At 46.9% G+C, this 275,844-nt stretch overlaps 10 protein-coding genes across 21 annotated transcripts; 5 read left to right on the plus strand and 5 right to left on the minus strand.

Moving 5' to 3' along the window:
* The first annotated feature begins 1,679 nt into the window (after positions 1 to 1,679).
* On the plus strand, positions 1,680 to 5,991 carry VCPKMT (valosin containing protein lysine methyltransferase). The gene is made up of 7 exons (XM_074586913.1): positions 1,680 to 2,001; positions 2,191 to 2,301; positions 2,514 to 2,586; positions 3,536 to 3,655; positions 4,824 to 4,928; positions 5,492 to 5,541; positions 5,625 to 5,991. The coding sequence occupies exons 1-6, from the start codon at positions 1,790 to 1,792 to the stop codon at positions 5,504 to 5,506; spliced, it is 636 nt and encodes a 211-aa protein (XP_074443014.1). The 5' UTR covers positions 1,680 to 1,789; the 3' UTR covers positions 5,507 to 5,541; positions 5,625 to 5,991.
* Positions 5,992 to 28,744: 22,753 nt separating this feature from the next.
* ARF6 (ARF GTPase 6) lies at positions 28,745 to 32,236 on the minus strand. The gene is made up of 2 exons (XM_074583581.1): positions 32,096 to 32,236; positions 28,745 to 32,005 (listed from the first exon to the last, which is right to left on the minus strand). Exon 2 carries the CDS (start codon positions 31,630 to 31,632, stop codon positions 31,105 to 31,107), a length of 528 nt encoding a protein of 175 aa, XP_074439682.1. The 5' UTR covers positions 31,633 to 32,005; positions 32,096 to 32,236; the 3' UTR covers positions 28,745 to 31,104.
* Positions 32,237 to 42,049: 9,813 nt separating this feature from the next.
* On the plus strand, positions 42,050 to 66,597 carry NEMF (nuclear export mediator factor). Of its 2 annotated transcripts, none has more exons than XR_012586589.1 (33): positions 42,050 to 42,287; positions 43,242 to 43,310; positions 43,992 to 44,094; positions 45,007 to 45,132; positions 45,218 to 45,366; positions 45,580 to 45,647; positions 49,761 to 49,847; positions 50,806 to 50,882; positions 51,401 to 51,471; positions 51,562 to 51,637; positions 52,699 to 52,761; positions 53,088 to 53,165; positions 53,546 to 53,754; positions 55,220 to 55,405; positions 55,908 to 55,971; positions 56,479 to 56,567; positions 57,229 to 57,332; positions 57,765 to 57,827; positions 58,824 to 58,936; positions 59,583 to 59,640; positions 60,008 to 60,066; positions 60,562 to 60,682; positions 60,813 to 61,086; positions 61,965 to 62,007; positions 62,097 to 62,146; positions 62,519 to 62,666; positions 62,990 to 63,067; positions 63,149 to 63,337; positions 63,968 to 64,117; positions 64,837 to 64,943; positions 65,041 to 65,084; positions 65,196 to 65,275; positions 66,271 to 66,597. XR_012586589.1 is itself a non-coding variant. In XM_074583582.1 (33 exons), exons 1-33 carry the CDS (start codon positions 42,229 to 42,231, stop codon positions 66,346 to 66,348), a joined length of 3,216 nt encoding a protein of 1,071 aa, XP_074439683.1. In that variant the 5' UTR covers positions 42,050 to 42,228; the 3' UTR covers positions 66,349 to 66,597. The 2 variants fall into 2 exon arrangements, 1 of the variants encoding a protein (XP_074439683.1); XM_074583582.1 differs by having other exon boundaries at positions 63,968 to 64,000.
* Positions 66,598 to 67,167: 570 nt separating this feature from the next.
* KLHDC2 (kelch domain containing 2) lies at positions 67,168 to 82,109 on the minus strand. Of its 6 annotated transcripts, none has more exons than XR_012586590.1 (15): positions 82,012 to 82,102; positions 80,220 to 80,418; positions 79,302 to 79,381; positions 78,197 to 78,314; positions 76,701 to 76,816; positions 74,142 to 74,223; positions 73,970 to 74,053; positions 71,881 to 71,961; positions 71,744 to 71,802; positions 71,291 to 71,400; positions 70,749 to 70,821; positions 69,593 to 69,680; positions 68,559 to 68,611; positions 68,086 to 68,267; positions 67,168 to 67,474 (listed from the first exon to the last, which is right to left on the minus strand). XR_012586590.1 is itself a non-coding variant. In XM_074583584.1 (14 exons), exons 2-14 carry the CDS (start codon positions 80,373 to 80,375, stop codon positions 68,144 to 68,146), a joined length of 1,224 nt encoding a protein of 407 aa, XP_074439685.1. In that variant the 5' UTR covers positions 80,376 to 80,418; positions 82,012 to 82,109; the 3' UTR covers positions 67,929 to 68,143. The 6 variants fall into 6 exon arrangements, 4 of the variants coding, with proteins under 4 accessions (XP_074439685.1, XP_074439687.1, XP_074439686.1 ...); XR_012586591.1 differs by having other exon boundaries at positions 80,220 to 80,387; positions 82,012 to 82,091; XM_074583584.1 differs by lacking the exon at positions 67,168 to 67,474 and having other exon boundaries at positions 67,929 to 68,267; positions 82,012 to 82,109.
* Positions 82,110 to 82,521: 412 nt separating this feature from the next.
* On the minus strand, positions 82,522 to 108,578 carry KLHDC1 (kelch domain containing 1). 2 transcript variants are annotated; one of them, XM_074583588.1, is made up of 13 exons: positions 108,256 to 108,578; positions 104,959 to 105,029; positions 102,937 to 103,054; positions 101,836 to 101,954; positions 100,033 to 100,111; positions 99,032 to 99,115; positions 97,474 to 97,557; positions 91,354 to 91,412; positions 88,601 to 88,713; positions 87,779 to 87,851; positions 83,998 to 84,082; positions 83,624 to 83,676; positions 82,522 to 83,482 (listed from the first exon to the last, which is right to left on the minus strand). In XM_074583588.1, exons 1-13 carry the CDS (start codon positions 108,355 to 108,357, stop codon positions 83,308 to 83,310), a joined length of 1,215 nt encoding a protein of 404 aa, XP_074439689.1. In that variant the 5' UTR covers positions 108,358 to 108,578; the 3' UTR covers positions 82,522 to 83,307. The 2 variants fall into 2 exon arrangements, with proteins under 2 accessions (XP_074439689.1, XP_074439690.1); XM_074583589.1 differs by lacking the exon at positions 108,256 to 108,578 and adding an exon at positions 105,693 to 105,719.
* A 2,865-nt stretch (positions 108,579 to 111,443) lies between these two features.
* On the plus strand, positions 111,444 to 133,221 carry POLE2 (DNA polymerase epsilon 2, accessory subunit). 5 transcript variants are annotated; one of them, XM_074583593.1, is made up of 20 exons: positions 111,713 to 111,807; positions 112,265 to 112,312; positions 113,640 to 113,740; positions 116,054 to 116,129; positions 117,473 to 117,550; positions 118,773 to 118,866; positions 121,273 to 121,347; positions 122,546 to 122,629; positions 123,238 to 123,294; positions 123,691 to 123,739; positions 124,742 to 124,814; positions 125,383 to 125,555; positions 127,668 to 127,757; positions 127,976 to 128,030; positions 129,548 to 129,607; positions 129,697 to 129,774; positions 130,139 to 130,247; positions 132,031 to 132,207; positions 132,327 to 132,394; positions 133,060 to 133,221. In XM_074583593.1, the coding sequence occupies exons 4-20, from the start codon at positions 116,065 to 116,067 to the stop codon at positions 133,076 to 133,078; spliced, it is 1,404 nt and encodes a 467-aa protein (XP_074439694.1). In that variant the 5' UTR covers positions 111,713 to 111,807; positions 112,265 to 112,312; positions 113,640 to 113,740; positions 116,054 to 116,064; the 3' UTR covers positions 133,079 to 133,221. The 5 variants fall into 5 exon arrangements, with proteins under 5 accessions (XP_074439692.1, XP_074439693.1, XP_074439695.1 ...); XM_074583591.1 differs by lacking the exon at positions 112,265 to 112,312 and having other exon boundaries at positions 111,444 to 111,807; XM_074583595.1 differs by lacking the exon at positions 112,265 to 112,312 and having other exon boundaries at positions 111,714 to 111,807; positions 113,653 to 113,740.
* A 673-nt stretch (positions 133,222 to 133,894) lies between these two features.
* On the plus strand, positions 133,895 to 150,955 carry DNAAF2 (dynein axonemal assembly factor 2). The gene is made up of 3 exons (XM_074583590.1): positions 133,895 to 135,460; positions 145,627 to 145,773; positions 147,953 to 150,955. Exons 1-3 carry the CDS (start codon positions 133,895 to 133,897, stop codon positions 148,526 to 148,528), a joined length of 2,289 nt encoding a protein of 762 aa, XP_074439691.1. The 3' UTR covers positions 148,529 to 150,955.
* MGAT2 (alpha-1,6-mannosyl-glycoprotein 2-beta-N-acetylglucosaminyltransferase) lies at positions 150,387 to 152,379 on the minus strand. Its single transcript, XM_074583597.1, has one exon. It carries the CDS (start codon positions 152,326 to 152,328, stop codon positions 150,997 to 150,999), a length of 1,332 nt encoding a protein of 443 aa, XP_074439698.1. The 5' UTR covers positions 152,329 to 152,379; the 3' UTR covers positions 150,387 to 150,996.
* A 4,015-nt stretch (positions 152,380 to 156,394) lies between these two features.
* LRR1 (leucine rich repeat protein 1) lies at positions 156,395 to 165,270 on the minus strand. The gene is made up of 4 exons (XM_074583598.1): positions 164,850 to 165,270; positions 164,648 to 164,746; positions 160,063 to 160,790; positions 156,395 to 157,363 (listed from the first exon to the last, which is right to left on the minus strand). The coding sequence occupies exons 1-4, from the start codon at positions 165,027 to 165,029 to the stop codon at positions 157,111 to 157,113; spliced, it is 1,260 nt and encodes a 419-aa protein (XP_074439699.1). The 5' UTR covers positions 165,030 to 165,270; the 3' UTR covers positions 156,395 to 157,110.
* Positions 165,271 to 167,782: 2,512 nt separating this feature from the next.
* Positions 167,783 to 168,383, plus strand: RPS29 (ribosomal protein S29). The gene is made up of 3 exons (XM_074586914.1): positions 167,783 to 167,933; positions 168,086 to 168,185; positions 168,273 to 168,383. Exons 1-3 carry the CDS (start codon positions 167,872 to 167,874, stop codon positions 168,279 to 168,281), a joined length of 171 nt encoding a protein of 56 aa, XP_074443015.1. The 5' UTR covers positions 167,783 to 167,871; the 3' UTR covers positions 168,282 to 168,383.
* Positions 168,384 to 275,844: the final 107,461 nt, after the last annotated feature.

Below are 275,844 nucleotides of genomic sequence, written 5' to 3' on the forward strand. Positions count from 1 at the left end.
CAGCTAAACGATGTTCCTATTTGCGTCTCCCATGCATGAAACGTGACTCTCACCTTTGCAGGGCCAGTTCTGGAGTTAACCTGAAGTACATAAATCACAGTGTGATTCAGAAAAGGGGCCTTGCTTATGGATAACTTGCCACACAATTAAACTGGCCTCCGCGCATAACAGGAGCTGTAAAATATACGAAAAACAAAGAGCCATTCCGAGGCAGGGCGGCAGCAGCGATGCCAGGAGCATCGAGTATGGTGGGTACAGCAACACACGTTCCCAAAGCAACTGTCTGGCCATGGAAGTGGTCGATGGCACTCGGATTCCCACCAGTGCGGTCTGAGGGAATGCCAAGATAGCAATAAATTAGCATTTTGGTTACTTCATAATTAGAGGGATAGATAAAAAGAGCCAAAAAAAAAAAATGCTAGAGGGGAAAAATGTGAAATTGCTGGGTTTGAAGTTGGCTTGTGTGGGAAAAGACAGTTCCCTCAGAAAAGTGCAGATAAATAGACGGAATGTGAAGGCAGTTAATAGCAAAAGAAACATCTTTCTAGTTGTTTTCAGTGATCCCATTTTGAGTTCCTGAGTTTTAGCATTTCCCCCTGCTCTGGAGCCAGAATAACTTATGTGGGTGCTGTGATCTTGCTATAGCAGATCAAAAACAAGAAGGGACAATGGGAACCATCTTTTGGGTGATTTTTTTTTTTCCCAGATTAACTCCAATTTTCAAAAATACACCACAAGTCTGAATATACCATTCAGAGTCCCTAGCAAATGCAGTAACTCCTCCCTGGGGAAGGGAGCGAGCATCAGAAAGAAACGCTAGGAAATAAAGTAATAAAACCTTTATTTTGTATGTCAGAGGAAAAATCAAGTCTTTGCACTTAAAAATGCGGATGCACAGTCAACTCATATTCATGGCAGGGGTCTTGGAACAAGATGATCTTTAAGGTCCTTTCCAACCTAATGGATATGGGGTTATAATATCTATGATATTAATCTGCTTTTTTAAAACCTTTTTGTAAGTTTAAACGTTGGATGAGGGCGTACAACACGCGTGATTTCCAGCAGTATCTCGTGGCTTTAAGCAGGACTGCGCGTCCACAGCAATTACAGGCTGCACTGAGCAACTTGTGAAGTGGGTTTTGAATCACTGTGTGTTAATTTTCAGCCAGTTCCCGCGTGGAAAACTTTTCTTCCCAGCTGCCTTTCCTCTGGCTGGTTTTTAATGCCTTCTTTCGTCCGATGGGCTAAATCAAGGAGGTGTGACTTAGTGCCAGGCCAGCTCCCGCGTGTGGCCTCCCAACGGAGGTTTCTCAGCTCTGACGGAAGCCTCGCAGGGCCCCATTACCCCGGTGAGCGATGGCTGCCCACGTTCTCCCCTAGAGCAACCCGGCCAGCCAACGTGGCACCTTTACATTCGCCCCTATGCTGCCAGCAAGCACTAAAACCAAGTAAAAGTACATTTTTCTGTCACGCAAAGGTAGCCCAGAATACACCTCCACATAACTCACAGCCAACTTACAGGAGGGTTGGCCAGGAAGGGTTGCGGAGCGGTTAACGTGGAGTCTGAGGGTATTCGCGCTACCTTAGGGGAGCGGCTGGGGCTGGGGCTGGGGCTGAGGCTGAGGCTGAGGCGCAGCCGCCGCGCGGCTGGAGGGTCAGGGGCACCGGTACCGAGCGGGGCCGGCCAGCCCCGAGCCCCGCTGACGCGAGGGACCCGCCGACAGCCGACATTTCCCCCTGGCCGGGGCGGCGCCGGGAGGAGGGGCCGCGCCGCCTCAGTGCCGCTGCCATGGCGGGCTTCGTGCGGGAGCTGGAGCGGCGGGGCGGGCCGGCGCTGCGGCTGGAGCAGCGGGTGGCCGGCGGCGTGGGCTGCGTGGTGTGGGATGCCGCCTTGGTGCTCGCCAAGTTCCTGGAGACCGGCGCTTGTCCCCTCGCCCGCCGCCACGTCCTGGAGCTGGGAGCCGGCACCGGCGCCGTCGGCATCATGGCGGCCACGCTGGGGTGAGCCATGCCGCCGGGGGCTGCGGGCGGTCGGGACCGCTGCGCTCCGGTCCCCGCCCGCCCGACAAGGGACAGCCCCCCCGCTGCCTGTTTCTCTTCATGAAATCTTTTAAAATTCTCTCAAAAACGAGTCTTTTGTGCGTGCGCGCCGCGGCAAGGGCCCGGGCCGTAACCCGGTGTGTGTTTCAGGGCAAACGTGACGGTGACCGACCTGGAGGAGCTGCAGGAGCTGCTGCTGGTCAACATCGAGAACAACAAACATCTGGTGACAGGGTCAGTCCGAGCCAAGGTACTGAAATGGTTTGTATGAGCCTTTAATGTTTTTCTGTTCAGCTTTAACGGGGCTCCTGCTCTTGCTTTGTTCGGTTGCCAGATAAACTTGGAAACGCTGCTGTAAAAGGCAACCTCAATAGAAGAACATAGTGTTAACTTTATGCTCGGTCCTTTAGTCGTGTTGTGCTGTTACTAAAGCTTGTTTTCACCTTTTTTTTTTTTTTTTTTCTTCTTTTTAGGGGTGAAGATGTAACAGAATTTCAGCCTCCCCCCGATTATATACTGATGGCTGATTGCATTTACTATGAGGAGGTAAATGAGGACTTTGCAAAACCCCAGTAGAAAGTTTCCTTGGGAAGAGCATGCGTTCAGTGTGAGAAGTGTTCAAATAAGCGCTGTGCTTGTATCTAAGTCCCCAGGGTTTAGAGGATTACGTAGAACAAGACTAGAAAAGGTATTTTTAACAGATTGGAGGCTATTTGAGATACAGACAGAGACTTCTTTTATGCTTAAAAAGCCCCACAACTTAACATTTGTGCCTGTTCCCCCCTTTTTTCTTTTTCTTTGTTAAGTTGGGCATGAAGTTTGTAGCAAAACATCCTGACTGATAGTTGTGAACTGTTTAATGCACCTGGCAATGAAATTTAACACTGTTTGGGTTCTCGTCAGTTTCCCTTGGGAAGGCAAAAGGAGAAATCCTGCTCCAGCCAAGTGGGTGCTGTAGTCTGCCCCACTTCCTCAGCTGGAGCTCTGTAGGATGCGCGCAGAGAGCTAAAAGAAGTTGCAAAAGAAGGGAAATGACCTGAAGGACCCCATGTCCCAGTGCCCTTTCAGTGGTCTTACCGGCCCCTTGCCTTGGCACCCTGCGTGTTGGTCCAGTTCCCATACATAGTGGCCTGGATCCGAGCCATGTTCCAAGACGGGTTGAGAAAACTCTCGCTTTTGAAGCACGTCAAGAAATAGTCATTGTTGTGTGCCTCAAGGAAGTGCCCACTCAGCAGTGTGGGATGTTTTGGGCTTTAATGCTAGTTCAGTTTTCTTGGCCGGTCTGTGAAACCCTTCTCTGCAGTCTCCCTTTCTCCTCTGCTTTCCAGCTTGCCCCCATGTTCTTTTTGTCCTAGATAAAGTACTAAAAATAACTCCCTGAAAAGCAAAACTGGAAACTTCTCTCTTGGGTGAAGATTTTCTCTAGTTAGAGGGTATCGTACCAATAAAATGAACTTAAAATCTAAGTGGGAAATACTTAACCTCTTTTGGGCAGTCGTTAGAACCGCTACTGAAGACACTGAAAGACCTTACTGGCCCTGATACATGCGTCTTGTGCTGTTACGAACAGAGGACTATGGGAAAGAATCCTGAAATTGAGAGAAAATACTTTGAGGTAAGTGTTTTTAATGTGTGCTTTTTGAACACTATAGGTGGATACAGGAAGTCTTTCTGTTGGATCAGATGAATATCAATGGCAGGTGCTACACATACAAATTCAGGTTGATTGCACAAAGTAGAGTTTGTAGCAGGAGAAGCATGTTTGCCTTTAGATGGGGCAGAAAATTTGGATGGTGACTTGAGCTTCTTGTCCAATTTAGCAGTAGAGACACTCTGGATACTTACTGAGCTTTCCTTCCCTCAAAAGGTCGAACTAACCTTTCTTGTTAAAAGCCTCTCTGGCTCGTGATACCTTCCAGATTTGCAAAAGGGCCACCGTACATGAGGCAGTATCTGTCAAAACAATCATTTTTGTAGGAGCAAGTAACCTCTTCCATTAGATGGGGGAGTGGTGGTCAGCGCAGGATTTGACGCTGCACCTGTGAAGTCTGCTGAAAAGCAGCCCTTGTGCAGGAATACTGGATTATACGTAATAATAGTTCTACAAAAAAGGGGAAGGGCAAGAATTCCAGGGCGATCTGTATGTGTTAATAAAAGCACCTCTTTGATAATTAGCCTTGCCTCAAACTCTTGTGGGGACCTGACTGCGAGGAGGGTTGCTGTAATTGAGATCAGCTCTGGTGAGGTGCCGCTCCCACAATAAACATAATAGGTGTAGGTGTTTCTGGATGATTTCTGCTTTCTTGTAATTTATTTCCTTCCTTTGCCAGGGTTCAGCCAAGTTAATCTTCTGAAGTTAATCTTCTGAGCACATTGCAGAGTCGATGCTGGGGGTTTTTTTTAGCCTTTTTTTCCTCCCCGCTCCTCTCCAGTTGAGTAGGCTGGCAGACAGAGGCAGGTGCTGTGCTTTGGCTTAGCGCTTTGGAGATTGGAGGAAGCAAAATGTTTTCTCACAAGCTTTTAGGTTGTTCTTAAATGTTGCAAGATGTCTGTAGCTTGGAAGTGGTGCTGGAGAGTTAAAATGAGTGTAAATGTGCTGCATGGGGAGGGGATGAGGGCTTGCACATATGTAGAGGCCTTTAGTGGTCTGAGCGTGGTGGTTCCAGCCTCCTAAGGCTTCTTGCCCTCGTGCAGAATATTGCGGGACCTTTTTAACGGAACGTGCTTATTTCAAAGGGCAGGCAGTGTCATGCAAATTGTTTTGTGTGTTCTCTGATAACCAGCTGCTTCAGATGGACTTTGAGCTGGAAAAAATTCCGCTGGATAAGCACGATGAGGAGTATCGCAGCGAAGACATCCATATCGTGAATATCCACAGGAAACGAACGGTAGGTTAATTTAACTGGCACAGCGAAGGCTGCCAGGAATTCACAGAGCTGCAGTTAACTTGGCAAAGTGGGAGCGTTCCAGGGGTGAAGCTCTAGACTGTGAAATACCATTAGGGACCTTGTGAAACTGCAGACCAGAACCATGTTGTACAAAGGAGCTGCTTTGTCCTGAAACCCGGCGCTCTGCCAGGTGCCAGCCTTTGTCTTCAGCAGGGCCATCTTTGAGCTGCACGCTGACTTTCTCTTCTGCTTCCCCCTCTGGAGTGCAGTGGGATCTCAAAACTGGAGTTTTGAGGCACGAAAGTAGTAAAAATAATACGCCCACTGCTACCGTGAGTACTGTGTGCTCTGCTGTACAGCCTCTCCCCAAAACCAGTCTGTGGAGGTGGTACTTAGCGCCTGTCAGGGTTGGCTGGATCATTTTTTGGTTAATTGGTAGAGCAGACAGTTACGCGTGTAGAAAGTCTTCTGCATACAGTGCTGACACAACATGCGGGTCCAGTGCTTAAACAAAACCAGGCCACTTAAAAATTTACTTTTTTTTTCTTTATATCTCTTTGCAGAATTTTCCATCGTGAGATCTCTGACCACATTAACTGTCCTCTGGCAGCTGGTAGGGCTCTGGAGAAGAGGGAGAGGGTATAAAATAACACCACAAAGGGACTGTCTCCAGTGTGGTTTGTGACTCATCTACAGAAAACGGCTTCTGGGTGGTGGACTTGGCATGAGGCACCAGAAGAAGTGGGCTCGTCAGACTCGATCCGCCGATAGCGCCTTCCCGGAGGACAGAAGTGAGCTGGCGATGTCCACGGGCTGAGGCGGAGGAAGGCAGAAAACGGAACCAGAGCTTCACCCAGAGTGGCGCTGGGTGCGTGTTCTGGTTACCTCTGCTTGTTGGGTGCAGCAGACGGCTTGCTGAGCGCTCAGAGCAGATCTGAGGACACCCCGCTGAAGGCTCTGCGAGGAGAAAACTCTGCGAGCGGGCTCAGTCACACAGCCCCAGCTAGCCCAGCAATAAAACTTCTCCACTTGAGATGGGTCTCGGATGGTGGGGTTCTTTTCAGCCTGTGGTTTCTGTGTCACTCCTGTGTTGCAGAGGTCCTGGGAGTCTCGTTCCCAGAGCGGGGACTGCTGTGGTGGTGGGTGCACAAATATAGCACACAGGTGGTCCTGCGCCTGTGCAAAAAAAAAAAAGGGGGGGCCTACAAGAAAGCTGGTGAGGGACTTTTTGGGATGTCGGGTAATGGTAGGACTAGAGGGAATGGATCAAAACTAGAGATGCGTCGATTCAGACTGGACGTTAGGAAGGAGTTCTTCACCATGAGGGTGGTGAGACACTGGAACAAGTTGCCCAGAGAGGTGGTGGAAGCCCCATCCCTGGAGGTGTTCAAGGCCAGGCTGGACGGGGCTCTGAGCAGCCTGGTCTGGTGGGAGATGTCCCTGCCCAGGGCAGGGGGGTTGGAACTAGGTGATCTTTAAGGTCCCTTCCAACTCAAACCATTCTGTGAAAATTATTCTTTTAATTCCACCTGTGCTTTTCTGGTGTAAGGATCTAAAGTTTGACACCTTCAGACAATTCTGCTGAGCAGGTTCGTTGCTGTTGGTGTTCCTCACCAAGCTGTCTCTTGTTGTTGCGCAGCGATGGCTTTGAGATTTAATTTCAAAGGAAATCGCTTCCGCTCTGTAGTGGAAGTGGCCGTGGCTGCCTGCGCCATGCTGCAGCCCTGAGCGTGCTGTGGCAGCAGGTGTGCTGCGACAGCGGTGCTGCTCAACACAAACTGTAACAGCCTGTTCCCTGAGCGTCCCCGCTCACGCTGCGCCCAGCACGAGTGGTCCCTACTACAGAAACCTGAATATTTAAGCTAAATCTGCTGAGTTTTCTCAAAACCTCAGCTGCTGGTTTTGGGAGAGCTTTGTTCACAGATACCAGCGAGCTTCTGGGACCTGCCCTGAGCTCGGGCTCCCTTTATCTCCAGTGAGAGCATTCCTTGCAGACTTCACACTCCATAAAACACTGCCCTGGCTTGCAAAAGCACAGCAGCGATGATTAGCGAATGCACGGCAAAGCGAGAAAGGTAATTTGTCGTGACCGCATGCATTATTTGTTAGCTTGTTATGAAAAGAGCTCCTTAATTAACGGGTGGCCCGCAGGAAGATATTTACTGGTGTGTTTGTGCCAGAGTGACTTCTCCGGTGGAAACTCTTGTTTGGAGGATCTGTCCAAAGGTGTGCTGTAAGGACAGTGTGAGCCCCATGCTGTTTTCTGGTGCCGTCTCCCCACAGATGCAGCCTCTTTGCTGACTGCAGACCCCCAGGAGGGGGGAGCAGCGTTTCTCAGGGGTTTGGTGCTGAGGGAATAATTGTATTTTATCCACAGGGTGTGTGATTTCAGCACTTCCTTTTATATACAGGCTCAGATCTCCCTTTCAGAAGAAAAAAGGGAGGAAGTTGTGCTTTTCTCTTCCCTGTGCGCAGCCGCCGGCTGCCCCTCCGTGCCCTCAACTTCATGTGTGTAATGCTCAAGTCGTGAACGTTGTCGAGGGGGGCCCTGGGGGGAGGGACACTGGGTCCTGTCACCGTCCATGCCGTCTCCCCGTCACCGGCTGCACCCGCCACGAGGGGGGATGTCTAACCCAACCGCTGCTCGTTGTGAAGAGGAAACCACTGCTAACCAGGGCGGCGGGGAGACGGCGTCACGTGCGCCATGGCTGCCGCCTCTCTGTGCCGTGTCCCTGGGGCCACCAGATGAAAAGGCTGCTTTTTTTTGGGGGTGGGGGTGGGGGGGGAAAGCTGTTAGAAAGGGGATCAGGATCCTTGGGTGGTGGCCGTAGGGCTGGTGGCTGCCATGGCACAGGAATTACTGCTCTTAACCAGGGGCAGGTGTGGGGCCCTCATGGAAAATGGAGTGCGAGGGAGAGTCTGGTCCTGCTTCTTGCCAGCCTCACCCCTCCCTCACTTGTCCCGTTTATCCCCATTGGCTTTTTGTCCCCATTCTGTCCCCTCGGGGAGAGTGTGTGTCAGTGCCGCTCCCACAAATGCGGAGTCTCTTTGGCAAGGTTTGGCCGTGGCAAAGTGCCCGGCAGTGCCCGGGCATGGCTTTGCCGGTGTGGGCTCTGCCCAGCCCCTGGGGCAGAGCAGCCGCTCCTGAGAACAACTCCCATCCCTGCCAGCACTGTACCGGCCCAAATCTGCCCCAGTGCTCTCCGCACAGGAGAGCTCATCCCTCCCTTGGCTCCGATGGGTGCACGGCCATCTCTGAGCTGGCTGCCATGGGATCTGGTGGCACCGAAGCTGTGGTGCCTGAGCTGGGTACGCATCCTCCCCATCATCTTGCCAAAATTTGATTTACACCCTCGCAGGAGAGAGCAGCGAACCTCCCTGCCGAGCTGGTTCAGTGCTGCCGGTCACAGGTGGAGATGTTTGGGAGACGAGGGTGTTTGCTGGATGTCGTGCTTAAATAATGGGTAATTTTCTGGAATAATTTCAACACCAGCCCAAACGATGGGGAAGCGCGCTGCGTGGGTCATGGGTATGGAGGTCACGGGCGATTTCCACGGGAGAGCCGTGATGCTCCTGTGCCGGGGCAGCATCGCCTTGTGCTTGGGTCAGACCGCAGCCTTGGTCCCCCCGGCTCAGTGACACTGATGGCGATGTCACTGGTCTGTGGTCCTGCTGGGGCTTTGCTGGTCTCCTTACTCTTTGCTGTGGCAGCCGGTGTAGCTTTTCACTTCCACGTAGAGCGACGGCGAGGGTGCCTGGATGCGGTCAGGGATGGAGCACAGCATTTCACCTCTGCTCGGCACCAGCCACAGAAATCGCTGATCGCTTCTTGTCACAATACGAGTCACAACACAGTTCAGAAACCTGCAGGACCTCGGAAGATCCACCCTTGATGTTCTGTGATTATTTTTTTTTTCCTTGCTAGGAAGAGCACGGGACACGGGGCAGCTGTTGTGGAGTGCGCTGGCGTCCGGATCCAGCTGTCCGTGAGCGATTCCTGTGCATCCCCCGGGACTGCATCCGACCAGGACCCAGCCCACGCGTCCCACGGAGCTGGTGGCTTTGCTTGGGAAAGTCTGTCCTCCGCAGCTGTATAGTCATTTTCTGTGGTGTGTAATCCTGGACAAATGGATTTTCCTCTTAGAGAATGATACTTCTTGCCTGCGGCATTAAGAGATAGTGTTAGAAAAGGCGTTTTATTACGGCGGATCTGCTCCTGCTCCCACCGACTGCAGTGGGTCCTCATAAACGGGTAAATGGCTCAGTTAAACAGTGTTTCTGGTTCATGTAGAGGGAGCAGATGCCCCCGAGCCTGCAGCTGATCGCTGCCGTTGTGCCATTTCCTGAGCCGCAGCTGAGACGCTGCCGCAAACAGCGCAGCAATGCCGTGACGTGCCCTCCCAGCACAGGGACGTTATGTACGGGGGGTCCCGTCCCCAGCCGCGCTTGCCTTCTGCCTCGTAGGTCCCCGAGAGAGGTGGGCTGTCCCCAGCTGGAGGAGAGATGATCAGCACAAGGTCCCACTTTGCACATGCCCTGCCTGGAAAGAAAAAAATCCCCGAACTTTAGCAATTTTGAGCAATTTTGTCTGTTTTCTGCAAAAGGGCTGGGCAGGGCTGGTGTGTCACTGGTGGGTGACGGCGATGACTGCAGGGAGGATGCGGAGACCGACTGCCGGCCTCGTTAGGCCCTCGCTCCAATGCAGTGCCCTGTTATCCATGCAGCAGGTGGTTCTCAGACTGCCGTCTCACAGTTGCCAGCGGTTATCTCTGTTCACATCCTGAAACAAACAAAAAAAGTTTATTTTCTGCTGCTGAGCAAACAGTGAGGTTTTTTGCAAAAAACAAACAAACAAACAAAAAAAAACCCAACCAAGTGCCTGCTCCTACGCTGGAGGGCAACCGCAGCCGTGGTTTTCAGCCCTGCGTACGAGTGTTAGGGTGCTCCCAGCCCTGCAGAGTCACCCAGCGCCTTGGCAGGGTGACGGTGCAGATGGTCCAGGCTGGCGGCCAAGTCTGGGGGCCTCTTCTCAGGATCCCCTTCTCCTCCCAGCCACCATCTCCTGGGAAGGGGAAAGGAAGATGCCGATGAGTGCAGAAAGTGCCGGAATGCAATTCTGGCAGATGTTTTTTGGCTTTCAGGGACGCTTCTGGAGAATGCTTCCTGCAGTCCCTTGGGACGGATGGCTGAGTCCAGCCTGGGTTTGCCATGGGAGGTTTCCCCCATCGCTGTGTGCTGTGGGACCCATGTGCTGCGTGGCCTGCGAGCATCACCTCCGTCTTCGTGCCTGTAATTAGTGCATGCCGATTATTTCTGCCCATGTCAGGTGTGGGGGCAGCCGAGGGCTTGTCGGGGTGACTCAGAGTGGGTGGCGAGACAGGGCTCCTGCTTTGGCTTGGTTGTGTTTTTATTCCTCTTGCACTTCTGGCTTTGGTTTGCTTTGCTTCTTTTTTTTTGCTGCGTGAGGGAGAAGACAGCAGCGGGTGGGCGGAAGGTGGGGACGCCTTGGGGAAGCAGCCAGGCCGGCGATGGCTCTTGCCGAGCTGGGCTGTGGTCCCCGTTGTGGTCCCCGTACCCTGCCAGCACTGGCTGGGGAGTGCTGGTGGCCGGTCAGGCTGTCGGGAGGACGTGTGGCACAGCCCTCTCCTCACGCCGCCGTGACTTCACCCATTTCCTTCCTCTCGCCGCAACCAGGAGGGCAGAATCCATGTTTCTGCGCTGCTTCTGTGCCCTGCAGGAGGTTTTGCTCATGGTGATGTGACGCCTGGCAGACTCAAGGCCCCATCCCGGCATGTCCCCATCCCAGCACATCCCCATCCCTGCTGAGCCCGCGCTTCCCATTGTGCCTGAAATCTCTGACTCATCCGTCTCGTGGCCGGGGCTGAGCTGCTCCGCTCCGGAGCAATCCCAGAGCAATCCCCGGCGTGTGGCAGGGGCAGCTGCTGCCTCCCCGGCCTTTTGGCCTTTCCGTTCCCCTCCGCAGCCTCTGGAATCGGCTGCTTCTCCTCCCACTCTGACCGGCCCCCGCGGCCCGGTGCTCCTCTGGCTCTCCTCCAGCTGACTCCCGGCCTCGGTGCAGGATTTAATCTGCCTCCGGTCCGGACCTGCCCTGCCCTGCCCGGCGGTGTCGCCCCTGGTGGGGTCGGAGATGTCCCCAGGCTGGCTGCTCCCCAGCCCACCGCGCACACCCTTGCCTGCATCCTGAGACCTGTTTTCATGCCTATAGGGTGATGCACAGACTTTTTTCCAGTGCAGGGCTCCAGGAATCCGGTTTGAAGTCGTTAGTGACCGTTTTCAGCGTGTGATTTGGCAGCAGCCGCGCGTTTCTCTCCCTCTGCACAGGCTGGCAGCGCAGGCTCGACCTGGCCACCATGGGGTGGCCTCCAAGGGCCAGCAAAGCCATGCAGAGGCACGATGTCCAAACGTCCCTGCAGATTCCTGAGCTCCAGCCACCCTTGGTGAGCACAGGATCTCATAAAATTCCTTAAAGAGAAATAAAACAGAAAAATAACTTGGCATATGCTGTGCTGAGCATCGCTCTGGTAAGACAATCGTAGGTGGAAGGAAAGGCTTTGTGCCCGGTGGGATGTCCCGGGGGCTTCGGGCTCTGCCTCCCACTGACACTGTCTCACCCACCGCTCCCGGACCATGGCAGAGTACGAGCTCACGAGCGAGACGCCATCAGGCAGAGGTAAATCTGGCAGCTGGGCGTGCGGCAGGGAGGAAGAACCTCCAAAAAGCCATGTTTGGGGAAGTGGCACGTCTCTGCACACCCATCCCCTTCCATGTGCCCCCGAAACCCTCCCCAGGGTGACGTCCACAGTGGAGAGCCCGTCTTAGCCATCCCTGGGTGCTGCTTCACTCTGCCAAGCATGTTCAGGTGCTAAACCCAACATGGCTGGTTTTTGGATTGTGCATCACTGTTTGGGATGTGCATGATTTTGGGGGAATTGCACCATTTTTGGGAGAGCAGTGTGGGTTCAGGCGTTGCTCTCCTGCCTTGGCTCGTGGCCTTTTCCACCGCAGGCAGGACCTGGGGACCTCCGAGGGTCGTGGCATGAGAAGCAGCCAGGTGGGATGGGGCAGGTGGGCACCATGAGCCCCACGGGAGCCAGGAGGTCTTGATTTCCTCGGCCAGTCCCGTTTTGGTGCCCAATTTCCTTTTGGTTTGAATGCAAAGAAGGAGTTAAGCAGCTACAGGCTCGTGTGGATTTGGGCCAGATATTTAAAGATCCACGGCTGGGAAAGGAAAGGGGAGGTGTGATACTCTCCAAACGCTCTCCGCAAACACCTCGGAGGCTCCCGCTGCCGGCACCGTCCCCATGCTCCCAGCAGCGGCTGGTGGTGGAGAAGCAGAAAATGCCTTTCTCCTATTTTTAGCTCTCCGGTGGTGTCATTAGAATAATCTGGGATTGGAAAATGTTACTTGTGCAAAACTGCCCATCAAGGCAAAACTCAAAATGTAAGGGTCTGGGATGCTGCAGGGTAAAAGTGGTGGGGATGGAGAGGAAACGTGGCCACGGCCAGATGAGAGCTGCCCAGTGGGTGACGATGGGGACGAGCCGCTCCGAAGTGACACAGAGCAATTTAATAGACACGTCCTTAATAGCATCCCAGGGGAGGGGGGTTTAAATAGAGACGAGGCGGGTTATCCAGGCTAGTGGGACGTGCTCAGCCCTGTGCCAGCACTGGGGACACTTTTGCAGCCTTGTCAGCGATGCCACCAGGCTCCTTGCCCTTTCCATGATGATGTCCCCATAGAGCAGCCCTTACAAAAACCCTTCTGGAGCCCGGCGCGCTGGGCATAAAATAAATCAGGAAGGGCTGAGCATTATATGAAGAACTGAGCTAAGCTGGGGAGCTCAGCAAGGCCCCGTCAGCAAATGTCCTGCTGAACCAGGACCAAACCAGTAGAAATTGCACCCATAAATCACAGCCCTCCGAGGCAGAGCTGGTGCAAGAGACGTGGCCGGGCAGGCAGAGCCCTGGGCCCCGTGGCCGCCCTCCACCCTGCGCCGGTCTCCTGCCTTCGTCCTCCTTTGCCCCTTGGACAACTTGGCAAAGTCCAAAGCTAAACATTAGCTCAGGTCTTGGAGCAGCTGCCGACGGCCGCCCTCAGCCATCCCCTGGCCAGGTTGAACCTCGTCCCCTTGGACTCAGCCTCCACCTCCACCCATTTCTCCACCTGTTTTAAGGCGCTGCCTGGCACTCCTGCGCGCCCAACCATCATTTATGCACCTTTTCCCCCCAGTCTCTGCCCAGAAAGGCAACATTTCCCCAGTGGCACGTCCCTGGTGGTCCCCACCAAATCCCCTTTCCCAGCGCCGCACTGCCTTTACACCCTGCAGTTCCCCTTGCACCGCTCCCACTTTCTGCCCCATGAGCTTCATCCATCCCAAAAATATCTCATTTTTACCTCCTGATCTTGCAGCTCGAGTTCATCTGCATCGCTGCCCCAGCAAAGACTGCAAATACAAACATTTTGGATGCTTATTTGGCTGCACCCCGTTCCTGGTGGGTGTTCATTGGAGCCATCCTGCATTTGCGGTACCTCCATCACGAGCCTTTTATTTTGTTATCAAACCAGATTGTGGGAAAAGCCATCGGCGGCTTTGGGAGCGCGGCCGGGTGAGAGAGCATCCTTCTTACCCCCAGCTGTCCCCTGTGCTGGCTCAATGGAGGACCAGAGCATCTTCCTCTGCCACCAGACATGTGAACCGGAGGCTCGTGGCAAACACATATTGGGTCTCGGAGGCTGAATTGGACGCGTGTGGGTGTGATGGCTGTTGTATGGCTGACATTTGGAGTGGCACCTTGGAAGCTGGTGCCACAGCCAAGTCAACTGTGAAAATGGGAAAAAAGTGTCACCCCACGCAGAGCAACAGCCACAAGTCCCAGACCACCTCCTCTCCCTCACCCACCTTGCCCGGACCCACCTCCTGGCTATCAGAAGGTCCTTTTTTTAGGGGAATAAACCCCACAAAAGGGCAGGGCTGGCTCCTTTCCAGCCCCAGCGGTGCCACCCCCAGCACCCGTCCCTGAGGGACCCTGCGGAGGGTCCCCACGCGTGGCGGCCGCGTTGCCAGCACTGTTTGAACACCCGCCGGGGTGGGAGGGTGGAGCGTGATCGTTGCACGGTTAATTGGATTTGGCTGCTGCGACAGAAGGGCTGGGGATTAGGGTGCAGGGGAGGAATTACCAGCGGGGGCGGGAGCCGCTCTTGGGGTCTTTTGTCCCGGGGGATTATTGGTGGGGGCTGACGGACGGGGTTTGATGTCGGGTTCAGGACGGTTGGTGTAATCGCTTGTTGCAGCATTGTGGGTGGCCCCTGGGGACAGGGGGTCCCCCCCCTCCATGGACAAACCTCTGGGATCTGCTCAGGCTGAGAGCTCGGTGCTGGGGATGAAGGATGTACTCCCCACCTGGAGCACTGCATCCAGCTTTGGGGGCACCAACAGCAGAAGGACACAGAGCTGCTGGAGCAGGGCCAGAGGAGGCCCCGGAGATGCTGGGAGGGCTGGAGCCCCTCTGCTGGGAGGACAGGCTGAGAGAGCTGGGGGGGTTCAGCCTGGAGAAGAGAAGGCTCCGCGGAGACCTTCCAGCCCCTTCCAGTCCCTAAAGGGGCTCCAGGAAAGCTGGGGAGGGACTCTGGATCAGGGAGGGGAGCCATGGGACGAGGGGGAACGGTTTTAAGCTGACAGAGGGGAGATTTAGATGAGATATTAGGGAGAAATTCTTGGCTGTGAGGGTGGTGAGCCCCTGGCCCAGGTTGCCCAGAGAAGCTGTGGCTGCCCCATCCCTGGAGGTGTTCAAGGCCAGGCTGGACGGGGCTTGGAGCAACCTGGTCTGGTGGGAGGTGTCCCTGCCCAGGGCAGCGGGTGGCACTGGATGGTCTTTAAAGGTCCCTTCCAACCCAAACCATTACATGATTCTATATTTCTATGACTGTGTGATGCTCTGGGCACCTTTGCACGAAGGAGGCTGCTCCATCCGCCACAAAGCGATGAGAAGGGGATGTGTCCCCTGCCATGCACTCCCAAATGGATTAGCAGCTCCCGAAACCCACCCCGTGGCCACTAGCAACCGATGGAGTCATCCTTTCTTGGTGATGTCCTGTAGTATGTAGTAGCAGCCGGACATATCCTCTGTGCAGCCCTTTTTGAGCCTGTTTGGCTGTTGGTTTTGACCGTAACCACAGGGTCAGATCCTGCCCCTCCTGGGACCCAGGGTCTCTAAAGCAGACGGGGACCCTGTGGCGAGGCGGAGGCGTGAGCAGCTCTGGGGAAGGGGCTGTGCTTTTTGCTCCCATTTCTTGCTGACAAAGAGCAGCTCGGAGGTTCCCAGTGAGGTGGGAAACACCAAAAATGTCCCTTAAAGGGACTGTGGGTGCCAGCTCCAGCCCCATGTGGGGACTAGGGCATCACAGGGGGGCTCCTCTGACACCCCTGCCCTGCCATGGGGCTCCTGCTCTGCCAGAGCAGCTGAAACACCTCATTTCCATGGAAATGAGTGGGAAACGAATGGGCAGCTCCTCAAATCCTCCAGGCATTGGCCATCCTGCTGCTGAGCTTGCTGGGAGCCCGTCAGGACAACCCAACCCAGGGGGTCACACAGCACCCTGGACCCACCCAGGGCACATCCCTCAGCAGGATCATGGCGGTGCCGGCACTTGGGATTTTGGGCGATGCTGGGCTTGGGGAGGACACCGGCTCCGCTCCAGGTGAGCCGGGAGCTGATAAACCAGCTGGAGCACGGCCGCTTCTCTGGAAAGCTGAAATTCAGGAGAAGCTGGTGGAGCCGAGAGCGGGATGTAATATGGTAGCTGGAAGTCACCAAGTCTCCTCCCTGCTCCGAGGCCGGCTGGGGCCACCTGGGGCACCCCCTGAGATGAAACGTCAGGAAAATTCCACGTGTTGTGGCAGCAACGGGGAGTCCCAGGAGAAAACCCGGGGGAGCCAGGTCAGACTGTGTCGCTGGTCACCCCTTATCTCTGCGGGGCACCTTCGGGAGCCCACCAGGCAGGCCCTCCTGTATTTATTTTGGGAGACTGGAGATAGAGCATGGCTCATCCCTCCTGCCACCGTCCCACTGCCCGGGGTGGCACAGCCAGGAGGGGAAGCAGTAGCCGGCACACTGGCCATGCAAGCCCCATGTTGGGCTGGGGGGGGTGGCCCATGGAGCCACTGGGGACAGCCTGAGCCGTGCTGGGCGGGTTGGAGCAGTCCGGGAACAGGTAATACCTGCTGCACCTCATGGCGGGGATCACGGGCGCTGCCGACGGGGCGTGCACCAACGCGGGACCGGTAAAACCCCACGGCCGAGCTCCCAGCCGGTTTCAGCCATAAAAAACCAGGAGGCTGAGCAGCAGAGGGGGTCAGGGGGAAGCCCTTCGTATCCACCGTCGGTTTGCTCCAGGTTGTCGGCAAAGCAAACGCCGTGGCATTTGATGCCTGAGGCTGACCGGGAAGCTTCAAGATATCTCCTTTTCCACCCAAATCCCCAGTTCGCAGCCGAACCCCAACCGCAGCGGGGTTGGGCAAAGGCAAGAGGGTGATTCACCGAGGGGCAAAGCCGGATGCTGCCGTAGGGACTGGGATGCAACAGGCAGCTGTGGTGCCGCACGCCGGCGTGCAGTGGGTACCAGCGCGGGGTCTGCTCCCAGCCCAACAAACGCCTTTTGTCAACAGGTTTTTGACTGTATCAAAATGCGGGAGAGCGAGCGGCACAGTTTTACGCCACGGAAAGCGGCGCTCGGCATCAACCGTGCAGGAGTTAATTGGTTTTCTTTATGCTAATTGCAAGGGGAAGTGAAGAATGCCCTTAATTGGAGGGCAGATCAGCCGTGCAGAACAGGCTCAATTTACCAACCCATGCACAAAAATCCCAGCTCTCACCCTTGCCATAGCAACAGGGAAATGCAGGATATATTGCTCATCCAGCCAAAAAAACACCCAGGATGCCCTGCCCGGGGACATGCATTATCTTCACCAACGGACGGGCCCTCCCTGGACATCCCTACAGGGAAAATTAAGACTCAAAGCAATATTTGCCGGTGTTTAAAAGGCTCTGGGGAGGTTGCAAGGATGGTTGGCTTTGCCTCGTGCTTAGGAACCCTGATGGGGTCATGGGGTCTGATGGGATCCGTCTTGGCTGGAGGCGCAGAATCATAGAATCATCAAATGGTTGAGTGGGAAGGGACCTTAAAGACCATCCTGTTCCACCCCCTGCCCTGGGCAGGGACACCTCCCACCAGACCAGGTTGCTCCAAGCCCCGTCCAGCCTGGCCTTGAAACCCTCCAGGGATGGGGCAGCCACAGCTTCTCTGGGCAACCTGGGCCAGGGGCTCACCACCCTCATAGCCAAGAATTTCTTCCTCAGATCCCATCTAAATCTCCCCTCTGTCAGTTTAAAACCATTCCCTCTTGTCCTATGGCTCCCCTCCCTGATCCAGAGTCCCTCCCCAGCTTTCCTGGAGCCCCTTTAGGGACTGGAAGGGGCTGGAAGGTCTCCGCGGAGCCTTCTCTTCTCCAGGCTGAACCCCCCCCAGCTCTCTCAGCCTGTCCTCCCAGCAGAGGGGCTCCAGCCCTCCCAGCATCTCCGGGGCCTCCTCTGGCCCTGCTCCAACAGCTCCGTGTCCTTCTGCTGTTGGTGGCCCCAGAGACAAAGTGATTTATTTTTCCAGCTCTCGCAGCCTCTGGTCAACCAGCTTTGGACCGAGCCCCTCACTGGGCTGACACCAAAGGTCAGGTGGTATTTGGGATGGGGAGGGAGCACAGTGTGGCAAGAACCCCCTTTTTTTGGCCCTAAGAATAGTGGAATAATAAATAATAATTAGAAATCCCTATTGCAAAGCAAACTTCTGCACAAATTAGCTGGTTTTGGGAAACAAAGCACTTGCTGCCAGCTCCCTCGCCAGCTGTTTTGGAGGGATGGGGAGACCCCCGTGAGCCCATCGGCTTCACGACTGGCAGTGAAATTTGGGAGCAGAGAGGGGCTTTGAAGAGAGCCTGGGTTTCGCCTCCGCAGCCGCTCCCAGGAGGAATTTAGATGTTTTCTCCTCCTTCCAAGCCTGAAACATCCCCGCCGGGATGGCTGGTTCCACAGGTCAAAAAAAGCCGTGTGAGTATGAAAATCATCTTGAGAAGAGCTGAAACTTAATTAGGTCACATCCTTTAAGAGCAACTTTTGATCCGGCGATGCAAATCGCAGCCTGCCGTCGTGCACTCTCCCGGCCTGGCGAAACCCTCGGCCCGTCCTTCTGCCGAAATCGGGGTTTGCTCCTGGATTCAACATCTTTCTGCCTCTGACGGCATCCTGTCCCAGCTACAGGGACTTTGCAGAGCCACGTCCTGCAGGCACTGCCGGCTCTGCCGACCTTCCTGCTTTCGTTTTAGCTGCACTTTACGTGTAAGACACATTCAAGAGATAAAAGAAGGGAAGATGGGGGGACACACACACGGGTGGCACTGGGGGACGAGGCATCCCAGTGTCAGGGTGGGAAATGGGGGCTTGCTGGCACACCGTTAAACCAAAGCTCCTTAAGCAACCTCAGCCGAGGAAGGAGAATCGCTCTAATTTACAGCTTTGCACACTGAGGCGCTCTCTGGAAAATATGAAGGCGGTTAATGAGGAAAGCACGCCCGTGTGATTTCCCTCTGACACCGAACAGCTGGGGAAAAACTCAGGAAAACTTGGTGTCCCTCCGGCTTGCTGGAAGGAGGAACCCTCCTGCGGTTCTGTTGTGGGGTGTCAGCCTGGCTGGGCCTGAGGCGAGACCGTGTCCCCCCCCGTCCCCGGACTGCGGTGGGGACGATGCTCATCGGCACCAGGGACAAAATCAATCCCGGGGTCGGTGCCGTCGCTCCCACTGGAGGTTTCCCAAGGAGGCGACCGGGCACGGTCAGCCTCCCGGGTGTGGGACTTGGGTCAATAGTGATGCCATTGATTGAGGAGTGACGTGATTGCCGGCGCCGGTATTTGCTCTCCGGCTTTGCGGCGCTGAGATTTGACACCCCCTGCCCCCGGCAATGGCTCTGTGCAGGGGCTGGTCCACATGTCGCAGCACCCTTCTTTTGGGGAAAAAAACCACAGTGTTTTTACACGATGTGCTGTCCAGGAGACTGCGTAAAACCACGGGGAGGGCTTGCTGCTGCCGTCCCCGCGCGACCCTTTTGGATTTCTCAGGATCCCCCAAACCTCTTGCAGCCTCTGGGATCAAACTCTCCACTTCCAACTCTGCAGCCTCTGGAAAAACGAAAGGAAAACCTTCTCCCAACCCCACCAGCGGCTTTTTCCACCAGATACCTGTGATCCAGCCTCCTGCGACCCCCACTTCAGACGCCTCAGCTATTTGCAGACATACACGTGCTTTTAGGTCTTGGTTTGGGAGGAGACAGCAGGGCCACAGCTATATTGCTTGGCAACAGATTTCCTTCCGAAAAAAAATAAAAAAACACCACCCAACCCAACCCCAACCCAAGCATTATATATAATTCAGTGGAAAGGCCTGCAGGCAACGCCCTGCAAACGCTGCCGGGGCAGTCGGAGCTGTGAGAGCTTTGTGGAGGGGATATTTTGGGAAGACGGGGGCTGGTGCCAGGAAGACAGGGCTGCTGAGACGGAGGGGGTTGCTCCCAAGGCTTCACACTCCTGTAAAGAGAGGGCAGAAGCGCCCAGATCCAGCCCTTGAGTCTCCCACAAACCAAGAGAGGATGGTACCCAAAAAAACACCCCACAGCCCCAGGAGCCACGGCAGAGACATTTTTTCCTTGACGTGACCCCCCGCCCCCAGCAGCCATCAAGCAGCATAAAGGGCCTTTAGCTTAAGCAAAGAAGGGGATGCTGTGGCTTGAGCATGAAGGTTTTGCCCCGGAGTAAAACACCGGCTCCGAACAGGCGTCACTGGCCTCAGGATTGGGAAGTCCATGAGGGACCAGGTCGGGCTCCGCAGCCTCGGCTCACGACCGTCCCCATCTCCTCCGGGGTTTCAGCCAGCACCAGCCTCCCTGCGGACACCGGCAGTGGTTAAGCGGCACGAGAAGGGGATGCTTTTAGCTGGGGATCCATCGATAAACCTTTTCAATAAACTTTATATATATATATAAACACTTTAAGCTAGCAGCAGTCATTGGGGTTTTTTCCGCTTTCACTTGCAGCGTGCAAAGGCAGAAAGCAGCATTTGGGCAGCTTTCCTGTTTGCGTGTCGCTGCCAGCGGGACATTATGTTGGGAGATGTGACTATAAAAAACAGACGGATGCCCACAGGCAGAATTGAGTGCAGAAAGGGTCCCTCCGCCACCACGTCCCCCCTTCTTGGCCACCCTGTCGCGGGCTTTCCCAGCTGCTCTCCCCCGGTTTGGGACTGGGATGGGTTGGGGGTGCACAGAGATCCTCCAAGCTTGGCAAAAGCAGTGCTGGTGCTGCTGCGCCGAGCTCCAGCGGCTGTCTCCAGCAGCGTGATGCTTCGCCGCCGGCCGTGCGGAGCAGGAGGAGCGTGAGCTCACCCCCAGAGTTACATTTAGATCTAATTTACATCCATGTTTAAAGGCATTTCGCATCCATCCCCATGCCTGACCATGGCCCCACACCCGGCCCGCAGCCAAGCTGAGTGTGTTAGCTGTTGGCTCTGCTACAGAAACATCATCCCGCTCTTTTTTTTTTTTTTTTTTTTCCCCAAGAGCTCCAAGCTGACAAAGCAGCTGGCCTGGAAAGATGCTCCGGGAGCTCGCACCGCTGTGCTGGATCACCCGGCCCTGCCAGCAGGGAAGAGCTGTTGGTCCTCCCCCTCCTCCGCCCGGGCTGGCATTTTCCAACCACATTTTGGTGGGAGGGAGCTTCCACCAAAGCCGATGGATGTTTTGGACCCGCTGGGGGATGCCAAGCCCCCAGCCTGGTGCTGCTCCCGGAATACGGAGCAGGAGCCCACAAACGAAGGCGCCACGTGCCACCCCCCTTCCAGCACGGGCAGGGTCTTTGCCAGGACAAGCGATGCCAGCACAGCTGTAGTCTGGATTTCCTTGTGTCTTTGGGCGGCAGCTTCACGTCTAGCATTAATTGCTTTCTTAATTACTATCGTCACCCTCCCGCCGTGTCTCACAGGGAGCACTGAATCACACGCTTGTTTGCGAGGCTGGATCACCCGGGTTTTTGGGGTTTTTTTCCAACCCCGTTTATTTATTAGCCGGCATTACCTTCCAAGCCAACCGGATTTAATATTTTTGTTCCAGTTGGCAAAGAATTTATTAACCGTGGAGAGGGAGAAATCACTGCCGCACACCCGCGGGGACGGCGAGGTGGGGCCAGAGCAGCCCGTCGGAGCCACGTCCCGACCCCAAAGGGAACTGGGGAAGCAGCAACTCGGGCATCACTTTTTCCTCCCTGCTGCTCGCCAAAGCCTCGCTGTTGGCACTTAACCGGCTCCAGACACACGCTGTATGTGCACATACATTCCTCGGCCATGCGATCAGACCGGAAAAGATTGCGTTCAGCCGAGGAACCGCGGTGGGAAGGAGGACAGGGAAAAGCTGTGCATTCTCCGACGCGAGAGCGCTGCAGCGTCCAGAAAAGCTGCAGGCAGCACTTCTTTTTTTTTCTTTTTTTTTAGGAGACGCAGTGCTAAAAGAGGAACCTCTGAGGGACGCAGGGTTGGAAAGACCTCGATGGGTGGATGGGGTGGGGGAAGCTCTTTTATTTTGGCAAAACCCGCCTCCCTCTCGCAAATCTCAGCAGAAGGACTTTGTGCTCCACGTGGAGCTCCTCGCTTTTCGCCTTTGCCTCACAGCCCCTCCCAGGATCCCGCTCTGAGACCACTATCAAGATGCCACTGAGCCAGTTTCTCCCATGAATCCAGATTTTATTACTCACTTCTCCTGTCCAGTGCAGCTTCGGTGCCACCCAGGGTGGCTGAGAGCATCTCACCCCACCAGCGTTTGCTCCCTCCTGGGGCCAGGTTAGCTGGGCAATGCCCAAACCTCATCCCGGGTCTGAACCTGAACCGTAACCGGCTCCAAGCACCGTCCCCGCACTCATACCCCACCACGTGCTGGGGCAGAGGGGTGTTTCAGAGGGTGGCATGGATGCAACCCAAAGAGAAGCCCCATGGGGAGAGTTTTGCTCTGCTCCCTCAAGCGTCCTGCTCCAGCTTCCACTCTCTGGTCCCACCAAGCAGCCTCCCCCCAACCCAGGTCAGCATGGCCACCCTGTGACCCCAGCACAGCCCCGGACTGCAGCCGACACAGCTTTTGGCAGCACCAGGGTGGCCGAGCAACAGCGTCGCTGCTCCAAGCACTGGGTGTTTCGGCATGAATGCGGCAAGCTCCACGCTTCGCTCTGAGCATCATCGAAGCAGGACCAGCCGCAGGGTGCCGGGGGGACCAGGAGTGGCAGCAGGAGCGGGGCTGAGCCCCCCAGCCTCCCCCCATCCGGCACCCGGCTTTCCTGCTACAACAGCTTCACCTCGCAGCGGTGCCGCGCCGGGGCTGGGAGTGCATCACTCACTCAACCAGTGCTGCACCGGCATTTGCATAATTTCAATTATGTTTCCAAACGGGGAACAGGCTTTGACAACAACAACTCTGCAGTACCTTGAAACATCAGAGAAGATGGAAAATCGTCATCTCGGACCTGACGGCCCTGCAAAATGCTTTCCGCTGGCATTAACTCAAAGGTCTCCATGCGGTATGGGAAAGGATGCAGCAATCCAGGTTTTGCTGTTGAAACCAATGGAAATAAATGCGTTTATTTAGAGCGAGCCTCCCCCCGGGCACTGCTCTGCCACTCTGCCTGGTACCTCTTACCCTCCCGCAGCCCCCATCCTCTCCCCCAACCCCTGTCTCCCCCAGGAGCATCCCAGCCATGACAGCTTCCGCCTTTCCCCGTTTTCCCCTACACCTGGAGGCAAAAGAAAAACCGGGGCTGATGGAGCCGGCTGCGCCTCCCTCCCTCCTCCCCGTATCTGCCATCGGTGCGTTGAGACATCGCTGCCTACGAGGAGGGCGCAACAGGATATTTATTCTTCGTTAGTCACCTCACCCCTCCCTATCTGTCATGTGCAAGTGCCCCGGCTTGAACTGCAGGTTTGCGAGCGGGCTGGCTCATACCCACGCATCCACAGCACGGCTGTCCCAGAGCCTTCCCTGCTGCCACGCCGCATATTTTTGGCAACCTGGGGATGCTGGGGAGTCGGCAGGTGTTAAACACGTCCGCAGATCTGATGCCTTAAATAGCGCCTTCTCTTTTAAAGGCAGGCACGGGGAGGTGGGTCAGAGCTCAGGTCTAAGCCTGCTTGCCATAAGCCTCCTCTCCAGACTACGGGAACCGGCAGCGAAATATTCCAGGTCTCAGCATTAAGCAGCCTGCGGTTCATTAGCAGTCCAAGAGAGGAGGAAGCTGCGAGCTTCGGAGGAGAGACGTCAAATCATAAAACCCTCAAGTGATGGGAAGCTCCAGTTTTTCCAAAGGCCCGAAAGCAGCCCGGCCACTGAATAATGCATCAAGCTGCCGAGAAGTTGGCAAACACCGGGCGGAACAAGTTAATCCACAGATCCCACTCAGATGCCAGCACTCCTCCAGCATCAACGTGATTAACCAGTTTCACTACTCCGAGCGTTTCCGGGAGGACTGGGAGCCACAGGAGAGCCTGGAAGAGGGGAAGGAGAAGCTGTGCGGCCCCTTCTCCTCCACGGCATGGCCACGGCATAGCGGGGCTGGGGGGACACTGGCACAGTGAAGAGGTAACCATGAGCCAGAGCAAGCGTAGCATTGGAGCAAGGGGTTTCGGGCCATGGCCTGGAGGTGTTGGTTGAAGGAAACCCATGTGTAACTTCAAACAAGGTGAAAAGCTTCCCCTTTCACAAATCATTAATAAGGTTCACGACGGAAATGAAAGCCAGGAAGCTTTGGCGCTGTGTTTGAGAGTCCAACCTCATATTGAGGGGAAAATGCAGATGATCGTTTCTTCATTAGGTATCCGGCAAACATGTGAGGCAGGAGCTGAGATCCTGAGATTGCAGCTGCAAGGCCGCAGGCAGCATTACTTAAGGGAGAACGTATCACTGCCCTGGTCTGAAATATTCCCATCCCTCCCTAAAAGAGGGCCAGAAAGCTGCAGGTAACGTGGCCAGTAGCGGATGCGAGGCAGGAAGGTGCCTTTGCGCCTGCAGGAGACCGGCAGGAGCAGCCCAGGAGCATCTCCAGGGCCCAGGCAGCAGCATCCCAGTCCGGCCGACGCTGACCCTGGCTCACACAACGCCACATGCTCAAGATGCTTGGAGGCAAGGGCTGGAGGACTTGGAATTCATTAACTAGTCCAAGGTTGTAAGATGAGCCAGAGCGAGATCCAGGGACGGTTCATTGGCAGCGATTCAACGCCTTCCACAATGCAGCGCCGGACGCCAGCAACTTTCAATTTGGCCCTTGCTGGGCTTGGCTCGTCTTCCAGCGAGCAGGTGCTGGGGAAGTTGGTCCCGAACCTTTGTAAGGGGCAGCAAGATGAAACCAAGCACATCCAGCAGCGTCTGCCCTGCTGCTGTCCCTCGCCCCCCCCAGCCCCCGTGAAATGCTTTTGTTTTCAGCGCTGATGTGAAAACCAGACCAGTGCAGTTCATCGCAGCCGAAACAACCCTTTAGATCGGAAAGACGAGTATCTATGCGATATACGGGATGTAACTTGAACATTTAAACACGATGCAATTCGAACACTTAAGCAGACAGGCTTTCTTTGGAGGGAAAGTGAGAGCCAAATCACTGCTTTGCTTGCAAATCTTCCTGCTCCGCGGCGCGAGACGGGCAGCGGGTTTGGTTACAGTTAAGGCAGCAGATTGAAAGCCGCAAGTACGTGATAGGAAAAAGCTTCCCAGAGAGCTGGGTCAGTTCCAGACTAATCCAGCCCCCGTGGGGAAAGGGCGTTCTGGCAGATGTTAAGCTAATGGGATAACTGCACGAGCGCACCTCCGTCCGCCGACGGGCGGCAGCTGAAAGTTAAGAGCCAGGGGGTCAGCGCCTGCTCCGCAGCAGCCCCCCCATTTTCGAAAGGAAAATGTAGAAAGCTCCTCAGGGCAAAAATAGCAAATATTAACAGCATGAGGACTACGCAATCCCAGGTTCCCAGCGCACAAAGTGCAAAGTCTCCTTCTGAGAAAGTATGCCAAGCAAACGTGACTTCCAAGGTAGAAGCTGTCAGCACCAGGCGCCGGGACCGGTGTCAGTTCCACCCCGCAGCCTTGCCCCAGCGCAGCAAACCCAGATAACTCCTGCCCTTCATCGAATGAGTTTGTTCTTCGAATACCAGCTTCAGATGAAGGCCAGAGGTATTTCGGGGCTGGTGTCAGCCCTGGATGCTTTCCTCCACTCGTCCATGTCCCCAGCAGCAACGATCCGGGCAGGTTGGGGCCTCCTGCCCCTTTCCCCATGATGTACCTTCCTCTGAAGGACCCTCGCAGGCTTGGGGACAAGCATCGCTGCAGCTCAGGTGCACGAAGAGCAATAGATTCTTCTCAAATGTTCCTCATTAAGCCTGGGGAAAATGCTTCCCTCACTACTGAGGTCTGTGAGCCCGCCCGCCCCCTCCGTCCTGCTCGCCCGCGACTGCAGAGGCTGTGGCTGTGCAGCGTGACCTGTCTCCAGGTCTTTCACTTCACCCCCACCCAAAAAAACGTGAAACAAGAGCGCACTCCCATAAAACAGCCAAATGGCAGCGTTACCCCCATTATATTTCAAACAAGGAATCCATTCTAGGCGCAGGCATGGGAACAAGTTCAGGAGTGCAGCTTGTTATCTACACCTTGCCTTCCTCCTCTTTGTGACCACCGCCTGAGTTTTCCCCAGGTCTGAAGGGCACCAGGGGCACCTACGCGGAGCCAGGAGCCGCTGGTGGTTCCCCTCGGGGCTGCGCTCATCTCAATACTCCTATGGAAAAAAAAAAACCCCACGTTTCAAACGTTATCAATTTTCAAGCGTTATCAATGTCCACCTCTCACAAAACAGACACCCGTTAAATCCTGCTTAAGTATTTTTTTTCTAACTAATGCCGTCCTAAAAGATACAGCTAAAGAAACCAGTAACGCTAACAGATGCAGCTAGAGAAACCAGCACCAGCGGAGTGAAGTGCATCCTCTGGAAGGCAAAACATTTCTCTTGAGGCGAAGCAAGGGCCTGAGCCTGTTAAACTGCTGTGAGAACTCTGCAGATGACTCATATCTTTAGGTTTTTTTTTCTTTTTTCCCCTCCTCTCTTTTTTTTTTTTAAGGAGGCCAGAGATACCTGTTCTGAAGCAAGAGACGAGCGACTTCCTGGACGATACGCCACATACCCAGTTTGCCGCCTATAAAAAGCCACCTTTTGCAGAAGCTCCGGGCACTTTGCGGGGACGCGGCCCTTGCTGCCAGCACCACGGGGCTGTGACTCACCCACGTCACCCCTTCGGAACTGACGGCGGGACTAAAATTACCCTGCTCTTGCCTGTGCTCCACATTTTGAAAGTGAGAGGACTTGCGGTGCTCAAGTCATCCACCTCGGCCTGAAGTCCCCCAAGCGCCTGCTCGGGCATCATCCTGAAACTTACAGGCTCCAGCAGCGTCGGTGCCAGAGTCGTGCCAAGGACGCCAGAAGGAGGACCAAGTTTGTAAGTGGAGATGCCACTAACTCATCCTGGAAAGCTGATGGTCCACCCCAAGATGAGGGGAAAGCTTTTCCCCCCCGCTAGAAAGCACCAAAGCGATTTCAGATTACGCATACGGAGCCCTTCAGGCTGGACAGATATTAGAAACAAATATTAGAAACAAATCCAAGATAAAAAGCACAACCATGCGGTAGCGGGAAGCCTGAGTCACAGTGCCCACACCATGGCTGCTTCCACGCTCCAGAGCGAGTTCTGCACTCCCGGAGGTCACTTCTCCCATTCCCGGTTCCCAGTGACAAGGGAAATAACACCCAGGTCCGCCAGTGAAGCGACCGGCCATCGCAAATCTCGCGGGCAGCTGTTTTGACGATGCAACTAATTTTTTTAAACTGAGGCAGGTTCCTTTGGGAGGACTATCGTATGGGCAGGGTTAATTTCCAATTAGGGATGGCAGGCCCATTTTTTCCGAGCCCTGTCCATGAGGACCGCAGCCCTGTGACTGGGAAAAGCGCCCTGCCGAAGCGTGAGTCACGGCGCGGCTTGGGAAGGGTGCTCTTGGGAGTCACGCTAACTGCTGCTGTAACAAAAGTCCGATTTGTAACGATAAGCGCTGACATTCTGAAAAATGACTAACTACTACAATGAAAGAGACATGAGTTTACTCTTCTGGAGCCTTGTCTCCAAACTCCGAGGAGCTTAATTAAGTCAGGGTAAGTTCATTTACACAGCCACACCCTGAACTGACATTCAGGTAAGACAGAGCCCGGCCTCAACACCCTGGAAGAAAAAGACTCTGGGAGGATTGCAGCTGTGGCGGGGCCCACCGCCCCCCGCACCCACTTATTCCCGCCTGCCTGAGTCATCTTTCCTGGCGATTCCCGGAAGCTTTGCCACAAGGAGACGGTTCCGAACAGTTGACGCCGGGCCTCACACCTGCAGCTGCTGGAAGCTGCCTCAAAACCTGCGCCGTCTCTCAGCGCAGCCCCTGCCCAATAGCCCGGCTCAGGCTGGGGTGCGTGGGGGGCTCCTGTGCCATGACTGCCCCTCTGCGGGCACCACAGCCTGCCCCAGCCCCCCCCACGCTGCACCTGCCCAAGTCCTTTCATCCGCTCGCTCGCATCCTACTCAGGCACCAAAGACATCCCAGCTTCATGTCTGTCACTCCACAAGCACCCCCTAGCCACTCATCCACCTTTTCGGCCACAACTGCACCTTCTACACCGGCCAAATATCGTCCCTTTCCGACCAAGTCATCTCTTCCATGAAACACGGCACCACCCGGCCCAGCGACGGTCCCTCTGTGGCCTCTCACAGACCTGGTCACCTTCCCAAGTTACAGGGAACCGGCACCAAGGCAGTATAAATTTGACACTAAAGTTCGCTAAAGATTGTTAACTGCAAGCGGGAGTATTAAAGACGTATCATCCTTTCCACTTATAAAAATAGTCGCTAATCTAAGTCTCAAAGGAATTACAGACAGGCTTTCAAAACTGTGAAATGCAGAACAGAGACCTCTTTAAGTCGGCAGAACGCTCTACTCCAGCACCATATTGCCCCTTTCTGTTTCTCTCATAATTAAATATAAGTAACATACCAGGAGAGCTCCGCTGTATAATTGCTTTATTTTCTGCTTATTAGTTCTTTACCAACACTACAGCCATATTGAGAACACAAAATTCCTGTTTACTTTAGTCAGGGAGATCACAGTCTACAAACTCATTCACTTATCAGACACGATTAACGCCATTCAAAACTTACTCCATAAATTCACATGAACACAAATTGATGCACTTAAACTCCAGATTAGTTTTTAAATCATAGGATTTCTTACAGATTGCCACTTTGTCCTACAGGCTATGTTTACTGCCTGATAGCCACTAGTTCGTGGTGAGGTTCAGCTACAACCTATAAAGGACATGTTGAAAGTGAAACCTTTGTATTTTGTTCAGTAGCAATGGCCATTTATTTTTGAAGTCTCTGCCACATGTTTCGGTAACTTTTTCTCCCCCCCCCTCCCCCGCCCCCAAAAGACATTAAAAAAAATTCAGAAGCATAATCAGTTTCCTTTCACCTACAAAAACAGAATAACAAAGTTACTAAGGAAATACAAAATTGTGAATTCAACTTAATGCAAAGTCTAGCAAAGAAGTCTGCCCCAGCACTTGAAGAGAAAACATAGTAAATCAACTTAGACAAAAAATGAAGTTATTGAAGTTTTCATGTTGACTGAGAATAGATTTAAGAAAGTTCAAGAACCATTAATAGAGCTTCAAGTTTTCCAGTTTAGGCATTTACTTTGTGCTTGGCTATTTTATTTATGCTCCAGAAGAAAACAGTAACCATATTCTTGTATTTTTAGTCTTTATACCACCACACTATTTGTTAAGTTACATCAACAGAGGAAAAAAAAAAAAAAAAGCTAGAAAATAGAGCAGTGATATTCCAATGGCAAAAAGCCTTGAGTGGAAAAGAAAACTCACCTCCTCTTCTTTAGAGCTGAGATTTAAGAGTTATCCTACATTTTGCAGACTCTCTTTAACTTAGGAAGGCGTACAGTCAATCAATGCTCTATCTTCTGGCATCAAGATCCCATTCAGTCCCATTTGCAACCCACAGCGAGATCAAGTCTTTTGGAACCATATTCTAAAGGAACTTTTAAGTTGTCCAAAGCATTCAATTTCAGAAGTGAATTCGGTATTTTTATCTTCCCATACATCTTTGGTAAGAGCTCCATATACAATGTACTTAGCATGCAGAGTCAACACTGCAGAAATGTAGTGTAATGCCCCCAATTTTATGTAAAAGTCATATCCTTAAAAAAAAAAAAAAGAAAAAAGAAAAAAAAAAACATTTTCTTCTGGTTTTGTAGCATACATTCCTAGAATTCCCCAATTGAGTTTAACTCCTTGAGGAAATCTGAAGTTAATCCTTAAGGCTGAATAAGAACCAGCTGCTTTAACGTTTTTTTGCACCCAGCATTAATACTTGATTGAGTTTTTATACTAATACTTGTTCTGGGTGGGGTTTTTTATTTTGCCAGTCACATCTGCAAGCTGTGATATGGCAAATGAGCTGCTTGCCCTTTAAGAACTAATTATGGAAGTTTACATTCATAGTCGTATTCTCTCTCTCTCTCCTCCCCGCTCTCATTAGTAGTTACTCAATGGGCTTCAGACATCCAACATAGTTCCCTTCCTACAGGACTACAGCAACAACCAGCTACCGAGACGGATGGCGAGGACTGCAACTACTTGCTTGAGTTCAGTCAGTCTTGGAAAACTAAAGCAACGAGTGATTTCCTCAAAATGGCTATTATTCAGATGTCAGAATTACCGAGCTCAACTACAGGTTAGCACGGAACTTGCCACTTCAGAAGTCTACAAAATGGAAAAAAATAATTTTTTTTCTTTCTCCACTACACGCATGTTGGAAAGAATCAGAAATCCTTTTAAGATTTAGATGTCTGCAACTGCCTTGAGATGAAAGCAATTTGTCTCGATTGCAAGACAGGCAAGTCGGTGCTAGATTTTTGAGAAACCTCTGTGATTGAAAATAAGACTTGTTGCAATGCTTACACGTTATTGCCGCATTTTCTGGAAGGAACCTATCTTGCATTGAATCGGAGACTGACATGAGTAGTAAAAACTGCAGCTAAACATCATTTAAGTTTGCAATGCAAGACAAAAACTGAACAGCATCTACCCTGGAACTATTACATCATTCATGTCTTTATTTGCTATATGGTTGCTATGTAGTATGGGGAACTCATTTGCATCCCTTCTCATGCATGATGTATGGTTCAGAACTTCACAGCTGACATTTCAAAGCAGTTCTTACATTACCTAGTTAACATTATGCCTGATATGCACTTTGAACATGTTACAATGGTATTCTCACTATCTGCCACTGTAGGCAAGAATTCGTTTCACTATTAGTCTGAGATATGACGACAGACTGAGAGTCACTATTTAGTTACAGATTAACAGAACTTTAAAAAAAGTCCTTAATATAAAAAGACAGACTGCAGTTTGATTTTAAGCAATAATTTTCAGTTTACTAGATGAAGTAGACCTATCAACATATTCTGCATGAATGCAAAAAAGTAGCAATCTACAGCAAGTGATAGAAGAAAAAAAAAATATATATATAATCAAAAAAGTAGAACCAGAAAGCATACACTGAAAATGGTAACCCTCCCCCAACCATCCCCCAAAATAATCAAACCATCTTAAGGGCTATCAAGAGAAGAAAAAAAAAAAAAGTTACTTAGCAAGTCTACAATGTGTCTTTCCCCTGTTTGCTGGAAGTCTGCCATAGCATCTAGTGCTTGTGTTCGTGTCACATTCGGAGATTAGAGCATCCTAACGCCAAGCAAGAAGAGTTAAAACAGGAATCCAGTCAAGTGTGCAGAAGGAAAGGGTGGTAACTGGAGAAAGGTGATCATAATCCTATGGATGCTTTTGTTTTACTTTTCAGTAGAGAATCATTCTTCCGGAAAGCCATGTGGGTTATTTTTTTTTTTTTCTTTAATTCTTTGTAGACTAAATAGTTATTTTCTCATTAGGATTTATAATTGGATGTTAACCATGTCAGCCCTTCATAGAGTCCATCCCCTGTAGTAGCACAGGAGGGCTGCACGTACCAATTCCTATCCCTAATTCGGGTCAGGCCCAGTTTCTCCTGGATTTCATGGGGTTTCATGGCATCAGGCAGGTCCTGCTTGTTGGCGAAGATGAGGATGATGGCGTCCCGCATCTCCCTGTCGTTGATGATGCGGTGGAGCTCCTGGCGGGCCTCGTCGATGCGGTCGCGATCGGCGCAGTCCACCACAAAGATCAACCCTTGCGTGCCCGTGTAGTAGTGCCTCCAGAGGGGACGGATCTTGTCCTGGCCCCCGACATCCCACACGTTGAACTTGACGTTTTTGTAAGTAACCGTCTCCACGTTGAAGCCCACGGTGGGGATGGTGGTGACGGACTGGCCCAGCTTCAGTTTGTACAGGATGGTGGTTTTACCAGCCGCGTCCAGACCCAGCATCAGGATCCGCATCTCCTTGTTGCCGAAGATCTTGGACAGCACCTTGCCCATCTCGGCGGCATCCAAGGGGCCCGGCGCCTCCGGGGTGGGGTGAGGGGGAGCGGAGGGCGAGCGGCCCACGCGGGGCGGGGGAAAGGGGGAAGGGGGGGGGGGGAAGGCCGGAGCGGGGCCGGGTGTCAGTGCAAGGGCAGGCGGGGCTCAGCGCCGGCCGCGCATGGGGCGGCTGCGGAAGAAGCGGAGTGTGTGGTGGCGGGGGAGGGGGGGGAGGTGGTGAGGTGAGGCCTGGCGGGGCGGGAAGAGGGGCCGCGCCGCGCTCCGCCGGGCCTTGAGGCGGCGGCTCCGCCCGGCTCCTGCCTTGGCTCCCGCCCCGGCGCCTCAGCTCATGGATGCCGGCTCAGGAGGGGCGGCGGCTCCCGCGTCCTGCCTGTAAAGGGACGGAGAGAGAGCGCGTGAGACGGGGGCGGCTGAAAGGGAAAAGGAGCACGGCGGGATTTACCTCAGGGCCGGGATTTACCTCAAGGGCCGCCCGCGGAGGGTCGGAGGGGGCCGGCTCCGCTCCGCGCCGCTCCCTCAGCCAAGCACCGCCGGAAAAGGAGCCCGCGCGAGCCCGCCTCACTTCCCCCTCCGCCGCCAGCGCGCATGCGCGCAACCGCCCCGCCCCGCTCGGCGGCACCGCCCGCCTCCTGCGCATGAGCGGCGCCGGGGGGGAAGTGTGTGGGGTGTGGTGTGCGCGCCCGCCCGCTTCCCGCGGGAGGGGCGGGGCGGGGCTCGGGGGCCGCGCAGGCGCAGGCGCGGCCCCCGAGCCCCGCCCCGCCCCTCCCGCCTGTCAAGGAGCGCGTGCGCCGATGGGGGGGGGGGGGGTGGGGGCGCGTGGGCGGGGCAAGGGTGGGGAGAGGCGCCGCGCCATCGGACGTCAGCGGAAAGACGCGGGAGGGCGCGAGGGGCGCGCCTTAAAGGGGCAGGCGCCGCCCCCGTGATGTCGCGGCTAGTTCCCTCTCAGGAGCGCGGGAAATTTATCAAAAGTCCAGTTTTTTTGGGGGGAGTTTGTTTTTGGGTTTTTTTTGACGAGCAGGGCTAAAATTAACGGCAGGAGGTGGGCGGTGGTGGGTTTCCTCTTGGCACCGGTGTCTGTGTTGGGGAGCAGGAGCCGGTGCACGAGGTTTCTCTTAAATAGTTGAGAGTTAGGGGCTTTCTCCTGGGATCCGCCACTGGGGACAGGTGGATCTCTAGCGTGAAGTATCTCAAGCATTAAGCATCACCGCCAGCAGGGCGAGGGGGGGGTTCTGCCCCTCTGGGGAGACCCCCCTGCAGTGCTGCCTCCAGCGCTGGGGCACCAACAGCAGAAGGACACGGAGCTGTTGGAGTGGGGCCAGAGGAGGCCCCGGAGATGCTGGGAGGGCTGGAGCCCCTCTGCTGTGAGGACAGGCTGAGAGAGCTGGGGGGGTTCAGCCTGGAGAAGAGAAGGCTCCGCGGAGACCTTCCAGCCCCTTCCAGTCCCTAAAGGGGCTCCAGGGAAGATGGGGAGGGACTCTGGATCAGGGAGGGGAGCCATGGGATGAGGGGGAATGGTTTTAATCTGGAAGAGGGGAGATTTAGATGAGATCTGAGGAAGAAATTCTTGGCTGTGAGGGTGGTGAGCCCCTGGCCCAGGTTGCCCAGAGAAGCTGTGGCTGCCCCATCCCTGGAGGGGTTCAAGGCCAGGCTGGACGGGGCTTGGAGCAACCTGGTCTGGTGGGAGGTGTCCCTGCCCAGGGCAGGGGGTGGCACTGGGTGATCTTTAAGGTTCCTTCCAATCCAAACGTTACCATGGTTCTATGATTCCACGTGGCGCCCAGCAGCGGCACAGACAGTGAAACACCAAACGGTATCTGGGATGCTGGGCTGCCAGAGGGGATGGCTGTGCTGTGGCACTGTGTCACCCACTGGTGGGTACCACCAGGCACAAACTGAAATGAGTCACTGCAGAGTGGGGAAGTGCCTTTTCTGTCACGTTCTCCCTCTGTTTTGGACCCAGACATACTGTTCCTTGGGTCTCTCCTCTTGAATCATGGGTTTTTTAGGTTTGTTGGTGACTGTGTTGTCCCTCATCCTTGGAGACTGCCTGCAGATGGGGCTTGGCCAGCTTCGGCTTTGCCCATTTCACCTGGCAAATAGCTGGGCTCTTCTGTTTTTCCTGAGCTCCTTCTCTCCTTTCCCTCCTGGTAAGCTGGAAGTGATAGGACCTGGGAAATACTTGCGTGCATGCCAAGGCGGGGAGTTGCTTTTGGGGTGGTGGCAGCTGCTCTTGCACTGGAGCCGTTGAGGAGCCGATCTCCACGCAATGGGGCCTTCCGCTGACTCAGCGGCAGTGCCGCTTCCTGAGCTGCTCCTCTCCCCGCAGGGTTCCTGCCTGCCCCTGCTTGATATCGGCAAACAAGAAGGTGCTCCACTTTGTATTATCCCTTTGCCAGCATCGGCCCACTCCTTTCCTGGTGCGTGTCCTGCCTGCCCTGGGTGGGCCTGTGGCTGAGATGAGCCATGCTGCTCCAGGCTGTGATCAGCAGCCTCTGCTCACCTGGCTTTGCACCACGCATCATAGAATCATAGAAAGGCGTGGGTTGGAAGGGACCTTAAAGATCCTCTAGTGCCACCCCCTGCCCTGGGCAGGGACACCTCCCACCAGACCAAGTTGCTCCAAGCCCCGTCCAGCCTGGCCTTGAACACCTCCAGGGATGGGGCAGCCACAGCTTCTCTGGGCAACCTGGGCCAGGGGCTCACCACCCTCACAGCAAACAATTTGTTCCTCAGATCTCATCTAAATCTGCCCTCTTCCAGTTTGAAGCCATTACCCCTTGTCCTATCACTACATACATGTGTAAAAAGCCCCTCCCCAGCTTTCCTGGAGCCCCTTTAGGGACTGGAAGGTCTCCGCGGAGCCTTCTCTTCTCCAGGCTGAACCCCCCCAGCTCTCTCAGCCTGCCCTCACAGCAGAGGGGCTCCAGCCCTCCCAGCATCTCCGGGGCCTCCTCTGGCCCCACTCCAACAGCTCCGTGTCCTTCTGCTGTTGGTGCCCCAGCGCTGGAGGCAGCACTGCAGGGGGGTCTTCCCAGAGGGGCAGAATCCCCGCCCTGGCCCTGCTGCCCACGCTGCTGGGGATGCAGCCCAGGGTGCGGGGGGCTTTCTGGGCTGCCAGCGCATGTTGCCAGCTTGTGTTGAGCTTCTCATCAACCAACACCCTGAGCCTTTAGCAGCTGTGTGTCCTGTCCTTTAGCAACTGGAACAGGGACAGGCTGGGCATCCCGACAGCTCCTTGAGCTCTCCCTCTGCTGCTGATCAGCGCTTTTCAGCCTGGACCAGCCCTGAGCTGGTGCTGTATTCTTCAGCTGCCACTGTGTGACCTGCTGAAAGCATCCGAAGTTGATCTTGCCATCATCCAAATTTAAAAAACCTGACAAAGAAAAGCAATATGCTGCACTACCTCACACAGGAAATCCAAAACTTAATTGAGATCTGGGGACGTGGCCACGTGCTGTAGAAGAGAAACAGGATCCACTCAGGCAAATGCTTTTTCACCTGCTCGGGCTTTATTTGTGAGGATCCTCCCTGCCCTTCAGGAAAGCTTTCTGTCCATATGGTCTGTGCACCAGAACAAGATTTTACATGGTTTGGCACGTGTTTTTAAAGTAATCATTACTGCTCTTTAGGATGATATATAGCAAAAAGACATTTGAGAACTCAGCACTTTCAATAGTTAAGATCTCAAATTAGTGACTAATAAACTCTGTGCATGTCAGTCCTTGTAGCTCACGTTTACCAATCCCGCAGAGAACGGGTGAGAAGCTGGTGAGAGAGCACCACCTACTTTTGAAACATTTTTATGTCCAGTCATATTAGTTTCCGTAAACGAACAGAAAGGGCGGTAAACAGGAAGCAGAATATAAATGGCATAACTCAGTAAAGCAAATAAAGGCTTCATTGTCTGAGGAACCCCACTGCCGTGTCCCTGCAGAGTTACTGCACCTTACCTTGGAGAGCCAGGAGATAGCACAGCCTGTCTTACGAGCCTTTAAAATGTGAATTTGTCCCAATGTGAGATGTTTTTGAAAGGCGGGTTCTTATTTTTAAGATAGCGACTTAAGTAACTGTGGGATGGAGATGTGTCATCGAAGATGAAGTGTGATGGTCTGAGCAAAACAGACTCAATCTCAGCACTCAGCCTGCAGAGAGTTGCAACAAATCTTCACCCTGTAACCACCCCTAGGGAAAGAAGTACAGGTTAGGCACTATATATACTCAATATAGCCTAGGTTCTTATGTTGCTGGTTGATTTTCAAGGTCAAATACCCAAGAAAAACATTTACAATACCTGAACGTGTTCTAGATTACCTGAAAAACATGACCTCCTACAACAGGTTCAGTTTCACATACCTGCTTAAGAATTAAAAACCTTCTCAGGTCCTTGGCAACACCCAGTGGGTTACTGGGTAGCCTGCAGAAGTTAAATATTTTAAAAGTAAGCACTGACTGAGAATGTGTCACTGGATGGAGAGCCTGATGGGTGCCAGTATGGATTTACAGCCCAGGGAGTAAAAAGCAATTATGGTTATAAAGTGATTAGGGGTTACAGCCTGGGGAGAAAGATAGCAAGTATCTGTAAGACCTTTTGATAACTCACCCTGGCCTGGCTGCAGGGCAGCCCGTTCCTTATCTTTTCTTTCTCCATAAGGAACTCGGGGTGGTGCAGGTACCAAAGTTTGCATCTATTGATTTTCATGGTTTTGTGAGGCTGTGTTTGCATGGTTTGTTCTCCACCAGCAATTCACGCGCTGTCACAATGAAGTGGTGATCAAAAATGATACACCTTCAACTTTAGGTGATAGCCATGACATCGTAATAAGCAAACCTCAAGGAAATGGATTGATACCCACTTTTGTTTTTATCTCTTTGACTATAACTACCTTCCCAATCAGTTTGGATTATCAGGCCAAACCTGTTTTAATATGCTGTAGCTCATCTTGCTTACTTTTCTCCTGCCAAAGCAGAGGGAGATGGGAAAAAACTCTGTTGCAGTGATCCTTTGTGGCTTTCCAAGGAAGGAAAGGGGAATATAATAATGCTTTGGGTTTAGTATCTATGTTAGATAAATTCTTCTCTTGTGAAAACAAATTATATCCTTGATATTACAATTGCACTCCACTGGTAGGTTTCTTATCAGTGAGATATCTGATACAATGGGCCAAGCGTCCTTTGGTGGGGTGAGCCAGGTTAGCAAAGCACTTTCCATGAGCTGTGGTCACTCCTGCCTGGAGGCGGGGAGTGGCGGAGATGGTCCCCCATGGGCGTCTCAGCCCTATTTCCTGTGATTCTGCGATGCCTGTGTCTGTGCAACCGCAGCTGGGCTTGGCCAGGAAACTAAACCTGCAGTCTCCAGCGGTGTGTGCTTTAAACACCGGCAGCGTGGCATTAAACAGACCCTTGGGCTCTTCCCATGAGGTTAACAGCGGTAGGGAAGGAGTGGACATGGGAAGGGGGTGTTGTAGAGTATTCTGACTGCAGCAGATTTCTGGTAGCCTCTGTGTGTGCTGAAATGGTGTAATGAGGACACTGAAGAATCGCTGGAAATCCCACATTTCTCCTCAGGAGAAAGCCCTGTCCTGGTCCCCCTGGAACTCCTCCAGCCTCCTGTGGGAGTGGGGAAGGGTTCTTCCAAAGTGGCCTCCCAGCTGGAAAAACAGCTTGCCCTCCAGGCTGTTTGGGTTTGTTTTGTATCTCAGACTACATCGAAATCCCTTTGCAGTTGCTATTGGCAAACAAGCTGGCTTCTCCTTTCACAGGTTATTTTCAGGACCAGATAGAGGAAACGTAGGTGGGGGATGCTGCTGGACAAAATTTCCATATGCCAAAATCCTGAATCACCACCATGACAGTGTCAGCCTGAAGAACCATGAAGCCTTAACAAGAGTAAAAATAATTTGTGAGGCTTTTCCTTCCCTCTCTGATTTTTTCCGTTTTCACAGCCGATATTTCCCAGCAGCAACAAAGCAGGAGATACACCAGTGGCCTCCAGGACTCGGCTGGATGTGCTGGCTTACCCCATGGAGACCTGTACCCCAAGGTTTTTGGACCCCAAGCCAGGCCATTGCTGATGCCCAGGTGTTCTGAGACATCGTGGTGTCTTGCAAAGCATGGCAGTGACACAGGGATGCCTGAGAAGCTCAGGGTGGGGATGCTTTGCAGTCAGCGCTGCGGGCCAGCAGAAATCTGCTGTATTCTGCATCCACGCTCTTAATGCAGAAGGGATTTTGCAGGCAGTTCCCAAGGGCTTTTTTCCTGTAAGATGTGTTTTAGTTGTCATTCAAAGGGCCTCTGGTTCCAGACAGCGTCCAAGCATTGCAATGGGTGGAGGTTTGGAGCTCAGTGAGACCCCAAAGCTGGTTCTTTGGGCGGCTGGAGCCTAGCTTACCCGTAACGCTTTGCACAAAGCCAAGCTCAGCAGGAGCCTGGAGCAGCTGGTCCTGCTGGGCAAGATGCAGCAACCAGCTGTCAGATGCTCCCCCTGAGCTCAGAGCTAAGGTTTTCCCAGCTCTGTGTGGCCTCATTTTCTTATTTCAGGCGTTGCTTTGGTGGTCAGGAGCCACACCAGGGCACACTTCCCTGCTAGCGGGCTGGCACTGCTCTCAGGACTCTTATCTGTGTCCTGGCTGCGCCATGTCTCTCCTCTGTCTGCTAAGCTCATTCCCATCAGATTTTCTCAGGCAAGACAGGTCGTTTCACACTCTTGATTCACTCCTGCTACGTTATTTTCATGTGATGAAAAATTTGCGTATTTGTGGCAGGAAGAAACTGTCACCATGTTACTGGTAGGAGGAGGGGATGGGATTGGGATGCCCGGCTCTGCGCTGTTATTTCTCAGTAGATGGCTTGCCTTTCTCCCCCATTTGTGGATGTCAGGCCTACATCTCCTCATGCCCATGACCCCAAAGTCATTATCCTAATGCCTTTAACCAAAACTCCAGCTGTCACTGACAGCTCTTCCTTAAGTAGATAATAGGAGCCCAGAGCAAGATGTCTCTCTCTCCCATGCAGCCCTGACACCCTTAAGGCTTGTGCGGCGCTGGGGAAGATCTTGTTTGTCTTTTCTGAGGTGGGATTGCCGTGTGTGTACTTTAGCCCTCGACTTTGCTCCACTAACTTGGGTCAGGCAGCCTGGAAGAAATGCTGAGATACCTCCTGAGTGGCTGCCGGTGGGTCTGGCCTTGGGCAGGCAGTGCAAGTGTGCCTTGAGGAGGAGGTATGTCCATGCCTGGAGCTGAGGCACGTCTGTGCTTGGACAGGAGGTACACCCGTGCCTTGACCTCTGCACTTAGGAAATGCAATGAAAAGAGACTGTCCTTTGGTGTCTTTAGCCCTTTGGCTGGGGCTAAGGCAGCTGCAGGCTGGCTCTATGTACAGCATCATTGATGGGGGGAGTCTGGAGGGGGTCCGTGGAGGTGGAGGCAGCAGCAAGAGGCTCTGGCTGGGCTGCTGCTGCTCTTCAGCAGTGTTTGCGATCTCGGCAGCTGGTTCCGCTCTCCTCCTGGCTGGCATGGAGTCAGGGATGGTTGCTGCCCTTGGAGGTGGTCTGCATGGCTTTCGTGGATAGACATGACTGTCTGAGCACCCCTGCTCCTGCTGTGCATGTTTGCAGCCACCAGAGATCCCCCAGGATAGTGCTCAGTGTGTCTGAAGAAATAACATGTATCTGGAGAGGGTAAAAAAGAAATAAAAAGGCCATTTTGGCAATGGCAGTGCATGGTTTGGGTTCAGCTTTGGCTCGCTCTGCTGGGAAAGGGGCAGTGCAGCCTACGCCTCTGGGTTAGACCAAAGGCCGCCTCTGGGCTCTGAGCACCTTCGCTTCAAGCTTTCCTCACAGCCTCAGGTCTCCGAGGAGCCAGAGAGAGGTGAGGGTCCTGCAGTATCTCCAGCCCCAGCCAGCTGCAGAGTCACTCTCAGGGGAAGTCTGGGGGAGATCTCTTGGACAGACCTCCGAGAGAGGCAAAACACACAGTGAAGATCTCAAGTACTCTGTGAAAAGTATTTCTAGACAGCCATCTATTGCAGCAGCTAATGGGTAAAGCTCCTGTATTTTATTCCTTGCATTGCATTTTTGTTACTTTTATATCCTTCTCTGAGAATTGAAATGGTTCATTACATCTGCAAGTATTCACTGAGGCAAGTAGGTTTTCTCAGACTCTCTTCTGAGCTCTCCCTGGGTACATCCTAGAGCTGGACTATGAATTTAATTTTTTGGCCTACAACAGCTTAACCTGGCCTTTCTAAAGCAAGGTATTGTGTTGAATCCTCACTCGAGGAGCTAAATTTTCCTTCCTGTATTTGATGCTTCTTCCCCTCCGTGTTCCCACTGTGTTGCTTGAAGCGTTAATGCATCCTGCTGCCTGAGCTCCCGGCTGCCACGGCAAGGCTGGAGGCAGGAGCTGGTCCCTGAGCGCTGGAGAGCGGAGGCAGCGGGAGCTGCGTCCAGCCGGGCACAGTGGCTTGTGCCTGTAATCCAAGCGCCAGGGAGGCTGAGGCTGGCGGACGGCTTGAGCCTGGGGGTTCTGGGCTGCAGCGAGCTGTGCCGAGCGGGTGTCCGCGCTAAGGCCGGCATCGATATGGTGGTCCCTCGGGAGCCTGGGGCTACCAGGTCGCTTAAGGAGGGGTGAACCGGCCCAGGTCGGAGACGGAGCAGGTCAAAGCTCCCGTGCTGGTCAGTAGCGGGATGGCGCCTGTGAACAGTCCCTGTAGCACAGCCCGGGCAAGAGAGCGGGACCCAGTCTCTTTTGGCATCTTTCCCCCCACATCAACGGTCTGGGCCGGCGAGCAATCACAAAAGGGTCATGTAATACTGGGGAAAGGGAAAAGTGTCTCCCGCAGGTGTTCGACCTGAAGATGCTGCCCCAGCCTCACTCGCTCCGGTTGTGCTCATGTTTTGGTGTTGTGATTTCTTGCAGCGGTGAAAGGCCACAGGGCAGGACCCAGCCAGACCTTTGGGATCCCAAGAGATGTAATGGCTGGAATGGGAAATCACGGGCAGTGGAATTTCCCATTGTGTTTCTGGCTCAGAGACCCTGCGCACCCACGAGTCACTTGAGCATCCCTCACACACTGCCGGCTTCGGCAGCGTGAGCTGGGGCTCCGGCTCTCAGGAGTGCCTCATTAGTCTGCTCCATCGGGTATTTACTGTCACCGCTCATTTGTGTCCTCAGCTCTGAGCTTTACACCCTTAGGAAAACACTGGTGAATCAAGAAGCCCTTCTTACAAGGAGTATTTCAAAGCGGGGAGCCGGACATCTCTTGTCTGCTGTTCAGTAAGTGAAGCGTACTGAGCTATCCTGGAGATAGAGCTCCCTGATGTGCCTCACTGGGCTTAAAATGAAAACAGAGCATCATGATATGTCTCTTTTGGCTCAAAATGAGAAGTCTGGGCTTTCTCAGCTGCTTAAAACCACCTTCTGCTCAGACATTTGTCTTTCCTGTTTCTCCATCCACCCATTTTTAAACATTTTTACAGGCAGCCCAAGGAAGGTCTCCCAGTTCCCCACTGCCACTGCGTGGGCAGGCAGAGCTCGCACAAGGTGGATGTGGAGGAATCTGCAGAAAGCCTGAAAAAAACAGCCGGGCACGGTGGCTTGTGCCTGTAATCCAAGCGCCAGGGAGGCTGAAACTGGTGGATGGCTTGAGCCTGGGGGTTCTGGGCTGCAGCAAGCTGCGCTGAGCGGGCGTCCGTGCTAAGGCCAGCATCGATATGGTGGTCTTGGGGGAGCCGAGGGCCACCAGGTCGCCTAAGGAGGGGTGAACCGGCCCAGGTCGGAGACGGAGCAGGTCAAAACTCCCGTGCTGGTCAGTAGCGGGATGGCGCCTGTGAACAGTCCCTGTAGCACAGCCTGGGCGAGAGAGCTGAACCCAGTTTTCCTTTTGTGGGGATCTGTGAACGCCTGGTCAGCGGTGGCACAGTGAGGGGTCCCAGCCAGGGCCGAGGAGCAGCGGCCCCACCTCGCAGCGGGGTTTCTCCAGGGGAGGAGCGAGGGACAGAAGGGAAAGTGATGATGTAGAAGTAGGGGCCCAGCCACCGGGTGCTGTGAGGGATGTGGAGGCCGCAGACGACTATTATAGCCGCCGGGCGTGGTGGCGCACGCCTGTAGTCCCAGTACGTTGGGAGGCTGAGCCCGTCGGATCGCTGGGCCCCGGGTTCTGAGCTGCAGTCAGTCACACTAAGCGGGTGTCCCTGCTACAGCCGGCATCACGGCGGCAGTAGGCGCCTTCGGCAGAGGAAGGGCAAGCCGCGGGATGTGCTAAGGGGATAGCCGGGCAGACCCCCGATGCGGAGTAGGCTTAAGAGGTGTGTGGAATTGGTCCCCCATGGAATTCGCGATTACTCCAAAGGCAGTCGGAGAGGGTCGCGGCTCCCGTGCCGGCCGCTGGCGGGATAGCGCCTGCTAGTGGCGGCTGCAGCCTCAGTCAGGGTGACCCAGCGAGACGCGGGCTCCTCTTTTCTCGGGCGGTGAGGCCGCACTCTTTTTGCCCCCAACGCTACCACCTCTTCCCGGCCCGCCGGCGCATGCGCGGAGCGGGAGGCGGAGCGAGCCCGGCGCAGGCGCTCGGTTGGTTCATGGCGGCGGCGGCGGCGTCATGAAGTCCCGCTTCAGCACCGTCGATATCCGCGCGGTGCTCGCCGAGCTGCGGCTGAGGTACCGCTCTCCCTCCCCTGCCCGCTGCCACCCCTGAGGAGCGGGGCCCGGCTCGCTCGGTAGCGCCTCTCGCCCCTCAGCGGGGCCCGGCGGGCCCCGGCCCTGCCGTGGCACCGGGGCCGTGAGGGATGGCTGTGCTTCCCGCCGGCGGCCCGGCTGTGAGGAGCCTCTCGGGCCTGTGCTGGGGCAGCGCAGGGCTTGTCTGGGGCTGCCTGAGCGGCCCCCAGCGCACCTGCCCCCGCAGAGTCCTCTCTGCCTGCCCTGTCACACCGTCAGGGAAGGCCTGGTCCTTCTGTCCTTCCCCTCACTGTCCTGCTCCTGTCCCCCAGCCTTTTCCTGGGAAGCAGTTGAGTGCTCTTCCTTTCCTCTTTGCACGGGGAGGGTGCTGTGGCCTGTTATCTACTCTCCCATCCGAGAAGCTCTAACGTTCCTCACATCCGTGCCCCCTGGAGCTCTGATGCTCTCCTGGATGTCCAGGGCAATGGGTGTATTCAGCCCCACGCTGAATGAAATGATGGTGAGACTGACCACCCAGGCCATTTCTCTGCTCGTACTGGGAATACTGGTGCCCCATGCTGGCAAAGGGCTCCCCAGATAATGCAGAAGTTAGCCTAGAGGAGTGAAGTGCTCCAGTATAACCAGTAAATTTTGCACCCTTGCCATAAAGAGGAGATCCACAAGCTGTTTGGTTGCACCTGGGGTGTCTGCAGCGGCTGTCCTTGCTTTGACTTGCTTAGCTTTTTGCACTTAGCCCATTAACAGCAATTTCTCTATCTTTTGGTTGCTCAGTTTCCAGCTCATTGCATTAATCTTCCTTTGCAGCCTCTTAGGTTACTGCTTGGTAATTTATCGTAACTTTCACTTCGGTATATTTCCATTGTCACTGAGATTTCTTCCCTCGCTTGCGTGGTTTGTGTATCATATTTTCCAAAGCATGTATTTTCTTTTTGACAGCTTATTGGGAATGAGAGTAAACAATGTTTATGATGTGGATAATAAGACGTATCTTATTCGCCTTCAAAAGTAAGAACTTTAAATTTCTTTATGCCATTACTGTATATATGCAAACTAGATTTTTTTGTATGTATGTAGTTTCTGTTGTCAGGTTTGTGGCTTTTATGGCTAGTTTTCAGTGAAATTCTATTGTTCTTTGATAAAATGCAGTAATTTTTGCACAGGAAGTTCTTGGGATATAGCACATGAAGCGTGAAATACTGCAGAAAATATACAAAAGGCCAAAAGTCTTAGTGTAAAACCACACAATTATCATTGTTGGTTTTTTTTGTGGCGGGGGAAGAGAGGAGTTGGGAGGAGTGAAGAGCAACGCTCAGTAAGTGATCGTGGTGCCCAGACCAAATGGGAGGTAGGGCTCGTGTCATGTCACTACCCTGTCCACTCCTGTGGTGTCCAAGATGGACTCTTACTCATCTACGTGCCTCCAGTTGTGTTGGAGAATTTTTAACTCCATCACTTGCCAAGCATTTTGCTTGGCCAAGTTATCCATAGACTTAAAACGTCGATGTCCTTTTTGCTGTCAGCCTGGCCGCGGCACTAGGGACTTTACTTAGTTTTAGCAACAGTCTTTTTTTTGTAGATAAGCGTGCTGCTGTTTTGCCGTGCTTTGGTCTCATTCCAGTGCAAACTGGCGTGTGACGAGGGGTGGCTGCGCACATGCCAAGTTCTGAGTCTTTATTTTGTTCACAGACCAGACTGCAAGGCCACGCTGCTGCTTGAATCTGGTATACGCATTCACACGACAGAGTTCGAGTGGCCGAAAAACATGATGCCATCTAGCTTTGCAATGAAGGTAAAGTAACGTACAATTTCTTTTTAATAAGGTGGCTGGATATTAAAAAGCAATGTTACTGTTCTGTCCTTGGAGTCACAAGAAAATAGTGGAATGATTTGAGACAGAGGAAAATAGTGGAAGGATTTGCCTGGTGGATCTTGATCAAAGGGTGATTGAAGACAAGGGAAGAGCAAATGTGCGGTGACATTGTTGATGTTCGGTGCCTGAAATAATGAAAATTCGAATTTATGAAGACTAGTATTGATCTGCTGGACATTTGACGGGACACACAGACTTTTTGGAATTTTACTCCAGCAAAGTCCTTGTCATTCCAGTTGGATTGTCCAAATTTTTAGGCCCTGGACACAGCACCCTACGTTAATAGAGTCCCGCTGTTCGGTCTGCTGGACTTCAAGGGTGCAGATCTTGCTGCAAGCTGTTAGGTTGTGTTCCTGCAGGTAGGTCTGCAGGGATGCAACCTGAGTGATGAATCACATGGATCTGCTTAGCCCACCACCTCTGGACGCGGCCTCATCAAAGTAACTCAGCAGAGATTCTCCAGGGTGGCTTTCCAAGTCATATATGGATGCAGGCATAATCCTCGTTGTCTTTGTAAAACAAACCCTTTTAATTTTAACCAGCTTCTCACTTGTTTAGCTAAACAAATAGCAGTTTTTAATGGCAAAAATGGCTCAACGTGAAGAAGCTGGAACAATTGTATTAACTATAAACATCAAGGTATTATTTTGCTAAGAGCTGTCTTGTCTCTGTATTACCAAGATCGGCATTTTTATCCTTATGATATTTGTATTAAGTAAGAGGTGGTCAGTGTCACAGGAGGGATCTATAGCTAAGAATGTATTTCATTATAAAATGTCACGACCAGGTCTGTTTGCATCATCTCACAGATATCTTCTCTATTGTTTGCAGTGCCGTAAGCATTTAAAGACCAGAAGACTTGTCAGTGTAAAACAGCTGGGTATAGACAGAATTGTGGACTTCCAGTTTGGAAGCGATGAAGCTGCTTATCACCTGATCATTGAGCTGTACGACAGGGTGAGTGCAAAGCTCCGAGCGTGTCCTCTGTCAGCAAGCACATGAGCACGGCCTTTGCTGATCGTCCTCTGTCATGTGCTTGCAGGGTAATATTGTCCTGACAGACTATGAATACGTCATTTTAAACATTCTGAGGTTTCGCACGGATGAAGCGGATGATGTCAGATTCGCAGTTCGGGAGCGATACCCAGTCGACAGTGCGAAAGCGCCTGCACCTCTGCCAACCTTGGAAAGGTAATTGCTTTTGGATGGCATATGTGTTGGAATAAACCCAAATTACTTGGAACTATGAAAGGCAGCATGTCTTTGGGTAATCTTTTCACATATTACAGGCCATTTGGCACTTCTTTTTTTAAAACTGAGAATATTTTGTAGCTTCTAAGCACTACAGTGTCATCTTGAAACCCAGTGTTCTTTGGAATGACAACTCTCCCTTATCTTTTGTAGGTTAACTGAAATAATATCAAATGCACCCAAAGGGGAACAACTGAAGAGGGTTCTTAACCCGCATCTTCGTAAGTAATTGTGTTTCATTAGAAAATGAAATGGGGTCAATACACGTTGTGTTCAGATGATGCTGAAAATCCGAACAACCTCAAGCAGTCATTTTTTTTTTTTTGGATGTTGTTCATGACAGTCTGCTATTATGTATGTTTGAAAAACAACAGAAACCTTAAGCCCTTGAAAACAGAGTAGATTTTTTTGATTCCAAGCCAACTGCACAAAGAGATGAGTCTTGCTGTGATCCTGCGGTGATGAGGGCCTGAGAGTAGCTCTGCGGGAGCTCCGGCTTGATGTATTTTATTCAATGTCTTGTCTTTGGTGGTACCAAATAGGAGATGTAGGTGTACAGTCAGGGCAAGGATGTTGTTAGGAAGTGGTTGGAGTATGCCAGTGCTGCCAGTCCTGGAACAAGTACCAATGTGGTAATAACAGGATGCTTGATGTGTCCATCTGTGTGTTCTCTGGTTGCTGGGCAAAGCACTCTATGCCTCATTTTTCCTGACCACAGAAGCAAATTTGACCCCTGAACATCTCAGATCACAAACCTAAGTATTACTTTCCCCATTTCTTGATTCTCTTTTTCACCACTCTTGTCCCTCTCTTTCTCCACTCCAATCTCCTCCTAAATAAACAACCCACTGCTAATTACTTTCCTTCATTGGTCCTGGTTTTGCTATATCCATACCCAAATTTGGTATTTCTGATACCGTTATCTGGGTAACCTTGGCCTTATATAGTGTTACTGATGTGATTGCCCAGGCACAGCTGGCCTGGCAAAGCTCCACTCTCTTAAAAGGTCCACAGTTCTTCCCTTCAGTTACCGTGGGAGTTTGGCTGTTTCTCATCCCACTCCTCCTTAACCACCTGTGAAACCTGGCCATCCCTCCTGCCGCTTCTCTGGTTTTTGCCACTTCTCGCGCTGGTAACCGTCGTGTCCAGCAGTTTCTCACGTTGCGTCCTGTAGTTCCTCACATCCTGTTCAGATGGCTTAACCTCAGGCCAGCACCTGCTCACCAGCCCTGTCACGAGCCTGCAGCCTGAACAGGCACACTGATATTTTCCAAGAAGAGTCTCAATCCCAGCAGTTTTATGTTTTAGAGCCTTCCCGTGGAGGATTGGTAGGCATCTTTGTGTTTAGTAGCTTGGATTGGATTTTCTTCCATGTAGTTACCAAATCTCTCTTTGAACCTGCATGAACCTCTGGCATCCGTAGTGTTTTTATGGTGGTGAGCTCCACTTGCTTCCATGTCACAAGAAAAGTTACCTCCTTTTTTTTGTTCTGAAACTCATCTCACCAGTTTTACTTGGTGCCCTAGTACTGGATTGCCCTAGCCTACTGCATAGCCTGCGTGGTCTTTCCTTGTACAGAATCTATTCCAAGCCTGTGATGATCCTTGTTGCCCTTCTCTGTGCCTTTTCTAGCTCTATGTGTTTTGAAATGGGGGAAGTAAAAGTGTACATAACATTCACAGTGGAAGTGCACCATGTATTTATACTGTGGCATGATTTCCCTTCTGTTCACTATTCCTTCCTTAATAATTCCCAAGACACAGCTTGACTCTTTTGTGTTCACTGACTTATCTTTCCACAGGACCATCTCTTATTAGGTCTTGCTCCCAAATAGAAATCATCAGTTGGGCATATGCATAAGTAAGATAGTCTTTCCTCGTGTAGATCATTTTATATTGTTTTGCAGTGAGTTTGTTTCAGTTCTTTAATCGCTTGCTATTGCTTCTTGTGTTTTGGATTTAGTGTGAGAATAATGTTGATAACACACGTTGTTGTAGTTGTTGCTCAGTGATGCTTACATTAAGTCACGGATTTTTTTCAGCTTCCCATAGAAGCTGAGAGGGAGCATAGACAGGACAAGCTGGCCCAAGGAACATTCCATACCATAGGCGTGATGCTCAGTATATAAGTGGGGATTGACCAGGGGGAGCAGGAATCTCTGATCGCTGCTTGGGCTGGGCTGGGCAATCGATCATCAGGTGGTGAGCAATTGTATCGCATCACTCATTTTGTATATTCTTTTACCATTATTGTTGAACACTAATGGAAGAGAAGATAATAACAACTAAACTGTCTTTATCTCAACCCACGAGGTTTCCTTTCTTTTCCATTCTCCTCCCCTGTGCCACTGGGGCCGGGGGAGTGAACAAATGGTTGCGTGGTCCTAGTTACCGCTTGGGGTTAAATCACAACACCTAAAAAGAGTTGATAGTTTTCTAGTTCCTTTTTAACATTGCTGGCGCATAAACGTCCTTGTGCCTCTGCTGTTAAGGCAAGAGAGACATTGCAAGCTGCAGTTAACAGTTTGGCATCCCCACCCTTGAGTTCTTTTAAATGCCTGGCTGAGAACCACATGATCCTGAGGATTTACCGCTACTTGTTTGGTCTGTTGGATCCATCACCTCTTCTGACAACTGGATTTGAGGCGGATTGTCTGATGTACTGCCTGCAGAGAAACGTTCCAGCTAGAGCTTCCCGGTGTCCCTATGCTATGAATGAAACTCAAAACATTAATTTAATTTTTCTGCTCTTGTCATATCCGAGTGTTCCTTTTGCACCTTGATCATTTCTTGAACCTCCTGATTCTAGCAGGCTTCCTGCTTACGATATGTCTGGAAAAGGCTTTATGATTAATCTTGTCTCGATGGGATTTTTTTCACAGATTTTCTCAGCATTAATTTTGACCAGTGTTGCTGTGTTACCTTCACCTGACAGAGTTTGGTCTCCCATTTTCCACAAGGAACACAACTTCAGATAACTCTTTGCTTTCAACAGTTTCTGTTAACCCGATATTTAGTCATGCCAGCTTTCCTTGGATTTTTCTGAAACACTGTTCAATAAGTGATAAGCATTTGTTCTGAACCACCGAAATAGCACCTTGAAATAGCCCGCAGGCTGTTTGCAGACGTTGCCATTTATCGATTGTCTCAATTTCTTTCCTTCTAAGAAGCTTCCTTGCTTTATGTAATCTTCCCTTTGGAGCTGTGAATGCCTGTAGGAGTCTTCTTGGGCTTCTGTTGCGCTAGCATGGATCCAGGTAAATTTTAGTGTCAGCCTTGTACCGTGACATGACATCTACCCAGCCAGGCTGGGATGATTAAAACCTGATTTAGCTGTTCTGTGTCCTGCTTTCACAATCTCATGGCTGTCCCTCTGCGCATTGGGGTGATCAGCAGCTCTGCTCAGGCAGTTCAGACTGTAGGTTCATCCCTCATGTCCCAGATGTAGGCCTGGGTTTTCATTCCCATGGGATTGTGCTGGTTTATTTTCAAGTGGTTATTTTATTAATTTGTTTGGACCCTAACATTCCGTTCGCCTACTCTGTGGTCAGCTACATAATTCTAAGCTTGATGCTGCGCTGTCCCAGTGGTTGTCTTCCTTCCTCCATGTTCCTGCTTTGCTTGTTTTCAGTGTTCTAAGTTAAATCTGATGTTCCACGGCCCCATCTTGCTTCTTAGTCTTTAAGAATCTTTGTAGGAGCTTATATATCTGTATTAATTTGCTCCTTCTCTGCACCTTCTTTAAATGGGGCTGCATCTGTTTCTTTTGTCACTCATGTTTCACACTTGGCTTTGCCAGCTTTTTCCTAGTTCTTTATATGAAGCTACAGAATTTGTATGGCTTCACCCATGGTCATACCTTATCCCAAGCCAGGCAGTTTGCCACTGTTGTTGGGTTTCCTACGCTCTCCAGAAACTTTCCTACCGCCTTTTAAATATAAAGGTTTCATTCCATTTTGGCCAACATGAAGCCCATCCTTCCTGTATATCCTCACTTCGTCCTCGACCTTTCCCAGTTCCAGATGAACCTAAGCATCCTGAAGTTTGTAAGAACACATCAGCCGTGAGCTGAGACCCAGCTGCTCTGCCCAGCCAGTGAGCATTTTGGAGAGGGCCACTGCAGGAGTCCTGGTCATCTGCCCTCCCTGGGCTCTGCCTCCTGAATTTGGGACTACAGCTCCCTCCCTCTCCCCAGCCTCTCTGAGGACTGGCTGTGGTTTCATAGCCCTGGTTTGTTTAAACGCTTCTCATAATTTCAGTGTGAAGACAAATTTCATTGTGAATGTTTTCTACAGATGATTCTTTTTTTTTTTTTTTTTTTTTTTTTTTTTCCAGCTTATGGAGCCACTCTCATTGAGCATTGCCTTATAGAAGCTGGATTTTCTGGCTATGTCAAAATAGATCAGCATATGGAAAGTAAAGGTATGTAGGAAATAACATTTTAAAGACTGTACTGTATGTATATGGTAACTTTTAGGTTTATGTAGTGTTTTTTTCCAGAGAGATCTGACTGATCCATAAACCTGTAGTTCTCACCACATGGTTATATGTTTTAATGTTTATAGGTTGGGGACCAACCTTGTTCACATTAAAACTCTTGAATTGGGCATATATTTTGGATAAAACATGAGACTCCTCCTATAGTCTAAATGTTTTTTATAATGAGATACCATTTTACGCATCAGGTGAATTCTGGCTATGTAAAGGGATGTTTTACAAGAATCCTGTGTAGAAAAATCGGCATCAAAGTCTTCCTTTATCTATAGCAAACACAGTGGGGATTTGATAATGTAGCAGCTTTACATTTATTAGAAAATTACAGATTTGTGTAGTAAAGTAAGAATAGATGTTTCTGTAGTCTTTTTTTTTTCTTTTGTGCTTTATATTTTCCATAAATCAAAAGGATTTTTTGCTTCCTACTGCGTTACGGTACTCTAATAAATCAACTCTGTAACAAACAAATAACTTCTCACAGCTACAGGTTTATGCTTTGCCTCTGCAGATTTATTTTTATAAAGTGCTGTAATTTGCGTGGTCTCTTTTTTTTCATGAAGCTTGAATAATTATGTCTTAGAAGTACCTATAAAGATGTTTTATTAAAAATTCTCCAAATATCGAATGCGTACTGAGGCTCCTGTTCAAAACGAACAGTATTTGCTGTAGTGAAGCACCAGGGGTAAAGGATATCTGCTCTTTTATTTTTGAGACATGCCAGAATCCTACTTAATGTGGTTAGGTTGGACAGGTTGCTTCAGGCACTAAATTGGAAGAGCGTCGCCCGGGGCCTTTTGTTGATTTGCTGTTGTGCTATGTTTATATAAACATATCGTTCTGTTATAGGTGTTTTCAAGTATTCCTCTCCTCTCCCCTCTCTCTTTAGAAAATATTGAAAAAGTGCTTGCTGCTTTAGAGAAAGCAGAAGAATATATGACACTAACTGACAACTTCAGTGGAAAGGTGGGTCTCAGCTGGGCGACGTGGTTATCGGTTATGCAGGAATTGCAGAATTAAACTGGTAGGCAGGTATTGTTCAGCACGTGCTTGTTCCTGGTGTAAGCAGCTGCAGATTTTATTCCATGAGCTTGGGCTCCAGGTAAAAATCTCTTCCTTGCACTGGATGTGCAGCAATTAAATAATTTGCAAGTAGATTCTGTAGGTCCTATGAGAATTGTGCTTGTGCTTTAATAGCAGGTAACGCTGTTCTGCATGTAAACTGTGCATTTGTGTGATAAGCTGTAGGATAGTCCTGAGGTTTGTGAGAGAAGTTCACCGTTTTTTCTGGAAGAAGTTGGAGTTAAGACAAGCAGGCGGTCAGGGCTTTTCTCACATTGCTTCTGCCACAAAGTCTCCCTGCTAGAATGATTTACTGTCTCATGCTGGTCAGTAGGTTAGCACCCAAAAGTTGGTGCCTTGCCAAGATAAGGGGGATCCTTTTCCAAGACAAATGCTGATGATGTATTTATATATTCTTTTAGGGTTATATTATCCAAAAAAGGGAGAAAAAGCCAAGTCTGGAACCAGATAAACCAGCAGAAGATATCTACACGTAAATATTTGAAGTATTTATTTCTTTTTCTACTAGTCTGCATAACGTAAATTAGTTTTCAGGTGATAATATCAAATGTGTATTTTACAGATATGAGGAATTTCATCCTTTCTTGTTTTCTCAACATTCAAAATGTCCGTACTTGGAATTTGACTCATTCAATAAGGTACAGTGCTTTTGCTGATACTGTACTTAAGTGCTTTAATTGACTGATGCTAAAAAAAGTAATTAAAATATAGTGCATAAGTTGTTAATGAAACCATAAACCTTGGAAGACAGGATTAATTTTATAGAAAAATGTTTTATGCAGAAAAGGCCAACTAAACCAGGGCCTTTAGGCTACTGCAGAGCGGTGTTGTCTTTATTAACTCAGTTAGATCCTGTAACGGAGATGCGGCATGTGGCACTGAGCAGAGGTGTGTGTGTATTGGACTGCGAGGAGGGTGGCTGTTATCAGTCCTGGTCAAACATTTGTTAGTGGAGAGTTCAGATGCTGAGTTATCGCTGGAGGCAAACAGTCGTCACGCTCATCACATTTATATTTTTCCGTTTACTACTTTGAAAGCTTCGGGCACCTGATTTAGTATTTCCTTGAGTGTTGTCCTTCCTGGTCCTTGAGTCATTAACATCTGAAATCATTAACTGCGTGTTGTTCCTGACCTTGATCTCCAGAATTCCTGTTTCACTTTCCTGCCCTGCTTCCTGACTGAATTTGTGTCATCTCCTTCACAGCTCTGATGATCTAAGCAGCCTAAAATCTTCCTCTTCTTTTGTTTTAAGTGGAATGTCTGGCAACTGGAACACCAGCAGCAGTTCTTAGGCATGCTTTCTAGGTTTTTTGTATTTTGGTGGGTTTTTTTAACTGACGTACTGAAGTAGCAGGAATTTAGGGCAGACAGGCCTATCATTGCAGTCATTTAATCTGACGAGCACACTGTGTCAAACAGCAGCTTCCTTTTCATCATTTCTTAGCAAGAAATGTGGGCCACAGTTTGGCCCCTTACTTGTGCACAGCCCCTGGTTTGCAGTGGTACATGCCCTTGAGTGTGTTGCTGAACTTATCTCAGGCAAAGGCAAAGTGGAGGAATTTACTGAACCCTGTTTTAGCATCTGTCTCCCTTCTAGTGCTTTGCAGCCACCTCTCTTGAGCGGAACCTCCTCTGCCTGCTTGTTGCTGGTCTAAGTTAGTGCGACCTGGAGATTCTTAAAACTGGTTTTCTCTTGCAGGCGGCAGACGAGTTCTACTCCAAGCTAGAGGGACAGAAAATTGATCTGAAAGCATTGCAGCAGGTATGCTCTTATGCAAGAGTGGGGCAGCTGAGGTGGCTCTCTGACCTTCAAATGCTTCATTTAGTTCTTGTAGCCTGGGGTGAGGGAGGCGTCATTCCTTATTTTTGCTGTGGAAACACTCAGTCGGTGGTGATCCAGATTTCGAGGTGTATAACGTAGCAGTTGGTTCTGCTTGGAATACAAGTTCTGCATTAACAACAATATTTTGGAGACTCTGCATCTCTTACACTGCTGTATTTTTCTGTGCTGCAACTCTTATTGAATGTCTTGCAGTGATTAGGTGATAATATATATATATCTTTTTCCATCTTTCTTATTTTTGAAAGGAAAAACAAGCATTGAAGAAACTGGAAAATGTCCGTAGGGATCATGAGCACAGACTAGAAGCTCTTCAGCAAGCTCAGGTAAGACTGCGATTATTTTTTTTTAACTAAGAATATGCATCGTGTTTCTTGAAGAGTTGTACCTGCTGATGTGCATTGCCACGGTCAGCGTAAGATCCCAAAATGAAGCCTTCCGTTGTCACTGAGCACCCTGCAGCTCCTTGGGGAGCCTGGACCTGCCCTCTGGGGCTCTGCTCCCTTACAAGCGCTTTGACCTCTCTTGCCAAAATTTGCTTGTGCTGCTCCGCTTGAAGGAGTCAAGTTGGCTGTTATCCTTGGATCACTTCAATGCTATTCTTGGATTTCTTCTCAGTATTAATTACTACTTTTATTTTTTTTAAATTATTGCTGAGTGTGTATGTTTAGCTTCAATGGGTATAAACTTTTCTTCTTTCCTTAAGGAAGCTGATAAGATAAAAGGAGAACTTATAGAAATGAACTTGGAGATTGTGGACCGAGCCATCCAGGTGGTCCGTAGTGCGTTAGCCAACCAGATAGACTGGACAGAGATCGGAGTGATTGTTAAAGAAGCTCAAGCGCAGGGAGACCCTGTTGCAAGTGCAATCAAAGAATTAAAGCTTCAGACAAATCATATCACAATGCTGCTGAGGTAAGTACATTGCAGATCACCGTGCCAAATGCAAGTAGGACTGACTGAGCAGGCTGCATAGGAGACAGGTATCTTTTTAGCTTGTGCATTAGTATTTAAACTGTTCAGTTTTTCTTACAGCAGCGTGGAGAGAACATAGTTCTATGAGCAAAGAGGGATGCCTTCTTTTTTGCTTTCAAAAATAATAGGAATTTGGTTACTGTAATAGCTTTTGGTTTAGTGTTTTTAGAGCCTGTCAGACTATATTCTGAACCACTGGAAGGTGTCCTAAAGCAGTATAGATCCAAAGCTCCAGTCCGTTAGTCAGCAGTTAACTCTCTGGTTTATGCTGCTTTGATCTAAAATTCACAGGAGATTCTGCCTCTTCCGATACTGTTGACAGCTAACGGCAGTTGCAGTGAGAGACTGATGGTTCCAGATTGCAGCTGTTGAGCTGCAAGTTTGATGCTGGTTCCTGTAGAAGTTGTGATGAGAGAACTGGCAGTGAGGCAGTCTTTGGAGCGTCTTTAAAAACCTTATCTGACACTGTATTGGGATGCTAGAGGTGAAAAAGTGAGAATTTATTTTATATAGCTCGAACTTTTGCTATGAAAGCTGTAATGTGGCAAAGTTAATCTATGAATTTTTAGTTACCTAATTTTCAGAAATATTAGTGTATAGAATAAACTTATTTTCAGTAATGAGTTCTGTGTTGGCAACTGTGTCATCAGGCTCTCTGTCTGTTTTAGTAGTGAGTAGTGATCACTTCGCTCATCAAAGACACTCAATCAGTCCACCACGTGCTGAAGCGTGCATCCTTAGTACAGAGGACTGTGGAGAAATACTTTGCTTTATGAAGAACTTTATTTTATGCTGCTCCACCACCTTTCACTGCACAGTCCAGCTGTATCAAGCAGGATTTAATGTCCTGGAGAGAAGCAAATACAAGTCTAGCTAGTGTGTGCTCAGCATACCTCTTTGAAGACAGTGGAGCAGATATTTTTTGAGGCTTTAAATTGGCACATTGCTGTCATCTTCAATGAGTCAGTATAATGATGTAGCTGTTCTCTTTTCATGCAGAGATCACACATAGAACGTCTTGTGTTTCTTTTCCTTGACGAAAGTACATCTTCGGAACCGTTCTTCATTTTAAGTCTAGATTTTCCTCTAGGTTGATAGTATGGATATGTGTCTCTTGATAGAAGAAATTACCTTGGAAAATGTCACTTCCTTGTATTGGAAAATTTGAGCTCTTTATCTTCTGCTTTTGTTTTCTTTTTCCCCCAATCTTTGGCCGACTTCAGGACATAAATGGGCTTGTGTGTAAGGCATCGTGGGGCCTTGCTGCGGCTGCACAGTGAAAGGGGTTTAAGGGTTCCTTAGGCTATTTCCAGTCTTCATGAGAGAGCAGAAGTAAGAGTGCATTGCACTCGGTAAAAAATAACCAGTTCTCTTACCTCAATCATATGATGTCATGTGTTTTTAGGAACCCATATGTGTTATCTGAAGAGGAAGAGGAGGAGGAGGATGCTGATTTAGAGAAAGAAGAAACAGAAGAACCAAAGGGAAAAAAGAAAAAGAATAAAAACAAACAGTTGAAGAAACCTCAGAAAAACAAACCATCATTAGTTGACGTTGATCTCAGTTTGTCTGCATATGCCAATGCCAAAAAGTAAGGTTTGCAGTAAATGTGTGCTTTGGTAGTAGAAGTTTCTGTATGCTTGCAGTTGTTAATGATAATGCTAATCCTAACGGTAAGAAGGGTTCTTGTGTATATCTTTGTAAAAATAAAAGTTAAAAATTGAAATGGACAGCTTGCCCTGAGCTCTACGACGTGCATTTTCTTGATCCAGAAGTGGTATCTCACTGTTGTGTAGCAGCTAATCTCTAGCTATCACATTAATTTAATTTGGAGTACAATTCTGCACAGTGACACATGGAACAAAATGGCTACTTTTGCCACGCATGAACCCAAACACGGTGTTCGCTCTGTGCAGGGACTTGCTTCATTTGGCTGCTCTTCTTAGGTAATGACCAAGCCGAAGATTTGGGCTAAAAAAAAAATCTACTCAAAACTGAATGCTAATGGCAAATGTAGAGGACTGTGATAAGTACATTCTAAAAATGAGTGAATCTGCTGGGATTTCAGATACAAACAAGCTTGTGTTCCACAGGTATTACGATCACAAAAGACATGCAGCTAAGAAAACTCAGAAGACGGTAGAAGCTGCAGAAAAGGTATTTTTTTCTTTGTTTTTGGAAGATATTTAAAAGCAAAGTCCTTGTCACTGATCAGTGGAAATTCCTAACTTGGTCTAGGTAGTTCTAATGAGACACGAAAGGTAAAAACCAACCAGGATTGTTTTATTTTTGAGCTTTTAAGCTGACTGAACAACGGATTGGAGATCCCTGCCGTGTCATCTGGTTTCTACCAGTAGCATTGTGAACACGTAAGGCAGGTGCTTGGTGGAGATATTGACAGAGCAGTGCTTATGGAGGCAGGAAGGGAAAACTGGTGGAAATCCTGATGATCAAAGAGCAGCAATCCAGGGTGGAGATTTATGAAGATTTTAGGATGGGTGTTTTATATGTGCCTGAGGGGATTGCAGGCCTCTGAATAGCAGTATGTGGAACTTGCACTGTCAAAAACTTCAGAGACGTTTCCAGCCAACTTTCCTACTGTTCAGTTACCAGCTTTGCAATTCCTGTGCTGGTGGATTGCGATCATGCTTTCTGTCTAAATAGGCATTTAAATCGGCTGAGAAGAAGACGAAGCAGACGTTGAGGGAAGTTCAGACAGTTACCACCATCCAGAAAGCGAGAAAGGTCTATTGGCAAGTACAGTTTCACTGTTGTTACCCTAATGCATTGTGAATGTGCACAAATTTAGAATGACTGTGTCAGGCTGAGTTTTCACTAGCTTCGAAATGGAGCTAATTATGTTTTCTAAGCAGTACACTTTGTATTGAGTCTTCTTACAGTTGCTCCTTGAAGGTGCTGGCCCGATCCTGGTAGTGCCTTTGCCTGGGAAAGTTCCTTTTGGTGGACGTGGACTTGAAGTTTTTTGCTTTTAACATGACTAGGAATATGGGCTTAATAAAAATAGGGAACTTTACTGTTACTTTCTGGCAGCTCTGTGAAATAGTAACAGTAGGTTTAAAAAAAAAAATGAAGCAAGAACAAAAAAACCCAAACAAAACCCCAAAGTTTTTTACAGTCTAATAACTGAATTATTAAAATTAGGAGGCGGCTGGACTTTGTGGTGGTGGTACTTGTCATTTCATCTCAAAATATCGTTGGCAGTGATGTTATATTTGTACCATGCCTTCTTTTTGTGCCCCAGGAGTATGGTTGGATGTGAAACTATTCGCAGTGTCTTTCGTAAGGAGTAGATGCTAAGGTTGATATTCTTAGAGTTTGGTATAAAAAAATACCTTTGTAATGTTCTGTTAGTTCCAGGTGTTTTTCACACAATGGATTGATGTAATTTGGCAGGTTTGAGAAGTTCCTGTGGTTCATTAGTTCTGAGAATTACCTTATTATTGCTGGAAGAGATCAGCAGCAGAATGAGCTGATTGTAAAGCGGTATCTTAAACCAGGTGAGAGTCTGATTAAGTGGAGTATGTTGGTTTCTCTATTTCCCGATTTTGTAAATGTAGAAGAATGACGTGGGAAGGTCTGTCTGGTTTGTTCTTAAGTTGGGTCTTGGGTAAAAGGGGACTTCGGTGAGTCCACCACACACACATGACTGCATGTATGTTGTCCATGGATTGCTGGTGGGTCTGCTGTGGGAGACTGGACCTTCCAGCACTGTGGGGTAAGAGTAGGTTGGATGGGCTCCTGTCACGAGCAAAAGAGATGGTTCTCCCTGGGGCAACTGTGATGGCCTAAAAGGCTTCTGTATCCTCTTCCCATCCTGCTCCTTGCTGCCAAAACAGCTGTTTCCAGCTAATGTTAGAAACCTTCACCTTAGCTTGAGTGATCTGTGTAGTTACCACACATGTGACTGATCCAAGTCTCCTCTTTTCCAGGCGACATATACGTGCATGCTGATCTCCACGGAGCCACAAGCTGTGTGATCAAGAACCCATCAGGTACCTTGTGTGGGGCTGATGCAGGGACGTGTAGAAGCCTGGGGGCACTGCGAACTGGCAGTCTCTGCGTTGCTTGTCTGAGCTCACCCTGGCGAGCTGCTTTCCCCCTTTGCAGTGATACCCAGCTCCAGCAGACATTTCCCTTAGGATGCAAGAGACCTCCCAAGATCACATTGTCACCTACTGCTGCCACTTCCCAGCCGTGACTGGCTGCTCGCAATTGCTCAGTTCAGCTCCCGGTGGGAAGGAGCAATGCAGATGTGCTCACAGAGACAAGTGTTAGTCACTGGCAGAGGCGGTGGGACAAGTGCTTGCTGCTGGCCACAGGGACTGGAGTTCTGAGACTTTGAGCGGTGGCATACACAAAAAATAGGACAAGAGGAAGTGGCCTCAAGTTGTGCCAGGGGAGGTTTAGGATGGATATTAGGAAAATTTCTTCACTGAAAGGGTTGTCAAGCATTGGAACAGGCTGCCCAGGGAAGTGGTGGAGTCGCCATCCCTGGAGGTATTTAAAAGCCGGGCAGATGTGGTGCTGAGGGACATGGATTAGTGGGACTTGGCAGTGTTAGGTTGATGGTTGGACTCGGTGATCTTAAAGGTCCGTTCCAACCTCAACGATTCTAAGCTTCTGTGAGCAGTTTGGGTGCTGAGGGAGGGTGCTGATCTCATCAGAGAAGTGTTAATGCAACGGGACGGATCTCATGGGAGACCTCCCATTCCTGGGAGGTGGTGGAAGTTGGCCTTGTGTCGTGAGGAGCACGGTTACTGCTCCCTTGAGGAGCTGAGCTGAGGAAGGAGCAGCAGCACAGCTTCTGCCTCTGTTCGGGGGCTGTGAAGAACAGCTGCTGCTTCTGCTCTGTCTGCCTTGCCTTCCAGCTTAGCCAGGCCATGTTGTCTCTGCCCAGGGGCCCCGAAAAGCTGAGACACGATTAGGGCGCGTGTGAAGGTTGGAGAATTTCGTCTGTTGTGCACAATGTGTTGGGTGTTACTTTGTAGGTGAACCGATCCCTCCACGAACCCTGACTGAGGCAGGCACGATGGCCTTGTGTTACAGCGCTGCCTGGGATGCCCGTGTGGTCACCAGTGCTTGGTGGGTCTCCCACAACCAGGTAAGGACAGTCGTGCGTGAGCTTTGCAGACAGAACATCTGAAGGAGCTGGTGTGCGACTGCAGACGAAGCGTCTCTGTGTGGGAACTGATGGATGCGGGTGAAACTTTTGCTCTCTGATACCGTTCCTCATGGGTTCTCCCTGGCTCTGCTGCATTTAGGGCCAAGCGTGGAGGGGCAACCTCTCACATGACATTCACATGACAGAGGAAGTGCTGCAGGCTTGGCTTCTTATTAACAGAGCGGAAGAAGTATTACTGAAAATGAAGTTTCATTTTTTTCAGTTGGGCTTCTAGCTTGTGTATTAACGGCAGTCTTGCTGTGCTTCCCATCAACTCAAGTGTAAAGGTGGAGAGATTACATGAAAATGAAGGTCACGGTGCCTTTAGTGTTCTTATTTCCTGAACAACCCAGTTACTTCCCAGGACTTCTAAAATGTCGTGCCAGTAGTGTGTGACTGAATTGAAACATTTAGGAAAATACTTCACGAAGGACAGGAAGAACCCCTCGCAAACAGAGTCCTTCCACAAACTGTTCCCATAAGTTAAAAATGCAGCTTGTTTGAATGTTGCTTTTGTTTGTGCTGTTATTACACACTACTGGCCTTCTGTATGGGTACTCTTTATAGTGTATCATCATTTCTTTAGGTTTCTAAAACTGCGCCTACAGGAGAATACCTCACTACTGGAAGCTTCATGATCCGAGGTGAGACACAAAGGAATAGTGTGAATTTGATGTTAGGCATTTTTCCCGAAGACGCTGTGCTGTCCTGCAGTGGCAGCCACCTGAGCTGCCCCCTCACCGTGACAGCCGACAGATACCCTTCTTCTCCCGAAAATCTGTTCTGAGCTGTTTAGACTCAGGCAGCTGCAACAGCATTTCTAGCTGAGGCGCTGGGCAGAAGATCGTTAGCTAAACCGCTTTTGAGTTTCTCCTGTTGTCATCCAAGAGACAGAACAAGCTCCATTGTAATTTGTTGGTAGCCTAAAGCCTCTAATAAAAATGAATTTTGAAAATACATCGTGTAACATAGCTGTTAATCCTCCTCTGAGACTCTGCCTTTGTTTTTCAGGGAAGAAGAATTTTCTTCCACCTTCATATCTGATGATGGGCTTCAGCTTCTTGTTTAAGGTACTGCTTTCTCTGTGCAGCTCCTGCTGGCTTTTGTAATTTGATTTGAGCCGTAGGAGGCTTATTTTCTGGTTCTCACTTATCAGTATATTCCCAATTACTTCTTTTCCCACTGGGACGAATTCCATAAAATGCTACTCGCTGAAAATTACTCTGCTTTCATTTCCATTTTTCCCCAGCTTGCACTGTCTTCATTTCAAACAAACAGACCGTGTGAACATTACTACCCCTGCTAGATTTTTACACCAGCTCTGTTTGAAGCATACGCGTGTTTGGGGAGTCTGCTGGTTGTGCAGTTACGTGTGTCTCCTCACTAGCTGTACTTTCTGCTTTGTCAGACTTGTGATTAAATGCGCTGGTTTAGTTTTCTTGCCTTTTGAATGGCAAAAAGTGTTCAAAGGGAAAGAATAAAGCTGAGTCAGGTGTTCTCTGAATAGGCCAGTGAACATCACTGGAGCTGGTACTGGCCTGACATAAAGGTGCCTCTGTTGTTAGGTGGATGAAAGCTGTGTTTGGAGACACCGAGAAGAAAGGAAGATCAAAATACAGGATGAGGATCTGGAAACGGTTTCCAGCAGTGCCAGTGAACTTGTGGCTGAAGAAGTGGAGCTATTAGGTACAGCGGATGTGGCTGGGTGCTGACAGACAGGACTGTTCGGGGTTTGGCATTTAGTTCCCTGTGCTGTGTTATGGGTCAGTTTGGTGTTTCTCATGTGAACTGTATTTTCCCCACCTGTGTGCTCCAGAAGGAGGAGACAGCAGCAGTGAAGAGGAAAAAGCGGAGCGTCAGGAAGCACCGGAGGATGTGGAAGCCATGTCTGAGAGTAATCGTGACAAGGGCGTTGTTGATCTTGACCAGGGCAGAGTAAACACATCTCCTGCACCAGAGGGTGACTCCGAAGAGGATGATGGAGAATCTGAAGATGAAGTGGAACATCTGGAGTCAAAGAGTGAAGTGAAGGAGGAAGAGGTAAATTACCCAGATACAACAATCGACCTGTCGCATCTTCAGTCTCAAAGGTAAGTGAAGAAGCAGCTGCGCTTATCAGCAATGATGTGGGCACTTCTGAGGATCTCCATTCTGTTAAAACGCTGCCACGACAAGGGCTGTGATGAGTTGCCATCACTTCTTTCAGTGCTCGTCTCTGCAGGCTGGCAGAGTGCAGGCAGCAAGCGTGTACTGGGGAAGTACTGCCATGCTGCATACCATTCCCTGCCACTTCCCTGCATGGCTCTTCCTTGTGGGCCGCTTGCTTTGGCCTCCCCTCCTGAAGTACACACACACATGTCCAGAGGGGCAGCTGGCTCTTTCATTGCTGCTGTTCCCTATTTGGACCTAAGCTTCCCTTGAGCACCACACCCTGGTTTTGCTCCTCAGGAGATGGCTGCCCTCATTTTCTTTTCAGAGCTGTTCAGACTTGAGGAACTAGAGTCATGAGTTGTTTCTGCTCTGCCAAGCTGGTGCTGAGCTACTACTCCGCGTTTGGCTGTGAGATGAGCTCATCTCCCTGCTGTCCCTGGAAATGGCACTCCTTGCAGGGTGCAAGGAGACGGGATGGAGTGGGTGGAAAGAGACGGCTCTGCAGGGAATACCACGGCTGAGCAGGGCTGTGTGCATGGGAAGCTGAACATCAGGGGTTCCTTTAGTGCATGCTGTACCCAGCCTTTGTTGCTCTTTTGTGTGTCTGCATGAGACAGGCTGGCAGAGATCCGCGGACTTGTTTTGTAAACTGAATCCTGGTATTGCTGGCCTTTTCCTTTCACCAAAGCTGGGGTTTTCAAGAACTAGAAAGCTGAACACGGTGCAACCAAGTTAGCCAGTGTCTGGCCTGTGGTGATGTGTCCATGGTGGAGTTGCTCTACATCTGTTGATGAGCTCCATTTTGATCTCTGTACAGATCCTTGCAGAAAATCATCTCCAGAGAGGAAGAACCCAACCTGGTAAGGTTCCAGCTCAGATGTTTGGCAAAGAAAGAGCAGTGTGAACTGCTGCTGGACATGGTGTGCTCTAACTGCGTTTCACTTCTTAGAGTGACAGCAAGTCCCAGGGGCGAAGGCATCTGTCTGCCAAGGAGCGGAGGTGAGAGCCTCTTTGTGTTTGCTGTGAGGTGAACGCCTCCTCCCCAGTCCCCCTCCAGGACCTGGGCGCAGGGAATGTCTTGCACCTCCTGGTCTGGGCTGGTCCATGCCCGTTGCCCGTCCTGCATTTCCAGTGTGGGTCCTGCCTGTGGGTTGGCAGCTGCTCCTGTCCCTCAGGAGTGCTGGTTGTGAACAGTTTCTGGTGTACTGGTGGGCTCGAGAGGTTTTACTGAGGAGGGGTTATTTCCATTGTGAGTGCCTCAGGTTTCCCTGTAGCCTTGTGGCAGGGAATCAGGGTGGTAACGCTGGCAGGAGAGCAGCAGCCTCTCTTGTTGCAGCAGGAGGCAGTGTATCATGTGATCATTTTCCTTAGAGAAATGAAGAAAAAGAAGCAGCAAAATGACTCTGAGAACTTGGAGCTGCCTGAAGAGAAGCAGAGAGAGACAGGGACGCAGCCTCCCCCTGCTCCCAACACCAATAAGGGTGTGCCGGCCCCTCAGCCCATCAAGCGGGGCCAGAAGGTAGGCAGGGACCAGGTTTACCCATGGGAAGTGTGGACAGAAATACCACGTTTCTGTCAGATGTCTGTGGCTGCCTGGTAGTTTTAAAACTCTTGGTGCCGCTCTTGATGGTGTCAGGGTGATGGTTCCGGCCTGTTAGCATTGAGCACGCTGTGCTTTCCTCACTGAAACCAGTCTCTTGGTTACTGGTGAATTGCTCTGAAAGAGGTTCAGGAGACCTGGAGAGAAAATGCACGTGGGGTCAGCATCTAGGTGTTCGCTTGTGGATGCAAAACTCTACCAAAGTTGTCGTTTATGAAGCCGTTGTGTGTTTTCTTCTGCAGAGTAAAATGAAGAAGATGAAGGAGAAGTACAAGGACCAGGACGAGGAGGACCGAGAGCTCATCATGAAGCTGCTGGGGGTGAGTGAGAGGAGTTCTGCCTTCCCCTGTGGTGCGGTCGCTTGGGTCACTGTCTCTGACCACCTCTGTGCGTAACCACAGTCTGCAGGGTCGAACAAGGAGGAGAAAGGGAAAAAAGGGAAGAAGGGTAAGGCGAAAGAAGAGCCAGCAAAGAAGCAACAGCAGAAACCCAAGGCTGTGCGTCGTGGAGGGGGCAAGGAGACGTTCCCAGCAGGAGTCCTGCTGCACGAGTCGCAGGACCCAGCCCTGGATGAGCAGCAGGATGAGAAGGTGAGCAGCACCCCTGCCTCTCCTCTCCTGTCCACGTGTCTGTCCCTGCTCACCCTCCACCCTGGCTCTCCTGGCACTGCGTAGCTCTGTTTCGCCAGGGAGGCTGAGCGGCTCTTCCTGGTTTTGGGGCACTGTGGAGAACGCCATGCCTAATGTCGTGACTCTGGGAGTCCGTTGGTTTCAAGAAGCAGCCAAAAAACCCTGCAGCAATCTCTGCACGCTGCATTCCCAGCACCGCTGGAACGAGAGCTGGGTGGAGCACTGAGCCTCGCCGGGCTGCCGAGGATCCAGTGAAGTCAGTACCTCCCACTCGGGGCAGCCGAAACGTAAGCGAGCGCTCTGCAGGTCTCTTGTTGTGAGGCAGTATCACTGAACCACAGCCCGTCTCTCTCCTCCCAGCTTGGCATCTGCCAAGCGAATGAGAGTTTTGAGAGAAATATTCCTCCCCTCACCCACATGAAAGTGCTCTTTTTACCTTTGCTTTAAAATAAGTTAAATTCGCTTTGCAGTTAGAATGTGGCTTTCTGAGTGCCGCTGATAAAAGAACTTATTTTCTCCAGGGGCTGGGGGAGAAAAAAAGCAGTTGTGTGCTCATTTCAGCTCTGATGTCTCCTTTGTTTGTGTGTACAGGAGGAACAAGACCAAGATCCGCCGGGAGTTGAGGTAAATGCTCATCTTTGAAGCTCTGATAAGTGCTGAGAAGGCGGCTTTATTCCTGCTGGAGGCTGGCAGGCCCTGCTGCAGCAGCAGCTCCCTGGGAGCAGGACCAGATGCCCAGGTGTTCGGCTCTGCTTTTACAGTCCCCTTCTTGCCCATGACTATTAAAACCCAGCTTTCTTGTATTTTTTTAAAAAAAACATAACCTCTTTTATCTTCTTGCCCCACTTATTCCGTACATCCCCTGTAGAAACTAGGAGTGGCTACACTGAAGTTTGTCCCTTGCCTTTGCACCCCCCGGTAACGGTGGCGCTGGGCTGGAGGATGGCGCAACGCAGTGCAAATTGCTCTTTAGTCTACAAGTTTATTTACATATAAAATTGCTTCAAAGTTTTCTGTAATTACAGGCTGTGGGTGTTGCCCAAGGCTGGTATAAGTAGATTTCTTTAAATTTAATGAAGGAGGGTAACGGTTGGCTGGAGCAGGGGAAGCTTTTGGTGAGCCTGGGAAGTCGGAACTGCATTTGGGGGTGTCCTGTTTTGGGTCATTCAAAACTAAATCCATCCTGTTTTGAATAACGTGATTTTAGTAATCAAAGATGGACAGTAATGAGACATGGTTTGGTTAATTCAGTGCCAGTGAAGTGAGTGATAAAGCTGAATTCCCTATGTTTCGGTAACCCCGCCGCAAGATGTGACGCAGGGTACCTGTGTGGGATTGCGGCTCCTGTGTCAGTTCAGCTGGAAGGGGAGACCCTCCGGCCGCTGCCCCGGGGAACCCGGGCGGAAGGGGCTTGGGGAGAGGCTGCCTGGTTTCACAGCGGAGCTCCGTTGCCCCCTCAGGAAGGCGAAGCGTTGCTGGACTCCCTGACGGGCCAGCCCCACCCCGAGGACATTCTGCTCTTTGCCGTTCCCATCTGCGCTCCCTACACGGCCATGACCAACTATAAGTAAGTCGCAGCACTGTCAGTGGGAAGGGTTCGGCTGCCGCCCGTGCCGGCTGAGGGGAGCCTGCGTATTACTTACAGAAACCTTTTCTTTTGCAAGGTATAAAGTCAAGCTTACCCCAGGCACACAAAAGAAGGGAAAAGGTACTGTGTTAAAGCACCTGAATCCTTTTCAGTGCTCTACTTAATTGAAGCCAGCATGTTTTTACATATTGTTTACGCTTTTCCTGTTTTTTTTTTTTTTTTTTTTTACAGCTGCAAAGATTGCCTTGCATAATTTTATGCAATCCAAAGAAGCTAGCGCAAGAGAAAAAGACCTGTTCCGCAGTGTAAAGGTGACTAGTTTTTCTACATAACTTCTCTTGTACAAACAAAACAGCAGTGGCAAAATGCCCACTAATGCCATTTTGGGGGTAAATACGTCCAAAACTAAGTGTGCTATCGCTTTTTTTTTTTTCTTTCTTTTTTTTAGCAGTGTTGTGTTTCTCCGTACAGCTGGGGAAGATGCACTGCTTAGGCTGGGAAGAATCATTAGAAATGGAGCCTCACCTGTAGCATTGGGCCTTAGGTTTCTGTATGGTGTTGCTCTTGATCTAAAATAGCATATCAGGCAAAAATAACATCTCCCAGAAAGTCCTCTACTTTTGGGAGGGGAAATTCGCACTGGGTAAATGTGTTATCTTTCTGCTTAGGCAGGACTTAGCCCACCCCGTGCAGTTTTCTTCTACTTTTCTTGCCCTTTCCTCAAATCGGCACCGTCAGTCTGTGCAGTCCCAGACCTGCTGCCAGGGAGAGGGGCTGGTTCCTTGCTGTGCTCGTGGCTGGCTCGGCCGTTTGCACCGCAGTCCCTTCGCTCCTCCCGCCCTGCCTGCTGTGACTTTCAGTCCTCAGGTGGTATTTCCCATTTCAGGTCAGTTTTTCAGGCAGCCCAGGCTGCTGGGACAGCTGCTCGCTTGGCCTGTAATAGTTCCTTGATCAGAAACACTGAACAGCAACAGACTTAACGTTGACTTTTCATGGCACTGCTAGGAAAGTGCAATTAATGGTTAATAAGCTTGAAAGGAACAGGTAGCGCCCAGGGAATTGCTGGCCCAGCTGAATGGAGCTGATGTGTGGAAGCTACACAGAAAACCATTAAGTCTTTCGTTAATAAAACATGGCACAAGAGCCTGACATCAGCCTTACTTTCTTTGGGGGAAAGCTGGCAAAGACAGGCACGTCAGCTCCTGCCAACAGACGCAGCAGCAGTAGTTGGGGGGGGGGAGGGTAAGGAAAATAGTCCTAAATACTTTTCTGCTGCATTCAATTTCTCATCTTTAATGTTTCGTAGGACACCGATTTGTCAAGAAATATTCCCGGTAAAGTGAAAGTGTCTGCACCTCATCTCCTGAACAGGAAAAAGAAGTGATTCCGTACTTGGGTTTCTCACCACCGAACTGCCGCTGCTGCGCAGAGTCCAGCACCTGCAGCCGGGGCGGGCAGACAGACGGATGGACGGACCTACCCTGACAGCCCTTAACGTGACTGAATTTAGCTTCCGTGGTAGCTGGCAGACCAGGACCAGTTCCTGCATCATGGCTTAGATGGACTCTTAACAACTCGATACAAATAACATAAAAACATGCAAGTAAATTGCTGGCGTTTGTCAGTGCTGTGATCTCTGGCTGTTCCGTCTCTAATGCTTTGAATGCTGGAGCCGAGCGCTCTGTCCCCGCGCTGCTGGGCCAGGGCCTGCCTGCATTTGCTGCAGCAAAACTCTGTGGTGTTGGTTTCTGCCGCTTTCCTCTGAAGGGGACTGGAGTTTCTGGTAGGGGAGTTTCAGTGGAAAACGCTTCATTTGAGAAAAAGTAGAATTTGATCTTTCCCAAACTGTGCCATGGGCTGCCAGGAGCTGGAAGGTGCAGTCCCAGCACTCCAGAGCGCCCGCTCCCACCAGCGCGGCCACACTGTGCCGTGGAATTATTAGCCCTGCGGAGGCGAGGAACAGGCAAGGAAGGTGCTGGAGGGTCAGAATAAGCCCCCGTGTGCTGTATCAGCACCTTGTCTAGTGGGAGGTGTCCCTGCCCAGGGCAGGGGCTTGGAACTAGATGATCTCTAAGGTCCCTTCCAACACGAACCGTTCCATGTGAAACCACAGTTCCGCTCTGACCGTCTGCGCCGCCCCAAGCACTTACTAAACCTGTAGCTAAAGCTCACGCAGGAATTACAATACAGGAATTATTTTCTTCTAGAAGTCAAAGTTTTTAATTTTTTTTTTTTTTTGAGGACAGCTTAAACATGATTTCACCCCTTTCCCCCCCCCCCCAAGCAGCACAGCTTGTTCCTTGTCCCTGATGTCACCTGCTGGGGCTGCTGATGGATGGAGCCGAGTCAGGGAAGGCAGGCACTGCCCCAGTCCCACCGCCCCTCTGCTGTACCTCCACCATGCCGAAGTCCTTCGGGCTGCTCCAGCTGTAGCTCCGCAGGTTACCGACAGGGCTGGTAACAGGCTCAAGCACTTTCACTTACACTTCTCAGGGCAGAATATCTGCTACCTAAGGTTCACAATTGAAGTTACACAACATAGAAGAGTTCCAAAAAAACAAAACTACAACCAAGCAGAGAGCAGTGGTGCTTTAACGGCTGACGATTTTACGACAGTTTTATCAACTCTGACAAAGTACAGTTTTTTTCCAAATCCCGTTTCTCTGCCCTTAAGCATTTGTGGCAAAACATTAAGCGGTTTCCTAACGCTGTAGACTAACCCAGGACTGCTCACCCCTCGCAGCAGTCTTCAGCCTAGGCTAAAGCACTCTCCTCTTCAACAGTCACGGTGTGCCTCTGTTTTCCTGTACAGCCACTGGAGTCCTCAGGTTCTTGCCTGGGGCCTCCACAAGGATTTCCACGCATCCCCCCGCCATCTGCCTGCTTGGAGCCGGCCCGCACGCCTACCTCAAGGTGGACAAACCCCAGACCTAGTTTTAGCTTAAGCAGAGGATACATCTCCACTTGCATTAAATACATTTATTGCAAACATCTTTACACAAAAATAGGTTCTCTCTAGGCCATTCACATGCAACTTAAAGGCAAGAAGCAACTACCTACGACGATACAGATATTTAACCTATACAAGTTGGATGTTTGCCACACTTGGTAAGATTATTACATCTTGGAACTGCTCATCCACGCACGGCTCGGTGGGAGATGGCTGCGGAGGGCAGGGCTCAGGAGCCCGAGGTGTTGTTGCTTCCGAAGCGCTGATTGACACTGTGCAGCAAGTGCTTAGGGAGACAATTCCAGGAACTGGCCAACATCTCCTTAAAGCAAATGACGGCTTCCAGGCACAGCCTGGGGGAGAGGGAAACGGCCGGAATTAGCACGAGGATGAACAAGGGCTTGCAAGGTAAGTTCATTCTTTACAGCTCTTCAGTGAGGGCTTGTTCTCATTGTCAGTGCCAAATGCATTTCTGAAAGGAATCTCACTCTGTCCTCTCAAAATTGGCTGCTGTTCTTTCAACAGTCTTTAGGGGAAGAGATGGTTTCAAGTGTTTTAGGAACATAAGAAACAGATCTGGCGGTAACCCCGTACTACCTTAGATGGAGCCACGAGAATTTAATGGCAAAGTCTTGCTTTCTTACCTTACGAGAGACCTTGGTTGTAGAGAAAACACAAGTATTTCGTTGCTGTGAGCCTGGTGGGGAGGGAGAGAGAGAGAAAAGCAGTTTGGTTACATGGATTCACATTATTACAGCAGAAGCCAAACTAGCCACGGTCACCCAAACAGCCCCTGGAAAGGAAGGCCATCGGCACAGCTCTGGAGGGGAGTAAAATGAACTTCATCACAAAGGCAGCAGACAAGCTGAATGCAGAATCGCTCACGCAATCCTACAACAGGGGAAGTTACGGGCACTCAGGGAACTACTGTTCAGACAGCCACCGGGGAATGGCCTCGAGTTGCGCCAGGGGAGGTTTAGGATGGATATTAGGAAAAAAGATCACCAAAAGGGTTGTCAAACATTGGAACAGGCTGCCCAGGGAAGGGGTGGAGTCACCATCCCTGGAGGTATTTAACAGCAATCAATGTTTCTTATGTATTTTTAAATGGTTATGCCTGCTCCTTGAATGCACGTGAACGTATTATCTGCTCGAGCCGAGCTGCCGGTGCATGAAGCAGCGTTACACCACTCTTGTTTGCCAATACTCGCTCCAGCTGACGCCCACTGGTTCTTACACTAGAAGGTGCTTGTTCCCGGTCTCCCTTTCCAGCCAACTGGTGTTTTTACCCCCGTCCCGGCTGAAGAGCCCCTCTCAGCTCAGCCTGTTCTCACCGGGATGCCCTGCAGGCAGTGCAGTGAAGAAATTACTCTGGGAGAGGCTCCCCAAAAAACACTGATGAGAAGGCACAGGGCAAAGCTAAAGAAATAGTTGGGAGATACAAACAGGCTTCAAGTGAAACACGTGTGTGAGGGAAAGTTTGTTTGTTTAAATAATGAATAATGACCTGGTTTCCAGAAAAGCAGCAAGGTATTTCCCCTCCAAGCTTTGTTTATGCACCTTTGCCGGCCCTCACGAGATCACACAAGCGTTTCACACCCGTCAGAGTGATGAGACACCACGGCCCCTGCAGGAAGGGCTGGGCTGCGCAGGAAGGGAAAGCTTGAAATAAACTTACAGCTTTAGAATGGGCAAGTAAGTTGTTGGCACAGCCCCCAAAGACGATCACCTCTCCCTCTTCGCTTGCACAAGCAGTATGCCACAGCCTAGAAACAGAAGTCAGCACTGCGTTAAAGCAAAAAACCACCCCGCCCAATAATGTACGTTTAGGATTTGTATTTAAAGTTAACACGTGGAAGTTTGCCCTTCCACCAGTATGCTGTAGACGTGACTAATTCAACAGGAGTTTGTGTCCAGAGAAGGAAAACGGGTCACCAAACCCATGGGCTGTGTATGGTGTCCCAGTTCGAGCGGGGCTGAGCGCACGCTGCCTGTGAGTGCAGGCATCTGTGAAACCCGCAAACTTTATTTTCATGTCCCACTTGAGTCAAAAGACTTGAAGGAACACTGTCAGTTGGATTTGGTATTGCTCTCCTAAGACTTGGGGAAACAACGGATGTCACGCGTGCGTTCAGCAACAACACGGCACCGTCCTGCTGCTCCAAAGGGGGGGAAAAGTGGGTGGGGGGCAGCAACGCAGCCTGTTACTGCCCCAGGATACAGACCCCTGCTCACCCCCACCAAAGGGCAGGCCATGAAGCATCGCTGCTTTAACTCATTTACCCTCGGCCCAGAACACTTCCCCAGACAAGATGGATCACGGTAACTCACATGACGTGAGTGTTTTCAATGCCATATACATGCATCAAAGCAGTTTTGATGCTTTTAAATTGCAGGTCATCATCTCCAATTTACTCGGCAGGAAGACAAAACTATGCTGGGTGTGCACAGGATTAGCCACCCGCGAGGACGTGCCAAACGGTGACACCTGCCTGCGTCCAGTTTGCCGGCAGAGCAAGAACACACAGGTTCCAGTTAGCGCTGGCGCTGGCATTCACAGCTCAGAGCAAACCCCAAACCCCTGCCTTTCCTCCTGTTTCACCACCCCTGAGCTACACGCTGCCTCCAGCCCGGTCCCACCGCGGTTTGTATTCATCTCCCATTTTGTGCGTACATTCCATACACCTGTGTTTCTGGGGCAGGAGCAAGCATTAGTTCTGTATTGTTAAGAAAAACGAGTGCTGTGAAGAGGAGCGCGTGTCCCCTCTCTGAGTGCCAACACGAAAAGCTTCCTCACTCTTTTTGATAAGTTCCCAGGAAAGCGTCTGCCTTACCTTGGTTTTTCCGAATAGTTGTGCTCAAACTGTATCCACTCGTTCTTGCTGATACAATAAATCCAAGCATCACCTGAAAACAAGCAAAACCCCAAATACAAACAGTATTCTCTTAGTTTTTTCACGTTTGCTGCAATACCCAGCTACTCCGGTTCACCAAGTCCGTTTTTGTTCTTCAAAAAAATCAATTTTTTTAGGGAATACTCTACAAAACTTTGGGCTGCCTATTTGAAAACAGGCGTTTCATAATAGTTTATGGGAGTGAAGTCAGAAGGGAAAGATGGAGAATTGCAAAGCTCTTACTAATTGCAATTTGCATTAGAAACGTTTTTAAAGCAGATTAATTTATATAAATAATAGTGTCTCAACACACTCAGTGACTCCTGCTCTGTGAAATGAGCCGTTGACCATGAGGAGCTGGATCACAAGTGCATGGAAGGAATTTAGAAAGAATTTGAGGTGACGAGGCAGTAATTCAAGCTTCTGTGCACAGCTGTTTTAAGAACACAAAGACTACACGAAATCCTTTTGGAATGACTTACTTAATGGCTGCTTGTCGGTGGTGAATCCTCCGAAGAGAAAGAGGTGATCAGAGGAAATTGGTGTTAAAGAATGCCACGATCGGCCAACTGGGCACATGCCTTGCGTGATTCTGTATTTCAATAAAAGCACCGCAAATTACACGTGCGCAACAATAAAACACTGCTGCTCTTTTCCGCTCGGATTATTTTTCAGATATTTGAAGCACGCAGATTCACACTGCGCATAGCTCATGAGCTAACAGCAAGTTTAATTTCTTTAGACACAGCAAAAGAATTTTACTCCTACCAATATTTTAAAAAGCCAGACGGCAAGAGTCAGCAACTGCTCAGGAGGATCAGTTCTACTTGAGCGTACGTACTTGCTGGAGTTTACCAATTTTCGCTAGAATTATTAGAAGTGAATAAATCTTCATATTGCTTTACAAACAAAAGAACTCGAGTTTTGGTACTTACATTTCATTCCACTCCCACGTATCCAGATTCAGATAGTAAAGATCATTCATTCTGGACTCCTACAATAAAGCAGACCATGGTTGAAATGGTTTCGTTTAGGTTTTGGTAACACCTCGTTAAAGTGGGCTGGGGCTTACTCTGTATCTGCCACCAAACACGTAGCCTCTGTTCCCAACCGTAGCACAGGCGTGAGCTGCTCGCGGTGACGGAGTTTTACCCTGGGAAAAAGAAAACGTGAAATAAGGTGGTAAGTTTATTTGTTACATTAACAAGACAATGCTGCTTTGCCAGAAACCTGCAGCAGGTGAAGTGGTGCTGGGCTGAAGATGCCCATCACGCACACGCGGCTGCGGCCACACCAGGGACCCCGGGAGGCAACAGCAGGGACCGGGCTCCTCCCGGGAGAGCTCACCCCGACACGGCGCTCAAGGCAAAGCAACTGCCACAAACCAGGCACCCGAGGAGACGAAAGGTTGAACTACAGTCAGATTTAAGGCCAACAAGGAACAGAGAGTGAAAAAACATCCAGTAAGTCATTCTGTGTGCAGAAACTTCCTTTTTTTGATGGATGTGAGATCAGAAAACTCATTAAAAATGGGATATATTTTTTTCCCCTCTTTAAATACCAAGGTATAAATTTTGCTTTTAGAAGAGGGTTCAGACAGTCACAGAAGACCTCAGACTATAAATGAGATGGTGACATAAGAAATCATTAAACAGTATTTTTCTTGAGTTGCTTCTGAAATATTTGGGATCTGTATGTAGCAAGACAAAGCAATTCTTTGGTAATCTGACTAAGGAATTACTTATCTCAAATTTCATTTCCTCCAATTCTGTGGCAGTATCCCTCCATTTCCCTGTTCCTGAATACTTCTGTGACACCTCAAATGGTGTACATTTGCTATTACTGAGCGTTTTGTTTTGAGCACAATTCAGCACCCAAGCGAAACGTACCAAACTGCCACGCTACAGCGAGAATGACAGGAAACCCTACATTGCATTTCCCTGAGCTCCCCGTGAGCACAACGCCACTGAAGCATGAAAGCAAGCAAGTCAACGGGGAAAAAAAAAAAAGAGATTAAGAGAAAAAGACAGCAAAATAAAAGGCAAGTTTCCCATTTTTGGAGAGCAGAGAGGACTTAGGCAAATTAATGGTTTAAATTCAGTTTAAGTGGCCTCAAGAATGCTACTGAAGAGGCATCAGGTAATTATTTTGAGGGGATGTTTCCAAGGCTTGTTCTACCAACAGTCCTTCCCCTACAAGCACGTTGTAGGTAAGACTGCAAACACAGGCACTAACGAGACCTCACACAGTCCGGATACAGGAGAGAAATTAACAGTCACACTTTGGTGGCAAGAGAGCAGGGTAGAGGGAATGAGGACAGCTCCAAGAGGGAGGAGAGCCCTGGTCACAGCGTCCTGAGCTTCTGGTCCCTGTCGGGACCAGACAGACCCAGCATGTCCCAGGAGGAAGCCAGAAGAGCAGGAACCAGCAGAGTTGCAGACACGGTGCTTCCCGCCAGCCACAGCGAGAGCCAGCGGCCTGGGATTCACCCCGTGGAGACAACACACTGGGCGAGCACCACTGAGACAAGAAGACATGACCCCCACCACTCCACAGGTCCATTTGGGGAGTCTCAGTCCCACGACCCTGATGGGCATTTCTGATGTCCTCCTGCTAGCGAGCACGAGGTGTTTCAGAGAGCTCTTTTCTAACTCCTGGCATTTAGGGACTGATTTATACCCTGAAAAAGGCAGGACCACAGAGCACCTGACAACTAAACAGCAGTTAAAGACTGGTGACGTGTAAGCAAGGATGGAGCAGGAAAGCAGGAAAATGTATTTTGGGTGAATTTCCATGCTCCTTGCTCGCAAACGGTTAACCGCATCTTCTAAAATAATGCCAGGGAGATACAGACTAGAGACAGGGCCCCGTATGAGACACAAACAGGCTCAGACAGCTTCACACTGCAAGTTGTCCCAGCCCTCCAAATATCTGGGGCCCAAAGCCACCGCTGCTGGGACAGGCCACCGCTGTCCCCACACAGCTACGCAGGGAGGCCGTTTCATCAGCACCCGCCTCGAACTCGACACCAATTAAAGCAGTGAACCCGGGCCTAGCAGAGTCACGCTGATTTTCATAGGATGCTACAGGAGATATGGCACACAGTGCACATATTCCTTAAGAGCTCTAACTTAATTAACTGACATAAAACACATAATTACCGTAGTTATAGGCTGGCTCCAAGTAAAAGTTTCAGTGTCCAGAACGTGCACATGGTCATTCCACCCTCTAGGAAGACCTGAATTCTTTAAAAATATTAAACAAGCAACAAGTTTTAACAAGCACTAATTAAATACTAAAGTTTAAATAGAAATTACTTCCAGGTTTACTTACCCAAAAAGAGGTTTCATCAAATTCAAAAGTTCCCCGTTGCTTCCCTTCGGGAAAATAACCATAGCCTCCAAAAAATATTAGCCTGAAAGAAAACACGCATCAAGATCTGTTAGAAATGCTATCGCATCTGTTGCTACAAATTAAAGTTCTGCAAAGGCTATGCTCAAACAGAAGACAGGAAAACCAGGGAAGCTCCTTTGGCTTCATTACTTCCAATATGTCTACAACGCAAATTTTCCAGGTGTGGGGCCCCATTTCTTGCCTAATCGACTCCACCACCCACGTGAAATCCCTCTGTCGCTGTTTCCCAGGCCTCAGGCTTCCCAGCTTTGCTCTGGTTCCAAACACGTGAGGCTGCCAGGCCTCCTGCCTCCTTTGCTACCCAGGGCTCCCGCACAGCAGCTACAGGCGCTTATTCCTGAGGTTTTCCAACTCCACCCTTTCCAATCCCTCTGCCTGTTTTCCCTGAGCCCAAAATGTTTGTAAGAAGAAAAAGCAAAGCATTACAAGCTGGGCACAGCCGCCGTGGGGCTGTGTGCTTGGCAGGGCAGGGCAGGGCAAGAGGGGCCCAAGGGACCCTACATGCAGCAGACCTGCTACCAATGAAGCCGCCTGGGAAGTTTTTCCCCAGTTTTTAGGTTTTTTTAGGGGGAGAAGGACATTTTCCTTTGTACTTGATGCATTTTGTTTCAAAGCCTGAAGAACAGTTACTATCTCATCTGGTTTTACTGTTCCTTTTGGTTTCTAAAATGTCATTTACCTTTATGTCTGGGTTTTTAAGCACATATTAGAAACTAATGGCACGGTTTTGCCAGAAATCCTTATTTAATTATGAAGTAACAGAAAACAACGTACACCACCTAACTAACCGGCCACAACTCCAGCCTCACACAGATTTAGATCTAAACTGACCACATCAAGTGTCATAGCAATAAGCTTTCTCTCCACATCAAGAGCCTGAAAACTAGCACCACGGGCGATTTCCTATCTTTCATGAGTCTCTGCAGCAAATATCATAACAGTGAGCTTTCTCTCCATGTAACGGACAAAGCAGCAGCCATCTCTAGTATTATTATACACCAAAACCACCATACGCAGCTCAAACACAGGGACATAGGGCATCCCTGATTTCCTGGGCCTCAGTAGGGCCGCAGATACAGCCAAGACCAGCTGTGCTGACGGGCAGGAGATGCCCGTGCTGCCCAGGGAAGGTTTTGTAGGGCACAGCGTAAACCCCAACCCTGCCATGACAAGACAGTAAGGACCTGTAAACCTTGCCAGTTGCGACCAAAGAAGAACCAGAGGCCCCTGACCATTAGCTCACATTCGCATGGGACCTCCTCAGCCCCTGAGGAGGTGGCACTGATACTCCCCTCAGCATCACGTACCCCAGCAGCACTGCCCACGCCAACGCCTGGCCCACAGCCTGCGGAGAGAGCCCTGCTCTGCGGGGATCAGCCCTTCCAGCTTCTCCTGCAAGGGGACAATCCTGGCCATCTGAGCTGTCACCTGTGCCAGAGCATTTTGGAGTCCTGTTCTCTGGAAGCCAGGAACCTTCTGAGAAACCAGCCCTGGGCAGAGCTCCAAGAACAGAGCCAAAAGTCCCTGCCCTCCCCTGAGCTAAGACACTTCCACCCCCAACCTCCCAAGCAGCTGGGATACAGCAAGCTTGTGGAAGCAGGAGACTATCTACTGACAACAGGGGCTTTCCTCGTCTATCCTCCAGTGCCACAAGGCTGAAACGATCTCGTCACACAGCTTAAGGGACTAGCACTACACGAACTGAACGGGGGAGCAGGGAGCAAGGCAACAGCAATGTTTGGCACACCAGCTCATCTGGCTTCAACACCTTCTCCTTGTCTTCCTCATCTTTTCCAAGGTTTGCAGTGCCAAAAAAGCCTAATGGCACCTCTGGGACACTATCCCAACACATGAAATCAGATAACATCAATGGCAGTTCAACTAACACATTCCTTGTTTTCTGCAACCAGCACGAAACATACCAAATTAAGCACGTGCATGACTGAAAAAGCCACACGCAATTTTAAGATTGTCTTCCTGCTCTTCAACTACCAAAGAAATGCAAACTGTCCCACAAGACGTGACCAGAAGATTGCATTTTGCGTGACACCAGGAACCTTTCACAGGATTGTTCTGTGAAGAATCATTCCCAAGGCAACTGCCAAGAGGAACGACGCTGATACAAGCAACCACGATGCGGTGCCCTTAAAGCAATGTACTGAGAACACACGGTGGAAGACTGGCCTGTCACGAGCCTACATTTTGGATTGTGACTCACAGAAATTACTTTGCAGCTTGCATAGGCCCAAACTGGGAGTGCGGTTTTTGGCTTATCAATGGTTGAAGGAGGGAGCGGTTTTAAAAGGCTGGCTGGGGAGCACATCCAGCATCTCCCCGAAGCACGTAGGTGCTGCAGGCAAGAAGTCCTCCTGTGGCTCTTGTTCAAACAAAAAGACACAACAATGGCAAGACTACGAGCGATTAAAAGCAAACACACATGCAAGGACAACTGTGCTGACTTGGTTGCTGGAGTCTTACTTGTTCTTGTAAACCCAAACGCCAAGTTTGTCCTTTGATGAAGGGGGCACCCCCTGACACTCTACTCTGACCCACTGCAGCACTTTGTCCGTGGATCTGGAATTTAACATGTAGAACTGTAGAAAATAAAAAGATTTTTTTTTACCCACACAGTTAGCTTAAAGCTTAAGTCTGACTAATGTTAAAATATTAACTTTTAATTAGCGTGTATTGGTACAGAAATACTTTAAAAGTTCTCTTCCCAGCTGCACAGAGCTGACAATGTTTGGAACAAAATATGGATCCAAAGATCCTTATCTTATTGCAGACACAAGCCCCAAACGCTTTTTTACAAAATTAACAGGACTATGGACATTGAGTTTTACCATCCAAAACCTGAAACAGGATACAATGAAGGTGCGTACAAAGTAGCAATTGCCTTACAATAAAAAAAAAAATCTGGTTTAAGAAAAAAAAAAAAAGTGTTTTTTACAGTATGATCCTTTCTCTGTGTGTTACATATTTACACAGATAGAAATATATACGGATTACAGAGATATACATATATAAACTAGCTGAAAGGTACAAATACCACAGCAGGAAGGAAGCAAGTCACACTTTACAAATGTAGTTTGCTTCAGACCGTTCGAAGCATTGCATCAAGCTACTTTCCCTTTATATTAAGATTGAGGCCAAAAAAAATTACTTAATTTAAAACCACGCTTTGAGAACATCAGAAAATATTATCAGAGACTTCAGAGAAGAATAACATTTCAAACAACCACAAAGCAGTTACAAATCACCTCCTGGTATTATTTCAGCAACCTCGGGAAATTCCCGTCTTTCAAAAGAAGCAAACACAAAAGCACCAATGCAATAATAATTTATAGGGTGAATCGCTCAAGAACAACTGCAACCAAAACAAGTTAACAGGTCACGGTGTTTCTTCAGCAGTGTAAAGATACCAGAGTACAATCGCCACGTGAAACGATGCCAAGCTGAAGGCTGACCCGCTTTAAAAACGTCATGTTATCCGACCCGCTGCAGAGAAATTAATACAGCGAACTGGGAAAAGTCGGCCAGCTAAACACCTGCACGGAAAAAAAGATCTGTGTTTTGTTAGTTAAAAACCTCTCAGGCAAGCGCAAAAAGAACGCGGCCCCAATTAGTTTGCATCTGGGGAAGCTGCTGACGGGATGAGAACGCTGGTTATCTGCTTCCAAGAACCGGAGATAGAGCCAGCGGATGAAGATAGGTGCTGCAGCAGCCACGGAGGACACGGTGACTGGATGCACGTTCAGCGTTCCCTGGCACTAATGCTTAATCTCTGAAACAAGATCCAACCTGTCCCGTCATTCAGAAGAAAATGTGTCTGTGATTTGTTAAGATTATACATTTCTTGCTTTGGATGGATTTTAATTAACTGAAAAGGCCGCCTCAAGTTTATAAAAAACGGGAACAAAAGCTAACGAGAAGAAACTTATTTGTGAGAAGGGTTTTACCTTTAAATTACTAACCTTGTTTGTATTGCCACGCGCATGGTGTCCTCCGAAGAGGTACACCACTCTGTCTACACACACAGCACAACTTCCAGACATGGAAGGTGGAACGTCTCCCTCTGTTTTACTCTTCTTCCTAGAAGCACAGTGTAAAATATTTTAGCTGCTAAAAATTAACAATAATGATTTTACCCGGAGAGGAATTTTATTAACGTTACCAGTATGTCTTTAATTCCGACAGGTCACCGTGGACCATTCAGTAATGCGTTCCTCACACCCTTGCAGGGTTAACAATTTACAACACTAACCTGGGACAACGGAGGGGGATGGGGAAAAGCCAATTTAATTAATACATGTTTTGTCAGGGAGGAATCCCGTCTGCCCAGTTCAGGAGTTTGGTTCACCTTTCACGTTCAAAATCCCCAGAACAATCCTCGGGCAAAGCGGACGCACCTGTCTAAACTGGAGGTTTCTATTCTGCCACTGGATTTTTAGTGTTTATAAACATTATAATCACAAAGATGAGCTTCCAGCCCGTGGCCCAGGCTCTCCCTAACCACCATGACAACTGGAAGCACTGCTGAAATTGCAATTTCTGCAGAGCGTTGAGGGGATTTGGCTTTGCAGCACAAGGCCTGAGCCAGCTACAGAGCCAGAGCACCAGATTCCCTACTGGGAATTCAGGCATCCAGGTTTTAACACAACTTCCAGGCTCCCAATGGTCTAAGATGACACAGTAGCTTCTTTGGCTGTATCAACATTTAAAAACAACTTCTTAAAAAGACAACAAATAAAAAACTCAGTACCACTGTAATGAGAATTTTTAGATGCTGTATTCTATGCCAGGCATCCCAAAACACTTCACACCGTTGATCACATACTCCCTGTACGGGCTGCCCTTTCTACTTCACCCGGTGAAAATGTATTTGCTGTTTTCACAGAAAAAAAACCCCTACATTCTGGAAATAATTTTATACATTTACACAACAGTTTGATAAGTGGGAATACAGAGATCAGGGAACTCCCTCTCTGTTTACAGCCCCTGAACATGCTTTCTATACCAGTTTAAGAATTTATCCTTTTTTTCACCTAAACCAACAATTAAGTTAATTATTTACTGTACCATCTTCCAGTTTCCATGTTGTAGATCCATATTTCATCCCTGGGCAGATAGAAGTCGTAAAATCCCCGAACTTGGGCATTCTGCACAACAGGTCAGAAAAGAAAAAGCAACATCAGAAGGATGCTTGACATATTGAACTACAGACTCTGGTGAATGTTTGCACCCCGTCAGAGATCGAATCGCGGAGCAGAAGGCAGCAGCCCTTGGAGAGCCTCTCCCCTGCTCAGCAGCCCTTGGAGAGCAGGTACTAACCTATTTTAGCTTTTGCTGGAGACCAGACAAGCTCCCAGCAGAGCCAGAGACTGGGGAAAACAGAAGTTAAACCTCCTTTTCATAGCCCAAGCAGGGTAATTAGGGTGCATAAATGAGCCAAAATGTCCTTTCTAATTCCCCCACCACCTGCATGACACCACCAGAACAATACGTCAAAGCTTTGTCTTGAACTCCCAACTTATTTACCAAGTTCACTGAGAATTCGTCTTCATTCCTGTCAAAACTGTAAAATGACCTGGTTCTGCCTGCACTGCACGCACACCCCAGTGTGATAAATAACCAACCTGTGATCATTAACACGCAACAGATAGCTGTGCTGATAGCGCCATAAATAAAAGCACCATTTCACACGCTGTGCGTTTCCAATCAGATGCTGCTTCCTTCTCTTCCAACAGACACTGGAGCTGACAAAGGCAAATACACCCTGTGTCCCACAAAAGTTATCTGTTTGCCAAGATCTGCGTTCCACGCTCACGATTTATTTCAATATTTCCAAACTCTGAAATGTCACATTCGAATTTGTTAACTGGAGCTTTTCTTTTCCAGGGGAGGGATAATTTTACAGAGTCGCTCACAAACTAATGGGACCTAATTACCAGCACCATGGGTGGCAGAAGGGCTTACTTAACAAGGAGCGCGGCATACCTTATATCCTCCCCAGACATACATGCAGCGTCCGTCAGTGACTGCCACGTGCCCGCTGCGCTCGGCAGGGCTGTCGTTCTCCAGCTGCTCAAAGCTGTCCTCAGCCGGAGCCGGGAGCTCTTCATCTGCCTGCAGGTCTTCGTTATCATCAGCCATTTCGGTACAGTGCTATGTGCACAGAGCAACGCAGAGCACGAAGCTTTGAAAACCAGCAGAGGGGAAAAAAAAACAGAGAAACCACACACTGGTGTTTCTTTGACGACAATGTTTCAGTGGAAGAGTTATCTCATCAGTCAAGAAAGTTTCAGATGGGGATTCCTCAGCTGTGTGCAATTTGTAATGGTTTCAGTTGCCAATTTAAGCCAAGGTCTCTATCTTTTGTAATAAAATCACACTTATCTATAAATACATTAATGGATGACCGAAAAACCAACCCACTACGGAATAAATTTGAAAGCTCTGCCTACAATATGGTTGTCACAGAAGTGAAAACTCCTGCAGCTTTTCAGGCAAAGTCCCTTTGGGCTGCCTAAGACAAGTCTCCCCACACAAACCGCTGCTTCTGGATCTGGTGCACCAACAGCAGGACACGGAGCTGTTGGAGCAGGGCCAGAGGAGGCCCCGGAGATGCTGGGAGGGCTGGAGCCCCTCTGCTGTGAGGACAGGCTGAGAGAGCTGGGGGGGGTTCAGCCTGGAGAAGAGAAGGCTCCGTGGAGACCTTCCAGCCCCTTCCAGTCCCTAAAGGGGCTCCAGGAAAGCTGGGGAGGGACTCTGGATCAGGGAGGGGAGCCATAGGACAAGAGGGAATGGTTTTAAACTGACAGAGGGGAGATTTAGATGGGATCTGAGGAAGAAATTCTTGGCTATGAGGGTGGTGAGCCCCTGGCCCAGGTTGCCCAGAGAAGCTGTGGCTGCCCCATCCCTGGAGGGTTTCAAGGCCAGGCTTGACGGGGCTTGGAGCAACCTGGTCTGGTGGGAAGTGTCCCTGCCCAGGGCAGCGGGTGGCACTGGATGGTCTTTAAGGTCCCTTCCAGCCCAAACCATTCTATAATTCCAAGAAACTGTCCCACAGCTGTTAAATGCCGGGTATGTTACTCACACTAAAAAAAACCTCCACAAAACAGACACAGATCCAACGGCGGGAGAAGGTGGACAGTCCCAGCAATAGCTTTGGGCAACCAGGCAAAGCCAGAGAGGTGAGAAGGACCTCGCTGAGACCACCAAGCCCTGCACTCGCGCAGAATCCCCCATACCTACACCATACACCGCACTCCTGTCAGATGCGTGTTCAATCTGAATGGCTCCAATGATGGAGACACTACACCACCCTCCGTAGTTTATTTCTGAGCTTTAATTATGCTTTAAATTAGATAAGCCTTACCCACATCTCAACGAATCCAAGTTAACCAGATTTTTACAGAGCTCTCCTCAGCGATCTGCATTATTATTTTTTTTAACAAATTAAGGCACGCTGCACAAATTCTCTCCCCCTTCAGCAGTGTTTTGGCCCCGTACTAAAACACTTCTGACAAGTCACTGCAATCCCCAGCTCCCGGTGGCTGTGCCCCTCAGGCCGCCCTGACTGCCCAGCCATGGGCTCTGCCGCGCTAGGACCCCCGCGATAGGTGTTACCTGTCGCGACATACCGTAACACGGGCCAGCAACGCACCAGCCGCACTCCGCCGAGCGACGCGCCGTCCCCGCGCCGACCGGCCCCCCGCCAAGGCCTAATCCCCCCTCACCGCCCGCTCCCGGCTTCGTCCCCCCCTGCGTCGCCTCCCCAGGGCCCTACCGCGGCGGGGGCTGCGGGCCGCCCGCTCCTTCCCTCCCTCCTCTCCTCAGCAGGACGCGCGGCGTCAACATCCGCCGCGGGCGGCCGCTTCCGGCAGCGCGGCGCAGGCGCGTCCCGCCCCGGGCCGGGCCCCATCCCAGTGCCGCGGCCTCGTGGGGGGAGCGGGGCCGCCCGCTCCGGTTGCCGATGGAGCCACAGCGCCTCGCCGGCAGCTTCCCCCCGGGAGAGAGGCCCGTCTGCGGGCCGGTACCGCAACCTCCCGCCCCCGACAAAAACGGTAGGGGCCGGCGGAGTGGGGGTGTTTCCTTCTCGAGAAGCCCGTGTTAACCGAGAGACAACTTCTTGGTTAAAAAGAGCCACAAAACATACTAAATGTTTCCTTGAATATAAAATTAGGGCTCTGCTGCAATACCCCATCAGAAAACTTCCCTTTACAATATAATTTCACTCCTTCCCCCAATTACGTTAATTTCGCACACTGTAAAAACATCAAGAACCAGTCAAAATTGGTCTCAATTCAACTCTATAAAATTTTAATGACTGTGCTCCTGTTAACTAAATTTTTGAAACAGAAAAATAGCAAGTACTACATATCCTCTTTTTAAACAATAAATAAGCATTTTTTTTAAACAAGAATTAAATATAAACTTTACACGTCCAAAATACAATATACAACCTATTTCAAAAAGGACTCATTGATAACAGAACCATAGTAAAACCATCTTATGAACGGGGTGTAAGCTCTTCCTATACAAACGGTAACACTGCTCCTGGCAGGATTTCCCCAATTCCCACCGGAATCACATCGACTTTCCCACTCAGAGTCGTTCAACAGGATGGTGAGATGGTGGAATCAATTGGATTCGGTGGTGGTAGCAAATCAGTTACCTTTCCTGAAGTGTCAATCTTCCAAAAATACCATGTTGAACTACTTTTCTCTTTCCAGAAAGGCCAATGGGATAAGGCTGGAGGAAGATTTTAGACTTAAGCTGTATTTTATCCAACTGAGAACATTTCATATCATCTCTCACCTTCAAAAAGAACAAGTTGTATGGACTGTCTCATTAAGACCACAACAGCAGAAGTTAACAATATATACAAATTAAGTTTTTATCAGTTTTCTAGAATGCAGAAAACAAAAGAGACTTCCATAAAAAGGCTTTCTTTGTTCTCAAACTTCACTTAGAAACTCAGCTTAACATAACAGTTGTTCCGTAGCATTAAAGTTCACTAACAAAAGACTTTGCTTGTAGGCTGGAAATAAACCAAAGCGTTCGCTGGTTTGGTTGCCGTTGCTCATGTGGTATTTAGTTGACTTTGTCTTTCGGTTTCAGCTTTTTTCTCCTGCCGGTGGCTAACTGCAGCCCAGAAGGTGATTTTTTTCAGCACCTGCTGCAGAAGTTTGGATGGCAAACACGGAATCTGGGTCTTCAAGAGAGCTGCGTTTTTACCAATGCAGTCAAGACACAACCTGAAAAAGGAGAAGAGGAAAAAAAAACAAAGAAAAAAGAGAAAGATTTAAGTAAATGGTCTATAATCTGAAGAGCTGTGTATAAAAGCACTGTGCCATAAGGGTTTACACCAGGCTCTGTGCCACATAACCTCAACTCACCTGAGGAGTGAATAAGGTTGAGTCTGAAATATCAACAAGTCGCTGCAGTGACCCTGATCAAGAGAAACAAAGAACCATTAAAATGACAAACATCTTTTCTCAGAAATACTGCTGCTTTCTAGATTAACGTAACATTTATTACCACATGCATAATTTAAAACTGAGGATACTTAAATAATTATTTTTAAAGAATCTGAATAACAAATTCCTTTTTATCAGCCTAACAAGGGCAGGAAAAATCCCTCATAAATTACTTTCCAAGAACAGCTAAGGTCACATCTCACAACGTCACATGATAAATGAACCCAAGTATATTTATTTTGTATCAGTTTTAATTCCTATAGTGTTAGGATTTCATTATGCAATTTACTGACTGTGTCCATGAAATGCAAGTCATCTTTGCTTCCACCAAATACCATCACTTCTCCTTCTTTTCCGAGGCAGGCCGTATGCCACAATCTAGACATAAAATTATAAATAGAATTAGTGACTGAGTAACAACAAGCAGTTGTGTTATCAGCAAAAACAAATCTAAAACCTAAATGTTTTTAAGGGTTTCAGAGAAGCAGTAAGCTTACTGGCACATAAACCTCTTCACCTCACTCGACTCTCCTCCATTCTTCATATCCAAGTTTCTTTTCAGAAGACTTTTTTGCTATAAGGATATAAATTCCTTTCAATTAAAAGTGGAAAGGTCACTTTTCTAATCCTGTGATTCTACTCATGCACAGAGCCTTACTGGCCTCATTACTTACACAGAAGAATTTTACCATTTTAAATAAAGTATTTTACACATTTGCTCTGTGAGACGGAAACACAAACAATATAAAGCCTGTTCTTTATCAGCCCGTGTCTCACGGCAGCCCTTTCGTCTGGAAGAATGGAGAATAAGCACCGGAGCGAAGCGATGACCAGCATCTCTCTTTTCTGTTTGGCCATTTCTCTGCACAGAGTATGTTGGGACTTAGTGTCTCTGAGCTTCCTATTTTTTTCTCAAATATTACTGAACTGTGTCAATTGATCTGTAACATACATGGGAGGGAGAGGCAGCCAGGAGACGCACGCACAGAGCGTGGTAATGGAACTCGTGCTCCTTAGAAAACCAAGAGAAAGACATTCTTTCAAAAGTCTTCAGAGGTAAAAAATAATCCCTTAAAATACGGTATTACTCATATCTTTAACAATATAAAAGGAGAGAGCAATGTGACTATCCATCTCATGAGAATTTTGCTGCATTTCATACAGACCAATCTATTTTTGTCATTATTTGACTTTTCTGCACTCTAGTTACATATACATTCTCTTATTTATCACTACTTCAACAAAACATTACAGTGGAAAATTTCCAGAAAGCAAAGTAACTATACGAAACAAGCTTTTGCCAAGAACAGCTTTTCTTTTCCTTTTTTTCCTTTCTTCTTAAATTTTCCACTATTTCTTTAATTCGTAACTACAACTCTTAACGGCTTTGAGATTGTGGGGTTTTCAGTCCTGACTCTTATCCCTGCACGCCAGGATGAGAGCTTCAGAACACAAGTTATCCTCTTTCAGTTTTACGCTTCCCCCAAAGATTCCTGGGGATCATCTGTGTGTCAGTTACATCACGCCCACAAGCAAGTTTCATGTTGTGCATGTAAAAGCACAAGGTATAAAATAAAAAACTAAACCAAACCCTGACTTGTACAATCTTGCTTTAACAACGATTCTGCTACTTCAGTAGCTACACCTTGCTAGATTTATTTTTTATTATTAGCAGATCAAAATCTATGATTTTTCTATTGGTGTACCACCACTGAAGTAAATACCACAAGATGATTATCACCACAGAGCTCTGGCCCTTTAAGTCTATTTAACCGCTAGAACTTTCACACGCAAGTAAACGTTCTCACTTTCTTACTCCATTCATATCAGTAATTATTCACCGTTCTCCTTCGGCTAAACTGTATCCCACCTTTTCTCTTCCTCATACCTGTAGATAGATCTGTCTCTGCCTTAATCTGCATTACGAAAACTCGGGCCTGGACTTCGTCACCGAAGAAGACTGGGAAGCCTTTCCTGCCTGGACTCTGTTGACATCCTAGCTCGCAACCTGAGGCTTTTTCTACAGACTGACAGAGTTTATATTCTCTCACAGCTGCTCTAACTTATCACCTAAACATTCTAATAAAGCACGTTACTTAAATTACACAGATGCTGCATCGATGTAACCTTTTTACACAGCTCTTCTATCCAGAATAACAGAATTACATTGTAAGGAAAACACTGGGAATCTACATTAAACATACAATTTGTTCTCTGTTTTAACCTGGCACGCAGAATGTTAACTGAAGTACAAGTGATGGACAGAAAGAAGAAAAGTATTTTCTACCAATACAAAATGACAGATCTAGAACCTGAAAGACCATTTTTTAGAAATTACTAAAAAGGAAGGTTGAAGGAAATGATTTTTACAGAATTTAAGGAGGCAATTAATTTTGCAGAAGCATCACTAAAATACACTAATGCATGTGTGATATATGGTGTATTAATATAAAATAATAAAAATCGATAAAAGAAGTACACATATATGTATTATTGCCGGTGCATTTTAAGTCCTGCTATAAAATCATACGACCAATAGACTTAAACCTTTTTCAGCTGCGGAGATCCTGCTGCAGTAATCCTGTGTAAGAACAGGGATACAATTATGGTACAAGTAAGTACTTCACACACAAACTAGTTCAACATATAGAGAGGTTTTGCTATGGCTCCTTTTATACATATTTTCAGGAATTCCTGAAAAAGGTTATTGAAGTTTATTGGTTTTGTTGTTTTTTTTTTTTTTTAAATGAAGTTTAATTATGAATTGCACATCAGCAATTAACTTTTATGAGACCATCCACGTAAAGAACTGAACACAAAGACAGACAAGATCCCTGACTGCTAACAATGTGCTTCGTTATTTAAGGCAGTCATCAGTCCCTTCATGTGTTAGGTCACTAATTGTAAAAAGACAGAAAAAAATACTCTATGAAGCTAAGGTATCCATTTATTTGGGCTTGAAAGAGTTTGAAGTATAAGAGAGCAGAAAACTTGGTCTAACAGTGCTCTTGTATTTAAAAGACACCCTAGAATAAGATAAAACAGGAACAAAATTAATTGAGGTAAAGGTATTTCAGTAATAGAAACAGAACGTAAGGCAGGAAGCATGCAAATGCCAGACCCGAATCATACACTATGCTAAAAGAATGATCTAAAATTGTGCTGAGAGTACCTGGGTGAATGTACAGAATGAATTCCATGAAAAACTGAGTATTTACTGTTTACAGCAAGCCAATTCAATAGTATTTACATTATAAATACAGAAAATGCTTCAAACACTGCGTTAAAAAAACAAAAAAGGTTGTGCTCTGATACAGCAAGCACCTGTTTTCAATGGCAGCTTCTGGGTCAGAACATGGAACTTGCTTTTAGTCAGAAAGAATCTGTTTTTTTCTGTAGTCTTAAACTAGAGAGAGAAGGGGAACGTGGTGTGGAAGAGACAGTGCTGTTGCCAGTATGAACAATACACTTTCTGGAACTAGACCCTTTTTGGTTGGCAGTTAAGTCCTTGAAAGAACGAAACTCCAGTCATTTAGCGTGCTGTTTAGTACTAAATTCAGTTTTGCAAAACTGTAATCATAATTAGCTGCTTCTGCTCAGGGAAAATACCCCAAACAAACCAGGTTATTTTATAATACTTTTGAACCCTGAAAGGTGCATCAACATTTCCATGGCCGTCTCCCCTGTGTTTCTAATAATGTATCAGCATTAATCAACTTCTATTATTCTCATAGGTTATTAATTCCTCAAAAGTTATGTGATACATGTTTTTTTAAATAAAAGTAATTTGGCTATAGGACACCAGGTTAGTTGGACACCCAGATCCTTCATCACAAAAAAATCTTTTAATGCAAGTAAACATCATAATGCAAATAAGCATCAACAAATACAGAAAATAATAATGCTGTATCAGGTATGAAGGAACATAAGTTAGTAAAGCAAATATTCAATCATACTGTATTAATTTTCTAAAATATTCTTATAATGTAGTTTAAAAATACTGTTCACTAATTTAAAATTACTTAATCTTTTAAAACACCTACATTTCAGCAAGCATTATTTATTTTTATATACCTAGGCCTACTCTTAGGCAAATGGGTGAGTTGTTTCCATCCATTTGTTGTAATGCTGTGAACCCAGCCATCACCTACAATATAAGAACATATATTAGTACTTTTTCTTGGGACAAAGTATTACCTTTTTTATTTATACAAAAAGCTCTCTGTTCTAAGAGCACATTATATTAAGATAACAGTAACATCATCACATTAACTTGCATCTTTTCAGTCTTTGTAATTTAACTTAACTGTTCAGTCACAAAAAGCTCACTGCACTGAAAGTTGGAATTAAAATACAATTACTTTTTTCTTCTGTATATATTGAGAAAATCACCCCCTCCCAATGGAATATATCCATGACGCTCAAAACTGTTTTAACTAATTTCACATTTTTCTGAAAATAAGTTGCACTTTCTAGAAAAGGAACTCAGTATAAGACTATCCTACTCCTATTTAACATTGTGTAGCTGTGATTTGTTATTCATCAAAAAAATCCACATTATGTTAACATTATTATTTGTATTGTCTTCCTGCAATTGCTATTGATACCAAAAAGTTAGCCCTTGTTCATATCAAACCATGTGAGACTCTTGCTTTTATTCTTTTAGATGACAGACAGTTTGATGAAAGATTTATTATCATACGTTCTCTTTGTCCTACACAATGTGCTTCTATATTGCTATAAAAATAATAGGACAGCTAGAGAAATACTTAAGCGCCACAAAAATTCTGTAACAAGATTTAGGTCTTAGTAGTTTGAGAAACACAACAAATGTGCACACCACATGAGGTTAGTACTAAAAGTGTACAATAGAATTATAATCTCTAAATTACTTACTTAAAGGAACGTTATCAGAACTTAGTCCACCAAAAAGAAAAAGTCTGTCATCTCCTATTGGCGTCAGTGTGTGCCAGGATCGATCTTTTGGTTTCTCTCCACTGATATTAATTCTTGGTGAAACAAATGAACAAAATCAAATTTTTAAAAAAATGCTGAAAATAAACCTGCTAGAAGATTTAAAAGTTAATTTAGTTTGTCCTAGAACAAGCTTGGATATTTTCCCAGTGAAAAAGCTGCACTTATGCAATCTGAATATACTCTTCAGAAGGGTGGTGTTAAAAACTAAACCAAGTAATTTTTTGTAGCGACTGTTCTCTGAACAATCAGTTATATAAATATCAAATGTAAGGACAAAAGCATTGATTGTTATTTTGTTTGGTTTCTTAAGATCACTAGAGCCACTACTTAATGTACAACTGAAGGCACTTTGGACAGCCAAGAAAGGACTATATATTCAAATAAACTGTAGGTAAACAGACTCAATTATTTGAGATAAACTTTAATGAATCCTGAGTGGCTACAGTCTTTCTACTCCTAGGAAAATGATCTTATAAATGATATAAGGATTATGGCTTTACTTTTTATCCAAAAGCTACTACTCTTCAACCATTGTGCCTTTTAACACAATGGTGGGTCACCCAAACTGAAAAAGTGGAATTCCAAAGTACGAAACAGATGTATGCTTAGTATTTCAAAAATCTGCTGATGTTATAAAAATACAGATTTGATGCTGATCTTTTTTTAGCTGCAGGGTTATCTACGCTCGAGGTGAGAATCTGAACAGTAAAGAACCTGAACATAAGGGATTCCCTACAGTGGGTGGCCTGGATTCACATCACCTTAGTTTAGGCACTTAGGTGTACAGTTGTCTCAGGAGGATCCCAACAGAGACAGCAGAGAAGAGTAAGGACCTCCAGAGGGCATCAGCCCACCTACTATCTCCATACTAAGCAGAGAGGCAACTTCTGTTGCAAAGTACCTAAAGTTAGACACAAAGAATCTAGGCCACTGCACACTCAGTGTGTCCTCATTTTGGAAAGGTGATGGAAAAAGCAGATGCCAACACCTATAAGCTCTCTTGAGGGATCAGAATCTTAGTCGGACGCTGTCCAGAGTGGGTAGGAAGGCAACGTTCAATCCAGGTAGACTGTATCTTAAATAAGCAGTTTACTTTTATTTTTTCCCTCCACTTTGCTAAAGTGAGGTGAGTGTAATATACACAGGTGTGTCCTCAATCTACAATATGAACAGTGCAGATAGTGACAAGTCATCTACATTTCCTTTATAACCAATGAAGATAAACAGGACCTTGAAAAGCACAACTGGTGATTTATTTTAGATGTCTACCTTAGTAGCAGTTGTTTCGTGCCCAAGCATACCCTGTTTCTCTTAACTGAGCCCAGAGGAAGCCTAGGGGTGAGTAACAGAGGCATCTGCAGCTCAGTTAGAGGAATTTCAATACTGGTGACTGCTAAGCAGTTCTCCATCTGGAAGCAAAGGCTGAAGAATCATAGCTAATTAAACAGTGATTGCAAAACTGTCCTACTAAATTTGGCACCGAAGTTGGAGCCAAGTCACAATGTCTGAGTGCCTGCTTTGCACAACTCTTGTATAAGATGCTTCTAAAATTGGCAAAAAAGGCAAACTGTGCTGAGATACAACAGGCTTTGATGTTCAGAAAAATATATACCAGATACTGATGGGTGATAACGTTTCAATATTTCACGCTACTGATAAAAAATAATACAAAATCACCATTACATTTGGAATTTTTCTTTTAGGAGAGGACGTCCAATAAGTGAGTTTGAAGGTAGGACTGTACAAACCAAGTCCACCTCACTGGGAGGATCTGTACTTTACAGAAGAACTTCAAACACCTGCATTCAACTTGGCTTGGTTAGCAGTATTCAGCCAGCCAAAGTTTTTAATCTTTATGGAGGATGGTGTCTACTCCCTTGTTTTGCTCTCAGCTCAGAGGAACACACTGGGTGCAGGATCAGGTCAGCAGTCACAGGTGATTGGCGATGCCCATCACAGGTGCATGAAGCACATAAAGCCCTGGAGCAGGATCAGTACTGACACATACTCAGGAAAGGGGTGTTTCAGGGTCTTTTATGAAATTACTATTAGGTTACCTACAGAATAGGAACAGAACAGTGGTTATCACCCACCAGTCACTGCTTATCTCCTGGTTTGTCTGTCAGCTAACAGTATACCCACTGATTCACTGATTCTACACGTGCAGTAGGCACTATCATAAATGCTGCCTGCAAACAAACAAGTCTTAGGAAGTATAATAATACTGGATTTAGTTTAAAATTTAAATATTTATGTGATGCTTTTTACTTGATTTTTTAAAAAATGGTTAAGATGCTTATCTTGGGGGGGGAGGGAAGATCTTTCCTCATTCTGTACCATAATGAGACAAATATAGCTAGTAAAAACAGTATTCAAAAAGACAAGAAAAATAAAATTCTATATGGATAAATGTACTCATCTTGAAAATGATGATGTTAAATCACTACATGCTGTGCTTAAAATAGCATCATCAATGCTTTGGTGCAGAACAGAAAAAGCTTCGTAACCACTATCAAATTAAATTAAATTGAAATCACAATATAACAGCTGTTAAAATAGTCCCCAAACTCCCATTCTCCTCTTAGAAAAGCCACAAAATTAGCACTGGAACTATTTAACAATATGTTTCAATCTGCTGCATTCTACTTTAAGTGTTATAGAGAAAAACCTACCTTCCAGACCAAGTCCAAGTGTCTAAATTCAGGCAGTGCAAATCATTCATTCTAGTTTGCTAAAACAAATAAATAAAATCCCAGTTGTGTTATATTCAGCAAACAATGAGCAAAATATTTCAGCAAGGCCATCTCAGGACAGAATATTCCAAGAGAACCGTACCCATGTGGCTTAAAACAACTCTGTATAATGTGCCAGATGAAAAGCAGTTCTTCTCAAAAAGCCCATGCAACTCTCAGGAAACTACTTGTCAGGAATATTTACAGTAATACAATGGCAGCATGGGGCCAATTTTAGTTTTTAATAGCAGTTTAATAGTGAAGAACTATGTGATACTCAGTTCCTGCAAACGTATTCAATTGTCATCCATAGAATTCATGGTAGGTAACTGCAAAAGGGGTAATGATCTACACATAGTTTCCTCTCATTATTTTTCTTTGTGTTCTGATCAGAACTATGCATCCTCCTGCCTGGTCACTTATTCCTTGAAATATTCTGGTTGCTACTGTACTCGGTACATGACATCCCAGAAAAAGTTCATCACATCTATGTTTTTGTCTCTTTTCCGGAAGGTGAGCCCTTTCACAAAGTTACTACTAGCAACAATAAGGTTTTATGACCCTTTAGCATTTGCTATAAAAATACGAAAATGTGCCAATAAAACAATGGGAAAACAATACACTTGCATATCTGCCTCTGTTTTGAGATGAAGAAACTAATTGTCTTAGAAACATAAAGGTGGGGGGAATATAAGAAAAATTTCTTTGCTATTTTCAATGGCTCCCAATACACCTGACTGCTATTTGTGATTCTCCTAGGTACTACAAAACAGTATCTGAGAAGTAGGGAAATGTATCTTGCCTTACCTTACAATTTCTTTTCTCCTAGGGTAGTCCATAGATCTATTAGAATAAGCCTTTCTCCAGCTTGCAGATCCTTTGAGGCAGAAACTAGACTTGTCATTTAAGTCAGAACAGGAGTAGTTTTACCCCTGAGAATTCAGCCAGTTAGGGAGTTTGAGACTTCCAAAGCTGTCCATCAGAGTTACGGGAAGTCTCTCAGGGTATTTCAGGAAACAGCAAGGTTTTCAGGATAGCTATGGGCTCCTCTGATCAACTATGTGCTAGCCCTTTTCTGTGCAAGGGAAGAGACTCTTAACTAGCATTTTGGAAGTGCCTTCAGAGAGGCCAAAAGGCTAAAGAAAAGCAGAATGTGAGGGCTTTTGTGCATTGCCTGAGAAACTTTATCCCTGCAAGAGGGCGAATATAACAATAAAGTGTGGTCCAACTGACAGCTAGTGGAACAGATCTGTCTTCCTTGACAAGTCTATTCGGTTTCCTGCTCCTGCAGATGGCTTTGAAGGCAATGAGGAACAAATTATACAAGCAGAAAGCAAAACACAATTACTGAGCATCTTCTGCTGTACCTGTACACAGCTAGCCACTTGGGGGTAGGGTGGGGAAAAAGCAACATGCTGGCCTCTAGAACTAAAAATATTTAATCATCTTGGAATAACACAGCTCGATATGGAGGACATCTATTAAAGAAAGGGAAGAAAGAAAGTTGCTGTTATGTTGGAAATGAAGGTTTCAAGAAGATGCTGTTCAAGACCTCCTCACTGACTTTCCTTTCCTAGGCATTAGGCAGAAGATGAAGTAGTTTTCAGTTTCTTGGTCCCTGGGAAATCAATGTATTATAATCTTTACATTCTCATGATTCAACAGATTGACAGATGCATAATTACATCAACCTGATTTTGAATGCAAAACACCGCATCAGTTGGACATTTATGTCTAAGATTCAGTCCTTTAACATAGCTTTAACAAATGAAAATGGCTTTCTACCCCACCCTTATTTGGGAAACTGTAAAGCACAGTCAGGTTCTAGTACCATCACTTGCTATATGCAAAGTTTTCTTGCAGTTTTTCATGTATTTCTAAATGCCGCCTACTATATTTAATCATTTAGCTGATAATCCTAAAATGATTCTTAATTAGCTTAAAAGCATCAAGCCTCATAAGAGGGTTTGCGTTTCCCTTTGAGCTACAAGGACTCCTTAGACATCCTACTTATCTATGGCATGCTCATTTATTTGCAGCTCAGTAAACATTAACCAGGATCTGCTTTGTCTCAGGATTAGCTTTCTGGCACGATGAAAGGCATTAAGGGTGGCATATTCACAGCTCACTGCTGTCACAGTAAATTCTGTGCAGCTCTCCATTGAGATTTACAATCAAACAGCTATTACAGCTGAAATCTTTGCGAGAAAAGGACTGCAATTCAATGTCTCTTCTGATCTTCAGGGACAGAAAGGATAACAGGAAATATCAACATGCATGCATTAAGGCACCAGATGTGCGAAGAGCTGCTGGCAAGACTTGGATTTATTACTTCATCATTCTTTACACAAAAACTTTCCGCTTAAATCAAACACGAGACTTGCATCAACTTTTGGACTAACTCTCCTTCCTTCCCACTTTCTCCCATTTCTGTTTTTGCAGGGGCTTACCTGGACGAACAGAGTCCACATAATACTTCTGAGCCTGTTTTCAAATGATTCCTGGTACAATTGATTTTGATCATCACCATCTTCTTTTACCAGTTCTAGCTCCAAGTTTGGAAAAAGGTGCCCTTTCCTCCCAGAAAGATGAATAGGAGAAGCCTCATGACACTTCCTGGCCCTTTCTGGTTCCTTGTAGAGCCTTTTCCCTGGGAAGATTTGTATTATGGTGAACTAGAAGGAGAAGGAGGAGCAGAGCAACCCCGTATTTGCTCCTTAATTTATGGAGATAAGCAAGATTTCATCCTTTGGGGAGGAGTTACTCCTGTTGTCAGGAAACATAGTGTTTTTCTGATGTCTTTAGCTTTCCTTTCCTGTTTCATGACTTACATTAATTCCTCAAGTCCCACTGAAATGTTCCCTAACCTTTGTAAAGTTCCTTCCATTTATTTCTAGGATAGAAAGTCAATCAATAACAGAGTATCACTCAGGCGAAAATTACAGTTGTTGCTCCTCTCCTACAAAATTAAATATAGCTTTCAAAAATTTCACTCTTCTCTGACATTGCTCCCAAGCGGTTTCACTGAAATTTAGCAAATGGTTATTAAGGAAGAGAAAAACCTTTTCAGATCAGAGCCTTCTTGTATTTCTGAATCCTGCAGTCAAATAGTCAGAGTTAAATAGAAGCCTCTAAGGGCATATCTAATCACGCACCAGCACAGTGGACAAATGACAGGTGAGCTCCAGTTTACCAATAACTTCACTTGCAGAGGCTGCATGAGAATCCTAGCTTGAGTTACAAAGCAGTTCAGTTGCAACAGGCACAGTGCAGCACCCCTAACTAGCCTGGACATGACACTCTGTGCTATTCTGTTCCTGGTGTGAAGATCTCTGCGCCACAAAGGGAGAGCTCTTGCTCACAAAAAGCCAGAGGGAGCAAGGCTTCGAAGGCTGAGGAAGTGTTCAGAAATAAACGGGAGGCCAGAAGGTCCTGAGCTGCATGTTTACTTCTTCACATCTAGGTTTCTTTCCCTCTTATATCTGCAGGCTTGCTATGTGAGGAGCAGGATTCAGTTCAGCTGTGGTTAGCAAGAGTTCATTTATACAGCAGACATAACAAAGCAAGTCCATAGCAGAGGCCCAGGGCTCACTTAGCCCGGCATGGCTGACCCTGACACACAAGATTCAAGTAAGACTAGATATTTTTTCAGTCTCTTCTAATATCCCTTTATTCCCTTAGTTATTTGCAAATCAAGTTTGTCCAAACCTATAGCTCTGGAAGCTACTGCGTGCACCTCTCTCAGGCAGAGGTGGGCCTTTACCTACAATTCCAGAGATCGTGAGCCTGTATGAAAGGCCACATGACACGTAATGCAGAACGATAACAATAAACAGGATCAATTGTGGTTACTTTCTTTTCTGATTGCCTGGAAGAGGGACTTAAGTAAAAACTTTTCCTGCAGGTGTGGGAGGTGATTTAAACTGAAAAGCTGTCTGGACACTGTGTGGCCATTCTGAACCTGCCTTGATCTGTACGTCTGGCTTCTGTCTGAGCGAGCAGGAGTAAGCCATTTTGTAACAGAGCTGTAGACTTTCCCTGAGAAGAACACTGCTTTACAGTACAGCTTTTACAGCATGAAAAACAGGGGATAGGGAACAAAGTGCAATTTTACAGTTTCATGTTTAAGTACTTGAGAATACAGGGTTTCGGTTATGGCAGCTTTCCAAGATGAAGTTGGCATACATTCATTGTAGGGCATTTCCAACTAACAGTTAATTCCGTCTCTTTCATATAATGAAACCATAGAAACACAGCACTGAGGGCTTTCAAAAGCTTCTTCAGTGTTACTTTTCATAGTAGTAGAAATAGAAAGCACCAAGTCTTACCCTCTAGTTGAATATGATTAAAGACTCTAAATTAGCTGTTGTTAAAAAAAGCTAAAAATTTAAATTAAAAAAAAATATGGAAGAATACACAGTAACTTAAATTAGGAGGTTTTTTTACTTGCCTTAGAATCTGTTTCTCACATTCCTGATAAACTCCAGCTCATACACAGACCTTTAAAAATACTATCTTCCCTATGCTTTTGCAACAGTTCTAAAAAGAGGTGGTACACTTCCCATCCTGTAAAGAAACTATCTTTGCAAAAAGTTTAAAAACGATAGGGCAGCCTGCATTAGTTAAGATTACCTACTGCCATCCTTATTTTCAGACATAAGACAGGAATATGTTTTTTGTACTGGATTGCTGCCTCAGGCTTAAATACTTATATTAATGCTTCAGCAAAGAACAACTTAAAAGAAAACCTCCTTTGACTAGTACTAGAAAAATTAAGTGCGTTGCTGAGAGGTTTTAGTATCTCCTTGCTTCCCAGTGGCTTCCAGTTTGCTTGTACAGGTACAGACAACCAGGGACATGATGCCTTTTAAGTTAAAAAGAGCTAGGAAGAGTTAAGATTATATAGCAAGAATCTCGCCTTGATTTAAAAATGCACCGATTGCATCCTATACAGACAGCTCCTACGCTGCCTTTGACTATTACCTCAGGGACAACAGATTTAAGATCCTCCCACAGTGTATTAAGCGGTACTGTCTTGGATCAACTATCAATAAAACAAATACAAGCCTTACTCTTGTGGTGAAGAGCTTATATTGGATGCACAGAATAAAGCTGTTAACAGCAATCTCTATGGTATGCTGCACATATTCTGTGCCAGGGGCACTGAGCATGCTAAAGGTAAAGACTGAGACTAAGACTGACATTCAGAGGGCAGAGGACAGGCTTCACAGGACTGGAATGACCTGTGCCTGCAGCAGCATGTGCTACAAGAGAACACACTGCAGCATCCTGTACCGGCTTGAACATACGAAGACTAATAGCTTTGTACCCAGCCATTGTAATCACAAGCTGCCCTTTGCAGACACCTGTATTTCAGCCACTTATGTGCTAAAAATGACAAGTTTAAATTATAAAGCCAACTGAAATGTGTTATTTCCTACCTTTCAGAACCACATGTTGCAATTCTAAATATAAAATCCTGCATCCCAACAGCTATTCTGAACTTCACTTTCCCAGAGGGTAAACATCAGGGTATGCAAGATGTGTGCGTGAATAACTGACTGTTTTTACACATTTCCTCTTTCTTTAGCGGGGGGGGAGGAGGGGGAAGCACAAGCTAAAATCCCAGTTATATTTACTACTTGCTGGCGTTTCATTAAGTGAAATGGGGGAAAAAAGCCAGCAGGTTTGATGTATAAATTTGTTAAGCTGTAGCAAGCACTGAATGCTGCATCTCATAATTTATTTAAAGCCGGTCTATCATCAGGCTTGCCTTTGCTCCACTCTCAGAGAACCACCTCCTACAGAGGTTACACACACATCAACCATTTTTTGTTGATTTATAAACATTTGCATTTCTACAGACAGAAAGACAGACTCTTCTTTTTGCACGGTAGAGGGGGATGAAAAGAAGCATCCTGGATTCAATACCCCTAACATACAGGTTAGGCTGAAGACATTTTGTATTTTTTTCTACTACAAAAATAATTTGTTATAAAAAAAACCAGCTGCCAAGCAAATAATATTACTGCAACTAAAATGTTTTAATTAAACACTAACCAGCACTCGTCCTCCAAAGATGTAACCTTTATTTCCCAGCACAGCGCATGTATGAGCTGCTCGAGGCTGAGGTGGGTCTCCACCCTGAAAGAACCAAAACAAGATCCTTCAGAACATGACCAAAGTGCCAGCCAAGGACAGTGGCAAGTCAGCATCACAGACTGCAAAAGTAAGGCCAACATGCATCAATATGCTGACAGAACTGCAACTTTAAAAGGAAATTACTTGTAGTCAAGTCCAAGACTCCACAGACATTAGAAGATATACTTATTTGCCAAGGACAGTGTTAATTGAGCTCACTCAGTAGCTAATGTTTAATATATTCCCTCTTGGTCTGATTTATCATTGCTTAAATGAAATTCAATTAATTTACTTTAATTCCTAAGTATAAAATTACAGCAACACATCAGTTATTGCTGATATGTCCTGTGCAGCTTTATTTTTTCAAAGTGCGAACCATCAGGAACTGGTACAAAAAAAATCTCTGGAAATCAGATTTTAAAATCTGATGCTACATCCAATAGCTACATGCCAAAAAGCATTCCCTGTGTAAATCAGAAATAAAGATAGCAAAATTGGCTTTTACTTTCCAATGGTAATTTCATTTTTTGCATTTAGTTTTATAGGAATTTTAGAACATCCTATAAAAACCATAAAATAGTGTCAGACACTCATTACATTATATTTCTTCTACTGAGTCCTTACGTAAACTCACCAGGATTTTATGAACCTTTATAGTACACTATCATATTAATATCAATAAATAGCAATGTGTGCATTACTATTTTACCGGGAAAGTGAGTATATATGTTCCTTTGGAAGACTATTAAAATAGCGTATTTGCTGAAGAATAACTGATCTGTTTATTCTAACATTAACTCTTGAAGGGAATTACAGCACTCAAAATAATGAGCGTATAACCCTCGCATACTAAACATGTATCTTTACTTCACAAAGAAGAACTGAAGGCTTAAACTAGCAGTACAGTGGGTTTATTATCTCTCCCCTTGCCTTCTCTAAGTCTGTGAAAGCTGAATGGTGAACCAAGAGAGACCCAATCTTGTGGGCTGAAACAACTCCATACCCTGTTCCTCAGTCCCACTCTGGTATCCCTACTAAATGCTTTTCTGGAGTATTCCAGTGCCTTGTCTTTACAGCAATGGGGCGCTGACAGTAATTTTATATTCCCAACAGTTGTTTAAAGCTTGAATACAAAGCTTTATCTCAAAACTATCCCCTAGATACAGAATACCGTATCATCTTCTAATGTATTCAGATTTCCAGTACTTCTCTGTAGCTTATGATATTTTTTGCATCAGAGACACATTATAAAAAAACACTAGTCTAACAGCATCCTGTGGGAAAAAAAATTCCTATCAGTTCTGAATTTTCCACATTTCAGAGGCATGGAGTGGCCTCCTGTTTCATGTTATAAGCCTGAGCAATACCAAGCACATTAAAATTACTTTTCCCAACATCAGTTTCTAGAGCACAGTAACTATTCAAAATGCAGTAAAATCACAATTGTGGCAAAAGAGAAGACTGAAAAAACACTCACTCTAATTGCTGGTTGAGACCAAGTTTGTGTGGTTGTATCAAAAACATGAACATCATTATGCCATCCCCAGAATATTTGTCCTTCCTAAAAAAAGAAGTTAAAAAATTAAAAACAAGTTTATTCCATTTCAAAATATTTGTGCTTATTAAAGGATACAAACCCAGAAGTGATCTATCAAAACAGAAAATAAACTAAAATACAGCATTTTATTAAAAGAAACATATGTTAACATTTTCAATAATGATGCAGCAGCTAAGGTCTAGTTGAAGGTCAACAGCATCCAGAAATGTTAGGGCTGATGACACTTTTGAAAATGGGCTTTGGGCTCCACATCAGTCACTGCAGTAGACAAATTCTACCTTCTAATTTTTAGTGTAATATACTGAGAAATAAATAGATTGTACAAAGTAATAAGTTTCTGTAAGTCAATATATACTATTTGATGTAAGGATCTATACTCCCTTGAACGCATATCTATTTCTTACTAATTCCTGTCACTAAATACTTTAATCAGTCTCCTTTCTATTAACTGTAAGAAATCATTACAGGAAACTAGCTAATCCAGGCATTTTAAAGTAATGGCATTTACTCCAGATAACAAATTAAAGAAATTAACTGAAAGTATTTGTCGGTTAGACTTGTGAAGCTATAAATTCCCTACTGTTACTTGAAGGAAATAAATTATAAAATTTTCTGGGAGTTTCACATTTAAAATATGTCTTCAGATTTAAACTACTGCCTTTGTTCCTGCTTTGACAGCATTTTGTTTCATTGCACTCAAAGCCTAGCACTGGGTACTTGCAATATGCTGAACACCCACCGCTCCCAATGTGCAATATCTGAAATTTCAAATCTAAGTAGAAGATTCTAATTTGCATTTCTGCTGATGCTACAAATAAAAGAAAAATCAGACAGATTTTCATTCTTGCTGAGATAGTATAAAAGAAACGTTTTGACAGTCAGGAAGGACAAATCACTCAGAATTGTGACAAATCTCTTACCCAAAATGCATCATGGACATCAAAACAATCACTCAGTTCATTATGCTTCCTACAGCCATAGCCACCAAAATATATTAGCCTAGAACAACAAAAAATATGCTTGCTTAGCTGTTTTGTAAATAACATTCAAACAAACAAGCTGCAATAATTAATTTCAAATTTTGGTTTACCTACTGTACTATTAATAATATAAACCATTTAAAATATTTCATATTGCATCTAATTACACAGTGAACCTTAACCGAGATGAAGGTTAATAGTTACACTCATCAACAAGCCTGACAGAAATCCACATAAGCAAGGAAGGAGGTTCAAGATACCTCAAAGTCTCTATTCACTACTCCTCCATCCACAAGCTTATTTATCACAGTCACATTTTCAGACACGAGTCTCAAAATGACACATGACACAGGAGACAGGAAAATGCCTGTGCTTCTGCTAGAATTCCTACCCTTTTCTACTGAAATCCCTATGCTATATTTGTGAGCCTTCCTTATACATCTTGTCACAACAAATGTTCCCAAGGTTCAGCCCACACGCTGCCTGTGACCCACAAAGTCTTTCTCTAGCTTAAAAAGAGATTATTTCAACTAAGCACTACTGAACATACCGCAAGTATTACACACCTCCCAGCCTAATATTCCACCCATGAAATGGCCATCCATAAGTAATGGTTCCTAAAGTTTTGTTTAACTTCAACATTTGAGGATATTTGGTATAGTTGTTAGTGATCTTGGGAGAAGGCAATTTAGGAAATGATGGGATGGTGAAGGTCATTCCAGACTGACATTCCTAGGGAAACAGAGTTACTGAAAGCATTGTGCAATACACCATACATCCTGACCTGCAAATTCACATCCTGTGAAATTTTAAGGTAAACTTCTGACAAGGTGCATAGCTTGTCCCCAAATACTTTTGGTAAATGAAACGGTTACACTCTGCCACCTAAACCAGGTAATTTTTCTTTCAGATTACATGATACTCTGAATAGATTAATTTAGTTTTTGTTCAAATCTATGTAATTTCACGTGTCTCGCAGTTAAATTAGAATTACAAAACCAAGATATAGTACTGAGAGGCATTATACAGTTTATCTTTAGATGTGGAATCCAGAAACAGATAAATCATCTACATTTGTTAGTGTTCACTGTATATGGTATTCTTACTTGTTTACAGTAACTTTTATAACAAATCACTGACAGGTCACTTTCTTCTGACCACATATGTCACAATATCCAGAGGCTTTCCATAATAAACACAAAATCTGAAGTATTTATCTTTAGCTAAATATTTTTTCTATATACAGTCAGTAACTTTTACAACACAGATATCTAGGCCGACTTAGTTCTTAGAAAATAAAGATACTCACTGAAATGCCTTTGCAACTGTCAGCATTGTATGTTATTAAAACCCATGAAAGGATACTAAATATATTTTTTGCAGGCAATAATTCAATGCTTACATAATGTAATAAAAAACCAATATAATTTTTATACTGATTTTTAAACTTGTGTTAAAATTAAACCCATAAGTAATAGATGCATAATGATCTTTATCTGAAGTCTCAAAGCATTCTAGAAACTTTCACTAAATTTCCCAACCCTCTCCTAAAGCAGGTTCATACTTACCATTAATTCAGCTCACATGTTAGAAAACTCTGGTAGTTGTTAGAAGAGTTACACAAAATCCCATAGCAAGTCAAGCTAAGAATTAGTGTTTCATGAATCCCAAACCTGTGTTCTCTTCACTTTATAGTACTTCCTCTCTGCAATTAACACGTATTAAATATTCTTAATGTGTTACCTGTCCTTATACACCCAGCAGGAAAGCTTGTCACGTGGTGTAGGAGGTTGACCTTTAAAATTTGTAATTTTTTTCCACCTATAGGTTCCGTTTTTTGTTCGCAAATTAACATAATACAGCTTAAAAGAAAAAAATTACAACATTTTCAGTATAAATGATGTCGAAGAATCCAGCACAAATCACCAGCAAAAAGAACATCCCACCACCCAGGAATACACTACTTCCTTTTTTTTAAAAAAAAAAAAAAAAAAAAAAAAAAAGGAACTGACAGTGAAATTTACAATATGTAGCAACATATAGGAATATAGGAAGAATGTGATACACAAGGAGAATACAAAAAGTGTGACAATCGGCAGCGCATTTCCTTGCCTTCGCTCACCCAGACCAGAACAACAATACCTGGCTCCTTCCAGAGTCAACTGAAGCCTTGCAAAAAGCTTCTGCAAGACAAACAGCTCTTGGTTCAATTCTCCTGGCAGAACTGTCACTAGTTCTGCCTAACCTAACTAGGTAACTGCACAAAAATCAACATGGTTTGTGAAGTGAGTGCTAAACTGACATCTGATTACAGTCTCCATTTCAGCTATTTTCTAGTGAGGACTGAACTCATTTACACTAAATGATAAACCAGCTCATTTCCTCTACTTTGCTACTCCAGCCTTCAGTTACAAGGAAAACTGGCAGCTATATTTTAACTTTAATTACTACCTGATTATATAAGAAGGGCAATCACTATCAAAAAGCAAAATTAAAAGTGATATTCTGAGATCAGTTTCAATTATGGCTGCCAACATATTTAAAAACAACAAAAAAAAAGCAATTGGGAAAGCACTGTCAGTTTTCAGAAATAAATACAGAAAGTTTCACGTAAAGTTTCTCATTCTGAAGCTACGACTCAGTGAAAAATCCCAGAAAAACGTATGGAGTTGAATATTACAACAAAAACAATTTTTTGTCAGTTTAAAAGTATACTTCTCCTACCAAAATTAAGCTTTTCCTCAAATTTCTCCTTAATCCAAATGCAAAGTACAGCAGACAAAACAGTAAGGTCAGCATTATTATTTATTCAAATACAGTATGTTATGAAAAAAAATACAATACCCGATTACTGTATCCTTTATCATCAAATCCACCAAAAATGTACAGCTTCCCATTAATGCTTGCTCCACAGCTTCCTGACATGGAGGTGGGTAACTCTCCTTCCATTAGGTGCATTGTCCTGCAATTTAGCACATACGTTATGTCTTATAATGCTGCTTTCAAATCTGCTAAAGTTAACAAACCCAAAACAGATGTATTAATAATTTTTGTACTTAAACCTAAAAATACAGCTGCAATGTTTTGGCCATAACTAGCACTAGGAACTGTAGCTGATGTAGGAAGTCAGGCTCCTGTCGGGTAGGAGGATTTTCCTGTGAATATTGTGTATATGTTTACGAAGCATCTCCTTTTTTCTGAAGGTGAAGCCCATATTAAAAGAGCATTAGTAGAGCCAAGATATTAATTATTCAAAACCTGTAAATACTATTAACTCCAAAAACTCCTGACATGAGAACATGATATTGCTGTTATTTTACCAAGGAAAAACTGAGGCAGAATCAGAAATAAAGGTCAGAAGTACTCACTAATTTTATTATCCAGCATGCCACTCCTAAAAGTGCATTTTGCACTGTATATAGCATCATAAAAAATCTTCAGTAATGCCAATTTTAGCAATGAGTTCTCTGTTCTTCAGCACAAGTTCCTAGCCTTTTCCGTGCTATTCTCACTTAGAAACCAGTAACATCCGTGTCTAGACCAGACGCCTTCATCTGTCACTGGTGGCTATACAGAAGAAAAGGATTCTTACAGCTTTGAGTTCTGATGCTTGACCTCACCTCAACCCCAGAAGAATTGGGGGCAGCCATTAAAAGGAAAAACTTTTTAGGCACTAAATCACCAGATGTGAACAACACGTGTGTAACCCGTCCCTACGGAAAATGGCACCCACTCACAACTGCTTATAACTGTTTGTGCTGTAAACTCAACGAGAACAACAACAGATCCAGGTTAAAAATAACCCCGAAAAAAGAAAAGTTATATTTAACGCAGATCACTTTCCTGATTCAATTTCCCATGTGACCATATAAACAGCTGTACTGGTACAACCGATAAAGTGACATCAGGGGCGAAAACCAAGGGGGAGAAGGAGGGTGCTTTAGCCAACCCTTTCAGCAAATGAAACAGACAGCAAACCACGCTCTCAGTGAGGGTACAAGCTTAAAAAACAAAAACAACAACAAAAAAAAAGGCAGAAAGGCTTGCTAGAACTTCACAGGTAACTGCATGCGAACTGTTGTTTTCAAAGTCAGTGACTTGACCACACAGCTGTGGAATTTCATACACACTCTAAGATACCTTCCTGATCTCGCCCTCCGCCCCTTTTCCCTCCAAATCGTTGCTTTGAATATGGGTATGCAATGAATCTCTTGAATAGTGAAATACAGTGAAATATATAAACAGGTGGGAGACTAGAAAGACAGCTGGCAGAAAACACATATGAGCCCAAACAGATACTACTTTACCAGACCAAATGCAATCATTGTAATAGAAACCGCTGGAAAACTTTAAAAAGAGGCATTGTTATCTCTCCCCTCATATGATATATCAACACAATAAATATAAAATGTAATGATTAAATTGCTAGTGATGTGCAAGATCTGGTTAGTTATGAGTTATTTATGCAAATACACTCAGAACACAATTAAGCAGTAACAAAAAATATATAATGAGATCAAAACCCCGAAGATTCAGTGTTTAAATATTCCTTTTAACAAAAAGTTAATGTACGGAGAACTAAGCCAAAATAAATAGCAAAATAAAATGCCCCTGTTTTAACAACGGAGCGTTAAGCCGACCATTTCAAACATTCTCTTGAAAAAAACAATTATATTTAAGGAATTAATGTGTTTCCTAAAGTCAATTTGCAAGTAGACAGGTCTGTTCTTCAGTCTTTATATGAAACATCTATTTAAACTCCAGGGAACGTGACCAATAACTCATGTAACTGAAGTCTTTTCACCGCAGCTAACGGTAATCTATGCAAAGATTATATTTTAATTAAATATAAATTATGCAACTTACCATAATCCGCTATCTATTTCATAGATCCAGAGCTCATCATTAGGCAGATAAACTTCATTTTCTTCAATTGACTAAAACAAAAAAGAATTTGCAAATGTTAAATCAATTATGCATTACACACCATACGTTTTAAAATGAAATACCAAATCATGTTACTTAGCAACACAGAATAATCTTAAGGAGATAATCAACTGGAGCTTAAGTCATACCCCAGCATTATTGCGCTGATCACTACAATTTTAAACAGGCAGCTCAATAATGCTAATATTTTACATTTTATACTAGAAGTTCAAAAAAAGATGTCTTTCATTTTTTGAAGCTATTAAAAATACTGTGCTAGGTGTTTCCTCATGTCATTGAGCTTTGTTGACTGTTAATAGCATCTTTAATCACTCATTTTAAGGTGTGAAGATTATAAAAAAATAAGTTTGGTGCATCAGAGCTAGGGAGAGAAGTGCTTTAATACTCAAAAAGCAATATGAATATAATACAATAGCCAATTTGTGAAAATAAGAAAATAGCACAGGCGAACAGTTAGTCATTAGGAAACATACACAACTGCTGCTAAAAAGTAGCACAACAATCCCATAACATAACCGTGGATTTAAAAAAAAACAAAAATCTTAAGAGACTGTCAAAGATGCTTCCCTCCTCTATTAAAATGATGTTACAAAAGGAAGTATGTTTTGTGTGTGATCACTGAGCAAATTTTGCTGTACTGTTAGTCTTCATACCTCTAAATACATCAAAGTATATTAACGCTGTTCTTTAGGGCTTTTTGCCTCTTTAAGGAAAAAAGAGTTCTCCTTCACCTGAAGGATTTTTTTTTCCCACGATCCCTTTTATCTTTGCCAGAAGCTGAGACTTTGACAGGTTGTGTAGACGGGCAAAGAACTCAACAACCAAGCCGGAAGTTAGAAAAAAGTACTCATTTTAAAAATAAGGAACTTAATTCCTCGGGCCCACTTATTAAAGGCACAGATGCACCAACTTAGCGTTTTGCCAAGAAAGATGTGTAACAACATAAACCAGACCAGATTTGAAACTCCTGTAGTAAAACTCATTATCTTTTGTTTTGGGAGATACTTTTAATTAGGAGGCAATTCTTGGCATAATGGAAAAATACAGTGAAAAGTGTAACTGAAAAGCACAAAAAGAGCAGTTACTTGCAGTGACTGAAGGAAGGAACTTGAAAGAGCAAAATGTTAAATATAAAAGAGCTTAACCTATGCCATAAGATGAAGGAGAGAATTAATTCCTCTGTGGAAAACAGATCTATGAAGACTCACAAACAGAGGCCATGTAAGAAAGAAAAATAATTTGGGAAATAATGATGAGGAAGAATAACAAACCGGAGAAGGAAGCCCAAAAGAATGCAATTGCAGCACTTACGCTGGGTCACAATTACACCATTAATTATTGTCTCAGCTTTAGGAAAAAATGAAAGACTGGGAGGGAATAAACAGTAAGAGTCAGTAAATAAAAATATTTTAAAAGTAGATAAAAATTAAATGAATGTGAGAAGTTGTTAAATACAAAACTGAAATTTAATTATTCAGTTACTGATATTGATTACTTGCCTTTAAATAATACTTTATTATTACCCTCTCAATTTGAAAGGTGCCAATCAGGCATTATGCACTACGTTTGGTACAGTTTATCCTGCCAGGTACCTTTCATAAGGTAGGCTCTGCTGTTACACGCAGCTTGCAGCTTTCACAGAGTGCCGAAATCTACCAAATTTAATCTAGACACGTCAGTGGTCAGAGGCTGAGCATCTGCTACAGAACCAGCTCTGAGCAAAAACACTCATGCCAAAAATAAGTTAGCTGGGCAGTTGTTCACCATCAACATGTAAAATGTGAAAATGTAAAATGATTTACATCTTTAAGTGCTGCTTAAAGAGTAACAATGATTTTCATAGTACTCTCCACAAATAAATATATAAAACTACGTTAACAAAGTTTATCTGGTAAACTTAACACACTTTGTCTGTTTTGACTGTGCCATGAACTCGGAATCCTTATTCGAAAACCTTTGAAAACACTGCACTAGCCAGTCCTACCTCAGTTTCTAGAGACCAAAGCATAGAGTATTAGGAGCAATTTAGGTGTTGCAGAGTATTACCAGGTATTACTAGTGATTTAGGTGTTGCATAGTTATACAGAGTATTATGGAGTTTAAGGCCAGAAAATGCCATTAAATCTTCCTGTACATCACAGATGACTCACATTATTTAAATATATGCTTATTCTAAAGGTGGCCAACTTCTTGACACTACAAAAGCCCCCAACTAGAATTCTTTGCTTGAGTACAGGACAAGCTTTTCATATTTGAAAGTTTACCTTAGCCCGTGAAAAATAAAGGTAGAAGAATATGGAATATGCTAACAGAAACACATTTTCAACCTGATGAAGGCCAGGAATAATACCAAGTACAGCTACTTTCACATTTTAGGGCCAATGTGCACAGATGCTCTGGATAAGATGAACTGGCTATGTATAACACAGTATCATTCATAGCTCTCCTTTGGACTTAATTCATCCAGAGCTAAGAGTTACGAGGATTTATTTACGCCAGAACTGGTACTAATCTTTCAATGGAAAAAAAGCAGATGTGGCTTTAGTCTGCCACCAGCTTGTTTTTGAAGTGACGGAACTGCTTTCTGAGGGAGGAAAACACTCTGTACGTAACACACAGCTACTAATAAGTAAAAAATGCAGGGACTCAGGAACAAGAACGCGAATTACGCACTGGAAAAAAACACGGCTACAAATTACAGCCATCACCCCACAGAGAAAGGGAGACGAGAGAAGCGCTCCCAGAGCGCAGGGGAAGCAAAACGGCTCCACCATCCCTTCCCCGACACGCGCTCCGCGACGCAGACAGCCGAAAAGGGAGCATAAGGCAGCCATGTACGCCCGTGCTTCAAGAAGGGGGCAAACAGATGAGAAAAACAAGGAGGAAAGTGGATCCTCCTCGCCTTTCTCCTCAGAGGAGCCGCCGCCATTTAAAACGCCCGCCCCCGCGCGGCGCGCGGTCCCACCAACCAATCAGCGCCGGCGCTGAGGTAAACAGCGCCGGGGTCCGGTCCGCCGAGAGGGGCGGTTGTGGGGGGACGCGGGGCGCAGGGGGCGCGCCCCCCCCTCGTTCCGCTCCGCTCCACCCCACCCCAGGGCTCCTCAGCCCGGCTCCCCACCGTGCGGCCCGCCGCCCGCCTTCCCGCGCCCCCCCCCGGCCTGCTTCCCCCGCTCGTCCTCGCCCCCAGCGCCCTCCGGCCGCCTCCTCCCGCCTTACCACGTATCCCCCCCACACGTAGAGAAAGTTCCCGTCCACCACGGCGCAGTGGCCGCTCCGCTCCTCGGCCACGCAGAACTGCTCCGCGGAGTCTGCCGCCATCTTAGGAGGAGGAGGAGGAGGAAGCAGTTTGCCTGCCTCGGTATTCTGCGTCCCGCCACCGCCTCCTCCGGGAGAGGCTGCGGCTGGCTCTCCGCCGGTCGCTCCCCTCAGGCGGACGGGAAGCGAGGAGGGTCCAAAGTGTGGGGCGTCACCCTCCCCTCAGCCCCGCCACCCCGTGCGGGGCCGGGGGTTGAGGCGGGCGCGGTGCCCGCCGGCGTCCCGCTGCGGCCGGGGGTGGGCACGGAGGTGGCCGTGTGGAGGCAGTTGGCTGGATTTGTCTTTGCCCTGCTCCGGGAAGGTTCCTTGTCAGTGCGGGTATAGGCTCCTGCCCAACGGGGCATGCTGAATGTTACAGTGTGAGATTTAAGGCCTAATAAACTCTGCAGAAGCCTGTGAATAAAGAGAATGAGAGGAGGAAAAAAGCCCCGAGAACAGGACACCTAAACACAAACCCAGCACAAGAATGAAAGGAAGAGCTGGGTCTCAACATGGGAGGTGGTTTAAGACAACCCCAGCAGAACTTGCTGTCTCTCTGAATGTGAGACAAGTTAGACTCCTGCCAGTAATAGCAGCTATGAAATACTAGCTGATATTAATTAAAACAATCATAGACTCGTCTGGGTTGGAAGGGACCTTTAAGAGCATCGAGTCCAACCATCAACCCAACACTGCCAAACCCACCACTACCCCATGTCCCTCAGCACCACGTCTGCCCAGCTTTTAAATACCTCCAGGGATGGTGACTCCACCGCTTCCCTGAGCAGCCTCTTCCAATGCTCGATAACCCTTTCTGTGGAGAAATTTTTCCTAATATCCAATCTAAACCTCCCCTGACACAACTTCAGGCTTCTTCCTCTTGTCCTGTTGCCTGTTCCTTGGGAGAAGAGACCGACCCCCCCTGGCTACCTCCTCCTTTCAGGGAGTTGTAGAGAGCAAGAAGGTCTCCCCTCAGCCTCCTCTTCTCCAGGCTGAACACCCCCAGCTCCCTCAGCCGCTCCTCACAAGACTTGTGCTCCAGACCCCTCACCAGCTCCGTTGCCCTTCTCTGGACACGCTCCTACACAATTGTATAGGAGTTCAAACTGTTGACCGCAGAGAGGAACATCCAGTGAACGTTGTCCTCTAACCTGCAGCCTAGAAGCAGATGAAGCAAGAAGCTACATGCTGTGGTATGGTGGAGTATGTGAGGAGATCACCAGAGGTGCTGCACAGGACCTGTGTGTTGGGGACAGTGCTGAGCTAGGGGTAACTAACAGAATAAAGCTGATGTTGGGATTTCAGTGGGTCATCCCCCATCATATCCTAAACTACACACTTCTCATTTGAGAATAATATTATCCCTATTATCCCCACCACTATATAGTCTTTCCTATATGCTGTCCTGCCCTTAAACAGCAGGCTGGGAAAAGCAGTAGCCTCTTATGCTGCCCTTCCAGCTCTCATACTGTTAGATCAATAACGGTGAGTTCCAGCTGAACTCTGGATCCAGCCGGTATGAGTGGAATTCAAAATAAAACAGGTACAGCTCTTCCAAAAGAGTAGTAGAATAGAGCTTTTGAGAAACAAGCACTTCAGCATCTTGTAAAAGGACACCAAAAAGTAATTGTAAAGATTCTCTTGTGAAAGTGAGACATGCGCTTCCTCTGTTGGATCTAGGAGGGAGGATGTTAACTATTCCTGTCGATAACTGCTAATATTAAAATGAAGAACTGTAACGGTGATGCATTGGGATGATGGTTAAAACGCAGGAATAAGCACTTGTAAGAGTTAAGAAAAAAGTGGGTAACAGGCAAACTATCTATAGATCTATAGGTCAGGTAGAGCTACAATGTGATGTCTCAGAAAGAAGTTTAGGAACAGTGCAGTGTCAGCAGCTCGTGGTTTTGCCAGTGGAGCTGTGACAGACATGACAATGAGATATTGGTCGTGTTTGGTGTAACAAAACAATTCCATCGATTCCCCTTTGGCGTGAGGTAGATGTGCTGTCTGATCACGAGCCATTCGGCTGTCTCTCAGCTGGCTCCCTCTCTCAAGCCACACATGTGGAGACTGCAGCGCTGTGGTGTCCAGCAAAGCCATGGCGGGCAGCAGAGATGAAGAGCTGGGCATGGCTTCCAGAGCTCCAGACAGATGGCTCAGTAAAACAGAAGTCTACAGCTCATGCTGGAATACTTTTATATCTCTGGTGGGAGGCTCCGGGCAACCTAACAGAACCCCAAATACAGCAGGATGCTACTGGGATGTGTTTTATACTCCCAGTTTGGTCATATCTTAAAAGAAAATTAGTTTCTTTTTAGGTGAGGGCTACATTCGTTTTCCAGGTGTACCTTCCTTTTTCAGGTGAGACATAAGCTGAACATCAAAATCAGATTTTCTTTAAAGGAGAATAAGTGGTAATCTTAGCAAATAGAAGAACTTATGTAAGGATTGGGTTCATAATTTGCACCTAGCTGCTTGCCTGACATGAAAAATGGATCACATTTCCTGCCAAAATAGCTGAGACCTGTCAGATGGTAGCTTTTCGTGTAAAGAAGAGAGTAGATGCAGCTTCACCCATGAGCCTGCTCCCAGATGAGGAGGAGTGATTATAAATTACGCAGTTGAGAATGGAATATAGAAAATAGGCTGACATTTTTTATCTGTCTCTATATCCCTGCAAGTCTTTTGATCAAGGAACTTTCTTTCAGAGTTGCTTTGTGAGCCTTCTGTGGAGTAAAGCTGTACTTGAGTGACAGGGTTCAGCGTTTGCATGAAATATCCATCACTTTACACCTGAAGAGAAGGCAGCTGCCCCACAAGACTGGAGCAGTATGAGGCGCAGGGTATTTATTTATCATGCTGTACACTGGGACTCTGTATGTTGCAACAGACTTCAGCTACTCAGGGCCAAAGGAAAAATTGCGTACAACAGTGGTTCGCTGGTTATGTGTAAAAACAGCCATGGAGACCGTCGTGTACTTGTTGGCCAAGATGGAACCAGCTGGAAGGGATCCAGCTGTGGCTGCCCCATCCCTGGAGGTGTTCAAGGCCAGGTTGGACGGGGCTTTGAGTGACCTGGTCTAGTGGGAGGTGTCCCTGCCCAGGGCAGGGGGCGTGGAACTGAATGGTCGTTAAGGTCCCTTCCAGCCCAAACCATCCCACGACTCTGTGTTGCGGCTGCCATCCCTTCCTCCAGCACGTCGGAAAACGGGAGGCACCGACACCGCCAGATCCCCCTGCCTCCCGGGGGCGCCCTCCCGAGTGGGGCTCCCTCATCGCCACGGTTCCCCACTCCGCAGGCGGAGCCCGGCGGGGCCGTCCCGCAGCCTCTGCCCGCCCCGGGGCAGGGCCAGGCCCGGACCATCGGGGGCGGCGCGGCGGCGTTTGGCGCCAAACTCCCGCCATGGAGCCGGAGCGGCTGCGGCGCCGCCTGGGCTCCGCGTTCCGGCTGCGCGGGCTCCTGCTGCGGGCGTGAGTAGCTCCGGGGCGGGGGCGAGCGGCGGATCAGGCCGCCGGGACGAGCTACCCGATCCGGTACCCGGTTCGGTACCCGCTGCGCCGGGGGGGCGGGGCGCTTCTCATCCTTCCCTCAATCCCAGCTCCTGCTCTCGGGTCTCGCCTTGTGGGACTCCGTCAGGGACACCCCCCGCATCGCCTCCTCGGGGATGTGGTAACGCCTTTCCCGCCTCTTCCTCACCCACTGCCCTCCTCCGAAGCCCTCTCCTGCAGCTCTGGGCCTTTGCCATCCGCCTCCACCCACGACCCGGCCCGCTGCCGCGCCCGCCCTGGGTTTGGGTGGCAGCAAAGGCTGCCCTGCGTCTCCCCTTGGTGTCCTCCCGATGGTGGTGTGGGGTGGTTTCTTGTTTTTTTTGTGTCTGCTGGTGACCCTGACAACTCCGTGATCTCATTCCCGAGTTGTGCTTGACAGTTCTGCCTTCAGCATCTCTTCCTAGAGGAAGAAATGGTCTTTCCAAAGGTGAATAATAACGTGTAGTAGTTATAGATTGCAAGGTCAAGAAAAAGTGATTTCTGCTTGCAGTGGAAGGTGTCATGATTTATACGAGTGCCTGGGGCTCTGGTGCTCATATTTTCCCTTTCAAGATTGTGTGTTAATATTAGTTCCATTTTGTTTCTGGCGTGGATGGGATGTGATTACTTTGGTCAATGTCCTGGCAGTTTTATTAGCGTGGAGGCCAAGTTCAGAGCTCCTGACTCCCATAGTTAAATGGACTGAGATGTTTTGAAGGCCAGGCTGTTAACCACAATGCCAGTTTTGATTTGCCGACAGATGACATTAATAAGGAAATTGCTATCTTTAACTGCAAGACTGTAGTCTAAGGGTGAGGGGAGAAGTGCATGTCTAATTCTATGTTATTTGGAATGAAAATAATTCCAATCTCAGAGACACTGATAACTGGAGCTGTTCCTGCAGGGGGCTGTTAAGTTGGTCATGGGCTGGAGCTTATGGAGTGTAAGGGAAGCAGGGAGAGCTGGGTTTGCTCAGTCTGTGGAAAAGAGGGTGAAGATGATCCAAACGGGGACTTAGCTAGAAGGAGCCAGTGCAGAGAGAGAGGTGAGAGGCAGCACGAATGTACTGCAACAGAAGAAATCCCACTTGTCTAGTTCTAGTCCCCTCAGTTCAAGAGAGACATTAAAGAAATGGAGAGGGTCTAGCAGAGGGCCACCAAGATGGTTAGAGCGTTGGAGAACTTGACGTGGAAAAAATACGAAGGTTTTGGGTTTATTCAGCCTCAGGAAGGGAACGCTCAGGAGGATCTAATCCCAGCCTTCATAAAAGATGGTTATAGAGAAGACAGAGGTACCCTGCTTTAGGGAGTAGACGGTTGGACCAGATGGTCTCCAGAGGTCCCCTCTAATGTGGACTTTTCCATAATTGTATGAAAAGTTTTTCACAGGGAGAGTACTTAAACATCAGGACAGGGCCGACAGAGGTTGTGAGATCTCCATCCTTGGAGATTCTCAGAATTTGACTGAACAGCGCTGTGAGCAACATGACTGGCCTGTTAGAGCAGAAAAGTGGACCGGGAGACCTCAGAGGTCCCTTCTGACATGAGTCTTTCTATGGCTGTATGAAGATGATGTTCTCTGTATGTCCTTCTTATCCTCAGTGTTTTCAGTCCTGATGTTTTTTTTTTTCTTTGACTTAAATTAGTGCAGTATTATGCAGTACTAATTACTTTTACTTTTTTAATCATAAGCCATTTAGTGATTATGTGCATACTTAATATAAACTGTATTGAATATTAATTGCTTTTTGAGCTGACTTTCTTCATTGGAATTAGGGATGCTCTAAAGTATCTTACTGAAACTCTTCAGTCCATCAATGAAGTAGAACTTGACAATGTAATTGAAAATGTCATTGATGCCGTTGAAAAGCAGCCTTGTAAGTAAACAATTTATTTTTCTTAAGCTTGCTATGTTTATCTTGCGCTTATAATGTTATTTAGACAAAGACAGAGTTAGTGTCAGCATATGCACTAAGGTGTCATTCTAGTCTAGCGGGCTAATCAAGATAAATGTATTTGTTGACATTTTGTTTTGCTAAATACTGAAGTTTATAAAGTCAGCAAAATTTTGCCATTTAAAAAGTTGGCAGCCTGGTACCTCCTGACTTTTCCAAGAGTAGTGAAATTTTTCAACGTCAGTTGCCAAAAGCACCTGGCTGAGTTTGTATGGACATCTTTGCATCTGAAACTATCATTTTAAATATTAAAATAAACCAAAGAAATAATGAGAAATGAATTCACTTGTTATTCGTTAGTCCAGGTCCAGCAAAGTGTTAGGGTTGTTGAGGGCTATAATCATAGGAGCCCAGCTGTGACCACAGGAAGGGAGCAGTTGCCCTCAGAGATCACTGCCCTCGCATCCAAGCGGGGTGGGAGATGCAAGTGTACCAGTGTAATGGTCCAGCATATTGACTTAAACGAGCTGTGGATGGAGTTTAACCATCACCTGGATGCTCTCTGAAGCAGCAAGGCAGATGCTGATGTTCTGTTATGCCAACCTGATCTCGTGATAGTAACAATGGGCAGAAGGTGCTGATAAGAGCTGGGAGCACTGTAGCGCTGGAGAAGCTGTATCTGCTTGGCCTGTGAAAGTACATCAAATTCCATAAATTATGAAGTCCAGAAGTGCAATCCAGAAAACTCCTGGAAAATCCCATGAAAATATGAGACACTCAAAGAACTGAGCTTTTGATGGTAAAGTTCTTGTGACTTTTGGTTCTGAGCATGCCTGAAACTCCCATCATCTTGGCAGGAGCATTTTGTCTGGGGACTACCTCCTGCTTCATTGGGACACTATGTCCTGAGGTACACTGATCCAGTGTGCCTGCTCCTAAGTGCCATGAAAGGCATGGGGTAGTGGCTTGACAGCACAAAACATAGGAGTTGTGACACCTTTAGTTAAAGAATGTGACTGAGGTGGCACTGATGCCTGACATATATGTGTGTTTAATTATCAGAGCTCATGAGAACTAGGAAACTTGGGCTCAATTCCAGTTTTTGGCTGAGGAGATTCAAATCCATATAAATGTGATCTAAAATAAATATTAGGCCTTGGATGAGTTCAGGAAACCTTCCCGGCCTATCCTATTTAAACTGAATTAAATCAAGAGTGGGCACATGCTTGCGTTGTAGTTTTACTAGAGCACAGACTACAGAAGTTATGGTTTTATATTCTTACCCTAGTCATGGCCTAACAGGTCATAGCTGATCAAACAGGGAGTAAAAGCAGTTTGAAGGACCAGTCCGGATCTAGCATAAAGCCTACTGGTACAAATTAATGCATACACATTTTTGAACAAATTTGAGTCCGTGCAAGACATGCTAGGACCAATGTATGTGCAGTCAGTGTACTCGGCAACACTGGGCTTTGTCCAGGGCAGAATTTTGTGCTACGAATTCCCGTATTGTCCAGTTAACATCCCTGGGTTGTTTGAGGTTGGGGTAGAGATGCAATTCAGACACACTGGTCTCTGCTGTGATTCCTGCTAGCTCCCTTAGTGCCCCTTTTGCTCTGCTATTCATCACTGTCTTACAGGAATTGTGATTTTAAGTCCCATGACCCGAACAGGGAGCTCAAGGGCAGCTTTCCATGTACTGATTTCTGTTTCAGGAGCCCAACTTCTTCTGTTCCAGGAGTTTGGCAATGCGGACCAAATGCTTTTGTGAATCTGCATTGATTGGTCATCCCTTCAAATTCAGCAAAACATTAGTGTTTAGAAATATTTTTTCATTTCAATTATCAGCTTAAATCCATGAAGACAACAATGTGCCTATCTCTAAAACTGTGTTAAACTGTTTGAATACTTATTTATGACAGCAATCTGTGTGATAATGTTCTGGAACAAAATTAACTTCCAGAATGTGAAAGCTCAGATCTAACACATTCGTAGTATATTTGGCAGCTTTGCATAAACTATAATTGTCTTGTTCTCCATGTTTAGTGAATTAATGGTGGGCACAGTGTGTGGGTTATTTTTTCGTTAGAGATGTATCCTTCTGGTAAGAATATTAAGTGATCCATTTGTAAAGAGAAAACAGCATGTGTCATTAGCTTACTGAAAATATGCTTATTTGTATAATATATTCCTCTGAGAAGACTGAACCATTTTTTGTAAAGTATTTGAGACCTACTTTCTTACTTAGTACTTTCCATAGGCTGCAGTTTTAATCCTTCGAAATTTTCTTTTCAGTGTCATCTAATATGGTTGAACAATCCACAGTGGAAACAGCCGTTCAAGAGTGTAGCGAGGCATCAGATGAAACTATGTACGGTGACATTTTTTTTATTTGAGGTTTTTGGGAGTTGGTATGCGTTCCCTTATTTCTTCTTGGGAAATAAATGTCAGGCATTTTCTGCAGTGCTACACATGCAGTAATTGCGTTGTGCTTTTGTCTTCCTGGTACTGTCTTTGAAGGTTAGTAATGTTCCTTCTTAGAAAATTTGTTCTCATGGGTAGGCCTCCAGGGGATTCTAAATATAATGCTGACATTCTGGAATTAAAATGCTATGGTTGTGTGTTACATGTGATACAGGTTGAATATTAACCAATAAAATAAACCAGTAGTTACAAGGCAGAGAGAACTTGTTATTTCTGTTCATTTCTTGAAAAAGTTTTTCTTCGCAGTGCTTGTTTCTGCTTTTTTGTATAGCAGGGCTATTTTTCGAAAACTGTGATTGATTTTTCACTCTCTGATAACAAAGCGGAGAGCAATTACTTGACTTTCTGAGAAGTTTGTTTGTGATTGTGATGAATGTGTTTCCTTTAGTCTTTACGTTGTGTATTGACATCGTAATGCAAAGCATGAAAATAAATGCTTTGCTGAGCATATCAGTTAGATACTGTGATCCCACAGTTTCTCAATATAAAGCAAATTTACTTTTTACTTTTCTCCTTGTCACTGGAACCTTTATGATGCAGATGGTTTGAATCTGACTTTTCTTTGTCTTGCTTTATATACTTCATGTGTTTTTCACTCCAGAAGTGAAGAGAAATCTGTATGCACAGATTCTCTGAAGGGAGAAAGCTCTGCAGATTCCAGGGCCAGCCTGTACAACTCTCTTGCATTGTGTCACAGAGAGCGTGAAGGCAAAGTTCTGTAAGGAATGCACTCTGAAGCCTAAGACGTCAGTGTCTGATAAGGCAATGATGGTTGTCCTGTGCTTGTAAGTGTTAGTGAAGGTTCATGGGATAATTTTATCTACTCTGATAAATTCGATCCATTTACAGCAAGAGGGAAATGTGAGACATCAGAGAGCTGAACCAGTAAATATAATAGGATGTATCAACTTGATTAATAGTCTGAAGAGTTGTGCATGCCCATTGTTTAAACCTATTCACGTTAACCATGCCAAGTTCTGTTGTCAAAAAAGGTAGCAGAGGATGGCAAAGGAAGGAGATGAGATGTATCCCTCTCTCATTTCTAAATTAACTTCTGAAGAGTTTCCTTTTTTTGAATTAGAAGGTGCAGTAGTATCCAATAGGTAAAGTGATGTGGGAGAAATACTGATAATGCAGGATAAGAGTGAACAAAATGAATATAATTTTACTCAACATGTTTTGTTACTGTTTGTTTCATCCTCTTCAGATAATGTTGTATTCTTATTTCAGAGAAAATGTTTTCAACATTATTGGAGCCTTCGATATTCCACGTTATATTTATAATTCAGAAAGAAAGAAGTTTCTACCGTAAGTCTTTCATATTTTAAGTTTCAAACACTTCTTGTTTTAAGAAAAAAATCCTCTATTTCTATATAGTTAAAATTCTGTTTTCTAATCTTTCCCTCTTGAGTCTGCTCATTTCAAGCTTGAGTGAGAAAGTGAGACAATTTTGTTTCGTAGTCTCTAAAGAGCCAGTCAGACTCTATGATAAATGCTGGCTCATAAATACATGGGCCATTGGCTTCTTCCTGGTCCAGTAAAATGAAGCTAAAGTGGGGACCCGTATCTCCTGTGACAGTGGATTCTGTGCTGCCAATGATGTTACTGGCTCTGAAACTTTGGTGTTTATCAGATAGTAAAATTTCCAACCATATTTATGCCATCTAATGAATAGAAGAGACAGTAAGGCTAAGGGCATACATCACTAAATGTAGTTTGTTGGTTTGGTGGTTTTTTTCACATTTGGCTGTTTAATATTTTTTTTTAATAAATTTGGTCTGTCTGTTGCATGTATTTGTTTCTTAGACTGTAGCTTGCAACTCCCTGAAGCCCTGTAGGATTTCTAAGGAGAGCTACAAAGCCTAAAAAAAATTAGGAGGTTGGAGAAAGGACATAGTAATTGTAGGAATTGGTTGTAAATGTTTTGCTAGCTAAAGAATTTACCTTTAACAGCAAGCAGCCAGACTGCTGAGTCAAAAAGAAGATGAGCTTTTAAAAAGCTTGAAGCGGTGTTAGCTGAGGAATGGATAGTGGTGTTCATTGCGAGGGCTTGCAGCAACCTTCATGTGATGTGCAATTCATTTTCTAGCGTTGGTCCATGATTCTGCCGGTCCAGCAAAAGCAATCTGTGTGTTTGCAGTAGGAGTTTTTTTCCAGTGCCACTTTCTAGCTTTCCGGGCTATTGGAAGCAGAGAACTCATTGAAGACAATCTGCTAACCAAGAGGAAGAAAATACTCTTGTTCATGGCCATGTAAAAGACATAACTGCTTTTTAAAAAATTGAGTTCTGCAGAATCCCACTCAGGTTAAAAGATAAATCTCAAGGCCTGTGAGTTAGAGGGAAATTAAATGAATGTAACCTTCAAAATGCAGAAACACAGGATCTCTAGCAGAAATCTTCCTCAATGAGTAAATAAATTTTGGAGTAGTGTTAAAGTTTTTGCAGCCTTCTGCAACTTTTAGATCAATAAGTCATTTTTGAGTGTGGAATGTACGTGTTTTAATCTTGATTGTGTTAAACTTCTTGCAGTCTGTCAATGACCAACTTTCCTGTACCGAATTTATTTGGAACTGCCAGAGATAAAGCGGAGCTGTTCCGTGAACGCTACTCCATCTTACAACAGGTCAGAAAAGAGTTTTGCTTTGTTTAACAAAATACACAAACAAAGTGCTGGGTTTTATATTCTTACATATACAACAGTGTTTTGTGTTGAGGTGCTTTTGTGAGGCACAGTTTAAATAAAGATGAATAAGGACAGGATCTATACTGAGGTTTAGCAGTCTTCTCAACTGTCACCATACAGCATGATGGATTCATGTGTTTCTGCGTTTTAGCATTATGTCGTAAGAGGGGATTATGTATTTTTACATGTGTCTAGCTCTTTTCCCTCCTGTGGTCTGGCTCTGTGCTAGGTTTGATTAACATGTCATTGTAGGTAGTGCTTGTTGAGATAATGCAAACCCTAAGCCCCAGGATGCTCTCATTCAGGCCGTCCTTGAAGCATTGAAATTCTCTCCTGGTTTAGTTCACTCATTCCTTTTCCAGTTTACAAAATGCCCGGTGAGAGCCAGCCACCCCTTGTCATCTCTTGGTGGCAGCACAGGCATCTTGTATTGGGAGCAACTTCAGAACAGGATCTGCTGACGTGACTTGCTCTGCACCACCGTGACAGTAGCTGCAGGTGCTGACAGCAGCTGGAGGTCATGACTCTGGACCAGGCTGTGCACGCAGCCAGAAAGAATCATAGAATCGTAGAATAGTCTAGGTTGGGAGGGACCTTTAAGAGCATCGAGTCCAACCATCAACCTAACACTGCCAAAACCACCACTGACCCATGTCCGTCAGCACCATGTCTGCCTGGCTTTTAAATACCTCCAGGGATGGTGACTCCACCGCTTCCCTGAGCAGCCCGTTCCATTGTTTGATAACCCTTTCTGTGGAGAAATTTTTCCTAATATCCATCCTAAACCTCCCCTGACACAACTTCAGGCTTCTTCCTCTTGTCCTGTCGCCTGTTCCTTGGGAGAAGAGACTGACCCCCCCTGGCTACCTCCTCCTTTCAGGGAGTTGTAGAGAGCGAGAAGGTCTCCCCTCAGCCTCCTTTTCTCCAGGCTGAACACCCCCAGCTCCCTCAGCCGCTCCTCACAAGACTTGTGCTCCAGACCCCTCACCAGCTCTGTTGCCCTTCTCTGGACACACTCCAGCACCTCAATGTCTTTCCTGTAGTGAAGGGCCCAAAACTGGACACAGCGCTCGAGGTGGGGCCTCACCAGTGCCAAGCACAGGGGGACAATCACTTCCCTAGTCCTGCTGGCCACGCTATTGCTGATGCAGGCAAGGATGCTGTTGTCCTCCTTGGCCACCTGTGCACACTGCTGGCTCATATTCAGCTCAACACTCCCAGGTTCTTTTCTTCTGGGCAGCTCTCCAGCCACTCTTCCCCAAGCCTCTAGCGCTGCATGGGCTTGTTGTCACCCAAGTGCAGGACCCAGTGCTTGGCCTCAGCCCCTCGTGTCCAGCTGCCTGGACACAAGCCAACAGCGAGCTGGGAAGCGCCCCACTGCCTGCCTGAGCTGCTTGTCCTCCGGACTCCGTGGTGGTTGCACGCACAGGTTTGGATATCCTGAAGCAGCAATGACTATCCGTCTACCAGGGATTTGCTGCCACTAGGAGAATGCATACTGCAATTTGGGAACCTCTGCCCTGGAAAACCAGTTAAGCATTAGCTGAAGAAGCGATCAGGATTAGTGAAATCTGCTGGAATTGGCATGCACACGCACAAAACAGCAGCAGGGGTGTCCGTAGGGTACATCCTGAAGCCTCCTCATCCTAGACTCCATTGTGCTATTGCACCTCTCTGCCTGAGGGCTTCCCATAGACCCTCTGTTGTACAGGGTTTGTGTTTGGTTGGTGTATGACTCCTTTCCCACGCCCAGAAAAGTGCAGGTTGGGGCACTATATGGGTGAGGGCTGCTGATAGGAATTACTGTATGTGTTATGTGGGCTGGTAGCAGTGTGTTTGTTCCAAGGGGAAGCTTTCAAACTGCATGAAAAATAGTGAAAGAAGTGAAAAATTCTACAATGTGTTTTCTTCATGCTCTTTGCAGTTGATCTGTGGCTTCCTCCTGTTATTAAAAAAAAAAAAAAAAAAGTGTTTACTTTCAATAGGCCCTGCCCTGAAGAGAAACCTGCTCTTTTCCACATATTTAGCATTTAATACAGTTTACCTTCCCTTGCTCTCTCACTGCTTCCTTCCAGGTAGTCAAAAATAACTTCTTTTAAAAGGCATTACAGATTTGCTCTTAGTTTTTGGGCTAAGATTTACTGCCCAGTATTACAGATCATCTATTTCTATAGATTGTCCGTTTCTTAGAAACAAATTCATTTCAAAAGAATGGATTACGCTGAACAAATTAAACGTTGCTGGATAAACTTTAAGAAGTATTTTGTATAAAGGTTGTAATGAACTGGCTTTTTGACAGTCCTCATTTGTTTTTAAACTGGATTACTTCAATTTTGGCTTCTGCAGAGGACTCACAGACATGAGTTGTTTTCTCCTTCACCAGTTGTTGCTCATCCTGATGACAGCGGGAGCAAATTCCAGGTAAAAAAAATAATTTATTTTTTTGTTGCGAAGGGAACTGTGCTTGTGTTACACTTTAAAGCTGTAATAGTTGTCCAGTGATATCTTAGTTTTACATCCCACATGGGTACTCAATGGAAATGAGGTTTTTTAACCTGTGTATCAAACACACAGTTATTTGGCTCAGATCAGCATGATGACCAAGCCACTCAAAAGCAACTATGAAGCGCAAGAGAACGTGGCTTCCTGAGGTGGAAGGGCATTAGCTGTTCAGCTTACTACACTTTGCTTCCCTCTGCTTGGGGATATTTTCCCTGCTTCTTTCTTTCATGAGCACTAAATTCACAAACCTAAAATTGAATAAAGTCATAACTTTAGCCTATTCTGTTCCCATCTCAGCTTTCTCATATTAAATGCTCTCCCTAACTTACATAGTTATTACGTATTTTTTTAAAAAGATGAACATGTGTGTGTATCACTGGGCACCAAAGAACAGCTTTTGCTTTGCTCAGCTTCCCTGTTTTTCCTTGTTTTGAGCGTGCATCATATAGAAAAACGCAGGTGAGCTTAGCTGAGTTGAGTCTGCGCCTCCATCCAGGCTGTATCGGCATCTTTCTTCCCTGACTGCTTCCTGTCCTCCCTGTCAGCTGTAGCAAATGCATTGCTTGTGCTGGCGTTGGAGGAGGATTGTCTCTCCTAACTGCAGCTTGACCGACCAAAATAAGTTTGTCCAGACACTGCCAACAGTGTGCTATGCGATGTCACCTGCATCACTCTGGAGTGTTCTCTGTCATCCATCTAAGGTTCCTCGATAACAGCAATTAGTGTTACTGTAGGGGTGCAGGCTGGCTCTGTGGTTCAGATTGGGTCCTGCTGAGGATCCAGATACTACAATTGACATTCTCAGGCAAGAGCAGAAATGGCAACTTGTTCTTTTCAGTTTTAATCCGGTTGTAAGCAAAATAATCACAATAAATATTTACTCACTAAGCAGTTCTTTACACTAGCAGCCATTATTGGAAATCTTTCCCTAAACTGTGCTACATTTGACATTCAGAAATGTGTTCCTGATATTTGTAATGAGCCTGTATTCTCTCATAGCCCATTTGTGTATTTATGTAAAAACATGTGCTGTGTGGTGCTTTGTCTTGCATGCTTAAGAATAGATATGTGGAGAGTTTTATTTAATTCTTATTTGATTCTTTGTCTTTGGTTCCAGCTTAAAACAATAGAAACTCTATTGGGAAATACAACTAAAGTGGGAGAAGTGATTGTGCTTGGGATGATAACTCAGCTCAAGGAGGTAGGTTGCTTTTTATTGTGGAATATCTAGGTCACCATTCATTCAGCGTTACAATATATTAGAAAATGGGAACGCTTAAATGTTTCATCACTTTATCCCATCCTCTAAGTTAGTGGCAGAACTCCCATCAATATTGGTGGTGCAAGTTCCACTCCCTAAAAAGAGACTTTTTCACAAGCAGTCGATGCTACTGTGTGAGGGAAAATGTCTTTCTCTTCTCACTACAGAATTTTGTAATGCTTTATGTCAGCAACCAGAACCAGTTACGTTTTCTAGACATGCCTCTTCTTGAAATGCTGGGGCTTCCGATGACTGTGTTTGGACTTGCCATTGCATTGGACTGGGATGGTAGGGGAGGGATGTGCCCGCAATCCAAACTGCAGCTGCTCAGAGGGAGGGTGCTAAGATACACTTACTGTAAACTACATTGTTTTCAGTTCTGCCAGCGTATTCTAAGCTTACAATATTAAAAACTGATAAATTATTTCTGAATGCTGACTGATAGACTCATCCGATTGAAACATTTACGTGTTTGGGTATATTTTGGGTATATTGGTGTATATATATTATATATATATAAAATATTATATACTAATCCTGTTTTTTAGGGGAAATTTTTCCTAGAAGACCCTACAGGTGTTGTCCAGCTAGACCTTAGTAAAGCCATATCCTTTTTCTGTGATGTAAGAGTTGAAGAAATTTCCTGTAGACCTGGAGAATTTTCAACTGAACAATAAATCAACGCTGACCATTAAAAATTACCTGTTGAGAACTGCAGCTCTGTCTTTTTCCTTCTTTTTAAATTCCCTGGCTGCTGCAGCTCAGCGCCCTTTCTCAGAGGCTGTTAGGACAAGGTTAGCATTCCTCCTAGTGGAAGCAGAGCGCGTTCCTGTTTGCAGGCTGTTTATGAGCCTTCCGCGTGATTGACGGGCTCTTAAGGCAGCCTATGAACTTTCAATAGTGTCCAAATGGATTACACCAGCTGGAAAGCGAACTTTGGCTTAAAGAACTAGTTTAAGAGTCCTGATCTAAGAAAAATATATTTCTTAACCTTTTTGCACCAGTTCCACAGTGGTTTATACACTGAATCATCCTTTGTTTTGGCAGAAGGTAAAGCAGACTGTTTTTCTTAGCTTGTAATAAGTTGTTCTGTTAACGGCTGTCTGCCAGATGCAGCTGAACAGACAAGTCTCATGGTGAGGAGGCTTGACCATAAGCTGAGTCTGTGACTGAGATTTTTGGCCATAAGCCTTTCCTGTCACCCTGTGGGCTCTGGAGGCAGAGAACAGAGCTCTGTGAAATTCGTGGTTTTCAGCCATGTCGGTGTATGAGCATCTGTAGCAGCTTTGAGGATTGGCCTTAGTTAGCCTGGCTCCAACGTGCTTGGAGGAGATATGACTAGATTAGGAAGACGGACTAGAATAGTGAAACGGTATGATCTAAAAATCTGAAAATGCTTCTTTCTATTGGCAAAGCTTTGGTCCTTCAGAGGCTTTGGTGAACCTTCTCATCAAGATGATGGAAGCACTTACAGTTTTGAAGCCTTGGAAGTGTTTTAGCAAAATGATAGACATTTCTGTTTGTAGGGTATTACTCTGTGCAATATACATGATACCAGTCTATTTTCTAATAATGCATTTCATGTTTAAAATTTGTAAAATAAACTAAATAGCAGTCAAGAGCGAGAATGATAGTGGGGACAAGTATCACCCTGTTACTTCTGTTCCTCTAACAGGTGGGACAGTTCTCGAGAAAAGGTGCGGTTTGATGGAGACCCTTCTGGGGCAGGGCCAGCAAAAGTGATTCCTGTTCCCCGACATTCTTACTCGGTTGGGTTGAGAAGGTTGTTTACGTGGCTGTACAGCAAAACCCATTCCAAGAAGTGTCTGGGGTAAAAAAGTAGTTGGTTTCTTGCTCAGCCTGTTTCTCAGCCAGATAGTTGCCTGGTCTGGTTCACCGCTAAACAGCACAGGGACTGGTACTATCACAAGAGAGGGATTGATGGAGGCTGGGACTAGCTATGCAGCACAGCTGCCAGCTCTCTGACTAATGTCTAGGACATGATGTTGTTAGAAAAACTAAAGGTTATTTTGTTGTTCAAAAATCTCTTAGGTTGGTATGAAGATGAAGTTTTTCATGTGAACGCTTTTGGATTTCCGCCTACTGAGCCTTCTGCTACTACTAGGTATAAAACTGACTTTCGGCAGCCTCACTCCATATTTTGTTATGGGTTTCTAAGTAAGAGCATTATTATTTTATAATTTCTGTGACATTAAAGTGTGCTATTCTTCCCCCTCCCCAAATGCTTCAAAATAAATACAATTTTAAGGAAGCAATTCTGCGACTTGCTAAGTCTACTAAAGCCTGTAGAGTTAGCAAAAATTCCCTTCCAAAGGCTGTTGGGTTCTGCATATTAGTAACAATTGTGATCTAAGCCCTTCTTTATTGCAAGACTAGATAACTATTACATGGGAATAAGAAATTTCTTGTTGCTCAAGGAATGGGTGGGGGAGAGAAGTGAGGATAAATATTACCCTGAAATGACCTGTTAAATTATGGCAGGGCAGCACGCCTGCTTTATATCCAGGTGACTGCCATTTCTCTTCTATGGTTTCTCCATGAAGTACTAGATTATTATTGATACCATCTGAGCTACCCATCATAATAATTAAAATGGTTTAATTGAGTCATAATCAAAACTACTAACGATTTGGGAAGAAAACAGAACTAACTTGAATATTTTAATGATGTAGAGCCTTCTATGGGAACATAAACTTCTTTGGAGGGCCCTCTTCAGCTTCAGTAAAGGCTTCTGCAAAACTAAAGCAGCTGGAGGATGAAAATGAAGATGCTATGTTTGTGTTTCTTTCTGATGTATGGCTGGACCAAGCAGAAGTACTGGAAAAGCTTCACACAATGTTTTCGGGTAGGTGAGAGGTGCTTTGACTCTGAGCCTTGTTTTAGAGAATTTTTACCATTTTCCTTCGTCCTTAGCAGCGCTGACAAGTGCAGCAAGGTGGTCTGATGGCTAACTAGTCCTTGGTCCCCTGCCGTGTCCCCTCCTCGGCGTGGGCTGGGAAGTCTGACCCCATGGTGAGCTCATTCAGGTAATACCCCAGCAGAAAACTAATTGCCTTTGTTGGGGAATTAGTTTTATGCTGGTTTAGTTTTGTGAGCTCCTCACTGTGTGGTCGCTCATGTGAGCATCCCTGTCCAGGCAGGGGAAGCTAGACGGCGTCCAACTGATCTGCCAAGTGTTGGGCCAACTTTATTGTCAGACTGTGAGCTAAGTGTGCTCTTTTGTGAAATAGTGGTTTGTGTGCCTTTTTTTTAAATATATACTTTTAATTGAGAAAGTCAGGCAACGATTTTCAAGAGTCCTGTTATTGCTGCATTGTGATTTTTTGGTGAACTTCCATTTTGAGAAAGCTAGAATAAACACAACTGTTGCATTTTTTTGGTATGATCACACTGAACCCAAGCCCAAAGCTAGCAAAGTCTCCCTCTAATTTTAGTGGCAGCTATTTGCATTTCATGGTTGCTATTGCGTTTCTTTTGGATCTTTCTCTAACAGTTTTAAAAATTGAATTGTATTATGTGTTTGCAAGCTGATACTTCCATTTCATAAATCACTTAGTACTAATATTGTTTTGGACAGTAGCCATTTCATGTGCTGTGACAAGAATGTTTCCCTTGCTCGTGAAAGTTCTTCCTAGGCTTACTTTAAAGAAAACTTCTTACTTCGTCGGAGGTCAGCAGTCCCTCGAATGCTTTCTGCTTTTACCCATGAAAAAATACCAGTTGCTTTTAAAATATGATCTGTTTCTTCCACTCATCATTACATTAGTAATGTTGACAACATTTGGATAGCAAGCATCTGCGAGATCTGTGAATTGCTTCTTTGTATTCCAGAGCAGCTTTGGAACAGCTTGTCCCATCTGTCTTAGGTAGAATGGAAGTGTGAGAGGGTGGCTGCTTTAAAAATAAGCAACATAAAATTAAGGGTGGGAAACTGCTACTCACCTAAAGAAAATTGGGCACAAATTACCACACTCATCCAGAAGTTACAAAACCAGTTTGCTATCTTGATCAAAGTTGGCAAGATCCTTGAAGCGAACTGAACGTAACCTAAGACTGCGCGTGCTGAAGGAATAAAGGGACTTTGGTCAGTGAGGTTAATGTACTGAAGTCAGCTGGCAAAGATGTATACATTGCGTTTACTATTTTGAGACTTTTTTATTAATAGGCAAGTAATAAGCTTCATAATTATAGACTAAAAATAATAGCTGAGTGGAACAGCAAGGAAAAAACACAGATGAGCCATTTCTCTGGTATAAACAATTCTGTCCCATTTACCAACTGGATTGAAAAATAGTGAAGTAAATCCAAGTCTGGTGCCGCATGTTAGGAAATGGAGAGTAACCTGGAACGTGAGATGAATGCCTGAGTAGATGTTCGTATTTTTCTTTTAGGGAGGGGAATCATGTTTCTTTTTTCACTCTTTGCTATAAAGCATGTGTTTCTGGGTGATTAGTGATAGATATTATAAGAATTCATCAGATTCTTAAAATGCTCAGGCAGTTCCAGTTATTGTTGCTTTATAATGCCAAAGAGTGAATTAAATGTTGGTGGAGCCCTTGAATTGGAATGATGCATGAAGGTTAATAGTAATCTATTGCTACCTACTCGCTATTTTTCTCTTTAAGAAGAGTGCGTTTTTAAATTATATTATTTATTATAATTGTACTTTGCGTAATTATATGACTGGGCCAGTAGTTTGTTGGATGCACACAAACACTGTTGTTGGAACTGGGCCTCTAAATAACAGAGGGCTCCCTTGAAGTGACATTTGTACACTGCCATTGTTCTTTTTAAACTAACAAAAGCCTGTATCAAGAAAATAGTTCAGGTGTATTAACAGCAGCAGAGCTTGAAGTGCTGTTTCAGTTTCTGCCTCTGATAGGATGGGCTGGAGGCTGAAGGCTGACAGATGCTGAAGTGAATGGATCTTATACTCACAGACACTCTGTTTTCCCAGGTTATTCCCCAGCACCTCCAACCTGCTTTTTCTTTTGTGGAAATTTTTCATCTGCACCATATGGAAAAAATCAAATTCAGTCACTGAAAGGTGGGGAAGTCTTTGTATACAGTCAGACATGTACAATAAATTAAAAATTAAATTAATGATGACAAAACAAATTAAGAGAGCAGAAAAAAACCCCTTATTTTCTAAGTAAGTAAGTGACACATTTTTTAATGTACTGAAGTATAGTGGTGATTCATATAATGAGTGTTTATTTAGTCTAACCAGGTGTTGTATCATAGATTTTTTTTTCCTTACTCTAGGTTCTTTGAAGGCTCTTGCAGATATTATATGTGAATATCCCAGCATTCATAAAAGGTACACAGCTAAGTGCTATGAAAATGGAAATCTGTTTATTTTGTGAAACCTTTGCTTTAATTGCTTTAAGAAACTGTTTTCTTGTTATTGTGCGCCAGCTATGACCAGATAGCAAGTTGGTCTTGTAACAGGCCTGGAAGTTTTGTTTTGGGAGTGGTGTAAGGTTTTGAGTTTATCTAAAATAGCTTGGTCGTGGAAGGTGCTGTTGAGTGAGCGGAGGTGAAACTGCCTCACCCTGGAACATCGTCCACATGGACTAAACATGGCCCATGATTTTCCCCACAAGTGCTGTTTTGGTGAGCCCTTTTTTTCTCTGCAATTCCCTTGAAATCAGCATGGTTCTGCCCGAGCAGTGCTGCTTTATAAACTGATGTTGAAGCCTTGGTGCTCTACGAGCACCTACAGGCCCCAGAAAATGTCCTCTGAAACACTGACTGCTGCCTACATGGAGGCAGCTCATTTCTGTCTTTTCCATTCTTGCATACCCAGTTCTCCACAGCTGTTAGTTTGAGAACTGACCAAAGCAATGCAATCCCACAAAGGAATATTTTATTTATCCCTTGTGTCCGTGTTCTGTGGGAGCCCCATTCCAGGACTGGAGAACTAAATCCCTTCTACAGAGATTGGAATATACAACAGAAAATAAAACAGGGAGACAGACAAGCTTATTCTTTCTGGCTTCTGATCTTTGAATTTGTAGCAGTAGCCACAAAGTAAAGCTAGTTCCTAGGATGGGCCCCAAAGGCAGGAACTGCCACAGCCTGTGGTTCTTGAGGTTGGTGTGAGCTGTAAGCGTTATCTCCTGGGATGGTCCTCCCTGCTGTGTCATGGTGGGGTTCTGGTGTGCTGCTGCTGGGTTAGCTGGGGTCCCTGTGTGAGATCCTGGAGCCCATTACCCTGGGGAAACCTTATAGCCCCTTCCAGTACCTAAAGGGGCTGCAGGAAAGATGTGGGCAGACTTCAGCAGGGCCTGTTGCGATAGGACAAGGGATAATGACTTTAAACTAAAAGAGGGAAGATTTATACTAGATTTAAGGAAGAATGTTTTATGCCGAGGGTGGTGAGACACTGGCCCAGGTTGCCCAGAGAGGTGGGAGACGCCCCATCCCTGGAAACATTCCAGGTCAGGCTGGACGGGGCTTTGAGCAACCTGATCTAGTGGAAGATGTCCCTGCTCATGGCAGGGTGTTGGACTAGATGGCCTTTAAAGGTCCCTCTCCACCCAAACCATTCCATGATTCTATGATTACCACCATGTTCCGAGCCAGGCTACACACCTGGTCTGTCCCCCTGTTACGGTGAACAGTTCTTCAGGTTTCTTCCGCTTAGGTGAGCAGTGGATGCATATCTTGTGCCTTAGCTGTGACTTCTGTGGTCCATAAGGCCAGGAAGAGCTGTCATCTCCACCCCAGAATAGGTTTTTTCTGTGCATCTGTGGAGTAAGGGCAGTATATAACCAATGTTCAGATGCTTCTAGGATCATTTTGTATAAAAGTGATACGTTGAACTTTTTACAGTAGCCGATTTGTGTTTGTCCCTGGCCCTGAAGACCCTGGTCCTGGTTCTATTTTACCAAGGTCAGTTTGCTGCCTTTTTCAAATTTTGGAATGTAGAGTTAAATAGTTAAAGAAGTCTTTGTTGATACATCTGTTGCTATTTATTTTAGACCTCCTCTGGCTGAAAATATTACTGAGGAATTCAGACAGCTGGTACCATTTTCCGTTTTCACCACAAATCCTTGCAGGTAACTGTGTAATTTATAGCTATTTTTCATGGGGTTTTTTACTGAATGACTAATTTATGTGCAGATCTAATTTTCAAAAATTTCGGAAATTTTGGAAAAATTAGTCGTAATTTTTTGAATTAATCACATTAATTGTAACTAGTTTTAAATACATTAAGACATGAACAAATTAGTGATGAAAGAAAGTAGTGCTAAAAGTTTGATAGCGAGTATAAAAATCCTGCTCGAAAGCATCATTTTTTTTCTGAATCTGGAGGGAATGAAGGGAAAATGGGAAAGTATTGTTTTAATTCAAATATGGTTTTTCTCCCTATTTTTTAGTTTTATCTCAATTGATTTCATTTCATTAATGTTTTCCATTTAGGGTTCAATATTGCACCCAAGAAATAATTATCTTTCGTGAAGATTTGGTAAACAAAATGTGCAGAAACTGTGTCCGCTTCCCGAGCAGCAACATGGACATTCCCAACCATGTGAGTGAGTTGAGGTCAGCACGTCTTGCTGAGCTCTCCTCGATTTCTTTTTTATCGGCAGGTCTGTGTTTAAGGCGATCTGATCTGCATTCTCACGACACGTTGCAAGAGTAACCAAGAGGGATTGTAGGAAGGATCTGTACATTTAGTATTACTAACTTTAATTTCCATTTTGACAGTAAAATAACGGAAACCATGATAGTGATTGACGGCATTGAGTCATTCTCATTGTCCCACTGCAGGTGCCCCTGAATGCAGAACTCGGTAGCAGCTGACCCTTGGTGTACGTGCACCAGCGGTGGGTGTCGTACCAAGAAACATTGATTCCTAAAGGCAAAGTTTAATACAAATTACCTTTTTTTTTTTTTTTTTAAGATTTGATCAATTAACTGTGACATTTGCAATAAAGCAGCATGTCGCTTTTCCAAAAGGTCATCTGCGTTTTCTGCCTTCTCGGTTGAAGCCTTAATCCTGTTTCTGATACATCGCCACAGCACTGAGTTACGATTCCAGTTAATGAATGCGCAGCAGGAGTTGATGGGACTTACTGATAGAATTGAATGAGAACGATCCAGGCAGCACTGGCTCAGGGCAGTGATGGATGGAGTCTATTTCTATTTATTTTGTGGGGGGTTGGTTTGTTCGATTGACTTAGAATCTTCTTTCACTTGGTCATGACAGTGCTCGGTTTCTTTGTGAACACAGGGAACCCACTGCCGGCACTGATGCACCTTGTTTTTGGTGTGCACATTTGCACGCGTGTATGTGTACACCGCAAACCATCGCTTTCCTGTACTCCTGCAGGATTTTCTGATGCCTGGAAAGGAAGGAATCATGAAGAAAACGTAGAATTATGTATTGCAACACTTCCTGCAGATAAGAGTATTGGGTTGCTTTTTCGTACTTCGATTTTTCTCTGCCTTTTCTGCCTGTCATTAGTTTTTTAGTTCAGCCATCAGTGTAAAAAGATAAACGAGAGAGGGAAATTTTGTTACTAACATGAGATTGAATGAATAGTGACTTTTAGCTTTGTACAGTATTAGTGGAATAACTGGGCCGATGCTTGGTATATTATTTTCTTCCAACAGCAGACCCTTCCACCAAGACACTGTAATGATTTTGTCCCTGTGGGGAAAATGGAGCCTAGTGGCAGCTACGTGATTGATAAATGCTAATAAAAGCTTTCAAGGGGCTTGAGGAGAGAGTTTCAGGAACTGAAATATCCTGGCTGGAATCTGCCAGGTGAAAAAGGGAATTTCAGGGGGCAACTTGTGTCTGGAGCAGGGAAATTCCCAGAACAGCCAAAGGAATCAAAATAATTTGGGAATCGAATTATTTCCTCAGTTCAGGGAAAAGACTGTGTTTAAGCGTGGGTCTTGTGGTTAACTGGTACCACAAGGAAAGCCAGGAGGAAAAAAAAAAAACACAAAAGGAAAGTTATGGCAGTGTTGGCACTTCCTGGGTTGGAGGAACAGGTAAGCAGATTCTCTCTGTTGGAGAATGGTCAACGAAATAGCTTTGACATCCTCAAATATTAGCTGATATGCTTTAGAAAGGACTTTGCGTATTTAAAAAAACCCACAATGCAACAAACTAAACAGCAGCTGACTGTTTTAGGGGAGTTGCTGCTTTTCTCTAGAAATGGTTAATAATCAGGGGGAGCGAGATACACAAAACAACATTTCCAGGTTCAAAGCTTCTTTATTAATGGCTTTAGCATCTGCAGGAATGAGTTTGACCTGTCAAAAATGGTTCAAACTGACTATTTGTGTTTATCTTGCAGTTTGTAAAGACTATATTATCCCAAGGGCATCTGACGCCACTTCCGCTGTACGTCAGCCCTGTGTACTGGGCCTATGACTATGCCCTGAGGGTATATCCCCTGCCAGATGTGCTCGTCGTTGCTGATAAATACGACCCATTCACCATCACCAACACCGACTGCCTTTGCATAAATCCCGTAAGGTGTTCTTATGCTTTAACAAAATCAGAAGGGGGTGCAGTCACATTCACGGGTGTCTCTTACAGTTTGTACAATATTTGACTTACACAGTGAGCTATATACATTTTTCTTTACAGGGTTCATTTCCAAGAAGTGGATTTTCATTCAAGGTATTCTACCCCTCCAACAAGACAGTTGAAGACAGGTAAATATATTCAGTTTCTCATTTAAAAGGAAGCATCTTCCTACTTGCTGATTTTCTGGTTCTCAGGAGGAACACAGAAAGTCGATTATATCAACAGAGTGAATGTCAATGTCACAGCAGTTAACATTAACTTACGCCTCATACTTAGGCAGCGTAAGAAACCCAAATGCCTAGAACTAAAATAATAAATTCAGAAATTAGTCAAATAACAAGGACAAGAAGCATGATACAAAAGTAAAAGGAAAGACAGACTGTACTATATGATTTTCAATAATTGACACACAGTTGGGAAACAGATTCATTTCTGGAGATGATGCTTGTTACATAGGTTAATTACACTTAAGAACAATTAATTTTGTGATCGTTAAGCTCAGAAACCACTTTCATCCTTTGATTTCCTGTATTTTGAATCTGTACTTACTCTTTCCAACTGCGGTCTTCCAATAACTGGAAAAAAGGCCAGCTGCGACACCAAAAAGTATTAAAAAATATTGAAGGCCTTACAGCTGTGATGAAAATGTCCCTGTTTGAAATAACGAGGGTATAACCCAGCGGGGAAAGGGCAAAGTTACCTTGTCTGATCATAAATCAAGAAATAGAATAGTATTGTGAAGTATCTTTAAAAAAAACCCCATCTAAATACCGTTTTTGCTTGGTATTTTCAGCAAGCTTCAGGGTCTCTGAATTCCTGCGAGACCGCAAAAAGGGAGCGAGCTGTTGGAAAGCCCACTGTACCACTCATTTTAGACGGATTGATTTTATGATGTATTACAGACTGTTTATAATAAACGTCAAAGTCAAAAATGGTGCGTTTTGTTCACAAAGAAACTTTTACAGGAAAAGATACTGGTTTAGATAACGTGTAGAGCCACAGTGAAGATTAACCGGCAAAGCATAATGAAAGAAGGGAGCTGGAGAAACCAGATGCGCTTACATCAAACAGGAAATATGTATCTTTTAAAAAAAGAAGTTAAAGATAGGGAGAACCTCAGCTTTCACCATAGCTCATTATCTACAGGAGATACTGGAAATGCACCACTTATTTTGTTTCACAGCCCCCTGCCTGCTGCGCTGGCATGGACACCAGCATGGCTCAGGAGCAGGAGGACAGCGGGGCCCTCGGGGTGTGGATGGAAGCCAGGTATGAGGTGGGAGCTGAGGTGCCGAGGGTCTAAACCCAAACCGCAGGAGAGACTGTGCCAGAAGACCCTCGGCCAGGAGAGGAAGGTAGTGCCAGCTCAGAGATGTGGGACAAGGTAGGAGCACGAAGCCACTGAGGCGGAATGAGGGGACGGGGGGCGCTCAGAAGTGGAGAGGAATCCACTCTGAGGAAGAACCAGGGGAGGACCCGCCATCTTGTTTGGCGTCTCCATAGCAACTGGCCGGAGGGGTCCGCCGCCGCCATCTTGTTTACGAGCACCATAGCAACTAGCACGGCCGAGCCGCAGCCGCCATCTTGTTTGGCGTCTCCACAGCAACGAGGGCTGCCGGGCCGGAGCCATGGCGGGCGCGGGGCGGCTGGAGGAGCTGGAGCTCAGCGCCGAGGAGGCGGAGCGGCTCCAACGCGCCTTCCGCGACGAGCAATTCCGGGCGCTGTTCGCCGAATACGCGGCGGAGCTGGCCGACCCGGAGCAGCGAAAGTTGTACGAGGAGGAGGTGGCGGCCCTGGAGCGGGAACGCGGCGTGGAGGTGCGCTTCGTCCACCCCGAGGCGGGCTACGTCCTGCGCACCAGCCAGGCCGGCTCCCGCCGCTGCTACCTCAACGTCTGCAGCAACCCGCAGGTCGGGGCCCCGCAGGCCCGCCCGGAGCCCGGCGGCCACCGCTGGGCCCTGCCTTACAGCCTGGCGCCGGGCCGGGAAGAGCTGGGCCGTGGCGGCCGCCGCCGCCTGGTCTACGATGTGGTTTTCCACCCGGCGGCCCTCCGCCTGGCCGCCCGCAGCGCCCGCTTCCGCCGCCTGCTCAGCGACACGGCGCTGGAGGCGGTGGAGCGCCATTGCGCCGTCCAGCTCGACCGCGCCAACGCCACCGTCCTCCGCGGCACCAAGTACAAGGGCGTCCCGCAGGCCCCCGTTATCCGCACCCCGCTGCCCGGCGGTCCCCCGCCGCCGCCCGACGACGACTCCCCGCTGCCGCCCTTCCCCTTCCCGCCCGCCGCCCCGCCGCCGCCTCCCGCCGCCCCCCCGGCGGCCCGACCCGCCGGCCCCACCATTCCGCGCTGGAGCATCCGCCACCGCTCCTACGTGGACCTGCAGGACTACCGGTGCTGCCGCGACTCGGCGCCCAGCCCGGTGCCGCGGGAGCTGGTGGTGACGGTGGAACTGCCGCTGCTGAGCTCCGCCGCCCAGGCCGCGCTGGAGGTCCGCGGCCGGGAGCTGCGCCTGGACTCGCAGCGCCCCGCCTACCGCCTGCGCCTCCGCCTCCCCTACGACGTGGACGAGAACGGCGGGCGGGCCGCCTTCAACAAGGCCCAGCGGCAGCTCCTGGTCACGCTGCCCGTGGTGCCGCCGCCCGCCCCGCGGGAACCGCCAGGCCCGGCCGGGGAGCGGCTGGAGGAGGCCGAGCCCGGCACGGAGGGGCTGGAGCAGCCGCCGGCGGCTGAGGCGGGCGGTGGGGCCGCTTCCCCCGCTCCGAGCGCCGGCCCCGAGCCCTCCGTGCCCGGCGGCCTCGGCGGGGCCGCCCCTCCGTGCCCTCCCCCGCGGGTGGCAGAGAGTAGCCCCGGCGAGATGGCGGTTCCCCGGGGCTCCGGCAGCCCCGAGGCCGCCGTGTGCCCTCCCTTCCAGTGCCGGCAGGATGAGGCCTCCCTCACCCTGCTCCTCCATGTGCCCGGCATCCTGCCCCAGAGCCTGAGCGGGGCCGTGGGCACGAACCACTACAGCCTCCGCTTCTCCAGTGACACTGGCGCCTATGCCCTCTTCTTACAGTTTCCTCCTGCCAACAGGCTGGCGTCCCCTGAGACCAGCGTTAGCGTGTCTGCCCACAACGCTGCCGTTGGGCTTGCCAAGGCCCCCGGCTGCACCGGGCCCTGGGAGAAGTTCTGCTTCGGCCTTGATGCCTCCGCTCTGCAGGTAACAGCTTCAACATGGCAGGGTTGCAGTGTCACGCTCCCCAGAGTGCCACCGCTTCACCGTGGTGTGTGACTTCTGCTGTTTGGATTCGTTTATGAGTGATGTCTCAGGGAGGGTGTTAGGTTATCGGCCTGAGTTCAGAGGAAGTCAGTAGTGACAGAAACTCCTTCCCTCAGAGGGCTGTTACCGGATGTAAGTGGAATGACCTAATTAGCGCTAGGCTTGTATGAGCAGTACGAAGGTCCATCACTGAGCTGACACCTTCGTCCTTGGAATTGAAATGACTTTTGCCTCCTGTGCTGACTTTTATCTAAGGGCAGTTCTGATGATAAGTGAGAACAGAGCCTGCTCTATGCCCTTAGCATTAGCATTTATGGCCATGTAAATTGCTCATGCAGCCTATTCACGTGAAGAAAGGATATGTTTATAATACAGCAGACATACACACACATGCATACAGTGTCATGAAACGCAGATGTGTGAGTAGCGTGTACCTGTGTCTGTATTTCAGGACCAAACTCCCATTTACAGCCGCAGGAATGCCCTTTTAGTTCAACCGGAGTAGTACAGGAAACAGCAGCTGTGAACTGTTGCCATTTTGCTGGGCGTTTTCTTCGGCTTCTCTTCTTACTGGCCTGAATATGATTCCAGTTGAGATATTTTATTATTTTATGGGTTAGGCAGCGATGCTCCCTGTGGCTGGAGGAGGTTGGCATGCCTGCTGAGAACTGGCAGTGTCCCTGCAAAGGAGTGCTCACCTTGTGGCACCCTTGCTGTCAAGAAGCACTCACACCAGATTTGTCGAGAACTACGTTATTCTGTAAGATCAGAGTTTCAAATTTATCATGAGCAGGGATTAAGGCTGCACAATTCTTGTGTAATCTTTCAGCCATGTGATATGGAGTTTGTTTTTATTTTAGAACAATAAAATCCTTTGCAGGTTGGATCATGTACCATGGGACTGCAAGTCCATAAAACTGGCAGGTTTAAAGTATATCCACTGGGATGGTGGCTTGGGATATCTTAATTGCTCCATCCCTACAATTAGAAAATACTGCAGGATTCTGAAAGGTATTTATCCAAGTAGTATTTGTGCAGCTGCACATGTTTTATTTTCCATTTAGCAGGCTGCATGACTTCTCTGTGACAGCAACTCCTCTGAAGGAGGAGCTGATCATTTTGGGTAAGTATCGAAGATGATGGATTTATTGAGAACCACCTACAATGGACTGTTTGTGGTGCATTTCCTTCACTTTTACTGGATCAGAAGCCTGCAAGTCTGTGCAAGTGGGGACAGGAAACATTTAGCACTACTGTGAATTGGGGTGATCAAGTACTGGGTGCTGATGAGACATCAAATAAGCCATCATGCAGCCTACTGCTTATGTTCTGTATAGGCACGGGGTAGGGACTACAGGCATTTTATCCGCTTTTTCAGATAGTCTGAATATCCACCTCTTTCATTATGCACTGTGGTGTGTGTTTGTGTGCTTGCTTGTTTTATGGTGTGCAAGCCTAAATGCAGGTTTTAAGGGAAAACAACAGCTTTCTGTGACTCTACGTGGGGATATAGCTGGAAATTCAGTTTGGGAACAGGAAATTTTGCTGCAGTATCTCTTTACTACTGTGACTGGACATTTCTGCATTCCTTGATCTCAGTCTAATGATTGAAAGTGTTTGGTATGTGCATTCCTTATTATGATTGGGGGAACATTTTTTGATTGTAAGTTGTTAAAAGGGCGTGCAGCAATGGGGTTTTGGTCAATATCACATTTTTGTGAGTTAAAAAATCTTTGAATGTGCTGAATTTATTATATATTGCAAAATGTTTTGTGTGGAGTAGTAGTAGTAGGAGATTTGGCATTAGTCATAGGCCTCCCAGCCATTCATTCATGTAGCAGGCTAAAAAAGATTGATTTCTGCTGGGGTACTTTTGTGTACCGGACCTGCAAATTAAAGCAGCTGAAACACTCTGAAGTAATTTGTTCTGTTTACTTTTTTTTAACTGTGCTATTTCCCCAAAGTGCCTGTGCCAGCGCTGATAACTGCATTCGCTCAGAGTGAAGTGAGAAAAATTAATATTTAATTAGAGTTACTATTATATGCTGTCTTCTGTCCATTAACTATTTGCTCGTGGTAGCTTCTCTTCTACTTTCGTTGATTTCCTCAACTTGTCTGCTGTCATCTCTGGTGGTTTTCTGCTTTGAATCTCTTTCTATAAATCAGAGCTTTGGTTCTTGCGTTGAGATCTGCAAGGAGTTACATCAGTCACAGAAGAGTGTTTTAGGAACACACGCGATAGCAGTGCCTTGTTTAATCACTTCAGGGAGCTTTCGGTGGCCAAGACGAGCAGGAATTTTATCCTGCACCTCCCAGGCACGTTGATGTCTGCTTGTTTGTAGTCTGTTCCCCCCGCAGTAGCATTGCCAGAGGATACTGCCCGGCGAAAGATGAGGCTGGCTTTTTTTTACAGATATGAAATTCCTATTCCACTGTCTCCTGGGAAGTTGTTTCTTACTGGAGACTGAGGGTTTCTGTGTTGTTTCAGGGAGCAGACATAGAAAGACAGAATGGTTTGTGTGGAAAGGGACCTTAAAGACCATCCAGTGCCACCCCCCTGCCCTGGGCAGGGACACCTCCCACCAGACCAGGTTGCTCCAAGCCCCGTCCAGCCTGGCCTTGAACACCTCCAGGGATGGGGCAGCCACAGCTTCTCTGGGCAACCTGGGCCAGGGGCTCACCACCCGCACAGCCAAGAATTTCTTCCTCAGATCTCATCCAAATCTGCCCTCTGACAGTGTAAAACCGTTCCCCCTCGTCCTATTGCTCCCCTCCCTGATCCAGAGTCCCTCCCCAGCTCTCCTGGAGCCCCTTTTAGGGACTGTAAGACCGCTATTCCAGATACCTTGCTGGTTTAGTTACTTGAGAAATCTGCCCAACTCGTTGATGGCTTGTGCACAGTTCCCTGTTAGGCTGCCTGTGTAATTGTCTCCCATTAACTTGCCAAACAGCCAGGAAAATGTGTTATGATAATTGTTCACTGCATGAGCAGAATGCATCTCGTCGGCAGCCTCCTCCCTGCGCTATGATGTAGTGCAGTGCGTATCATTTCATTTTGATTGCCTGTGCGCTTCTGCCCAGATCAACATGTACGATAACGCTGCCGGTAATTGCACGGCCCTGCCTTGCGTGCCTGTGATGTTCCTGTTATCGCACTGCCCTCTTTTCTTGTTGGAAATTGGTCTGATACGGATATTGGTAGAAGAATGAGTTGAGCTTGTCTGTGGGACACTGTTCTTGAAACAGAATTTCAAGGACTGGTTTTTCTTTTGTAAAGTCAGATACTTTGAATCCCTGTGCTGAAAGACGATATATTTAGAGCTCAGTTTCCATAGATGCTTAGCAGTCTGAATTCCCACCCCAGCAAGTGCTTATTTTCAGCACATCTTTACAGTGCAACAGCCCTCCCCGGACTTTGACTGTGTCATTGCGAGTATTGCTTTGTTTGGTAGCTCTTGGTGTTGCCTTGATTTTGCCGCTTTCCTGTACAATAGATAGTCAGCTCTCAGCTGACTCTGAGCTCTAACTTCTAATCAGCAGTTGCAGCCATTGCTTCTCTTTCTCCCTGAATAGTTTTGCTCCTTGGCTGAGTGAGCAGAAATTTCAGGTGAGCAGAAATCCTACAAAAATAAAGATCCTGTAACTTTGGACTTCGTGGAACAGGGTCACATACCTCAGGGGTTTTAGAGTTATCTTTTGTCACTGCCCTTGTGCTCAGTCACTGTACCGGAGACCACACAGCTTTGATCTTCTTGCAGGGCTCACTCCAGGCCCTGTTTTTCCAGGGGAATAGAGACGCGTGACCTGAGGAAGTTGCCTTCACCATTTGTTCTTTGCCTTGAAGGACCAGCTGTGGGCCGTGCTCCCTCCGTTACTCTTTATTGCAGTTCATCCACTGATGCCTTTGACATTGTTTCCTTCCATTTGTTTAAATCCTGGGAGCTCAGGCCTAGGAAACTCCTGCATTGGAGAGTGCCCTTTGATTTTAAGACAACAGAGCCTGGGGAGTAAATGATGAAAAACGAATGGTTGAGAGTTAAATACCCATTAATAAAATTTGTAAGCCTGCCAGGCAAGGTTTCCGAGAACAGCATGTCCCAGAATGTCCTGGTTTACAGCAGAGCTGGAGTTGGGCAATTACTGAAATGATGCCTTCGTAAAGCACGGTCTTTAAATGTTTGGTCTCCTGGGGTTGAATGCTCAATTCTTAACAGAAATAAACCCCAGTTTTCTGGTGGGTGTATCTGAACTACTGAGACTTGGAGGCTCAGCTATACTAGCATGTGAAACCTGTTTGGGAGATAATTAATTCTGCCTGCAGTTTTTGGGTCGTGTGTGCTCATTTTCATGTGATCTGAAAAAGATTGGTGAAAGTAATAGTTCCCTTTCATGCTGCCGCACACCCTTTCCGCCCTTCTCCGTGGACTGAAATGCGTTTGTGCAGAGGAGGTGTGCTCGCTCTCCTGGTCAGTGCTTCCCTCCTGGGGTCTCCCTTGCCAGGGAGGGAATCGCTGCAGTCAGCTCATCCCTTTTGTAATAAAACCCCATGTTCTCTTATGGAGAATATCAAGATTTAACTCGCGTAAACCCCCACGGGGCTCCAGAGAACAGCAGGGAGCAGTTTCCTCTGCTTTACTATGCATTGAGATTATGGTTTTTTTTTTTAACATTTACAGTATGAAAAATAATATCCTAAACATTCCTGGTTAGTTCATGGTTTGAACTAAGCTTGAGTTACGCTGTTTGTGAGGATTAGTTGACATAGGTATCTAAAAGGGAATTCCATAGCGATAGGAAAGCTTTTACTTCTATGTGAATGTTGATGCCTTCATGGCGAATGGTTTAGACAGGTGCATTGCTGAGCATAAAAAAAAAAAAGAGGTGTGATTTTGCTGCTTGGCACAGCCACCAGCGCCTTGTGAAGGAGATCCTTTCGAAGCTCTGGTTGCTTTTTCCTTCAGAAAGCTGCCGGTAAATACCACTGAAGCCCTCTGACCTCTGCTCGCTGCACGCACGGACTGTCATGCGTTGTTTTCTAACCCCTGGACTTCTGTCTTCTGCTTTGGCAACAGGTACGCTGGGGGGCAGCTCCAGGACAAACACCCGCGAGGACCTGTTTGCACAAAACCCCCCATGGGAACAGTGTTATTTTTAGTTCTCTTTACAACAGAGGGACTGTCAGTCTTTTTAATTAGCCCTCTCGTTCTTTCATTGAACACAGTATTTGTTTTGTTATGTGCTTCGGGTCTGTTGCGCCCAGGCAGATCCTGTGCTCTCCAGCCACGCTGGACATGTGCCTGGCGTGGGGCTGCCGAGAGGCCACAGATTCCCCGGAAAAGAAGTAATCTGTGGGTGGCAGAGCTACCATACTCCCGCCACTGAGAGTGGGTGGAAAAGCCCGTGGGCTAGATGTGCTCCTCTGGGCGCGCTGCCTGGGGCCGTGCTGGGGCTGTCCTTCTGCTCAGGGATCTCAGAATTAGGGCTCTTGTGGATAAATGTATTTCGGTATAAGAGTCAACCAAGCGTGAAACCTGGAGCGAGCTGTAAGATACATTGGTGTTTTAAGCCTATGCCACTTTTCAGAGAGAAATCTGTACCAGAGCGCTGGACGGAGGCTGTGATAAGCTCAGAAATCCAACCAGAGGAGCTGGGTCTCAGCTGGCTTGGGGCAGCCCGGCCTGCTCTACTGCTGCATCTGGGTTTTGCCCTTATTTCCAAGCTATTTTGAGGTGTGTTACATGCTTTCTTTGAAAGTCAGGGTTATATTTTTCAACTTCCAAGCTACTATAAAGAGTTAATATAATATTTAGGAGTCACTTCTTAGAAGACAATGCTAGAAACTAGGACTGTTGTACTTAATCCTACAACAGTTTATTTTTGGTGCAGTTAATTCTGTGCTCAGTGTTTCAGGACTCTTGGCAAGTTTTTTGGGAGGTCAGAGGAGGACAGAAAAGGAGAACAGAACAAACTTATTGTTTGATTTTTTTCAAAGTAATCTCTTTCCCAAACTACATTAAGAAACGTAATTAGTTTGCTTCTGCTATAAAACAAACTAATTTCTGAATGGCCTTTAATTGCTAGGTGCATTGTGGGAATAACGTACATACACAAAACATTTATGTCTGGAAACATTATTAACCTACTGAGTAAACTCATGAAAGCTTCTTTTGAGCTGTTTAATCTTTGCAGTCATGAATGCCTTATAAAAGTTTTTCACCCCCTGTCCGGATACTTTAATTCATCAAAACTTTAAGCTTAAAATTCTCATGTCGAGTTGGTTTGCAACGGGACCCTACACACCGAGAGGCCAGGAGATCCCTAGATCCAAACCCCTTTGCGTATCGGCATCAGCTTCCCATTACAGAAGACATGCAAATAATTTAAGCCTGAAATCTGTCCTGCTTTTAAAGCAGTTGCAGCCTGTGTGGGAGGTAACTTGCTGGTAACTGGCTCCGAGTTTTGGATAAAATAATGCAGAACGAACTATTTGAGTGCTAAGGGCAGCCGTGGGGGACTGGCTCTGCACTGGCTCTGCCAGTATCGCTGCTGCTGTGTGCTGTCAGTACCGTGTGATGCGGGGACGGTTTCGAATGATGAAGTGTTCTAGAAATCAAAGTCATTCCTGCTAACATTTATGTTAATTTGGTCTCAGTTTAGTCACAGAGAAAAACGAATGTGTACCAAACAGCAGATGACAGTATGTGCAGAGAAAAACAAATTTAAGTTGCTAAGAGTATCATAAATATCAGAAAATAAACTGTTCAAAGTGAAGAATTATTTTACAGGGTCATTGAAATCATCTGCAGATGGTTGTCCTCCACTGCTCTTCCAAGCCAGAGCAAACAGGCTTTAAAATAAATTCCTGAATCATTTTTTCAAGGTCTGTGCTTTGATAACATCTGCAGTAATATAAACGCCTCGGCTTATACTCACCGTGAATGCAAAGTCTGAATTACAGTTGCTGGCTGTCTGAACAGGCTAATGATAATCATTATATTGATAACAGCTTTGCTTGTGCGTACAGCACAAGGTACCGTGATTTATGGCAGGCCACTGGGTAGTGCTGTGGTAAAATTTTAAATACTTACTTGAAATGTAAGTGTAGTGCTCTGGGAATATGGCGTCGAACTGGTATGAAACCTGGCAAAATTGGTTTATAGTAATTAATCAGAATGATAGGAACATCATCACGAGCAGTTATTTTTTATCCTCATGTAAAGTACGGATCAATAGACCTTCCATTCAGTTTTTCTTTTTTAACAGTATTTTCTGTGAAGAAAAGAAATTATTTTGCTTTTAATTAGGGGAAAAAAAACAACTTCAAAAAGATCTATTGGGTTTGTTGCCAAAACGCAAAGTGGTATTTGCATTGAGGATGAACGGCTGTCGCTCTCTTCTGGGAACTGTGGTTCATGGGCAGTGCTGGCACCTGCACCCCTGACCAGGGGAGGCAGTTTCTATATGGAGCTCCTAAGGATCCTCCCAGTTTTCTTCACTCCGCTTTGGTGCATGTAAACCGTCTCCTGCTATTTCGGAAGTGCTGCCACGAAGCCGTTCCTGCATTTCCTGGGCTGCAGAGTGTTCCCGTGGCCACTGCTGCTCCTTCTCCACGGTGCCAATTTCGGAGGCGATGGCTCTGCAGTGTCTGCAAGTGACCTGGGGTTAAAGTTGTTTCAGACAAAGTGATCTAAGGATGCGATTTGCAATATTTAGATCTAACAGAGAACTTTGCGTTACCTGTTGATTTTTCAAGCATCTCCTCTTCCGGTTCCCATACCCGTGCTTGGTTCGTATTGTTACGCTGTTTATGGACACGAACAAGGTCAGGTCCCAACTTTGTTAAGAGCACAAACACGCAGTAAGCGAGCCTTTCACAAAGGGTTTAGGCTCTAACTAGACAAAATAAATGCAGGTTCAGAGGGAAAAAAACATTGTTTTCCCCATTTTATATAGGAAAAAATGGAGGCAGAGAGTCACAGCACTCTGGGAGAAAGCAGAGAATCAAAGGAAGATTGCTGAGACCCAAACCCCATGGTGGTTCTTTTCCCAAAGGGGTGTTTAGATGTGGAAATCTTGTAGCGGTTGTTTTGGAGGAAAAATAGTAACGAACACTGGTCTTTCTCCAGCTTTTAGGAAAATTTTCTTGCTTTAAGACGAAAATATGGGGTGCAAAGGAGTGGAGGTGTCAGCTAAAGGTGAATTACTGGCAGGTGACTCTAGATTTCTCAGCTGGGTGAGGAGAGTTGTGGTGCTGGAGCAGAGGGTGCTTTGCTGCACTTGCCCTTGGAAGCAAATGCTGGCTGAACTGGCATCGTGCTCGGCAGCGTGCTGAAAACCCCGCGGAAGGGAAGCTGAGCTGTTCTGTCTGTGATGCGTGGGCAAAGCGATACCGGCGGAGGTGGAAATGTATCTCCTGTGCTGCCCAAGGCCAGGGATCTAGTTCATGAGCTTGTGGCAGTTTCGGTGCTGCACAGATTTTGCACGTGTACTCTCTGCCTTTTTTCTTTACTCCGACACTTTCTCTTGAACTCCGCAGAATGTTTCTACAAGCCCAAAGCACTATCAGGGTCCCTCTCTGGCAGGCAAGAAAGGATGCAATACGAGGCAATAAGTACTTCAGGGTTTGTATACAAAACTGCAAGAAGTAGGTGTGTTCCTGCAGGGGTTTCTGTCAGAGCAGCCCTGCTGTAGTTTAATCTTTCCACAGACTGTCTCAGCATCCGATGTTGGATGTTTGCCTGGATTGTAATCTTTCTGGATAGAAAATTAATTCAATCCTCTCTTTTTGAAAACCAGCAATACGTATGTTATGACTTTCCATATTGTGATTTCTAATTTAAATAGTGAAAAAATAGGACGCTGGTTTATTTTTCCCATACAGAATTATTTTTTTAGGATGGCAATTAAATTTCATACCTTAGGCACAGCACGGCATCTGGCTGTGCATAAGGATACATCCACAGGGGGCCAAAAATGTGCAGAATTGCCTTTTTGCTTCTCAGTCCGCAAGATGTCAGTGATAATTGAATCTAACTTTCCTTGGGTTGACAAGAGGGTAGGACTGGGTCGAGAAATTTAAAAGTATGACTTAAAGTAGAAGGTTTGCAACTTTCCCCTGCCATTTCCAAGCAAACAGTTCATTGTTAAACAGGAAAGGTAATTCACAGAACATAAGAATAGTCCTCTAGGTTAGACCATTTTTATGGTGCCAGTGTGTGTCCTTACCTGCAGCCTACAGCAGATGATTTAGGAAGACCATGAGGACAGGGAAAGCTCTGTAGTTCTTATGAAACAGTCCCTCCAGGATATACTTTAGGACCTTTAATTACCTGTAATTGATTTAAATCTTGAAACATGTTGCTACAGGTTTGACATTGTTTGTGAGCAGCATATTAACAGCCTCAAAACACGTCCCAGACTGTCATCTTTAACGGTGGATGCCTCTCCGTTTCTTCCAACCAGTGTTTACGCTTGCCTAAATGGAGATCTGAGAAGGCTCCGTGGATGGATGTGAAATGGATCTAGTCATGCATGTTTCATAGCTTTTGCTTTAGAAGGTCTGATCTTGAAGCCTGAGGGCTCAAAGATCCTGCAGTGACAGTCCAAGGAGGTGTTTGCGTTTCCTAAAGTAAGATGCTGAAACAAATCCATAAAAGCGTAACGCGTTCCTGATGTAAAGACAGGTGAGGATGGTGGATGACGTGAATCATTCCTCAGCAGGAATCTAACTCTGTTTAACAATGAACTGTTTAACTGGAAATAGCAGGGAAAAGTTGCAAACCTTCTACTTTAGGTCATACTTTTAAATTGCTCAATCCAGTTCTATCTATTAGTCATGTATCAAAAGAAGAAAACATGTTTCTCTTACCTTTGCGTATGATGCAGATCCGTACTTTAAATCGAAATGAGCTAAGCACTGGTCTTCAATTCATTTCACCTCGTTACTTCTGAACGTCTGATGTAGAATCTGTTGAGATGTGAGCATGCGGCGAAAGACATGTTGTGAATCCGTGTCCTGGCTTTGTTTGGAGTGGGTTTCTTGCTCCAATATCGCTGGAGTATAGTACGAAAAGAACCTAACCTGCTCGCTCTTTTCTTTTCTTTAGGAAAGATTGTTTGTCAGTGAAGAAAACGTTGATGGATTTCTAGGCACTGTTTTATGCCCTTCCTTTTGCTCCCAATCAGCACTGGAAAGTCAGCCATTAATTGAAGTGCTCGATGTTACTGAGGACAGAATTCAAATCAGGTTGAAGGTAAGGATCTCTCTGGCAGTAGTATGTATTGCTGACTGATTTATGTACTTCAGCAAGATCGTATCAAACCTGACTGAAGCAGCTTTGTTCCTGTTTTGTCTTGATATTGCAGGGAAGACCGTGGAGTAGGGTGTATTTGCCAAGTATAAATGTCAGTTTTTAGAAGCAGAGATTCCCTTTTGTGCCATTTATTGTGACCAAGGGATTGAAACCTCCTGTATTTCATTGGGAAGAACAACTGTAATACAATCATTACAGACAGTGCTTTCTCCTTACGGGAATATGGCATGGCACACACATGCTAAATCTCTCACTGGTATTAAAATGAAAAAAATACTAAGTAACTACCCAGTATCCCTCATCCAGATAGACCCCAAATGCGTCCAGGTCAGAGCTGATGACAACGTGCTGCAAACAAATCACGGCAAATGTCATTAGAATAAAAACCAGAATGTTCTTAAAATGGGACTAAAGAAGTGAATAATCCGCATCCTTCAAATACCCAAGAGTTTGGGCTCATGTATGGAGCTCACGGTTAAAGCACGCTGTCTTTTGCGTGGACGCCTTTCTGGGTGTCTGGTCACCAGAAGTAACCTTACCCGGAGGGCCGTGGGGTCAGGAAGGAGTGGGGAGGCAAAGAACCTGGCAGCGGGGAGCCAAAAGGGCTCCCGAAGGTGGCCAGAGGGTGCTCAGTCATGGCCACTGCTCCACTCTCTGCCTTGTCGCGCAGCCAGAGAAAACCTTGAGGACTTTGTGAAGATTCGGGTCTCGTCATATTTATTTGGTTCAAGCATTTGAATACTTGGTGGTTTCCTGTTGTTTAGATAATTAAACATGGGACTATTCATCTTAACCATTGGTCCCAGGTTCACTGCTTGTCATGTTTAAGGCCTCATTCAGGCTCCCCTTCTTCCTCCGTCCCCCTGTCTGTCTCGGGATGCAAGGTGGTCTGTGTCTGAGGTCTGCCACAGGGTTAAAATATCCTCCCTTTGCAAAATAGGAGAGGGACAGACAAAGAAAACAAAACTTTTGTTTTGTAAAGGGGAAAATGTGAGGTAAAAACCCCCAAATCAACTGGTATTTCTTGGTAGACACTGCATCAGAAATTTATTTAAAATTTTTCTTAAAGGAAGCACGGGAAGGTAATACGCAGGGACAATCAGGCTACTTCTGTAAACTGGAGACGGCAGATGTAGTTAATATATAGACAGCCTCTTGGAAAGCAAGTTCAGATGAAGCATGTGACCTCTGGAACCATGCTGGAGGACTGAGGAGTTACCCTAAAGATAGTGGCTCCAGCATTACTTGGCTTAACTGCTGGCACTAGTGGGGATTGCACATAAACGTTTAAAATTCAGGTTGTTGGAGAGCAAACGTGGATGTTTTGGTACCTGAGACAGGAAAGCTAAGATCCTTAAATCACTCCTGTGTTCATGGGGGAGAATCATCCAGCGCTGAGAAGGACTTACAGGCGTTTCTTCCACATCTTTCTGGAGCGAGCAGTGGCTTTGGGGTCAGAGAGGGCTGGGTGCGTGAGAGCGACTCAGTCTCCGAGTCCATGGGTGCAGATGCCGCCTGATCCCGACTGCCCACTGTCAGGGACATGGGAGTTTTCAGCCGTTTTTCACTAAAGCAGTCAATAGCTAACGGTGACACTGGGTAACGGCTGTTTAGATTCACTGGGTCTCACAGTTCATACTCTCCTGGGGCCAACCGCAGCAATTCCTGGATTAACTCATGTAGGCCGATTGAGAAAGATGGCTCACTCACCAGTTACACCTTCCACATCCGACAGGAGGGTAATTTCCCTAATTGCAAGGTTAAAACAAACTCCTTGCAGTGAGAGTTTAGACGCCTTGGCTGATTTTTGTGGCCCCTGAGTTTTTGGAAAACAAGAGCCTGGGTGTGGTGAATTGCCCAGTCTTTCCCGCTGTTAATTGTGACAGAGGCTGTGGCCGTTTGGCAGCTGCCCAGGAGCGTTTCCTATTGCAGAGGAAACCCCGGGAAGGCCAACAAGCTCCTGCCACTCATTCCCACGCGCACTCCGGGGGCAGGAAAACCTCAGTGCTGGACTGACTCGGCTTTCTGAAGCATAGGTTGGAGAAACAAGTGTCTTTACAGCAGTTTTGTATGCCCAGTCCATTCCAACTGTAAAACAATACATTTATTTTCTCAACAGCCGCAGGAAGCGGCCCATTTAGAACGTGATGGAAAAGAAGAAACGCTTAGCAGCTCAGGAGGAGATCTCACTGAAAAGACAAATGGCGACTACCCCCAAACGAAGGCCGAAACTGACGGTACTGTGGCTGACACAGCTGAAGGAGAACGTGCTACAGAAACCAACAAAACTTCCACATATTTTGCAACGGCTGAAACAATAGGAAAAGTAGGTTGTAGTTCACACCATTGTTTGCAGCATGAACCTTCTGACACCACTTCAGCGATTCCTGGTGAATGTAGGAGAAAGGAACCGGATTTAGAAAGCGCTGTCACAGTAGGCAAGAGGGCCACGGCCGCAGACTCTGAAAAGGGAGCAGCCCTTCTGCCGGAGGGGCAGGCGGGAGCGGGGGAAGCGGCTGCGCTCGCAGGGAGCGAGGGTGGCTCACTGGGGAGCCAGGGTGGCCGGGACAGCAGACCAGCCTCCCCGCTTCTCCAAGAAGTCAACAGCCAGGACGGGAGCGTGCGGATCGTCAGGGATCACGTAACACACTGCCCGGTCACGTTTCAGAATTCTTTGCTGTATGAATTGGACTAGTTTAATTATTTTAGGATTTCCTTCTGTTTTTGATGGTTACTGTGACTTCCACATGCTGGTTTGTGGTTCAGGGCTAAGAGTAGGACACGGGTTCCTACTGAAACTATTTTGTTTACACGCCAACTTAGAATACTTACGTTGTTAATTAATTTTTGAAGTTAGCAGGTCTGAGTTTTCTGATCCCATGTGTGGGCTCAAGCAGTTTTACTTACAAGGAAGATGCAGTTGAAGGTGAATCTGAGCTGGTGGAAGAAAATGCATCTTCACTGTTTCCATAACTTTGTTAGTCTCTTGCTCCATTAAAGGGAGTATTTGTATATATCCTTTTTCCAACGGCTCCTTCAGGAATTGCTGTGTTTAGTCCACCTAGAAATGAGCAGCATTCATCATTTTTCAAACCTTTCATTTTGTGATAACTGCAGGATTAGGCTTGCGCTGATTTTTAGCAATCAAACAAAATTTCTAATTACAGGGAGAAGTTCTAATTGGTTTCCTAGAAGTAATCAACATGTATACCATGTATTCCATCCTAGTACATCACTTCAGAACACAGTGCCCAACCATACCCCAGTCTGTCAACTGAACAAATTCAATTGCACAATAAAAAACATCCTCTCTTGTTGCGCGTCTGCTACTAAGTATTTACCATTTGTAAAATGGATTCACTTTATCCAGATCAGATTTACTTTTCACAAACAGTTCCCCAGGAGCTTCAGCACCCTGGTTGCCGGCTCATCTCCCTAAAGTGCGATAACCAAAAGAACGTATCTAACAATAATAAACTTTCAGTTCCTTTTCTTGCTGTTCCTGAAATAACTTCTGTTTTCTTTCGGGTTGTACAGGACACAAATGTGCTTTAGAGGAATTTGACTTGTTTCACAGCTGAAACGTTGCAGTCGTCTGTTAAAGGGGAGGGCTGGCAGTGGGGGTAGGTAGTGGAAGCCCCAGCTGGAGGAGGTGGGTGTTTGCTGGGTTACGTTTCCCACCCTGGGGGGAGGCAGCGCTTCAGCCTCCGCCCTGACTCTCTGCAACTGTGAACATGGAGCTCGGACCAAAGCTGGTACAAAATCACAGCCGTTCAATTACCCCTGGAAAACAAAAGAGCATTGCGGTCAAAATGAACATCTGCACGGTACTTGGGGGACTTCACAAAACTTGGCACGCTCTCAAGCGAAGGTTTAACGGCTGGATTCGCAACCCATAAAGCAGGTGACAAATGGTGATAGAAGGAAAACCCTGCTACACGCCCTTCCAGGCAAAGTCACTGCTGTAGCCCGAGTCCTAAGAGCACCAACCCCACTTTTTCTAATTAAATAACTGAAGTTTTTTTTCCCTCCAAATCTCATAGCATAAAATCTACCTCTAAATATTTCACGTCTGTCACCTTAGTGCAGCATTTTCCTTCTCTGTTCTACAAAAAGCTTCTTATGTCCTATCAGTGGCGCTTCAAAGTGCCGTGCCATTAAAGCAGCCGAACCACTAGACTTAAAACGGGCAAGGAAGTGTTGGATGTTAACGAACAGCCCTGCTCTCCCCGCTCCAGCTCAGTGTGTTCCCATTACACAGCAGTATTTTTTTACTGGTCGCTTTATACCGCCAACTAATTTGAAAGTGAACTTTTTTTTTTTGGATCCAAACAAAAGAGGTGTCATGCCACGCGTTTGTTACTCTATTCTGCCTCAATTAGCGAGTGTCATTAAAAATTTAATGAAGTTAAATGCACACTACTAGAACGAGTGATGGCATGTGTTCAGCCCTCTGGATTAAAGAAAAGACCCCCCCCCGCCTGCCCCGGCCCTGACTTTCTAGCAACACAAGATGACATCATCTGTTTTGTGAGAATCAAGAACTTCTCTGGTATTACAAAACAACTGAATTTTATTTCGGCAGAACTAAAAAAATCGTATATTTATCTACATTGTAGTAAAAACAATGCTTTTTTAAGATTTTTTTTTTTTCCTTCATATATTCATCAACACATCGCAACCAAACCGGGACGCGGGTACGGGGCATGAGGTGACCGCGGGCGGGACGGATGGTGGGACGGCGCTGGCGGAGTTGACATGCAAAGCCTGGCTCCCACGGGGCTCGGTCCCATCGCTCGCTCTTCGCCACCCCCCGCCGCGGGCAGCACCACTCTGCCCCCAACGGGGAAAACCCCGCACCAGAGCGCCACGAGCACCAGAAAAGATGCACTTCAACACATTTTCTCCTCCTCTGAGGAAACACAGCACTTTTTGCGCACGGGCCGCGGCGATGCTCTGAGCGGCCTGGCAGCAGCAAGTGACCCGTTTCCAAAACGTGGTTGCCGAACATGAAAGATTACTATTTTGGGACACCTTTTACAAGAATGTTTATTCATATTAAAGCAGAAACCAACTCATAAATGCTTTTTATACACGTGTGCCTGTAAAAGACAGTACGGAACAACTCAAAAAAAAAAAAAAAAAAGGCTGCGAGACCGATCCTCACTGAAGTCTGCGGTAACTTTTACAGAGTTCATGGTCCCTAATATCTCCCCACCCTCCATTTTTCACATGAGGGGACAGGGGTGCCATGGAGTACCTTTTACTGACACTCATCGTTTCGGGAAACAGGTACTGATGGTTGCTGTTCAAGAGAGAGTCAATTTTGGCACTCTGGGTGGACGGTCTGCAGGATTTCTTGTGGTGCATGCCACAGTCCCCCGTGTGAAAAATCCTGGGGATTTCGGGAACCAGCACTTTCCAGAACTTTGGAAGACAAGAGACAGTCAAGTGCTGCAGAGTCCAGTCCCAGTTGTAGTCGTCGTAGGTGCAGAAGGCATCCGTGCACTCGATGAGCTTCTGGTAGGTGTCTCTGCTGAAGGCCATGCCCATGTTGTGCTCCGTGGACTTCCACGTCTTCATCTCCACCTTATCGGCGCGGCCGGCGAAGCCGCCGCGGACGGGGCTGTAGGTGCCCAAGGAGACGATCTGGCACTCGGGGCACTCCTGCTCGCGCAGGGCCCAGAGCTTTTTGAGGACGTGGTAGAAGTCGGGTGCCAGGTAGTGGTCCTCCTCCAGGAAGAGGACGGGCCCAGTGTGTTCCCGCAACGCCCGCACCCGCTCCCAGACGAAATGCAGCTTCCACCACCAGTGGTGCTTGGTCTGGGAGAAACGAGCTTCCCGGTAGTGCCCGAAGGAGTCGGGGTACTCGGCGTTGATGCAGCCCATGCGCAGGGCTGCCGCCTTGCCCACGTCGCGGGGGCAGTCGCGGGGGTCGTGGCCGGGGAACTCGCGGGGGTAGAGCTGGATGCTGAAGGGGAAGAAGACCTGCAGGACGGGGCAGAAGTCCACGCCCGCCGCCAGCCGGTTGAGCTCCTCGGCCCACAGGTCGTGGCTCAGCACCAGCAGCACGTTCTCCACTCCCGCCGCCCGCCGCAGCGACTCCAGCAGCAGCCGCAGGTGCTCGGCTCGGTCGTGCACCTGCACCACCAGCACCACGTCGGCGGCGGCGGCCCGCGCCGGGAAGCGCCCGGCGTTCCGCACCGGCTGGTCGAAGTTCAGCCGGTAAACGAGCGAGCGGTAACTCAGCGTCCCGTTCTCGCTGAGAAGCGGCGGTGCCGGCGATGCGGCCGAGGCGTTGGCAGCGGGGCGGCGCGGTGGCGGCTCGCTGACCCTCGGCGTCTCCCCGGTGGTACCGGTACCGCCCCGCTGCTGCTGCTGCCGCCTCCGCCCGCCGCCGCCTCCTCCGCCGCCGCTTCCCCACAGCGCCAGCGCGCAGAGGGCCAGCGCCAGCGCCAGCAGCAACACCTTCCGCTTGTAGATCCGCAGCCGCATCCTTCCCGGCGGCGGCGGCCGCCGCTCGCCCGCCGCCCTCCCGCCGCCGCCGCCGCCGCCGCCGCCGCTCCCGCAGGCAGCGCGCGCGCGCCGCCTCCGCCCCACGCGCATACGTCGCTGTACCTCATAGGGCGCCGCCCGCCCCGCCCCCGCCATCCTATTGGCCGCCGGCGCCGTCACTCAGGGCCGCTTCCCGCTTCCGCCGGGGCCCGAGGCGGGAGGCGCTGAGGGGAGGGCGCGCGGCCCCGGGCCCGCTCCCCGCCGGACGGCCGGGAAAGCGGCAGCCTGATTGGTCAGCGGTAATTGGGGGTCGGTGATTAGGCAGAGCGGGGGAGGCGGCTGTAATGGGGCAAATCGCTGCGGAACCGCAAGGACGGCAGAGGAAAATCCTTCTGGAGATGGGAGAGTAAGATACGGAAATGAAATCCTTCTAGCTTTGCAAGAATTGCATAAAATAATAGTGGAATTGCAAAAATAAGATAAATCAGCCTAGCTCTGCAAGAGTGATACACAATAAAATAATTCTAGGTTTGCAGGGATGATATACAATAAAATAATTCTAGATGTGCAAGAATAATATAAGAAAATACTCACAGGATAGCAAGAATGAGATAAAATCATTCTAGAATAGCAAGAATAAGGAATTCATTATGGAATGGCAAGAAGAAGATAAAACCGTCCTAGATTTGCAAGAATAAGATACAGGATTGCTAGAATGATACGTGATAAAATCATTCTAGATTTATAAAATGAAGTCATTCTAGAACCACAAGAACAAATCCATTCTAGAATTGCAAGAATAATACATGACAAGAGAATCACTCCAGAATTGCAAGAATGAGGTAAGAAAATAATTCTGGAATTGCAGGAATAATACACAAAAAAATAACTGCAAAATAACAAAAATATTTTGGTGAAGGAACTTTCCCTAATATCCAATCTAAACCTCCCCTGGTGCAGCTTGAGGCCGTTTCGTCTTGTCCCATCGCCTGTTCCTTGGGAGAAGAGCCCGACCCCCCCTGGCTACCCGCTCCTTTCAGGGAGCTGTAGAGAGCGAGAAGGTCTCCCCTCAGCCTCCTCTTCTCCAGGATGAACACCCCCAGCTCCCTCAGCTGCTCCTCAGAGGATTTGTTCCCTAGTGCGAGGGGCACATTCCAGCTGTATCCAACAGGAATTTCTGTTGCCATCTGTGGTCGCATGTTTGACGCGTGCCTTGCCCCGGGTTTTGCTACATTTACGAGGGTCTCCACTGCACCTCATCCCTTTCAGCGCTAAAATGCTGTTTCCAGAAGGCTGCTGCCACTTCCTCCTGCGCAGGGCGGCACTGATACACGCAGGTTTGAGGGTTTATTTTTCAGTCTGGGTTAACTTTACTACTCATTTCCATAATTTTAAGTATTTCCTGCCCCAAGAAGGCAGCCTCCACAGAGCCAGATTTAACATCTTGCACAGCTGCGGGTAAAACTGGCAACTGGAACGCCATCCAGTTGGGGTAACGGAGTTTCCCCATCACATGGGCAGCATACGGATAAACACCTTACAGATCACAAAGTGCTTGGATAATGCAAAGTGGCTTCAGCACAGCAAAATCAGGCCAATTAACAAACGATCCAATCTGCCGCTAGCCCAGCTTGCAGCAGCGCTCAGGAGTATCAAAGCAAATCTGCCATCAGGGCTCTTCCCCCTAGACGAGATGCCTAAGTGCAGGTTTCAGTTGCATTTCAAAGCGTCTCACATTAGGCAGCATCCTTAAACTGTGGGCGAGAGCCTCCGGCTGCTTTAATGCGATGAGACCGAGCCCCATAGTCCCCAGCTCTACACCTTCCAAGGCAAACACCAAACTTCTTGGGCACAACATTTAACAGAAGGGACCAGAGCGATGCTCCTCTGTTTAGGACACGTTTTTAATGAGTTTCACGGCTTGACCCTTGCTGACCAAAACTGAGCTTTGCGTAACTCAGCAAGTTTCTCCTCATCGCCTGGGCACAACAGGTGGTTTTCAAGCGAGGCATTAAAAAAGAGAGGGGCTGGGCTCTGTGACAGTTGGTTTGATTCAATCAGATTGCGTTGCTACAAATAGGAAACGCCACATAAATGGCCCTACAGAGCTCCCCACAAGCACAATAAATGAGGCAGAATAGTTTCTTTTGAGAATAATTTTTGCCCGGTCGGTCCCATTTTCTCTACGAAAAGCCCCAGATACAACAGTTGGGTCACGCACTCTCCTGCCTTTGCAATATCAGACAACAGAACCGTGCCCGTCTTTTGTCATCTACACCAGAGTCCGCACCTGCTCATCGGCCTTTCCCCCGCAAACGAGCCCAGCACAATGATGAAAAGCGAGCTGGAGTGGATCTACCAGACACCACAGCTGTCCTACTGGCGGGCAAGGCAAACCACTGGAGAAGATGCTCCTGAAAGGCTTCCTTCCTATATTTCCCTTTTCTTCATCTTTTGTTGGAAGGTGGGAAAGCAGGGAGTTTAGAAGTCTCCTCCGCGTGTTTGACTTCCATGGAGACAGCGAGATCACAGCATGCTGGGGATGTCGCTGCGTTGCTAGAAGGTGCTCTAGTACTAATGCAGGGATGGATGGGGAGGAACCTCTCCAGAAAGGGGCTCCAGCACCCTGCCGCCCTCCTCGAACAGTGTCAGCTACTGTAATTTCAGAGGATTAAGGGAAGCCAAGTCAGTTTTGGGGATGACATTCATTCGCTTCAGAGTTAATGGCACGCCAGCGTACACACAGAGGATTTAAAAACCATCAGTACAGCAAGATATTCCCAGAGAAAAAGCCTTTTCCCACAGTTCACTGCCTGCCTCTCATGCCAAGAGAGGCCACGCTCCTTTTCACATCAGCCTTTAACCCCCAGCTGGTCCCTTCTCCCAGTGGAGCAGGGCTTGGAAAGGACTTCCCAGCTGAGCCCACACCAGCCAGCTGCTCGCCTCCAGGCCAGGCAGGTGGGGCTCCTCCTCCACCCTGCACATCTGGCTTTCCGGGAGGCTGCGGCCACCCACACATCTGCAGCTGCATCAAAAATTCCTGGAGTCCCACAGGAGGCCCAATTTCTCTGTCTCCTCCACTTCCCTCCTCTTAATCACGCACTCCACCTAAAAGGTATTTTTGCAAATGAGTAATCTCCAGGCTGCTGCAATCAGGACGAGCTCTGGCTCCCTTTACAGCAGCATTAGCATATGACTATTTAAAAGCTCCCAGGGTTACCTCTGCGGTGCTTTTCGGAGATGGTTGTTGAGGTAAACAGGCACACTTGGCCTCCTCCTTCACAAGTTCTCTGTAGCTGAAGAGCAACAGAAGAGACGATTCATCCAAATCTTCCTGTATTTGCTTAAAAGTTACTGTTTTACAAATACTGTATAAAGACATCACAGTCCACGCTACTTTGACATTCGCAGAAAGTTTTAATGACGCTCAATATTTCTAGAATAAAGGTTCCTCTTCCTCAGGGAAACGCATCCCCTGGCCTTGTCAGAGCAAAGCCCTTCAGTAGGCGTGCTTCAATACTTGTTTCTGCTGTCAATGGCTTGGATTAGCCATTGGATTTCAATGGTTTGAAACTGATGATTTTGAAAATGTGGATGAAGCCAGTACCTTCTTCCAAAGCCCGCTGCCACCTTTCAGGCCGCTCCTCCCGCTACACATTGCATCAGGCTGTCTTCTGAAGCCCCGTCTAGATTGGTTCTGCACTCGCTAACTACAAATGTCTTGTTTTCCTATTGAAACTACACAGCGGCGCATTTACCTACGACCCAAAGAGATGCAGAATGCGCAAGTCACTCCTGGGCAGTCAATACCGCTTCAAAAATAACAGCGTAACATCCTCCCTCCAAGCCATCACGTGTCCCGGGGCATGGGATGCCTCCAGACATTTCAAGGGACTCTTGTTCTGTGCCGTTTCAATACCCCAGCCACGGACCAGCTGACAAGAAATGAAATAAGGGTGCGTGGATACTCTCCAGTATTTTGGTATCTTCACCAGGAAAAAGGGCAGGAGCTAATCCCTAGAATACACTGGATGAAAAACTCATTAGAGAAAACACAATTCACATATACATAGAAGGGTTTCAAAATTTAATAAGCTGTGACACAGTGAACAATTCAAGAACCTTAAAAACATGAGAGTTAAGAAACAAAGTTTAGGTCACATATTTAGAAAAAGACACTTCTTGTATCACAAAGAGATAAACCCATAAACATCTGCTCGGGTAAAAAAAACAGCAACGCTGGTCCCTGCTTGAAGCGAGAACGCTTGAACAGAACTTTTTAAAAAGCACCTGGAATTGCATGACCAGTTTTACACTGCTCACACCGTAATTTCTTCTCGTAGCAGCCTAACAAGTTGCTCTACAAGTAAACAAGTCGGGAAGAGCCCAGTCCAGGGATAAAGCCGACGCAGTCATCTTCTGTCGGCAGAGTTCAGAGCCTTAAGTGTAAGCAAAGCAGTTTGATACACGTTCACCTCCCTTCTCCTAGCAAGAAGAAACCACTTACGCCACAAAGCAAAGAAAACTGCCATGATACTCCGAACAAAGTCACAGTAATAGGAAAAAGAAAGCAAAATATGTTCTAAGAAAGATTCATTCAAGCTAAGCATCACTCTTTATTCCAACTGAAGAGAGACTCTAGTGGTGGAGGAACAGTCAGGCCACAGGATCAGGCTGACAGTGCCCCCTCACTGCAAGACTGACATTAACAAGCAGAAAACAATTTCAGGCTCCTCCATCACTGGACAGAACTTCAGGCAGAGCTCTTGCGCCCGATAATGGTCACCCGTTACTCTGCAGGTACCTGTCCAGGAACTGGGAATAGCAGTCTAGAGAACAGAAGTAGCAGATGATGGGTGCTTCCGTACCTCCCATGTTATCCACGAGGACCACGGTGTGAGCTACGTGATGGAGATTCATGGTCACCGTGATCTGAATGAAGCTGCTCAGACAGGCCCTGCCGCACTGGCATGTTTTAGCCACTTCCAGATCTTCGCAGAGGTGAGAAGGAAGGAGATGACAACCATAAGGGATTCTGTTGAACAAGAGGAGCAAGTGTGAATTCACTACAAAATTAACCAACGTCACTCAAACACAGTGACATGCCATATGCACCAGTTGGAAAAAACACCTTTCCAGGATCATAGACAAGGCAAATTTTAAATTTTGCCACTTGCAATATTGGAATTAAATGCCACTCTCCAAGACAGTCCCTGAAAACATACAACCATGTTAATGACCCCTAAGTACCAAGGACCTGAACTCTCGAAGACACTGCAATGGGAACCAGGGGGTTCACATAAATCATAACCTGTACCACAGCCATAGAGAATTAGAGAATTAAAAAGAAGATTAAGAATGAGAGAACTGGGCGCATACCTGCTCTTCCCTCACATTAGCCAGGAAAATCACTGTATTTCATCCTGGCCTGACAAAGCACCCATAATTTACTCCTCACTCTCTAATATGAAGAAGTGGTAGGAGCGTAAAAACGCTGCATCCAGAGGAAACGAGATAAAATGAGACTTTTCCCAGTAGTACTACATTGTGGGCAATAAATTAAGGTTCTCTTAATATACTGCTCTTTTTGTCCATCGTGTCAATGATGACATCCAGAGACAGGAAAAAGAATTGCTTCTTTTAAATTCGCAGCAGGGGGGCATTGTGTTTGGGGTACAAAATAAATAGTTTCCCTGAAGTACTCTCTCGAGTTAACTTCAAAGTGTGGGTATCGCCAGTGCCAGCTGTCACTCGACACTCGCAGACTGGGTCTCACTGACTCACAGCCCGACTACACCTACATATTCCCAATTCTTTCTACATACCATCATTCACATAGCTAAGACTCCTGTGGGTTTTTTTTCACCACCTCAATTTCAGGACATTTTTTTTTTCCGGTCAGGAAGAGCATCTTCACAGCTCTGGCACTTGCTCAGAATGTCACTATGAAGATTGATTTCCAAACATTTTCTTTCGCATCTTCCCTCCTTCTGTTTTCTTCCTTTCTCGAGGTTTTTACAGCCCATCATCACTCTGTTTCTCATTCTTTGTTAATTCTCACATCCAATGAATGGCAGACAGGATGTCTGTTGCCCACTTGTTAGACTTTTTTTTCTTTTTCTTTTCCATTTCATAGAAGGGTTTAGGTTGGAAGAGACCTTAAAGACCATCTCGTTCCAACCCCCTGCCCTGAGCAGGGACACCTCCCACCAGACCAGGTTGCTCAAAGGCCCAATAATAATAATTGGATAATCAGCACTCTGACCAATGCTGTCTCCTAATAATTACAGACCCGTGGGCACCCTTATCTCACTGAGGCTCCTGGAACAGAAGAGCCTTTTTTGTTCTGCGTGGTGCCATTTTCTTAAAGCCTGCTGCATGGGGGCCAGGGGCTGCGCTAACAACCAGGTATCCTTAGGTACTCCGGTAACTGAGCACCAAAATCTCACCAGCGTTGAGGGATTACATTTTCTGGGAAAAAAACCCAAGCCCTAATAATAGTTGTATCAAAACCACTGCAATTTCTATAAAGTTGGGAAAGGAGACACGTGGAGTTTAATTGCTGTAATAAAATCAGCAAGGTCAGAAGTGGGTTTTGAAGCAGAACATTTGGCTGCTCTGCTCATTTCCAGGGTGTGCCCTGCATGCCTGTGGACACCTTTAGCACAGACTTCTGAGCAATTAACCCATGTTTATGGGGCGCTCCCCACCCCCAAGGCAGGAACGGGCACAGAATGGAGATTAGGAACATTTCCAGTCTGTCTCTCAGCCCCTTTCTGTACCCGTGACTCTTTTCCATCTTCTTGCTCCCTTTCCACCCAGAACGGGGTGGGAGTAGCAGCACCTGGTGCCGGAAGGATCACAGGCAGCGGCACGCAGGCAGAGCTATGTCAGCAGTGTGAAGGAAGCAGAGAAAACTGGTAACAAACAGCAGCCTGGCCAGGCTCGTGTGTACTTGGTGAAATAATAATTTTTAAATTACCTTAGAACTGGGCTTCTCCGCCTAAGACGGAAAACCCTCACTGCACCACCAAAGGAAATTAACAGCTGAAGGAATACCTAAGGTAGGGAGAAGCCCACAGTGGGCAATGCCAACTCCGGTGTCACATTCGCCCTCTGAGAGGCGACCTTGCGCTACCTTTCTAACACTACTCGGCTTGTGCAAGGTCCCACTTCGAGCAGAAGCAGACAGATCCATGTCTGTAACCGTGAAGGTAACCTTTTGCCAACACGCTGTTCTCACACAGGAAAGGACAGTGATGGGCTCACGGGTATTACACACGGTTTTAGCGTACTTTAATGTGAGCACAGGATGAAGGGCAACCAGGTCTGAAAGCATTTTCCAAGCTAGAGCCCAACATAAAATATGATCTGTGCCACAAAATCCACTGCAATGTAAGCTCCTCAACACAAAATACCAGAATTGGTTCAGGGTTGTAGAACTGATTCTTGCTTGGGAAAGAATATTCTGTTACGGTGCCCCCATTTTGTGGATAAAAACATTTCAACCTATGGCTTTCTCTAAATGCTTCCAAGTCACTGATTACGGTGTTATCCTGTATAACAAAGGGATAATTTTACAAGTGGAATTAGAAGCAACTTTAACCTCATGATTTTAGTAGGTGAAGAGCAATTGCCACTGACAGGAGAAAAAAAAAATCAAGTCAGGAAAGTTTAGACTTGACAGATTTGAAAGGGATTAGGTGTAATGTCTACCCATCCTGCTACTCTTACCTGTAATTTATAGTTGCTCTTGCTGCGCACTCTAATAAAGTCAATGGTATTTTCAGTTGTATGTTGGGAACAAGCGGATTAGGCTGTTCAAAAGGATTTCCAAAGAGATCCAAGTTCTCAAGACAGAGTTTCCTAAAATCACTGGGCAAGAACGGAAGTTTGTTTCGAGCTGCCGACAGAAAGCGCAGATGATCTAACTGGCCAATCTTGAATGGCAACCTAATCAACTCATTGTCATCGAGCTTTAGGTTAACGAGTTCACGCAGCTGGCAAAACTGAATTGGAAGTGCTTTAATTTTATTTTGGCTGAGGTCCAAGAACTGAAGAGACTTCTGCAGGGTGGAGTTGCACAGAGCCCCACTGAAGGACTCCAGATGATTGTCGTGCAAATTAAGCTCCTGAAGACAGATCAGGTCACCAATAGTAGCTGGCAGCTGCTTGATATGATTATGACTTAGGTCTAGTTTTTGGAGTTTCTTCAAACAAAGGACACGCATGTCGATCCGAGCAAGTTTGCAGTATGAGGCTTGGAGATGTTCAAGGGAGTAAGGAAAGTTTTTGGTGAGAGGGTAGTCCCTTCTGGAAGTTATGATCATTTTGGTCTTAGGTTTTTCAACTTCTGACGTCTTTGCTGGTACCAAAGCAGAGAGCGGGAGAGCTCCTATGTCAGTCCCTTGGTGAGCCAGTCTCACAGCTGAAAGGAAATTCTTTAAACTGCTGGCATTTGCCTACAGAAAAACACAAATGTGGAATTAAAAGTTCATTATCCTTGTGCTCATTTGTGCTAACACTTTCTGAACTATTTTTGTACATGTATCAGGAGCTACCAACTCAGCAGGGCAATGAAATGGGAAACAACTCGGGTCTACCAGGCTGATGTGCCGTTTACAGTATTTAAGAACAAATAGCATGCAATTTCAATGAGAAGTTACAACCTCTCTGAATAATCTAGATCAAACAAACGGCATGGCATTACTCAGAAAAAGAACAAAGCACTGAATTCACAGCTGAAAATAAAGTACAGGAAAAAAACCACCTGATGCACTGTGATCTTCCTAACCTCCAGCATGATAAAGGGACAGTTTATAAAAACACACACGCGGAAATCAGAAATCTAAAACTTGACACAATCATTTCTGAAAGTTGCTGGGAACAATAAGCGTGGAAACTCAGGTTAAATTTAAACACAAAGGAAGGTGGAAAGCTTCAAGGCAGGTTAAATAGGTGCTTCTGGTCACACACAGCTCTTTTTGGTTGTGCCAGCCTCAAACAAGAGGATAATTATTTGCAGTCCTGCAAACAACTGACCAATTTTGCTTTAGATGGGATATAATACAATGGCAGTAAGGACAGAGCATGAAATTAATGACCTGTATTTTAAATAAAGGTCAAGAAAGCCGTGATACATTTGTTGTACTGATATAATCAACTTTTATGAATAAGAAGGTGACCAACTATTTCTCTTCTACATTTTCTAGCACGTCTCTACTCAACCTGAAGTGCAGTTGACAGACACTAACCTATAAAGTGAATTCTAAAACAAAAAGCACGATGCATCCATACAAGGAAAAGTCACCTCTCATTGCAGGAAAGAACAAACTTGGAGTTTTGGGATGGCGTGGAGTTGAGAGGTTTGCACTGTTCCCAGCTGTAACTTCCCCAAGCCTAGTGACACCCATTTCTGCACCCAAAAGACAATTTTGCTCCTAAATGTATTTGTTTATACCAAATTCTAGAGTGTCCAGAACCAGCTTACATAATACGCTACAAGTACTGAGCACAACAGAGCAATGATCTTGGAAACTTCTGGATGCTACTGTGATATAAAGACAATAATGGTCAAACATATTTGACTGCATTGCTAACCTAATGACCGATCTCCTCAATCACCCTGTGCACATCTGTTCTCTTATGTCCTGATGCGGCATCCTCCAGAGATAAGCAAGTTGCACATCAAATACCTTTGTTATCCAAGACCACCAGTGTTCATTATCTCAACGAATTTAACAAAAACATCTAGCTATGGGACTCTCCCTAACTACAGGCAGACTAGTCATGTTTCCAAGGGCAATAATTAGCTAACTAAACTTGGAAGTAAGAAGAAAAAAGTCCTTCATATCTGTAAACACCAAGTAAAATAACTAACTATACATTAGACTTGAATTACAGGCAATATTTCTTTGATCTCAAAGCATGAGACACAATAGATACCAGTTTCTTGTAGCCAAAAGCTCTAGGACATTAAGAGTAAGTTTGCACTGTTCATGTGAATTGAAATTAAGAGTACTTTGTATTCTGAATCTTTGAGACACATAATTTCCTCCACAATACCTTCGTAAAGGTAATGTAGTACCTGTAAACCTTGTTGTTGAGAAACCTTGAATATCTTGAGAAAAATAATAGGATACAACTAAGGAAAAAGGCAAAGAATTAGTTGGAAGCGCTCAGGATACAATTTTCTGCCACAAGTCTGAAGTCTGCACCACAGAAAAGATGTTGGGAAAAGAGGTTAATATGCGTTAATGCCTTACGAGTCCCTTGTTTCAGAACTAAATGAATGATGACAGGGCAATCAGAGATTACATGGATTTCAGACTTTGTGTGCGATGTAGCAGGCACAGGCTTGCTGAAGGAAAAAACCAAACCACAGTGATTTTATGATTTTTGCTCCAGGGTTGAATGCTCCGGACGGATGTTTCTCAGCTTAACTTCTGATGTGGCTGAATGCAGCAAATGGCACCGCCTGGCAGAGTACAAAGAGTGGAGTTTTGCATGGTCGCTGCACGCAATGAGCATAGACATACCTGGAAATCTCTTTTCTACAAAGCTTTTGTCCATCTTTGAGAGTTAAAAAGCCTTTCTGTAATGAAATTATGAAATAGCAGAAACACTATGGAAAAATTATCAATAATCTTAAATTGGTTTTCTGGATTTGGAGCATTTAAGAGGAATATGTATTATCACAACAGGCCTGCTTTTGCACCTTTGTTCCACGATAAAGCTTTTTGACTTCTCACACTTCAGCAGAAATACTCAGAGTAAAGGATGTAGAACAAGAAGTTATTCTGGATCTAACGCAACATGCATGAGTTTTCTTTTTTGCATAAGAGCACATTTGCTTACGACAAGAAAAACAATTCAATTGGATTTGGACACACACTGCTTCTTTTCTGTTTAACCCTGCTAAGGCGAACTGCTCTCTTCATCAAATTAAGGCTGCCTTCCTTACCACCATAGTCTTCACTCTTGCACAGACAAGGTACTTCCTAATCACCGTAGTCCTGCACCATATTCTGCAAAATCTTAGGCTACCACAACTATATTCAGGCTTATATTCAGTTATTGGCCTTACTCCCAATAAAATAATCACTTTTTCTTTCTTGCTGGGTCGTATTTGTTTTCTTTTCAGTATGTGACCATCCTGAGTACAGATTAATTCACATTGTTTCTTAAGCAGACCTCACAGCCTACCCTGAGCCCCACTGTGCTCTGGCAAAATTGTTGGTGCCTGTTGCAGCTGGAGTTTAAACACACCTCGTGCATTTCTCCTTAGCCAGGCCCTTTGAGAAAACATTTTGCTTCTGAAGGAGTAAACTTCAGCACTCATGATTACAGCTGCTTGGTCTGACATCACTGAAATTATTAAAGGATCTCCTTTGGGCCAAAGAATCACAGTTGCAATGGGAAGTCAAAGTGATTTTCCAAACAAAAAATCACTGTTAGTTGCTTTTATTAACACATCCTAACTCTAAGTTAGAAAAGCCATCCTGCTGTCCTTTTCTACAAGGCTACAAAAGATTACTAGAACAGGCACAGAAAAAAAAATGAACAGTGTAAAAACTGACCGTCAATGTGTAAATTTTTTTTGTGAATTTAGCATTATTAAAAGCATTTTAACAGCTTCCAAATATCCTATGCGCTGTAAACAAATACATTGGTGAGTCCTACTGTCAGCTAAGCATTAAGGTGAGATGGTGCCTCTACTGCTGATCCATACCGTGTGTTTCCAGCTCTGAAAACCACAGCGGGCACACTGCTTACCCACTCGGACATGAATATTTCTCAGTTTGTAGTTAGAAAAACTATAAGCAATGACCTGTTTGATAGAACTCATGGCCAAAGGGCAAGACGTTGCATCACAGAGATGAAAAGAGTTATTGCTTTCTAAATAGAAGACACAGAACTATAGGTGAAATGGACTTTTCTGCTCCTGCTGTTTCTCCGGAGGGAGCAGAAGGAGGGAGAACCAGAACGCAGCCCAACAAAGAAGCTGGGCTCAGCCTTCCTGGCACAAAATGAGCGGGTTTCTTTATATCTCCCTTTTTGCTGTAGCCTGCTGAGGACATACGAAGCCAAGCTCCTCCACGCCGCCTCCCTTACACCTCCTATGCCAAAGTTGTAGGAGGCCAAAAGAGACTGTTAAGACAGGACTTAGTCGCTGTGTGGCATTTGCTGGATGGACCCCAAGCCCGGGGACCACTGGGGCCCGTCCAGCACCCCGGCGAGCCGCCCCGCCGCCCCCGCAGGCCGCTGGCTTTCGAGTGGGAGCACCGATTCCTCAGGGGTGTCCCGGCCCGACACCCACCTTGCTGAGGCAGACGTCCACGGCGGGCTCCCGGAGGCGCACGGTGGCCTTGCCCTCCTCCACGAACCGGGTGAAGAACCGCTCGATGTTCTCCTGCACCTGCGGGACACAGCGGGACATCATCAGCCGCGGCGGCACGAGGGGACCCCCCCCAGCCGGGCCCGGCTCCCCCACCCTCGCCCCGCTCCGGTCCGGTCCCCACCTTGTAGCGAGTACCGACCCGGTCCCTCGCCGTGCACACCATGAGGTAAACCCCGCCGCCCCGGGCCCGTCCGGGCGGGCGGCCCAGCGAGAGGAGGGCCCTGGTGCCGCGGCCGCGGCCCCGCAGCCCGCAGGTGGGCAGGAGCCGGCTGACCACCTCCACCTCGCACTGCAGCCGCATCGCCGCCCGCCCCGCCGCCGGACAACCGTCCGATCCGGGGCGGGCGGCACCGCCCGGGGGCCTCCCGCGCTCCCCGCGCGCAGGCGCCCGCCGCGATGCCGGGCTGCCGTGGGCCCGGCCGACCGCCGCCGCCGCCGGGCAGGGGCCGCGGGGCCGCCCAGTGGAAGGGCTCTCAGGGCGGGCGGGGACGGCGGCGGTACGGGCAGTGCAGGCGGTACCGACACTACCGGCAGCTCCGGGCAGCCCGAGCGAGGGCCCCTCAGCGCAGGTCTGCGCGCCGGCGCCCCCTGCAGGAGGCGGTTGGCTGGGCTGGGCTGGGCTGGGCTGGGCTGGGCTGGGCGGGAAGAGACGGTAGCACGTGCGAGGCGCCTTAGAGAAGCTGAGGGAACGGCAGGCGTGAGGGGCCGTGGAGGAGCTGAGGGGACTGAAGGTGTGAGGGGACACAGGGGAGCTAAAGGGATGGGGGATGTGAGGGTCCATGGAGGAGCTGAGGGGGCGGCGGGTGTGAGGGTCCATGGAAGAGCTGAGGGGGTGGCAGGTGTGAGGGTCCATGGGGGAGCTGAGGGGGTGGCGGGTGTGAGGGTCCATGGGGGAGCTGAGCAGCCATGGAGGAGCTGAGGGGGCAGTGGGTGTGAGGGTCCATGGAAGAGCTGAGGAGGTGGCGGGTGTGAGGGTCCATGGGGGAGCTGAGGGGGTGGCGGGTGTGAGGGTCCATGGGGGAGCTGAGGGGTCGGTGGGTGTGAGGACCCCTCTGGGCTTGCTGGTCCCTGATGGCCCCTGGGATGCGGCCACTTATGGGGGCGAGTGGCTCTGCCACAGGTCCAACACCACAGGCAAATTTTTAGGGCAATTTCTACGATTGCAGCGTGTAATGGAGGAATACAGGGTTTACAGTAAATCCTTCTGTGTGTTCATTTGCAAAGGTACCAGCAAATACCAGCACTGATGTTCTGCCCAGCGCAGCGACAACAGAAACCACTACCAGTAAGTGATAGAACATCACCTCAGGGGTGGCTGCCTGTCCCTGGTGGGGCTGGCTTGCTGAAGGGTGGGTTTGGGTGTAACACCACCAGAAATAAGAGAAATGTTCAGAAACCGAGCTTGGGGAAAAGTTGTGTTTGTCTGTGCAGTCGCCATTTGGTTGATTTAGCTGCCAGCATCACACGTTATCTGCTCTGGAGGCAGAGGTGGCTCAGACTGTCTAAACGACAGGAGAACGTGAGGCCTCATGAAAGACTCATTCCCAAAATAACCGGGAGAAATTACATAAAGTGAAAAATTTGAAAAATTAAAGAATTCATGATGGTAGAGATAGGGCAGGTTGGGAATCTCCATTCTACAGTGAAATTTCAGCACCTGGGAAGAGTTGCTTTAATTGCAGAATCACAGAAACCTGGGTGCAGTAGATATTGGAATAATACCACTTAGAAATTGAAATAATACCACTGAATTTAACAGAATTCCTGGCTTGGGGGTGGAAGATGGGTGAAGCCAGCACTGTGTGAGCCCGGGCTGCTCGCTGCGGGGATGCAGGCGTTATGGTTGGAGCAACCCACAATAATTTATTCTCATTTAGACAATTATTCTCTCACCCGATGAACCCTCCCCTCCTGGGAAGGGGAATTGGGAAAAACAAGGAAACATGAGGGTTGAAATACAAACAGATTTAATAGGATAAGACCAAATAATTAACATTAATAACACTTAAAGAAACCATATTGATCCCAATACCATTATAAAATAGACAAGGACTAACTATACCCAGCCCATTCTATCACAGGACGCTGTGCACACCCAGCAGGGGACAGCCAATGTGGGACACTGCGAGCGCTGCAACTTCGGGAGGAAGGGAAGGGCGCAGGGCTCCGGCACCGGGGAGAGGAATGCTCAGGATCCCAGACATCAAGGGAGGGAAAAAAAACTCCACAGCAAACTTTGTAATTCCTATTGAATGTGCCGGTTTTGGTATGAAATAACCTTATTGTCAGCTTGGGTCAAGCGCCCGGGTCTCACTCCTCCTCATCCCTGCACCTGGCTAAACTTGAAAACACTGAAACCTTGAGACCCACATCCCACAGCTGACCATAAAGTAAATATTTTCACCAATTTGGACGCCAGAGTTTTCTAAAAGTGCAGTTTTCCTAAGCATTAGAAGAGACTTTACCAAAAAGTGAGATTACTGGAAGAGAAATGGGTCCTGCGTAGCTCAGGCCGGGCCGGCAGACATGGCTGCCCTGCGGCGGCCCCGCCCGCAGTGTCAGTTTCAGGCCAGCAGGGGGCGCCGCGGCGCGCGCGCGCTGCCCCTGCGGCGGCGGGCGGCCGGCAGGAGGCGGTATCCACGCGAGGAGGGCAGGAGAAAAAGGCGGGAGCGGCGCGCGGCCGCAAAAGGAGCCCGCGTCTCTCTGTGTTGCCCAGGCTACGCTGCAGTGGCTATTCACAGGCGCGATCCCGCTACTGACCGGCACGGGAGCTTTGACCTGCTCCGTCTCCGACCTGGGCCGGTTCACCCCTCCTTAGTCAACCTGGTGTCCCCCGGCTCCCCGGGGCTCACCATATTGATGCCGGCCTTAGCGCGGACGCCCGCTCGGCATAGCGCACTGCAGCCCAGAACTCCTGGGCTCAAGCGATCCGGCGGGCTCAGCCTCCCGAGTAGCTGGGACTACAGGCGCGCGCCACCACGCCCGGCGTTTACATTTCTCGCGCCGCCGCCTCTACTGCCCTGCCGCCGCTGACGTCACGGCGGGGGGCGGGGCCGCGCCGCAGGGCGGGAGCACGCAGGGGGTGATCAGCGCACGCACCGGCCGCCATCTTTCTCTTGCAGCTCGGCGGGCAAGCAGGCAGCATGGGCCACCAGCAGCTCTACTGGAGCCACCCCAGGAAGTTCGGCCAGGGCTCCCGCTCCTGGTCAGTACGCGCCCCAGGGGCTCCCCTGCTGGCTGCTGGGTTCTCCCAGCTGTAGCAGCCGCCTCGCTCTGTCCCTTCTCTGCCCATCCCTCTGCCCCGCGCCGCCATTACCCCCCCTCACCGGCCTTGCTCTCTCACTTCTCCCCTTGTAGCCGCGTGTGCTCTAACCGCCACGGCCTCATCCGCAAGTACGGCCTGAACATGTGCCGGCAGTGCTTCCGGCAGTACGCCAAGGACATCGGCTTCATTAAGGTGAGGGCCGGGGCCGTGCGGGAGGGGTGGGTGTGCTGGGTGTGCCGCTTCCCGCTGACGCCTCTCGCTTTTCTCGCTCTCTTGCAGCTGGACTGAGCGCCGGGAGGATGAGGCTGTCACCAGAAGCTCCCGGGGGTTCCCTGACACATCGACAACATCTCGGCACAGCTATACTCAATAAATAGTCTCCCTGCCCTACTGATGTGTGTGCATTTGCCTTTTGTAAAGGTTCCAGTGGCTGCGGGACTTCCATCCTCTCAACAGTAGTCCTCTCAGAGGGGTGGGTGCTGCACTGGGGGCAGGCAGAGAGTCTGCCTTGAAGTCGTTAGCTTTCTGCCCAAAAACCATGTGGGCCTGGGAGTGCTGATGCTGGTGTGATGCCTCAGAGCCCTCAGGTTTGCAAGTGGAGCAGTGGAACGGTTTGCTTAAGATGGCGGGTAGGTGAATGGCTGGGCAGTTTGCTGGAGTGCTGCTGCCAGTAATGCCAGGCTGGCTTGGGTTAGGTACTGGCAAACTCTGCTCTTGCTGAGGTAGAAAATGGGGGTGTTAGAGCATATCTGTGGTGCAGGGCTGTACCTCAAACTTTACCTTTACAGGTATGTGGGCCAGAAAAGGACAAAGAGAGGGTGTATTCAGACTAGATACAAGGAAGAAATGTTCTACACTGAGGGTGGTGAGATGCTGGCCCAGGTTGCCCAGAGGTGGGTGATGCCCCATCCCTGGAAGTGTTCCAGGCCAGGCTGGACAGGCCTCTGAGTAACCTGATCTAGTTGAAGATGTCCCTGCTCATGGCAGGGGGTTGGACTGGATGGCCTTTAAAGGTCCCTTCCTACCCAAACCATTTCATCATCTGAGGGAAAATGCTGTCATCCTAGGATCTTCCCTTTGCCTGGAGGTGGTGACATCAGACTGAGCAGGTTTCTGGAAGGGTTTCTATGTTCTAACCATGCACCAGTTCTCAAAGTCCCACGTGGACTGTTGTGTGTGATGATGCTGAGCTGCTGTGGTGTGCCTGCTGCAGCCCAGGAGAATGGCGGGGAGCGAGCAGCTCCCCTGGCTGCCCCCAGAGGCAGCCCCGTGTGGCACGCAGGGGTGTGGGTTTGGGGGCACCTGGGGAGCTCTGGCTGGTGCTGGTCCAGGTTCGGTGCTGGGCTGGGGAAGGGTCGGCCTTGCTGCAGGTGGAGGCACTGTTGGGCCTGTCAGTCTCTGAATGAGAAATGGCCAAACCCCTGGTTCCCAGGCGGAAACTGCAGTGTAAAGGTGAACTATGCTAAATAAATGAAAAAAAAAATTGTTTGGTGATTGATTATTTGTTTTCCAATATCTGCTGATCTACAGAGTTGAATCCTATGGGGTGTGTGCTTTTTGTTTCAGTGCGATTCTGAAAAACCAGAAACACAAATTGAATTTCTAACCAATTACTGAATTTCTTACGTTTCTATGGTTCTCACTGGGGAAGAGTAAGTCATTTGTTCTTAAGCATTATTTTAACCCATGTTACAATCTGTTCCTGACCCCCAGCAGAGAGCGGGGAGCTTCAGCGCCAAGCTGGTCTCAGCAGCTGGTGTGAGTCCCTGTGAGCGCTGCTGGGGAGCCACAGAGGAGCTGGTGGCACTCGGTTAAGCTGTTGCTTGTTCCTTGAGCTGGCCATGTGCCCTTGTGGCTAAGGCCAATGGTCTCCTGGGGCACACTAAAAAGACCGTGGCCAGCAGGTGGAGGGAGGTTATCTTCCCTGTCTGCTCTGCCCTGGGGAGGCCACATCTGCAGTGCTGGTGCCAGTGGTGGGCTCCCCAGGTCAAGGACAGGGAACTACTGGAGAGAGTCCAGCGGAGGCTACAAAGATGGTCAGGGACTGGAGCATCTCTGTGCTGAGGACAGGCTCAGAGCCCTGGGGCTGTTCAGCCTGGAGAAGAGAAGATGAGAGGGGATCCCATCAATGCTGAGCAATATCTACAGGGTGGGTGGCAAGAGGGTGGGGTCAGACTCTTCTCAGTGGTGCCCAGTGACAGGACAAGGGGCAATGGGCACAGACTGGAACACGGGAAATTCCATCTCAACATGAGGAAAAACTTCTTTCCTTTGAGGGTGGCAGAGCCCTGGAAGAGGCTGCCCAGAGAGGCTGTGGAGTCTCCTGCTCTGGAGACATTCCAAAACCGCCTGGACGCATTCCTGTCCAATCTGCTCTGGGTGACCCTGCTTTGGCAGGGGGTTGGATGAGATGATCTCCAGAGGTCCCTTCCAACCCCTGCCAGTCTGGGATTGGACCCCATGGACAAGGATAACTGGGTAGAGGAGTGAAATGTATGGAGTGGATGTGGTTTTTGTTCCACGCTCTTTTCATACACCTCTTAAGAACTGACAATTAAAAAAACACCCTCTGTACCAAATAGCTAGGGATAGCCATTGAAAAGCAGCTTCCTACTTGACAACAAAACTAAAATATGTTTTTGAATTACTTCGTACACATTACAGTACCTGAATTGCCACCTTGCAATTTTGTAAACGCTTTAAATGTCCTTGCCTTTTCCCTATTCTATTGCTCCCATCTTTTAAGTCTAGCGGGAAGGTGGTGTAGTACAAACTGTAGTGCCTTTTTACCTAATTGCTGCCCTAACTAGGTATTTATTGCCCAATATACACCAAAGACTAGGTGCCAAGACCTTGAATTTCCTGAGCTCACAGTGAAAATTGCATTTTTGTTTCTTCCTAAAGCTGACGGTTACAGACTCTGAAGAGGCACAGATGTGAAGCTCAAACTTATTTGGAAGCGAAGTGATTTATAAAGAGCTGCTGATTCCCCCAAAGAACAGGTAAAATCAAAATATTCTTCAAGGACTTTGCACTGATGGCAAACAACTAATACATGTTTTCCTGTCGGGAGATAACATTGCCTCCTTGGAACCAAGTAAAAGGTAGTGATGCCTTAGCTTTCAGAGAGATGAACCTCTAATTGCTGGAATAGAGTTTATAGGGGATTTGGACTGTTGAAAAAAATGCTAAATTGCATTGGATTATGCACCAGATAACATCTACGACTGTCAGAGGCTCCAGGAGGAATTTGCAAGGCTTTGGGTAAAACACTGGCTTTTAAACTCATCCTTATGCTATAAAACTGAAGCTGTCTGACATGCTTAGGTAGGAAAAACAGTGTAATACCTCCTGGTGAGCTGTGGCAGGAAGGCTGTGGTGAAATCCTGTGCCGTGTGTGACCCCCTGCATGCAGAGCTGGTCTCTGACGCTCTGAGGTCTGCTTTATTGGAGGGGGGCGTCTTTGTGGGAGCAGGCTGGGGCGGATCTTCAGGCTGCTTTCCCCACTCTCAGGGTGAGTGCCAGGCCCAGCAAGGTGGAATCCCATCACCTGGGTCAGAATAGAGTTCCTTGTCCTTCTGCAAGCTGCTCCTCTGCCACGGGGTTCAGTTCTGCAGCTGGGAAACTGGGATAACAGTCTGTACCGTGAAGTGTGCTGGGACAGGGATAGCAGCTTGTCCAGGGACGCAGATATTCCCAATATTGACATTACTGAATTCCTGCAAGGAGCAAGCTCCACCTGGGCTGGCTTGGAGGCTGCTCCAACGCATGTCAGCTGCAGGCGATGCTCGGAACGGAGTTTGCTGAGCTTAAAGCTGTTCATTACTCCAGCTCTGAGCTGAGAGAAAGGGACCCAGGAGTTTTGGGAAGAAACAGGGAGTTTGTCCCTGGTTGCTTTGAGCAGGTGCAGGGTGGGAGCTGCTGCTCCAAGTGCAGATTTGAGTGCCCTGGGCTCTCGTGTCTGCCAGACATCGCTGGGGTGGCACGAGGGTCAGCCAGAAGAGGTGCAGGGTGGCTGGTCCAGGTGTGAGACGAAGTCCACTTACTGCCTATGTGAGGGTGCTGTGGATGTGTTCCTCTGTGCTGTGCTGGTGGGTCACCCACGCTGGCTCTGGAGATCACCGACAATGGCACTTGGTGGTTGTCCTGCTTTGAGTGAGACAGGACTGATTTCTCTTTCAGTAATTTTACTTTTTGGTAAAGCCTATTCTAATGCTTGGGAAAACTGTACTTTTAGAAGACTGAATGGTGAAAATATTTACTTTTATACCCAGCTATTGGATGTGGGTTTCAAGGTCTCAGTGTTTTCGAGCTCACCAGGTGCAGGGATGAGGAGGAGCGAGACCTGGGCGCTTGACCCAAGCTGGGGAGGGGAGGGGTCATCAGGTGAGAGAATAATTGTCTAAACCAAAATAAACTGTTAGGGGTTCCTCAAACCATAACAGCGATGCCCAGGTGTAGTGCTGGGCAGCCTTTCTCCAAGAGTGACTCTGGGCAGGTTCTGACACAGACTCTCCATCCACCCATCCTCCCCCAATCCCTGTGCCAGTTGGCAGCATGGCACACACTTCCAGCTCCAAGGCTGCGAGGGTTTTTGCTGTCCTTGGACACGGGTGGCTGCAGTGTGTAAGGCTGAAAACACAGTGTAGCAATCTGTGTCTGAGTGTAGAAGCTAGATGGCACAGTCCGCCTGTGATTTCGCTGCCGTCGTGAGGGCTCAGGCTGCAGTGTCCAGAAATATGTGGCTTTTTCTTGGTAAGCTGTAGCTCTCAGGGATTTTATCCTGCAGGTGCCCTGTGCTTGCTTTCTTTCGAGAAATCTCTGTGTTTTGGATCCTTGCTACTGCACCAGCGCTGGATGGCGGGGTCGGGGCCCAGCCCACAGCTCTGCCCCTCTCCTTGCTACCGCTCAGGTCCTGTGTGACCGTGGTGATGTCACAGGTGTGACAGCAGAATCGAAATTCCAATTCTTGCCTTTCCTTTTTTTTTGGTGTTTTTTTAATTTTTTTTTTTTATTTTTAATTTTATCCCTGCTCAGGTCATCCCTGACTTTCTCCAGCTTGATGCTGAGCTCATCTGCTTCTTTACAAGGTTGTGCAGAGCCACCCCCATCCAGGCCGGCACCACAAATACTCCTGAACTTGAGGGCATTTATTCATAAATATATTTAGAAAAAGCCTAACTTGTCACCTATGTGTCACTTCATGTGGCTAAAAGCTACCCTGAGTGCTAGGACGATGCTCTCTGCCTGGGGAGAGCATCGCTCCTGTGCCCGCATCCAGCCATAGTTCTGCTAGCCCCGAAGCCACAACGGATTTTGGTAAAACACACAGATTTCTTGCCCCTGATTTCCGCCAAGGCCAAACAGACTGGCTCCGCAGCGATGCTGACATACCGCGGGCTCCTGGTTTATCATTTTATTTGCTCCCTTGGCACAGTCCTCTGTTAAACCTGCCCCATCCCTGGGCACAGGGATGCAGCACCCACCGCGCTGCCCCTGCAGCCGGGCTTCTGCTCCGGGCATTTAATACCATGGTGAGATGAAGGTTTAGAAAACCCCAGGCAGATGGGATTTGGCTGGCTGCACGGTGAGCAGAAGTGCTTCTAAATAAAACATTTTCAAAGGCTGGCATTAGGCATCAGTGGCTCTCTAATTCGCGCCGCTTGTTGGGAGTGTGTGTTCATCGCAGACAATGTTTATTTATGGCATGTAAAAATCTATTTCAATCAAATAATTTCCATAACTGAATATTTATGCCAACATCCACTGAATGCTCCTTGACTAAACTGAAAACTATTTATTCAGTTATAAATGTTTACTTGTTTAATGTTAAAACTGCTTTAAACAAACTTAAAAATCAAATTGATGTCTTCCCCATTTGCAGGATTTCCACTGTATTCTAGACATCAGCTTGCTGGGCAATGTATAATATTTTATTCTAATTTCAGCTCCAATAGCCTCTGTGTATTTATACCCTGTAATGGCACTGATGCTCAGAATGCTGACTAGACTTGCAACAGAGCTGCTGTCCTTCCCAAATATCTTGGTCTTATCAGGTCAGATCGGTTAGAATAGCACTTTATTGCACCAAATGTTCATCATTAAGTTTTAAATAATATTGTGTTGAGTAAACTCCAGGTTGCTGCCTCGTTGTTGATAGTGGAGGCCAGGAGACTCTTGTAATTAGGAGGAGGCTGGAAAGGTGGGAGTTTGGAAAATGTATTTATACTTTGAGCAAGCAAGTTGTATTTGCAGCTTGTGAAGCAGACGATTTTATATGCATTGAAGGGAAACTTGTATGTTTTCCGTGCGTACTTCCCATGGGACAGGTGTCACTGGGGTCAGTTGATGAACTACAGCCACTGTGGCACGTCATGCAGTTCATCACACGGTGGCTGAAAATTGGCCAGAGGCAGAGTGTCGCCCTGCACTTGCATCTATCTGTGTATCCCCACCTGTGACTTTCCAGGCAAGCTCTTGGCAGGCTGCGAAGCCCTTGTTGGGACCTGCCGGGGCTGTTTTGGGATGCGCATTGTGTTTCTCCTCGCTTTTTTGAGCAGCAGGGGAGGTAGGTGGTGGCAGGGATAGAAATGTCCAGATGGAGATTGGTGACCCTCAGGGGGTCCGTACTGGGACCAGTACTGCTCAGTATCTTCATCAATGACGTGGACAGCGGTATCAAGGGCACCCTCAGCAAGTTTGCAGACGATACCAAGCTGAGTGGTGCGGTTGACACTCCTAAGGGATGGGATGCCATCCAGAGGGACCTGGACAGGCTCAAGAAGTGTACCTCTGCTGTGAGGACAGGCTGAGAGAGTTGGGGGGGTTCAGCCTGGAGAAGAGAAGGCTCTGCGGAGACCTTCGAGACCCTTCCAGTCCCTAAAGGGGCTCCAGGAAAGCTGGGGAGGGACTCTGGATCAGGGAGTGGAACCATAGGATAAGGCGGAATGGTTATAAACTGAAAGAGGGGAGATTTGGGTGAGATCTGAGGAAGAAATTCTTTGCTGTGAGGGTGGTGAGCCCCTGGCCCAGGTTGCCCAGAGAGGTGGTTGATCCCTCATCCCTGGAAGCATTCCAGGTCAGGCTGGAAGGGGCTTGGAGGAACCTGATCTAAATGAAGACATCCCTGCTCATGGCAGGGAGTTGGACTAGATGGACTTTAAAGGTCCCTTCCAACCCAGACCATTCTATAATTGTATGAAATTGGGTCTGCTGCATTTGCAGACGAATTGCACCCATCTCAAGTCTGTGATTTTTTTGGGAAAAAAAGCAAATTAAACCCGAAAAAAGGCTCTGTGGGGGGCAGAAAGGGGAGCTGAAATACTGAGGGGTGCAGGGGTGACCACCTGGGCTCTCTCATGGGGAAAAATAACTTGGACCACTTCCCTGCTGTGATGAGGGGTCCTGCAGGGACAGGGGAGAAAGAGGTGGGTGCTCACTCAGAGCTGTGTCCTCCTGGGATGGAGGCAGCGGCCACCGGGATACAAAATGAGCTATTCCTTATTTTGCATCACTTGAGAGGCTGAAGCTGCCCATCCTCTCCCTCTGTGCAGTTTCCCCTGCCTGGCTTTATCCCACTGCCGTGTCAAGTCGCTGCCTTCGCAGCCTGTGGATTTTTATCATTTTCTTCTGGCGCCAGATTGGAAGAGGCTTGTCGGGTGGCGATGGTGGCTTAAAGTTAATATTTCATCAGAGTAAAGGCACATGGGAGCGAGGGGCCCTTTTTGCTGCACCGAGAGCTCGTACTTGCATTGGTGAATAAAACAGCTCCAAACCCAGTGGTGTGATGCTTCCCCCAGGCGCTCTACCAGGAGGGGCTCCCGGGCAAGCTCTGCAAGGGGAAATCGGTGCCAAAGCCAGGGATTTCTTGGATGTGATCTGACAAAGAGCGTAGCTGAAGTCCTGCCTCCGGTTAAAGCTTCACGCTTTGCAGTGGGGGCTTTGCTTGTTCATCATGGTCTCCTTGCTGTGCTCTTCTCCATCCTCCTGTGCCTGCAGTAACTGCGGAATTGGGATTTTGTACAGAAAATGTGAGAATTCTAACTAGGATTTCACATATGCTGTAGAAATCCCCTCCTAACCAAACACCTGGGATCCTAACATGTCTGCAGTGCCTTCTGATGGCTTAATTACTTTTTGCTTCTCCGTTAACTCCCCTGCAACGATGGGAAAAACATTACCTTCCTCAGAACAGCCGATGAAACCCAGCAGCCAGCCCCTGCCCAGGGGCTTAGCTTTGCTCTGGACCACTTTGTGTTTAGCTGATTTTCTTGAAGATATACTTTTTGGTGTGTGTGCAGGCATAGTTTATCACCATTTTGATTGCATATATCCTGGGTAAGCACTATACAAACCCTGGCAAATAAATGGTCTGTGGCTTAGAAGAGCAGAAAATCCTCCAGAGTTATGCCCCGAGTTTATGGCATCTCGTCTGTGACACCAGTGTGCTCACACGAGCTGTAAAACTCCGTTACGTTTCCCCTGCTTTTTCCCAGTGTTTGATGTAAGGTGTCACAGCAGCTGGTGGCACAAAATCGATGCCCAGCTCGGTTCTCCCAGGCATTCATCCCAGCATAGAATCACAGAATGGTTTGGGCTGGAAGGGACCTTTAAAGATCATCTCGTTCCAACCCCCCTGCTATGGGCAGGGACACCTCCCACCAGACCAGGTTGCTCCAAGCCCCGTCCAGCCTGGCCTTGAACACCTCCAGGTGGGGTTTGAAGCCCACCTTGGCCAATTAGTGCAAACAGGTGGTTGAAAATTTGGTTGAAGATCAGTTATCCCTCCGTAGCGACGTGGCGCTTGTTGAGACACCAGCTAAAATGGTGCAGGTCATGTCAAATGGTTCCTCTCCTTTGATTACTAGGCGTAAAGCCGTATTCTAAAGCGGTAAAGCACATTCATGTATTACTATCTGAGGGCAGAAAGGGGAGGTTTGTAATAAATACGTTGGCACACCGCAGGCAGGGCCTCCCATGGGAGAAGCAAGGGGTTGCTGTTGCTGGAGGGGATGGAGAGCGGCGTGAGGTGCTGCACCCATCGGCGACTGAACCGATCCCCAGTGGACCTCATCTCACACAGCGCTTGCAGGGTCTGATCCCTGCACGACAGCCATGCTTCCTTCTGCTGGTAACGCCAATTACAGGAGCTAATGAAGAGAGGGGAGTTGGTCACCGCTTGCTTTTATTCCCCAAATGTCAGAGCTCCTGAAGCATATTCTGGCATTTAAAACAAATGACTGCAGAGGAGTCTTAGCACACAGTTTTATGTGGCTCACAAAGTCCCATCTTGCGCTGCCAGGCGGCTGGTCCCATGTGTCCCTTCTGCCGTGGCAAAAACCACAGGGATTTGTTTTAAGCAGACTTGGGATGTGGGATCCTCAAGAGGATGGTGCAAAAATGGACCATTTCTCATAGGAACTTTAAGGCACTTTCTGCTGGGTCACTTGTCCCTGGCAGGAGGCTCAGACCTTGTTCTCAGTTGATGGTTAACCCCTTGTATTTCTGCAAAGCCAAGTGGGTTTGCAGTGTTTTTTCTTTCAGCTACCCAGATGTAGTCCTCTCTGGAGGAGCCTCAGCAGACCTTCCCGCTGGTGCTGCCTTTTGCCATCCCTATGCTGCAGAGACTTCCCCTCCCTGGAGGACAACTGGAAGATGCAATAGTTTTGCTGGTGCTTTGGGTGTTTTTCCACCTGCAGACACCAGCTCCAGCATCGTGGTCCAGGTGCTTCAGAGAAAGCTCCTGTCTCAGTTTGCCTCAGGGTTCCTCAGGGGCACATTGCATTTCACTGGCCCCTGTCACAGTTGCTGCAGCCAGGCTATAAATCAGATTACTGGATGGATATGGGCTTAAAAACTGAAATTAGCACCTTGCTCTGTCCTCTGTCCTCCTTGGGATATTTTGGGGCCAACCCCAGCTGAGGTCCTCCATCCACCCATGCTAGCCCCAGAACTCAGCCATGGTCTCTGCTGCACCCACACCAGCCCTGAAGTGTCTTTGCAATTTGATATTTATATCTTTGCCAGTTATATCTTTGCCACCAAGGGGAAAAGATACTTTAAGTGAGCAGTAGGTTGGCAGAGAGGCTGTCCCAAAAGTACCAGGGGGGTGGGTGGAAGGGACGGAGCAATGCCTCCCTCCCTGGAGGGCTGGCTCAGGCTGTGTAATTCCGTCCTGCTGCAACACAAAAAAATTACCTTTTCAGGCTTGAGAACTGATCAAAGGGTTGGCTGAAACCTCAGTTTCTGGCATAAAGAATGGAGAACTGAAAAATAACCCTTGAATCTTTTATTGCGGAGCAGCATCGTTTTATCTTATCCCTGCCAGTGCCATATTTCAAAATATATATCAAAAAGATGACGTGTCTCTCCCACTTGCAGTTTTCCGCCTCAATGGGTGTCCCCTCTCCTTCTGGGGGACTGTGGATCTGAAAGCCTGGCAGAACACTTCTGTAGCATGGCCGCATGCGGGGTCCCCCATTTGCTTTCCCCTGCCTGGGGTTGCCCTGTGAGGACCAGATCCCAAACCCTATGCCTGGGACAGAAAAGGGAATAAGACGCAGAAAATGTGAAAGGAAACATTATTTCTCTGATGTTTTCCTCCCAGAGGGCTGAGTGGATGGGCTGTAATTGGGATGGGAAGGGCCTTGAGCATCAAGAAGGCATAAAATGTGCTGGTATGGGGCTCTGAAATGGGACCTTGAACTGTGACAGGTGGCTTTTGAGGACCTAAACTGGCTGGTGTCTAAAGCTGAGACATGTTTTTTGTATATAGGTATGTGAGCACATGCATATGTGTGTATTTTTCCTCCATCTCCCGTCTAGGCAGGTGCTAAGGACGTGATGATGGGCAAAATCTTCAGGTGACAGTGGCCGGGGTGACCCTTTGGGTGAGCAGCAAAGCGGAGAAATTCAGCGGGGCTTTGTGGTTGCTCCCAGCCTCTTTGGCATGGATAGAGCTGTTCAAAAGCGTACTGTTTGCAGGAGGTAACTTTTAATTACTTTAAAATAAACATATATTTCTGGCTTTTTTGGCTTCAGTGAGCGGATTTCTTCTCTGCAGAGGGATGAAGCAAACCCAGTAAATAATGCTCCGCAGCGGCGGTAGCTGGATGTCTGCAACTGGAAAGGTCTCGGTGTGTCTACTGGGAATGGAATAGATTGATTTATGAATTTAACAAGCATGGCTGGGTAGGGAACCATGCCTATATGGTTTTAAAGTCATGAAGAGATATTAATCAAAATTAAGGCTGCTCTAAGAAGGTATCCGAGCCAGTGGTCCGGTTCCCGGCTAATTGATTACACAACTAAAGCATAGTTGTCCCTATAGAGACAGTCAAAGGACAGCTTCGATGGGGGGTCTCAGGGTTTAATGCCAGATGGGGAAGCAGAGGGTTGGAACAAAGGGTGTAATGAGGAATAATAGGAATCAGTTAGAGGGACTGTGTGCTTGTCCCCATTGATTAGGCTGCGTGTGAAAGGAGAAAATGATTAATAGAAACACATAAATGGGAAGCAGCAGTGACATTTCTAGTGCTGCAGCGTGAAATCACAGGTCGGAGACGCCTAGGCAGGTAGTGAACAGCGGCACCAGAAAAGCAGTGTTTTGGGCGCAAAAGCCTGTCCGTGTTCCTCCAGGACTAGCCCAGTCAGGGCCGAATGTGTTAAAAGCCGTGTTGGCAGCCGTGTCGTCCCACCAGGCTGCTTCCCTGCCTTACTGCTGCATTAATTGTCATTCTGGTGGAAAATGCCTTAAAATGGCTCTGCGGGGTGATGTTGATGGGGCTGCTTCCCACCCTGTTGATGCCCCCCAAGGTGTTTTCCAAAACCCGCTTCCTGCTTGTCTGTTGTATGGTGAAGATCAAGCTCAAAACCTTTTATTTTAGGGGAAAATTGCATCTGCACTTCTCTGCCTTGTCTACAGCTGGAATGAAAACCATGCTTTGCCCAGTGTGGTTTGACATTGCATTGCCCTTGCTCTTCATGATACAAGGCATCTCTGGATGTTTCCCTGTGGCCTGGGAGGTGCACACACAAAGCAGCGATGCCAAATTAACCTCCTTCCATGGCCTGAACTCTTGCAATGGTGCAAATATGCCAGGAAGTCCGAGTGCAAATCTCCACATCTTTTGGACCCACTGAAGGGAGATGGGTACAGACTGGTTGAGCTCTGTGTGAGGCCTCCCAGTGAAGCCTCCAGATTTCTCCAGGGATGCTCAGGCATTAATTGTTCCCGTTGCCTCAGGCTTGGAAGAGTCATGCTGGTGATCTCACAGGATTAGCTGTGGCGATCTGGGCATTTAAGGAGTTTCCAAAAGGTATATGGGCTTGAGTGTTCACCCAAACCGAGCCAAACCCCTGGTGGTAAAATTTATTGCACTTCATATTTAATATGATGGCTACCCAAGACTCTAGGCTCCTGCACATAATCAGTTTTGCAATTAAATTAAATCTTAGCTGCACTGAAGCCATGTTTCCTACTCGGAATTTGGCCCGCCACCCATGGCCTTCCTCAAGGGCCCCCAAACCCAGTGCCTGCACCTGTGTCTGAGGACTTTGGTGGCCTTCCTTTGGGCCAGCGTGCTGGCAGCTGTGACAAGGCTCCTGCCCAAATCTGACCCTGTGTCCTGTGTAAAAGTCTCTCGGATGCAGGCTCTGAGAGTGAGATGCTCTTGTCTTGCAAGAATGCTTGTCCTGGACTCTGCTCCCATCGGGTTTTTGCAGTGATACCAGCCGAATGGTGGACCTTTCTTTGAATCTATGGGTTGAATGGAGAGTGCTCAGAAGCAAGGGTTTGAGGACAGCCAGAAATGCTTGCTTTCTGCTGTTTCTGACAATGTCGCATGTACAAGGTGATATGGGTGCCCCTTGAGGTGGGTCACCACTGCTTTTGGACATGCCAGCAAAGGAAGCATGAGTACAAGTGAAAACTTGTGTGCTTAAACACCAGCATGATGAGACTTGCTTTGCAGGCTCTGAGCTCCTGCAGGTATATTTGCAGCTTCCCTGGTTGTTTGCAATGGTTTTGCTCCTCATACAGTGCTGCATAGAGTCATCTGTGCCTGATCTGTCCCAGCTGTAAACGGGAAAACATCTATCCGTGATTTATCCTGCCTTTTCCTATTTTGGACCTCAGCCTATTGCATACAGAGACACAGCTCTGCTTGGTGGGTCTGGTGATTTTGCCTCTCAAAAGCGGTGTTCTCACTGACTTTGAAATGACCTCCCCCTTTTTCCCTTCCTCTTCAATCACAACTCGGGCATAACTCAATGAGATCAATAGTTACGGTCATGAAAATGAGAGAAGGATGGATCCTCTGTGTGCATCACAGAGAGAAATGCTGTATTTGCTCTATTTCCTGCAGCTCAGCTTCCAGCCCAGGTGTCCATCTTCCCAAAGAGATAACGCCGCGTACTTCAGCCTTTCTCGGCAAGAAAGCTGCTCTGACACCGGCTCCATCAAACCCAATGGCAGTCTGCTCCAGTAAATTTATCGGTTCCCAAACGAGCTGCAGTGCCCATCCTCATGCACCTTTCTTCTCTGTCTGTTGGGTAAGGCAGAAGACTAGGCATGGTCCAGCAGGACCTTCCCTGAACAAACCCTCCTGCCCGACCCCCATCTCTGTCTGCCTTTAGCTCCCGATTATGGGGCAATGTCATGGTGCCATGTGCGGGAGGAGCAGCTCTCCCGGTGTAACCTCTCCCTGCTCGTCCCCAGGCAGGGTGGTGGATCGGTGGCGTACAGCCATCTGCACACCGTGAAATTCAGCCCCCAGCCAGAGCAGGAGCTGCAGCTGGAGTACATAAATCTGCAAAATACTTCAGCGGCCGGTGTCTCGTACCAGGGTCTCGAGCCATTTCTCCCTGCGGAGGATGATCTTACCTGTGGAAACATCCAGCTCGGCAGGTGGCTAATAACCACCATCAAAGTTTTATATGCAGTTTGCTCAGGGTAAGTTCTTGTCAGGGAATGAGAAATGCAGTTTTGAAACAAAACTCATTTTAAAGCATCCATAACTTTTTTGAGCAAAGGCACAAGAGGGAGATACGAATCGTTTAGGAGCCAAGAGCAGGGGTGGATGGTGACCACCTCAGGATCAGTTCCAGAGCGATGCAGCCAGGATGTGCTGGTGTGAGCCACCACTTGCTGCAGTTCTATCAATCTTCTTGCTGCAAAATACCAAATACCAAGAGAGGACCGGGTACCTGAGCATGGGAGCTGGTTTGATATCTGCAGCCCCCATTCTCATGCCCTCCTTGCTCACAAAGGAGTTACCCACCTGCCAAAGGCACAAATTCCATTCTCCTTGCTGGAATAAATTATGAGGATCACAGCCAGCTACTCAGTTAATGCTAAAATCACAGGGAGAGGAGACTGGCCACTTTGGTCCTCACTGACCTTGAAAACCAAGCTGGCGAATGCAACCTTCCATTTCTTATTGCTCTCCGGGATTAGTGGGATGAGGTCAGCCTGTAGCACTAATTCACTTTGCTCTTAACTCATTTCATTACATTACAGGAGAGCATCGCACTCAGCAAGTGTAATCTTCGATGCTGTTCTCCTCTTGTCTTTGCTTTTGTCATAAATTAAATAAGCTACTGTCATTTTCCAGCTATAAAGATTGATTTTTTTTTTAAATATACTGAGGCAAGCGATGTTAATTTATACATCTTAAAGTTGTCCGCTGAATTGTCTCTCTAGCTGGTTATTTTGTTGGACCTTGAGCTGGCTGCTTTTTCCTTTTCCTATGCTCTCAGGTGGCAGGCTCTCGGAGAAAAGATGTTAAGTCTTCCTATCTCCTGCTGTGGGAAGCACACACAGACCTGAGATGGACGCTTCTGTGAATACCAAAACGAGAACTCATGACAATAGGACACTGTCCCTTGCAGGGAGATGTCAAGGCTTGCTCATGTGTGATGCTGGTGTATGTCTGTGTTGGCTGCATGGTTGGGTGATCTCATCCCCGTCGTGAGCAAAGAGAACGCAGCGAAGCTTGTTGCCCAAAATGCGGCGTCCAAAATAACCCAAGCTGAGCAGAAGCCATCTTCCAAGCTAAATGTTGAAGTTGGGTATGTGCAACACACAGATTCCCTGGCAGTATTTGGAGACTGATAATAATCCAAAAGAACATGCCTTGGATTTAAAGCCTGGTGGTTGGTTTTAAAATGGAGCTCTTCCATGGGGGTGGTATTGAAAACTCTTCTTGGTTGTGGATGACAGGCTACGAGATCTGCCCCTTCCCTGACATACCTCTGCTTTGAGCTGCTCCCAGGACAGCTGTGTCTGAGAGGGTTTACTGCTCAGACTCCTTGAGCAGACAGTGGTGCCTTCTAAACCAAACCAAGATGGCCCCGGTGCTGTGATCTTTTGGCCAAGGTAACTAGCACTTGTTCTACAGCAGTGGCCACGAACATGCATTGCTGATCACCTGTGACAAATCACATGCCATTTTTTTCTTCTTTCTGAACAAGCAGAGGGCTTGGGGGGAGTCCCCTAATGGGTGTGGGTCACCTCTGCCAGGCTCCTGTGGAAGACCCACATGTGGTGCTGGTTGTAGAAACAGAAATTAAGTCTTTAAGTTTGCTCAGCAGTACTGGTTTTATTTATGCATTTGTACTAATGAAAGAAAGAGAGAAATAAAGAAGCGCCCGGGGTAGATGGCCAGGGAGATGGTGACCTCTTTGTCACAGAAGGTTTTTAAGACAGGTCAGACAAGGATCTCGTGGGAATGACTCGATGAAGTTGTTTGTGGCCGGGGAAGTGGATGAGCTCAGTAACTTGTTGATCACCTTCAGCCCTGTGTATCTCTCTAGTGTTTTTCCAACATTTATAGCATAATGCTGTTCGCAAGGCTGAAATCCCCTGCTCCCTGCACTCAATTCATTTCCCAACAATGCTTTAAAGCATCACGTTAAGGCATCATAACGACGTTATGTTTTAGAAACAATTATTTGATTGCTCTGCCAACGCCTCGTTGCAGCCGTCCTAATGAACAATGAAACTTTATTGTGTTTAGAGATGTAATACGTGGTACTGGCGGCCGCTGTCGCTGGGCTGGGAGATGGAAAAAGCCCATCAGCATCTCGGCGCGAGGCTTTTCCTTGTCACGAAGCCTGTCCTCCGATTTGGGGAGTGCAAATTGCATTTTAACAGATATAACCTACAGAAAAAATATTATCAACAAAGGGAAAGAAGATTAACTGCTTGCCTGGAGGCAACGTTTGAAGATTTTACAGATACGGCTGTACCTGCTACAGCCGGCACTCCACTTACAGCGGGTACAGCGGGGAGATGCGGCTCATGATATACCAAATAAAACGGCACCGTTTTTCATTATACCTCGGTGGTAATGCTCTTTTTTTAAGGTGGTCCATCTGTGAGCTGGATGCTTCTGGAACCAAAGCCGTTTTCAGTGCTCACTAAGGACTCGTTTACCTCTATTTCTGTTCAAAGTTCTTTGGCAGAGGGAAAATCATGCCTTTCCTTCACAGCTGATGTATTGGGGCTGCTTCCAAGTGTGGCTGTGAGCTGGCATTAAACTTGCCACAGTTTGGGGTTGGCTTTGGAGCTGAACCCTCAAAATTAGGAATTGGGTGATGGATTTCATGTGGATATGCTTTTGGCTGGCTTACCACTTGTGCTATCAACCACCAGAGACCAGGAGGGGCTTTGCCAGTGATCATGCCTTTCTTTTCAACTGGTTTAGGATGGGAATAATTTTATTTTCTAGTGCAAATTGTGTAAAACTCTGAATGTCAGAGCAGAGCTTTGGCCGGTGGATTAAAGCCACATGGGATCTACGCTCCTTTTGCAAGACCAGCGATTTCCATGCAAAACCAAAAAGGACATGAAAATTCGTAAGCTCAAAGGCACAAGCTCTTTGCAAACACATGCACAGGGGTCCGTGGTGCTTTTGGGTGTCTCAGCCTCATTTGACATGGTCACCCACAAAATATGTATGCATGGGACGGCACTTCGGTCTGTCTTCTTGTCCTCCCAGCTCCAGGAGCTGACTGCGAGGACAGACATTCACTCTCTCTTTAGTAAGTTGGACAGTGTTTTCTAGCTTGGATTCCTAAGGAAATGAAACAAATGCAATTGCTGAGTTTTTACTTAATTCTCTAACTTCCTGGCCGATTCCTCCCCTATTTGACAGAAGAGCGGAGCTCATCAGAGGCATTAAATTTCGACATTTTATGAGGACAGCTGGCTGAGCAGAGGAGAGAGACCTTTTAATAACACTCCTCCACGGCAAAGATGAAGTGTGTGCAAAGCCCTTATTAGACAGAGAAACGGCACAGAAGAGCAAGGGCCACCACAAACAGAGAAAATAGTAGTTTTTTAATGTTTTGCAATTTGAAGCTGTGCAAGGGATGAGCTCAGCCAATGCTGACAAAAAAATGGCAGCAGTCAAACGGGGAAACCGCTCATCCTCAAGGCTTTTTGGGGACAGACACCTCAAGCTGGGCCCCAGTGCTCTCCCACGCTCATCCCTGCAGGGATCAGCCCTGGGATTAGTGGAAACCTGGTTGTTTGCCTTCATGTGTTTTGGGGGATAAACAGCTTGGCAGGGGCTCCTCCGTGGTTTGTGCGTCCCTGTTGATTAACGGAGCCCTTTGCTCTCCGCAGAGCCTGGGACGCTCCGTTTCATGCATCTCCTATATCTAAAAGCCCGGTTGTTACAGATGTCCTGCTAGAACATGGCTCGCAAGATTTGTTCGTGGCCCGTTATAGCTTCAGCAGCCAGCCCGTGTCCCCAGCATGAGAGCAGTTTTAATCTTGACTTTGTCTTCCTGTGCTTTGTTGTATTTAGAGCCGGCTGCTTTTCTGTCATTATTTTGCTATTTTCTTGGAGGGCAGCCATTTCATCTAAATGCCGGCTAGCTGCTGCCGGCGAAGGAATATCCAACAATTTGCTTTTAAATAGCGCTCTCTTAAAAGTAAGCGGTCAGCAGAGGTGCGGATGATTGTGGCAGTTATTCAGTGCTGGTTTCCATGCTTTGACGCTGGCGTTCGAAGGGGTCAAAGTCAACTACCGCTGCAGAAAGAGAGTTTCTTTCTTTATTTCTCCCTTTCTTTTAAAGCCCCTTTCTTGCCCAGACATGAACTTCCCCACAAGCCCTTGTTATGTTTCCAGCAGGAGCCCCACAATGCCGTATTCGCTGGAAGGAGGAGTTTGGGCAGCTATTTAAGCTAGTTAGTGTAAAACTGCTTTTCACAGCCTCCTGCAAGTGTTACTTTGGAATAGAAACTCATGGGGAGTACGAGGTGGTGGGAGAGTGGGGAAAGGCGAGGGAGCACCTCAGGAGCATCCTGCTGGAGGCAGCCTTGGGTTAGAAGGAATCATAGAATGGTTCAGGATGGAAGGGACCTTAAAGACCATCCAGTCCCACCCCCCTGCCCTGGGCAGGGACACCTCCCACCAGACCAGGTTGCTCCAAGCCCCGTCCAGCCTGGCCTTGAACACCTCCAGGGATGGGGCAGCCACAGCTTCTCTGGGCAACCTGGGCCAGGAGCTCACCACCCTCACAGCCAAGAATTTCTTCCTCAGATCTCATCTAAATCTCCCCTCTTCCAGTTTAAAACCATTCCCTCTTGTCCCATGGCTCCCCTCCCTGATCCAGAGTCCTTCTGGACCAGCTTTCCTGGAGCCCCTTTAGGGACTGGAAGGGGCTGGAAGGTCTCCGCGGAGCCTTCTCTTCTCCAGGCTGAACCCCCCCAGCTCTCTCAGCCTGTCCTCACAGCAGAGGGGCTCCAGCGCTCCCAGCATCTCCGTGGCCTCCTCCGGCCCCGCTCCAACAGGTCCATGTCCTCCTGTTGAGTAGCAAGAATAGGATTGGAAAGAAAAATGGTAATTTTTGTATGTTATGAGGTCTGAGTTGATTATTTTTCTGGGAGTTGATTATTTTTCTTTCTCTGCTTGGCAGTTTGGAAATCTCCTGGGCTGTGCTTGATGCCGGTACCTGGGAGCACAAAACCAGCCCAAAGCAGATCTGTGCTGGGAGTGGGGTGGGTGGTTTAAGAGCTCCAGGCTCCTAAAGCCATGGGAAACCTGGCATCAACCGTCAGGTTACAGCGTCCCCAGGAGAGGGTCCCTCCAGCACATGCGAGTAGTGTGGTGCCAGCCTGGGCACAGCTCCCCGGGCTGGAGCCCGGGGGCACCGGGGCGCAGCAAGCGATGCAACTCCCCCAGTTCAAAATCCACATCACAGAGCTGTTCTCCTGTCCCATACCAGACCCCGAGGATGAATTTTGGCAGAAGGGGTTTTGGCACATCTGGTAGCACTGTCATAGCAATACACTGGGTGACATGATGCTAGCAAAGGGGACTACAACCTCCAGAAGAAATAAGGAAAATGGGGATATTTAAGGATGCTAAATCCTTGAGTTTGTCACCCTCCTGTCCCTCTCCCAGAGAGGAGGGGGAACACCGGCACTGGGGAGGGCTGCGTTGATGTAGAATATTTTTTGATCTTGGAAATCCAGCTTGTTCGAGACAAACCACAGCAACACGGCAGAATTACTGGTTTAGCCCCGGGCGATCGACGGATTGACAAACCGGCCTTTTATGTCCGCAGCCCGTTTTGAAAGGAATATTAAAGCTGCGACATCCATAAAACACTGGGTTTGCAGCTGTGGAAGGAGTCAGAGCAGGAGCCATTCTGCTTTATTTCTTCCCAAGAGCTGCTCATAGAGGGAGACTAAAAAAATGATGCTCCATCAACTCCATCTTCCCATGGACAGAGGAAAGCTGCCCCAACCCAGCCTGCACTTTTTTGGGGAAAAAACCCGGATGGATCCTGGTTTGGCTTCCCAGGGAGTTCCTACAGCCCCGTCAGAAATGTGGTGTGCAGCAAAGACACCAAGTCTGCTCTAATAAAGAGTATTTCTAAGAGCAGGAGGGTTGATGGGGGCTAAGGAAACAGCATCCTGCATCCCAGGTGGATGAGGGATAATGGTGGGGCTAAGCAAGCTGATGTTAAGGAGGGTAGATAATTGTTATTGCCTGCCCAGGCGGTCGCGGAGGGGGATGTGTGTGTGTGCGCCAGGATTTCAGAGATTTCCCTGTGTTGTATCTTACTCCCCCGTCGCAGCCATCTCTCACTGCTCGTGCCCGTAAGGGGCTGTAGGTACGTTAAGCCTACCAGGAGTCCATTCTCCTCGCTGTGCAAAATATATCGAATTATGCCGCGCCTGCCTCCAGTGAAGATAACCGGGATGCAGCTTTCCCCAAGCATCCTTGCGGGCATGGAAAGAGACTGTCATTAAGTCTCGTAATCACTCCCTGCCGCCTGCCTAAATTCATTTCACCTATGGAAATCTAATTATAGGAAGTGTCTCTTTCAGTCATTAGCGGCTGCAGGGGCCCGTCGTACAGGGTAAACTCCGTCTGCCGTCTCGGGGAAAAGAAAATGCCTCTGGTGGGTTTCCCTGCTGCCATCGCAGACGTGCCCATTAGAGAGAAGTTTATTGCCTTCTTCTTTCCCTCACTTCCTAAACCCTCCCTCCTGAAAAGCCCCAGCCCCGTGCGGTGAATCCTGATGGGCCTTTGGCAGCCTGGACCGGCACATCGAGCATCCCCTTGCCGATGGGGAGGATTCGTGCCCTAAAAAGGCCCTTTGGATCCAAAAAGCCATAGCTCTTGATATAGGCATAAGTCAAAGCTAAAGTTTTTCAGTGAAACTCCTTGCACTTCGGCAGGAAAGGGAGATGGAGGATGGGGAGGGGATAGTTGCGGAGAAAATCAGGGCACGCTGCTCGCAAGGGAGCAGAAGTTGGCAGCCGAGCCATCTCGGGAGCCCTGACAGAGGCTGTGACTATTTCTACATGCAAACAAACAGCTACTCTATGCAGAGGTAAAAAAAAAATTAAAAAAAAATCATCCCTTTATAGCAGAGCATCTGCCTGAGGATGACATTTATAGAGAGAAATGGCAAAGGGAATTTCAGGTGGTCCATGACAGCCCTTATTGAAAAGATCCATTACCACTTCTCTGCACATCTTTTCCCTATTATTCTGCATTTTAGCTCATCGGCTGTGCCGGTGGAGCCCGGCTCTTCCGCGGTGACTCTGGGAGCTGGGGGGCCTCCATTGCTTTTTGTAGCCTAAACTATGTTTGGGTGTTACAGGGGTCAAATCCTCCAGGGTTTCTTAATGCTGACTTTCAGTTCAGTTGAATTAATGTTTCTAACGACCTGTGATGCCCAAGTCATACTCAGCAAAGATGCAGAATCACCTCCTGATATTTTCTGTTTCCGTGCAGTAAATTTGCCATCATTGAGTTTCCTATGCTACGTCTGTCCCCTCCTCCTGCCTCTGCATTTTTTTAGGCTGTTGGATAACTAGGAAGGAGATAAAAGCAGATTTATCTGTTGAGAGTGGAAACACAAATAAAAAATGCCGACTGAGCCATGGGGAGAGTTAAAGCAGAGCCGACAGCTCGCTCCCCTCATCTCCCAGGAACGTATTAAACTTTAACAAGTAAATGAAACTAAGTTTGTGAAATGGAGTTAAAATTGCATAAGGAACATTTTCTTGCTCTGTGTTTGCTGTGATCTCTGCTCATCTGAAAACCCATGGGGGGTGCGGGTGTCTCGGCGGTCCTCGGGCACATGCCAGCCCTGCGCTGGTGCCCGGTCCCCGGGATGAAACCTGGATTAAACACTGAAGTCCTGGATGGGAACCTGGACAGCTTTGCTACAGCCCTGGAATCTCAGTTCAGAGAGATTTTTGGTTTGAGAAAGAGCATCCTCCATCAGTCGCCTGCCCCCTGTGCTGCCCCAAGAAAAGGTGGTGTGAGTTGAAGCTTGTTTTGGAAAATTGCACAGTTTTTTTTTTTTTTTTTTCTTGAGTGCAGACACAGACACCTCACCTGAGAAAAATACACTCAAAGCATGTTCTCACCACAGCTCTGCTGGGAGGAATTTTTGTGAGGGTGGTGAGCCCCTGGCCCAGGTTGCCCCGAGAAGCTGTGGCTGCCCCATCTCCGGAAGTGTTCAAGGCCAGGCTGGAGCTGGACGAGGGAGCAACCTGGTCTGGTGGGAGGTGTCCTTGCCCAGGGCAGGCGGTGGGACTGGGTGGTCTTTAAGGTTCCTTCCAACCCAAACCATTCCACGATTCTATGATTCTATGATTTCTGCCGTATGTGGGCTCCACCTTTTCTCTTTCCCTTTCTTCCAGTAGTTTTTCTCTCTCTCAAGCTTCGAGACACTGGAGCTTCCCCAATATCATTATCTCCTGAGGTCCAAATATTTTGGTGGAGCTTTATGAAGCGGAGGCAGAGGTGGGAGCTGCCCGTGTGGCAGGAGCAGGGGGGACCCTGGTTCCTGGGGGGGGCAGCAATGCCCATTGGGGACACCGAACCGCTTACCTCTGCATTTAATATCTCACCCCCATTAACACAACCCTGTCCCTGCAGGTCTTTTGGCAGGGATTATAAGGTGATAATTAGCTCAAAATGCTTCTGCCAGGGTTTTAACAGCTCTGACACATTTCTCTCTATCCTGCCATAAATAGCCGAAATGGGAAACACGTTTGGGCTGGCAGCGCAGCTCTGTCGGTGACGTTGGTGACAAGGGCAATGAGCCCACTGTGCCTACACAAGGTGTCTCCTGCAGCCAGGGCGAAATGGGCATCTCCTTAGATTTCAGGTCACAATTGGGTCTTTTTCTAAGGGTTTTGGGCCTTTTTTTGAAGGGTTTTTGAATTAGTTTGATCCTGCAGACATGGAAAGGGGGTTCTTGGAGGAGGCAGGAGATGTGGTGGACGTCAACAGACCTACTGAAGAGCTTATGCTGCTCAGCATGGTGGGAGAAGGCAGTCTGGAAATCCCCTAGAAGGTACTCACCATCTGTTTTGCAGCCATTTCTTGGTTTGGCTGAAGATTTTGGGCAAAAGCCTTTCTGGAAAGAGCGAGTGCAGCTGAGCGGGTGCCGTTCCCAGTCCGCAGCCTGACCTGCACCCATCGGTGGATGGAGTTTGGCCCCTTGAGCTGCTCAGAAAAGCCACAAATGCTTTGGTAAATAAATCAGGACTAGCTATAAGGATGCATCCACCTGGGTCAAGCTATCTATTGGGCTGGGATTTTTAAACACACCCCTTTGTAAGAGAAAAACGCGAGTTCCTACATGGTCACCACCACCCAAACATCCTTGTGGGTGCGTGGGGAAGGACGGAAACGTGGACACCTTTATTCCCACCACTTCGCTATTTACTCTGAAGATAAATTTTTACAGTTTTTTTTTTTTTTTGTGAATGACCTGTGGTCCTGTTGATGTCCTCCCCTTCAGTCTTAATTTCCCACCCTGTGTTTCCCATCCGTGCATCCCTGGGTCAGCCCAAGGGAAGGTGCAGCTGCAGGTGGTCGATCCGAGTGGCTCCGAGTCACCTCCGTGTGAGAGGCTTCTCCCCACTTGAGCTCCCCAAGCGCAAGCCCCTTCTTCCAAATATAAAAGCGGTTTGATGCTTTAATCCCGTTGTTGGCTGTAAATAACGCTTTCCCCCTGTGCAGAGCGCAGCTCGTTACTCCCACGGGTGCTTTGCAATTGCTGCTTGGTAGAAGAAAGGAGCCATGGTTTTAATTTTGGCTGATGCAGAGCAGAGAGCCTGGGCGTGCCCAGGGTTTTGGGAGAGGAGATGTGTCCTGGGGATGTTGCCCGTGGGATTTAGTGACCAAACCCTCCCCTTGGCATTGAGCCTGGCTGCAAATGGGGGATCGGAGAGATGGGTTGGGCTTCATCAATGATAAATAAAAAGCCATGAAGGATGGAGGTGGTGGCAAAGCGGACATGGAATCACTGGGTGAACTGATCACTGTGATGCTCCTGGGCATCTGACCCAGCTCACTCCTGCTCTAGAGGGGAGAACAGGATTTGTCTCTCAAGGACAGGGAAAACTGCAGAAATCCATGTGTCCCTGGATTTCCCTGGTGCAGGGACGGTGCTTGGTGTTTTAGTGGTGCTTTTAGGGTAACCCAAGGACCCGCAACCAATGTGAAAATAAGTGGACCATAAAATAAATGCACAGTCTGAATGCACTGTTGCAACTCCATCAAATGCTCTGAACCCAAATCTGTCTGTCCTCTTTGTCAGCATTACTTTACGTGATTTTGTTTTCTATTTTTTTTTTCTTAACCTTAAAGCATAGGGGAAGATGAGGGTGAAGGGCCACTTGCTCAGGAGGTGAGGGAGAGCTGCCTGTGCGCTGTGTTACCAAGTGAGCTTTGGGGAGCAAGCGATGGCTCTGGGTGCCCCCGGCTGCGATTTTGCCATTTTGGCCTCATTTCTCAGAGGCGTGAAAGCCCCCGGAGGAAGATGCTATGTGAGAGGGAGGTTTGTTGTGCCATTTTTGGTCCTCCAACGGGGGCTGCATAGGGACCACGGTGCTCGGTGTTGAAGAAAAGGGTGGCTTCTGGGTGGCGAAGGCTTGGCTGTGTCTTTATGTCTCAGCCCTACTCAGATGTAACAAGGCTGCTCACTCTCAGATGCTGCTTTCCAACTCCTTGGCTTGTTAGGTTTTTTTTAATCACATGTATATTTATCTCCTTGGCTGAAATACAATATTAAAGAGATACTACGTTTCGCTCAGCAAGATGAAAATAGGTTTAATTAATGTAAATTAATTGAGATTCAAAGGGAATTCTGATAGGGCTGGGTCAGGGGGAGGCACTGGGCTGCTCTGGGGGATTTGCTCCCCTGCAAGGGACTGGTAGGGCTGTGGTGGGTTCTACCTGGGCTGTTCCTGGGGTGAAAGTTGGTCCCTGCTTGGCCTGGGCAGGATGTGGTCAGCTCCATGGGTTCCTCTGGATGGTGCATCCGAGTTGCTGATTGGGGGGGTCTGGATTTTGGAGGTGAGGATGTCAGTAGATGGAGCTGTTTATTAATGTTTCCCAGTGATTTACAGTGCAGAAGGATGCTTCGGTGTTGTGTGGAGGCTGCAGGCGTTTACGGCCTTGGGGAAGGGTCCTGTCCCAGTTTCACCGTGCCGCATGGGACCGTTGGGAGCAGGAGGCAAAGGCTGCGCCTCACTGCCCGACTTCCCAGGAAAGCAGTTGTCCTGGTTTGAGCGACACAGGATTAATTTCTCTTTCAGTCATTTTACTTTCCAGTAAGGTCTCTTCTAATGCTTGGGGGAATTGTGCTTTTAGAATACTCTAGTGCCTGAATTTGTGAAGATATTTATTTTATAGCCATCTGTGGGATGTGGGTTTCAAGGTCTCAGTGTTTTTGAGTTTAGCCAGGTGCAGGGATGAGGAGGAGCGAGACCCGGGCACTTGACCCAAGCTGCCAACAGAATTATTTCATACCAAAACCAGCACATTCAATAGAAATTACAAAGTTTGCTGAGGAGTCCTCTCTCTCTCTCTCTCTCTCTCTCCCCCTTGATGTCTGTGATCCTGAGCACTCGTGCCCCGGTGCCGGACGGAGCCCTGAGCCCTTCCCTTCCTCCCGAAGCCGCAGCGCTCGCAGTGTCCCACATTGGCTGTCCCCTGCTGGGTGTGCACAGCGTCCTGTGATAGAATGGGCTGAGTATAGTCCTTGAGTATTTTATATTGGTATCGGGATCAATACTGGTTCTTTAGTGTTATTAATATTAATTATTTCATCTTATTCTATTAAATCTGTTTCTATTTCACCCCCCATGTTTCCTTGTTTTTTCTGATTCCCCTCCCGGCATGGAGGGGGACCTTCCCCCTGGGGACACCTGAGATGGACGTGGCACTTGGTGGTCCATGAGATGTGCCATAGGGACAGCCGTGGCATCAACCCTCCCCCAGGACCACAGTTAAAACCCAGCAGCTCTGTGCAGTACCCAGAGCTGAAAACCTGCAGTGGCAGGAGGCGGCATGAGGCGGTGGCTGTGCAGCATGATGGGATGAAGATGGAGTGAATTAAAGCCATCTCACCCAGCATCTTGCTCTGGTGGCAGCTGGACAGGCACAAACAGTGGAAGTGAAGAAGAGCGTCCCCACCTCTGCTTCATCTGTAACTGGTCTCTGGGTTGGGGGCCTGTGTTCAAGGTCATCCTCGATCGTACAGACAAGGGACGCCACAAGGTTGGACACGTCCAACGGCAGCAGAACCTCATTCCTCACATTCTCCAGGTCTGTGCTCTCCTCTGTGCAGGCATCTGGGAAATTATCCCCGGCTGCCACAACACTAATTTTAATTTTAAAGAAATGAGCCATGAACTGTTGAAAATAATAATTTTCAATATGAACACCTGAGAGGTTGCTGTGGATATCTGCCAATATATTAATTTTATCTTAAATTCCAATAGGCTGACAATCCACTTATTAGTAACATAGAGAAGAAATATGTTGAAGTATGAGTAAGGCAGCTAGGAAACAACAGAGGAAAACCCATTCTAGTAGGGATAGGAGGAGGTACCTCTCCTGTGCTCCTGCCTTCATTGAGGTCTTGTGCAGAGAACTCATTTCTTCTTTGAAAAAAGCAGAAAGTTGGGAAACCGGGAGAGGGAAATCTTAGATAATATAAAAAAAAAATGGGCAAAATCAGGAGGAAAAGCTCTTCTTTTACTTTTGCCTGATCAGATATATCATTTTATTATCTGCAGGCTAGCACATCACTTCATTTCTGCTTGTTTTTAAGTGCGTGAGTATTTTGCTTGGAATGTTAATGAACTTTGGCCCTGGCCGAGGAAACCTTAACAGTGTCTTGAATTTAAATATATAAAAAATGTTACAGAAACCGCAGAACCTAAAGGTGACCTTGAGACTGCCAGTGCTGTGCTGGTAGCGAGGGGTGATACCACCACAGAGAGACCTTTGTGTGATGCTATAAAGTTGCCTTTAGACTCTGAAGAAGTATAATTTGTGTTAATAATTTTATATTAAGTAATTATTTACATACCTGCTTGATGTTACAATCTAATATAATGTTATATGGGTTAGCTATGTCTGTGGCTGGGTTGCTCCGCGGTGGGTTGGAGGCAGAGGGCTCTCTGGCCTAATGTGCTATTGGTGGTGGGACCTGATCTTGTGCTTGCTCTGCAGCCAGAAAGGACAATGGCACCTTAAGGCAAAGGAGCTTTCCCACTTTAGAGGCATGTTTGTATTGTTTTGGGATTGTCTTTTCCAGCCAAAGCATTGGAGAGCCTTTTAGAGCCATAGGGTTTGCTTTTGCTGGAAAGTGCTGTGACTGTGGCACGGGGGAGAGACGTGGGTGCTGCAGAATACACGTGAAGGCACCGAATTAATTTTCTTAGAAACGGCAATTTTTGCCATTTTGCCTGTGTCATGCTGGCTGTCATGCAGATGGTTGTGGTAACGAGGCTCCATCTGCAAAGGCTGTGCTGGTGTGTGTGTGTGTGCATGCACGAGTCTCTTTTTGTGCGCCGCCGGGCATGGCTGGACACAGAAACGATGTCTTATTTCCATCACTTGAATATTCAAAAACCCGATGGAAAATGCTGATGTGGTTTTGCTGCATAACATCAGTGCAAGTCTCATTCCAATGGCCGTGTGGACAGGCTGGTCCCCAAAGAGATTGCTCGGGAAGAAATTCTTGGCTGTGAGGGTGGTGAGCCCCTGGCCCAGGTTGCCCAGAGAAGCTGTGGCTGCCCCATCCCTGGAGGTGTTCAAGGCCAGGCTGGACGGGGCTTGGGGCAACCTGGTCTGGTGGGAGGTGTCCCTGCCCAGGGCAGGGGCTTGGAACTGGGTGATCTTTAAGGTTCCTTCCAACCCAAACCACTCTGTGATTCTATGATTCTATGGTAAATACGTGGCTGATGTGCAGCGCACATTGCAGGACAAAGTCTTGGGAAATGCTAGATGATATGTGTCCTGCTGTGTTCAGCAGGTTATGGACCAAGTATTAAAATTTCAGCAAACCAGGTAATTATTTTGTATGGGATCCCTCCTATGATGGGCACCGGGTGCCAACACGGGGTCCCCACCCCTGTACCCTCAGTGTTTTTGCCGAGCTGTGTTGGAGAAGTTGGGAGCAGAGGGCTGGTCATTGCAAGGGTTTTTTTTGGACGTTCCTCCGAGCTGAGAGGGTCCCTCCACAGCATCTCCCACCCCCCTGTCTTTGCCCAGCAGGTGTGGACCCCCTGCTCCATCAGGTACGGAGTGGTTGGGGTCATCTTCTCGCCCTGTGAGCAGGGATGGAGAGAGGGGCTGCTGAGATGTGTGTTTCCATGGAGCAGCTGAACTGGAGATGAATATTCCCCTGAGCACTGATAAAATGCTGGGGTTGCTGTAGCAACATGTTTGGAGGTAAAAAAAAAAAAAAAAAGAAACCAAAAAACAAGGTGGAGAGGACATTTTTAGGAGGGGAGAGTTGCCCAGGTGCCCAAGATGGCCTGGGGGGTGCTCAGCATGGGGGTCGCAGCAAATTGCCCGGGACAGCAAGGAGTGGTGTGGCACGGGGCTTTGGAGTATACCTGAGCATACCGGTCCCCATGTCCATCAAAGAAAATGACTTTTCCATCCCATTTCCTGAAAGCTGAATAACAAGAGCACGGTTTTGATCTGCATGCTGCTAATTTGTTGCAAAGCAGGAGGTAAATTTGCTCTCTGACTCAGCGCTTATGTCTGATTTAGCGAATTATCCAGACCCGCGGAACAGCCCCGGGGGCTGCAACTCCGATGCCTATTTTGGTACCTTGCTAAAACCATTCCCATGGCCACCGTGTTTGGGAGATCTCAGACATACGGACGTAGGTTCATCCACACAGAGCTTTTGTTGATGAAATATTTCACTTCTGCTTTCTGTTTTTCTTTTAATTTATCAATGTTGTGAACAGAACCTAACAGTGATTTGTCAACGGTGATGTTTGCGGGAGTTCTCTCCCTTGATGGTGCTCAGCACCATCGGTAGGAACTGGAGCAGTTCTGGGCGTCCTTTCTTCAGTTTTTCCCAAACTGAACAACCGTGAAGCGATCCAAGGAAATCCCTTTCCCAGAGCTGGAAAAGCAAAGCTGGTTGCTGGCATCTTTAGCCTGACAGGCAGGTTTGATGGCGAATGCTGCGGGGTTTTTTCACTTCCAGTCCCAGGAGCCCAGTCCTAAATTCCCTGCTCATTTATCTGCTTTTTTCCTAATTCCTCCTGAACGCTTCCCTCTTAGAGCACGTAACGGCAGTTAAGAAATAACTCATACTGGAGGGTTTTTTGCTCCCAGCTGGATAATGTTGCGTAACTCATGTGATCCCAAGCAGGGCTGGAGCCTGTTTTTCAGAGTTGGATGAGCTTTTTGGGAAGGTGCTGACCTCTCCCGTTGCTTGAGACGTGCTGTTTGGGGATGCTGCGGGGTGGTAGGGATGGGTGGGGGCCGCTGGGGCTGGGATTCCATAGCAAAGGGGCTGGAGGTGCCATGCCGGGCTCATTGGGGCATCCCCATGGAAGGGCTCCCCTCCAGTGCCCCATGGAGACTCAATCCTCCCCCTGTGCCCTTGGCTTTTACAGGCCGTTTTTCTATTCCTCCTCATACAGCGGTGGTGATACATAAAATACACATAAAATACAGATTCCGCCTCCGTGCAGCAAGCTTTTCTTCTTCTCTAACTGTTCAGTATCTCATAACAACACGCTATTGAAGTTGTTTTGCCTTTGTGTTTTTGCTTTGTGGAATAGCCTTACGCTTTGCATGATATATATCTTAATAGCACCTTGGATAAAGCAGAATGCTGCTAATTCCATATTATGGGATTATTATGAACTCATATGAATTAATGATGCTTATAAATATAGTCCCATTGAAATCTTTGACACTGCATATTAACCTGGTAGCTGAGCCATAAAATGCAATGCATATTAAAAATCAGTAGTCTGCACTTCCAGTGCTTTCAAAATAGCCAGTCTTCGTGTGATGGATTTGGTGCAAAAGGCTTCTGAAAATCCTAGCAGAAAGTATGAGCACTTTTATGATGAGGGCAGTGCATTCATATGGGAAGGCTGTCAGTGGGCTCAGAGGTTTGGGTAGATATTAAAATACGTAGAGCCCTTTTTATCAGAATTTAGCTCCCTGTCCAGTTCAGCCAATATTTGGCCCATTGGGAAGATCCCAAAGGGTTTAGGGGCACTGGCGGTGTTTGAGCCTGGGTGTGGAAGGGATCTCTGCAGAATAAACCTTGGCAAGAGATGCCTCCCCTGGTTGCACCATTTTGCTGCAAGTCCATGAAACCAGCCCGTTCAACCGTACCGCCTGGTTTTGCAGTATGCTGAGACACCTTGAATTTTAGGGCAGGTTGGTTTTTTTGGTGTTCTTGTTTTAAAAAGTCTCCGTTGACAGGTGCCACTCATTCCCTGCTTCTTTCCTCCCGTAATGAGACCCGTTTCCAGACCTGGCTGCCCTCGCAGCCCAGCTGAAGCCCACGTTTATACGCTCCGCTCACCGTGCAAGCACCAAAAGCTGCCATTTATGTGCCCACCAGTTAATTAAGATTTGTACGTGCTGTTTCAGTAATACTTTTGAACATCACTGAAGGGATTGGACGCTTTCAGTGTGCGATGCCACATAACCCGATGACTTAACGACATGGGCTGGCTGCCAGCGAAAAGCATCTGTGTCAGGATTCAGGTACCACAAGGATACCGTTGCCTTTGGCTTGAGCTGGGCACCTTGCTTTGCAGAAAAGGTGAGCTGGGGGAGTCTCGTCTCCCATTGCAGGCCTTCCTTTGACCTGTCACCTCTTGGACTGCAGCGATTTGGAGGAAAGATGCTTTGGGAATACAAAATCCAGCCTCCCTCCTTCCCTGCACGATGAAATCTCCCCGCACATTCTCTTTGCCGGGCTGCGTTTCTGTTTGTGCAAACAGAGCGAAACACCTACTGCCTTTGTCCATGTAGCACGTGTGATGGTGCAATGCAGCCTTTAACGGGCGAGGGGAGCATGTCGCCTGCTCCCCGGGGAGCTTCGGTGCTCGCCCACCCTCCTGATGAAACTACTGTGCAGCGTCTACGGTATTTGCATCCTTAATTACTATCCCTTATGCTAATTACATTTCTTCTTCTTGCTGTCGCTGTTAGGAGCTCCAGCCTTGGCGTGCTGGAGTGAAATATCTGTTATAAAGATAGATTAGATGCAACCAAAAAAATTGCCATGAATATTCATCCCTTTCCGTTTTGGAACACTTCCTCGGTGGCTCCATTTGCACACCTCGCTTGTTTTGGTTTTGGGCAACTGAGTTTGTGGACAGGATTGTCAGTCAAAACAGAGCCTCTTGCGGAATTCTTGCAGAAAGCAATTTTTTGTTGTTGTTTTCACGGCCAAGATAAAAATGCCCAGAAATTTGCTCTGGGAGCCACCAGTGGAGATGGATACGGGACAGGCAGGTGGGTGGGTGGGGATATCTGTGCTCCTGAAAACCTGCATGGATGGAAATGGCCCTGCAGGAGCAGGGGGCTCCTGTCTGTGGCTATGGGCACTCAGCCTTTGGCCCCCTAATCCCGTGAGCTGGACCTGTTAGCCCAGTGGCTTCGCTCTCCATAACTACTACAATATTAGCACTTATAAGCAGAGGAGTTGGTTTTGTAGTTACCTTTCAGGTTGAAGTGGAGCAATGAAAGAGGTTAAAAGTTTTTTTGTAAGCTTTTTATTTAAAAATAACCTGAAAGGGGGAAAAGTCTGCCTTGCTTGTCTTTTATTTTTGCTTTTCTCCGTTTTTTGCCTTTTGTTGCATTAGTTCCCCTTTATCCCCCCAGTGTGCCTGGTCCCTGTGTCTCGTGAAGGAGTAAAAGGAAACACGGGGTAAAACCCTTTACCATTTCTCCTGTGACCTCCCTGAAAAAACATAATAATTTTTAACCCACAAGGACCAGCATGTGGAGCCCAAAACGATGGTATATTATGTTTCGTGAAAACTGGCACTTTTTGACCACACTTTGCTCACTTTTCCTATGTAAACCTTGTAGCTGGTACCTGACACCTTGGGCCTCACCAGCTGGGTCCATAAAATCTGTGCGAAAGCAGCAACGAAGAGTCAAAGACCTTGGTGTAGCTCAGTCTGGAAAAGAAAGCGCTGAATCTAGATTTGCCCATCCAGTAAATGAAATTCTGTTCTCTGCTTCCCTGCAACCGCGACTAAAGTGGGGGCAGGACACAGAGGTGATCTTTGAATGAGAGAAATCAAAAAGACTGTCTTGGGTCACCCAGACATGGTCACAACTTTAATTCTTCTATCGGTGGCGATAGGTCTCTCACCTGCGCCTGTTGCTCTTTACCCCTCTGGCTGCTTTTGCTCAAGGACACCAAATCCTGCTGGAAAATTAAATGTGACACGGTACAACAATTTTGCAGGTGACAACCAGCAAACCCCAGAGCAGAACACCCAAAGTGCCCCAAAAGCCCTTTGTCCCCAGTCTAACGCTGACTCAGATTTAACGAATCAAGGCAATAGTGTTTTTGTTTTTGACCTATTTATGCCTGTGTCTGGGTGGCTGGTGGTGGCCCTGGCTGTCCCCGTAATTCAGCTACCACTGAATTCAGCATGGGGCTTGTTTTGATCCGTTGCCTGGACACGGAGATGCCTTCTGGAGAGTGGGGAAGGTCCCGAGGTTAATTCCAGCTTGCTGTAAATAGAGCCAATAGTGGCTCCCAAACCTCCCCCTGGTCTGTCTGGGAGAAAATGGGCTTAAAAATAGAGTCTGTGATGAATGAATGTATTCATGCAGGTATTTTGAACCTGGCTCTCTACTGGGTCCTGGTCACCCGTAACACACTGAGTGTGCTGCTGGAGTCTCCCTCCTGAGCTGCTACTGAAGCCAGATTTGGGTATTTTCTAAAAACCAGTTTTATTATTAAATGGTTTATTCTTTTAACAGGAATTAACCCCATTATTTAATCCTGCTGCCTTTATCATCTCATGTAGGAGGTGAGTCCATCCTTGTCCTGGAGAACCCCTAAACCAGGTCTGCAATGCTGCCAAGAGCCATCTGCTCCCTGCAGACGCACAGCTCCTCCTTCTGCTTTCTGCCTGGTCTTCTCATTGTAACCACGATGGCAGGGGCCAAAGGGCAGGAGAAGAAGAGTGACACAAATTGAGACAGATCCTGACACCTGCAGGGTGTCCTGTGGCTGCAGCAGCCTCCGTGGTGGCTGTGGGTCCAGCTTGGAGACGCAACTGGCAAGGACCCTGGGAAGGGGCTCCTCTTTTGGGATGTAGGTGGAGCTGGGGTGTGATGTGGGTGCATGCCGGAGGTAATTCGTGAGGCAGGCAGGACCTCGCTGCTGGCATCTAGCTCTAGTCCAGGCTGGTCCTGGTTGGAGGGGGCCACTGGAGATGGGGGGCAGCCACAGCTGGATGGATGTGGTGGGGTACACCAGATGCAGAGCGTACCCATGGCACACGGGCGCTCTGTCGCTCTGTGTTCTCCAGGTCTTTCATTTCTCTTTTTTTCACCCCTCCTCTTGCCTTCAAAATTGGTATTTATTTTAAATGAAGTGAGCTTCTCTTCAAACAAATCCAAGCCATGGATGCTATAATTAGCAGGATATAGTAATTTTTCTTCAAGCATAATTGGAAGGTTTACCATTTAGGGATAATACTTAAACTATCCTATTTTATGGCTCATTTGCCAGAAAATGCCTGTGAAGCTCACAGCTTTATCAAACCTTATCAATGGGTAAAGAGTGTCAAAGGAGGGTGTTTCTGCTATCTGGTGTTAAACGTTGCTGCTGCTGTTAAATCTTCTAATTTTACTAACTTCTGCTAATTGAACAGTCTTCCCTGAGTGTTTGGTGATAACGAGCTGCTAAAGCACTCCTGAAAACTGACACAAAGGGGCTGAGGATTTCTGGTTTTCTTGCCAGGGCTGGTTTTAGGCTTGGGGAAGTTTTGGATGGATGTCCTGGATGGCCAACTGCCTGCCCTCAGTCCTGCTTGCAACCCTATGCCCAGCTCCAGGAGGTGATTTAGCCCTAAGGACAGCTGAAGCAATCCCACTAAGATGCCCGTTAAGATCCATTACCCTGATCAGCTGCTCAGATAACTGGCCAGACTTGTTTTCCCTTTCTAATGAGCCTCAATTAAACATACTTGATGCGTTCTCCAGGTGTAGCTTTTGCTGAAGGCATAAAGGCACCTTCATCCCTCTTCTTCTCCTTCTTTTTCTTCCTCCCTGGGCTGCTAGACAAGAAAGGATAGGCCGTTGGTATTAGCCAAAATCCAGCAATGCTGGCCCAGTAGGCATGGGCTGAAAGCATCTGGGGTGAGTTGTGGCTCAGCTCCCTGAGATCAGGTCTTAGGTATGTCCTGATGGAGCAGAAAGAAGTCCTGAGGCTCTGTTTGCTTGTAGAGGTCTTTCAAGGTGGGTTTTGTAGAGGTTTGAGCTTTGGTGTGGAAGGTGGTGTGGTGCTGGCAATGCTGCGATGATGCTGTGGCAGGGTCTGGGCATTGGAGCTGGGTTTGCAATGGATGCATTCACGCGCCAAGATAACTGCTCCTGGACCTTCTCGAGCACGGTGGCCCTGTTGTGTCCTGATGAGCACCAAGCAGGGTCTGTTTGCTGAAAACACAGTTTTTCTTGGAAAGTGATCTCTGAGTTGTATTAACTTTTAATCCTTTTTTTTTTTTTTCTCTTTTGGATTCCTTTCTGGCTGCAGTGGAGATTTATGAAGTGCTGTGGCCTTGGCAAAGATCAATACATAGCCTGTTAAACAAAGACTCAAAATTTACTGTTTGAGTGATTTCAGGGGAAAAAAGAATTTGAAATATTTAATTTAGTATTGAGCTAAGTTTCATAATAAGGAGGGAGAAAGCCCCCATCCTAAATGAAACGGGAGACTTTTTTTTTATTTCCCCTAGATTGCCTGAAGCCTTTAATTAAAACCCTGAAGAATTATATTTGTACTGCTTAGTAAAAAAACCCTGAAATATTGGAGCAGAGGGTGGGAGGCTCCAGCTCCTGTTCTCTGCTATTGCAGCACGGCTGCAGCCACTGCCTTTCCTTAACCCACCGAGAGCCACCCAAAAACCAGGCAGACATCCTTCTTCTCTTCTACCCCTCTCTGCAAAGCTCTTTTAGACTTCCTCCTTTTGATCGTTAGAAACTTTCTCAGTATCCATCTTGATTGTGTTTGTGATCAGCTCGTACTGATATTTTCCCCTTGGTATCATTGTCTTTCTGCCTAAACAGTTGTTTTTTTCCCCTCTTCCTTTGCTGGTTGCCTTCTGCAAGGGTAAAGGAACCAAGCTCTGAGGGTCCCCTCTGGGTCCCAGCCTTCCTCCTGATCCTCCCTGGTGCTCCAGGTCAAGTGTAGCTCGTTTTGGCTGCGTGGTCTGGATTGCACAGCATCCCAGGTCAGCTCTTACCAGTGCTTTGTACCATGCCCCGTTCCCCCAGGGCTGTTGGAAATCTCTGCCTTGATTTCTTGTGTAAGGTTTGGTCTTCAGCATGACTCCTTTCTGACCCCTGTCCCCAAACGCTTCAGGTTTTCATGGTCTCTGACCTTGGGTTATCTTTGACCCCTCTAGCAGGTACCTGGGAGACCTCAGCTAACTGCAGAATCTTCCCCAAAATGCACCACTTTGTGTTTTATTAGGGGCACATACAGCCTCTTGCAGAGGGTTTAGACCCAGGGTTTAGGGTTCACTCTCACTGGGTTTAGAAATACATTGCTGGTAATAACAATACAGCTTGAGCATCGCCTTGTTGGGAGGCTTAGAAAATTGAGACAGACTGGAAGACTCTCCAATAGCAAAAATCCATCTCTGGTAGCAGAAATCCACCTCTGCACAGGGGTTTAAGTGATGCTTCAGACCTTGTGTTGGCCCTTTGCATGGGCAAAACCCATACTGAGTGAATTGCTTGACCCGTGCCTGTTTATTAGCTCAGCAGGAGAAAAGTGTTGCCAACAAGGTGGAGAGGAGGCAGTGGATCAATCCTGTTTTATCTCTCTGGAAATAATGAAGCCAGGGACGTTTGCTTCTTCTCGATGGTTTAAATTTACAAAAGTGAACAATAATTTTGCAGCCTCTGAGAGTGAAATGTGGGGGGAACAAACCTACCTTATTGACTTTTTTAGCTGGAGCGGTGCAGGGAACATTACTTAGAGCTCCACCACGCTAAACTCTAATCCCTGGAGATGTCTTTGTTGATGCATAAGCTGTGACCTAAAATATTGACTTTGTAAAGTAATTGAATCCCAGAATCGTGTTTCAGATGAAAAGCACTTGACAAATGAATACAGGAAGGAGCTGAGCCCAAGGGCCTGAGCACAACTGTGATGGGATTTACTCAGCTTGACTCCCATCAGCCTCCCTTGAGAAAGGTCCACACCAGGCAGCCCTGCTCCGGGCTTGGGGTGAGTTATGGGGCAAGAAAAGGTAAGTCTCACTTTTTTTTTTCCCATTTTTTTCACAGGAAGAAGGTTAATAACTCCTTCTGGCCCCCTGAGAGAGGTGGAGGCAGAGCACCATGTTGCTCCTGCAGGAGGCGAGTGGACATTTTGGGATAGCGGGACATGGTAGGTCTTTGTGGATGTTGAACATGCTATATAACGTGCCTTGATTTGCTTTTGTCCATGGGTGTTAGTATCTTGTTTTTGTACCAAACCTGAGTTTCAGGGGAAATCCTGGCTCCAGATCTCTACTTTGTCCTTATGTATGACCGTGCTCATTTCGTGTCATCCCACTGCTCGGAGTAGAGCAGCTACTGGAAGGAAAAGGGGGAGGATCCAAATGATCCTCCTGAGATCCATCCTGAGATGCTGCAAAGCCAAAGGACCATGGTGAGACTCTGGTATGGCTCAGGTCTTGCCCCTTAGCCATTTCCCTGAGCTGGAGATGGCTGGGGCTGAGGGGTCTGAAGAGGAGATGCTGGAGGAGGATTTGTGCAGCTCCCGGTGAGATGTGATTTCGCACCCAACGCTGTGGCCCAACCAGAGTTCCCTCCTTTCTCCATTCCTCAAAACAAATTTCCCTTGTTAATTTAAGAGGGCATAATTATATCATTATTTCAAATGGCTCAATTTAAGCAAGGCCTTATTTCTGACTTATAAATTGTTACCTTGCTCATCTCGCAATGACTGTTTTTCTTGTAAGTACGTTAACCTCCCTGCTTTCTTTACTCAGCTGTTTTGCATAATGCTATAATAAGCATTTAAATAACTGTAAAGGTTCCATCAGTTCTTGCTTTCATATCTTGCCGTCGCCATGGCAACTGGCTATACTTCTCTGTCTATTTTACCTTTTTTTTAGATTTGAGCTTCTCAGTCCAGTTGCTTTAAGATTGAGTTGGATTCTCCACTCGTTTGCGCGCAATGTTGAAGCGCTGCCTGCGCCTTGGTTTTGCCGCCACGCTGTGATGATGATTTTCACTGTTGGCTATTAGTGAGGCTACTTTGAGCTGGGAGATGGAAACATATTTTTCAATTTGGGCAATGCGCCGGAGGACGGTGAAATACGAGGCGGTAATTACTGGGATTTGGAATACCAGGCTGAAATCAGGGCGGGTTTAGTTGAGTTCAACTAAACTTTGCTTTGCAGAGCGCTCTGATTCCAGTGCTGCCACGAAGTCCCTTGCAGAAAAGAAGTGCGATGATATTTTTGTCAAGGCGCTTGTTTAAAATGAATCTTAATATCAAATTTCTCCATTAAAAAAATAAAAAATGTTACGACATCCTAACGTGGGATGGTGTATATATAGATCTGACAGACCCAGGCCATGGGCCGTGTAAACAAACCGCAAAACTTAATGCAAATTGCTAAAATGAACCTGGGAAGGACTAATTCAATGGGACGATCTGCCATTGGCGTGAAGTTCCAGCTTGTCCGGGGACATAATCTTTCCTGGCAAAGCGGGAGTGAACAGAAGGTAGCGGCGAAGGCTTGTGGTTCGTGCCAATCTGCATTTCCATCTGGAAGTAGGTGCTCTCGATGATAATAAAATGGCAAATGAAAGAATTCCAGAGAGGCTGCTCATTTTTTTCCTCCTCCCCCTAAATATAACATGCTGACATGCTGCCGCTTGGGAGCGGCGCAATAGGAAAGTGACACAGATGGAGCACGAGGCAAAATAAAACCCTAAACAAACAGGACAACAAAAGCTGCTGGCATTTTATTGCTATTTATTTCGAAGGCTTCTCAGAAACGCGCCATTGGAGGCTCACGGTGACTCACAAAATGACACGGTCGGTTTTGCCTGGAACTCGTGGAAGCACAAGTAGGATCATGGTGTGTGAGGAGGGATTTCTGAAGAGTTTCTGGTTTTAGATCAGTGTGTTGTGGAAACAGGAGAGCAGATGTTTTACGGGAAGCCCAGACTAAACCATGTCCCTGACTACCACGCAGTTGAAGCAAATGCCGCATGTCCTCTTCACGGCAGAAAGGGTGAAAAGCAGCTGCCCCGTTTCATTTGTGCTTTGCAAATGATCTCATGAAGGGTTTGATGGCCTTGGTTTTGGGAGAGGTCTCCATATGCCCTGGTGCAGGGAAGACTGCGGTACAGTTATCCTGGACTCTGGGAAGAGGCGAACTCTGGGGTTTCCTTATTTATTAGACTTCTGTCTCAGAAATGTTGAAATTATTGAATTGAGCAAGAGGAACAGTCCCACCAGAGGAAGAAATTACTGGTGGGGAAAAAAGAACAAAAAACTCATTAAAACATTTAAAGCTGAGGGGGTCCATTTGGGTTTTTTGACCAATTTCCACTGACTACCAAAAGCAATGAGAAACCGTTATCTGGTGCTATTTTTCTGTGGTTACAGCCCTTGCAGTGCTGGAGCCCCTGATTAATGGACGCTGTGGTGGCTATCGCTTTCTCCGTGCTGGCGGTGCCAGGGGCTTGTTTGGAGTCATCTGTGCTATTCGGGAAATGCATTTTTATGTTGAAGAGGGAATTTGAGGGAATCCCATGGTCCCAGGTCCTAGGACACCCCTGGCTGGCACCGTCACCATCTGATGGAGCGAAGGGGCTGTGGGTGAGGCTGAAGCAAACAAAATTGCTGAGAAAAACTGTTCTCATCAAGGACTCCTGAGGAGGAAAAAGCCTGAATCAGCTGGTCCTCATCACTCTGTTTCTCTGATAGAATCAGATGGGTTGATTTAGCTGACTATGAAACCTGACAAACCCTTTTTCAAAGCAAATTTAGGAGGATCTGTGCTCATGGCCGTGCCCGTTCCCATCCTCACAGGGAGGAATGGATGTGCTCTGAGCGTGGCTCCCGAGGGCTCTGCAAAGCATCGTGCAGTAGTTGCACGTCCATCTTATCAGCGTGAGGATATCAGCTTTGGGGCCGAGAAGAGCATCCCAAAAGTTTGTAAGTGGTTTAAGCTGTTCTGACTGCTGGGACAACATTCCCTCGCCCAACAACAGCGAACACGTAGCAAAAGTCTAGTATAAATGTATAGTACAAGGCTTTTTTTCTGTCTCTCTTTATTCTGCAGGAAGCTGGTGCATTATTTTATGGGAGTTTGCACTGTGTATCTATTTAGATGCATCTCTGCAAAGCTGAAGACATTTGAAAAAACTTGCTTTTGCTCATATCTGTTATGATATTTGGGGCAAAAGAAGGAGAAGGTGTCTTCAGTTACTTTTTTTTTTTTTTCATTTCTCCGTATCCAAGTGATATCTCTTGCATGTCAGTACCTAAAAAGGATGGAGTGAAGGGATGCCATGAGACTTTTCACGCTCATCATTAGCAGCGTGTCTTGTTTGAGGGGAGGTATTTGCGCCGGGAGGTTTGTTTCTGCCAATGTGCTCTGTGCCTTCCCTTCCAGGAATCCCATTTTCTGGCACGAAGGCGGAAATCAAAGCACAGGCTGATTTAATAGAGATGGACATTTGAACGTATCACATCTGTGATTCTCCTCAGAAATGCGCGGTGTGTCTGCTTAATTCATCCAGCCCGACGTAAGCAGACAGAGCAGCTTTTCTGAAACACGCTGTTTGGTAGTTTGCTGTACACCGGGCAGTCATGTTTAATATGTATAATTGTAATTGCATCATTTATTAAATCAAATGGCTTAATGCATTTTGCAGCAGCGACGTGTGACCAGCTCTACTGCTTCTGCTCACTTGAAGGCTTGTTTTTAAAACAAGTGCAGGAGAAATGCTGGTGGTTCGGGTCGGCTCTGAAACCTGGTGATGTTCTGGATATGGAAACCTTCTTCCTGAGCTGTGCCTGCACGTGTGGGGCTTCCTTCCCTTGCACCTTCTTGCTGCAGTGTCTGTGTCTGGACAGGCAGTTCTGTTAACTTCTACTGAGTATTTTTCCCTTTTCTTAATATTCTGTACAAATAATTTCTGTAAGGTGCCTGTTCCCTGTGTTAGCAAATCAAACAGGGCACAGGGAACTGCTAAATGAGTCTCTGAGCAGTGCCCGTACCACCGTCTGCACCGATACATCACATCCCATGCTGATGAATCCCTCAGGAGTTATCAAACCAATTTGCGTGTTTAGTGCATTAATATTCTCCCTGATCTGGCTGGGGACTGGGAAACTTTCTTTTCCTTCTTGGGAGTTGCAAAACTGTTTCCCACCCTGGCTGCACTGATGTGATGGGTTAGAGCATTGCTTTTTCTGCCCTTACTTTAAAAATTGGACTAATTGTAAAACAATGGAAATTCTTTCTTTGTCCTTGCTGATTCCCCCTGTGCTGGCCAGGTCCTCTGCCCTGTCCTGCCAGGGAGCTCGCTGCATCCCCGTGCTCCTCCAGCCCGTGGTACCCTGCCCTCCTGATGGTGAGTCCCGGCTGGGGCTGTGGTCCCCTGGGGATCGGTGGTTTTCTGCCTCTGCGTGCAGCTTCGCTTATGTGACCCGCTCCAACAGCTCTGTGTCCTTCTGCTGTTGGTGCCCCAGCGCTGGAGGCAGCACTGCAGGGGGGTCTCGCAGAGGGGCAGAATCCCCCCCCCGGCCCTGCTGCCCATGCTGCTGGGGATGCGGCCCAGGCTATGGGGGGTTTCTGGGCTGCCAGCACATGTTGCCGGCCCCTCCTCACGGCTGCTGTAAGTGGCACCACTTCTCTCATTGCAGACTTGCCGCCTGCCTGTTTGGGAAGCTGTAGCTTTCCTTTATGGAGTTTTTACCCTTTTCATCATGTTCTGCCTTTTGATGCGAGGTCCTCAGAGCTCCGCAAGGCTCTGGGTGCCCCCCCACACCACTCACACAATGTAAGTGATAGACGCTCTATATATCTGCGGTAAACGGTTGAGGGCTGAGATTACCACCTGAAGTTGTATACTTGAAGGGAGCTGCACACTCAAAGTATACAAGTTCAGAGGTTTGATGGAGGAAAATAAGCTTGCCAGGAGGTTTGAGCAGGGCGGGCAAGGAATAGAGAAGAACATGAGGCGGCGTAGGAGCTGGGAGGTGCATCTTCGAGAGCAGACCCTCAGCTTTCCTGCAGGAGCTGGCAGATGGTGGTGGAGCTGAGCTGCATGCGGGGTCTGTGTTTGCCTGGCAGTGCTTCTGGCTGGGTACAGGTGGTTCAGGGATTTCTTCTTTCCTGCGATTTGAAATCTTTATCCCACGGCTCCCTGCTGGCAGAGATTTAATGCTATTGAGTTACCGCTCCCTATAGCCATTGTTTCTGTAGGGGAGCGAGGGATTGTATGAAAATGCTGGTGGGAAAAATCATTAAATTTGTTTTAATGAATTAGAGCTGTACAGTCATTTAAATAACTTACAAATCTGCTGATCAGCAAATCAAACTAGTTAGGGCTTTTGCCTGTGTGTATGAGTTGCGTATCCACACTAACAAGGTTCATTTGCTGATCTGCAGATCTACGTGGTGCCAAAGTGACTGCGCTGTATAAATTAGGTGAACAGAATCATTAAAATAAACATGTTGCTCTTCTGGTAGCTCTTTCATTAATAAAATAAAACCTCAGATGGGGAAAATAGTTTAAGTTGGTTCTCTCTGTAGGTTTGCAAAGTAGTTAAGATGCAAATAATTAGTCTATGTATAGACTGGGAGCCTTGCTGCAGGCAATCCTTTGCTGTGCGTATTTCTAGATGTTGAGTGCTTGAAGGGGAGAGAAAAAGCGCTTTTTACTGGTATTTCAGGATGTTTCATTCTTGACCTCAGAGCCGATTTGGAAAACTCCGTCTTGTGATCGTGTACTTCGAAGAAGAGGCCGTAGCAGGCGGCAGAGCTGTTTCATTAATCATCGCCAGCACGCTTTGTGTAAAAAAAAAAAAAAAAAAAAAAAAAAAAAAAAAAAAAAAAAAAAAAAAAAAAAGACCAGTGCTCTGGCTGGAGGCATCCACCCTCTTCGGTCTGTGCTTGGCTGGTCTCTTGAGCACCTTTGATATCCAAACCAGCATCCAGCGGTGGTGACTGCCCTTCCCGGAGCTGTGGCTTCAGGAGCTGTGCTTGGGGAATGGCGGAGAATCGTAATGATCGTAATGCAGGCTCCGCTCCCTGCACCCAGGGATGTTGAAGGGTGTTTGGGGAGGAAACTGTGTTATAAATCGCAGATCCAGGCTCAACTTCCCACAGGGGTTTGCAGCCCCCGCAGAGGAGCCTGGTGAGGGGCAGGTCTGGGCTGGGGCTGGTGGGGGTCTCCCTGGGGGATTCAGACCTCCCTGTCCAAAATGCTGCCGCATTCTGCTCCTTGACCTTGTGTTTCCAGCAGGAGGGGAGGGAAGACCCCATTAGCCCAGGACCGGATTATCTGGGGAAGCAGCATGTGATTTGTGTGACTTGCTTTCCTTGGCGTCACTAATGACTAATCCTCGGTGACTTTCATTATATTCCACTTGCAGTTTGGCTGAAAACTTTGACTTGGGTAGAGAAGGGATTTTCCCTCTGGTTTTCATTAGTTTGACGAAAATGCGCTTTTGCAGTGGAAACAATCCTCTCATTAGTATCTAAATTTTTGCTGTCATGACTTTAAATCTTCCTGAAACTTAGCCTGGAAACCAACTTTGGAGTTGGACAAGGACTTTGCAGAAGAAGTATGCGTTCAAGTTGCTGTAGTTCTTGAAAACTGGTTGACCTTTGCATCTGGGGACAAGATGCTATCAAGGGTACCAGGAGGTGCTCTGGGCTCAGGTGCTGTGGGCAAGGGCTGGCCAAGCCCCTTCACGCAGTAACAAAAAACTCCTTTCCTGGAAAATTGTGCCAAATCCATCAGTGCTGATTAACCTGTTCTTTCCTTGAAATGAAATTACAGTAGTCTATTCATAGACTGTCTTTTTTTTTTTTTTTTTTTTTTTTTTTGCCACAATGGGGAATCCTCCTGGCTTTCGATGGAGGTGAAGATGAGTCTCCCTGCTTTGGAACTCGTTTTGAAACTCAAGTTATAGCGGCTGCTGTTCAGCAAGTTGCTTGGGAAGTTTAACTTTAGTAATCCTGGGTTTTTTTTGTTTTTTTTTTTGTTTTTTTTTTTTTTTTTTTAATAGGTGCATGCTTAAGTAATTTGCTTGATTGGGCTTAAGGAAATGGTTCATCGAGGATGTTCAGGCAATGCCACCATCCAGCTACCAGGACTATGCTGGTTTTTTCTTGAGAGTTGTGCTAAGCTAATGTATCATGTTCATTTTTGTGTAGCAAAGGATACCTACCCTTTGCAGTTAGGCTGAACTTTACAGGGAATATTCCAGCAAAAAATTTTGGGGTTATGCATCTGTGATTAAAATATCTGATTAGAAAGATAGTCCAGTCCCTCACCTCTGCTAAATGCCTTTTTAAGCTGTCCATCTTGCAGGCATTACTGTGAGCCCTGCTCATGGGGTCGCTACCTTGGCTTGATGAGAGCTCTCTAACGTCTGTCTCTCAGGATGAAACAGCTTCTCTGTGTCAACCATTTGCTCCGCAGTCATTCATAGTGTGCTGTGGAGAGTCACGCTCTTCTCAGAGTGTTGGCTGGAGGTATGTTGGTAGACCTGTTGGAGTGAGTCCAGAGGAGGCCATGAAAGTAATCTGAGGGCTGGAGCCCCTCTGCTGTGAGGACAGCCTGAGAGAGTTGGGGGGGTTCAGCCTGGAGAAGAGAAGGCTCTGGGGAGACCTCAGAGCCCCTTCCAGTCCCTAAAGGGGCTCCAGGAAAGCTGGGCAGGGACTCTGGATCAGGGAGGGGAGCCATGGGACGAGGGGGAATGGTTTTAAACTGACAGAGGGAAGATTTAGATGAGATCTGAGGAAGAAATTCTTGGCTGTGAGGGTGGTGAGCCCCTGGCCCAGGTTGCCCAGAGAAGCTGTGGCTGCCCCATCCCTGGAGGTGTTCAAGGCCAGGTTGGACAGGGCTTGGAGCAACCTGGTCTGGTGGGAGGTGTCCCTGCCCAGGGCAGGGGGGTGGAATGAGATGACCTTTAAGGTCCCTTCCAACCCAAACCATTCTGTGATTCTATGAAGCTGCATGGCTGTTGTGAGATCTCTGTCATTGCCACTTAAACATCGCTCCTTCTCCATGGTGTGAGATCCCTGCAGACCTCCTTCCACCTGGCACCCATCCTGTATTTGGTGTGGGCCCTCATGGAAAGGGATGCTTTCAGGGTGCGGCTGTTTTTGGGGAAGGCTGTCCCCATCCCTGCTGTTGCCCTGCTGCATTCCCCACTGTCCTTCCTTTTGCCGGCTGCATGTTGGATCCAGGTTTCCACTTTTGGACTCTGATCCCGTTGGCATCAAAATGGATGTTTAATTATCTGGAGTCAGATCACCCTCTTTGCTTTCATTACTGCAGCTGCATTTACCCTTAGACCTTTAGGGATTTAATTGCATTGGTGTCAGATCTTTTTGCTGAGTGTAACGTGGCATTTCTTTAGTGCCTTCCTCTACCTCTGCTGAAAAGGTCTCTCCAAGTCTGACAGCGCTGGGAGCAATTTGTCAGTTTGGCCCAGGTAAGCTTTTTTCGTCCAGCTGAGCATGTTTTCCCTAAGCATTTGCCTTTCCTCCTCATTTCAAATTGAACCTTGCTGTGGGTTTTTCTTGACTTGCCACTCGAACAGCTTCTGAATGTCGGCAGACCAGTCCCGGGGATTATTAAGCAACCTGGACTGAGCACCGGAGCGGTGCCTGACTTGCCGTTTCAGCTGTGCTCCGAACAGGGGATGTCTTCTGGGATAAAAGTTACGTTTACAGTCAGTTGCTAATTAGTGGTAGCAGAGCAATTATGTAACTAATGGGACAGGACTGCAATTTGTGAAGACTTTTTGCATCATAAGCATAGAGCTGAAAAAAACCACCCAAAAACACCCAAAAAGGGGAGTGTAGTTTTATTCCGCTTAGGTTGTTTTGATGTGGTAGGTACTAGGGGGGCTGGAGGAAGACTGGGGATGCTGGTGGGGTTATCAGTTGTTGGCGTGGGTCTGACCAGTTGGGGTGAGCGTGGGAGGGACTGGGAGCAGTGGAGCAGCTCCGTCCGCCCCTGCGGCAGCCTGGCTCTCCTCCCTGCTGTCTTCCTCCCATCGCCAGAAGATGAATGTCCCCACAGCGTTATCTCTGTTCCAAACCTCCAACTCCCTCCTGAACTATCACTTTCCGCAGCTGGTTTGGTAGCTCTCCTGCTGAATCCAAATGAGTTCCCTTTGCATCTTGGGGCGGGGGTGGGTTTCCTCTGTGAATGCGCTTCAGCCAGTGATCTTGCATCCGGACTCAAGGAAATGAGGGTGGCGAGGAAGGTGGTGGGATGGCTTTTGTGTGTGGCTGTGCGCGTGTTTCAGCGCCTGCTGTCTGTGTGCTGTGAGAGGAAAAAGTTCAGCCTCCTCCTTTAAGGTCTGCATCAAGCCCTGCCAGCGCATCCTTCTCTGTCAGCTCCTTTCTTCTGCTGCCTGCAGATAGCTGGAAAGCAACACCAGCTGCCAGCCCTCTTGCGCTGCCTTTGTGTTTTAATACATTTTCCATTTCTTCCAGCTTCCATGTGGAGTTCTGGGTGTCACTGAGACGTGACGCAGCTCCGGTAACTGGGAACCATCAGGGCTGCTTTCTGTAGGCACAGGATGAGGGTGCCCTGTGTGGTTGTGGAGTTCCCAATGAGTGGATGTTGAGATTTGCTTTGCCGCCGCTGCGTAGCGCCAATCTCTGTGGGCTGGCATATGTGCCGCTGTTCCTGGCGTTGTCTGTGCTCATCATAAATCGAATCCCCACGAGGTGGCCTTTGGTTCAGCTCAGCCAAGAGTCCTCCAACTGTGACGGCACTTCTCCTACAACCTTTAATAGCTTTTTTGGCTTTTTCAGTTATAACGGGCACCACTAAACCATTTCTCAGTCAGCTCCACACAGTGGCACCTGAGAAACTATGGTTATTTCCTATCCTAAATATAGGGAACATCTGTGCACACGTCTGCAGGGTTACTGTTGGTAAATGTTGCCTTCTTAATTTGGATGTTCAGACGCAGCAGGGCACGATGCTGGCCTAAACGCTTGAATTGTGGAGTGGCTGTTGCGGCCTCCGGAGCGGTGCAGGAGGGAGCTGGCTCGAGACAGTAACGCAGGCTGAGCACACCCGAGAACAAAATACGTAAAGACCGAAATACTCAGTAGAGTCAGTAACGAGAACTGGAGTTTTATTTCTTTGCAGGCCGTTTTGTAAATCTGACTGTCTTGGCGTGAAAATCAGAAGGGAGGGTGTGCTCCAGAGCAACACGGTGTCGTGTCGCTCGGGAGCGGTCAGGCACAGGGGCTGGGGCTGCCTCCAGCCTTGGGAGTCCACAAGTGTTGGAAACTGGGGGTGACCCTGGAGTAGGGACCGTGAGATGGGTACTCGTATTGCAAGAAACAAGGAGCCTTCAAGAGTGTGAGTGGTGATGGGGATGTTGGTGCTAGGAGGGGATGGGGTGGCTGAACGAACCCGTCTTGTGTAGAATGCCTGCTGAGAAGACGACCTCCGCTTACTGAGAGTTTTTTGGGGTAGTCTGCCTGGATCTTGAGCGCTTGTGGCCCGAGGGCTTCCAGTCCAGGAGCGCTGGCAAAAAGCAAGGGGTTGGTGGACGGACTGTTTTACGTTTGCTCTAAATGTCGTGTTTTTGTGGTGGAAATGTGAAAAGCCCCAAAGTACCTCCAGAAATGTCTTCAAGAGTAGTTTCTGGGAGAGGACTCTTTTCATTGATGTAACAAGCTGCAGTTTGCTCCAAACGTTAAGTGTTATAAATGTGGCTGATGTAATTCTATTTCAAAAAGCCTTAGAGGCTTGCAATAATAAACAGAGCTTTTTAGTACCAGGTTATTGATGCAAAATAGTTTAGCAAACTGGGTTGCTGAAGTGCAAATGCCATGTATTATTCATTAGATGCTTTCTTTCCACAAATCACTGCTCTCCATGGCATAATGTTCCCCGCTCCCGGTAGCACCGCTCTTTGGGAAGCTCTTTGGTGTGAGCCAAAACCTGGAGTCGCAGACGCATCCATCAGGGCAAGCAGTTGGTTATGTTGTTGTCTTCCAAATGGAGTTCATAATGGGCAAAGAGGTTTAATTAATGCTTCAGAGTAATGTGTCTGTTTATAAAGAAATAATGTACTATAAAATTAGGCAATGCATAGTGAAATGTACCTCCTAATGGCTAGGCTGGCATTTTAAGTGATCAGTAAATCACTTAAATATTAAGACCTTCTTGAACAAGGATAATAAAGCAAGAGATTTGGAAATGGTAGATACCAGTACTTACAATTATCCACTAAATAAAACATTTTTATAGTGATCATAGAGTTAATCACCTTACAGAGCAGACAGGTGATAGGGACAGTGGAAGATATGTGGCATTGTTGCCTGCAGAAAAAGGAATTTCTGATGCGGTCTTTAAGGCCAGAGTCAACAAGGGAGAAAATATAAACATTTTCTGAACTCTTTATCTATTCTTTTGATGAATAAATGCAAACAGCCATAGTTATATAGAAAAGCTCATGATCAAAAATACGATAGACCAGGAATATTCCCCAGACATTGCTAATGGAGTTGCATGGCAGAACAGAGTGATGATCTATGAATATTGTTTTCAAATGCCTGCTTTAAATATTTGAAAATATTCTCAATTGCCTCCATATTTTTAAATGCAAGTTGGGCAAAAATACTGAATTACTACTTTACGGCCTTAATAGAATAAGCTTTTGCAGTGCTTCTGCAGTTCTGGTTGATGATGGGAAGGATGCAGGAGGACGTTCCCAGGTCTCCACTGCAAGAGGTTTTGGCAGTTTTGAAGGTGAAATGAGATTTTAATGAACTGAATGCGATCCAAATGATAGGGGTGATTTTTGAGTTAAATATACAGAAACTAATGGTCTGTAGGAGATACAAAATGTTTGCATAAGAACTCACACGGATTTGTGTCCCAAGCTGGGGGGTTATCATAACAGCTTTCAAAGCGTGGGTCACAGGATCGTGGAAAGGAGTGTCCCAGGTGGCTGGAGACACTTAACAGGTGAAATCCAGATGGGTAGGATGTTGACACGTGTGTGCCTCTGAGTAGGGCTCTCTGTTACCATCTGTGTGAATCTCTGACTCCTGACTGGACAGAGTATGTCCCCTTTATTGGTGCAACTCCAGAAATAGTCTACAATGTCATGCAATTCATGAAAGAGATTTTTTTTCTTACAAGCGTTGGGATTTTCTTACTTAAAAGAAAGGCATCAGTGGCACCTCAAAGCATTTTTTAAATAATTCAGCTACAGAAAATAAGGAAATATACTTGTGTAAGATATTTTGCATCAACTGAAATGACTGCTGAATTTGATGAATGAAGAGTTAGCTTTTGGTTAAGAATTCAGGGAAGTTAAAAGTCTCTGAAGACGAGAAATAGATTGCACAATTGCACATGCTGCTTTCATCGCTTGGTATTTTATCTTTTCTCTATGTGAAAAAATGAGGAAAATGTCTAACAACTTTGCGTAAAGAGGATGAAGAGATGGTGTGATGGATCCCATCCTTGGGTGCTGGGCTGGTGACTTCCAGATCTAACTAAGGTTTTGGCTGTCAGAGACTGGGGGGAGGGGGGAAGAAAAAAATAAAAGGAAAAAAAAAAGAGGGGGGGTGTGTGTGATCAAGAATGAAGAGGACTCACCCCAGGCACCCTGGCTGCTCTCTGAGATGCACTGAAACAACATATCTTCTGGAGTATTGAATATCTTCCATATTTTGTGCCGAAGTATTTCATGTTGGAATCAATACAGAGACGGTTTAGGAGCAGCAGTGTTTGGTTGCCAAGTCTTAACTTGATCTACTTTTATGGGATAAAAATTAATTTCAAAATTATTTCCTCTGTCAGTTAACACTTGGAAATGTTTCTAAAATTAAGAAAAAAATGTAGCTTCGAATGTAGCTATTGTAAGATGTGTGAAAGTTGACAATTTCATGACACAAGAACAGGTTTCCTAAAAGAGATTTTCCAGAAAAATTATTTTGTGCTTCTCAGGACCAATCCTTGTGCTTGTTGCAGTGCTGCTGGGGGCATGACACCCCTGAGTTTTGAGGTGAACTGGCACGTATCTCATCCCGGATCCCGTTCATTGCAGAATAAGCCAAGTTAAAATAGCAGCTGACCCTCAGAAGCTGTGGAAAAGGCGCTTCAGATGAGACGAAGTAATTTATTCTGATTAGTGCTGACTGCTTGTCAAACACCAGCCTGACTATTCCCCATCTTCTGCCCCACAAGGTCAGAGAGCTTGACCTTAACTCCTCCTGGATTCATCTTAAATAACATAGAAGGAGGGGGAAGATGATGAGCCGTTCATAGGAACGGGGACTCAAAGAAGGTCTATTTTGTGGTCGCTTGGGTAATTTGCAGCTGGATTTCTTTTTGACCTTTCTGCCCGGTATTAACAGCAAAGAGGTCCCCTCCTGATCATTTTATTCTGAAGAAAGCTGCCAGGTAATGTTGAAAACACATTGGACTATATTTTCTGTGCAAACAAACCTGATTTGTGATGAATATTTAGGGCCCTTGGCCTTGATCTTGATCATTAGAGGAGAGAAGCGAGCAGTGGGGAGCTGTGCCCTGCGGGTCTCCGCAGAGAGGAGCACCTCAGGGTGGGCATCTTCTCACCACGAGTGGACACACAAAGGATGATGGTTCCTGGCACCTGTACAGCAAGTGAGGTGTATTCTTAAGCACCATTCTTTCCTCCCTTCAGGAGGACAGACTTGCCCTGGAGAGGTACAACTGGATGGAGAAGCTTCTCGGGCTGGGTCAACCCTCCCAAAGTCTCTGCAAACCTCCTTGGGGCAGCAAAATGGAAAATTCCTGGGAGGCCGCTTAGCAGGGGAAGAACGTGTTCACCTTTCAACTGTCAAAACTGCAATTTTATCTGAGGTATGAAAGTGGGAACGCTTCCCTTCCTGACCTCTCCTGCACCCAGGAAGGGAATCCTATTTGAACTATGAACAGGAGATCTTCACAAGGCAGAGATCGGGCCTATTAATGGCAATGTGATCAGCTGGCCTTTAATTTACACTTGGATGGCAATCAGAAAACTAATTTCCAAGAAATCTTGCTGCTTCAAATATTTCCATTCTGAAAGGGAGGGGAGTAAAAGTGACATTTTTGTGATACAAATTCCAGGAATCCATTTGCTTTAGAAGGACCAAACAGCTTTATTTCAAGTAGGAATTTTATTTTTCTTAGGAAATGCATTTACTTTTTAAAAAAATTGTTCATAGGAGAAATTAAATCATTTTGAAAGTGGCGGAATACGGCACATCAATGTTATTGAAGTGCTTTTGCCTAAATAAAATATTACTGACATTAGTGGGGTTTTGAAAACATTCAGACTTGGATGAAAATGCTCACTGTTCAACACCAGCAGTTTGACAAATTTCCAGGCAGAGCTAATTCAAGTGACAAGTGCATTTTTCCTGATTCGTTTTCATGAGTGTCTCGATCCTTTAATTGCAGTTGAGGGGAGCACATAAAGTGCTCCACTTTGCATTGAGATAGTCCACAACATTTGATTTCCCCATCTGTGATGTGGATGTTGATCTTCAAAGGTTCTCCCAAACTGCAGGTGTCTATGCAAAAGCAACTTCCATCCTTCTTGCTTTTTCATAAATTATGCAAAAGAATTAATTCATTTTACCTCCTGATGTCCTGACATCCATAGCTCTCTCTTCCCAGGTCAGATATGGGGTTGCAAGCTGCAAGGTGGAGCTTTTCCTAGCCAAAAGTAAATTTTGTGTGTCTGTAGGCTCAGCAGGAGACTCTGCACGATCAGGTGCCACGTAGCCCACGGCTCCTCTCCTGGAGAGCCACAGTTCTGTGAAAATGCCCTTTTTCTTCCTCCAGAAAACACGGGCGTCTCTCAAAGCTGGGAAATCTGTTGTATTTGTGCTTACATCTCCTTCTCCAAGCAGTCCTGTGCATCCAACACCCGGTCCTGCAAAATGCAAACCAAAAGCAGCTTCTGTCCTGCTGCCCAAAAGGAGGGACACTGTCCCCAGTTCAACTTGCAAATTAAACTTAATTTTTTTTTTTCTTATGAAACTCTGAGAGCAAACAAAATACTAAATTCTACCCCCACCCTCTTCCTCTTTGGTTTTAAGCTAAAATTAATTTACATTTTCTGTATGTCTGGGGAGAAGGAAAGGTGTTTCACCCTCATCATTGCTTCCTTCCCGCTTCCCCCTGCTCCTGCCACAGCATCTCCCACAGGGGAAATGTTAAAGAGTGGAAAAATCCCTGTAATTTAAAATCACTCAAAAACTTCCAGCAACAAATATCCTTCTGGGGGGAACCCCCCCACACCCCCACCCCTCCCCCCAAAAAAAAATTGTTTTTGGAAAATAACGACTTTTTGGTAGGGAACATTTAGGGCTGTCTCTGGCTGCAGGTGCAAATGGTCGTGCTGTGGTTATCACCATGCATCAAATATTCCATGTTGGTGGAAGCTGGTGGTGGAGCCTCCTTCACGGGTGCTCAGAGACCAAGATCTGCAGGACTGTGGGGTTGCCCTCCAGCAGGCTGCTCTGGCAGGGGAACAGGAGACAGGCCAGGTCCACTTTGGGGTAGGAGAAGTGGTCTCGTTCTCAGCGGGAGCCAATGTTTTCGGAGCCGAGATGGGAGGAAATGTGTGCAAAAGGAAATTTATTTAAATACAGTTTTACACTCATTTCATAATAGTAGCATTTTATCTTTTTCACGTTGATTTATAGGCACTGAAGCAGAACAGAGGAGTCAGAAGAAAGCAATTAATGAATAAAGGGAAAAAAAACCCCGCACAAATGCTTGAAGATAAAAAAAAGAAAACTTAAAAAAAAAAAAGAGAGAGAAATCTTCCAAAAGCTGAAGAAAGGGGGATAATTGATGGTTCCATTTTAACCTAATGTTATTTCTGGATCTCTTTTTTTTTTTTATAATGTGTTATTTACTGCATAGTTTAGAGCTGACAGAAAATAAACAGCATTTGCAATATAACATCGTTAGCACCCTGATGCACTTGCTCATCCTACTTGGCTGTCAAGTTCCAACTCTAACCAACATCAGTCAACGTCGGCTGTGATGGAGTCTGTTTTTAATAAGCACGGTGCTATAATTACCTTATTGCAAAGTTAAAGCCAAATGACACTTATGATGAAGGTTTCATGGCTAAATAGTAAAGCCAGTGAAGCATTCGCATACCAACTGTCAGATAGGAAATAGCTGTTGGAGGATTTGTTTCTTTATTGCTTGATGAGGGTCACTTCGTTTGTACTTGGAAACTTTATTGTGACACAACAGGTAGAAGAGGGAGATGAAACTCTGAAGAAAAAGGGGAAATTCTGCCGAGGCTGGAAATAGTGGGCAGCTGCCCAAGGGGCAGGTGGATGTATATTTCATGGGAAACCAAGGGATCGATCGAATTTGGTGCTGGATGTGCTGCCGTATCACAAATTCCTCCCGCTGTTTTAAATCCAATAGGTGCCGTGTGTGAAGGGGTGAAAATGTATTTTGAGTTATGCTGATGGGGGTGACTCTTAATTTTGTCACAGGTTTCCCAGTATTTGATGTTTCTCCTCCCAGGCTCTGCTGGGGCGTGGGGCAATTGTGGGGTAAGCTCTGCTTTCATTGAAGTTAAACTTCTACATTTTACAGCTGCTGATAAAACTTTGGAAGGGTGAAAGCATTTCATTTGGTTTTCCAGCATAAAACTGGAACCACTTGGTGAAATAAAGCTTCCTGCAGGAAAAAAAATTACATTTTCTAGGGAACTTTATGAGAAATTGCCTATTAATTGTATCCACTATAAACTGCACTATTTAAATCATCTTCCAGTTGCATATTTTCAGCTGTGCTCCCTGTTCGTGAGCTGTTCATCCGCTGGAACTAAAAAGGCTCTGCCTTGATGAGCTGGGTCTTCTAGATATTAAATTAAAGAGGGATTTTTGCGTTCGACACCAAAGTGTCTGCGGTTAGGTTTAAGTCTCTCACTCACATTGCATTTATTGATAGCTAAAGGGGAGCCGGTGTTACCGCACTTGCAAGCACACAGCATTATGTAGATTGACTCTCAGTTAATATCAGGAATGACCTTTTTTTTTTTTTTTCTCTCTGCTTTTTTTTTTTTTTTGCATTATAACTGAATTCAGGAGTTTTCATTCCTTTGTTGTCTGGGGACCCCTGGAAGTAGGTGGAGCATCACTATCTCCTGGTTCGGCGATGCGTGTGCCTTGTTCCCTCTGCAGCTTTTTTCCCTGGTGTTTCCAAAATGTCACTCTCATGGGAGGGCAACTCTGCAGCCACCAGCCCAAGGAGGAGGATGAAGGTTGATGTTTTCAGCTCCCTTCGTGCCCCATAGCTCCAGGCTTTGCAACAGGTCCACCAGCTGCTGTGGGAAGACAGTGGAGTGGGAAAGGGGGGGTGTTTGGGCAGGAGATGGAGGGGCGCGGAGCAGCAAGTCTCTTCTGCCCTTCCTGGAGCACGTTGAAGGTATTGGCTGAGGGCAGTGTACCCACCTTGGTGTGATGTGGCCATGGCCTCAGTGCGGGCACTGGGATGGTGTAACCCAACCTCCCATGATTTAGGGTGGACAGGAGCCGACTGTGCACCCAGTTTTCTGTAGCAGCTCCTCAACGATGGCATCCGGCCCTCTTGCTTCCAAACACCATCTCGTAAAAGGTTCATGGGGATAATTGTAGCGGGGCAAACAAAAAGGACTTTGGTGATCTTGGGTCTGGTGCAGAGATGCTCTTCATTGAGCTTTTTACTGTTTGGTTTAATGTGTAATTTCTCTGCCCGAAGAACCTATTGACTCAGCTCTTAAGATAATTACTGGATTTCGCATTGAAAAGCCTTCAGACAAATATTTTAAAGTACAAAAGAACAAAGACAAAATAGCTTCATGTTATTAATCAACGAGAGTAGAAGGGCGTATTGTTATGAAAATACAGCACCCACTCCTCCAGCTTTCACAGAGCACCAGATGGTATAACATTTGTGGAGACATATCTTCAACAAACAGTCTGGATTAACCATTTAACGCTCCCGGCTCCTGTTCCTATTCTCTAAATAGGCAGAGGAAGGCTGGGCAGTAACTGGCTTTTGGACTGGCATCAGGAACAGGCTGAAGGTGTCCTTGGCTTAATGCAAGTGACTTTCCGTTACACTCAGATTTATGTTTTCTGCTTTTGGCATGCCCAGCTTGGTGTTTCTTTCAAGAGATATAGAGGGATATTACAGATATGTTGGAGCGAGACCAGCATATATCGCAGTCTACTTTCTCTACCCTGCATATGCATGTCTGCAATGCAAAAAGTGGGGACTCTGCTGTAAATTGTATCCCGCTCCAAAGCGAATGAGAAGAGGATAGCAAAACGCGCATTTCTAGCAGTATAATTGCCCTGGCCCAAGTCTGACCCCCGCTCCCAGCACAAATGAGCAGCTCTCGTGTTATGTAGCTGCACAAAGACCTGCCTGACGTACAGAGGTGCCCGAGTACTACCTCTACCCTATCCAACATCTGGTTTTGGTGCAGCGTAGTGGACGAGAGAAAGCAGGCCCTATGGCTGGTGCAAGTCTGTGCTGTGAAGTCAAATCCCGGGGTCCCTCTTATAATCCTTAGACTTGGTGGTTTTACATGAGAAGACTATTGAATGTTACAGTGCTAATCCAGTTCTGCATAATTCACTGGAAAGAAGGGCTTCCACCCGGCAAGTCCTGCTGTGCTCAGAGCCTTACAGACCCTCTGCGCTGATCCTCATCCAAAACCAAGTTATAATCAGGAGAGAGAGAGACACCAAAAGGAAGGAACTGTCCATTGGGCTTGCTAAACACACCTCCCTCGTGGTCCAGCATTTTGCCTTATTCACAGCCCTCTTCCTGCTCGCCATACAATAGCAACATTTCTTGACCGTGTTTACAGAAAAAAAATAAACCTTCCTTTTCCCTTACTGTTTTCACTTGCAGTTCACAAAGCCAGAAATATGGAGACAGAAATACAGAAAAACCACTGTCCCAGAAACAAACCTGACAGGCACCAGGAGAGGCGGCAATCCATTTTCCTCTCCAGCTATTCACAGAATAAAAGGGAAACTGTATTTATTCTTTCATTTCTCCAGGGGACTTCCCCAAGTTATTAGAATCTGCCTTATTAAATAATTGAGAAGGCTTGTCATAAAGTGACTTCTCACTCCCTATCTATCATTGAGATGTGCAGAAAATGGCATGTCAAGGAACATTTGCTAGGAAAGCTTCAGGGACCATTAACTCTTGTCACCACTTAAGTGATTAAGGAACCAGAAACAGTGATACTGTTTCCCAGCTGGTTTGTAAATATCTAAGTGCCAGATCTTCCATCTTCCCCTCAGAGTGAGGTCAAAAGAAGAAGTGTTGGGGTCCGGGCAGGACAGCCCTCTGCCACCTTGCTGGAGCATGTCCCACAAATGCCCCATGGACAAGCTACCGTGGGAGCCTGCCACCAGCCAGTGGGGCCACACAGCACCCTACTTACCTGGTGGCACTACGTGCTGTGGCCAAATAAATTTTCAGCCCCCCCTGTTTTGGGATGTTTCCCATCTTCACCATCTTACCAGTAGCCCCATGATATCCCTTGGTTTCTATATACTTCCCATGGTCTGTGAATATTTGGGTTTCCCCCCTTAATTTTGAACTACCCTGCCCTTAGTCGTCACAACGTGTGATGGTGTGTGAACTCCTGCGTCTCTCTTCCACCACAAAGTCCCCCCGCACTGATATCTTGCCATCCACCCTGACCTTGCGCTGGATGCATCCCCTCTCAGCCAAACAGAAATCCCTTCTGCAGAGCCAGAACAAGATTTACGCCTTTTCTACCATGGTGTTTTGCAGGCAGCTTTCTTCACCCAAGAACTGAAGCTGCAGAGAACAGGACAGGCAGGACAGGAGGGAGACTGGGACTGAAACTGCCACCACTGCAAGTAGATTGTGGGGATAACCTGAGGTTTTAAAATCATTCCGTGAGTTTTCCAGCAGCAGCCAAGTATAAAGAACCAGCGATGGGATTTTTTACTCCCACCCTTGAGGAGCCAGAGGCTGTTGAAACACTCCTTTCCTTCCTTCCTTCCTTCCTACAAGGACACCAGCTGGCCCAGAGACTCCTGTATCTGCTGCAGTAGCACGCTTTAGCCAGCCAGAACAGCATTTTTATGCTTGTCCAGCATCCATGTTCTTGTGCAGATGAAGTCCAACCATGAATCTAAACATTCCTCATGTCCCTCAGCCAAGATGCACTCTGGACCTCCATAACTGGAAGAAGCCTCAGGTGGGATTTGAGACTTCCTCATCCTGATGTCCTCCCCCAGCGCTGACGGACTAAAATCACAGCTCGATGTAGTTTGCTTTGCTTCAGCGAGGTCGAGGCGCTGTGACCCAGCTGGGAATAAACCACACCGACGAAGGAAACGGATGGTTAATACAACAGGTTGGCACAAAGTATATGACGCAATTACAAGGCTAACATCTTCACGGGAGCCTTGTCCCCGGGACTACCCCAGAGAAGTTGGACTTCACCAGAGCCATGTTGATGGCACGGTGGTAGCTTGGAGGAGCTGTTAGTGAATTTGGGAAATGGCTATAATTTTCAGGAATATGTCATGCAAGTGGGATGGTTGGACATATCTTTATTCAACACGCTCATCCAAGGGGAAGGCGTGCTGTGCAGCGCTGGAGCAGCCTAGTATTTAATCTCTTGTTATCGTGGTTGTATATTCTAGGTCAAGGTGAACCCTGAGCTCCTAAATGAGTATTTGTAAGCGCAGGCTCATATGAGGTGAGCAGTGCTCTTAAATCTTTTCACCCAAGTCTTCTCCCAGTGAATTACTAGGTTGTAGATAAGATCTTAGACATATTGTACTCAGACAAATATACACCTTTTTGTTTTTAAAAGGCTCAACCCAGAAACAATTTTAGACTCTGAAGGGGAAGGTCATTGCCTATCTCTTACACTTACAAAATATTAGCCTTTGCAATTGGATGATGAGCAGAGCCGAGTCTTGTGTTTTCACCTCTGCTGGCACAACCCCTGTAAACTGCTCCCTCCCCAAATAGGCCTCGGTTCTCCATAAATCACAGTGTCGTCAGCTCCGGTTTCACATCTCAAAGCGAGATGCTGACACTTTGTTCTGTGTTTCCAGCAGCTTTTTCTACCCGTGCTCAGGGGAAACTGTCCCCCCTGTGGACAATTTATTTGATGAATTTACTCCCTCTTTCCATGTATGAATTATCTGGCGAGATACTTGGATATTTTGACCAAGACATTTACTTCTTTAGTCGTGATGATAACGCCATGAAGGCACCAATGTAAAGCAATTCTGAGGCAGCACTTCTTGCTTTTGCTGATGATCCCGGAGGTCTGTTAGCGGTGATCAGGCGGCTGGAGGCTGATGAGGCCGTGCTGGGCTCTGAACAGTTGGATGTAACTCCTGTAAAAAGGCCTGAAGAAATGTCTGTGTTTCAGGAACCTTTCACCAAACATATGTGTGCACAGTTGCTAGGGATGTGATTGATGTGAGTATTTTGCCACCAGCCTGGCCATCTTTTTATAGCTTTATAATACAAGTCAGTCGGGTCAAAATCCTACTCCCGACTCGGGCTGCGGTGGGATCTTGCCCTTCCTCTGCAGGCAGCTGAAGGCAGCCCACTGCTCCAAACACGCCTTCCCTGTGCTGTGGAAAGAGCCACTTTAGGGCATTTTTTGTGCTGTCCAGAGGAATGTGAGTCCAGTTCCCCTCTCAGGTTCCCATGGCTGGTACGATACTTGTCCAATTATTTTTAATGAAAAAACAATTTGTTCCTTTGCCTTCTCGTTACTGGAAGCAGGATGAGCTGAGAGCAGCTAAATATGGTCTCGACTTGTTATCGTGCAGTCCTTGCCTCTTCCCATTAATTGGCTGGGAACGGATTTCCCACTCGGCTAATTATTTCTAATTGTGTCACTCTCATTATCTTGCCATTTTGCCTCTTGCCACAAATAGGCCTGATACGGCTGATGAGAAGAGGCTCCACCTGGGCTCCATCCATGGGTGCAACCACAATCAAGACCGGCAGCTGGCCCCAGGGCGTCCCTTTTCTCTCCACCATGGAGAGAAAGTCCCTCACCATATGGAGGGGACTTGCTGGGGCTGCTTATGCTCTCGGCTACCTAAGGTGACTCCATGGTTGTTACTCCATCAAGAAACGGGTAGGGCCTGATGTGTGATGACCAGGGTATTTATTTCTGGGAGGTATTTGCAGACTATAGGGCAGACCATGTTGCCTGGCCATTGGGTTGGGTGGAGGCTGCAGATGCCAATGCATCTGTATTTTAAGTCTCTTCCTTGGAGCATCAAATCTGTCGTGCGCACCAGTTAAGCGTACGTGTTATTTGTCATTAGTCTGCTATCAGCTTTCTTGTGCTCCACGCAGGCAACGTGGCAGGCTTGGAAAAGGACAAATGGGCTGTCAGCTACCCTAAATAAGCTCTTTCTGACTTTTCACTGTGATCTGGTTGTAATTTAAAAGTCATGGGTATTTTCGTATGTTGGGTAATGGAGAATACTGTTTTCTGTGCCTAATAGACATCTCTAGATGTCATAAAAGAGAAATGATAAGGAAGAGGCAGAGCACAAATAGCTACATTGTGTAGGTGCTTTTCCGTGTGTAATGATGCTCCCCTTCTAATGTTCCATAGCTACGTAAGAGAGGAGTGAGAGAGATATTTAAGATGTAAAGTTATGGAGAGTCTTATTTATTCATCTATCTCCTGGAGTGCATCACGATCACAAATTCTTGTAATATGATGAGATTTTAAAGCTCTGAGCAAGTGTCTCTCTCGTGGAAAATACTATTGCAAAACATGAAATAATATTTTCATAATTGCGGTGCCTCAGGAACATCTGACAGCTGCTGTTTTGTCCTTATCTCTTCTGTGCTTTTCTCTTTATTGAGTGGAACGAGACAGTTCTGGGGTGGGGAGAAGACCCTGTTATTACCTTACAGCAGTGTTTCACTGGCTTCTGCTGCACAGTTTCCTGAGAGCATGGAGAAGGATGTGGAAACCTCAGCTAGCTCCTGTCTTGAGACCTAAGTGATACCTCCTTCAGGGAGCTACTGCAGCCTACTTTGGTTTCTCCTATGGATGTGAAGAATCGATACACTGTGATGGTATAATTATTAGCCGGCTTGCTCAGGTTGTTTTTCATAGTTATTTCCTAACACAAAAAGAAGGCCAAGATGAACAGAAGTGCTTAACTTTAGTGATCATAGGAGTATTAGTGGTTTTCTGAAGGGCATTCTTCGTGGCGAATGGAAACTCTGTCTTGCACACACTCCATCACTGTGACACCTTATTTTGGTACTTGGCTTCCATGGGTGTATGGGTAAGTAACCCAGTACTCCAAGTGCATTTAACTTGTTCTTTTACAGTTGTCTGTTGTGAGTTTCATTTGAAACCCTTTGAAATCAGTCGGAGTGTGTACTACGGAGGTGTATTGATCTGACCCCTGTCCTCCAATAAAAACGAGGGATACTTTAAAATCTGTGACATGGCTTATCCATCACACCTTCAGCTTTGCCACTCACGCCGCAGTCGTTAGGAATCACCAGTCTGTTGAGAAGGTCATGGTCCTGACAGCTGTATGTGTCTTGAGGGAAAGCACAAGAAAACTGCCAGGCCCTTTGATGGGGGAGTCTAGGTGCTCTCAGCACCAGATGTCCTTTTTTCCTACCTTCGTTAAAGGCTTAAGGGTTATGCTGCCCTTGGGATGGTCTATGTGAAATTTCCACTGTGCCTGTAATTGTAAAAGTTGCATCAGGAGAATACTTTTTTAGAAATACAAGAGGGTGTGGAGATGGACCCTGCATCCCAGCCCAAACCACACCTTCTGCAGAGCAGAGGTAGGGAGAGCCCCTGGCCTGCAGAATGGGGAATATCAGGCAGTTTCTGATGTCTTTGCTACCTCTGCTGCTTTTCTTTCGTGAGGTCTGGATGGTGGCATTTCAGAGGTCCACCCTTGGGCGCTCTCCCCTACCCCTCCGTGTCACCCTGTCTTCTCTCACTCCGGTCTCGAAGGTGAAGATTTGCCGTTGTCAACCAAAGAAGACCTCTGGAAGGTGGAAGGTGCAGGCTCTCCATACTCTCCTCAGTCAGCGATCAGCTGTCCGGAGCTATTGCAGCTCTGTGGAAATCAATGGCACAATATTGATTTATACCTCCTTCTCCAGACTGATAGTTTATGTGTGCTAACAATGACCTATATTTTGCTTGGGCTTCCAATGAATGCATTTCTTGGAGCTCTCTCTTCACCCTCTTCTTCCCATCACTGCTATTTTCTACATCCGTATCTAATGGGTTCTCACATGTCATTGCTCTGCAGAGGACAAATAACTGCGTATCTCTCCCTATGGCTCAGCTCTTTCGTTTCTTTTGTCTAGATCAATGAATGAAGGCTTTGCAGTAATCTGTATTAGGTAATGCATGCTAAATGAATCATTGTATGATCGTGTCAAAAGAGCAAACTGCATAAAACTCCAGATCCTGCTGCCCTTGCTGGGAACTGCTGCGTCTGCCTTGAACTCGGACTTGTTTATCTTACACGGGTGAATTCACCGGCTCGTCTCTGCTTTGCAGCTCTGTTGCTCTCTGTCCTCCAAATCTGTGCTCGTGCCTTCACCATCACAAACTAGCAGCTCTGTAAGTGTCCCGCTGGGGCCAAGGTGTCTGGAAGTTTCATCTCTGCCCCGGGGCAGATGTTCTGGGGTCCTGCACTGGCACTTTCTTCCCTCCACAGACCTGGTTTCTTCCCCCCAACTCTTTCCTTTCCTCCCTTTGTCCCACCCTCCCCCTTAAATAATCAAATCCTCAAAAAATTCCTCAAATCCATGAACCTGTTGGCTTCTTTTGCTGATTCCTAACTCTTTTCCCCTAAAACTTACAGCTTTTCTGCCCTATTTCCAAATGATTTACCCCTTCTGTAGCTGGGACTTGAGTCTCTCAGTACAGCACAAATACCCAAACTCTGCCTGTGGTACTTTTGAATAAGAAACCGTCTTCTGCTCATACAAAATGCAGCACAGTTTAACTAACTGGCTGACGCCCTGCTGGAATATGTATCCCTTTTAAATAGCAATTTTAAAAGTGGCAATCGGACTTGACTCTGCTGCAGTTAAATCCTATTTCCAGCAGAAAGGAGACAGGCAAACGTGTAGCCAAAAATAAGAATCGTTAGCTGCTAAGAAATTACTGCTTGGCCATGATGACTGTTCTTTAAAGAAGATCAAGCAAACATTTGGTTGCTTTTCTAGCCCAGCTTCATTTTAATTTTTGGCTATAACGAAGTACACTTTATTTGTTTGCTGAAAATAAGCTGGAACAACAGCAAACCACTTACCCCCAATGTGTGTGACTGCATTTAGCTGCCAGTTTGTTAAGTGACTGAGGCAAAAGGTCTTTCGTTCTGAAGGAAACCCGTGTTTATTGCAAGATTTCCCCTGGAGAGGGTGGGCCATCTCACGGTAAATGCAAGAGGTAGCTGTCAGGGCCGAGCGTGGTTCCTGGTTGTCACACACTTCTTGGGTGAGCTTGCACGGGTGGGCAGAGGTGTCTGCCTTTGCTCTGCAGAATGGATGCAGAAAAGCTTTCTTGCTCTCTTGTCTTCTCATACAGTATGGACCGGGGTGAAAACGTTACCTACGCTGATGGCTTTGGCTATGACTTTCTGGGCATAAACCCAAGTGGACTTGGTAAGGTGAAGCTGTAGCATCCCTGGGACATCTCAGGGGTGCTTTGGAAGTAGGAGCCAGGCAGGTGGATGCACCAGACTGAGCCCTGGGCTGGAGCAGCAGCCGAGGTCCTGGATGTGAACCAGGCACCAGGCTGCGTGTCGGGAGGACAAACAGCAAGAGCCAGCACCAGCCTGGGAACAAAGTGGGAAAAGGAGAAAAAGCAAACTCGTGACTGCTGTAGGGACTTCAGCTTCACTGCCCTCTTACTGCAGTCACCCCGAAGGCACCAGCTTAGTGTGTGACACACACCCACGATTCTTCCAGGCGTCCCATGCTTATAAAAGTAACATAAGACTCCTGTGTGTATTATCAATATCATCAAACAGCTCTCAAGTGTGAACCTTCCCCATCTGGTATTTTCTAGCAGCGCTGGGCAATTCTTTGGCTTAAAAATGCTAAATGCTTAAGCCGTGCTTCGCTTCCTATAAAAGCATCAAGACGTGGTCTGAAGTGTCTTGTCTGGGTCTTTCATCACAGCTTGCTACCTCCTGTCAGTAAAATGGTCTCATCTAAAAAGGAGCTTTTCATTTTCAAGGTGCGTGGTTTCCATTAGTCGAGGAGGTAATTAGGTTTGTCTCATAGCCGTTCAGAAGCCCAGGCATCAACTAAACCAGGATTTCATCAGGAAATTTCTGCCCAGCTTTGTTGCTGTTTTGAGTTACTCCGGAGTTACTTGGAGTCGCCTTAGTGAGGTTCTGCCCCAGGACAGATTGCCCAAGGCAGGAGAGGAATCTCCGTAGCGGGAGCGTTTTTTGAGGAGAGGTTAGACAGATGCCTCTGAGAGGGAGCACAGACTGAGCGAGAAAAATAGCATCGAGGAGCAAATTTCTGGTCCTCATTCCTCTCTCCACTGCCTGAACTTGAGGGTGCAGGTACAGAAAAAGGGGAAAACTGGGGCTGGGCACCAGTGGCGGCTGCCTGTCAGCCCTGCTCTCCCACTGCTGCTCTCTTTGCTGAGCAATATTTCTGGAAATGTATCCCAATGCCATATTTAAAAGGATATTTTTGCCAGCTTAACAACTGTATTCCAAAACAGTGAAAACAAACCTCTTTGTACAAAGGCACTGGTACTATTTGGCAACACAGCATTTTCTCTCTGGAGATGGGTGAGGATTTATGGAAGAATCAAATAATCTCCTCATCTCTTCAAGCTTGCCGTTTGCCCTTAGTCTCAGCTTCTCCCTTAGGCTTTTTCCTCGCAGACTTGCCGGGATACATACTGGAAACCAGTCTGTCCGTTGGTACGTGTTATCAGGGAGCGCAGGCACTGTGGGAGTTGGACCCCTTCAGCCTCCCAGCTAGAAGTTCCTACCTCCTCCCCTGGCTCTACTCAACCTTGCACTAACCAGAGCTTTGCAGTTATTCAATAATAATAATAATAATAATAATAAACCCTTGAAAAGTACTCCTCCTTTTAAACTGCTGAACTCAAGGATTTGGAGTAAAAGCCCAGCCACAATAGGTAAATTGCCATAATTGTAAGGGAAGGAACCTCCTGAGCTGGATTGATAGGACAGTGTTGTAGAAGTACATAAAATACAATATGTGGCGCAGAGCACAGTGAAATCCTTTGTGCCCCTGGCAGAAAGAAGAGAGGTCTCTGACCCATCGCCCTGTCCCAGAAAAGATGGTGGACTGATCCTGGCTGGTGTCTGACTGGATCAGAAAAACCTTCAGTGATGGAGATTCCCCTTCCGGAAGAGCAGCCTTGCAGTCCCTCAATGCCACTTGTGCCTAAGGAAAAACTTCCTTTTGTGGTTTCCTTGGTTGTGAATCGGCAACGTGGACCTTTGCTCCGTCTGAAAGCACTCCAGTAATTGCTGGCAATAGCAGGTTGCTGGGACGGTGGATGAGCCAGTACAGTGGGACAATACAACCATCACAATTTTTAGTAAACTAAAGATGTCTCTGATTCCCCGTGCCATGATTACAGGAAGTCATTAATGATGCACAAATCCTAACCGCATTGCAGGAGGCAGCAGGTGAACGCCACCATTTCCCTGCTGCGCTTATGGCTGCAAGAGGATTCCACAAACATTTGCAGTTTCTCATTTATCCCCTCCAGTTTTGCAGATCTGGCCAACGTGAGGAGGGGCAGAGGAGGTGGGGAGAGGCGGTAGCTCATCACACCTGGCGTGACTGAGCAATGACTTCACGTTGTAAAACATCCTGGCCTAAATCTCCTTCCTCGGATGGCTTTTCTAGCAGAACAGTGCCATTATGGATGTGTCAGCTTGGATAAGGGAAAGTCCATGAGGCTGCTCGAAAGGAGAGCTTGCATGACATATTAGGCCATCAACACATTCAGGACAGGGAATTGTCTTCAATCGGTCTTGGGTAATGTACTATATCTGAGCACACTTCTAAGACTAAGAGCTCATCCGCCGCTTGCAATGACTAATCCCAGGTAACGCAGGACGCATCTGTGTGCCGAGCTGGCCGAAGGGGCTGGCGGTGAGACATTAGCCTGTTGTTTGGCAAAATCAGCTGCGATAATTTTGTGCTTTAGATTCATATCCTTGCTGTTTTGGGATGACTTCTTTGTATAGTCAAACACCTTGTTTTTAACATGGATATATAATTTTCCTGGATGGCTGCGCCCCTTCCTCTGGCTGCTGGGCAGGGAAGGAAGGTCTGAGACAGGGCTGGAGGAGCTCTTTACCTCTTAGCAGCCCTCTGAGAGTGGTCACAGGGTGTATATTTCAATGTTTTATATTAGTTTTCTTTGCTCTTTTAGTGGGAAAATTCTTGCGTTATTGATTTGCTTCAGGCTCTTTATATATGGGTTCTTTATATATAGGCTCACGCAGCTGTAGTTTTAAAATAATGGAATAATTTTGCATTTACAATCTTTTTTTCAAATGCATTTTGGAGTCCTGTGTGGGATGTGACAAGCCTCCTGCTGCCTATGTTGGTTTAGCTAATCGTTCCTCTGCTACAGGATAATTCAGAGGTCCTGGTCTCCAATGCAGCAGAAATAGGGCAATTTTTTTCCACTTGGTAGAAGGGAGGGCAGCTGCCTTTTCCCTGCTGCTGGAAACACATTGCTTTGGGCACAGAGGGGAAACACTGGGAAGCTTCATGCTAGCGCGTCTGAATGTGGGAAGGTCAGAAAATAAGGAAGGAGATCTGGTTCTCCGTCACTACCCTTGATTAGGAGAGCTCCAGTACCCAAGGCCCCATGATCCACAGTCCTGGACATCAGTCGTCACCAAAGATTGGGGGTCCTTGTTGCCCTTAAACCCCAACTCTGGGGGCAACTACTGTGCTCTCTCACAGCAGCCCCAGCTACGGACTACAGAAGTGAACTGGAAAGGCGTGCAACCAGCTGCCATGTCCGGGTTGCCCCAAGGGGAGCTGTGCGTGTAGACAAGGAACCATTGAGGAACCATTGACCTGGAGGAGAAGAGCTGCCGGTCCCTAACTCAGCATTTCATTTTGAAGCCAGGCACCTTGGTGCTGCTCCCAGACATGACAGCTTCCAGGAGTGCATGGATTAATTTTGTTGGCATGGAATGGTGGCAAAGCAGCTTTTCTGCACATATGGCATCCATACTGGCCTCCATTAAGTCCAGCTGGGGTTTTTGCTCCCGGCGTTCTGCCTTCAGGGTGCTTTTGCGCGAGTGCAGTTGGGCAGGAATGTGTCCTTGGGATTTGTGTGTAGTGGCTGCTGTGTATTAAACCTTCACGTGCATCAGATTCATCTGAACATCAGCGGAAGAGAGATCTCAAGGGCTGCATTTTGGAAGGCTCGGGAGGATAGGGAAGTGTTTTCCTGCTGTTTAGTCTCTTCAGTCACTTCCTCTTTATGTCTCTAATCTACCTTGTTCTCCCTTAAAAGCATGCAAACAAATAAACACAATGAGAGCAGCTCTCTGTTAAAGTCTAGACAAGCTGGAGTAATTTGCATTTTTTTTTTTTAAATCCATGTTATTTTTGTCTTTTAATGCTCTCAGCTGGTTTTGGGTTCGAGAATTGCATTTGTCTGAAAGCTTTATTTCATAGAATCATAGAATGATTTGCGTGGAAAGGGACCTTTAAAGTCCATCTTGTCCAACCCCCTGCCATGAGCAGGGACATCTTCAGCTAGATCAGGTTGCTCAGAGCCCCGTCCAACCTGGCCTGGAATGTTTCCAGGGATGGGGCATCTACCACCACTCTGGGAAACCTGGGCCAGCATCTCACCACCCTCAGCATAAAAAATTTCATCCTTATATCTAGTCTGGATTTCGGTCTTCCCAGGAGCAGGGTAGGACCACAGAGTACATTGTGGTAGTGCCAACCCACCTGTGGCTTATGGTTACCCTGTTGCCATTGCCTGGCCTTGCTGGCATGTCCTGCAGCTCATCATCGCGTGACTGTGGCTGCAGCAGGAAGAACAGCTCAGGTTTTATGTCAGAGCAAAAGAGATGCCCTACAATAAGACCATTTTTTTTTTTGCATGTTAGTAATCCGTACTTCCAAAATGGCTTCTCCATTAACTCTCAGTGCCTGATGCATTCCCACCACCTGGAGATGAAACCTTCTGAGGAGGGATGTTGCTCATTCATTGCTGCTTTCTGGGGGAAGTTCAGGGCTGGGGTTTCCAGGGAAGAGGCTCCCATACTTTCCCATGAGCGATGGATGAAGTGCTAAAGGCACCGATGCTTGCAATGTTTTGTTGCTTAAATAAAGCTCTGCCTGGGTGCTTGGGAGCAAAGCTGAAGCTTCCGGTCCAGGGAAACCAAAAACGGTTGGGTTAATCTTCGGTATATTCTTCAAAGAAGCTCCTCCCCCCCCCCCCGAAGGATTTTCTTTCTTTCTGCCTTGCCACATTTGTAGTAAGCAATTTTTAAGCAATGTCTTTGTCACCTGAGGACCGAGTACTTTGGATGGAGGTGGCTGAATGTGCATCCTATCCAAAACCAGGTGCAAACACCTGAGCTTTGTGACTGTCCTTTACTCCACACCTGCATTCCTGAACACAAAACATGATGCGACATGCGTTGGCTCTGAGGGCGGAGATCTTGAATTTGCATGTCGGTGGCTAAGCACAGTAAATCATATGGCACTGAAGGACTCCGGCTCAAAAGCACAAAAGCAGGGGCTCCGAACCCCTGCAACAAGCTTGAAATCGTGCAGAGTCTTAAAATTACCTGTAGTGTGGTGGTGACGTTGGAAAATTGTAGTACATGTGGACTCCGCCTCTGGTTATTGGCTGCCTATGCTACCGTAATATACACATTTAATAGCCTGGTGAGCAACCCTTTTGTGTATTTGTATGTATTTGGATCACTTATTGCAATGGTTTCCCAGCGTCCTCTCTGATTAGCAAACGTCTGCACGCTCTTCGGTTATTTGGAAACAGCTGCCTCATAGGTTTGATAATTTCTGTGTGCTCCTTTGGTATTTGAAAGCACCTGCCAGCTACTTTTGATGAATAATTTTCTGCCTGATGGTTGGTAGCCTACTGCTCTTTTTGCAGAGCTGGTAATTTGGTCTTTCAGGTACGGTACTTGAAGGCGTCGGACTGGTGGTCCTGTGAAGAGGTGCGAAGTATGTTAAAGACCAAAGAAGGAAAAGCAAACCCACATTTTCCCTGAAATTCTGCACTGTTGAGGCTATACAGTCCACCCCCCTTTGGGACACATGAAAGCTAAGTGCAGGTGCCTCACTCGTGAATTGTGTAGGTCTGGGCACCCTGACGCTAGGATGCAAAAATATGGGATAAAACCAGATGAAATGGGATAAAACCGGAATGAAACGAGACAATAATTGTTGCATGTTTGCTTTGGAGTCTGCCGGAGCTGGGGAAGGTGTTCTTGCATGGTGTGTAGCTGTGGGGCTGGTGGTTGTGGGGCGCGTCCTGCCGCTGGGGCTGAGTGCTGCTTGACTGCAGGCAAGGCATGAGGGGACCAGCGCCAGCCACAGCACGCACGTCTGCAGTTCAAATTTGCCCAAGTAATTAATGTGTCGCTTCAGCCATTTTAATAAGCATGAGTTTCCTGCGGCCGGTGGCTTGTGGGATGCTTGACGGCAGCAGCCCACTCCCCACCGCTGACAGTAATTCGCCTTCGTCAGGTCTCCAAACCTGCATTCTTGGTGCTGAGCGACCTTTATTAAACAAATCGACCAGTTCAAGTACATAATTTAAAAGTTCTGTTCAAACATGATATTTTGATCCGATCGCAGCTTCCCTGTAAAATTAAGGATTTAATGCTCCCATTCCAGCTAAATGGACTTTACGGTGTTCAGGCTGAAAAGACTGCACGGTGGATTAGAAAGCCATTGTGAAAAGTGTCATTGAAAACCTGTAATTTTCCTGTCTCTCCCTCTTACTTCAATGATCCATTTTCATGCCAAATTTCAGGAGACAAATGCATTAGTTCAGCTGGGCTGGTAGGGCTTTGCTCTTGGTACGCATCTGCAGCCTTTGGGGCCCGGCACAGCAGCTTTAAGGTGGAAACGTGCAGTTGGGAATCAGCAAATGGGAAAGTCATTGCCCCAATGTGCGATAGATGCTTTTAAATATTGGGAATTTATGGCTATTATCAGATGAAGCAATGTTTTTTTATGCTAACGTGCCTAATTGCATATTACCCAAAGGCTTGCATAATTTATTTGAAGGTTTAAGTGACACTAAGCGTTCATCCCGTATGGCTCTGACAATCCCCGTGCTTTTGGCAGATCTTCCACTGCCTGTAAAAAAAAATCTAATAATCCATTAACTAGTCAACTTGAAAGCCAGCCTGTGAGAATGTTATTGAGTTCTTTCTTTATTACTAAATTTAATGTGATGAGTACTCCCCTTGCATAACATGATTTACTTTTCTTCTCTGCTCCTGCTGAACCTGACCACAAGACAACCACAGACTCGGGGCTGCCTTTGGGTGGTCCCTCGCTTGGTGTGTTCATTAAGAGATATATCAAGTTATAGACACTTAAACTCAGATTAAAGGCAGCGGTCTGAGTCACGGTGCAGTAGTTAAGGCTCCTTATTGTGTCCATTTATAGCCCTGTTAATATCCCTACAGCTGTATTGTGATGTGGTTTTTCTATTATTAGTTGTTAGTGGGGAGCCCCATTGCTTGTCCCCCTATGTGTCGTGGCAAGGGGGGAGACCCTGGCCTCTCTGGGATGATGTCTCTTTTGGCTGAAAATGGAAGACCTGAGACACAAGGCTGATCCCCTGCCCCCATTTTCTTCCATTTCTGCGTTCTCGGATGACTCCGCTTTCTGATTTTTGAGCAAAGGAAACGTTGGTCACCCAGAGAGCCGATGCAGCGGGGGGTTGGGGCTCGTGTTCTTACAGACTCTCTGCTTCAAGCAGAGCATATTCACAACTGCACTGTGCCAGCTTCCCATTAATGCGCTGGGAATACTTATGCCATGAGGATTAAGAAGGTGGCACTGATAAATAACACTGAAGATGAAAACCACTTGCTATTGCTGAGTTACCGCGTTTTTCTGCCTGTTGGCAGTAACCTCTGCAGAACCTGCTGCGCCAAGGTGGAGTTGTAAGCTTTAGGAAGTCGCAGATGCATCTTTGAGGACCATCTACCTCTGGTTACACTTCATTTCATGTTGGTTTTCCAACAATAAAACCAACCTAGTGAGCACCCAGGTCTTGCTGCACCTGGACGGTGCTCCTCCTGCAGCATCCCCCAGGTGGGAAATGGTTTTTTAGGCAAATTCTCCAGCATGAAGAATTTGCTAAACAGCTTGTTAAATCGTAACTGCTCATGGCTGGGTGAAAAACGGAGGTTTTGGGAAACGGGACGTGGTCTTAAGGCCTTTCTCAGGTACGTCGCCTGAGTGCTGCAGGAGCGTCCTTTTCTAGTGGCTTGAATTCGTCTTGAAATTCGGGCTCCAGAGTGACTTTGCAAATAGGTTAGTGAAAAATCTATATGTTAGAATAATGCTGAGTGTAATGAATGACTTCTTAATGGCTAGGAAATAAAGCTATAGCTAGCTAAATAAAGCTTTGTGGCTCTGGACTCTTGCCTTATTCTACATAGGCTTTTAAAATAAACCATAAATTCCTTGAGTTTTACTATTGAGATACTTAGCTATTCAAGTATGAAAACTGAGATATGTATTGCATTGGGAGAAAATGAATGCCAGAGCCTTCTTTATAGTTGAAGCAAGACTGATTATGGCAGGCTAAATTTTTGAAAAGTGGGAAAATATTAATTTGCTGTTTAACTCAGTATCAGATGCATCACGAACAGCTTCTGCTTGTCATTGCTGTAATTTCTCTTCCAAAAAGATTGTCAGGCAGGCTTAAGAAATAGCCGAGTCCCTTCTCGAACTTTTATTCAGCCAACATTGTAAAATAACTTCATCCCCATCCATCTCATTGCTTTACAGTACCTGGATTTAAAATCACCATTTCCATTTTCGGGGCCTATGTTATTTATGGTTTGGTTTTGAAGCGAGATATTCAAGCGAGGCGAAGAATTATCTTCCTGTGACGTTAATCTGTGCAAACTTCTCTGGCTGCTCGGAAAACACCGTGAGGGCTCCGACGAGCCGCGTTTATGGGGGAGGTTGGGGGGACCTTGAGGGTTGCTGCGAGAGCTCCAGGTTCCTGGTGCGAGCTACGTATGAAAAGAGGTACGAGGCAAGGATCAGGGTCAGAATATTTAATCCCCCCCCCATCTGCTTTTGGTGAAACTATTCGGCTTTTCTTGTACTGTTGTGTTTCTTTCCAAAGTGGGTTTCTTAATCCCTAGGTTCATGGTAAGCTGACATAGGGAAGGAGATAGAAAGGGAATTCAGATCTGATGTTTGTGTCTGGTTATAATTATGGGGTGGGTTTTTGCCTTTTTTCTTGGATATACCAGAAAGAAATGCACCTGATAATGCTGAGAGCTGAACTTGCTCAGTCTGAGGTATGGGAGGGTATGGCCCCTTGGGGACCCTGATGGGTCAGCCAGTTTGGTCTTTGGATTTGATTCGGGGTCGGTGTATTTAGGGGACAGGCAGACATTTATTTCCTGGGATTTTGAACCGGTTGGTAGATTTGTTACTCTCGTTACAACATTCACATTTTATACATTGTTATATGAAGTTTTTTTCAGCGGAGGCGGTGAGGGCAGGCTGCCGTGGGGACTCACAGAAAGCTGGGCTTCAGCCTCTATCAGGCAGCGCCCTGATGGTGATAGGTTAGTCAACATGACTTTTTCTGTGGAAGTTTGGACTAATCACTGTATTTTTGTTAGGCTATATTGTCCCAGTTTGGAAAAGTGCACCATATTTCATATATATATATATATATTTATGTATATGTATATTTCCACGTGCCTGAGTGAGTCCTCAGCAATCAGAGCAGCAGGGCCAGACCGAAGGCTGTGCTCAGGCATTAGTGAATCCTGGGTGCTTTATCCTGAGAAACAGGTCAAGAGGAAAAAAAATGGGAACACATAGAGATGTGCCGTGGAGGAGTTTGAGGACCGTGCGTGTCCTCAAACCGCACCGCAAGGTCAACGCAGCGTTGCGCCCCTTTCATCCACCTCGAGCCAGAGCAGCACGGTGCCGTTCCCGAGGTCACAGGGTTTTGGGGACTCCCTGCAGGAACCTCCTTGCAGCCCCCCGAAGTTCTCGAGTTCCTGTGCTGTCTGCAAGGGCTTCCCGGCGCCGCTGTGAAGGGAAACAGCGCGGCGAAATGCGACGGTTTCATCAGTGAGGTTATTCACTTGATGGCATTTTAATGCAACTTCATGTCTAATGATGTTACTCCTTCATTTAGACAGGAGGGATGTGGCACACTCGGGTAAGCGGAAGCTGAAGTTAGATAAATTGAACCTGGCGTTAGGAGGCGACGGTTAAAAAGTGGGAGTAATTAATCATGTGGATCACTTTATAAGAGAAACAGTAAATGCATCGTTACCTGGAGCCTTAAAATGGGACATATGCTGGCTCTCTGGAAGATGCGGCTTTGCCCAGCTACAGGCTGAGGGATTTGGCGGTATTTGCGTCCTCAGGGAAGAAATTTCCACAACTGGGAGATCTCGGGGCAATGTCTGGGAGGCATCTGCCCTGTGCAGGGCCTCTGGATTGGTTTCTTGCTGTTTCTGTGTCCAGGGAGCCCACAATTCACAAAGCTGACAAATCCCTGCCGTTTTCTAACTCTTCTGTTGCAGACAGAGTGATTTCAAAATGATGTATTAGTTTAAGGGAAAAAAATGAATCCAGTTCCCCGTTTCTCTCTTGTTCTTTCCCAACAGCCAAAAGCCCCAAGAACTGTTCAACAAGTCAGAACCGCAAAAAAGTGGGTCGCTGAGAAACTTCAAAAATCTGTTAACGGTTCTAAATTGTGCCTGTATTTGCCTGACCTGGTTTTTCCTTATACATAAAAACGTTTAATTAAATGTATTTCGAGGCCCTGAGCTGCACAACTGCTGTTGTTATTTAATTGCCTCCAATAAACCCTCCTTTTGTGTGCGCTGCTAATGAGCGATTTGCTCTGTGGCACTTGCAGCTCCAGCAGACGACTCCGGCGAGCTGTTGGCTGGTGATATTTGCCTCTGATTTTTTTAAAATTTATTTTATTTTTTTTATTGTTCCTCTCAAACCACTGTCACCGGGTGTATGGAGAACAGCCCAGATACATATGCAGAGCGCCCGAGATCAGAGTTCCCAGCTGAACTGTTGCTGTGCATTAAGAGCTGTGTAAACAGCTTTCTGGGTTTTACACCAAGGTAAATATTAATCTTTTTGCATGAACTCATGATGGAAAAACCCAGGATAAATAGCAATATTAATAAACCGTAACAGTTTGAAGCGGCGCGGCAGCAGGCAGCACGGCGCCAGGGTTCCTTCCTCTCCCCTTTATGCTGGGGGTGACGCGGCTCTCCTGGGCGCCGACATGGGATTTTGGATGGGGGTCAGCTCTGGGTGGGTAGGAGGTTTGGGCATCATCTGGACATCCCTGCAGGCTGACACGACTCTGATCGCCCAGACTCCAGTGGGAACTGCGAATTTCCTGCATTAGCTGGAGGCAAAGCAGTGAAAAGCGCTCACGGTGGGATGGAGAAGACTCCCTGTGTGATGCTGAAGGCCAGGAGAAGTGTTTTCCAGCAGCTTTGCCACAGGGGCGCTTCTCCTCCTGCCCTTGCCAAGTGATTCCTCAGCATCCCCAGGGGTATTGTGGCACCACATCAATTCTCTGACTGATGTTTGTGCAGTAGTCAGTCCCCTTTACCAACTCAATCCCACCTTAAATGTCCCCTGGAAGATGATGAGATAAGGTGATCTGGGCTGATCTAAGGACCATATCGCCAACTCCTAGTCCCTCTGGCTGCCCAGAAAAGTTGTAGATGCGCCATCCCTGGAAACATTCAAGATAAGGTTCGACAGGGCTCTGAGCAACCTGATCTAGTTGAAGATGTCCTGACTCATTGCAGGGGAGGTTGGACTAGATGGACTTTAAAGGTCCCTTCCAACCCAAACAATTCTATGACCCTAGTTCAATTTCCCATTACCAAAACCCCAAGTAGAAGCCTCATTACAAATCAAAACCCTACTCAACCTCGTAGAGCACTTGCATGTGCTGCAGATGGCCATGAGCTCCTGTGACAAGTTTGGTGAGACCATGGACAACATTGCTGCGATGGAAACCAGAGTGAAATCTCATTGTACATCTTGTCAGGGAAGAGAGGTGCCTTGGTCATGGCTTTGCTGCTCCGTAAATATGGGATATTGTCCCTGACAAAGCTGGCGTGTCTGATGTCAGTCTCTATCTGGCAGGACCAGGCGTATGCCACCTGAAGAGGGGACACAGGGATGCCTACGAGGTCGGCTGGATGAACGGAACTGCCTGAGAAAACCCCGGACAAATTGATCAATGACGCTCCGCTTTCATTGCGAGCTGAGTCAAACAATAGCTTCATTCAAAACCTATATCAAACAATGATTCCTCTGCTCGGGGTATGATAGTGAAATATGGGTTGTTTGGCTACATTGCTGGGAAATTCTTTGCCTCATCGGTGTAAAAATGTCTCTGAGCTCTTTCGAACATGCTTGTTTCCCCCCCGCCGCCACGTCCTTCCGTTTAATTTTGGTGCAAAGCCGTGACTGCTCTGTTGGGAATTCATTTCTGGGTCAATCCTTTCCAACCTTTCGGAGCATTAATCGTGGTGTTGTAGCTTTGATTAAACTGCAAAGTGTTCTCTTCCTAATTTAAATTTACAAATTAATAAGGGGGATGACCAATTGCACGCAGTTTGGTGATGATTTTCTGCTGCTGGCTTTGGCGGTGGGGGGAGGGTGACGGTCCCTCCCTGTCTTAAAAGGAGGTGGAAAAGGATGTGAAATCTGATAAATCCTGACTTGCTGGAATATTTGGGCTTGGAAACCACTTGCTGCAGCTCCTTCTTTTTCATACTGGAAAAAAGGAGTCCCCTATATCAGCGTTTGGGGTAAATTGTTTTTTCCTTAGGTGTGCGTGGAGAGCCTGGCCCTGCGCCTCCCTTGTCTGCTCTGCAAAGGGATTGATTTTAAATAGCGTTTCCTTGGTCCACATATATTATTAGTTTAGAAGTAGAGCAATTCAAGTCTGTGGTCTAGGTTTAAAACGGCGGCTGAGGTTTAACAAAGAGGCTAAAACATTTTTTTCCTGGAAGGTGGCAATAAGGCCTGTGCACCCAGAGCCCCGTTCCAGAGAGGTGTGAGATTGAAGTAAAAACTAATAATGGCTGAACAACATTAATTTTACACTGGCGTTGAGACTGGGAGCCCTGGAGGAAGGAGACATGGGCTCGGCGGAATGTTTCTGTCCGGATCAGCAGCTTTCCTTCCGAGTCAGCGCCGATCAGCCCGGTAGGATGCTCAAAAGGATGTCCTATGATTATACGACTGGAAACATTTTAATTAAGTGGTGCAGCCTGGGTTGCTAAGTGAATTTAAAATGTATGCAAATAACTTCCCAAGCCTTGCGCGCGCTGGGCAGAAATGAGGGATGCAGAACATGAAAACTTTGCTTGCTTTTTAGGATTAAAATGTTTCCAGTTGCTTAAGTGAGAAACCTTTTTTTTTTTTTTTTGCTGTTAACAACAGTGAGTGAAGGTGAGCCAGAGCGGCTTCCTCATCGCTGGAACTTGATAACACAGGGGTATCAATCAGCCTTACTGAATTAGCATTTCACTGATAGGGATGCACAAAGCCTTTTAATGAGGACTTTCAAGTCTTCCCAGCTCAGGGTTTCTGCTTGCCTGTTCCTTAGCAACAGAGGGGATTGGCAGGCAGAAGGGGTTTGATGTATTCTTACATAAAGGATTTACAATGCTGGAAATTGCATGCAAAAATTAGGATAATTGTGTTTTGTTGTTTTGGCACAAAGTTCAAAGATAAACAAACAACCTTTGGGCCCCCAGAAGCTTCCTGTTGTGTTCTTGTTCCTTCCTCTGTTCTCGCGGAGAAGTTATCCACCAAGTCTGGAGTTGAAATTAAATAGACTTTTGTCTATTTTCTAGAAATTAACACATCAGAGCGGAAAAAGCAGTTCTCATTGATCTGCATTAGAAAGGAGAATTAACGAGCGCTGTGCTGGAATGCACGGGAAGGCAACGCTCTGCAATGCTATCGCAACTTGGCGGCGGTGGTGTCTTCTCGGCGAGCTGCAGCCCCCGGGCCAGCCCTGCGTCTGTCACCGGGATGGTCCCTCTCCTCCTGCAGCTCTCGGGGCCCCTCGTGGCTGGGGGAGCGGCGTGTGGTGCCGCCTCCCCGAAACCCTGCCCTGAACCCTCTCCTCCGCCTTGGGTTTTTCTGCCTCTCTGAAGCCCTTCGGTGGTTTCCTTGTCTCTGGGCATGGAATGGGGCCGCAGCCACCTTTTGGCTCCCGAAACCTGCTCAGTTTTTAATAGCAATTATATTTTTGGGGTGTGCAATATGCACATTTTTGGGATATGGCTGAAGCCATCCTTTAGGATTAAAAGCTGGCTGAAAAGAGGATGATATTTTTTATCCGTCTTGCTCAGCTTAGATGTCTATGTAAAGGAAGGCCCTGGGAATGGGATCCTGCCAGGTTTTGCAGTGGAAGCCAGCACTCAGCCCCTCTTTTCCATGCTTCCCATGTCCTCTTGGTCTCCTTTGCTCCTGCCTGCTGCTTGGTGGTGTAAAATATTAACACTGTGCATCAATCCTTCTCTTTCTCTTTTCCAGGTGCTACCCTGAGGATGGGACCACAGATATGCCACCCTGAAAGCTGCTGCCAGAGGCAGGGAGAGGATCAGTGTTGAGAAGACACCTTCAACTGGGGAGCGCCCACCTCCTTTCCATGGGATGCCACCCTTCAGCCTCCCCGAGCCCCTGCAATACGTCCAAGCCTGCTGCAAAGCTGATGATGCCAATTAGACTTTCCTTTAATGAGCTTTGGTGTGTGCTGCCTTCCTGCTCGGAGGAGATCTCTTCACATCTCCCCGGTCTACGCTGTCAGCTGAAGTTGGGTGCGAGGCAGACTGTGGTAGGGGCTGCCAGGAAGAGCCACAACACCATCACATGTGTCTTGGCACGGTGGCCGTGCCTGCAGCAGCCTGGAGAGGACTTCATTCATTATAAAGTTCCCATGTTTTCCAGAAGTGAGGGTGGAAGTGCAAAGCATAGCAAATCATGGTTGCTAAGCTTTTCATGCCTATGATGTACACTGAGTACCAGCTTTCGCCTCGGCACTGCACATTCATGTATTTGCTGCTCAGCTGGAAAAAGAAGTGCATTTCCCTCCCCTGGCCTGAGCACATGAGCTGGAGATACTCCACTGAATCCCAAACCCGGTGCAAACTGCAGCAAGCCCACCTGGTTTGCTCCTGACATGGGTGCTCCACGCAAGGTGGAGCATGGTGATTTTAAAAAACAAACCAAAGCAAGAACAGCAAGAAAGCCTCTGCAAACATTTCCTGGCAATTTTATAAGAGCTCAGTTTTTATTTTTTATTCTGTGCCTAGAGGAATACGTCCATCCCTGTGCACCAGCAGAAGGCACTCAGTAGCTGGTAACCCCACAGGTTATGCAGCCTTCATCCCGTCCCACGCAAGGGGCCAGCTTCTCCCAAGGAGACACTTGTGCTCGTCCAGCACTTACCTGAAGCAGGTATTTCCCAGCTTAACTCTGCACAGAATAACCTGCAATGCTAATTTAAAAGGAAGGAGCTATTATGTAGTTATTACAGCCTTGTTTGCTGGGGGCATTTTGGCGTGCTCAGGCATGGGTGAACTGGTCCATGCTGATAATTCCCCATTGCCTGTATCACTCTGGTCTGCACTGTCAGAAGGTGTTTCTGCAGCCAATATTTAGCTGTCAAATGCTCAGACCCTGCTGCCTGGTGCATCTCTGTCGGGCAGCACCCTGCTCCCCGGGGCTGATGTGCTCCTGGGGCTCCAAACCTCCTCCAGCCCCTGGTTTGCACTGTACCTTTGCAATCCCATAGATAAGGAACCGATGTACCTGTTCCCTGCTTCTGCCAGTGGGTTGTGCCACTCCACTGCGCTATGTGCCCAGCCAGAGCTGCAAACGCCACCCAGCTCAGGCTCGTGCCGCTCTCCGCTCTTTGCCCATCTATCTCACCTGTCATCCGCGGGGAACTCACATCTCCAACAATCTCATTGTCCGAGTTAATGTTTCTAAACGTGAAGTGCAGCAGGTATTATTTGTACTGCTGAGCCTGGGAAACAGAGGGGCTAATATAACTTGGCTTATACGCAGCAATGTTTTGGCCCTGGGTCCGTGTTGGGACCCTCATGTGCCTGCTCAGGGCTGGTTGCAGAGTTGGGGCATTGTGTGTCTAGGGAGTAAGATACGATGATAAGATAAAAGATAATGAACAGGAGGAAAATGTCCCCCTTTTGTTCACCAGGTTCGAAATCCTGATGAGCTACACAGCAGAAATATAAGCCTGTTGGTGTGGTATTCGTCTCCTCTCCCCTGGAGTAAAACTGGACCGGTTCTGCTGAAGTCGATGACAATATTTTTGAGAGCCCTGAGGAAGGTGTGAACATCCAATTAAAGGTAAGCCAAAGGTGAGGTAAAAGCCAAAGAGGTGATGAGCTGGGACACCAGGACTGTTGGAGCGGGTCCAGAGGGGGCCACGAAGATGATCAGGGGGCTGAGCCTCCTACAAGGACAAGCTGAGAGAGTTGGGGGGGTTCAGCCTGCAGAAGAAAAGGCTCCGGGGAGACCTTAAAGCCCCTTCCAGTCCCTAAAGGGTCTCCAGGAAAGCTGGGGAGGGACTCTGGATCAGGGAGGGGAGCCATAGGACGAGGGGGAACCATTTTACACTCAAAGAGGTGAGATTTAGACTAGGTATTAGGAAGAAACTCTTGACTGTGAGGGTGGTGAGGCACTGGCACAGGTTGCCCAAAACGTTGATTATTTTTTCTCAAAGGCTTTAATATAACTGCTTTTTATTTAAAAAGATCGAAAATTTGAAGAGCAATAGTAATTTAAATGTAAAAGCTGTGATCTGGTCTTCAGTTTTATAGTCAATTAGCTTACTGAAATAGTGCAGCACATTATTGTGTACAAGATAGAGAGAGATATATATATACATATATATATATATACACACACACACACACACACATATACAAGGTTGATCATTGGAGGTGCTTGAATGAGACATCCTTGGAGGCCCTGGACTGGTGTTCTCCAGTGGTGTGGGACACACTGAAGATATCTGAAGATGTCCCAGCAACATTCCCTGAGGACGTGAGGGCTGTGGGAGAGTCAGCTGGAAAACTGCCCAGTGCAAGTCCATGCACACAGCCCTGAGGGCTGCCATGTCCCCACCATTCTGCTCCTTTCTTCTTGTCCCTCTCTAAATACCACCACGTTTAATTAATGAAGAGGGCCTCTGGAGCCAGTGAGCTCTTGCTCAGAGACGACGTTGATGCACCCCAGCCCTGCAAAGGCTGAAATTTGGAAACCTTGCTGCGTATTCCACGTATTTGAAAGGAAAACTGCATGTATTTTGTTTGATAAAGAACTGGATGGTATGCTATTTGCCATTTTTAATGCATTTAGATGAAACGCACTCCCTGACATTTCCTTCACTAAACTCAGTGGCTTAATATTCAGCAATCTACCCTTCATTATGTTAAATGCCTTTTAAAAAGTAACCAGAGCGCTATTCGGAGAAGGCCCACTGGCATACAAAATGGCTTCATCCCCATAAAAATGCAAATTAACTCTCTGGAAGTGTAGGTCTAGCTCGTTTGTATAGAAAATAAAAAAGGGCTTCAAACAGAGCCCAGAGGAACTCTGCTAACAACAAGATGTTCAGTGATAGCAGCAGCCCGATATGTTACCGCAAAGATAATTTCTCAGCTCTTTCCCAAATTTTCAGTTTTATTTTTAACCCTGAATTCCCACCAGAACCCAGGTGCGGAGACCCTCGTTTCCTGGCAGCTCTCTGCTTTTCTGAGACCTTGATAAATGGTGCAATGCCATGGAAAATAAAGGGGTTTTTGCTGTCTCGGTCAGCCAAAAGTAGCTATACTGGCTAGAACACTCAGTGGTTACTTGGTCTTGAATATGATTATAATTTCTGGAAGACAAATATCCATTCTTACATGCAGGTGAGAGAAAAAACAAATCAAAGTGTGGTGCAACAGCCTGACCATTTCCTGAGGATCTCACCTGGGAAACCGACGGCTCTGAAGGGCCAACATCAAAATGCCCAGCTCGCATATTTTGCCCAGCGTTGCAGGGCTTTCCTTCCAAGCAGTGCTGGCAAAACAGAGAACTGCAGTGAGACACGGCTTTTCCGATTTCTGCTAAAATGAGACTTTTTCCATTTATCTGGGGTGATTTGCTTATGCCAGGTAGTCTTCCCTGCAGAAACCTGGGTTTCCCGCAGAGGAGGAGTTGAGCTAAATTTCAAAACCTTGCGATGCTCCGGGGTTTTCCCGTAGCTGTGGGATGTGGCGGCTCTGGGGGCTGTGTGAGGAGCCTGGAGGACTTTGGTCCTGCGGAGGTGCCTTGTAGACACAAAATACAACACTTGATCAAATGCAGCATGCTATGGAAATAACCACTGTATGAAAAACCACAGAGATGCAGTTTCATTCAGTTTATTCACTCCTGCTATTTTGCTTCCTTTTTTTTTTTTTCAGTGGGGTTTTTACTCCTTATACATAGCGCGTGGCCACAAACAGCCTTTTCCTATGGGTTTCTCCCTTTTCCATAATGTGACCATGCCACCATCCCCATCTGCTCCAAAGGAACTTTCCCAGGGAATGGCGAACACCAAATTTTGGGAGCTTTCCCGCAGAGAAGCTATTGCCTTAGTTTGTTCATTTGTTGAATGTGCACATTTCCATTTACATCTTTGCCTCATTGAAATAGAGGCACTATTAGGCTCTGCTCCTGCTCCCTCTGAACAGCAGGGTGTTCCCACCACTACAGACAGGAGAAAGACAGTAAAAGAAAATATTTTACTGTACGTGGAGGTGCCTGTTGCCTTGCTGAAATTGGTATGTATATGCACGGGATGCCAAAGGACCCAAGTGCAGGAGCTTGGTCACAGTCATCCCAGGTCACGTTCACAACAGACTCGGTACCAGAAATTGCAACTGGTGCTGGAAGTCACCCTTGGCAAAATCTTCGGATTGTCTCTTCTGGCCACTGGCAGTAATTCAGCTATTGCAGTATTCTGCATAAACCTTCTCTTTTGGTGCTAGGAAAATTGGATTGCCAGTGGGAGAGGCTTGGTCGGGTTTAGCAACCTCAAACCTACAGATGTCACTTCCAGTGTTCAGCCGTGTTGTGGACAGGCACCACTTTCCCATTGCTGCTTTCCATTTATAGCTTTTTTTTTTTTATACCCTTTTTTGGAGTAATTTTCTGCTAATATTCAACACCCTATGCCAGGGTTTTCACTGTGGTTCTAACTGTTTAACACACACTCCCACTTCTTTTTATTCTTGCTTATTTTGTGCTTGGGCTCAGTCAGGCAGGAGTCACCACGCCAAGGTGTCTGCCACAGCGATTGTCTGGGCTGGCTTCCAGTTTTGGATCCTATTTCTGGAAGCTTTTTAAGAATCATAATATCCACAGAGGAGTTTCGCTGTGTCTTCACAGACAGATGGTGCCCAGGGTTTTGAGGGCTCATGGTCCTACCTCAATAGCTAACGTGGGGATGCAGTGATGCTCTGGTGCAGCTCCCTGGGTCTGGGACCAGGGTGCTGTCGGAAGCGGGTGCGTGGCTCTCAGTGAGCGATTTCATGCTGCTGCTGTTGAGCTTGTTCTTCTGCTCTTGCTCCAGCAGCGAGCCATGGGATGGTGATGAGTTTTCTCACTGAGCGCTTGTCTTTGGAGCACACGGACTCGGTTGTCTAGTCATGGCGTTTCTCAAACATTTCATTTTCTTTTGTCTGTTTTTATTTGCGTGAAGCAGATATTGGTGGGGATTTCAAATTACTTTTTAAGACATTGGTTCTTTTCAGTGGTGCTCCTTTTAGTTGGCTGAGTTGGATGGTACCGTATGCAGCCTCCAGCCTAATTCCCCCATGGTGACACCAGTGCCAAGGGCAGGAAGAGCCCTTGGAGATGACCTGGGAGAGAAGGACTGGACAGGAGGGTGTCAGGAGTGGGAATGTCCAAATTTCTTGTATTTATGATATAGAACATGAAAATTCTCTCATGCTATTAGCCAGGATCCATGTGGAGCCTTTTATTTAGAGAATTGTTTTGTTCCAGTCTTTGCTCCTGTTGCTTTTCATCGATGCCAGGTGAAAAATGTCCCTTTTTGGTGGGATGCTCTTGAGATCCATGCATGTCACAAAACTTCCCACTGCTCATTCGGCTTTTATCATAAATGAAACTGCTCAGCAAGTCCTTGATCCATTATTTCAGCACTTTTTTCTGAGGTTTGGTTCAATGCCATTTTCAGACCTTTCATAGCATAATGAGTAACCCAAAGCCCTAGCACTCAGCAGGCTTCTGTGTCTGGTATCACAGCAGATAAAACGAACGTGTTCCAAAAGGTTAGGTTGGGTCTGAATTACCTCTATCCTTTCACAAAGCCGGTGTTGTTTTCTAAATATGTGTTTAATCCCGGTACTGCATCTTTCATTGTCTTCTGGCCCTATCAGCAGGAATATACCATGCAAACCCAGAGCGAGAGCAGCCCGTCGCAGGTTTGCTAACGGATGGAGCAAACTTGCAGGATGCATCCTTCTGGAATCTGCTTATTATTGAAAACAAACCGAATGAAGGAATTAAAATGCAGCACGTAGTATCTGCGGCTGGACGTGCGCCGAAGCTGTGGGGTGTAATGTGGTTCCCCCACCCTGCTCTGTGGCACCAAACCCCGTGGGTGAACGTCTACACCCTGCGCTACAGTGCCTGGTGGGGTACCTGAGCTGACTTTAATCAGCACCCAGAAATGTGCAAAATGCATTAAAATATCTATAATGAGATAAAAAAACCCCCAGCATCCTATTTCTAACAGGGGCAGTTTTGTTGCATGGGAGAGGCTGGTCCCAGAGGGAGCAAATCCATATAAAACTGGTCCTCATGAACTTTTCTCTTCTGTGCAACGCTCGTTTCGTCCACATGCGTTAGAGCTGTGCACGTGTACAGGTCCGCAGCTCTGTAGTTTTACAGCGGGAAGGAGAAAAAGTGCCCATGGCAAGATTTATATGGGATAGTCCTTTTTGAGCTGTGTGTTTATTAGTGCTTTGAGTGAGGTTGTGCCAGAGACACCCCTCGGGACGAAGGGCTCGTTGCATCTGGTGCTGCACAGACCTGTGAGAAAGCTCAGCCTCGAAGAGCACACGGCTCCTGCGGGCTCTGCTGGAAACTCATCTCCAGGCCCGTTAAAGATGTACTTAATCAGAACAGCTGAATTTTGCAGCAAGGTAGCGTCTGTAAGGCCGAACGAGGTATGAATATTCATTCCAGCCCCACCAGTCATTAAGAGAGTGGGGAATTGCACCATGAGCCAAGAACAAAGTTCGTTGCGTTGTCTTTACAAAACAGGAGCTTGATCTTTGTAGAAGAAATACGATCACAGCCTATCGAGTTTTTTCGGAGATACTTTGAACAAAATAATTGGGCAGGAAAACCTCTCAGGCCTTCATTTCTCAAAATATTAAAACTGTAATGTAAATTATCTTATGCCTGGAGCAAAAAACTTATAAAATGTCAGGGTTGTCATGGTTTAAAATACACAAGCAGTCAATCCTTTGTCAACTCATATTGGAATTTTAGTCATCCAGATAAATTGTTCCTTCACACAGGCACACACATACAGATACACACGTAAGGGCTTTTTTAAAAAAAATAACGTACCTGGTCCTCAAAGGGTATTGCAGAGACCTCCAATTCCTGGCTTCCAGAAACATCTGTAAAAGGAGCCAGCTAATATCTTCAGAGCAAACCCACCTGGGTGTGGGAAACTTATTTATGTAAAAAGATTTGACTGTATAAAATGATTTCTGCTACCGCATCCATTTATATTTTTGTCTTGGTGTAACTAATGGATACAGCAGCAGACTGTGATGGAGGAACATTAGAGAAGCGCAGACTGGCTTGATCCAAATAATAGATCTTTAAAAAAATCCAGCTGTGAGCAAATCTTTGAATACAAAACTTGTCTTGGGGTGGATTGTGGTTCAAATGATGCACCCCGTGCAGGCAAATAAAAGGTGTCCACCTCTTCCTGAAGATGTGCCTGGACAACTTGAAGATGGGCCTGGGTACGAAGGCTCTGGTACATGAAACATCACTGAGAATGGGTGTGATTTTTGCAGAGCATTAGCTGGCAGTAGTGGTCAGCGTGAGAAGGGGTAGCCAATAGTCATTTACTGCATCCTGAAAAAAAACAGGGAAAATGGGATGAGTGGTGCCCGGGTACAGGTGGGGTGGTGGTTTCTGAAGGTTAGCCCTAAGGTGTTTTCCACTTCAGCCTGCGTCTGGAAAAGCAGTAGCTCTCCGAGGGGATTTTTAAATGGCTGTATTTAATTTAATGTAGATTTGCAGTCTCTACAAATAATTTACCCCTGCTGATAGAGAGTTTTCCTAGGATCTGATTCATCAGTGTGCGGGTAGATTTATTGGATGTGAAAGCATCCCTTACACTTAGCATGGCATATAGTTTGCAGTTTGTTCATCATCTTTGTGGGTAATTTTTTGGGACTAAATATCTGTTCAAGTCTGAAAGAAGGATGTGCACAAACAGCACACACGAGTCAGTCCTTCACGGGCTCCGTGAGCATGGGAAGAGAAATTCTTCTCAACTATAATTTTGCAAGATGCTTTTTATAGCTCTGTTGGAAGTTCAGGTAGAGGTGGATGAGATCACTGGGACTCTTCACCAGTACCTGTCTGGTAAGGACATGGCGATGATGTAATTCATGTCAAACAAAAAATTGACACGAGAGCGGCTTATATCTCATCAACTAGATGAAGGCTGCTTAGATGTGTTGCCTGTGTTGCTCCTCTGGGATCTCCAACAAGAGGTGGTGAAAAGATATGTGCAGAGGTGGTTCCTTCCAGCTTACTGATGTACCAGCAGCTGTAGGTGCATATAGAGAAGATGTTACTAGGATCCCCAAACACGTTGGTTACATGGGGCATGCTGGTTTGCAGATCGATAAATCAAATTCACAAACAGCATAAACAGCTCCTCATCCCCGAGCTCCTGGCCAGACTTCCAGTTTCAAGACAAGGTGTATTCCTGCGATGCGTGGGGTGGTTTGTCTTGCTTGTGCTCAGCTCCTTATTGTACAAGGTTTTGACTTCCAAACTGCAACATCATTAACATCTAACTGACCACGTTTAAGTGTCTTTGTTGTGTAGGGACCCAAGTAAAGCCGGTTTATATTTACTTTTATGTTTAACTTCTCCTCTGATGAAATTCTGTATCCTGAGCTCCTTGTCTCTTGTTTGGCAGTGTATCTATAACAGCAGTGGTTGGCTTGCAAGCCCAACTTGATGTTTTCTTGTTGCATCTCAGGCATCTCAGACAGATGCAGTTGTCCTTTGAGGTGTTATCTCACACTGTTGACTGTGGAGAAAGTGGAGAAAACCACTTTAGTTTGAAAGTCTACCTTTAAATGTCTAATGTTCAAGGCCAGGCTGGATGGGGCTTGGAGCAACCTGGTCTAGTGGGAGGTGTCCCTGCCCAGGGCAGGGGGGTGGAACGAGACGGTCTTTAACGTCCCTTCCAATCCAAACCATTTTATGATTCTAAGGTAGCATAAGGTCAATCCCATCCTTAAACTATAAGTGCCTCAGCAGTGGGTTGCGTCCCAGCATCGTCCAGTAGCGCCTTGCCCCAGGCAGCTCCAGATCCATGGGGCCAGTCCCAGAGCAAACGCAACCCAACCCCTCCTGCCACGGTGCCTGCTCTGCCGACACAGGTGGTTCAAGCCTTCGAAGCTGCTACGTAATTCTGCCCCTTACCGAAGTGCTGTGTGCGATGACAACATAAATCACTCGAGGTTTTCTAAGCAGGATGATCCCGAGCAGGGCAGCGCTGACCCGTGCGCAGCGCGCCATTTGCTAGCCTATGTTGATGCATTATTGAGCCAGTCATAATTATTGTGTCAAAGAAAGCCAATTTGTGCTCGGGCAGATTGACATCTGGTTTTAGGTGGCAGCAGCCTTTCCTTCAGTAATTGAAATGATTGTTCTTCATGTGCATTGTCAGAAAATGACATTCTTGCTGATATCACTGAAGTGACTTATATTCGCTTTGGAGTTAAACAGATATTGTCAGGTCTGAGCTGACAAGTCATTTTCTTCTTTCAGGAAGAAATCTCATTACCTCTGTCGATAACGGACAGTAGCCCCGGCGCTCTGGGAGGGCTGCCCCGGGGTGAGGGTGTTGTGCCGCACACCCGAGGGGTGCCAAGGAGGGAGGTGAAGAGGTAGTGGTTGGGCGGAGGTAAGTCTAAACCATTTCCTTGCAGGGAGGAGGCAGATCAGAAATGACTTAAGGGGTCCTAAGCACAAACAACAGCAACCTGTCCCCATGAACCCAGTCCTACTCTCTAACTGGGCGTGGGTGCCGACTGCAGAGCAAGGTGAAGGCTGTTTTGCTGCCCCAGGCTGGTGGCTTTGCCAGTTTTTGCATGCAAGCGCCCAAGGAGCTCATCGTCGCTCACCGGCAGCTCCATTGCTCTTTGTGAACCCCCTTTGGAGTGAGATTTTCCCTGGCTTCGGCACTTGGTGCCATGGGCACCTTTGAAGCCATTAGAGAGGACCCCAGGAAAGGCTGTGGCATGGTGTGACAATGACCACGTCCTCCTACCCCACCTGGCCTTCTTAGTCCATCCTTTACCAGTTTTTATTGGCAAAGCAGCAACATGGAAGAACGGGCATAAGGTCTACAGTCTAAGCCCCCATTTAAGATTGATATTCCCCCATCAAAAAATCAGAATATTTGAGCCTCATTCTCTCGAGAAGGAAATTTGGAAAACTGTCAGACTCTTCTAATTACAATCAAGCTGCTATTTACGGAATATTTTCTTTCGTGAATTGCTCACAAGATTTTATTGAAATGTCTATCAGAAATCGTTCTTTTTGTATTTCTCTGGTGGAGTTGTTGTTTGTGTGCTTTTTTCCTTAAAAAAAAAGGATTTTTTTTTCCCCCCAAATAAACCAGTCTGTCTGCAAAGTTTGCGAAATGGAAAGAATTTCAGAATTTTTGCCTCTTTCCTGCTTACTTTTATGACCATGTAATGACGGAGAAAATGGCAGCTCCAGGGACTCTTTCATCGCATGGTGAAGTCAGTCTCCAGGGGCTGAAATGGATATTGCTGAACACAGTGCGGGCTCTGGAGTTTTCTAAAGCAGCCAAAGCACAGAGAATGACTTTAGATTGCACTCAGCCTCTTTGAATTTCTCCCTAATCCAGTCTTCCTAGATATTTGCACTCCTCTTTTTAACACTGCTTGAGTGTCAGTCTGGTTTTAAGGAGAAGTATGCTGGATTGTTGCACTTGGTGTTCATTTTAAGGCTAGGGGAAAAGAAAAAAAAAAAGCTAAATTATAATAAAAAAATGCAGAGAGTTTCCTTTTTGCTTTGATTAAACCCACCTCCAGGTTTTTATACCTAAGTTAGCTGCGTGTCTTCCTGCAGTTGTCAGGAACATTAGGAGGACTTTGTCTTTTTTTATAAAATTGGTTGTGTTAATTATATAAAGGTAAGATACTGGAATGATCCCCTTTTCTCAGTACAGGTAAGTACTGGTATACCTGCCCCAAGCAGCTGGTAAGTGTTAAGAGTTCATTATTGACTCTCTCTGTATTTGTTCTAAAATATCAAAGCTCATTCTTAAACACACCGCTGAGAGTACAGGAAAAAAAATATCTCCTACATGGCAAAATAATAAAAAGTGTACGATAATCTGCAAAAGGTTTGTAGTTTAACAAATTTAAAGGAGGCGACTTGTCAGATACTGCCAGTTGCTCTTGGGTCAATATCTATATTTCATTAGTTATTATTAAATGTTAGAGAAGAAAGTCAAGAACGGGGAGAGAGCGATACAATTTGCCACCGGTGATGGTTTCTGTATTTTGATACCTGACGCATTTCCAACAACGGAGTTGCTCGTATGCTGAAATGTGTAATAGAAACCCAGCAAAATAATAGATGAGGACAAGGCTGGTAAGAGTGAAAGGGCCGTGAGGTGCAGAGAGCTTTCAGGATCATTACTGGCTTTCTTGCTCAAGAAGCAATAAATCCAGCGGTAATGCTTTTCAGGTTGGACTACTTATACTTCTTCACCCTTTTCTCTCCTCTGAGACTCCCTGTGGGTATCACAGGGAATTCAGCATGCAAAAGCAGGGAAAAGTGCATCATCAGAGTGCAAAAATCATGTTTAGCACTTCAGTAAGAAAAGAGCAGCCTGTAAGGAGAGAAAATGACGGAGAATAAGCTTGTGGAATAAACCAGTTATGTGTCATGTTCTGAGCAGACTCAAAGCGTGGGCTGCAGGCTTTAGAAGCTGGTGTGCTTTTTTTTTTGATTATTAATTCATATTCTCTTACCTGGCTCTGGAACTTACACATCACACAGAGAAAAGGACACATGGGGGAAATCCATATTCTTGTGATAAAAAGACCAAAACCAAAGTGTTATTACTCCAGTTTCTTGATCTCTGTGATGATCGTGAGCAGAGGCTCTAAAATAGTACCCACCTGGATGCGCCCATATGGACACGTATTTGGTGCTACGAGGGAAAATGTCCTAAAGGGCTTTTGTGCCTAAACCACAGGTGCGTAATGGCTCTGAATCAGCCCGTTGGGAACATATAAATTGGTTTCAGGTGTTTCCTATCTGGGAGGAGCTTGTTGTGGCTGTAGCCTGCTCTGCCCGAGCTGCGGGTATGGCTTTTCCCCAGCTGGGCTGCTTGGCATTGTCCTAGGGCTTGGTGCTGGGTGGTGTTATCTGCACCTGCTGCTTGTTAGGAGGGGGGAAATGGGGGATCTTTCTAGAGCAAGTGATGTCTGCACAGGCTTTGCTGCATCTTGGGAAGCTTCAGAACAGCTGGGAATCAAATCTGAAAGCAAGAATCTCCCTTCAGAGACACACGGTAGGAAAATGTGGACTTATAAGCCTTTTGCATTTCTGTTGTGGTTGATGCAGTTGTTTAGTGTCTCTTTGCTTTAAGAGTTACCTGTCCTCGTGAATGTTCTGATAAACCCACTTTCAGTTTCGGGTTTCCTTATAAAGAGACGTTCCAGGTGTCTGCTTCAAAGCTGTGGTGGTCCTGAAGTGCCGTTGTAGGTGCCTCTGGGCTCTGTGCAGAGATGTTTGATGCTGTGCCGAGACAAGTGGGATGCAGGGGTTAAACCCTGCCTTCCTTGGTGGTGCCTCTGTGCTGTGTGGGCTGGTGTGGACTCGAGCCTCTGGGTGTTGCCCTGTCCTTGCAGAAAGGACAAAAGGCCCTGTCTGTGACCAGGTATTAATTGCGGGTGCCGAGCCGCGTTTTCCTTGAGCCGCTCTGTAATTTCCAAGCTTCAAACGCAGGTTAGAGTCTAATTGTGATAATAACTCTTATTGTATTTCCTTAAACCCATTGGTCTGGGGATCGTGATGTCTTGTGGCTATATATTGCAATAGCCCCTTTATTGGGAATTGCTTGAACTCAAGTTTTTGCAAGTTGTCTGAAGGCTTCTTTCAAAGTGTTGTTTCAAGCAGAAGTACAAGCTATCAGTGTGCAGGTTAAACATGGGCAAGTGTAATACTACGTTGAATCTGCCGTATCTTGTGGAAAAAAGATGTGAGATGCACATTCGGGAGGATCTATTTTTCTAGCGTATGCATTTTATATCCTCTTATAATGGAGAGCTGCAGTACCAGACCTGAACATAGATTTCCTGGCCAAACAAATCTCAGCAGTTTTCTCAACATTGGTGTTTATCTGAGGACAAGATAAAATTAGATTTTCGATTCCTATGTGAACTTTCTGTATCTCTTTAGCTTTATCTTTTAAGAATTTTGCAACTGCCTAAACCCAAAACTCCCTCGTATGGTACGAGCTCCCCTTTTATTGGGAAGGGCTGTTCGTTTTCAGGATTCCTTTGGCCACCAGAGCCTGTGCCTTGACCAGCTCTGAACATGTTCTGGTTTTTGTTAGTGATGGTTCCTGCCTAGACCCCCTTTTAATTCTTTTCATCTTGCCAGTCCCAGAGCGCTTGATAAAGGACATCAAGCAAAGCACGTGGATGACAAGGAGGCGATTAGAGACAGCCACCGTGATTTACCATGTTGCCTTGTAAAGCCTGATGGCTTTCTATAACAGAGTGACTGCGTTGGTGGATATGGATATGAGTGTTTGAACACCATTAGCAGCCCCCAAAACTACCTTGTTGCCAGAATAGAGATACCAGGGTTGGATTTCTCGTCTAATGCAATCCCACGTAAAGTATTCTCAAAACCAGCCCCTCAATTTCAGTGGAAAATGCATTATATGGAACAGCAAGAACAAAAGATGGCCATTGCTAACGTTTATTGCCAAGATGCACTTTTGAAGAGTAGATTTTTTTGGTATTGTTTGTCAGACTGACTCTGGCTGCTGTAGCTAAGGGCAAATGTGTGCCCCTCTGGTGGGACCCACTGGCCACCGGGGAAAGCTGCTGGCCAGTCCTGGGTGATGCTGAATTATGGAGGTGGATTGATGACTCGGAGAGGGACGTACTACAGCTGGGTTGTTTTTCTGGGATAACAGTGGACAACGAGGGGAAGGCACATTAGAGAGATGGTGATAGCAAAGGGTGGAGGAAAGTTTATAGGAACTCACACAAAATGAGTTTTTCTGCAGTTAGGCCTGCAGGGAAGGCATTTGTTTGCAAAACAGCAAGCAAAGGTCTCCTGTGACAGAGCAAAGGGCAGAGCACAGCTTGGTCACCACAACCCTATGCCAGATGGGGCGAACGCTGCCTGCAGGACTTCACCTGATTTCAACCCATTTTTGAGGTGTGTTCCGTACAATTTGGTTGCAGATGAGGGTCTGGGTCAGCGTACCCGGGAGAGGGGGGGGGAAATAGCTTTTCTTGGTCTGAGATGCGAAGCAGACATCTCTCATGCTAATTCCTGTTCCTGACAGGTATGATTCCAGAAATACCCTTATCACGTGGCTTTCCCTGTACTTGAGATTAACTTCTTGTTTGGCCGGATAAGATTTGAGGCTATAAGTGTGAGATTATAAAATCGCTTGGCCTTGGAGATATTTCCAAGCCAGAGTCAGCAGCTTACTCAAATCCTCTTTTGAGATCAGCTGTACCTACTTTCCCTCCGCTCCACCCACCCCACGACGGGTAGTTGTGTGAGTCTTTATTCTGTGTGCGATAACAACCTTGCCGCACAAAGCCCCACTGTTTTATCAGCTGTACTTATCAAATGGATGCTTTCTTTACGAAGGCTTCAGTGTTTCATGGGAGTTATGAAGCGCTTTTTTTTTTCTTTTTTTTTTTTTTGTTGTTTTGTTTTCTTCCCACATCAAAGATCTGGTAATTCAGCAGATCACCACCACCAGCAGCAGGCTGCTCTATTATACATGACATCCTCCTATGCTCACAGCATGCTCTCTTCAGAAGTACTCTTCAATCCTATGAAACAAGGGCACTCATCGCTTTCTAAAGCGAGCCCTTATTCTTGTATCAGACGCTCGTTTGAAATAGTTGCGTGCAGTATCTGGTTAGGATTCGATGTATGGGGGGCTATGTTTCTTTATTGTAGGTTGCATATTTAATAAGCTGAGTAGCTCTTGGGCGCAGCAAAACAGCGTCAGCTTCCTCGCATCTCGGCACAGTGGCTTTGAATATGTTTTGGAGGAAGGATGGGATGAATAGTTGTGTTGTGACCGCTTTGGGTTTGTAGATGATTCAGCTCTCCTCCAGATGTTTTCTCCCACCCTGTCTCAGCTTTGCAGAGCCTGATCTAACCCGTTGAGTTTCATCACTAAACAAATATCTGGTTTTCTGGTTAAACAAATATCTGGTTATAGTGGAGTCAGCTGAGGTGGGAGTGTTTGATGCCACACTCAAGACATAGCTGTGGCTATAAGGGTTTCCACCAGTTCTACATGGTTGATTCATGGTTGTTCTATGTGGTTGGTAATAATTAGTACCTTTTCATTAATTGAAGGGGAGATAACGGAAACTTATGAGTTCCAGGCTGAAGCTGTGCAGAAACGTTCAGCTTTGTTGAAAGGTTTTTGGAGGGGAGAGGCAATTTGGAAATTTGTCTGCTTTGTCAATAGAAATTAAAATGGAAAACTAAAAAACTTTACAGAAATGGAGAAACAACCACTTCTCAGTGAAAAATATTTGGTTTATGGTATGTCTTTCAGCACTGATCTGTTTTTCAAATGTCTTATGAAATGTTTATTTTATATATGCCACTTAAAACTGAGAAATCAGAAGATGGGACACTGGTTCTTTTGAAGGTGACATTTTGAGTTTTTCCTTTGTAGAGCAAAATGTAATTAATATTGCACTGATTCTGTCTTTGTAGAAAAAGTATTTTTTTTCTGCTGGAAAAAGGCTTCAGATGAACTCTTTTTGCCCAGCGACGCATCGGAGGGACAGACTCCTCTCCAAGAGAGGAGGCTGATGGCAGGGGGGGCAGGACCACAGCTGGATGTGCCACTGGAGCCAGATGTGTTGGCACCCAGCAGCGCAGCCGGTGCGACACATAGGGGTCTATAGCATATTGCAGTGCTGCTGGCCATCAAAATCAGAAGCGATGCTTTAGGCAGGTGCTGTTTGCAGGCTGAGCAGCTCTGCCTCCGTCCTGGGCCTGTGACAGTGGCTCTTGCTTTGCCCTGGCCCAGCTGTGCTGGTCCCAAAGCTGCCCCGGGGCAGTCTGCTCCTTGGGTCGCTTCCCCACAAAAAAGCTTTGGGGAAAAGTTTCTTGCACGCTGCTTATTTGCAACTCCTGTTTTGCAAGGAAATTGTCCTGAAAGGCGCGTGGTAAAACCCCGACAGAGCGGAGGTAGCTCTGGCTCTATTGAGAAGCAGAGTCTAGGTCACAAGCTTTGAAGGGAAACAAAAAGAAAAAGTAGATCATGTGGTGGTAAGTTAATTAGGCGTAGTGCTCCCCGAGTACATCAGTACCCTGTCGATGGCATTGACTATATGATACCATCAACAATTTCAGCTCTTTCAATACTGAAATGAGCTGGTACTGGTGAGAAGGAGGAGGACTGAGCTGCAGTGCTGTCGTCGGAGAAGCACACTGAGAGCGCAGAGCGGGCAATAAATTATAGCAGTCCGCTTCCACTAGCGGCTGTGCACTGTTAAGCTGCTAATTTTAGTCTGATTTGATAAGAGGACAGTGGTGCTGACTGCTGCGTTCCTGGATTTCAAACTAAAGCACTTTCCGTTAACAAAGATGAAGATATATTGACTTGAACTGGAAGAATAAGTGTCTCCTGCTCATTTAATTGGGTCCTTGCTCCCCCTCTGGTGAGCTGCTCTGCTGGGGGGGAGGACCATTGTCTCTACTTGGTTCCTTATGACTTCCTAATTCACAAAGAATGTACGGTCACCCTAATTGTATAGCGGAACACCTCCTCTTTTTGCCATGGATACAGCTAGAGCATCAGACAGTGTTTCACGTGCGGTCTTGTAGTGATGATCTCTAATTATTGCCATACTCAGCTGTAAAAATGGGTGTTTTGCTTTGTTCCATTGGAGAAGGAACTTAATTACAGAGCTGTGAATGTTGTGCTCACAAGTGCCAGCACGTCCTACATGACAATAAGAGATTCATTAGGAAAGCTGCTTTGTGGTACAGGCAATGTTCCCTCTCCTCTGCCTGTGCATTAAGTCATTGAGCAACATAAATGTTAACCTATTATGAAAATTAAAACTTAGAAACTGACTCCAGTTTCGCATGCACGAATGGCTCAAAATTCAGAAAACAAGCTCAGTCTTGGCAGGCTTATAATATGATACACGCTCTTTGTCAACTCATTTAATATGTGATTATGATTATCAGCTCCAATAATAATGACCAAATAAGCAATTAACGAGGCTGAGCTTGGCATAGGCTTAAGACAGAAATGCTATGCGAGTAATCTAAGTCTTTAAAAGTAAAAGTGTTTCGCTCTGATTTCTCGTCAATAGTAGTTAAGTGAAGCGCTTGAGAGGTTGCGTGTTAAGCGGGAACGCTGTGACTGCCTTCAGGCTTGTGTTACGTCTGTAAGTGTGATGGGACAGTGGCATCAAACTGCAACGAAGGGTGGAGAAAAACCTCTGTAGCTCCCTTGATTTCTGGTGGACAGCATCGAATAGAGAATTGGTCATCAGAAGTTTGGGCAGAGGTTTCTATTTGTGATACCTCTCAGGGATGTAGGTGGTGACAGCTGGGAGAGCTGGAACAAGATTTAGGGGAGGAGGATGCTCAGCTTCCTCTGTCATGAAGTTTTGGTACCTGTCCTTTTAAAACTTATTTTAAATAATTTTATTTGACATAAAACATTTTATCAGAGCATTTCCTACATTTTCACCTTTTTCCCTGATTTTGACTTAAACCTTGGTGGTATTTGGGGTGTTGACATAATATAGCTGTGGCTGCTCATGACTGTCAACTGTGCCTGGACTGCAAATGGGCTCCCAGTCGTGTAAGAGAATCCCAGGACTGGGCAGGTTGCTTCATTTCCCCATCTTCTGGAAGTCCTGGGGTTAGTTTGGGGTCTTCTCTGGTCTCGTGGTGGTCTGTGTCAGCCCCGTGGGGATGAGTCTGCCTCCTGGGCAGTGATGGCATCTCGTTGCCTGATGGCGTGGCTGATCCCAGTCTCAGACAGGAGATTGCCACCTTGCCTGCAGAAGAGCAGTTGGTGGGGTGGTGACTTTGAGTATCAACTGTGATAACAAAAGTCCCTCTGTCCTGCTGCCAGCATCTCCTTTGGTTGGCTCTTCTCACTGCTCCAGCGGGGCTCTGGACAGCCCGATTGAGAGCTGGGTCCCATCGGATAACTCACCACAGGCTGGGTGATTCGTGGGAATCTGGACGATTTGTGCGTTGTCTGAGCACAAACAGATTTTCTGATACCTGCCATTTAGATTTGGGCCAAAAATACGTTATAACATCAGGCGCCCACCTGTTGTTCAACATGTCCCATTTCGGACCCGGTCAGCATCTGGCAGTAGGGCTGTAAGAAGCTGGTGGGATGGTGCCACCCTCCTTCCCAGTGCTGGTGTGTTAAAGGATAACAGCCCAGGGCTGCAGCCATGTGGCACTGAGACAGGGCTTCATCAGCGCAATAAAAATGAGCAATAATGCAAAAATGCTAAGCTGTCCCTGAGACGATTAGCTGAGCTCTGTGAAGAGGCCATGGTTGGAAAGCGAAGCTGCCTTCTGAGGTTTGCAACGAAGTCCACGCTCAGCAGCTCCGACGGCAAGGCCAGGTTGGGTATTAACAGGAGCAGACCAAATTATCGCAATCTCTCGTCAGCCTCGTGTTAGAACAGAGCCGAGAGGTGCTGGTGCTTAATATGGAACAAAAGGCATGTGGGACCCTCAGGCATATTATTGACTCTAAGCGCAATTTGCTCTCACTGGCACGCACCTCATTTATATGTTTTTAAAGAAAATCTTTTAAAACGTCATTTGTGGTGCTTTTGGACTCGCCAGGGCCTGCTGCAGACTAATGTGTCCCTACGACAACGGAGCTCTGATGGCATATCCCGCTAATTCATCATTCCCAAATTGCCTCTCGATGATGTATTACATTAATACATCATCAGAAAAGCAGCCTGCTGATCACTAGAGCTTTAATGATGTATTTGCGTGAACTCTGATCAAAAGGCCACCCTTCTGTTGATATATTACTTAACAGAGTGACCAGCCCTGTGCAGTGAAAGTGTGTTGTAGAAAGCAAAGAACCTGGATTTCCTAACGTGAGCTGGGTTCAGGAGATGCCTCCTTGGCTCCTGTGTACGTAGTGGTGACGTGAGGATGAACGTGAGAATAAAGCTGCTCTGAAGTTCACTTGTTCGCAAGCTGATTTAGGGACTCTGACCAGCTGAACTGAAGTGCAGGGCATTAAATGCTGCTTGTGTTTGCCTGAGCTGGGTATAAGACACAGGATAATGACTAGCTTAAAGGCTGTTTTTCTTGTGGCCTGGAAAACAACAAAGGAAACTCTGTTAATCTTGCACTTATGTGCTCAGTGGTCTTTCAGCCAGATGGTGTAGAAGGTGTTCAGTACTGCAAAGTATTTAATTCAATATGCTAAAATGGTTTTCTCTGTGTCGTTCTGGTGGTATTTCCTCCTGTTAGGGAAGGAAGGACAGGGGTTGTATCTGACGATCTTTAACTCTGAGTATCTAGAAGCTCAGACTGTGACCAGGTACTTATTTTGCTTGGAGGAGGATCTTGAAGGTCCTCCATGACAAATCTTGGTGACTGGACAGTCTTGGTTTTGTTACCACTGCGCAACGATGCTTTGGATTTAGCAGTGTTTTATTGCTAAATGGGAAAGTCCATGGTGGGCAAGAAAAGAGACCAGTAGGAGATCTTTCTCCAAAGAAAGGAGTCTATTGGATTTTTTTTTTTTTCTGTCTTTGAATCCTGGTGTAATAGGGGATGGTTATACTTCCAAATGGAGTGGTTCACACTGTATCACTTGTTGTGAGTTTTGGCAGGCTAAGAACGGACATGTGATAACACGTATGGGACAGGGGGACCTGAGCGCCTTGGTCTTGGCTCTGGCTGGCTGTGCATAAGCAAACTTGTGGCTACCAGCCACAGACGTGCATTTGTGTGCCCCATGCCCTGGCTAAGGCAGCACTGTGGAGCCAAAGAAACCTCCTGTCATCCTTCCCTGACTCAGAAAGGACATGTCTCTGTTGTCCAGCAGTGGGACATCCTGCTTGATTTTTTTTACCCTGTCTTCTCTCTTGGGACAATATGTTCAAAGCCAGACACAAGCTCCGGAGCATGTTGCCTAATTCTTCCTTCAGCTGGAAAAGCTTTTGGGGGAAGTTCAGTCACTTTTTCTGCACATATTATGCATTTTACAGGACATACTAACCATTGCATACAATCTCAGCACCTACCTCCAAACGCTGTTGTACCCTTTCTAGAAGAGTATCTCAGATGAAAAGTGCAGTTTGCTGAAAGACAAATTTCTGTGGGTAATAGAGCCGTCCCAGAAGAAAAGGACTACTTTTTTTTTCTTTTTTTTTTTTTTTTAAGTAGTTCCTCCCTGAGACCCAGAGGGTTGGAGATGAGGGTTTGTGTGTCTTCTTGCTGCATGTACTAGAAAGAGTAACGTTAATCCCAAGAGCTATTTGAAACTCCATCTGGCACAGGGGTTACTGCCAGGGACCCCCTAGCCTGTGCAAAGGGCTGACTTTGACAAAGTCCCTAATGCCAGTGCTCCAGCAGGATCGAGTTTGGAAGGTGCTTCTCTTGCTCAGCCAAAGCTTTCACCTTCCTTTTGGATTCAGCTCTGTCTCTCACCTCTGCTGCGAGTCGCTCCTTGGGATGTCCACAATCCAACAGTTGCTGCCAGCATTGTCCCACAGCAGGCAAAAGGCATCCTTTAGCATCCGAGGAGCAAAGCGTGTCACGTCTGGACAGTGAGGGGTCTTGGGCCATCCAACATCAGTGCTGTCAGCCAAGCGATGGGGACGGCTTTTGGGGTTATCCCGAGTGTTTGCCCTGGATTCCACTGTTCTGCTATCGGACTTTGCAGTTTAAAAGTATGGCTACTTGCAAGCCCCACTGGCTTTCCATTTCAGGAAAGCTTTTTAGCTCTTGGAAATTATCTTAACTCTTTGCTACCTGAGAGCTCACAGCAGAGAGGATTTTCTTGTAGGCTCCAGGCCAGGTAGTAATGTCACTGTAAAATAGAAGCAACAGCGGCAGCAGCGGTGTGAAATCTTTCTTATTTGATTTTGATTGAGTGCGCTGTTGGTGAGGCACTACAATGCCCGCAGTCAGATCTATATTTCAACATTTCTGGAGAGTTCATGCCCCCGCCTCCTGTTGCGTGCTGTAAATAACCTTGTTTGAGCGCGACGGTGCTTCTCATTTCTCATCCTTTGCCTCTCCCTGGGTGGGAATCCCTGTACGACTCTACGCTGAGCGCTCTGCTCTGTTCTGAGCTGGGCCTGGAAGAACTTGAGGGGGGGATGAAATGACGTGTACGGACCCAAAAAAGAAAAGTGTATGCAGACCCCTCTTTTAGGAACTTGCCCCTGCTTGAGCAGGGGGTTGGACAAGGTGATCCCAAGATGTCCCTTCCAACCTCAGTGAAGCCATCTGAACTTCATGAAACATGTATGATGATTAGCAGTATAAGACTGCTAATTTTAAACCAGAGAGACACAAGCCAGGGAGGTGGCTAAAAGTGTAGACACCCAAGTGGCCGCTTCTGTCTGGAGCGGAGTAGATCCTGAGCAAGTCCCGCAGAAAGTCAAGGTCCATGGCTGACCTATGGGTAGATGTTCTGATCCATTCTCCACTCCACAGCAAGTGGTAGTTTAGCAGCCAAGCTTTTAGTGTGGGGTGACAGGATGGGGCATTTTTTTTTTTTCTTGAGGAAGGCTGAAGTGACTCCTTCAGCAGGCCAATGGTTTCTCAAAAGCAAGGTGTATTGCTGATTTTGTGGTGATCTATACGGAAAAGAAGCCCCTATTGATTTTATGGAGGATATAATGCACCCAAGGCTCGGGCAAGATATTTTTAGCATGGTGTAACCTGTTAACAACCATCAGCTGGGGTACGCTGGCAGCCTATATGTGTGTTCTTACTTTGCAGCAAAATCAAAATAATACTGCTTAATTCTCTGTCAGCGCAGAATAAGCGCGGCAGTGTTATTTTTCATGTGATGCTGGTCAACACTGCTTATGAGGAAAATCACCCTAGGTCAGTCGTTGTATGGTAACTTCACAAACTCAGGTCAGTTGTGGCTGAGCCCTGCGAAATTGAACTGTTTTTGGCAAAGCACAGGAAAACTGAGATTTATTGGTATCTATTGTGACTCCAGAAAGGTGGAGGATGTATCACTAGGAGGTACCTCTGGTGCCCATTAAACAGCCCTTTGAGTGTGTGCCCAAGAGCAGCCTTGGCTGCCCCCCAAGCCTGCAGTGGGAGGTGGCCTTTCCTCTGTCTCTGGAGCTTGCTGGAAGCACAGAGTCTCTCAGACACCTCAGCATCAACCCATTCTTGCTTGCTGGGGTGGCCTGGGCTGGTTAATTGTGGCAGGGGTCCCACTTAGCAGCAGACATGCCATGTGGTCTGGTGGCCCTTTCTAGGGGTATGCTAGCAAAGGGTAGTGACATCTCCCTTGGGTCTGGGCCTGCTTAAGTGCAAAGTGGAGGCTGTACCTCCAAAGTAAAGAAGGGCTGGGTGCTGTCAAGTCAGCCGTGCAGAAGCTGGAGAACTTTGAGCAAACTTATTCTCACACTTGCTGTGCAGAAATACCTTCTGAAAAATGTCATGATAGTTCCTTCAGAGGTGATGGTCCAACAGCTCCATACGTATGAAAAAAATCACATCCACTCTTTTTTTTCAAGCACGTTTGAGTACGAAAGGATGATTTGCTATTTTGTGAGTATGTCAAATTGACAAAAAGTCTTTAAAAGACTGTCTAGAAATGTGTTAAGTAATTTGGGTCTTTTTCTTGCTAGAAGTAGTACGAAATGATGCAACCGGGTGTGCCAGGGCCTGCGCTGGGGGACAGACATGGTAATTTCTGTCCTCGGTGTGGTTTTGGTGGTAGGGGAAGGAGACAAGGTGAAATGCAGTTACACAGAGGTGCCTGATCGCTGTGTGCTGAATAAAAACCAGATAAGATACGAAGTTAAATGAAAGTTTTTGAGATGTGCTTCCTTGTGGTTACCAAGAGCAAGGTGGGGGGGGGGGGAGGGGAAAGATTAGCTGAGTCCCTGTAATTTGGGGTTTGAGGTTTTTGTCAGTTTAATTTTTTTAAGTAGGAAATTGAGGCTTGTAGCTCAAAATATTCGGCGCGTGGTAGTATATATTACAATATCATGTCATGACAGGCTAATTGCTGATAATCGTAAGATAGCAACGATGGATGCGCTGGGGAGAAGGGATGGAGCCAATGACCTTGGAGCATTCAAAGGTAAAAAGACTCGAGGGCTCAATTATCCCTTTCCCTGCACTCCCTCTGGTACCTCAGCACTCGCTGGTGCCGCTGTAAATTAAGGCTGAACTTGGCTCTCTTTCTCAAAGCAGTCTTTCTTTATGCGTTTTGGGGCTATCTGTAGGGAGTCTCGGTAGTCGACACACCGTGTCAGTAGCCTACAGCTCAGTGGCATGAGCCCGTCAAAACAAATCTGAAGAGCAAAGAACAGCACCGGTGGTCTTACGATGCAAAGTATATCAATACTGTGTGAAACTGGAAAATAAAGTGGATTAATCAAGATATTCCTGTATCAGCAAACTAACCAGTGTCCTTTCTGGACACGTGGAGGTTACAATCACTGTTACTACCTCGGGTGCATTCGCTTGGGGTTTATTGTCAGTGGCTGCTCCATAGATGTAATAACAGCATTTAACATGTCTGGAGGAAAAGAAAAGCTGCTGTTTTTTATAGGGATGCAGTCCTGAAAAGTGGATTTTTGACAAGAAAATATCAAAGGGATAAAAATAATTCCATATCTTTTAAATACTTAGCAATAATCAAATATCCACGGGATTAAAAAAAATGGTGCTCAGCATCTGTTCCAGTTTTTCATCAGTATCTGTATGTTTGAATTCTTGGATATTTGTGCTGGGAAGGGTCCCAGGAATATGCATAACCCGAAGTCTGTCACCTGCGTCACCGAAATCAATTGGTATGTTGACTTGCTTGAATGCTTTGATGGCAGGAATCCTACTGATAGGAAAGGATAACGCGGGAGTTAAGATTCAGCATCTTCTCCTGAAAGTGATGTCTTTTAATTTCAAGAATTCAAGTTGACAAATGGATCTGTACCGTGAGAGCTGTTGTGATTGCTTCTGAAACGCTTTCCCGGAGCGTACCGCACCTGCTAAGTGAAAGCCTCCTGGAGTACAGTTTTATCTAATTGTGACGAGGACAATTATGAAATGCATCCATTACTTAGATTGCCTGAGTCCTGTCAAAATAGGGATCCATTATGCTGGGAATGATACATGCGCCAGATACTGCTATTTTAGCAAGCTCATTAGGAAACACAAACAGATGAAAGGCAGAGGGTAGGAGAAATATGTTGTGAGTGAATATAGGGCCCATCTAGACATCTATGCTTACATGTCTTTGCTGTGTGGCAAAACTTATGTGGTGCTTTAATTAAAGTTCCCAGAACAGGACTTGAGTAAGAAATGTGTTTATTAACTTCATGCTAGCTATTCACATAATGGTGATTCTTGATCTTTAAATGTTAAATCCCAGGTTTCCTGGTAAAGACAACGTGAAAATCTAAATGTTCCTTGTAGGAGCATATGTTATTTTACGGCTTGTGGAACAACATGCTCCAAGTAGGGACAAGTGGCTCCCTGACTGGAAAAAAATTCTTTGAATAATACTTGAAAGGCAATTGACAAAATGTATGTATTAACAGAGACAAAAAAACTTGTGGTTTTTTTTTTTCAAGGGTGTGCTTACTTCTGACATCCTTGAAATAAAGTATAGTGTAAAATAATGGCTGTCGTATACAGAATGCCACAATCATTATGGACTTGATGGGCAAGAATATTGTGTTTGAGCTGTGAATTCAGGAAAAACTTTGTTGGGATTAAACAATTTGATACAGATGTGCAGGGAGGAAGAAACAGCAAACTGTGTGGGTCTGAAGTTTCCTTGTGCCATTGGCAACGACTTCAAATGAAGCCCAGGAGAGCACCAAACCCACCTCAGAGATTGTCCGGCTTCTTATCGGGCTCAATGTTAAATAAACATCACGGCGATTTAAAGCCTCAGTGATAAGGGTCCAATTGGAAACGCATTTCTATTATGTGTTTATAGTGATGTGATATTGCCCGTTAACCAAACGGAATTTAAAACACTTGAGCCCTTGTGAGATGCAATTCTCGCGGTCAAATGCTAATTTTCATTGATCACTTTTATGACACAACCATCATCTTTGTGAGATTCAGCTTTTGCCGCAAACTTGAGGCCCCCGTCATTTGGGAATATAATAACCTGTGAATTACTGATGAGACAGCCTACGGATCTCTGTGTGGCAATCGTTTAAAACCAGTCTGGGCATGGGTTGTTTATCAAGCTGCCTTGGCTATAAGGAGTATTTGCCGCATTCGGAGTTTGGCTACAAAATATTTATGGGCTGTAATATTGAGGTGAGCTGCATTCCTGGTAATGGGATCAAGGTTTTCAAATGCCAAGGGAGGCGGAGTCAACACAGCTGTAGCTGAAATGGCATTTTTTTTTTTCTCTCCCAGGAAGAAATTTGATATGAATGATAAAAAGTAATTGGATATCAAATGCCATAGTCAAAATGGAAGAGGTTTTAAATCCTGGAGTGCATTTGACGGTTTTACCGGGATGCGTGCAGGTCCGGAAGTTGTCCTGTATAAACTGGCTGTTACTGAGAATATGAATGGAAATACTCGTGGGAAAGCCAGCTTTACCAGTAGCTTTGAAGAGGTTTGAGTCCACATAGCTGGCTGGTAGCACTTAACGCTCTCTTTCCGTGTATATGGTTGAAACTTGGATGGCAGCTGTAGTGACATAAAAGACAACCTCACTAATGGACACTGTAATTTCTGTTAACAGTCTTAACTGTTAAATGCTGCTGTTTTACTTCTGGCTGCGGCTGGTGTAATGAGAATAAGAAACGCACGCATTACAGGTTCTGTGCTGTCACCCTTCCAGGCATAAATATGTGATGTGAACTTTTACCAGCTGGAATGGTTATTCTGGTGAATCATCGCATTTCCTTTCTCTGGAGCAATCAAAAAAAAAAAAGAAGGAAAAAAAAAAAAAAAATCCTCTCTGGCCCCAGTGAGTGAGTGACAACTTCTCCTGGATGCCAGTCAGAGGAGAAGCGAAAGGCCACGTGCTCCGCTGGTGCGCGCTGGCAGAGCTCCATGGGTGCTGCGTCAGTTGGCACTGACGGAGTGTCTGGCCCGATGGCTATGAAAAGTTCAACGTGAGCAGGGGGTGGGTGAGGAGATAATAGCTGAATAATCCTTCAGGAAGGTGCTGGGGAGAAAAGCACATGGTATATTCCAAACAGTCTTTCCCTTAATTAGTGCTTTAAGTGATGCCAGGCTGTATGATGCGTGTTCTGTTCTTTAGGATTAATGAGCAGCTACCATTACATTTTTATCACTTGCGGCTTGGCAAATGTACAGCAAAATGAAAACAATTAGGAAAAAAATACCGCTTAAAACAGTGATATTTACAAAAAAAAGATAATTGGTTACATGCAGCCTAAGGTGGAGGTATTGCAGTGGCTGTTTTTAATCAGTTCATACACATGTTCTCAGTCTTGATGTATCTGTGGGACCATTTTGCTGTGACCGTGACTAATTACACACACCAGTCATGCATTGCTTTTGGTTATAAACAAGTTAGAGCAAGAAAATGCTGATACAGGGTTCAGCCTGAAGTTTCCCAGGGGCTCTGTCGAATTAGCGGGACAGAAATGTCTGGTCTTGTGTTAAGAGTCACCTAAGACTTCCACTTTTTCTCTGTAGCATCTTCTTCACTTCAACGGGCATCTTCATGGACCAGGTACTCACATCTTTATTTCTCACCTTCTGTGCTCTGTTTTGCTCCCCCTGGATTTGCTGTTTGTTTCCCATGCTTAGGCTTTGGATCTAGGGCAGATATTTGCGCCTAGTATCTGCATTTAAAATGTTATCGGGGGCGTGTGTGCGTATGGTTTGGTTTTTTTGAAAGATCAAGACTTTAAGCACAAAAAAATTATTAGTAGAGTGCTAGGATGGAATTCACATGATAACTTTCTGAATAGGGTTGGTTTGTTGAAATAAGGTCTGGGATGACGAGCAGTGTCTTGTGTGTACACGTGCGGCACCCCTGATTGTAACAGATGCCAGTGAACAAGGGGGTCAGAGCTTGCTGCTCAGCATGGTTTTTTTATCTCAAAAATGATGGAATATGTCAAGATCACCTTTAGGACCAAGCTAATTTAGACCTTCTTTTTCCTTTAAAAAAACTTGGGAAAAAAGCCCCCCAACACTGACTTCACATAATCCTTCCACAGAGCAGATAAAATAGTGCTTTGTTTTGCGTAGATTTGAAAGTATTAATAAAGGATTAAGAATAAGTAACTAAAGTTAGCAAGTGACCAAAGGACAAATCCTTCCCTGTGCTGTTAGGATCATAGAAAGGTTTTAGGTTGGAAGGGACCTTAAAGACCATCCCGTTCCACCCCCTGCCCTGGGCAGGGACACCTCCCACCAGCCCAGGTTGCTCCAAGCCCCATCCAGCCTGGCCTTGAACCCCTCCAGGGATGGGGCAGCCACAGCTTCTCTGGGCAACCTGTTGCAGATGCTTGTTCAAGTTGCTCTCCCTGCGCCGAACCAGGCCCCTGCACCCCAGTATGGGGCTCTGACCGTGGCATTAAAATATCTGGTGAGCTTGTGCATGCAGCCTCTTCTGCTGACCCTGAATTGAACAGTCATTTCTGCTGGGAGCAGAGCTGTAGATATGGCTGTGGGTTGTCTGTCTGTAGGACCGTCTCTGACAAAACACATCATCTCGAGCAGAGGTGGTTGCCTGTGTGTGGGGTGGAAACTGGCAGCACCCACACCTACACCCTGAGCTCCTGGTAGCCAAGGGAGGAGGAAAGTGCCTTGGACAGGGGAAAATGTAAGGGGGAGGGGGGAAAAAATCACCACAAAAGAGACTGGGTATGGGCTTTTTTTCCTTAATTTGAAGGCAGCAGTTTAATGGGGTTGGATTAGATGACCTTTAAACGTCCCTTCCAACCCAACACATTCTATGACCAAATTATTGGATCTAGGACTGGGGTTTCTGGTGACTGGTGTCACCACCTTCATGTTTGAAGGATGCGAGTCCTTCTCCTATTACTTTCTTTGATTTGAAAGGGTCTAGTAGATTTTTACTGAAGCTTTTTAGTAAATTGAAGTTACATTTTTTTGATAGTTTCTAACCGCCTCCTTTGGCAAATTTTCTTGTCTCCAGAAAGTTTTCCTACTTTTAGTTAGCAAGTGAGCAAATAATAATGATTTAATTTCGAAGAATCAGTAAGCATAGAGAAATCATGATCTGATTAATCTAAACTATTCAGTACTGTGAGAACTTTTTTTTCCCCACACTGAATGCAAATCCTTGGTAAGACAGAGCTGGAATGCTTGAATGGATCTAGAAATTGCAAAATAAGAGTATGTGCAAGCAAAACAATTACACGCCTGTGGATTGAAGCCCTTTCCCTCCCTGATGAATAAACCACATGATTTAAAACAAAAGAGGGAAGGCACTACCAGCCTAGCTTTTCGGCTAGGTCTCTCTTTCTCAAGAAAGATGTTGCTCTGTGCTGCCTGAGAATATGGGGGAGGCCGGGAACGCTTGTGAAATTTTCATAAGCTTTCCCATAAGTACCACAGTTTGTCTCTATCTTCATTTTGGAAGCACGAGGGGTTCACATTTGAGTCTTGCGTTTGGGGCTCTGTGCGTTGAAACGTCAGCTGCGCAAAGAGAAGGTACCAATTCAGGTTTTTGTTTGTTTGTGTGTATATATATATTCTTAGGTAGACTTATTTATATACTACACAACAACAGCTAAAAATGTTCTTTCAGTTTCTCTGACTGCCAGGACTAGTGTGGTCCTATAAAATAAGGATTGGTAGCAGGGTCTCACTGAGAAATTCTGGATTTTTCAATAAGATGGGGGAGACGTGACTTCTAAGGAAGACCCTAGATTCAAGAACAGCTCACTGTTTGTTTCTCGGATGGGACGGGGAGGAAAAATGTACTGAAAACCCTCTTAGTTTAGACCGTAGGGCAGTACAGTCACTGATTTGAATATGTAGGGCAATACAGTCACCAATTCAGCAGCTGCTGAAGAATGAAAATGATGTTTAAGAAGAGGTTTCTTCCATTCTTTGTTAAATGGAGCCCACTGAGAACAGAAGCCTACATGAACTGTTCAAGGGAGCCCTTGGTAAATGTCATGGTGGGGGGGGCGTGATGACAAGTACACCTAGTATTGAAGGGAAGTTGCATTTCAATACTGGGGGGAAAAAGCTGGCTTCCACCTGAACTTGAATATTGTTTGCTGGAAACAAAGCTTGGAAGGAAAGAAGTGTTGATGCTTTCTTATGAATGTGATTTAATTTTTTTTTTTATTCTTGAAACATTCAACTAATCTGTGGAGCTAGTGGTGTGAATTTCTATTTGTTTTATTCTGCCCAGATGTCTTTCTGCCTGTAAGCAGGAGCTTTAGTGAGTGTAAAGAAAAAATATTGGAGGGAAAGTGAGTTCCCTCTTGTAGGCAGGGCTGTGCCTCCTGCGCGACTTCAGCCAGGGGGAGATGTGGGGCTGTACTGATTTCTCTCTGGCCAGAGAAATTTTGCGATAACTTTTGTGCATTTTGCAAGAACAAGGTCATCCTGGGAGTTTGTGTATGGAACAGTTATAACATCTGAGAGGGGAGAAGAGCCATCCTTACTCTGTGCTGCTGCTGGAAAGCTTCTCTTTGGTCTACTCAGCCCCAAGTTTGTCACGGATTGTCCTCCTTGTTTTGTGCTTTGTGTCGCTTGGGTTTTTCAAACACAGGAGCTTTACAGGGAAGGCTAGTGAAGACATAACCACACATAGAGCAAGATGTGAGAGGGGTTGGGTGGAGGCACTTGTATGTAGGTATACACCCATATGTGAAATGGGAGACATAGGGACTCTCCACGGTTATAATGGGTTAGAAGAGGACCAGCTTGCAGGATGCGACAGGGGAAGGGACAGAGAAACTAGACGGTATCAACCAAGGGCAAGTAATAACTGTTCAAAAGAAGATGGTGGCTAAAAGCATAATGATACCAAGAGGGGATGCGCTGTACACGAAGGAAATCTCGCTCGCCACTGGCCTTGCTCGAACCTGGGATGCGGCATAGCTCCGGCAGGGCTGGCAGTGGTGCTAATTAGGGTGGTGTGTTTTATGATGATAGTATGAAGCAGGGTTATTTATACCATCATACTTCTCACTTTATCGCTTGCCGAGTTCAAAGCGGTTTCTTTTTGGATAATGAAGCTCAATGGTTTCGTACGTCGTGATGTCCCATTATTCCGCAAAGACACCGATGCGGGTAAGGTATGATGAGCTGACAGTTTTATTCATTGGCTACTGTTAAATACTCATATTCTGTACGGAGCTATTATGTGTGTTGTACTTTAGATAATGGGCTGTAAATAATAACAAAATCTAGTCACTGAATGCCCTTATAGGTGACATTAAATTTCATGAAGAAATATGTTAAAGCCATGCAGAAATAATTTCCACAAGACAGCCTTAATTTTCAGCCTCAGTTTCTAAACATTGCCTATTAGGTTGTGTGGCCGCTGGAGACTTCACTTTTATTCTGTGATGACAAATGAAATTTCTTTAGAATGTCAGTTCACCAAATAGGCCTGCGTGGTGTTTTCATGTTACCCCGGAAGCCTCGGAGTGGTGCCCACCTGGCTCCTCATTCCTGCACAGAAGAAAGGCACAAACTTTTCACGCTAACGCCAGATGAGCAGTGAAGGATGCAAATTTAACCTGAGAACAACTTTTTTTTTATCCCTTAAATGTTGATAGGCGTTCACTACCTGTTCTCATAAGTCGCTGTTAGTGTAATAGGCTTCATTCCTTGGAGATGCTAAAAGAGAGAGTTGTTTCCGTAGATAGATTCTCAAAGATAGGCAAACCTCTCTTCCCTCCTAATGAGAAGGAACCCCCTTGCTAAGGCTGTATTTGTGTGGAGGTGGCCTCTCCTGCTCTCCTCTGCTGGACGGCTGGGCAGAGGGTGCTGACCGTAAAGAAATACCGAGTTGCCTTAAACATCTTTTTGCCCTGGTCTTCATACTTGATCTTAATTACTGTGCAATATTCAAGAGTGTTTTGGGTTCTTTTTATAATCTGCAGTTTGCAGCAGATGTCTAAATGGGACTGTTGAGTTGCTCTAAGTGCAGATCAGTCAAAGAATATGAAACAAAGCAAACAAGAGTAGAAATTGAGCTGTCTTACTCTTTTGAGTGGTGGATACTTTAATACGGACTACTTAGCATGTATCTGGCATCACCACTTGAGGAGTATATTCCTTAGAGGACTAAGGAAAGTGGATATGGGCACAGTCTGTTGTGATCCCGCTGACTTGGAGGTGAGTAGAGAGGGCAGAACCAACATGTCCATGTGATGCACCAAACCTGCCATGGGCCTGTCTCTGAACTGAAG

This window comes from Larus michahellis, chromosome 4 (genome assembly GCF_964199755.1).
Source record: "Larus michahellis chromosome 4, bLarMic1.1, whole genome shotgun sequence".
In the NCBI taxonomy this organism is placed as follows: Eukaryota; Metazoa; Chordata; class Aves; order Charadriiformes; family Laridae; genus Larus; species Larus michahellis.

What these genes read in the sequence shown, in the direction of transcription:
- RPS29 (XM_074586914.1), top strand. Translation starts at nt 167,872, where the DNA reads ATGGGCCACCAGCAGCTCTACTGGAGCCACCCCAGGAAGTTCGGCCAG. An exon ending in GGCCAGGGCTCCCGCTCCTG is followed by an intron (nt 167,934 to 168,085) that starts GTCAGTACGCGC and finishes CTCCCCTTGTAG; the next exon opens with CCGCGTGTGCTCTAACCGCC.
- VCPKMT (XM_074586913.1), top strand. Translation starts at nt 1,790, where the DNA reads ATGGCGGGCTTCGTGCGGGAGCTGGAGCGGCGGGGCGGGCCGGCGCTG. An exon ending in ATCATGGCGGCCACGCTGGG is followed by an intron (nt 2,002 to 2,190) that starts GTGAGCCATGCC and finishes TGTGTGTTTCAG; the next exon opens with GGCAAACGTGACGGTGACCG. An exon ending in TTGAGAGAAAATACTTTGAG is followed by an intron (nt 3,656 to 4,823) that starts GTAAGTGTTTTT and finishes TCTGATAACCAG; the next exon opens with CTGCTTCAGATGGACTTTGA.
- MGAT2 (XM_074583597.1), bottom strand. Translation starts at nt 152,328, where the DNA reads ATGCGGCTGCGGATCTACAAGCGGAAGGTGTTGCTGCTGGCGCTGGCG.
- NEMF (XM_074583582.1), top strand. Translation starts at nt 42,229, where the DNA reads ATGAAGTCCCGCTTCAGCACCGTCGATATCCGCGCGGTGCTCGCCGAG. An exon ending in GCATATGCCAATGCCAAAAA is followed by an intron (nt 55,406 to 55,907) that starts GTAAGGTTTGCA and finishes TGTGTTCCACAG; the next exon opens with GTATTACGATCACAAAAGAC. An exon ending in TCATCATGAAGCTGCTGGGG is followed by an intron (nt 63,068 to 63,148) that starts GTGAGTGAGAGG and finishes GCGTAACCACAG; the next exon opens with TCTGCAGGGTCGAACAAGGA.
- KLHDC1 (XM_074583588.1), bottom strand. Translation starts at nt 108,357, where the DNA reads ATGGCGGCAGACTCCGCGGAGCAGTTCTGCGTGGCCGAGGAGCGGAGC. An exon ending in TGCTGGGTGTATAAGGACAG is followed by an intron (nt 100,112 to 101,835) that starts GTAACACATTAA and finishes TTGTTGTTCTAG; the next exon opens with GCTAATATATTTTGGTGGCT. An exon ending in CAACCTTATTCACTCCTCAG is followed by an intron (nt 83,483 to 83,623) that starts GTGAGTTGAGGT and finishes CTCCTTTTTCAG; the next exon opens with GTTGTGTCTTGACTGCATTG.
- ARF6 (XM_074583581.1), bottom strand. Translation starts at nt 31,632, where the DNA reads ATGGGCAAGGTGCTGTCCAAGATCTTCGGCAACAAGGAGATGCGGATC.
- DNAAF2 (XM_074583590.1), top strand. Translation starts at nt 133,895, where the DNA reads ATGGCGGGCGCGGGGCGGCTGGAGGAGCTGGAGCTCAGCGCCGAGGAG. An exon ending in TTGATGCCTCCGCTCTGCAG is followed by an intron (nt 135,461 to 145,626) that starts GTAACAGCTTCA and finishes TCTTTTCTTTAG; the next exon opens with GAAAGATTGTTTGTCAGTGA. An exon ending in GAATTCAAATCAGGTTGAAG is followed by an intron (nt 145,774 to 147,952) that starts GTAAGGATCTCT and finishes TTTTCTCAACAG; the next exon opens with CCGCAGGAAGCGGCCCATTT.
- KLHDC2 (XM_074583584.1), bottom strand. Translation starts at nt 80,375, where the DNA reads ATGGCTGATGATAACGAAGACCTGCAGGCAGATGAAGAGCTCCCGGCT. An exon ending in GTTTGGGTTTACAAGAACAA is followed by an intron (nt 74,224 to 76,700) that starts GTAAGACTCCAG and finishes GTTTTCTTTCAG; the next exon opens with GCTAATATTTTTTGGAGGCT. An exon ending in ACGTGGGAGTGGAATGAAAT is followed by an intron (nt 71,401 to 71,743) that starts GTAAGTACCAAA and finishes ATTGAAATACAG; the next exon opens with AATCACGCAAGGCATGTGCC.
- LRR1 (XM_074583598.1), bottom strand. Translation starts at nt 165,029, where the DNA reads ATGCGGCTGCAGTGCGAGGTGGAGGTGGTCAGCCGGCTCCTGCCCACC. An exon ending in GGGTCGGTACTCGCTACAAG is followed by an intron (nt 164,747 to 164,849) that starts GTGGGGACCGGA and finishes TGTGTCCCGCAG; the next exon opens with GTGCAGGAGAACATCGAGCG. An exon ending in AGAGCAACTATAAATTACAG is followed by an intron (nt 157,364 to 160,062) that starts GTAAGAGTAGCA and finishes CTTGTTCAACAG; the next exon opens with AATCCCTTATGGTTGTCATC.
- POLE2 (XM_074583591.1), top strand. Translation starts at nt 111,461, where the DNA reads ATGGTCGTTAAGGTCCCTTCCAGCCCAAACCATCCCACGACTCTGTGT. An exon ending in ATCCTTTGTTTTGGCAGAAG is followed by an intron (nt 123,740 to 124,741) that starts GTAAAGCAGACT and finishes AAAATCTCTTAG; the next exon opens with GTTGGTATGAAGATGAAGTT. An exon ending in GAGCCTTCTGCTACTACTAG is followed by an intron (nt 124,815 to 125,382) that starts GTATAAAACTGA and finishes TTAATGATGTAG; the next exon opens with AGCCTTCTATGGGAACATAA.